This window comes from Drosophila takahashii, chromosome X (genome assembly GCF_030179915.1).
Source record: "Drosophila takahashii strain IR98-3 E-12201 chromosome X, DtakHiC1v2, whole genome shotgun sequence".
Classification (NCBI taxonomy): domain Eukaryota; kingdom Metazoa; phylum Arthropoda; class Insecta; order Diptera; family Drosophilidae; genus Drosophila; species Drosophila takahashii.
The window spans coordinates 4,520,953-4,803,462 of record NC_091683.1 but is presented as its reverse complement, the minus strand read 5'-3'; the positions used below and the strand labels follow the sequence as shown (position 1 = coordinate 4,803,462).

The following is a 282,510-nucleotide window of genomic DNA, read 5'->3' as shown; positions in this document are numbered from 1 at the left end:
TTCGGGGCACACGACCATCATATCCATTTTGGGGATTCCATTTTTCGGGGCCCGGCACATCGGGAAATGCAAATCTCGGCCAATTGTGTGTCAAAGATTGATTGACATGGCCGTGGAGGCTGCGTAGAAATTTAGCACAAGTGGCTAATCAAAAACGCTTAGCATAATGTCTCGGTTTTTTCGTCTTTTTCTGAGGGGAGGTCGTCGCAGATTTATGGACTTGTGGGTCAGGGCAGCAAATAATTGACTGATATTTTGGGGCCAGGGACATTCAGTTTGGAGGAGGGTCTATTTTGTAATATCGCTGTGGATGGCAGTACACGTAGTGACGAAGAGCATTTTAAAAACGTATTAATTTAATTTTCATTTTCAATTTAAGGTTCATTTTCAGCCCTGAAAATTCCATTTTTTGTTCAAAACAAGGCAAAAAATGGTCAACATATGGAGTGTCATACCTCGTTGAACTCGTAATCAAATTCCCAATCGATTGGCATTCAAATCTAGAATTTTTTAAATTTTGTAATTTTTTGCAAAAAATTATGATGTAGCCCCTTATCAAAAAAGCGAAAATTGACCAAAAAATAAATTTCCCCGAAAGTGATGGGGATCGTTAGTATAGGTTACTAGCTGCTCAAAACAGTCATTCTTTTAGCTGTGGGCCTTGATTTAACAAAATTACGACCGAAAAACCATAAAAAAGGTTATTTTCATCGAAAATTCTGATCAATTTTTTCCACCCTAAATTATCAGTATTTTGGCTGTAACAAATATGGAAAGTCATACCTAGTCGAGCTCGTAATTAAATTTCTAATCAATTAGCAAACAAACCTAGAAATTTTAATATAATTTTAATATTAGAATGTAATATCTTTTAAGTTTGAAGAACAGGCCCTAAAATACAGTTGGATGTTTTTTTGCTTTCAATTTTGAGCTTTTTCTTCGTTATCTTTGATTTGTCCACTGAGGGACATTTAAATGGTATTTCATTTCAGGATCCACACGTCAGCAATTGTTGTTGTTATTGTTATTGCTGTTGTTGTGGGGCACAAATGCCGGAAGCCTTCAACGCCCCCAACTCTTGGCAGCGTCTTCGTTTTTGTTGCAAGGACACACAGGACACATGGAACACACACAGCTATTGCGCACTTGCAGTTCCCTTCGCTCTTCCCTTCCATTTCCCCATTTTCCCCAGTTACCATTGCCATTTCCTCATTTTTCTTCTTTTTTGTCCCTCGGCAGCCGCATACAATTTTCAGCGCAGCACTCGCTTTTCCGACTTTTCTGACTTTTCCAGCTTTCCCAGCGACTCCCACATGAGCGATCACTTTAATTGCTGCAGCTTTATTTTGATGCCGGCGCTCATAAACGTAAATCAGAATTTGAGATGGTCCAAAAGAAACGCCTTCTAATGCATTTTATTGCACAACTCTAATGGGATTTTGAAACCTCTATGATGGAAAAGTAAAATGAGAATTTTTTAAGGGTCTTTAAATTATTTTATTTATTTTTTTGAAGATTTTCTACTATTTTAAAATTATTTATTATTTTTGGGGTTTCCATATTTTGCAATTGAATTACATACAACTTACAATCTTCTTAATTTTTCAACATATTATTAAGTATAGCTTTTTTTGGTGAATATTTTACTATTTATTATATTATATTATTTACAATTTCCTTCCTCCGTTAGCTTCTCTGCTAATAGTTAGTCCAACTGATGGATGGCCTTCATCTGCCTTCCCATCCTCCGCTCGGCATCATGAATGATGGTCCAAAAATGTACTTCAAGTGCCAACAAACATGAAATTTGATTACCAAAACGCTCGCGTTTGGCTTTTAGCTTTCAGCTTTCAGCCAACCCACCCACCTAATGGCCCAATATGATTAATCGTAGCTGCATATGCAGCTGCATTCGGTTTTGAAAGCCACTAGTTAATCAGTTTCCCTGTCTTTTGTCCAGCGAAGCGTCGCGCCAGACTGTTTCTGCTAATTATGTTGTGACTGGAAATGGAATTCCCCCACTTCGCCCGCACAATGTGTGCGTTTTCTCACCATTCGGAGACGTTTGTCCACACAGCGAGAAAATATTACACATTACTGGGATTACCTACTTGACTAAATTATGATTGAGAACCTGACAAAAATGAATACAAACCAATTTTCCTTTTCCCCCAAAAAAGTAGTATTTACTGTTAGTATTTTGGTCATAAAAATGGAAATAATGATCCAAATATGGAATGTAATACCTTGTTGAGCTCGTAATTAAATTCCCAATCGATTGGCATTTAAACCTGAAAATTTTTAATTTTTGCCATTTTTCGAAAAAATCATGATGGTACCCCTTATAAAAAAAGCGAAAATTGGGTCAAAAATTAATTTTCCCAAATCGGTCGCAAAGTGCACTGATATTAATTATAAGGTCGTAAGCTGCACAAAACAGTGCCCCTTTTTGATTTGACCAGTTACAGCCAAAAATCCATAATAAAAAATCAAATTTTTACCAAAAATCAAAGTCTTGATTTTTCACCCAAAAAAAGTAGTATTTACTGTTAGTATTTTGGCCATAAAAATGGAAATAATGATCCAAATATGGTGTGTCGTACCTCGTTGAGCTCGTTTTTAAATTCCCAAACAATTGGCATTTAAACCTGAAAATTTTTAATTTTTGCCGTTTTTCGAAAAAATCATGATGGTACCCCTTACAAAAAAAGCGAAAATTGGGTCAAAATTTAATTTTGTCAAATCAGTCGGAAAGTGCACTGATATTAATTATAAGGTCGTAAGCTGCACAAAACAGTGCGCCTTTTTGATTTGGGACCATTTTTGACCAAGTTACAGCCAAAAATCCATAATAAAAAATCAAATTTTTACCAAAAATCAAAGTCTTGATTTTTCACCCAAAAAAAGTAGTATTTACTGCTAGTACTTTGGCCATAAAAATGGAAATAATGATCCAAATATGGTGTGTCGTACCTTGTTGAACTCGTTATTAAATTCCCAATCGATTGGCATTTAAACCTGAAAATTTTTAATTTTTGCCATTTTTCGAAAAAATCATGATGGTACCCCTTACAAAAAAAGCGAAAATTGGGTCAAAATTTAATTTTGTCAAATCAGTCGGGGAGTGCACTGATATTAATTATAAGGTCGTAAGCTGCACAAAACAGTGCGCCTTTTTGATTTGGGACCATTTTTGACCAAGTTACAGCGAAAAATCCATAATAAAAAATCCAATTTTTACCAAAAATTAAGATCTTGATTTTTCACCCAAAAAAAAATAGTATTTACTGTTAGTATTTTGGCCATAAAAATGGAAATAATGATCCAAATATGGTGTGTCGTACCTCGTTGAGCTCGTTTTTAAATTCCCAAACGATTGGCATTTAAACCTGAAAATTTTTAATTTTTGCCATTTTTCGAAAAAATCATGATGGTACCCCTTACAAAAAAAGCGAAAATTGGGTCAAAATTTAATTTTGTCAAATCAGTCGGAAAGTGCACTGATATTAATTATAAGGTCGTAAGCTGCACAAAACAGTGCGCCTTTTTGATTTGGGACCATTTTTGACCAAGTTACAGCCAAAAATCCATAATAAAAAATCAAATTTTTACCAAAAATCAAAGTCTTGATTTTTCACCCAAAAAAAGTAGTATTTACTGTTAGTATTTTGGCCATAAAAATGGAAATAATGATCCAAATATGGTGTGTCGTACCTCGTTGAGCTCGTTTTTAAATTCCCAAACAATTGGCATTTAAACCTGAAAATTTTTAATTTTTGCCGTTTTTCGAAAAAATCATGATGGTACCCCTTACAAAAAAAGCGAAAATTGGGTCAAAATTTAATTTTGTCAAATCAGTCGGAAAGTGCACTGATATTAATTATAAGGTCGTAAGCTGCACAAAACAGTGCGCCTTTTTGATTTGGGACCATTTTTGACCAAGTTACAGCCAAAAATCCATAATAAAAAATCAAATTTTTACCAAAAATCAAAGTCTTGATTTTTCACCCAAAAAAAGTAGTATTTACTGCTAGTACTTTGGCCATAAAAATGGAAATAATGATCCAAATATGGTGTGTCGTACCTTGTTGAACTCGTTATTAAATTCCCAATCGATTGGCATTTAAACCTGAAAATTTTTAATTTTTGCCATTTTTCGAAAAAATCATGATGGTACCCCTTACAAAAAAAGCGAAAATTGGGTCAAAATTTAATTTTGTCAAATCAGTCGGAAAGTGCACTGATATTAATTATAAGGTCGTAAGCTGCACAAAACAGTGCGCCTTTTTGATTTGGGACCATTTTTGACCAAGTTACAGCCAAAAATCCATAATAAAAAATCAAATTTTTACCAAAAATCAAAGTCTTGATTTTTCACCCAAAAAAAGTAGTATTTACTGTTAGTATTTTGGCCATAAAAATGGAAATAATGATCCAAATATGGTGTGTCGTACCTCGTTGAGCTCGTTTTTAAATTCCCAAACAATTGGCATTTAAACCTGAAAATTTTTAATTTTTGCCGTTTTTCGAAAAAATCATGATGGTACCCCTTACAAAAAAAGCGAAAATTGGGTCAAAATTTAATTTTGTCAAATCAGTCGGAAAGTGCACTGATATTAAATATATGGTCGTAAGCTGCACAAAACAGTGCGCCTTTTTGATTTGGGACCATTTTTAACCAAGTTACAGCCAAAAATCCATAATAAAAAATAAAAATTTTCACCCAAAAAAAAGTAGTATTTACTGTTAGTATTTTGGTCATAAAAATGCACCAAAAATGTATTCATCGATGTATTTATTTCTAATACAATTTCTTTCAGTGCACCCATGCTGTGGTGACAAATGCAATAAAGAGCCAAGGCGAGAAGCTCTCGCTGACGAGGGTTGGGAAATGCGGGGGCTTACTGTTGCCAGTTTGATTAATGACGGCGATTCTCGGCGACTCCGATTCCGAGTCCTTTGACAGTGACCCCCGGTCGGCCACTTTATTATGGCGAGAGGAACTATGTTGTCTGCCCAGGCGGCCATAAAACATCTTCGCTGGGCCATTTTAAATCAGAAAGAGATAGAGAGACAACAGCGCCCCCTGGCGGCGGTTGGGAATCAATCAGGGGAGGCGAAAAGGGGGCGGAAAGGGGGCGTGACCCGAGTGCAGCCCCACTGTCATCAATGTTTACGACTGGCCATAATGACGAAACACTGGGAAAAGGAGGAGATTGGCATGGCATAATCAAAAGGACACGCAGCCTCATCAAGTTTCTTTCGCTTTTTTCGCATTTCGCATTTTCGGGGGCTTCCCCTTTGTTGTTCGGCGCGGCCATTGTTGTTGCGAACAATGCGTGAAAATAAAATAAGCGATAATGAGAGCGTTCATATCCATGTGCCGACAGCAAATTGTCCAGAAACTCAAAAAGGCAACAAGCCGTCGAAGCCATAAAACGGTCAGCAAACAGCAAAAACCCCAAAAACCCCATAAAGATTGTTAAACCAAAGGGAAAAATGAAAGGGAGAACCAAGAAATCAAGAAAAGGTTTAAGCTCTAGATTTTGCCGAAGGTCATCAAATTATGGGAAATGCGCCAGATGGTTGGAACGTTTTTTCCTCGGACAAAAAAGGATTTTTTTGGTAGCAAACCAAGTTTTGAATAATTATTCGATAACCGCGCAAATTTTAAATATTCTTGGAGCTGCCAGACTGCGCGATTTTGTTAGATGATAAGTGAATGTTAATAACGGAGCTGTTAGTAACATGTAACGTTAGCCCAAGTTATATCGATATATCGAACGAAGCCACTTTCAAAAAATTAAAGCTCAAATTTATATAAAGTTACAAAATTTAGATTTTAAGACGATTTGATACAATTTTTTGGATTCACATTCAATTTGTTCGCTGGAATTTTAGTTCCGTCTTAAAAACGATCGATTGGCTCGCCTTTCGTCGCACCAACGTCTTGCTGACCCTGGAAAAACTTCGATGCTTCGGCTTTTGCATGGATTGCCTCAAACGACTCTTTAAAAAAAGGAAACGTATTACTTTCAAATTTAATTGACATATTCACTCTCAGTTCAACTAAAAAATTTGTACAAAAAACGGTATCCTTTGTATAAAAAACTTAAAAAGAGTATGTAAGTTGAAATATTTGAAAATTATTTACTGAACTGAGAGGTAAATTAAACAAAAACCAATTGTAATACTAACGCGTGTGGTATGATAGCTTGGTTTTTTCACTGCGGGCTTAGCTCGGCCCATTTTGTAAAATTTTTCGTTTTCAAAAAGTAAAACTATATTTTTCGAAATATTTGGTGTTACTTGTTCGGCTCGTGGAAGTATGCTGAATATTTACCGAGCTCGTTCGTTTGATATTTCCCAACAAGGCCAACTTGATCCAGCTTTTTGTGATTTTTCAGAAAACAATCTAGAAATACTTCCCCTGATAAATACAAGTATAATATTCAAGTGGGTTCGAAAGTTGGTTAAAAAAAATTCCAATAAATTTGTTGGCTATCAAAAAATGTACAAAAATATCTTGAGACTTTACAAAACGATTTGCGTAAGATTTAATAGAAGAACGAGAGATGTTAGTGGTAAATGCGAGGGGCTGGTGCATCGGGAGCTGCAGGGACTACATGAAGTCGTCCGACTCGTTGCCCGCATCGTAGTTGGTGCGCATATTCTCGCTCTTCTGCAGCGAGGCGTAGCTGCGCAGCTCGGCCTCCAGCTCCCGCTGCTTGGCGGCCTCCTTCTCCTGGTCGCGTCGCTCGCGCTGCAGCTTCTTCTGATCCTGCCGCTCGGCGGCATCGCGTGCCTCGCGCAGCCCCCGGAAATCGGGGTGCTCCTCCTCCGTCTTGGTCTTGTTCAGCCGATTGACAATCTCGTTGATGCGCTTCTCCAAACGGATGCGACGCACCGCCTTCTCGTTGTGATAGGCCACCTGGCCGGGCTCCATGTCCGGTGTCTTCTTCAGGTTCTCCCACATGGTGTAGACCACCTCCAAATTGTTCACCTTGTTGCCCTGGATGCTGTTCGCCTTGCACAGCTGGGCGGCGTCCACCAAGACATCGCTGGGTATGTCGTCGATGGTCTGGCCCTTGCGGAGTCTCAGATAAACGTGGGCCGAGGAGAGATCGTGGACGTGGAACCACACGTCCTCCGGCCAGCCCCATCGGATGAGCTCCTCGTTCTCGTGCTTGTCGCGACCCATGTAGAGCATCGCCGGCGGCTGGACGACGCTGCTCTTGAAGTAGAAAACCATTTTGTGTGGCAACTGGGAATTTAAAGTGCTAAACTGGTGGCCACCTGCTCCTCTGCTTTTTCTAACTAGCTGATTTTGGTTTCTTTTCAGCTGCGCCTGTTGTCCTGGTCACCTCCTGCACCTAAGTGGGTTAAAAAGTATTTTAATAAGTCCGCTTATGGTATAAAATTAAGGTTTTTTAATTTTAAGCTATTTTATTTACAGCCGGTGTGTTCGATAGCGATAGCCGATAGGTGAGTTAATCGATGGAATGGCCACCTCCAGTTCAGTATGACCATCTCGCGTTTGGCGTAAAAAATAAAACTAAAAAGCTTAGTGTTCTAAAAACTAATTTTTAATTTAAAAAAATTAAAATAAAAAATGCCTCTGACGCGGGAAACCGCCCGTGAGCTCTGCCGCACCTGCCTGCTGCCATTAAACAGGGAGCTGCAGCTCCAGCAATTGCAGGAGGAGATTCCCATTCCCATTAGCCAGGAGCTGCGGCAGTTGCTCCACATGGATCTCGACCAGGATGAGGAGGATCTGCCCCAGGAACTCTGCCTGGAGTGCCGCCTGCTGGTCGAGAACTTCGAGCGGTTTCGCCGGAAGGCAGAGGATTCCAGGAGGCAGCTGGAGGAGATGCTGAAAAGGGAGCAGGATGCAAAGGAACCCACTTTTGAGGTGGTCTACGAGGAGGGGCAGGCGGACGAGGGTTCCCTGCACAGCCTGGAGCCCCCCGAACCGGAGCCCGATCCAGATCCCATTGCCAGGACCAGGAGAACCACCGCGAGGAACACCCTAAAGTGCAGCCTGTGCCGGCACAGCTTCGCCCACCAGATTACCCTGGCTGCGCATGTGCGCAAGGTGCACGAGGGCAGCAAGCGGCCCTACCAGTGCGACCAGTGCGACAAGGCCTACAGCTTCATGGGCGGCCTGTATACGCACATTCGGGAGGTGCATGCGCCGCAGGAGCGGCGGCATCCCTGCGATCAACCTGGATGCGAGCGAATCTACACCAGCCGCATTGCCATGCAGAAGCACAAAAGGCTGAAGCATTCACCACGCGGCAGGGATGCCCTCAGGAAGTTCATCTGCGAACAGTGCGGCGCCAGCTTCAATCAGTCGGCGAATCTCAAGTTTCATCTGAAGACCAAGCATCCCACCGAGGACGAGGTTTCCTCCGCCGCCGGCGAGCGGCACTTTTGCGAGATCTGCCAGAAGGAGTTCCACTCGCGCTACACCCTCAAGTATCACACGCTGCAGCAGCACGAGGTTAGCCAGGCGGAGCTGCCGCACGAGTGCCAGGTGTGCGGCCGCCGGATGGCCAAGAAGTTCATGCTGCTGCAGCACATGCTCAAGCACTCCAGCGAAAAGCTGCCCTGCGAGCACTGCGGCCGGCCATTCGCCCGCCGCTTCGAGCTGGAGGCCCACGTCCAGGCGGTGCACCTCAAGCTCAAGCCCTTCGCCTGTGGCCACTGCCCCGAGAGCTTCGCCTCGCGGAAGACGTTGCGCCACCACGAGTATATCCACACCGGCGAGAAGCCCTACGTCTGCGGCACCTGCGGCCAGGCCTTCCGCCAGCAGACGTGCCTCAAGAACCACCGCAAGGTGCATGATAAATCGTCTTAGTCTTAGTCTTTGTATAATAAACTTAAGTAGCTTTAGTGACCAAGTAAAATTGTCAATTACACGGATTTCGAGGCTTGTGCATCGGGTGGCTGCTGCTCCCGTTCGATGTAGGCGGGCAGATCCTCCAGCGGACGGTAGTACAAGTGCACCGCCTGCGAACCGGCCATCATGGAGGCCAGGGCGCAGCCCAGGAACTTCATGTACTGGCCCCACGAGACGCCGGCGGGCATGTTTTTAACTAGTTTGAGCTGCCTGCGTTGCGCGCCTGCAGATGCTGCTGCTCCTCCACGTAGTTCTTGGCCTGGCGACGCTTGAAAGTGCGATCTGCAGGAAGGGATTTCGAGATTATTGCCAGGAAAAGCTAAGCAAACCAGGGGATCCTCACAGAAATTCGTCTCGCCCACCGTCCACTTGATCATGGAGAACTCCAGGCCGGCGCCCAGCAGGAAGAAGAGCGGCAGGAAGCGGTACACGCCGAAGCGCCTCTTTCCGGGCCAACTGTCCAGCAGGCGACGCACGGAGCCGCTGTACGCCGAACTCATGTGTTATGTAATTCCGTGTGCTTGCCGCCCTCTTTTTTGGGCGAAATTCAGAGGTGCCGTGTGTGTGGGATGCCTGGCTCACATGTGTGCGTTGCTCCTCGAAGAGGTTTCAAACAGAAACCTTTAGTTTGTCGCCTTGTTATTTGTTATTTGTCTGAAATCCAAAGCAACTCCAGTTGCCTCGCGTTTCGAATTCCATTCGGTCCTCAGCAGTCAGCTGTTCAATTAGAGATGGAACTCGGAATTAGTGGAATATGAAGTTAGTGATGGACTCACGAAATGGCAATCACTAGAAAATATTGCAGATGTAAAAGAGCCCTCCTTTGTTTTTGTAAAGAATTAAGATATATATTTGTTTTTTTTTTTGTATGTTTTATTATTAGTGTTTTTTTTGTAATTTATATGGATGGACTCACGAAGTGTCAATCACTAGAAAATATCGCAAGTGTGTAAGTGCCCGCCTTTATTTTTTGTGAAAAATTAAAATATATATTTCTGTTTTTTTGTATGTTTTATTATTAATGTTTTTTTTTAATTTATATAATTATTAACTGTGACTAGCGACTTAATCTATAAGTATGCTACATGCTTGTAGCGCTGGGATAAAAACAAACAAATAAATGGTAAATATTAATAACATAAACATATTATCTTTTTATAAAATATTTACAACAAAAATATATTCCTCATCCCCTCGTGAGTGCGGGAGTAGCCACCCCTCACGCTGTCATCTCCAATAGCTCATCCCTAAAATTGAGTTGCGAAAAAAACACGAAGTAAACAAATTAGAGCCGAACTATGATACACAGCCTGTTTATCGTGAACAGCGGCGGGTAAGCCATCCAAATAGACTTCCCAGATAACCCATATAACACCTGGACCTCCCCCAATCAGCGAGGTCTTCCTGGAGAAGCACTGGCGCTCGGTGGTCTCGCGATCCGTGTGCGAATACTTCCTCGACGCCCAGCGAACGGCTCCATATGTAAGCCATGTTCTGCCACGTTTGCAGCTATAAAGTATATATGTTTAAATTCCAGGATGTGCCACCGGTGATTGCCACGCCCCACTACTACCTGATCACGGTGCAAAGGGATGCGGTGTCCCTGGTGGCCGCCTGCAAGCAGGAGGTGCCGCCGCTGTTCGTCATCGAGTTCCTGCATCGCGTGGTGGACACCTTCCAGGACTATTTCGGCGACTGCTCCGAGTCGGTGATCAAGGACAACTATGTGGTGGTCTACGAGCTGTTGGATGAGATGCTGGACAATGGCTTTCCGCTGGCCACCGAGAGCAACATCCTCAAGGAGCTGATCAAGCCGCCGAACATTCTGCGCACCATTGCCAACACGGTGACGGGCAAGAGCAAGTTAGTGCTCCTCCTCCTTCTTGAGAAATAATCCTTAATAATCTCTGTTTTATATCCCATTCCCAGTGTAAGCACCACCTTGCCATCGGGACAGCTTTCGGCGATTCCCTGGCGGCGGAGCGGCGTGCGTTACACCAACAACGAGGCCTACTTCGATGTCATCGAGGAGGTGGACGCCATTATAGACAAGTCGGGCTCCACGGTCTTTGCGGAGATCCAGGGATATGTAGGGATTAAATATCTAAATTTGTAGAACCTAAAATAACAGCTTTACTTTCTACAGATCGACTGCTGCATCAAGCTATCCGGGATGCCTGATCTCACGCTGTCCTTCATGAATCCTCGCCTCTTCGACGACGTCTCCTTCCATCCCTGCGTGCGCTTCAAGCGCTGGGAGGCGGAGCGCCTGCTCTCCTTCATTCCGCCCGACGGCAACTTTCGCCTGATGTCGTATCACATTAGCTCCCAGTCGGTGGTGGCCATACCTATTTACATTCGGCACAATTTCTCCATCAAAACGGGTGAACAGGGACGGCTGGATCTGACAATTGGACCGCGGAACACGCTCGGTCGCACCGTGGACAAGGTGAAGCTGGAGCTGACCATGCCGCGATGCGTGCTCAATTGCCTGCTGACGCCGAATCAGGGCAAGTACACCTTCGATTCGGTAAGCAAGACGCTGTCCTGGGACGTGGGACGCATCGATGTGTCCAAGCTGCCAAATATTCGGGGATCGGTAAGGGAAATATATTGATTTAAAGAGAAATCTAAGGACTAACTATCACTATTCACCCCAAACTAGGTCTCCATTACGCCCGGCACCACCAATATAGATGCCAATCCGTCCGTGAATGTTCAGTTCCAGATCTCCCAGCTGGCCGTCTCCGGGCTGAAGGTGAATCGCCTGGATATGTACGGCGAGAAGTACAAGCCCTTCAAGGGCGTCAAATACCTGACCAAGGCGGGCAAGTTCCAGGTGCGGATGTAGACGAGGAGCATCGAATCTAAATCCAGCTTTAATTAAGTGCTAGCGTTAAGTGTATTCCACTGTTTTATGTCATTCGTCCCCTTTCTCTCTCTATCTCATCTGTATATCTATATTAACCACCTATCTATTATCTATATCTACCCATAAAAGTTAAACTCCAATTGTAGAACGCCCTGTAGTCGTTGTTCTTGGGCGGCGACGCCATGTTCGAAGAGTAGGAATGCGAGAATCGATGGGGAATCGACTCCACCTCCACTTCCACTTCACTCCAAGGCACTCTTGAGTCACTCCACTCGATTCCGCTGCGCCTGGCAACAGCAGCAGCAGCAACAGCCGAGGAAACCAATAAATTTAAATGAAAATGCAAAACTTGATTTTGCAGCCAGGCCAACGCATTTAGCATACGAATAGTATGTACCCGTACATTTGTTTATAAATGTGTGTGAGCAATGGAGTGGCGAGTGGAGTTTCGATGAGTGGGGAAAATACAGAATAGGGAATATTATAAACTAAAAAAAATATTATAAATCAAAATGCAAATTATTATAAATTATAATAAATTTTATAAACTAAAATAAATATTACAAATTAAAATAGATCGTTCTCTGACCAGAATAAGAAAATATTTCAAATTCAAATAATGGAATTAAGTCAAATAATATTATATTTATAAATATTTTTAAAGTAATTAATTAATTGATGTTTGCTTTTGGAATATTACATTTGTATTATTTTTAATTTATTTTAAAACAATAATTTAATATCTCAATCTCAAGTTACCAATCCAATAACTGGAGGCTCCACTGTTGCTGCTGGCTCGTTATCTCCTTATACAACCTTAGCTGCATTTTTGTCTGTGGCCGAGAGACAACCGGCAACCGGTTTGCCCCCTGCCACGCCCCCCTCAACCCACTGCAACGGCTTCTAGGCTTCTTGGCTTTTGGTTTTGGTTTTGGGCGCGGCGTGCAACGGTAGCCAACAAGCGCCACCGAAAGGCGAATATGCGAAGGCGACCATGGCTAGACATGTTATACACACGAGCACAGAGATCGGGTCCAAAAAGCCAAGTCCGCGGCCCAAACGGATCGAGAAAATAACTCAGGTTTCGCGTCCAGCTCGCGAGTCATTTTTCAATCGTGGGAAACACTCGTTAAAAGCCAAGCAGAGTTATTTCAAAAAGAGAGACAAGAGAAAAGGGAGTAAAAAAAAAGGGAAGAAAAAAAATCGAAAATCGAAAATCCAGAGTCCAGAGTACCATTATTCCAATGCGAGGCGTTTTTAAACGCTCATTAACAGCGGGCGACCCGAGTTCGTTGCCTAAGTCTTTCGTTTTGCCCTCCTAGGGCTTCCCCATATCGCCGTCTCTCTCGCTCCCTCCAGAGCATGGAAATCGTTTGGCATTTAAACCCCGTAATTGATAGCGCATTGCAAGCGGTTCGATTGTACATTTTTCCATCTTATTTGCATTTCCCATCGCCCGAGGGAATGCAGTTTAAAATCAAGAACTATAGGGTAGCACCAAAGGGTCGAGTATATAAAATATAAAAAAAAATCAAAATAAATGGGGTGCTTATTAAAAGTTAAAAATAGATACCATACTTTAATTCAGAGTTATAAACTGATTTTCTTTAGTTAAATAAAAAAACTCCTAACGAGGTAAAATAAACTAGTGACGATCGCACCTGCAACACCGAAAATTTCTGATATTAACATTTGAGTCGGAAAATAATTTATTAAATTTTTAATTTGATATAATATTTCTTAGCTAACTTCCCCATAAGCCCAGGGTACTAAGAGTAATATTAAAAATTCCCCCGGGGGGAATGTTAATTGGCTTTGGAATTGCTGCAGTTCATGAACAGATTTGTAGCACCTGAATGTATTTTTTAATGAGCCCCTTCGATGAGGTGTCGATGAAGCCCCATAAATTTCCGCTTTGAGCGAGAATGTGCACGTGATTTCGTGCCCTCATACTTGTTTTCCAATCGATTCGAAATCCTGTTCGTCCAATAAGCATTAAATGGCTTTTATTTAGCTTCTGTTTGGTAATGCCCGTATGCTCCAGTAAAGTTTGACTATTAACGCCATGCTAAGTGGTTTTAAATGCATGCAAATGCAGCACTGCATTTGATCTACTTTTTTAAAGTATAAATGTTTGAACAGCCCGGGCTTTAATTTTAGAGTAAATTGAAAAATGCTCTTTCGTGAGTTTTATTATAAACGATCTGTTTGCGTATCGTGAGTTTGTGATAATACTTAGTTAGGTATAGTTGAATTTGAATAATGGGGGAGGAAAAAGTCGGGTACATCAGGGAATTTCTCAGAAGTCTTTCAGTTTTAAATGCATATTGTTCAACTTACCAAAAAGAAATTCTTAACTTTAACTTGATTAAAATTTAAAATACCTTTCTAACTAGATTATAATTTAAGCGTATTTAAAAACATTTACCAAATGTAATATTTAAATTTGTTTGTGATATTATTTTTGTAATCTTTTATATTTCCCTAACTTTATATTTTATATATTATATGGCACAATGAAGCTAATGGAGCCTTTGGCCCCAAATAATGCGAGTGAAAGACAAGCAACAAGCATTTGTCATTAGCGCAACAAGGCTGCCAGCCCCCCTTTTGTTCCCCTGAAAAATAAGACAGGGGCGGCGGATGGGAGGCTGGGAGGGGTAAACTGTAGCAGGTCGTGTAATTGCATTCGCTGTTCGATAATAATTTATGCAACTTGTCGCCGCTGCACTAAGCAAATGTTTAAACTCTGCTTGTTCGCAGTGTTTGCCTTGCTTTGTGCTCAGTGCTTTTTGCCTTTGTTTGTTTGTTTGTTTGCTTTGATTGCTGTTTGCCCAACTTTGCGAAAGGTGTTGAATGCCGGCCGCGCCAATTGTATCGTCCCACATGATTTCAAAACTGTGGTTTATATATAAGTCGGAAAAACTGAAAACCAGAGCACGAACCCCCCATAGAATGTCTATTGAGCATTCTCGCCTGGTCGTCTGGCCGGCTAATTAGAAGCGCTGATTGTCTCCGCAAGAAAATCGGGGGGAAGTGGCTGGAAAATGGAAAACAGATCGACACTAATGGGTGGACTCGATCAAGTTTACCCTAGTTATATATTTAAAATAGATTTCTAAAATAAAATTAAGCAGACTTATGTGTATTTTCCCCCTTACAAAATACTAGTTCAATTAAATTTTTAAATAGACTAAAAAGTAATTAAAAAGTGATTGAAACGTATAACTACAACACTTTATCTACAATGTATCTAAGTTGACTACAAAGGTTATTCAACCGAGTCTCTCAGTAAAATGTAGGCAAAAAGTAACTACAATTTAACTAAAAGGTTACTCGAATGTAACTACAATTTAACTAAAAGGTTTCTTAAATGTAATTACAATTCAACTGAAATGTATCTAAAATGGAACTAAAAAAAACTAAATAAGCAAAATGTATATTTTGTGAACTTTCATTCCTTTTATTTTGATAAACCAATTCCTATTCGAAGAGTAAACATTCCCCAAAAAAATCCGAGGGTATTCCCGACACAAAGGCGCCTCCACAAAACAGACTTTCTGTGTCAGTGCGATGAGGCTCATTAAAAACGATTGAAACTTCCGCAATTCGATGGTCCAAGTAGTACTAAATCCAGAACGAGAACTATTGTAACGGGAACCATTATCCATATCATAATCACGATGAGAATCGGAGTCACGAAAACTGTGTTTATGGAACGCAGTATTTCAGATTACTCACTTCTCTGCCTTTTTTGATGGCGAGACAAAAAGAGAGCTCGATAAACAAAGGTTCTGAAAAATTAAAAATCACACAAGCAGCAGAGAAATGACTAAAATTTCGAGCCCCTGTCCCGGAGGATTTGCATACAAAGTCCTCAATTTGCGATAAACAAAATAATATTGCTTACGCACACCAAACAGAAAGAAAAGGGGTAATTTTTTCCAGCGATAACCGATGATATGGTAATGCTAAAAGTCTTGATAAAAGTCTGAAATATTCATATATTTCTCTTGTCTATTTCTCAGGGCGGCAACTAATTAGCCAGTGTCACAAATTGTTTTTAATTAATCGATTTATAAGAGGTTAGAGGTCGCTTGATAAAGTGTGCAAAAAAGTGGTTACGGTAAACTGAAAAATATATTGTGTGTAGAATTTTTAGAAGTATTTTTAGAACCTCTTTCGATACAAATTAAAAACAGGCCAAACTGGAAGTCTGTTTTCGCCCCGTTGAAGTTAATTTATCGCATTGAGTAAGAAGCACAAAGAATTAAAAACAAAAACCAGACACAATTGCGACAAAATAAAAGCAAATCAACAAATAAACACAAAAAGCGAAAAAAAACAGCCATTACAATAAATCAGAGACGACAAAACCGTCAACGATTCACAAACTCACAGCGAAAAGGCGGTCTTTTTTTATTTTTAAATAAATAAATTGTGTCTGAAGCGAAATTTAGGGGCTTATGTGATCTGTGAGTGTGGAGCTTACGTAAGCGCTTTTCGCAGCCGCCGCCAGAGGCCGCCACTGAAATTGATCGCATGGGGGTGTTTTCTGAGTGCGAAATTAATTTGACAATTGCAAGTGCAAGGTCATCTGAAAGGTGTGTGTGGGGTGTATGTGCGGTGTGTGCCACCCATCTGTTGCATACTGTACTACATACTATATAAACACATGATTGTTCAGTTTAGTGCAATTCGGGAAATGAAACTAGATATTAGGGGAAATGCAAGCCAGGTTTTGACCAGGAAATTCTGGATTAATTCAGACAGCTATTATCGTTTATTATGGAACATTCTGCTTTTAAAGGTCGTTATTTTATTATTTAAAAAAGGTATAAAATATTGCCAATGATAAATGAAATCCAATAAATTCAATAAATTTAATTTACATCACAGAACTTTGACATTTGTGACGCAGAGGGTTTCTTGAACCCGTTTCCATTTTTATTCGCACTCACACTACACTTTTTTATTCACATATTCCCATACCGATTTCGCTTTCCTCGGCTCCGTGCCGTAATATTTATTTACGTATTTATTGAGGCCAATTGCAGCGTTTAACTCAATTTGATATGCTAATTTGCTCAACATCTTCTCGGGCTTCTATTGCCACACTTTCCATGTAAATTGCACAAGTAGTTCCCGCCTTCCCAGCGATTACGACAATTTAGAGTTAGTGACCCACTATGTGCAATCCGCGGCAAATAAACGATTTCAGCGGGAAGTCAAACAAAAGCAATATGGGTTTATTATAAGGTTAGTTAACAAAGGATTACGAGAGGTTTTGAAGAAAATAATATTCAACGGTTTGTGGATATAGGAATAATATTATTGAATAAACATTTAGAATACATTGTACATTAATAACAGAAAATATACTTGAGATCCACGTGTAATTGCAATAGGATCTCTAAGGGGAAGTACGTGCCTTCGAAAGCTTAGAAAACCAATTGATTTGCGTCAAGTCTAAACAAATAACTTGAGTACAGGTTCATTCGTCACGTGCGTAAAGTCGATAAGGGGAATTTGATATGAACAGGATATGGTGAGACACCTGTATGGTTATCAAAATTTTAAATAATTTAAATTTATGGCAGATAGATTGAGTGTGGAAGGCTGAAAATAAATGATATGTAATATTTTTAAAAATAAATAAAATATCTAGAGATATTATATTTTCCTTATACCTCTAAGATGTTTGCCTCTATAAACATAGCACCTTTAGGCAGATTTACTGGAAAAAAGATATGTAGAAAATGGGTTTGGTATGGGGGCAAATCCCGAGGTCAAAGACCATCATATCTCAAAGTTTGCCCCGCGTAAACACGTTCTGGCAGAGGTAAAGCTGGTCATAAAAACCCAGTTTACAAGTTGGGCACACAAACCGAACCTTTGGAGTGTCCACACGAAACTCTGTTTGCCATTGTTTTAGGCGAGCACATAGAACACATAGGAGATCTAAAAACCCAAGGGAACCCGCCGATAAGATAGACTTTCCATGTTTGTTTCGATTTTCCTTGTTTTATTTTCTTGTTTATTGTTTATTTTCGCATGAAATGAAATGTTGTTCGGCTCGAGTACAAACAGTAAATCATAAATCATAAATCATAAAAAAGATCATCATGTTTTGGGTGTTTTATTCTCATTTAATGTAAGTATTTATAAGTATATGGAATTGAAATTGAAACTTAGCTTAGGGCTTGGCTCACACAGTTACAAACACTTTCATTTGATTTTCGATTGCTTTTGCTTTTAAATATTGCTTTTGAGTCTTTCATTTTTGCTTTTTGTTTGTCTTTCCATGTTTCCACGCTTAAGGCTAAATGTATATTTCTCGCAGTTGCATTTGCATTTTACAAAAATATATACGACTATAAATATAAATTTATTTGCTCTTCTCTTTATTGATGAGTTCGGGTGTGTGTAAAAAAAATTGCGCTAAACTAAATAAATGCTACCAAAGATATGCAAAAAAAAAGGAATTATAATTATTATATTTGCTGGCGAAAATTGCTAAATTAAAAGTGTAAAAATTGAAATAAAATATATACGTATGTATTATTATGCTGGCGTTTTTTCTTTACTAAGTGTAAATTATTGTTTTGTTTGTTTTTTGTCTTCATTTTTTTGTATTTTTTTTCGCATTTTTTAGATGTCTTAATCAATGATCACAACTCTTAGCATAAATATTACTCGCATGTGGCATTCATAAATATATATATTTTATATTTTCGCTTCGTTTCGGTCCGTCTGTATATTTATGTATAAATATATATGTAATTGCTTATTAAAAATATATATGGATGTATATAGATCTATCATATCTCAATTCGTTTGCTTTTGCTTTTGCTGCTGCACAAAAATATATATGTTATGTAGTTTGAAAATGTCTTTTCTCCTGTCTTTCAAAGGTTTCCAGAACGAAGGGCCTATCGATGGATTGGCTGGATCATCGGTTTCCTGGTTTTGGCAAATGGAAAATTTGATTGTCTCTTGGGATCGTATAAAAATTCGGAACCAGTCCCCGGAACCAATCCATCTTAAGCTTACAACTCTGGCGGCTAGTATGTGTTATTTGTTACTCATTAATTATTATTATTGTTACTTTATTGTAATTGTACGTGTCTTGTTGTTGTTGCAAAACAGTAAACACAAATCGGTTATTGCTTGCGATCTTGTTTTTTGTTTTTTACCATGGAATTCGTTGATATGTGTTCATTAGCTCGTCATTAGCTCGAAAGGCCTCATCTACATTGTCGGCTTCCTATGTTCTCTGGTTTCTGATTTCTTATTTCCGATATAGATTTCCCCATTTTCCGACATCGTCTTATCATCGTCATAACCCAATTTCGGCTGCGTGAAACTGCAATGGAATAATGAGATCATATTTTAATTGTTAGTCTACTTTCGGTGCTGCGTTGCGTGGTTTAATAATAAGGCAGTGACTGAAGTTTATATGGCTTAAGATTAAGTATTATGTGACTGAATTACAGAGGAAAATAATATAAGATAAGATAAGATAAGGCGGAATTTGATAAGCACAAGAGTTCTTCTGTTCTTATAAATATTCAAAACGTGATATACATTTTAAATAATTTAACTATTACAATTAAATGCTTAAAACCTCCTACAAATTGCACTAAAAATTATTTAGACACTTAAAATAACAAACTCCGCCTAGCTGTTCTGAATTAATTTCCTATCAGCACACTCGATTTTCATTTTCGACCACAAAAAACCCCTCATCGCAGCTGTCAGACACTAAAGACTAATCACCTGAGAATTTGCAATCGGTAAGGAAACAATAAATCATCCCATCATCGCCATTGTCTAAGGTTCAAACTCAGAAATATGATGCATTTTCATTTCAATTTTGAGCTTCACTTTTGGCCCGTTTCGAAATTGACACTCTCGCTCGCTCTTTTTGCGCTAATTGAAAGCAATTAATGCAATTAAAAGCCTGGGAAATGACTTAACAAATTAAGTGCGTGTATAGTGAAAATAACAAAAAAATTACAAAACTCACATTCAATGGAGAGCAAAAGTTTTCGTATTCGTTTTTTCGTTTTCGCGTGTCTGCCTCTCGTTTCATTCAGGGGGCCAAGTGGGATGGTGGGTGGTTTTGGGTGTGACAGAGCGGTCCATTCATTAATTCATTGATACCTCAAATTGGCGGTCAGCCACATACTGTATCCCATCCTATATACTATATACTATATACCGCGTACATAGATTCAAAGCAGCGCTTATTTGTTGATTATGATCATCATCTAAAGCTGTGGAGGCCGCCTAAATTGTGTGCCAGCCGAGCCATTAATTGAAACTACAGATCTACGGGGGCCTGGATCTTGTGATCTCTGATCTTGAGGTGGGACTACGGGGGCTGATAAATGGAAATGGAAATGAAAATGAAAACGTGTGCTAATTGCAACACTTTGTCACCAATCAACGGCAACAGCATCTGCGTATCTGTATCTCGCACCTTATCGAAAGAGTCGCTCCCGAGGTTCTTCGATTAGATAAGTGTCACGTACGAGTGTGTATTTTAGTTGCCCAACTTCTAATTGGCATTGCATGTCTCCAAGTCAAGTCCCCCAAACCGAACCAAAAGAAAAATGTCTGCACATTGGGCAACGCAAGGCAACGAAACTCAAGTGAAGTCAAGACAAGACAAGTCAGCCCGAGTAAAACTCAACTCCCCGCTGATTACGACTCTGTCCGACGAACAGAGACCCGAACCTCGAGAGCGCTTTTTCTTATCTCCCGAAAAAACTGTCCACACCGCAAAAAATCACCCCATGGAACCCCAAAAATACGTAATATAATAAATCACTTGAAGAAAACCTTTGGAAAAAAGTATCATTAAAAGTAGTGATGGGTTTTTAAGTTTATAGAGAATGTTTAGAATGATTTTCGAAAAATGTTTCGTATTATTTTGTCTCTGTGTAAAGATGGCACGACATGGGTCGTCGGAGAGTCCAAATCTTGGGACCGAGGCAATCTAAGAAAATCTGAGGCCATGGAAACGACTAATAAATAATGAGCTTGTTAGCTCGTGTGTTCGACCATCGCTTTCGTGATTGAGTTTAAACTATTGGGTACCCTATGGTAATCCTCAATAAAAAAATCCACATAAAAAATAAATTTTACTTAGGTTGCAAATATCGCATAATATCGCATAATATCGCATAACTCTTCCGTTTTTAGTTATTTTATTTTCTTACAAAACAAAGATTTTTAAGATCCAGTGTTGTTCAAAAGCAAAATACTAAAATCAGTGTTGCGTAGAGCCAAAATCAGTGTTGAAAGAACCAAAATAGGTCTACTCATCATTTCACTGATGAAACCACCCTATACTCGGGAATTTTAGAGGGCATCGTGTAGAGAAATGCCAGGCCATCGGAAGACCGAAAGAATCTTTTGCCCTGCTGGCAACAATCTTCAGTTAACTGCTGGTCAAACTGGTTTGCCCCCTACTCCCTTCCCCTCTCTCTCTCTCTCTCTCTTGTGCTTTCCCGTCCCTAGTTAACCGAGTGTGTGCGAGGGGGATGGAGCTATGGATGGCTGTTGCGCATGCGCAGCTGCCGTCTCGCTTGCACCGAAGCCGGTTACGCTTAAATGAGCGTAAGACCAGAAGAACCCTCTGCTCTCTCTCACTCTGTGAAAATGTGTTCTTTGTTGTGTTGGAAAAAACATAATTTTTATTGTCATTAGTTAGGTCTTCTTTAAAAAAGTAGCGTCGAAAAAAAACGTAAATTAACTACCAAAAAAAAAATGGTATACGTAGGTATTATCTTAAGACTTAATCGAGGTTTACATCGAGTGGAAGTGTGGCTTGGTCTAGAAGCTAACTAAAACTAGTGTCTTGATGATAGTGATGATGTGTTGATGGGGTAGTGTTTGGGAGGGTGATATGGTAGGGGATGCTATTTTTTTTTAGCGAGACTTACTGGCACTCTGGCACACGGCCACGCCCACTGATTAGGCGTCGAAGGGCCGCTTGTGGGCGCTATGCTCATCGCCGCCCATTTCGCGGGAGAGGTCCGATATCACCTCCTTGTAGATAAGCGGATCGATGTTCTTGCCCAGCTGATAGAGCAGGAACCAGTCGCCGATGTTGCACTTGTTGGCCACCAGCTCGACCTCCTCGCTTTCGGCCAGACGGGAACGGGCGCGGAGCAGGAGATGACGGAGCTTGGGTCCCGCCACCACGGAGATCCGGTAGATCAGCGAAATGCCGGAGAGAATGCTCAGGATGATGAACCAGAACCACAGGAACACGTAGATCTTCTCGTTGACAATGTTCAGGGGCAGCACGCACAGGCCGTCGAACTTCTGGACGCTGCCGGAGGGACCGTACTTGTGGAACGTACACTTGGTGACCTTCGGGAAGACCCGGGCCATCGGATCGATGCGCTCGTCGGGCTCCAGTTCGGTGAACTTGAGGACATCGCTGCCGTAGGTGCTGAACTCGCCGTCCAGGAAGAAGTCCACGAAGTAGATCTGCCCGATGACGTTCACAAAGTTGAGGGCCTCGCAGACGAAGAACCGGAAGGCATAGAAGTTGTGGCGATTCAGGTTGCCAATGAAGTAGTCCACCAGGATCTTCTTGCGATCGTTCTTGCACTCGTCATTCACAATGGGGCTGTTGAGGTCCATGACCAGCATCTTGAGGCGACCGCCCTCCCAGGACTTCCACAGATAGCGCGGCACGTAGAAGAGGATGGCCTGGAAGAAGAGGACGAAGCAGACCCACTGGTAGTACTTGTGGTACTTCACCTCGTCCTCGCCCTCCACATGGGAGCCCACACCGGGCTGCACCACATCGCGGCCCGTGATGCCCGTCAGCCGCTCCGGAACGGTGAAGGTCGAGTAGATCCAGCAGTAGGTGTCCATCACGCCCAGCGGGATCTCGTCCACGATGCAGTCGATGGGGTCACCGATGTACTGGCGCGAGGTCACCAGCAGCGAGAAGGCGATCAGTATGATCACCGTGGCCTTGTAGTGCATCCGAAAGACATTGTTGTCGATGCACACCTGGTCGATCTTCAGCAGGCCCTTTACGGACCCAAAGACATCAAACATCTTGGTGTTTTAGATATGCAATGGGTTTGTAGATTTATTTCGGGGGATACTAGGATGAAGCTCCTTGGCTAGCTGTTAACTTTGCGGTGTTCGGTGCTTTTCGGATACGGGCTCCTCACAACGTGTCGACCACCATTACTCTTCAGTTTCTGTTTCAAGAATGCACACGAAAAAAAAAGATAGTAGTAACTATCGGGGAGAGCAGCGGTACGTGGGATTTGGCACTTGGTCTTGGGTTCGATCCCCCAGAGAGCTTCGCTTCGGCTCGGCTCGGCTCGGTTCGGTTCGTTCGGCTTCGTTTCGCGCTCTCAACGAAGCAACAACAAATTCAGAGGGGCGGCGGGGGCGACGGTTACCCAGGTGGAAGTCTAAACGCCGTCGCAGCAGCGGCACTAAGCGCACACTTCGGATAGAAAATTCGGACTGTTCGGCGTTCGGCTTTCCGCTGAGCCAAGTCGCTTGGCTCCGTTGAAAGGCGTGCTGCTCTCTCTCTCTCTGTGCCGCTCTGCCGCTCTGCCTCTCTGGGGTGGATCTTGTTAAACAATAAACTTTGCTTTACTCCCGGCTCTCTTGCACTCGGGCTCTCTTGGAATGGAATGGCTGACAAAAAAACAGTGGTCCAAAGGGAAAGGGTAACTAAACTCCCAATCCCGGAGCGAAAGAGAGGGGCAGAGAGTGAGTCAGTGATGCTGCACTATATTTAAAGAAAAACCTTAATAAACTACCTTTCGATTTGATTAAAATATATATCCCCTAGTAAGTTTTCTTGGTCGAGCCAAGTACGGTTTCGCTGGACATCTGGCAGCCTTATCCGCAATTAACCCTAGATTAGTTTTTTCCAGCTGTTGAGGTTTTTTAAAGATAAGGCTAACTATCAACTATCTGCTTTAAAATATCATATCTCTTAAACACCCTTGCCTCGTTTCGAACTTTGGTGGCGTAAATAACTATTTCCATTTTTTAATAAAATTTGTTATAAAATAAAATAAATTTTTCAACAACATTTTAATTGCATTTTGGAAAATAATATTTTCTAAATATAATTTTAAAAAACGTTGCATACCACCTGGGGTTAAGACACCCAAGATTTATGATTTAATTTTAATGTCATCTGGCAACGCCGACGCTCATGAGTCTGCCGATGCATTTAACCCCCCGATGGGACACCCCCCCCCCTCTCTCTCTCTCTCCACTAACTTTTAACTCGGAATCTGCCATATTGGAGCCACATTTGAGCTTGTATTGGTGTGCGGAGGCGACAAGTTCTTGGAACCCGTTGTGTTTCTGTTTTTGTTGTACTCGTGGATGCTGGAGTGGTTTTATTTTTTATTTTTCAGATTGGAGCCGCTGCTCCTGCTGCTGCTGCACCACCACCACCAACGAAACACAAAGAGGCGATAGAGTGGAAGAGTGAAAGAGAGAACACAAAGGAAATGCTGAGACTCACTGCTTTCACTGCATTTCTATACCTGCAAACCTCTGTATACCTGGTGATTTTGATTTCCAGCAATTACCTGTGTTTCAGGTATAGCGAAAGAAATACTTAGCGGGATTTTTCATGCCCTTTTCTGTGGGGAGGAGAGAAGAGGAAAAGATATAGGGAACAAAACGAAGACGCGACTACCTGTTACACTCGTTCTTCTTCTTCTTCTTCTTGGCCGCTCTCTTTCTTTGTCCGCTCTTCAGGTTCGATAGTCTTCTTTTACCTGTTCTCCGTGCCCATAAATTCGGAGACCCTCGAAACTATCTCAATTGTAAATTAAACATTTCAATCCGGACACACACCGGCTTATCAGGGATAAGTAGTACATATATATAGTACATAGGAATATATAGTAGCCGACTTATATAACAGGTATATTGCTCTCAAGTGCGTGTATTCGATTGTACAAAATAATTAAAGCGCTCTAGATGTAGCAATAGTCGACCAAGTTTCACTGGGCTGATAAGAAATAGAGCACGGTTGAAACGGTTGCCATAGGTGTTATAACACCGTAGATCTGGGTTGATATGGGTCGGACATCGGGGATGTCTGAAGGTCCCCCACCCCAGAGATAGTGTTCAGGGTCTATTTGGTGGCGTAGGCGTAGATATAAATCTTTTAAATTGGATATACCCAAGCCACAAAGTCATAAATTAGGTAAATTCAAATATTGAAATCAACAACTTAATCTTTTACGAGTTGGAAACACAAACTATAGCCCCCGGGAGAGATGTAAATCATATTCGCAATGGGTCCTCAGTGCTCAGTGCTCTCAATCAATAGTGATTAGCTACTGCCTGCCAAGCAACCTGAGGAGCAATAAAAATCTGTTATAAAACCATTAGGCCTATATGTCTGTATATCGGGTATATATCCCTAAACGAGACGACTACTGTCTGGGCTATAAATAGCTGGAGAAAACCGCAGCGAACCGAGGCGAGACCGAGGTCTTAATTGCCCACTAACGCCAGTACTGGGCTCCAATAAATCAAATCAGATCGGATCAGTTCGGCTCTCAGCACCATATATCTCAAATTTCGCACAAGCTGGCCAATTTGGTCCCAAATCAAATCTGCGGGTAAATATTTAGAAAAGTCTGTTGATTGTCGCTCGGTTTGCTTACATCTCAGGTCCCACTCCCACAATCTTTATATTTCCACAGCACTGTAAGTAATAAGGGACCCTATAACAAGGGATCCTAAAAACAAATATAAAACTTTTTCTATAAATTTCATTTTTTATTTCTTGTGTTGAAAAAAATGGAAAATATATCATACTTGTTCCTGAACTTGAGCTTATCCAATTTATTTTAATTTGTTTAATAGTAATTGTTTCCTGTGCATTCCACACTAACATTTCCCCTGGGGCACATGCTGAATTGTTTCGACTTAGTCATCGCCTTCATGCGAAATCGAACATCAACATATCTGAAAATTCCCCGAAAATCTTCTGCGTCACGTAAAAAGCTGTCTGGTGAAAAGAAGATACATCTACATCAAAAAGCTACGCATGCGTTCCTCTTTTTGCTCTTGAGATTTATTATATTTTTGGGAAATATTTGTGGATATCCTAGCCAATAGGCTGTGATGTCAAATGATCCAATCGAATCACGTGCCTTAAGGCCGATTTGTTGGGAATTAAAATTCTCGTAGACTATACAGCTTTTCACTGTCAACAGACAGCATTTACATATGCACATATATATCGAATTGCAATCGGTTAATTAAGAAAAACTCAGAAACTTCTGTAGATGTCAAAACACTTGTCAGACAGTAATTAAGATTTGAGTTTGGAAATACTTGACCCAAAAACCATATATACATATTTCCTATTTAGAGGACAACAACTTTTACTAATTGAACGGGCATTAAACTCTGCTATTTTACGATCAAGAGATCAGGGGGCTTAGCCTAAAAGCTAACTGGTTTTGGGAAAATATTCTATATATATAGAAAAACTATATACAACAGATAAAAAACCAAGAGATACCTAAAATTGCGTCATTTGCCGTATTGAATATTACTTTTTTATCCATCAACGATTTCATTTGCATTGCGAAAAACACTTTCACTTTTTCAGCAGAATTTTGTTGCAACGAATGCGAATATATCAATATCTCGATGTCTGAACTGCAGATATATATTGTACGTATATATATGTATATAGAGTGGTATTGCTTATGGCTGGTAATTGAATCTGTAGCCGAGGGTAATATGTGTAGAGCGCCTTGCTTGAATGCCTCGAATTTCGTTTTCATTGCGGTTTGCTTTATTTAAATTTCAATGCAAAAATTGCCAAAGACAAAAGAACTTGTATAAGCCATGTGTTTTTATCGGTATATCTGTATCTGTATCTGTATCTGGGCTATGCTAATATAGCAATACACCCCTGTTATTCGAATATGAATCAATGAACTTTCGTCAACCGAAAAACGTAATCAAAGCAATTTCCAGCGAAACCCTAGTAGAAGTAAAGGTAGAGGTTTCAGGTAAATTCGAGCAGTCAACCGGCTAAAAGTGTTGCAATTACTAATATAGTCCATAGACGGGTCTCTGGTTACGCACGACTTCTATATGTGTCTATCTTATCCGGCAAAAGTTCGTAGCGTAGCTTAAGTAATAAGCACCGAATACGAATACGAATTCCTAGGCGAGCTATTTAGATAAGCAACAGATATAGATACTTACGAACTGATAGTACGGATCTCTGATGGCATTCCACACTCCCCAACTCAGAGGTAAATGGAAAACAAGCAAAGCAAGGTGCTTACTTACTAAAAAATAAATAATGTTTCTGGGGATTGACTAGCAGATAAGATTGTCGGGTCCCAAAGAATGAAATATAATGGTGGATGTTGGGGGTGAATATCCACCTGAATGTCACATGCAAAGAACCTTGTTCTGAACCCAATTGAAATGCAAACAGAAGGGGTAGTAATCCATCTAAGAAGAGTCTCTTCATAGAGCCCTGATCTGGGTCAATACCGCCCCTATCTGGCTGTAAATATGATTACTTATCCAAAGTCTGTCCCATCCATCAGAAGGGGCAGCATTGAATCATTATTGGGGCGATAGCGGCACGCTTCAATAACCGGAGAGTTCCAGAGTGCAGAAGCTCTGATTGGGATTCATTTTTCTATTCATGAATTGCATGATTTCTTTGCGGCCCTCTTGTGGAATTCTACTAAGAACTAGATGACGTTATTTAAAGAGCCTATTGAACGGAACTATTACTTTAAAAGTACTGATTATTCAGAAATAACTATTTTGACTCATAGAAGTTTCCTCCCACTGATTCATTTTCCCTTTGATTGTTTATTTGGATCACTCACGTTCATTGTTCCCCTCGCTTTTGGATCTTTAATTTAGATTGGTCTGGGATTACTCACCCACGCACCTGGCCGAAATCTTCTAAACTTTCGTTCAATCTCTCTCTCTGCGTTTCTCTATTAATCGCTCTTGTGAGAAACCCATGGAGAACCTTTGGGGGTTCGACCTATTCGGTTTTCCACAAAGCCACGAGCCGAATGCATGCCGAAGTTGGGCGAAAAATGAAAAATGACCGAAACAATTGGGGGTTTTCTTGGGTTTCAAGAGAGTTTGTGCACTGGAAAAAAAGGAATTATGTAATAAAGTTGTAAAAATGATTTTCCAGCATATTAAAATCATAAAATCGCCATGTTTATTATAGACAAAGAGTTGGAAAAATATATGGTATGGTATAAGTATAAGGTAAGACGCATTCTACTTCCTAGCTAAGGATTCACTCGGATTTTTCTCAGTGTAGTGCACTCCAGTAGGTTCTCACATTACCCTTACTCTTTTCTTGGACAACTCTGAATTAAACTCAATTAAATTGCTGATTCGGCATTTCCGTGCGCTACTACACTATCTTATCGGGTCTGGACGGCTCTCCTGGCCAAAAAGAAGAGCGGTCGATAAGGCGCCTCCGAAAGAGCCCTCTCCGAAGAACGGAGAATGGAGATCGGGAGGTTCGGAGACCCGGAGACCCCGGTCTCGAGTTCCGAGCCTTGCAGTTACGAGGAGCTAGCCGCGGCAAGCGGAGCGCACAAATCCATCCGACTCCAAAACTCGGAACCCACAACTCAGAACCCAGAACCCAGCCCATTCGTAATCGTAATCGTACTAGCCATCGTAAGAAAAGCGTAGATAACGGAGGCGCTACAATGCTGAATACCTTCAGTTCGGTGAGGCAGTACCTCAAGTTCGATCTCACGCGGGTGGTCATCGATAACATCGTGTTCAAGCTGCACTATCGATGGACCTTCGTGATGCTCCTGGTGGCCACCCTGCTGATCACGTCGCGTCAGTATATCGGGGAGCACATCCAGTGTCTGTCCGATGCCGTCATTGCGCCGGTCATCAACACCTTCTGCTTCTTCACGCCCACCTTCACAGTGGTAAGTCACAGTCGGGGTCACCAATTTGATCGGTATCCCGTAGAGGTCACCAGGGAATATTACTAGTTAAGTAAGAGGAACTATAAGCTTTAAATATATATAATTCATTGGGTTTACAATCGTAGTTAGTTTAAGGGGTCACCTGTAATGCCTATTGGGGTCACCAGTTATCGGACTTTGATTTTAAACCAAATTACACCATATTAGATTAGACCAATGAGATTGGTAATCCGTAGAGGTCACCAGAGAATATTACTAGCTAAGTAAGAGGAACTATAAGCTTAAAATATATATAATTCATTGGGCTTACAATCGTAGTTAGTTTAAGGGGTCACCTAAAATGTCCATTGGGGTCACCAGTTATCGGACTTTGATTTTAAACTAAATTACCCCATATTAGGTACGTGATCAGAACCACACCGCCTACAAGCCGGGCAGTGAACCTCCCGGGATCGGACACTATGATCCCGAGAAGGACCAGATCAAGCGGCACGCCTACTACCAGTGGGTGCCCTTCGTCCTGTTCTTCCAGGCCCTCTGCTTCTACGTGCCGCACTTTCTGTGGAAGAAGTGGGAGGGCGGTAGGATCAAGGCCCTGGTCTTCGGCCTTCGGATGGTGGGTCTGACGCGGTATCTGAAGAACGACAGTCTGCGGATCGGCAAGCTGAACATTCCCTCGATGGCGGAGGCGGAGGAACGGATCAAGGACATTCGCCGCACGATGATAGACAGGATGCGATTGAATCAGTCGTGGGGTGCCCACTTGGTCTTCGCCGAGGTCCTGAATCTAGTGAACCTCCTGGTGCAGATCACGTGGACAAATCGCTTTTTGGGCGGACAGTTCCTCAATCTGGGTCCACAGGCCCTCAAGAATCGGTGGTCCGACGAGCTGAGCATCCTGGACACCGTCTTCCCGAAGGTCACCAAGTGCAAGTTCCACAAATTTGGTGACTCGGGCTCCATACAGGTGCACGACACCCTCTGTGTGATGGCTCTGAACATCATGAACGAGAAGATCTACACGATCCTGTGGTTCTGGTACTCCTTCCTGTTGGTTGTCACAGTACTGGGACTGATTTGGCGAATGTTCACCCTGTGCTTCTACAGGAAGTAAGTGATATTTATATTAGAAAGTTATCGATATATGATATCTACTTAATCCACAGTGTCACCTTCACCCGCTGGTCTCTCTACTGGGCAAAACCTGGTCAACTGGATGAAAACGAACTGTCCGCGGTGATTGATAAGTGCAACTTCTCCAACTGGATGTTCCTCTTCTTCCTGCGCTCCAACCTCTCGGAGTTCCTCTTCAAGAAGGTCATCTACCATCTGGCCAGCGAGTTCCCCAATCCCGATCACGATAACGATATCAATGCCTATCGAGAGGCACCGCCCACGCCCTCAAAGTCCCGTTATCCGGACATCAGCAATCTGGATACGGTGGACTCGCCCCTCCTACACCTACGACATCCTGCCACGCCCCCAGCGGGCGGAGCAACTGCCCCAATTGGGGGACCGACTTCGACTTCGGAGATATCCAAGCTACCTGTATAATTTATGCATTTCAATTAACACGCTAGGCAATTAATTATTTGAGCTTTGTCTTCTTTACACCTGTTTTTTTTTTTTTTATACGATCATTTCATTTTAAATATATTTATTTTTAAGAGACTCGGCTTTGTTTTATTTCGGCTTAAAGCAACAGGTTTTTGGGGGCAAATGAAAACGTCTCAAAATGGCCGACAGCAAAACAGTAATTTGTTGTGTGGTATTTCAAAAATGGTTAAAAATGAAAAAGTGGAAAAAAAAACCAACCAGACACCTTTGGTTTGGGGCGTGGGGCGTGGGCGTGGCCGCCAGTTTGTGTCGAGTGGCGACTGCGGTCGGGTGACCCAGTTCGAGTGATCCGCTGCGGTTTCGAAAGTGTTTGTTTCTACGCCGTCAGGCCGAATCCAGTGCAGCAGTCTAGCTCCGCGGATGGGTCATGATCTGTGGCCTACGACTGGGAAAACTCAATGGATTTGCGTGAGGAGATCCCGAGATATTGTCTGTTTTCTAACTGACTAAACCGAACCCCGCCAGGTGAGTTACTGCTACTGGCAGATCCATATCTCTTCTATGCTTACGAGAAATTTCATGGGTTTCTGATGATAAGATCCTGAGATATTATGATATTACGAAGCGATGTATGCGAGCTCCACAGCAAACCGCATAAAGACATTTACACATGCCGCTCTGTCATAAGCCAGTCCATATTTGGACCGATTTCGGCTGTCTTTAGCAATCAATTAGTACGAGAAGCTTTTTGCACTCACTTTTGGCAGCCGATTGCCAAATCGGAGGAGCCACTTCGCCGCGAGGTGTAATGGCAAGCTAGTTATGACACCTGTGTATAGCCAAAAGCGGTAGCTTTAAAGCCGATTCCGAATCAGAATCGGAGTCCCCATTGATTAGCTGACAAGATTTCGCTTTGATAGTTTGCGGTCAATGCCAACCGGCTTCGGATCGAATTGAGTCTGACAAAAGTTCAACTTTCGAGGCGAAAAAAAGAGGTGTCTTCGGAGCGATCAGGTTTATTTCTTGTCGCCTCCGTCGCGAGATCTCCAGATCTTTTTTTTTCTACATTCTCTGTTCAGTCTGAACTCGATTTGGGGCTGTTTTGCCTTAGTCTCTTTGGCCGTGTTCTTTTCGATCCGATCGCCGCTTGCATATCAAGTGATTTCTTCCAACAAAGCAGAAAAAGCCAAGCTCTCAAATATATCAAATAATAAATAATGTGCTAAGCCCGCTCTGTCAGTTCTCTACGGTTGCTAAAGTCGTTTGCCTACTTAAGAAGTGATATTACAAATATAAGGAATGTAAGAAGTATTATAAAAATATATTAAAATATTCTACATGAAATAAATAAACTATTAGGTCAATAAATCTCGAATTGAATATTTCTTTAAGAAACCTGTTCATATCTTCATATATCATATAGTATATTCAACTATTCGACTTGATCACCAAGTTAAATCTCCCCCTTTTTTGGCTTTGTTTTCTTTTTTCAGTGATTGTTGCTGCTGCCATTGTTGTTCGTACCCCCCGCTTTGGTGAATGACCGTTAACATTTATGAGATCGAATTCGGAGATCGAAATGGACTTTTGGTCGGGTCTGCTTCTCGTTTGGGTATGTCAAGTATTCTTTTTTTCTCTTGTGACTTACTTGTTCTATTGAGTTGTCTGTGGAGATCGGCTCCTTTGGGTATACAAAATGAGGTGAAATTAGGAATGGGGTAGATAAATAATCATAATTCTCCTTTTTAGAGATATGAAATTTGGTATAGGCTATTGTAAGGGCCTTAAATGTTCATTGTAAGCGATATAGGTGCACCCCATTTATAAACTGCAGTCTAGACTGCCCGCCGAATACCTTCAATTATCCAAATTGATGCGACAATTAACACTCTTGAACTTTTGCAGCTGCCTGGGAATTTGTGACCTGGCAAAAGGGGCTCTGTTCTTTCCTCCGAGAGCTTTATTATGCCTGGAATTTGTTGCCAATAAATTATATGCAATTGGGACACTTGTTGCATACATTTATTTGCCAATCTCTTGGCATGCAAATTTATTTCAATTGCATTTAATTTGTGCGGATTAGCAGACACCGCTATAAGGCGTTCTTATGTGATTGTAGGGCCCCAATTATGAGAGTCCAGTAACAATTTACGGCGATTTATTAGCCATTTGGGGAAGTTCAACGGGGCCTCATTTGTTTATCGCATTTTTTAACTTTCAAGATAATGATATTTTTGGCTTATATCATTTATAACTAAAATATTTCACTTATAGATACGCAACATATTTTAAATAGCACGCAAAACCCCAAAAAATGAGAATGTTTTCATTTTCCTCCCCCGAAAAATAAGCTTACAAGTGAACGACCTTCGTTGTGGAAAATTTCCTTTTCCGCAAAGGAAAACTTCCGCTCTTTGTGTCCTTTGTGTCGTCATCTCGTGGAATCCTTTGGCTTCCGCGAATGACGCAAAAATATTCACGCGTAGGTCAGTTCGAGTGGAGTTGGCATTTTGAGTTTGCAATTTTGAGTGGAAGTTCCTTTGTTGGGAGCAGGAATGCGGAATCAGGAAGCAGGAACAAAGGACCTGGCTCTCTTTGGATATATCTCTCAGAAAATCTCTCTCTCTCTCTGTATCTCGATTTGGGTGGGAGAGATCCACCCCCAAAGGGATAATGACGCAGCAGCCCGACGAGAGAGCCAGGATTTTCCAATTTCAGGGTTGACCAGATTGTTTTCGTTTCGGGGGTTGTTCCACATCATTCTCTCATTTCCTCCCCGTTTCTCCGTCCTTCCTCCTCTTCCTCCTTTTCGCGTGCAGCATGTGGCACACGTTTCGAAATTGTTGGGAATTTACGAGAATTTTCCAAATGCGTCTGCTTTGTTTAGATTTATTTATGTGTTTCTCAGGTCTTGACAATGACCTTGGGCGGATATTTAAGATCCCGAATCATGAATAATTCCAGAACAATTCCCAATGGAAATCCTGTTCATTTCGGTTTACAAATCTGTTTTCCATCAGTGGAAATGTTTCTGACCTCAAGGTTTAATTAACGATAATGATATGGGGTTGAACAAATGAAATCACATGAGTTTTGGTTATTTTTCATTGCGCAATCGAAATCAAGAGATTACGGCTCTTCGAAAAAGCCTTAACAAGAACATAAAGTCTGCCTTGATGAGGTAAACCAACCCATCACTTGAATACATTTTAAATGTCACTCACATTATTCCATCCCATTTAACACCATAACACCTCTCAATCAACCTTCGTTCCTATCTATGTTTGAGCTAAAAAATAGAAAACGAAGAATAAGAATACGTAGTATTTTGTATTTATATTTTTTCCATTTTTGAATAAAGAGGGGAAAACAAGTGATAGTGACAAGAGACAGGCCAAATGTGACAGTTGAAATGCTGATAAAGAATCGACACGATGCGATTAAATGCCTGTGTTTACAGAGAAGGTCTGGGGACTCGGGATTCTCTATAAATAAAGGAAAATTATTTGGAATAGGGGTCATTGTGCGATCATACTTTATAATTGAAACAGGAGCCTAAAAATAAATTTTTAGACTATAATAATAATTATTTATTTGGAATAATGATATTTCTTAGGGATCGCTAAGTGATCACTGATCAAATAAATTTTAAGAATATTTTATTATAGAACTCAAGTGATCGTTGAACCTTATTTTCGACACACTCGTTTGATCTTTGATTCCAATCGCCTGTGTAACATATCTCCAGCCCATTCTTGTTTTCCCAGCCCCTTTTTGGGGCGTGGCCAGTGCGAATTAGTGTCGCATGCCCAATGATAGCGCCCCAAGGCGCTTTCAATTTAAGCAATTACGCAACTGGCCGTCCGTCTTTTAGCGGGAGTAAATGCCTTCTTTTCTTGCCCCAGGTTTGCGCTCTCTTTGAGCTTAATCAATCAGCCGCAAATTGAGCTGGCTTAAATGATCTCGTTCAATTGCCAAATGGAGGAATGTCAAATCCAATTCCGATTGATTGCGCTCGCCGTTCGATTTCGATTTGCGATCGGAGGTCACCGGTTCGTCGTCGTCGTCGTCGGCTTTTAAAAAGACGTTCTTCGCATCGCCCTGGGAATTTAGAATTTCGAATTTAAACTTCACAAAACTGTGTCACCGATCGGACAACTCAAGGTGGTCTTTGTGGGTCTAGAGGAGGCATCGGGGCTGTACCAATTTCGACGCTTTTGGGCAAATGCTTTCTTAAAAAGGTCTCTAAGATTCCAACTATGGTTTTTATAATGAACTTTTCTTATTCTATTTAAAAAGTGGTATTTTAATGCAAAGAAAGTATACAAATTTAAAATTTAATTTATTAGATCTTAAAATTTTTAAAAATATATATATTAAACCTTCTTATAGGGTACATCTTTTATTTTAATGAATAAAAAAAACCAAAAGCGCTCTCTCAAATTGCGCAAGCGTGGCTTGAAGAGAGAACGAGAGAACCACATCGATCTGTATCTGATTTCCCACCGGGAAAATTCCTCTGGAAAATAACATATTTTCAAGAGGTTTCTCCATAGAAGCAGAAGGGACTAAACCTCATTCACCCCTTACATTTCTTCCATCTCTGGTTTCAAAATACACGGGGGTGACACAAAAAGTAAGGGGGAAATGAGGTTTCTATCTGGATCTCTGGCAGAAGAATGCAGGACAAAATCCACTGGTTTTTCGACTTCCCGCATTATAGATTTTCCACACGTACCCAGTTATGGTTTTCCTCCACTTGCAATATCTGTTTTTCTACACCCTCCCAGTTTTGGTTTTTCCAGACCCTCGCAGTTTTGGTTTTGCACTGCTTTGCAGTATCTGATTTTCCACAATAAAAATAATGTTTTTTTGTAATATTTGTTTGTGTATTTATTATCGAAGCATTGGAATTACAAATTTTTAATGAAGCATTCCCGGGTTTTGCTTGGCCGAATGCAGTACTTAGATATCCATTTCTTGTCTGTCTTCTGAAAATATCAAACATAATTTAGATATGAATGTAAGACCAGGAATAATAATAAGAGTAATTACCATTATTAGGTCTCCGCACAAAATTAAAGGATCTCTCCAGAAATTATGCCTGGTTTGCCATGGCCGATCATTTACCCTCTGTTCAGTTGTTTTATGTCGGGTATCTATATCAAAAACTATGAGAAGAAAAAATAAAATATGACAAGCGCAGGCGCAACACTTCTGGTCCCAAGAAGTCTCAGTCGGCCTGGCTGAAATAAATGTAATATTTTGATTAAGTTAAACAACTAAGTTAGTACTGAAGTACTATTTATACAACCATTTAATGAACACCTCACACCATTTACCACTGGTAAAGATTAAAAACATTTCAAGTGTCACTGAAATGCAGAATTTGTGTTGAAGATAGCATCCGGAGGCGTATATTTATTAATGGGGAAAATATCTGTGATACTAACCTTTGTAACGCTGAAATAAAGGTTATAAAAAGACAAAATTCATTTTATCACTCACCTTTTTATTGTTTTTTAGATTAAAATTAACTATTTTCACTTTTTTTTCACTTTTTCCAACAAATTTAAAAATGATGTGACCCTGCATCATATACTTGATAATACTAAATGCAGATTTGATATAAATTTCGTCCGGTCACACTTTGGCGCCAAATAAGTATTTCGTTTAAAAAATACTTTTCAGGGACCGTAATCATTAAAGGTTACGTATATTATTGGTATGTTAGGCATTTTTCGTGTTATCAATACCACCAACACGAATTTTTATATTTTAACAACACTTAAAAATGGCTTAGGCCACGATCTGACGATCAAATTATTTTATTTCACAGAAAATGTTTAAAAATGTAAAAAGCAACAATAGTTTTCTTTGTAATTTAATGTAATTCCTTGATAAATGTGATCAAATATTTTAATCGTCTTACCGTGGCTTTTCTCTATAATTTGGTTGAATCCCACATTCATCCTTATTATTATTTGAAAAATGTTGAGTAAAATAAATTAATATTATCATTATAGACATTATGATAATAATGTTATATAGTTTAATTTTTTTGATTAACAATTATTAATATTTTTTCTACGACTTTTAAAATTACTAAAAATTAAAACTAAATTTGAGAACAAGTCTTTTGGTTTTGGTGTAAATCATAGGATTTTTGAATATTATAAGTTGGTGATTTTCTTGTTTAAAAATATTATAATCGTAGTGCCACAGAAATCACACAGCGCATAAATGGCCTGATATTGATGCTACTCAGAAACCCACCCTCATTTAGCGCTCAGAAATTATCTATCCCTACACCGCCGCCTGCAAAAAGGAACAGGATTTCAAGAACACAAAAACCAACTTCTCACATTCCCGCTGGGTTACCTGCTGTTCCATTGCCAACTGTTCCCCGCTCAGTGGTCGTTCCATTTCCACCCAGTTTCGAATACAAAGCATTGGTAATATTTTCTTTTTTTTTTTGTTTATATATTTTTGGTTTTGTGTTTTTGTGTTTTTGTTTTTCTCTACACTACAGAGTGTGTGTGTCAGTTACTTTGTTACAACCTACAATTAATAAAAAAAAAGTGATCTCCCTCCCTCCCTCTCGCTCTCGCCCGCCCGCGCTCTATCTCCGCAAGAGCCAGGTGAGAGTGAGCAGAGCCGCTGCCACGCCCCATTCCAGTTCCAGCCTTCCAGCGGCATTGCAACCGTCCGTATCGCAAGTGTAAATGCAGCTGCGATAGTCCATGCGATCGCCCTTGTTCCTCACGTAGTCACAGTAGTTGCCCATGTCCTTCGAGCTGCAGAACCTCTTCGCCCCGATTCCGCCCTCGAAGCGGCCCACGTGCTTCACGCAGAACTGGGCGCCATGGACGCTGGAACAGTTTTGGGGCTGGATGTCCGGCTCGTCGTACCGCTCGAACCACTCGCCGCACTGGAACGGATGCTCCGTGTCGCTCGTGTCGCAGACGTAGCACTCGATCCCCGATACCGTTACCATCTGCAGGCCCATCAGCAGGCAAAGGAGGAGGCCGAGGGCCAGGTGGGCGTGGTTCGGAGGCCACATGATTGCGTCACAGGTCTAGAGACTTTGGATGAAAACAGTCGGACAGTCAGCGTCGTCAGCAAATGCCAAGTTTGAACTGGAACTGAAACGCCGCTGCGACTCCAATTCCCGTTCGTTTCGCTGGCCAAAAAGAGCGGGAGAGCGAGGGAGAGGGCGAGGCAAGAGCGAGAGAGAGGGAGCGATGAGCGGCGGCTTGAATTCGGCGATTTTCAAGCCAGATTTCGGAAAGATCTAGCCAGTTTCAGAGGTCAGCCATAGGTCATAGGCACTACATTTATGAGGTACTTTTAGAAAGATCTATTAAGCTGACCAGATAATCACAAATAAGTTATAGGTTATTTTTAGATATTTAAAAACTATTTTTTTTTCAAGATCTGTACAATGTGTTTTACTTATTTTGTAATTGGGTTGTTTTGTGGGTAATACATTTTCAAATTTCAATTTTAAAGCTTTCCAGATGTCTAGACAGAAAAGTAGGGCGCCAAAAGTTTTTCCGGATTTTAAAATTATTTACCCAACTGCTGATAGCAAAGCTGTTAAGATACGACTTAATACAATGAGTAAATGGCTTTAATTTGAAAGCCATTCTAATACTTTTGCCATCACTGACGCCGTCTTGGCTCTCTCGCGTTGCTTATTTGTTGGCAGAACCGGTTGCCAGGCAACAGGGCTAGGGCCTCTAGGGCTAGAGTTATATGGCTACTATACATCATATATCCTTCGCCCGGCGCCCTGGCAATCGCTAATCGGCAATCGCTATCGCCGGGGCCCATCGGTTATCGGCGTTGACCCCACCTGAAACTTGTTGTGCAGCCAGCAACAGGTAAAAGGCACTTAGTACGTGACGCGTAGAGCATAGAAGACAGAAAACAAACAAACGGGCTCACACCGAGTGAGACGGAGTGCTCAGATACAGATACAAAGATACTTTGCCTTTGTTTCCCTGCTTTGTCTCCCAAGTTGATGGCTTGTGTTGGCATTTTTGGTATGCTTTCTTAGGTGGTTCTTAGCATACCACATCCCCGAATGGGTACATTGATTTTAACAATAAGCTGGTACTGTAAAATATTTTATTCATATTATTAGAATTAAAAAAAAATTATTTTTTTTTTAAATTGGAGATAAAAATTGTTATAGCCCGATAAAAGCACCGAGAATGATAAGAAAGTCACTCTTATCCCTAGAGATTTTATTATTTATTATACCATTAGGAATAAATTTATCGTATCGATTGCCAAATTTTTGACAAACAATCTAGGGTGTTTCGAGCTTCAAGTCCCCAATGTGCCCTTACATTCTTGTTTCTTTATCGCGGAGTGGGCAACTCCAAACCAAAACGAGGGCATTCAACTTCTTTCTGCGCTTCTCCCACCGATTCTTCGGCTCGAGAATCTTCGGGAAGAGAGAGCGGGAGCGTTGTCAACCGATCAAGTATACCAGTACCACCGACCAATATCCAATTGGCCAGCACAAAAAGAAGCCAAGACAAGACAAGCCAAGCCCACGACTTGGTAATTGAAAGCCAAGCGGGTTTTCTCGTTTTGGGACCGATATATACAACCCATACCCGTAACTTCAGTATTCGGTGATTTAGTATCGGAGTGGCCAAGACTGGAATGCTGCCAGAAGGGAAGCAATTTCACAATATCATCGACATTGAGTCATTGCGATCCGCACTTGTGCTCTTGTGTTTCCACCTCATTATAGTCCCAAGTCGGGGTTCCGAACATGATCTTCATTGGGCATTAATGACCAGAAGACTGCTCGTTCTATCGAAGATCGGTAGAAAAGGAGCGGAAAGTCAAGTGCTATATGCTGGGAGGAGATCGCTCAAACATTAAAATGTTTAATTTCAATGGATCTATCTTGAGATTCTTGAGAGATAAGTCAATGTACTTTTTATGTTTGTCAAATTGATCATTTAATGATCACTTTGAAAGCAAAGCTGGGCGTACGTAACCAAAATTGAAGGGGTCCAAAGGTCAATTGAATGAAATGAAGAAATATGTTTTTCGATGTTTTTCGATGTTTTTCGAGGGAGTTAAATGGCAAGTAAACTGATGAAGATTACAAATACATTTGAGGCCACCAAATCTTTAGAGACGAGAGACGAGCTTCCAAGAAGTTACTTCATTTATGGCCATCTTTAATATGACACTTCCCTGGGAAACTTTAACGATCTTGCTGGATATCTTTGAAGGTCTTCGATCTCCGTGCTAATTTTCCTCTGAAACGAGCTCTATATTTAGCACCTCGAGATGATTTTTCTCCAGTCTGCCTGTTGAATTCCAGAACCATGGACACTGACGATCCCCGTTTTAGTTGAAAACATATGCCCGGGCTCACTCTATATATAGAACCCTTGGGACGTTTTACGGGATGCTGGGGTCCGCGGTTCTGCCCTTTGTCTTCCAGTACTTTCCACACGACTCCTTTTGATCGTCGAATGGTTTTTATACTTGTTCGATAATGCAAAAGTACATACTAAGGATACACGGGCGGAAAAAGTAATTATGAAATTAAATGAAAGATGATGAAAATGAATTTTGTAATGAAAAGTTAATATTTTTTAAAAGGACTCTAGGATCCAAAAATATAATATTCATAAAATATACACAGATGATTTTTAATTTAACTCCTGAAAATGATTGTAGGAATAAACCGAAAATAAATTATTTCTCTTCATGATCTTTGATCATATTTCTCTCTGTGTAGAAAAAAGCCAGACATAAAAGGAAGCTGCAACCCCCTTCTTTTTTATTTGGCTCTCTCTCCCTCTCTGTCTTCTCCATCCCATTCTGCCTCCTCTTTTAAGGAAGCGAAGTGCAAAAAGGAGTTGCAAAAACAGGAGCAGCTGCGAAAAATGAGAATCGCTCAGATGAGCGAGTGAGTTTCTCGCAGAGCGAAAGAGAGTTTTTACCACGAGAGAGATGGTTTCGTTATTTTAAGTAGAAGAGAAGGAGGGTCCATTGCGAGGCACACTGAGATAAATATAAATATAAATACAAATCAACGTTCGTGCTCCTGCTCACGTACGTATGTAGGTCCGCCGATATCGATACTACCGATACCTGGTTCGAGTACTTTTATGGTAGGGGGCGGGGTTGCGAGGGGCGTGTGGTTAATGGACCGATTGCGACAGACGTGACACTTGGCCAAGTGAAAGGTACCACCGACGATACCTTTGTCCACATGTTTTTTTCTTTTTTTTTTGGTCATTTCGTGTGGGTACAGTTTGAGTGGAAAGAGAATATATCTGTTTGCTGGCAATTAATTGCAAGTGTGCGAGTTGATTTTTAAGTAAGTTTCCAATAAAAGTGATAAATATAAGTATTTGAATGTTATACGGACAACGCTCTCTCTTAAACGGACAGTTGCTTTTGCCTGATCACTCCCCTATGGAAGTCCAAGTGTGGTGGCACAGTCGTGTTTCAAGTATCACAAGTTTATGTAAGACCCGCTCAAAACTTCAAACTTCAATTCGAGCTCCATTTACTCGCTTCTCATGTCCGTGGCAATGACAACGCACTTAACATTTTTCCCTACCTCTACACTTTTATTTTTTTTTTTGGGGGGAAGAGGGTTTTGATTTCTTTTTGTATGCCCGAAAGTGCGCAGTTTATTGTGGCCCCATAAAAAGGCCATGTCAAGACGAGCGAGCCCGAAAAAACCTTAATTTAAAATTAAAAGCAACACGAACTGGCCGCATGATACAATGGAGATGGGATGGGGACTCGAACGATTTCTTTGGGGTCGGAACGTAAGACAAAACCAGCTGAAAAGGGCGGGGGAATCCAGGCCGAAATGCGGTTGCAATGCCAAAGGCACTCTCCCCACACACTCGCATACCATATCGTGTATATGGACAGACATAACTGTAATTTGAGATCCGACCATATATCGAGGGGCAAAATGGTTGGGTTGGCCAATTGACTAACTGACTCAATGACTGACTGACAGACCGAAAGTGTGCGCACACGCCGAAAGATTTAGCAAACAATCGGATCCGATATCACTCGGTTTTCGACGCGAAACACGTTCTTATCGAGGTCCCAGTACCCAGATACATCCAGGCATCCCGAGAAACCCATGCTGAGACAGGGAAAACTCGGATTATAGTCTATTATAAAGTAAACAAATGAACGGGAATTCAAAAAAAAATATTTAATATTAAAATTATGGGATGGAGGCATTGTATCTCGATCATATTGTACTTTGAAAGCCATTACGAACATCCATCAATCAGCTGTAATTATTCTACGATCTGAGTTATGATCTCTGACGTTTAGGAATGTTTTTTACCACCCGTTGGTTTTGAAAGTTTCTCTTTTCACTCCAATCACTGATTTGTTTCCAAAATCAGGTTTATTTGGAATAATGCATCTTTAATTTTGAGATGAGCTCACCTCTATAAGCCCGCAGTTTGTAGAACATTTCTTAAGAGGTTTCTATGCAGTGAAACAAAAGCTAGACTAAAAACAAATAGTAATTTTTTTATCTTAATTATTAAATTTTTCTTTTAATTTAATTTTAGAACTATCTTATAGATACCTTCTAAGTTTATTTGTACATTTTGATTCGGGATACATTTTAAGATCACACTCCAAGAATTTCGCGCAGTGCAGATATAAAGAATTTCAAGTTTTTCCTTACCTTTTCGTAAGCCAAAACAAAAGAAAATCGAACCAGAGGGCCAAAACGAATGAAAATAAGTGGACAAAAACGAAATTGGAGTCAGCCAAGCAGGAAAAGAAGTCGTGTAAACGAGAATTGGGGAAAGGGAAGGGGAAGGGGGGCTCAAAGACTTATAGAGGGGGTGAAAAAAAAACAGCATATCTCCTGGGCAATTGCTGCTCCAATTTTAGTTCATTGCTAGCGATCAGTTTAATTTAAGGCTTAATTCGTTTAAATAAACAAATGCGGAGAGCGGGAGAGCGAGCTGGAGAGCGAGAGCACTGGGGAGAGTTTCGGGAAAAGAGCGAGTTAAAGACCGAAACTCTCGCGGCTCTCTCCGCCGCCAGCTGTTCCGTGAGCGCGGCGAGCGAGAGAACGGCTTGGAAACGGAGAGCGGAATGGCGCGGAATGGGAGATGGAATGGGAAATGGAATGGGTTTTGAGTTTTGCTGTGAAATTTGAAAACCAAGCGGCAGTCGACGGCGACGGCGACAGCGTGCTACAAAAGCCATTGCGAGCGTCTACGCGGCGCTCGAAAAACACAGGAAAACTGCTGAAAAAATTCGAAAAACCGACACGACATCGAGAAAAGTCCTCTATCCGAAGACCAGACTTCCACAGTTCTCCACTTATACAATCTACGCACCGTTTTTTTTGGGAAATTCCGTTCTGAGTTCGTATTTTTTGCAGTGAGTGAGTGTGCGCGGTTTTTTTCGCCATATAAAGGGCACTTTTCGAAAACCGAATTATTTGAGGCACTGTTTGCGCTGCATTCGAGAACCTGTTCCATGCAAATTCTACGGCCACCTGGCAGCTGATTCAAAAATAATACAACCCCGAATCGAGGAGAAGAAGCAGCCCCAAAACAACAACACACATGCTGTGACAAAAAAATAAAGCGGAGAGAAAGAAAACAAAAAGCTAGAAGACGAGCCTGGAAAGACAACGGAATTTTGCGTAAGTTTATCATATCAAAAGTATCCAAAAACAAAAACTAGTGAACAGAAAAAACAGAGGAGTGCATTGCATTCCGTTCCTCATCTTGCCGAACGAAAGCTGTCTAAGTGAGAGAAGAAGAAGCTTTCGAGCCGAGCTTTCAAATAACACCGATGACTTCTGAAGAACGAGAGGCCCAGCTGTTAGACAGGGAGAGAGATATAGACGATCGGATTAGTTGTATAACCGTACTATAATCCCCCGAGATTAGACGAGGTGTCAGCCTTGGGGAGCATTACTTTGGTTTTGATTAGAGCCCATTTGAGCCAATTGGATTTCAAGTCAGGTGATACGAAGAGTTCTTTCGATTCTACACGTTCTTCGGGCTTAAAGATGATATTTCACTTTCTGAAACGTAGCCCCATTGAAACAGTTTGCTATTCGCTTACATTAAAGAGAGTTAAGCAGTGTTTACTATCATGACCACTTACTTCAGCTTAGACTAAACAGAAGCTTCTCTTCATCAGAAGAGTCTGGACTTGGCGGAGTTGAACGGATTCTTCTGTAGCACCTGAAAGATCTTTATGTTTAGATACGATGTGTCGCAAACAATCGTGGGCATTGTTTGTTTTCTATTACGTCAGTTGATCATCATCAGCATCGTTTCATCTTGTAATTGTAATGATGTACAGATGGGTTTCACTGTTAACTTTATGAAACTAAAAGATCTTCAGCTCTAGAAATGATATATTCTCTCATGGCTAAAGCATCTGTTATTCTCCAACCTTTTTTGGATCTTTTCGTTAGCTTGACTTTCTCAGATTTTCCTCAGCATACTTTTCATTTCCTCTTTGAGGTTCCTCTTATTAGCTTCCCCCTTTTCCCATCTTCCCCTCACCTGTATCCCCTCTTTTCTTTCGTTTCCTTTTCCCCATTAATTCCCCTGAATCTTCCCGCTTCATCATTTTTCGTGTTTTATATACACAGAAAGAAATATCCAAAATAAACTTTTAAAGGGATTTCTATTATATCATTTGGAAAGTAAGGTGAGGATTCTGATACTAATTTAGGGTTATAATCCCCAAATAGAGAACAATATGAAAAATATAAACATATCATCGGTGTTTTTTTTGCCGTGTAGCGGCTTTACCTTAGAAGTAGCCCGTCCGACGGGTTCGGCGACATCTATGGCATCTCTCCTCTTCGGATTCCCAAGATGACCCCCCTCCCTCTAGAAATTCCTTCCCCCTCCAAACGGAAATGGTCAATTTAAGTGACGCAGAACAGTGGCGACTCATTGTTTTTGAGCATGTGTCTCCAATCGGGGAATCAAATGGGGGAGGAGCACGTAGTGGGTACTACTGTTCCCAACTACCTTCACTCTGCTACCCACCTCCTCCCATTCTTTTGGTATGGTATCCCTATTATGAGCACGCCATGTTGCGGTTTCTCCATTCTAACGATCCCATAATATACCATACTACACCATCCGATCCGATCCTCCCCGAGCTGCCTGCCAAGTTACTAGCCGCAGAAGTGGATGACCAAAAAGGTTTTGTTCTGGGCCAGCTGCCGCGTAAATAGATCGCTAGCGATGGCAGCGTGAGGCGATAGGTATCGGCATGTAGGTCTTGAGATCTTAAAGCATAGCTCTTCAATGCTTTGTCCTCATTATGTGTGGCTTTAAATAAAAGTAGAAAACTGGTTGCTATTAATTCTATATTAATTGAAAACCAAATACCAAATAAATGTGGTTTGAATCAGGTTTTCTTAATCGCTAGATTAAGTAACAACTTGCTATTTTTTTGTGAGATTTTTAATTTGCTTTTTTGCAATTTTACAGATTTGTGGCTATTTATAAGTAGGGAGTTTTTTTCTAAGAACTCCTATATGGAATATTTTAATGACTAGCTGTCATTCTAAAGTCTTTCAGCTAATATTTACGATTTGTTTGTTGCAATTACCTCTCACCTTAGAGGTCTTACTAAGGTTTTAACCCGTAGATTCCAGATATTTGCCATTTCCTGTGCGTGAGTGGTGTCTTTTCGATCCCACCCCTAGTGTTTCCCACACACGCACACCCAAAGGGCGACTTCCGCTCTGGCGACCAGCTGCTAACCAAAAACAAACCCAATGAAACACCAACCAAACCCTAATGAAAATCAACTCGGGGCTCGACTCAAAATAAAAAAATAACTCGTTGTACAGTCGATGTGCAATTAATGTGCTGACGTCACAACTTCAAGAGACAGACTCCCGCAAATCAAAAAAAAACAAAAAACTCAGATTCCAAATGCATTTGCCATTGCAATATTGCAATTGCAGTTCTCGTGCGCTGTTTGTATTCATGTTAAGGTTAAGCATGTTTAAAAGCTTTCAAAAGACCCGACAACAAAGTGTGCGGACACCAGAAAAATTAGCAATGACAACGACTAAATAAATTTGCAAACTGAAAACACCACTAAAAATGATGAAAGCGAAACAACACGTTGCTAAAAAGGGGAAAATGTGTGGGCCCAGTGTTAAGTACACGTTTTTCCTTTTTCAATTTAAATTACAGGCTTGTAGAAATAAACATTCCCTAATTTTATTAAGATATATTAATAATTTCATAAATCTACAGTTTAAAAATCTTTAGTTAGATCACTGGATTTATAATCAGATGGATTAGTTATAAAGCCAGCATTACCCCATATATTTTTAGGGTATTCCAAAATAGACGATTGTCAAGCGGCGGCACGTAAATAACATAAATGCAGTTGCGACGACCTTTTCGCAAAACAATTGGCAGAGCTGACACCTAAAACTAGCCCCCCGTTTTTCCCATTTTCCCCCCATTTCCCTCCCCATTTCGAGACCGAAACAAATTGCAATTTGCACAGCGAAAATTCCACAAAATCCGCGACTATCAACTTCTGGCTGGCAACACTTGCAGTCCATGGTCCCCACGGCCTTGGCAATGAAAATGCCTAGGAAAACTAAAGGAAATCAACAACAAGTGCCAGCTGCATGTGTGTGGAAATGTACAAGTGTGAATGTGGAGATGCGAGGGCAGGTGGGAGGATGTGGGCGGTGGGCAGTGAGCGGAGGGCCATTGTTTATATGTTTAAATGCAACTTCAAAAGCAAAAGGCAAAGTCAGCGAAGCGTTGAGGGGGCGCTGGAAAAGGGGGCGGGGTTTTGGGGCCAGGAAGGAGGCAATTTATGTGTGGAATTCGTTAGTGGAGGGGTTTTGGGAGTAAAATACTGAAGAATTCGAGATTTATTGAAATTAAGTGATAATTATTATTATCAAGTTATTAAATAAATGATTTAAATGATTAAAAAAATGGTTTTCTAGTTTTGTATTTTTTATGAATCAAATGAAATAATAAATTACAAAATAATTTTGTTGATATGAATTTTAAACCATTTTTTAGTTGTAACTTGAACAAATGAAAAGTCTCAACCAAAAGAGCGACTGTTTTAAGCAGCTTACTTCCTATACTAACGATTTTTTGGGTGAAAAATCAAGACCTTGATTTTTGGTAAAAATTTGATTTTTTATTATGGATTTTTGGCTGTAACTTGGTCAAAAATGGTCCCAAATCAAAAAGGCGCATTGTTTTGTGCAGCTTACGACCTTATAGTTAATATCAGTGCACTTTCCGACTGATTTGACAAAATTAAATTTTGACCCAATTTTCGCTTTTTTTGTAAGGGGTACCATCATAATTTTTTCGAAAAATGGCAAAAATTAAAAATTTTCAGGTTTAAATGCCAATCGATTGGGAATTTAATAACGAGTTCAACAAGGTACGACACACCATATTTGGATCATTATTTCCATTTTTATGGCCAAAATACTAACAGTAAATACTACTTTTTTTGGGTGAAAAATCAAGATGGTAAAATATTGTTTGTTTTTGGGGTGAAAAATCAGGATCTTGATTTTTGGTAAAAATTTGACTTTTTATTATGGATTTTTGGCTGTAACTTGGTCAAAAATGGTCCCAAATCAAAAAGGCGCATTGTGTTGTGCAGCTTACGACCTTATAATTAATATCAGTGCACTTCCCGACTGATTTGACAAAATTAAATTTTGACCCAAATCTCGCTTTTTTTGATAAGGGGTACCATCATGATTTTTTCGAAAAATGGCAAAAATTAAAAATTTTCAGGTTTAAATGCCAATCGATTGGGAATTTAATAACGAGTTCAACAAGGTACGACACACCATATTTGGATCATTATTTCCATTTTTATGGCCAAAGTACTAACAGTAAATCCTACTTTTTTTTGGGTGAAAAATCAAGATCTTGATTTTTGGTAAAAATTGGATTTTTTATTATGGATTTTTGGCTGTAACTTGGTCCAAAACGGTCCCAAATCAAAAAGGAGCACTGTTTTGTGCAGCTTACGACCTTATAATTAATATCAGTGCACTCCCCGACTGATTTGACAAAATTAAATTTTGACCCAATTTTCGCTTTTTTTGTAAGGGGTACCATCATAATTTTTTCGAAAAATGGCAAAAATTAAAAATTTTTAGGTTTAAATGCCAATCGATTGGGAATTTAATAACGAGTTCAACAAGGTACGACACACCATATTTGGATCATTATTTCCATTTTTATGGCCAAAGTACTAGCAGTAAATACTACTTTTTTTGGGTGAAAAATCAAGACTTTGATTTTTGGTAAAAATTTGATTTTTTATTATGGATTTTTGGCTGTAACTTGGTCAAAAATGGTCCAAGATCAAAAAGGCGCACTGTTTTGTGCAGCTTACGACCTTATAATTAATATCAGTGCACTCCCCGACTGATTTGACAAAATTAAATTTTGACCCAATTTTCGCTTTTTTTGTAAGGGGTACCATCATAATTTTTTCGAAAAATGGCAAAAATTAAAAATTTTTAGGTTTAAATGCCAATCGATTGGGAATTTAATAACGAGTTCAACAAGGTACGACACACCATATTTGGATCATTATTTCCATTTTTATGACCAAAATACTAACAGTAAATACTACTTTTTTTTTGGTGAAAAATCAAGACCTTGATTTTTGGTAAAATTTTGATTTTTTATTATGGGTTTTTGGCTGTAACTTGGTGAAAAATTGTCCCAAATCAAAAAGGCGCACTGTTTTGTGCAGCTTACGACCTTATAATTAATATCAGTGCACTCCCCGACTGATTTGACAAAATTAAATTTTGACCCAATTTTCGCTTTTTTTGTAAGGGGTACCATCATGATTTTTTCGAAAAATGGCAAAAATTAAAAATTTTCAGGTTTAAATGCCAATCGATTGGGAATTTAATAACGAGTTAAGCAAGGTATAACATTCCATATTTGGATCATTATTTCCATTTTTATGACCGAAATACTAACAGTATTTCGACAATTTTTTGAATTTTTTTGACCAAAATGCTTTTTTTTAGGGCAGACAATGAGGAGTTTTCCAAAAAATATTGTAGCTATTTGGAGCAATTAAATTAGATCGATAGACATTTATTTGAAATACTGTTCTTGGGCGTATGGAACAGATTCTTCACGACCGAAGTGCCGCAAGACAAAGAAACCGTAACGACTTAACATAATTGAGACGGGGTCTCCCAGTGGCGCTTGGGTCAAATGCGTTTGCTCGGAGATCGCGAGAGGAACCAGAGATCCACCGGAGACTCACTGGAGGTGCATTGCCCCCAGTTGTGGGGAAGAGAGAACCCCAGTCGGAGCTCGAAATTGGAATCCATCTCAGATGCCAGCGGGCCACACAGGCAAGTGGAGCAAATGGCAATTGGTTACTTAAATGGCGCATCAATTTCCTCAGCTGAAAAGAGAAGAGAAGCGAAGCGAAGAGAGCTGGCTGCGAAATGTATCTTTAATTGAAATTGAAACCGTCTCAAGATTCTATTAGTTGATGTTGATTTATGCCAAAATACTCACGCTCCGCTCGGCGCATTTATCAATCAGAAGCGAGGCCCACGAGATTGTACACATTTCGGCGAACTTCAATTGCTTAGGTGTTGCTTGTCCTCCAATCAGCGATGTGAGCCCCACAGATACCGAGATAGTGGCCCAGTTTACCTACACAGAAATTAAATTAGGTGCAATGGAGATCAATTTGTTTTCATTTGATTAAATTTAGGATGTTTGAAAACACCTTTCAGAGATAGTTTAACGAATGTACACTTCATTTATCTACTTACAGTTGATATGCATCGAAAGCTGAAGGGCAAGAGAATTCGAAACAAGTCAAGAACCGGCAAGAGAAAGCTAAGAACCCTTTTGCAATTCGGGAAGAAGTAACCACACTGCCCGGAGGAGATCCGCATCCAACTAAAGATTTCTTGCCCACCGAGAGCTCCGAAATAGTGCCAAGATGTACAAGTTGCTGGGTAGCCTGAAGAGCTACCTCAAGTGGCAGGACATCCAGACGGACAACGCCGTCTTCCGGCTGCACAACTCCTTCACCACGGTGCTCCTGCTCACCTGCAGCCTGATCATCACCGCCACCCAGTATGTGGGCCAGCCCATCAGCTGCATCGTCAACGGAGTTCCGCCGCACGTGGTCAACACGTTCTGCTGGATCCACAGCACCTTCACCATGCCGGATGCCTTCCGCAGACAGGTGAGTTTGCAGAGTTCCGAGTTGCATACTGCGTGTGTGAGAAGAACGGCGGCAGTGCAGCGGCAGAGCAAGCTGTTTATTTAGGAATTTCAATAGTCTTAGAGCCTAACTAGTTTCTTTTCAAATCTCCACCGTTTCCGTTCTTTTAAGAGCCAACTTCCCCTTCTATTCTGATCCACATCCAGCAGACCTCAAATGGCATTCCCATCTACTCTACAGATCCCTTTCTTTATTTTTCTTGGCTTTTTGTCTGCCTGTCAAGTTTTCTGTACGCGGGACACGTCCGTCCAGCCCTTTGGATGAAAGAAGGTATTTCATATCGTGCATATGAACACATGTGATATGTGTAATACACACACATAATTCATGACCGGCCTATAAAGCAATTATAAACTGGGCGTTGTCTGCTTCTTCCTCCTCCTTCCTTTCTGCTGCGGGCTGCGATTTGTACAATCGGTTGTAGAGGTTGTAGAGAGAAAAAAAAAAAACAGAGAACCGAATCAAGAACACCAAAAAAAAAACCGAAATTGAATTCCCCACCGGTGGAACTCCAGTGTCCCCTAGCACTGAGAAAAAAATTAGATTTTCTCTTAAAACTTTTTTTTGGTTATCTTAAGATAGAGTCTCTTTTATATAGGATCCCAGAAATATTATAAAGATAATAAGGAATAGGAATTATTATAAAATAATACGGAATAAATTTCATTATAGTTTTGTTTGTAATTTCCTAGTACAGATCATTTTCTTTGAGTGCACAGATGAGCTCTGGGGGATTGGCTCATATTTCATGCAAGGCAGGAAACAGTTCGATAACTCCCTACGCCACGATTTCGTGGAAATGTGTTTTGTTTTTGGCAGCTCAAACCGATCAAATTACCCGCCAAGTTGCACTAACTAAGTGAACTGAGCTTGTCTTTTGGTGGAGTGTGTGGGTGGAATAAATCAGGAACAAGTTGGGTTAATTGTGGGCCATTCGAAGGAGGTGACAGTTAAATGTTGAAACGAAATAAGTGGTATTTGATAGCCTCTCTACAAGTTTTAATTACTATTTATTTTTTATGTTTCCCAGGTTGGTCGTGAGGTTGCCCATCCCGGTGTGGCCAATGATTTTGGCGACGAGGATGCCAAGAAGTACTACACCTACTACCAGTGGGTGTGCTTCGTACTCTTCTTCCAGGTGAGTTTATAGATCTATCTAATCTTCTAAAATACTTTATAGTAGCAGATTTCAATTATCACATCTCCATTATATGACACCTTAATGTTGTGAATTTCTAGTATTGAGATATCATGATATTTCATGGGAAGATTCCCCGGTATCTTCTCATCTTTTCTCTCTGTGCAGTGATGTGTTCAGTTTGCTAGTGGTCTCGATTCTTCGACGCAGAGGCAATCGCTCCAATTAAGTTCAATTGAATGCGTGGCATGCGTGGATATGTAGGGAGATATAGGGGAGCGGTATAGGCACTGGTAAAAATTAAAGAACCTTTTGTAATCCATCTTATCAGAAAACCCCTTTTATTATGTGATATTTTACGATTTTCTCTCCGTGCACTTGGCTTGGAAATGGGCTGTGGGTCAACGTATTGCCCAAGCGTCGGAAACAAATGGGAAAAGCGCAACAAAAGTGCTTTGGACTTGTGAAATACCAAATATAATTAATGACTTGCTAAATAGCACGAGCAACATCCCAGCCACAGTGGCAATTACAACAGCAATGTGTCAATTGCTTCGACGGATTTCGATAGAAATAAAAGTGTTTGCTGAAACAGATTCCTGAACGGTTGCCTTATGGCATTTCAGTTGTCACATGCATTGCTTAATTTAATTTTAAATACCAATTAATATTTTTCTTAATTTTTCCCATAGGCCATGGCCTGCTATACGCCCAAGTTCCTGTGGAACAAATTCGAGGGCGGCCTGATGCGCATGATTGTGATGGGTCTGAACATCACGATCTGCACTCGCGAGGAGAAGGAGGCGAAGCGCGATGCCCTGCTGGACTATCTGATCAAGCACGTGAAGGTGGGTTATCACCATCATATAGGATCTCCTATAATTTCTAATTTCTATACTATATATTCCCTATCAGCGCCACAAGCTGTACGCCATTCGGTACTGGGCCTGCGAGGTCCTCTGCTGCATCAACATCATTGTGCAAATGTATCTGATGAACCGCTTCTTCGACGGCGAGTTCCTCTCGTACGGCACCAACATCATGAAGCTGTCGGATGTGCCGCAGGAGCAGCGGGTGGACCCCATGGTCTATGTGTTCCCGAGGGTAACCAAGTGCACCTTCCACAAGTACGGTGCCTCCGGTTCGCTCCAGAAGCACGACTCCCTGTGCATCCTGCCGCTGAACATTGTGAACGAGAAGACGTACGTGTTCATCTGGTTCTGGTTCTGGATTCTGCTCGTCCTGCTCATCGGACTGATAGTGTTCCGGTAGGATGTGATATAACATGATATGATGATCTGGTCTTAAACGTTTTTTGTATCCCTCTACAGTGGCTGCATCATCTTCATGCCGAAATTCCGGCCACGCCTTCTGAACGCCCGCAATCGCATGATTCCCATGGAGATCTGTCGCTCGCTGTCCCGGAAACTGGACATCGGCGACTGGTGGCTCATCTACATGCTGGGCCGCAATCTCGATCCGGTCATCTACAAGGATGTGATGAGCGAGTTTGCCAAGCAGGTGGAGCCCTCCAAGCACGATCGTGCCAAGTAGACCAGATATATCAGATATACCAGATACGCATACGATATCCATGAGACGATGCCCCCGAGATATATCAATACCCTGCCTCTGAAATCCAACCCCTTCAATTTTTCCGAAACCAAGTTCCGAATTCTGTTTTGGACTATTATTTTTATTTTTATTTAGCACAAATCATACTACTTAGTTGAAACTCAGACCAGGACAGACCCTTTTGTAGTTCTGTGATTAGGCCCTGACCTATGAGCCCCTTCCCCTTGACCCTTACCCCTCACCCAGCCCCGAATCTATCATAAATATGAATTAATCAATGATCACAACTCGAATCGCTTGGCAGAAAAGACAATTTTTATTTTTATTTTTTTTTGATTTTCCATCAATTATAACAAGACATACAAAAAAAGATGAGATTTTCCTTGTGTTTTTTTTTCTGCAAACAAAATCATTTTTTTTCCTAATTTTAAACTCTAATTTAATGCCTAGTTCTTATTTATAAATAGACAACATCACTAAAACCAGAATGAGAATCCCCAAAAAAAGAAATAACAAGAAGAGATACTATTTTTGCATGATATTTTGACCTCGGAACCGACCGATATGATAAAAAAAATAAATATTGCTTTGAGTCTTTCATAATAATTAATAATATTAAACACGCGAAAGGAGTTTTTTTGGGGAAGAAACTGAAGAGAATAAAATGCGCTATGTTAAGTTTATTGTGTAGTTTTAGGCGAAAATTGCTAAGGTTTTATAAATATATATCTAAATATATATGAATGCATATATATATTTTAAACTAAAATATGATATGAAATAAAAAACTTTTTACAACTGGCGAAAATGTAAGATTTTTAATTTGATAAAAAAAATAACCATGATAAGAAAATAACCATTGTAACAAATTAACTAAACAATTTAAATTAGCATTTAAAAATAAAAGGAACGCGTCTCTGCTAAATTTACATTCTGGTTTGTGACTCTGATTACAGCGAAGCTGCAAACCTTTTGGTATATTTGGTTCCCTTCCCCGTTTAGTATGTAAAGAAGGTATTTTAACCAGAGTGCAGCTACGGTCATACTGCGCCTATCAATGTTCGATATATATTCGATAGATATCGATATGTTCATCCAGGTTTCAAACCTTTTGGTATTTCCTTTTCCCGTTTAGTATATATCTAAGGTATTCTAACCAGAGAGCAGCCACGGTCATACTGCTAAAGAAAACAAGTAAATAGTTTTAATTATTTACTAAAAGTGCTGTTAAACGCGAGAGGAGCGAGGATATCCGACCAAGCCCACCTGGATTAGTCATCGGCAACCCCACCCACCCGGAAAATGGGCAACAAGCAGATAAAACAGCACCTGGAGACGGCGCAGAAGACGGGCATCCTGAAGATCTCGCTGCAGCGCCTGCAGGAGTTCCCGCCGCAGCTGAAGGCCTACCCGAATGTGCTGAAGACCCTCGATCTCAGCGAGAATCGCTTCGAGCGCGTGCCCGACGAACTGGGCAAGCTGACGCTGCTGAAGCACCTCAATCTCAGCGGCAACCGGCTGGCCGAGCTCAACGAGGTGGTGGGCGAGCTGGCCAAGCTGGAGGTGCTCCTGCTGATGGACAACCTGCTGACCCGCCTGCCCAAGACGCTGGCCAACTGCAGCCACCTGAAGACGGTGAACCTGAGCAACAACCAGCTGAAGGAGTTCCCCGCGATGCTGTGCGGCCTGAAGCAGCTGGACGTGCTGGATCTCTCGCGGAACAGGATCACCGAGGTGCCCGCCGAGGTGGGCGGCCTGTATGTGACCGAGCTGAACCTGAACCAGAACCAAATCTCCGCCCTGGCGGAGGACGTGGCCGAGTGCCCCAAGCTGAAGACCCTGAGGCTCGAGGAGAACTGCCTCCAGGCGGCCGCCTTCACGCCCCGCATCCTCAAGGAGTCGAAGATCTGCAACCTGGCCGTCGACGGCAATCTGTTCAACTCGAAGCAGTTCACCGATCTCGATGGCTACGATGTGTACATGGAGCGCTACACGGCGGTCAGGAAGAAGATGTTCTAGATGTTCGGAACTCTTGGAGAACTTCTTTATATCCCCCTTTTTTTTTGTGTGCGTCCTTGGATTTTATTTATCAGCTTAAACTAGTTTAATAGCCTAATTCCATATGCCTTCAGTGTAAATCGTTATGAATAAAACGAAGAAAGACAAGTAGCGCAGGGAGAAGCGAATCATTCCGCCGGGTAAGTGGAGAGATCCATTGAAAATAATCATATTGTATAAGTTTAGGAGCTTTAAATATTTTTTTACAATTAAATTCCGTTTATAATCCCATTTAAAATAGTACGAATTGTAAGGAAAGGCTTAGAGTATCAGGATCCTCTTAAATCAGCCCAGTTTAACCTTAAAAACCACACTTATATACACAAACTCTGGTAGAAAAACCCAGTGGATAACATATATATTTAAGAAAAAGAAAAAAAAGAAGTTATGTATAAAAAGCCACGCCATCACAGCTTTCCCCGCATCATGGGCAACATGTGGCTGTAGAAGGACGAGTTGACGGGCTCCTGGTTGAGCGGATTGCGGCGCGCCTCCTCCATCAGCCGCTCGTACACCCGACCGTCGTGGCAGCCCAGCGTGGAGCCGAGGACGCGATCGTGGAAGTCGAAGCCGTCCACCAGGGCCACCGCATTGGGACGCAGCTGGGCCAGCAGCTCCTCGTAGCGCCGCTCCACGAAGCGCAGCTGGGTGCCGGTGATGCCGCCGTTCCAGCGCAGCACACAGCCCGCCTGCCGCAGGAAGGTGTCCAGGACGAAGAGCTCCACCAGCTGACCCACCACGAGGGACACCTGCGGTTCCAGATCGCCGCCCTTCCGGCGAAGGCCTTCCAACTCATCCATAGCATTTCTGGTGAAGAAGGCGTGGGCGTGGGCGATGGCCGCCGCGGTGAGCTGCCTGCCGGAGAGGTTGGCCGCCATCTCGGCACTCACCCTGCTGGACTGATGGGTTCGCTGGCTCTGCCAGGCCTGACGCACCTGCTCCAAAGCGGAAATCTCGAGGGCTCGCACACAGTTCGCCGCGAGGTTCTTGCCCCAAACGAGACGCGCCGTGTCGCGCAAGTAGGAGACACTCGGCGGCAGGACCTTGCGCTTCAGGCTGTCCACATACTGGCGGACGAGGAAGCGCGCCGTTTGCAGCAGGAGCACCGTGTACTCGCCCTCGTAGGTGTAGGCGGCGGCCGTCAGGCCGTAGATGCTGTCGAAATTGGCGGAGGAGAGGAACCCGTGGCCGCCGCAGCTCTTGCGCAGCAGATCCACGCCCTCGCTGGCCTCGTCGGTGGCCACCGCCTTCAGGCAGCAGCTCAGGGCGTGCAGCTCCGGCAGCGAGTTGCGACCGCCTCCGGCAGCCTGATTGTCCTCCAATTGGCCGAGCACCTGCTCGTAGAAGCGCCACAGCCAGTCGGAAACGAGGCGATACGACACTCCGCGCGCAATCTGCGGCAGGACCTTTGCCTGCTGCGTCACGTGGTCCAGGACAGACACCTCCGGCTGATCCCCGTCGATTCGGCTCTGGCGACGCACCACGGAGTACCTGGGAGGAAGTTAGAGGTATGGATTCCATTATAAGCATTCAAATTAATATAGTAACCGGGGGATACGGGTAGAAACTATGATAATAACCCTAACATAAATAATCCAAAATATCAAAGAAATACTTTTAGTTTGAAAGTAACTTTTAAATAACTAAATACCTGAGAGGAAGTTAGGGGTATGGTTTCCATTATAAGCATACAAATTATGATAGTAACTGGGGGATAAACTATGATAGAAACCTGAGTTACTGGTCGAACTTATAATCTTTTGATGAATATCGTGATAAATATCTATTTTTTTTTTTTAAATAATCCAAAATATCAAAGAAATAAAGTATTTCGAAGTACTTTTCAAATATCTGAATACCTGAGAGGTAGTTAAGTGTAAAAACTATGACAAATAACCTGAGATACAAAACAATATAATAATCTTCTGATAAATATCACTAAAAAAGAAATATAGGTTTCTTAAAAATATCACCTAATGATACAAAAATGGATCTGAAAAAAACAACATACCAATGAAAGAAATTAAAGCTCTCCCTAACTTAATAATACATTTTCCTACCCTTTAAAATTCTATACTTCGCATAAACTATGATATTATTATGATGTAGAAGATAAACCCACCGTTATCAGAAGAAACCGAGATAACCTTCTGCAATCTTTTCAGATCTCTGCAACGCACTGAACGATCTCTGTTTTATGGGCTTAAAAACAAACGATAAACCCAACTAATTACCTGGTGGCGATGGTGGCGGCCTGCAGCAGTCCAAAGAGCACATCCTTGAGGGTGATGACCCTTACGTAGACCATGGTGCCGTAGAGCAGCAGCGGCGGTCGTCCCTGGACGAAGGTTCCGTCGGCGAGGACCTGGGCGTTCTTCGCCAGCATCTGATTGCGCGGAATGCGCACATCGTGGAGCCCCAGGAAGCCGTTGTTCACCCCATTCCCTCCCAAACGAGGTCCTATATCGCCCACATCGACGCCGGGCAGCGGCTCGTGGCTGCGCTCGTCCCGAATCCTCACCAGAAACGACTGCAGGCCGTAGTGCTTGCCCCGGACATACAGCTGGGCCAGGACGATGGCCACGTTGGCCGTGTTGCCCAGTCCGCCGGGCCACCACTTGTAGGCACTCTGCGAGGGCGTGTTCAGGACGAACTCCTGCCGCTCCACGTCGTAATCAGCCCGGGTTTCTAATCCGCGAATGAAGGTTCCATGGCCCAGTTCCGTCTGGGCGTAGGTCCCCACTACGCCGTCCATGTGCCAGGCGCGATTCAGCCACTGGGCCTGCTGCTCCTCGGTGCCCTGGCCCAGAAGGGTGGTCATGAACATGGAGAAGTGCACGCGCAGCGGGAAGCTCTGCTGGAAGAGCCCAGTGCCCAGGGAGCCGGAGAGCAGCAGCCGGAAATCCCTCAGCATATTCACGCTGAGCTGCAGCTGCGGCTGCTTCTCCCGCTGCCATTCCCGCAGCTTGGCCAGAAATCGAGTGGACCGAGCGACGGTCTGCTCGTAGCGCTCCTTGTACGACAGACAGCTGGGATGCACTGGCTCCACGAGCTCGGGATCCTCGTAGAAGCGACGATCCAGGGCGCGACGCTCCTCCAGCTGGGCGGCGCCACCTGCCCACCAGCGCGCAAAGTCCTCGCTGTCCAGCGTGGCCGCCGCCCGCTCCCGCTGCAGATCCGCATTCACCGACATTTATTTCCAAGATCTCTTCGAGATTTCGCAACTTCTCCGGTCGAACGGCGCGAGTGCAATGAGCATCGGTGGCTGAAGAAAACATTTTTGCAGCACCGAACATAGGAGAGAGGTCACCAGAGGCGGGGAGCCAAGGGGGATCTATAGATATCCCTAAAAAGGATTAATTTTTAACTAAAGCTAAACTAAATAAGAGATCACTTAGCACCAAAAGAATTATGTGATCGCAGATAAGGGGGTATATCTAGGTACCCCCTTGGGATCATCCTGCCTACGCCCCTCCCTCTCGCTCTTGCTGCTCCAACCAACCGGTGCTGCTGCAGAGGAGTCACTGAACTGAGAACTGCGAACTCAAAGTGTCTGTGCGCCTCAGAGTGGACCTTATTCGGATTTTATATTTGATGTTGCAGTTGCACAACTAATATGATAAGTGGATATAAAGAATGATCAGAAACAACAACTGATAACCAACATTCAACATACAACAAGCAACATTCAACATGCAACATTCTGGCAGAGTAATTACAGGAAATAAGTGGTGGATTTGCAATGCATTGGAAAGCTCTCCAGGTATGTATTATTTTACTTAAGCTTTAATTAAAAACTACATTTAGGATTGTTAAATTAAAAATTCCCAGATTGAGATAGAACAATTTATTAAAAATCTAAAATTCAAAAATATATGTTTAAGTACATATAGAAAGATAGAAAGTAATTTAAAACTATAAACCCACGTTGGTTCACCCCACTGCGAGATGGAACAAAGTGCGTAGCGATCTCTTATCTTCTTGTTTTTTCTGGGTCAGAAAAATCCGCACAGATAACAAAGGACTGGAATACTACTGCTATAACTCTCTCGATTTATATAGTTTTGTACTCTCTGTTTGGCAAATCAATTTGTTTTTGTTTTATTTAAACCATAATCATAAAATTTTGTTTTTATTTTTTTGTCCCTGCCCAAAAATAATATTTTTTATTTTTGTACAATTCACGTTATCATCTTGATGTTTGTTAATATTAACGGAAATTTAAGATAACCTTGCAGGTCATTGTCAAATCTAATTAGAAAGCCACAAATAGGTAATCCACCATTTATTTTCACCCTATACTGATTAGTGGTTAGGCAAAATTTAAATTTAAAAATGGCAAATTGTTTAATTTTTTAGTTGGGAACTCGGGAATTTAAAATTAAGGGAAATACCCGCAGTAGGGTGACCACACCCTTACAATCTGGTATATTTGACAGTTTGGTATATTCGCATTAGGTATTTTTGTGGCGCCCGGCGCAGGGTCATACTGCACACACAGCTGATCGGCCGCCGCGTGTTTTTTTTGGAACTTTCCTTATTTGGCATTTGGCTGTTGTTGTTTTGGGCCGCCGGTACCGCTCACCGCCTACCGCTTAGCACTTCGTCTCTCTCGCTCCCGCTCTCGCACCCGCACTCCGCGCCATGGGCAAGAACAACAACAAGCGCAACAAGAAGGCGAAGCAACCGAATGGATCTGCATCTGGATGCACTGCCTCCTCGGGCGAGGATGTGGACGTGGACCAGCAGGCGGCCAGGTCGCTGCCCACCCTGAACCCCAAGAAGCGCAACCAAGTCAATAAGCTGGTGGAGGAGCTGCTCGAACTGGTGGAGAAGCAGCCGGCGAATCCCAACGAGGAGTGGCGCCAGTACGAGCAGCTGCAGCAGCTGCTCAAGCAGCTGATGATCCTGGAGGAGCCGCTCAGCCAGGCGGTCTGTCCGCCGATCAGTGACTCCGCCTCCGACTCCCCCGAGGATCAGAGCCGCCTGGCCAAAGTAGAGGCCTTCGCCGAGTGGGCCGCGCAAGGCGGCGTCCACAGCGAGGGCCTGGAGATAGCCATCTTCCCGGGCTACCAGCTGGGCCTGCGCGCCACCCGCCCGCTGGCGGCGGAGGAGCTGGTGCTCAGCGTGCCCCGCCAGCTGATCTTCTCCGAGGAGAGCGACTCCGACTGCCGGCTCTTTGGCAACATGCCGCAGGCCACCCACTTGAACCTGGCCTACGACCTGCTCATCGAGAAGATCCGCGGCCCCTTCAGCCAGTGGCGCCCCTACATCGACGTCCTGCCCGCCAAATACAACACGGTGCTCTACTTCAGCGCCAAGCAGATGGAGCGCCTCCGCGGCACCGCCGCCTGCTCCCTGGCCCTGCGCCAGTGCCGCGTCATCGCCAAGCAGTTCGGGTTCCTCTACCGCTACGCCCACATCCTCACCGAGCGGAGCAGGGGCCTCAGGAGCCTGCCCGGCGACAGGGGCCTCTTCTTCACGCAGCACGGACTCTGCTACAAGCTCTACAGGTGAGTACTTGAATCTTATGGGGTGCATATCTTTAGATGAGAGAATCTAAGTATTGCTTGTGGCAATCCCCCTAATTACTGATTCCTTATGGGTTTTTCATTGGCAAATTGTTCCATACTACTTATTTTGTATCTTTAATTTATGATATCATTGAATTTCCCTTATCGATTATATATTGGGGTATCTATTAAAATAGGTACATTTAGATGAGAGAATATAAGTATTGCCACAAGGTCCTCTGCAATATCTAAGGATATTAATTTGTAATATCCTAAAAGATCCCCTTAATACTTCTTCCTTATCGGTAATATATTGGGATATCTAAAAAAATAAGTATATTTAAATGAGAGAATCTGATTATGGTCAAAGGGCCCCCGAAATACTGATTCCTTATAGGTATTTCATTGGAAAATTGTTACATACTACTAATTTCTTATCTTTAATATCTTGGGATATTAGTTTATGATATCATTGGAGATCCTTATCGATAATATATTGGGGTATATAATAAAATAGGTACATTTAGATGAGAAAATCTAAGTATTGCCACAAGGTCCCCCGAAATACTGATTCCTTATAGGTTCCATACTACTTATTTCTTATTCGTAATATCTTGGGATATTATAACTTATAATATCGTAGAAGATCCCCTTAGTACTTGCTCCTTATCGATAATATATTGCGATATCTTATAAAATAAGTACATTTAAGTGAGAGAATCTGATTATTGCCACAACGTCCTCCCAAATACTGATTCTTTATAGATATTTCATCGGTAATTTATAATACATAACACTTATTTCCTTTCGTTAGTATCTTGGGATATCAAATATAATCGAGTTATGGTAAAAAGGTCCCCTAAAAATGGTTTAGTTTAGTTTTATAGGATACATTTAAATACTTCCCCATTAAAAGCCATATAAGAATCTTAGAAAAGTCTGGGATAACCGAACCCCGAAACAAAACAAATAGTTATGTACAGGAAATGTGGTATCTTTATACCCTTGCAGAGGGTATTATGATTTCAGTCAGAAGTTTGCAACGCAGTGAAGGAGACGTTTCCGACCCCATAAAGTATATTTATTCTTGATCAGCATCACTAGACGAGTCGATCTAGCCATGTCCGCCTGTCCGTCTGTCCGTCTGTCCGTCCGTTTCTACGCAAACTAGTCTCTCAGTTTTGAAGCTATCGCGATGAAACTTTCCCAAAAGTCTTCTTTCTATTGCAGGTAGTATATAAGTCGGAACCAACCGGATCGGATAACTATATCTTATAGCTCCCATAGGAAGGAAACGTTAAAAAAATTCTAGCTTCGGTGTTTTTTGAAATATAACCTTCTAGTCTTGGAAATATTATTTTTTAAATATTTCAGAATTTCGAATAAAATATTTTAAAAATCGGACGACTATATCATATAGCTGCCATAGGAACGATCGGAAAATTAATGGGAAAGTTACACACAAATAAATTTTAGCTTTTTTGGTTTTTATTGTATTCTCTTCTACTTTAGAACATGACTCTTTTTAAATATTTCCGAATTTCAATTTTCATTTTATCAAAATCGGACGACTATATCATATAGCTGCCATAGGAACGATCGAAAAATTAATGGGAAATTAATTGGAAACAAATTATAGCTCCGTTGGTTTTTATTGTATTCTCTTATACTTTTGAATTAAATTTAACAAAAATCGGACGACTATATTATATAGCTGCAATAGGGAAGGATAAAAAAAATAATATTAAAATAATACGAAATTTAAAATTTTTGCGATTTGTAAGTTAATAGGAACGATCTGCAAGGGTATATAAGCTTCGGCTGGCCGAAGCTAGCTTTCTTTCTTGTTTTAAAGATGATCTTAAGTGGCTTTAGAAATAGATATATACATTTTTAAAGCTTTGTAAAGTGGGAACTCCACCATGAAATCCTGTTCTTATATTTATTTTATTTAAAGATGCTTTTTTTTAGAATCTAGTTCTATTTTTTGAAGAGAAACCTTTAAATCTGCCAGCTGTCCCAGTGGCCATAAATTACATGCACATTCTTACAGCTGGCGCTGTTTGTTTTTAATCGAGAGCACCTATGGCCAAAAACCAGATGCCAGATTATCCGACCATTGTTGACCTTCCCGTCTGGCATTGTGATCGCATTGTTTGGCCGAAGATCTATTTGCGGATCCCCGCTTCCACTTTGGATAGAATAGATTGGGGGGGTCATGGGATCTTCGGGATCTGGTTCTCCACTCGCCAATATATTTATAGTTGCCCACTTTCTGTTGCGACACCACAGTAGTCCAAAAACCAAAAACCCATCCAATGACTCATTCGAAATGTTTGAAATCTTTGCCACAATTCGTTCTACATTTTATTTCTCAAAAAAACCAAATTGAAACTTATTTACATACATATTTGAGCGTGCTTAAATATATAATTATACTTATATATATATATAGATTTATATATATGTATATATACTGTCGCCAGATGTTCTACTGCCTATTGAAAAGGGGGCGGGGGGTGGTGAAAAAACAATATCAAATGAAATCTAGTCAAATTCAAAAATAATCTACAAATGAAATACAAGTATTTCTTCTATTTTTCCTCTTTTGTTTTTGCAGTGCATTTTGAACATTTAAGCTATTAGTGTTGTCGTTGTCGTTGTTGTTGGTTTGCTTGCCACGCCCATCTACGCCCTGCCTTGATCTAATTTCAATTTATTGTTGGTATTTTAGTCAGTGCCAGAAAGAAATTTGCCTTGGTTAAATCGTATCGAACATAGTTTTCCTCGTTTTTTTTCTTGTTTATATTTATTGTCCTCATAAATGGTTTTCTTTTCGTTTTTCCTATCGAATCTCCCATATACATATATTCGATTTCGGGCCTTTCGGGTTACACAACTCTACGTTTTTGGCTAAGATTCTCTGTTCTGTTCTCCTCTCATTGTTTAAGTTTTATCTTGTGCTTAAGAAACCCATTTGAATTTAGTCGAAAGAGTTCGCTTTAGTTGATGTTTTATACTCGTAAATTAGAACTAGATCTAGATAGTTGGAAACGATAGTTTGCCGAGCTTAGAGACTAGCAAACAGTGCGCGGCATAAACGTAGGGCCAATGGTATAGGGTACTGCATAGTATTATTTTTAAATAATTAATTTGGAGTTAATAATTATCAGAGAATATGCTTGGTCATTTTATGAAAATATTCAGTACCTTTTTTCTTAAAAAAATAAAACAATAATAATAATTTTGCAAATCGATTTCTCTTGAAATAAATATGCCACGCACTGTCCAAATGTGTGATTTCTACGTTTATTTTCGTTAGTTTTTCTTTAGTTTTACTTTCTCTCACAGAATGTTCCTCTAATCGAGCTCAAAAAAATTCCTCACCACTTCCGCCTGCTTAAACTAATTAATCGACTAACTTGTTTGCTTCTTTCGGGGTTTGTGTGAGTGTACATTTATATAAAACTTGGCCTAAACAACGGTCTATTTGTCACTAGAGTTGCCTAATTGTCGAAGGACTTGCGCAGCGTGTCGAATAGATATTCCTGCACCTCCGGCGAATTGGGGTCCATGGTGTTGAGCTTCTGGTGGGCACTTCTCAGCGAGATGCCACTTCTCAGCGCCTCTGAAGAGGGATTGGGGTGAGGCTGGTTTCCCTGCCCCGCGATGCTCGTGCTGCTGTTCGTAGTGCTGTTGGTGGTCAGCGAGGTGGCGGTGCTCAAAGTGGCGCTTCCATCGCGGGCAAACATCAGCGAGCTCTGCCGCTGCAGCTGATGGACGGGCGTGCAGCAGGCCACCGAGGTGGAGATGCTAGCTATGCCGGCTCCAGAGCTTGCACCCGATCCTGATCCTTTAGAACCTCCACTCGATCCTATGACCAGCTCCTCCATATGCTGGCGCATCGAGGGACGTCGCGAGGGCTGCACCATCTGCGGCAGCTTGCTCTTCATCGCATTGTAGGTGCGCAGGTAGCTGCTCTTCCGCCTGCGCTGCTGCTTCCAACGGCAGACCACGAAGATGACCAGGAAGGTGGAAAGTGCCGTGATCACAATCGCCGTGCTGGCCACAATGGCCGATCGAATTCCCGACGGCATGCTGGCGTACAGGCTGCTCAGGTGCTGTTGTGAAACGGCCGAAGTGGCCGCCGCTGCCGCCGGACTGCGATGGAAACCGGGACCGGAGAGCTCCAGATCGAGCAGATCATGGGCACGCGCCACCTCGTTCTCGATCTCATCGATCACATCGTCATCGTTGCTCGCAGGCATCCTGTTGTTTACGGAGGAGGAGGCATTACCACCATTTCCATAGGGACTCACACTCAGATCGATGTCAATGCTGTCCGTGGGATTGGATTCGGAACTGCCACTCCCACTCCCATCAAGCAGCAGTCGCGGTGGCGGCAGAAAGTAGGGATTCCGCTCCTCCGTACCCGTGGCCAAGGAGGCCAGGGCCAAAGTCTTCCACGAGGGAAAGAAGCCCAGCCCCAGCGACTTCTCGCCGCGCGCATTGATCGCAATGGTGCCCGTGGCCGCTCCAATGGTCGCCGAGGAGGAGGAGGCAGTCTGTGCGTAGGCGGGACCTGCAAAGGAAAGCATTTGAGCGAGGATTGGATGGCGATAAAGACAGCAGACAGCGGAAGGGGCGAGGCGAAAGGGTGGCGGCTTCAAACTAATTTTTGAGAAATATATTTAGATCAGGGGTAGAATTTTCTGGGCAGCTGGCAGGCAGGTTTTCTTATAGGCTACTTAAAAACCATTTATCACCATTCTAAAACTAATTTGTTAAATACTACTCGATAGTTTTAAATATGTATAGATGATTATTATTCACTTTGTGTATCGGGAAACTATGCGATTATATTTTTGTTTTCAATTTATTTTGTTGTATTTAATTTAAAATCTGTGTTTTGGATTATTTTATTGGAATTTTTAGATGTATTTCTATTTGAATTCAGTATAGAACTTTGAACTTAGGGAAACTATTCGATTATATTTGTTTTCAATTTATTTTGTTGTATTTAATTTAGAATCTGTGTTTGGGATTATTTTATCGGAATTTTTAGATATATTTCTATTGAACTTTGAACTTAGGTAAACTATGCGATTATATATTTCTTTTAATATTATTTTTTAAATTAACTTTATTTTTTAATAAAGTTTTTGGGATTTTATGCGATTATATATTTCTTTTAAAATTATTTTTTTAATTAAACTTAGAATCTTCCTTGGGATATTTGTATTGAAATGGGTTGCTTATCAAGTAGTGTTTTCTTTCTCATCTCACTCTGACCCTCTCACTTCACCCCTCCTCCTGCCACTGCCCCTCCCCTAGCCACGCCCCTTTTATCCGCCCACCGCTGGCGCTGCTTGCGCAGCCTGAGAGCCGTAATACCTCGACCTCCCATCGGTTTGACCTCGTCGTTCGGCTCGATGTCGATGATGGAGGTGAAGTAGCTGGAGCCCTGCGAGTCCGTCTTGATCTCGTCGGGCTTGACGCTCTTCAAATCCATCAAGTTGAAGTGCGGGAAGTTCTCGAAGGCCGTCACAATGTCCATGTTGTCCTGCAGCAGGACCTTCTGCCCGGGATACAGCCGCGAGTGCTCATCGCCGCCGCTCACAATGGTGGACAGATGCAGCTGGCTGGAGCCGCGCTTCCTGTGCTCGATCAGCTCCTCCAGCGTCATGTTGCGCTGCTCCAGGACCTTAAACAATCGGTTGCCCGACCGCCGATCCTCGATCAGCTCCAGCAGATCCGTGCGATCGTCCACGTCGTCGATGATGTTCAGTTGCGGCGGTTTAACGGGCGGCGGTGGTGGCGGTGCAAATGAGGAGGATGGGGCTGGAGGTTCGAAGGAGGAGGAAGGTGCTCCAGGAGTGGGAGAAGCAGATCCTAGTGGCGGTGCCGGCACTCGAGTGTGATGCGTGTGACTCTCCACCTCATCGAAGAAGTTCTCCAGCTCATCTCCATCGCCGTAGTTCAATTCCTCGCTGCTTTTATTCAGCGGAGGAGGTGATGATGTGGTCGAACTGGGCTCACCCACTTCCCCAGATCCCTCCTCGTTGCTCTCGCCCATGTGGCTGCCTATGAAGTTGTCCTTCAAACGCTTGGGATTCTCTTTTACGCTGGAGTTTCTCAAGCGGTAGCGGGGATTGCCGGGGGGCAGGGAGGAGGAGGATAAGGAGGAGGAAGGAGCAGGTGGAGATTCAGTGGGTGGCTCAGCTTCCTCCTCGGGTTCCTCCGCCTCCTGATCAGGCTGCTCCTCCGAGTTATCCTCCTGCTCCTGCTCTTCTTCTGGACTCTCTGTGGTGGTGGAGTAGGCGGTGCTGGTCTCCACCTCCGCTTGATTAGTGGTGGTCACTTCCGTTGTGGTGCTGCTAGTGCTACTACTGCTTGAGATCGCCTTGAAGAGCCCCGGTGGCTTTAGGGTGGACCGCAGATGCTGTCGCTTCTTGTAGAGTGGCACGCGGGTGGTGGTGGTGCTGGTGGTGCTACTACTTCCAGTGGTGGCCATGGTGGTGCTGCTTCCACCCAGAATGCGTCTTGTGGTGCTGCTCTCCCGCGAAGAGCTGCCAAAGAGCTTCAGGCGCTGCAGGGCGGTGGGGAATTTGGCCTTTCCCTTGGTGGCCACCAGGGAATCATCCTCGGAGGAGGAGGAGGCGGTGCTAGTGGTGGTATAGGCAGCGGGCAGTCGGCGTACTCCCTGCTTATTCTGCTGGCCAGGTGCCTTTTTCTGCCCGGAATCCCCTCGAGAAACGGCGGCGGAGGCTGGTGGAGCAACCGCTGTCGTTTGCAGTGCCAGCAGAGCATTCTGCTTGCCCTTGAGCAGATCGTCCAGCGAGAGATTCTTCTGCTGCAGAATCTCACTGAGACTCAGGCCGCCCGAATTCTTGAGGATGTTCTTCAGGTCCACGGAGGTTTTGGTGGGCGTGGCTACCGCTGCCTCTCCTCCTCCACTTTCCACCACTAGTGGCTCCTTCTTCGACTGCCCATAGGGACGTCGATAGGCCTTGCTGGGATTACTGCTCTGCGGACTGGCGTCCTCAACCCGCTGGCGCTGCTTCTCCCTTTCGCCCATCCTCTCAAGCGCCGCCATGGGCTCCCGCACCAACGGTTGAGTCCTCCGCCGCGGCAGCGCATCCGCATCGTCCTCCACATGACCGCGCCAATAGGCGGCGGTGGGATCCGCCCCCGAATCCTCCTCCGTGGCGCCCATCGTGGCCAACGGAAGTTGGGGGCGTCGCTTCCGCTTTCGCGTGGCCAACTGAGCGGTTCGACGGCGGCTGGAGGAGCCAACGCCTCCGTTGCCATTGCCATTTCCATTTGCATTTCCATCGCCGGAGCCCTTGGAGTCCTCCACAATCAGCGAGACACCCGTCTGCAGGAGCTGCAAGGAAGAGGAAAAAGTGTGGGTTTAGCTGGGATATCAGATGATATGATTAATATTCCATTTATGTGGAATTTATAGATCTGTCTTCATTGTGATAGCATATCATATGATTTGATTAATATTCTATTTATGTGGGATTTCTAGATCTTTATTTAATGCGATATCATATCATATGATATGATTAATATTATATTTATATGGGATATCAGATGATATGATTTATATTCTATTTATGTGGAATTTGTAGATCTGTCTTTAATGGGTTATCATTTCATATGATATAATTAATATACAATTTATCTAGAATTTGTAGATCTGAGATTAAATGATATAATTAATATTCTATTTATCTGGAATTTATAGATATGTATTTAATGTAATATCATATCAAATGATTTGATTAATATTTTACCTAAATATAATACTTAAATATTCGTATCAATTTATTTTTTTTTTTATAAATAATGGTTTCCCATTTAAAGACAACCAAGTTGATAGCATTTTAAAGAGATAAAAAAAAAGTATTAAGGAATTAAATCATTTGAAATTGATTATCAAATCAAATGGAAATTCCCGCAGTGCATTGAATAACTTTCCCATGTTTTTGCACATCCATACTCCTGTATGATTGTTATGATGGATGAGGTGGAGCCACCTGATTGATGGTATCTATAAATATTTGGCTCGCTCCTTATTGACTTCCTTGCATAATCAGCTGCCTATTTCGTAGTTATTGACATCTAATCAAATGTCTGTTGTTTATTGAGGCAAGAGCCATCCGCCGGAAATATCTTATATATTGTCTGTTGTTCACGGGTCGTATACTTAACAATTTCGATTAAAATTTAATACTTAGAAATTTTCTTTAATCTTTTGTCTAATCTAAATTAGGCGAAAACCATTGACGCATATAATTGAATAACCCAACTGCCTAATTGAAATAACTTGGCCCATAATTATAAAGTCGCCTCCAGAAATAAGGACCTTAATTCCATTGGGAGGTGGGTCAGCAGGTCCCTTTGTGCTTATGTAATTAATTTTCAATTTTCGACTGGCAAAACAGCAGCACCGGAAGGAAGCCGAGGATAAAGATGGATTGATTATGAGGAGCCGGAATGCATATTGCATATATGTAGGCGAGTCCTGAATAATACATGTGCATGTTTGTGTTTGTATTTGTTTGCCTTTGATTAACTGCCAGGAAAATCGATGGACATCCTTTGGATGGTCATCATCTAATCAGGCTAATGCATTATGGCATCCCTTTTGCGGTTTTCGATTGGTCGTCAGCCCGCCTGGCCGAAATAATTAAGCCAAAAGCCCAAAGGAGACGAACTGTTTTTGATTTTCAAAAAACAACTCATTAGAATGCCAGGGAAAACACACGAAGTCCGGCTAACAATGCGAAAATAATGGGAAGGGGGCAGGCAATCGTTGCATAAGCCCCCGGAAAATCGAATCGAATGGAATCGTATCGTTTGGGATGGAATGGAATGGAGTCGAGAATGCAGACTCCCCATTACACGCACTTCTCTCACGTCATTTGCTGTGACATCTCTGTTTCGAGTCGGCTTTCTCCCTGCTTTCTTTCTACTACCGTTTTCAATTTGGTCCAAGTTCCTCTGGCTTTTTCCCGTGAAAATGGTGGAAAGGTGGGGAGAAATGGGAGAAAGGCAAACGGACTGCAGGAGTATGCATGCATAATGAAGACAGACGACAGGAGAAGGAAATGAGGAGTCCTCACGTCGGCAATCGGATTGTATCGTAAGAGTCTCAACTTGTCCGGCGAACAAATACGGAAACCGTTTGCTGGGAATCGGAATCAAAAATCTGCATTTTTAGCCTTTTTTTCTGCTTTGTTTTCTTTACCCATCTTTCGATGGGTGGATTATACTGGAAATTAGGGTTCAGAAATCGGTAGAATTAAAAGATGAGTTTCACACAAATTCCAATTACAAGAAGAGTAAGCAAAAGCAAGCACGTTGCAAAGGCTTCTTCTTTCTTTTGGGACATATTATTTTTGAGACGTGGAATGACAGGGCAGAGTTGCAAGTTCGAAGTTGCCACAGAAAGCCACAAAAGACGTCGGCAATTCGAGTCACTTGAAAATGTCAGTTTGGAGAGTTTATTAAATCCGGATGGCTGTCGTCTGACTGGCTGACTCACTTCCCTTTGCAAGTGACAGGTGAGAAGCGCACCTGGTTCCTCCTGAAACTGGCATCCTTCATCCTTGCTTGTCAACGGCAGACAATTCTGTCAATGGCGAAAAAACGACCATAGAGCCAGTCGATTTTCATCGATAAATGTCAAGCTGCGTTAACGAAAAGTACAGTTGCCCGTACAAAAGATATAGTATTCAAGAAAAAAAACTGTCACGCAAAGCCATAAACTTGTTATCGATAACAGAAAAAAAGTAGAGTTGCCTTCACCACGAAAAAATACTCAAGTCAGCAACGGAAAAGTTCGCCATACTTAAGTCGCCAAACTTAAAGCCGCATTCAAGTTTAGTTATCCGATTAACTGCAGCGGCGAAAGTAGGGAAAGTGGCAGACTGTTGAACGCTGATTAACTTTTGCCCAGGTACAGTCGCCACAAAAGGCAGTCGGCCGCACTCGCACTCGCTTGAGCCTTTCCAACACTGACAAAGCCAGCTGATAACTTATTACTTTTAATAAAAATACCCTATGCCTTCTTTTTCTGCGGCAAAAGCTGTGGGGTAGCAGGAAAGACATAACCGCCAATACAAAAAGGCTTCGAGAAAAAGTTGAGAACTTCTCTGCTACCCAGAACAGAAATAAATACGGCCAAGAGAGAAAGCGAAAAAAAGGTGGCAAACTTACTGCAATGGCTGTTCTTGCTCTTGTCCATGGTGATTTCTAACAAAGTGAGTGGCGACTCCCCTTTCCCCAGCTTCCCCTTCCCCTAACCACTTCAAACAAGTTGCTGCTTTTCATAATTAAATTGAAAAATTTATGCACAATTAAATGAAAAACTTTTCTTTGTGGTCGAAGCAGCAGCAACCGCAGCAAAGCGAAGAAAAAACAAGTCCAAAATAGCCGAAAATGGGGGAGAATGAAGGCAGATAAATAGAGTCGACCAAAAGGGTACCCAGTGTGATGAAAGACCTATCTTTTCATATTGAATAGCTGGTTTAGTTAAGGGATTATTTTAATATATTAAATCTAGATAACTTAACTATAACTAAAATGAACCATAAAAGCTTTGGTTTCATTTTAGCTGTGAAATTTTAAGGGTATAAATCAAGTTTTAGCTATAACTATAAATTAAGCTATGTGATATAATGGTACTCATAATAATAATCACAATAATTTGCCTTTCAGATGGGCCGTTTCCACGGTGATGACCCGCCAGAATCTGGTGCCCAGCGAAAAACAGGAAACGGCTGACAATCCAAAGTTCATTTCGGCCCTGATTCCCTACTGGGATATGGCGAACCACCGGCCGGGGAAGATCACCTCCTTTTACGGCGCCGTCTCCAGGCAACTGGAGTGCACCGCCCAGGAAGCCTGTGCCGCCGGAGAGCAGTTCTTCATCTACTACGGCGATCGATCGAACACCGATCTTCTGGTGCACAACGGGTAATTATAATAACTATAATTATTAATCAATAAACGTGTGATTTTATTTCTTTATCGTCCAATATCCAGGGATATTTAACTGCTTGGTTTAACCTGAACTTAACCTTAACTTTAATGTACGCATACTTATTTTAGGTATTTTTATTTGAGCAATTCGTATTTAATGAGTATGGATAATTTAAACCCCAACTTAACCATAACTTTAATGTACTTATACGTATTAAAGGTATTTGAATTTAAGCAAATATTATTTAATGAGTATGATTAGGGTGTTAAGTTGTTAACTTGTTAAGTTGAACCAATATAAAGTATGGTCTAACTGCTTTTTTATCTCCCTTAGCTTTGTGGACGTGAACAACCTGAAGGACTATGTGAATATTCGCGTGGGTCTCAGTCCTACGGACGCACTGGCCGCCAAGAGGGCCAGCATTCTGGACAAGCTGAACATCCGGCACACGGCGGAGCTGCGCGTGCTGCCGGCACCGGAGTTTATCTCCAAGGAGCTGCTGGCCTTCGTCCGGGTGTTCAAGATGAGCGCCGAGCAGCTGGACCACTGGTGCAGCGACCTGGAGCGAGCAGGCGACCTGCTGCACATCGACTGCGCCTTGGAGACGGATCACGAGACGCGCACCTGGCAGTTCCTGGAGGACCGATTGAAGCTGCTGCTGGCGGTCTTCGATAAGGAGCTGCGGGAGGCCGACGAGGCGAAGGAGCTGGCGGAGCTGGAGATCAAGGAGGGCGGCGGCGGCAGCAAGCCCGGCCAGGAGATCGAGCTCATGCTGCTGCTGTACCGCCGCCTGGAGAGGAGCATCCTCGCCGGCGCACTGCAGTACGCCCAGGAGCATCGCAAGGTCTAGGGATTACGGAGCACCATTTTCACCCTCACACAATTCGAGTGGCCATCGAAGGATCGACATCAGCAAATCAGAACTCTGAACTCAGTCTAGCATTAGCAATTAGCTATCTTTTTTTTTTCTACCATTACTTAACTTATTTTAACCGAAAGTTTTAGTCGAGTGCTTCTGGAGATTGGATACATGGAAACCAAATTAATGAATAGTTTGTACAACGATCGACTGTTGAATATGAGCGGAATATTCGAAATATTCTACGCGATTTTACACTCGTCCTCGTCAAGTGTTGTCTGCGCATTGTAGTTTATAGCGTTTAATTGTTTTATGTTTGTTTATTTTTTTTAATTTTAATAATAACCATTTTTAGTATTTTTGAATTAAACATGAAGTCAAACGCAAGTGGTTTGCATTTATTGATTTTAGTTAGCAGGTGGAATAATTAGTTTAAGTCGCTCTTACTTAGAGACAAGGTAGGATACACAATATTTGGATCATTATTTCCATTTTTATGGCCAAAATACTAACAGTAAATACTACTTTTTTTTAGGTGAAAAATCAAGATCTTGATTTTTGGTAAAAAATTGAATTTTTTATTATGGATTTTTGGCTGTATCTTGGTCAAAAATGGTCCCAAATCAAAAAGGCGCACTGTTTTGTGCAGCTTACGATCTTATAATTAATATCAGTGCACTTCCCGACTCATTTGACAAAATTAAATTTTGACCCAATTTTCGCTTTTTTTGTAAGGGGTACCACCATGATTTTTTCGAAAAATGGCAAAAATTAAAAATTTTCAGGTTTAAATGCCAATCGATTGGGAATTTAATAACGAGCTCAACGAGGTATGACACGCCATATTTGGATCATTATTTCCATTTTTATGACCAAAATACTAATAATAAATACTACTTTTTTTGGGTGAAAAATCAAAATCTTGATTTTTGGTAAAAATTTGATTTTTTTATTATGGATTTTTGGCTGTAACTTGGACAAAAATGGTCCGAAATCAAAAAGGCGCACTGTTTTGTGCAGCTTACGATCTTATAATTAATATCAGTGCACTTCCCGACTCATTTGACAAAATTAAATTTTGACCCAATTTTCGCTTTTTTTGTAAGGGGTACCACCATGATTTTTTCGAAAAATGGCAAAAATTAAAAATTTTCAGGTTTAAATGCCAATCGATTGGGAATTTAATAACGAGCTCAACGAGGTATGACACGCCATATTTGGATCATTATTTCCATTTTTATGACCAAAATACTAATAATAAATACTACTTTTTTTGGGTGAAAAATCAAAATCTTGATTTTTGGTAAAAATTTGATTTTTTTATTATGGATTTTTGGCTGTAACTTGGACAAAAATGGTCCGAAATCAAAAAGGCGCACTGTTTTGTGCAGCTTACGATCTTATAATTAATATCAGTGCACTTCCCGACTCATTTGACAAAATTAAATTTTGACCCAATTTTCGCTTTTTTTGTAAGGGGTACCACCATGATTTTTTCGAAAAATGGCAAAAATTAAAAATTTTCAGGTTTAAATGCCAATCGATTGGGAATTTAATAACGAGCTCAACGAGGTATGACACGCCATATTTGGATCATTATTTCCATTTTTATGACCAAAATACTAATAATAAATACTACTTTTTTTGGGTGAAAAATCAAAATCTTGATTTTTGGTAAAAATTTGATTTTTTTATTATGGATTTTTGGCTGTAACTTGGACAAAAATGGTCCGAAATCAAAAAGGCGCACTGTTTTGTGCAGCTTACGATCTTATAATTAATATCAGTGCACTTCCCGACTCATTTGACAAAATTAAATTTTGACCCAATTTTCGCTTTTTTTGTAAGGGGTACCATCATGATTTTTTCGAAAAATGGCAAAAATTAAAAAGATCTTGATTTTTGGTAAAAAATTGAATTTTTTATTATGGATTTTTGGCTGTAATTTGGTCAAAAATAGTCCCAAATCAAAAAGGCGCACTGTTTTGTGCAGCTTACGATCTTATAATTAATATCAGTGCACTTTCCGACTCATTTGACAAAATTAAATTTTGACCCAATTTTCGCTTTTTTTGTAAGGGGTACCATCATGATTTTTTCGAAAAATGGCAAAAATTAAAAAGATCTTGATTTTTGGTAAAAAATTGAATTTTTTATTATGGATTTTTGGCTGTAACTTGGACAAAAATGGTCCGAAATCAAAAAGGCGCACTGTTTTGTGCAGCTTACGATCTTATAATTAATATCAGTGCACTTTCCGACTCATTTGACAAAATTAAATTTTGACCCAATTTTCGCTTTTTTTGTAAGGGGTACCATCATGATTTTTTCGAAAAATGGCAAAAATTAAAAATTTTTAGGTTTAAATGCCAATCGATTGGGAATTTAATAACGAGCTCAACAAGGTACGACACACCATATTTGGATCATTATTTCCATTTTTATGGCCAAAATACTAACAGTAAATACTACTTTTTTTTAGGTGAAAAATCAAGATCTTGATTTTTGGTAAAAAATTGAATTTTTTATTATGGATTTTTGGCTGTATCTTGGTCAAAAATGGTCCCAAATCAAAAAGGCGCACTGTTTTGTGCAGCTTACGATCTTATAATTAATATCAGTGCACTTTCCGACTCATTTGACAAAATTAAATTTTGACCCAATTTTCGAAAAATGGCAAAAATTAAAAATTTTCAGGTTTAAATGCCAATCGATTGGGAATTTAATAACGAGCTCAACGAGGTATGACACTCCACAATTTGTACATTTTTTTCGGACAAAATACTGATTTTTAGGGCCGAAAATAAAAATTTTTGAGACGAATGATTGTCATTAGTTGTTTAAACATAAAAAACACCCATTCATAAATCCGTTCTGAAATCTTTTCAAGTTATGAAAGGTGGGTTGAAATTTCCCTTGGATTCATTTAATTGCCAATAACTAATTGACTTGCCAGACGTCCAGCTGTGACAGCCTCAAAAACCAATCAATTTGCAAAACCAATCCCTCCGCCCCCCGTACACCTCTGAACAATCACGCAGACACACACACCCGCACAGTGGCATATGGATATGTGGATATGTGCTGGCGGATGCCTCCCGGCGTTGTCTGTAGATGTAAAGTATTTGATTGCGCCCAAAGTGCGAGTGCTTGGGGGTCGGAGGTCAACTTTAGTGGGCGGAGCGTGAGTTGAGAGTCACGAGCGGAAACGGAAATTAAATTGTACATTTCAATTGGTTAACGTAGGAATTGTTAAAGAAAATAATTTCAAAAATAATATTGTAACCTTAAAGCCAAGGGTTTTTAAAAATTTGGAGAGCGGGAACATCTTAAAAACATAAAAACAAATATTAAAAAAAAACAATTGTAGAAAATAACACATTTTTTTTTAATTCCAACTAAGTTTTAAAGGAATTTTGCACTATACTGTGTCCTATTGTCGATTATTCTGATCATCATTATTCAATCACGCAGTCATCACTGAATCGGATTGAGCCGTATTATGGGGATTGGCGATTGGGGACTGACCTTAGCCGCTGAAACATCGGGAACGACAACAATGCACTCCAAATTGCAGCTCGCAGTGGTGTTAATTATGGACCCAATGACGATGGAGCGATGGAAGCCCCGATGGCGATGATTACGAGGGGACTGTGATGTTGTTGTTCTGCCAAAGGCATATATTCGGAAAGGAAATTCGATAGAACTATGGATTCGGAGGGGGGGGGGGCATGTCGCCAAATTGCACTGGCAAACACTTTAGAAGATGTCATTAAAATGGCTCGACTACCCACAAAAGCCTCCATCCCCCCTCCCCCACTCACCATTGACATTTGATTTGACACTCGAATAGCTATTTTCCGTATTCACATTCGCGCCACGCCCCCTAACGCCCCCTCCCGCCCTTTTTTGCCATCCACCATCCACATTTCCCACACAGTTGGCACTCAATTTTCACGCTCGTTGGAAAAGTGATTGCAAAAGGGGGAGGGGAAAAACGATGTTTGGCCAGTTGATTGAAATATTTGAAATATTCGAATGAGACGAAACCCGAAAACTGGGTCGCACCGATACCATTTATCGTTATCGATTCGCGCCATCTTTCTGAGCCATTTCCATTTTCATTTTCCCCACGCCATTTCCGTTTTGGCGCTTTTGCTAATTGCTTTGCAACAATTTTGTTTTGCCGGCCAAGCAATTAGCAAATGACAAATGCCCCAGCCTCCCAAATCCCCATTTAGACCCCCCTCCCCTTCCCCTCAAAAAACCATACCCCCACCCCCATTTGGCCAGCCGCAGTGCAAACTTAAGCTGCTTAAAATGTATGCAACATGGGTCATAAAAATGATGACCGCCTGCCGGACACAAAAAGCGAACCGAATTGTTTACGTTGCGTGTGCCAGCACATAAAATAATGGGTGATGTTTGAAATGTTTTCTATTTTTTTTTTAAAAATCCACAGAAGTATTACTTTAAATATAATACAATAAATAAGAAATAGATTAATATTAATGAGACAGTCGTTAAGCAATGAAAATCCCACATACCTTTGAAATATTTTGGGAATACGAAAAACATTTAATTAAAAAATATACTATAATATAACAAAAAGGAGTATAACAAAATAAAATAAATTATAATTTTGTTATAAAATGTAATATCGAGTATAAACATTTTTATTCACATTTGCTTGTGATGAACCATTTTATTTTGGAAGTTAAATATTTTATCTGAATATTTTATTTTAATATTTTATGTATTAATTTTGTAATTTAAATAATTTATCTGGATTTTTTATTTAAATATTATATTTGAAAAAGAGCACCCAGTTCTTCAACAAATAAATTCCCGAGTGTGGCTTTGCCATGTGTCCGCTTTATTTGCTCGGAAACTGTTGCCAACTGTTGGAATTCTTTTTGTGTTTCGTTGCCATTTTTTTGCTGCTTTTGTTGTTGTTGGCCTATGGCCTGAAATAAATCTACGCACTCACACCTACGCACACCCAAACACGCACACCAGCTCAGACACTCGCACAGACAGGGAAAAACAAGGATACGTAGCCACACGGACACGTGGTTAGAGCCATGTTTGTTTTAATCCATGCTTTGTTTCAAACCCCCCAAACCCCCCTTCCCCCACCCATTTCTGCGTGAGTGTGTGGGTGCTTAAATGCCCATGTGTGTGTGTGTGTGTGTGTGCATGACGCTTAAGCACTTAAGCGCATTTCCATAGATTTTAAGGCGATTTCATTTTCAACGCTCATTTGCATGCGATTGCCATTGTATCATTTTATCATTTCATCGCTGTACATTTCGTGTTTTTGTTGTGACTGTTGTTGTTGTTGTACTATACCATATAGCATATACCATGGTATTATTAAGTTATGCTCTTTGTTGCCCGCTTGTCAATTGATTGCATTTATATTTGCACAACTTAAACGTTTCGCAATTGGCTTAGTTTGCATTTTGACATTTGCGTAAGTCAAAATGCCAGCACGAATGCCAAAATGCCAAAAAGCGAATAAAGCAAGTCCCGAGAGGGTTATTTAATTGGTAGCGGATAAATGGATACAAAAAAGAGTGACAAACTGCATATTTAACCCATAATGACTTAGTTTATTTTCACTTGTTCACACAGGCAAATTGATTGGCTTGCGAAATCTCCGGTTTTGCAGATGCATTTTCTTTTGTGTGATTTTTATCTTTTAATTAACGACAATGCAAGGATTGCATTTTCGCATTTCCTTGGGTAAAGTTGATTTAAGCGGGTTTTCACGATAATTTGGTCCAAAAAAGGCACCGACTGTTTTGAACAGGTTACAACCTAAGCTAACATTTCTTAACATTTTTGGAACTATTCAATTTTTCACCCATTTTGCATTTTTGATAAAGGTAATTTTTTGCAAAATGGCAAAAATTAAAAATTTAATAATTATTAGTATCGAGTTTAACAATGTATATTTGGGCTTATTTCCTTTGTTTCGGCCCAAAAACTAATATTTTAGAGTATAAAATATAGATTCGAGTATAAGACAAAAAAATAGAAGAATTTAAAAAAAAGTTATATTATTATGTCATACCCTAAACTTTAAACAAATTCGAAGTGTTCGTCTTTAGGTTAGCAAACGCCTTTAAAAAGGGGGCGTGGGCGAGGCGCCCGGCAATATGATTAACTGTCGGCAATGGAGCGAAAATTGTTCCGCAGCAGCTGCTTCGTCTGAGTTGTGTTGCTTGTGCCGCATATGTTGCATATGTGTTGCACTCGCAGTTGTTGCATATTATTGCCTCGCAGGCAACGGAGGCCATGTGGGCGGGGCCATAAAAACAGATGGTAATCTGCGTAAGTGGAAGTGCCAGCAGGTGTTGCACCTCCTTGCTCACGGAAATCAAAACGAGAAAATGGAAAATCTTAAATTGTTGCCACTTTCGTATATTGATTTACGCAAGTTTTCAATGCACTGGGGAAAAAATTGATTCTATTCTCGTTTGAATAGTTACAATTATTATTGAAAAATCTCTTTAATTTTCTGATATTTAATTCCTTTTGTTTTCCCAACTAACCCGTTTGCAACATTTTAGATTTTCGCGGCACCTCAAATGTCCCTTGGAACACACAGAGGTGGTACATTTTCTTGAGTGGCTAATTTGCACAGTAGTGCTTTTCACTTTCCTCATGCATATTCGCGGAATCCTGTCAGTTGGTCCTAACAAGGTTAAGCTGAATGGAAACTAATTTGCATGGCACGTGACTGTACCCCAGAGCTGTCGCCCGAGTTGCCAGAGTTGCCAGCGCCGTGTTTGTTTGCAATTAACTCGGCCATTGTTGTCAACATTGTTGCAATACCCACGCAGCGAGCGCTACTTATTTTATTTGCTAATTGCAACACTCAGGACGACAAGAAGACGAAAGTGCTTGACAAGTTTAAGTTTGTTGCAACAGACAGCGATTCAGGACTATATATATATCTGGTACTATATATTTTTGTATATAAAGAAAAATAGACGGCCGAGCTTCTAGCAGAACGGCAAACAAATTAAAAGTGACGCATTTTCCTTACTACTTCTTTTCCTTCAACCGAGTCCTTTCTTCGTTTTACTTTCCTCACTGGCCAGTAATGCTTGGGAAAATCATGACGGATTCCTTTTGATTCACCTGCATTTCTGAGAGCCAGTCGGAAAATTCCCCCAGCTAATCTCCATAATTGATGGAGAATACAAGTAAAATATTCACGTTATTTTCCATGAATGTTTTGTGATAAGCAGTTGGCTTTACAATGAATGTTTTGAAATTGAAAAATGGGGGATATTCCTTATATTGGTTAGATGCAAAATAAACTCTTTTTAGAAAATAAATGAGAAGATTACAATAATTACAATGTAAAATAATACCGATTTTAATTCGTATAAAATTGGCTTATATTTAAGTTGGTAAAATTTATTTAAAAATTCCAAATTAATTGCAGACTTTATAATTGCGCAGGGTAGTTAGTTTTCCACACTTTTCAGCCCTCTTAGCCTCACTTACTTTGTGCCTTTCAGCGTTCTTTACACTTTACACTTTCCACTTTCCGCTAGTCGCAATGGCATCCACATCGGCATAGTCGGCATCATTGGGGATCCAGCTGCATAAGCTGAAAACAAGAGGTCGCCGCGGGCGTGGCATTAACCCAAAAAGCCAGCAAAGCTGACGACGTTTGTTTTTCCAGGACCCTTCAGTTGAGTTGAGTTGAGAAAATTGCGAGGCGAAGAAAAGCCGGGCGGCTTAAGTGCAGCCAAGAAAGGCGAAAGGAAAACTCATTGCTGTGCTTATTATTTTTCTGCATTTTTGCGAGCGAAATTAAGTTTACTCCTGAAGAACATTGTAAGCAAGGGCTTACAAATCAAGCAGAGGGTGAGAATAGATTTCCTTGCAAAACTTACGAAAAAATAAAGCGAGATATGTAATTTTAAAGTATCAAAATTATAGATAAAAAGAATAGTAAATAATGAATATTTGCAAATTAATTAAAAATGTATTTTATATTTAAACTAAATATGAAATTAAATATTAATATATTTTAATTTACACTTTAAAATCCTTAAGTTCAATACAATTTGTTATCAGTGATTATATTGTTTTTAATACAAATTATTTAAATTAAAAGTGATGTATTTTAAATTTAAATTAAGGACGTAATTAAATATGAACAGGTTTAATTCAAGAACTGATTTTTTACTCATATTATTTAACACTTTAAAATCGCAGATTAAAATCCTTTAATGTAATTCAATTTTTATTAGTGTTAGTTTTTTTCTATTATTACCAAACGATTATGTAGACTGATTTATGGCCATTAACTGGCTGTTTTCAATTTTCAATTTGCCCCGCAGGCCAATTATGCTTGCCAGCAGGCTGTCAAAACTTCCACTTCCATCTTGATCAACACTTTCTAGACGTCGCTCCGTTTATTGTTAACCAGGACTAAGGACCAAAAAGGAGCAGCAAGGATATCCTGCGGCCTGGCATTACGCATTCATGTTCCGTTCGACATATCGATAACAGGCACTTAAACGCAGCACCGAACGTCATGCATAATAAACTTTGGTGTGGGCATGAAAGAATACGTATTACGTATACGACTAGGAGTCCTGATACCCACTCTCCACATATTTGCACTCATTTGGGCCTCAATTAATAATGTCTTAAAGGCCAGATGGCCAAATGTGTGTGTGTGTGTGGTGTGTGCATAAACACATCCATAAATTGTTCAGCGCAATTACGTTGCTGGGGGTTTTTCCAGTTGCCCCGAAGGGGAATTGTTTCACTCGCTGTTAAATCTATAATGGGCTCACCCATTACGCAATCAGGCGGCAAAGCGGCTCCTTCTGGGGATCCCAAGGCTTCAAAATGACAGATCTATGGGCCAGGCCAGCCTTTGGGGAACTTGACTTCTCTCATCTGACAGCCCCGCCGCAGTGCGGCTCACTCTGATAAATGAACAGGCTAGCAAGTGCCACGCCACGCTTTTTTCCACCCATATGACATACGGGCTCATAAATATTAAATTTTAATTAATCGAAAGCCATTAAAGAGTTTGCCTCGTTAGCAATCGCATGAATCACGCACGAATGCCCCAAAGCTATTTGATTTGGGGTTATTTTGAGAGAGTTTTGCTTGCCGATTCAATTAGCCCTTAATTATTTGACTAATTGATTGGGTGAAGGAAAGATTGTGTGTAAAAAATATATATTATATTTTAATATTATGTTTTTTTTCATTTATGGATTATTTTCGATACCTCTCGTTTTTTTGTCTTGTATATAGTAGTTAAGATACATTTGTTTATTATTTCTTTAGTATCTGAGATAATCGCCGATTAAATTTCCTCCTCACACGTTCATCTCTTTCGCGCGAATCTCGGATGAATGGCTGACAAATAATCGTAAATAATCGTAAATAACTGTTGAATGGGCAGCTGCAGCAAAATGGCGTCAACTGTCATTTCCGCTTGTCAAAGCAGAAAAAGCAATATGGCGTCACTCGCCATCCACATCCACATCCACTGCAGTTGGCAAACCGACGGGCAAACTGGTGCTTTGATTAACTGCTGCCAGACGAAATGGATGCAAAAAACCACATGTAACCCACAAACACACACACACACACCCATGGCAGCACCAACACACAGACACACACACACACACGGCCTGTGTTTGCGGTGTTTTAATTCGCTTGCCGCACATTAAATCAATTAATTTATGTGCATAACTTGATACATTCTATTAAATGCGATTAAATGCTTATACAAAATGCATAATTGATTAATTGCATTTTCCGTTGAACGCTGAAAATATCTTTCAATTTTCCCAATATTCCCCGCAGTGCGCCAATTTATGGCCACTATTAAAATGATAAAATGAGCGAGTGTCGCACATCCGATGGATTGATATTGAAATTGATACGTTGTTGGACTCTCGAGGGGTTCCCCTATTTTTTTGCCCTCTTTTTTTTGTCACTACACAAAAGTTACAAGGCTTAAAGTTTCTTCTGAAAAAAAAGGAACGCAAAAAAAGGAAACGTTGGCCTACTTTTCTGCGCCTCTCATTTGAATTGCATATGAATCCGAAAGGGAGGTCAAGCTACATAATTCATATTCATAAGCAGGTCACAAGGATCTCTACTTAGGTTTCGGTGGCCACATAATTTAAGAGACCTTTCAGAAAATTTTAACGTAGTAGAGTTATGGCATAATTGTAACTATAAAAATTAAAATAATAATCCTTGGGCCTATAAAATTTACTTATATATATTCACTCATATATATTAACTAGAAAAAATCCTTTAAATTATTTTTCTTGAATCCATTTATTTTTTTTAATTAAATGGAATATCTAAAGTACATAGAATGTATAAATTCAATAAATTTAAATTAAAACTGTGCCAGTGAAGTGCTGTCAAAAAAAGCTCAGATCATAAATTGTAATTTAGAACTGCTTTTTCGCCTGTCTGAATTTCGAAACTCGCCTTTGCCCTGACCCCAGGTAAATGTCACATTATAAATATTTAATATTTCAATTATGCAACCGCAAATGATAAATTTCAAATATATTCCACCCTCCCGGTTTCCGTTTCCGCCGCCGCTGGAACCCCAACATCCGCTCTCACAGAAACAGACACACACCCACACAAAGGGCGTTAAATGTGCGTACAATGTGGGTCACACGAATATGTCTCAAGCAGTTACTTCTCGGCGCTTTGTTGACGTTTTCGCCTGGCCCTGAATAATTTAAGCGACGAACATAAAAACCGCACGCAAATTACTGAAAATTGACCGCACTTAAAGCGGGCAAAGCACTAACACTACTGCCACTCAAAAACACATACATATATACATACGTATGTACATGGGCACGGGGGTACATAAAATACAATTTAAATATTTAATTGCGAGCACAATTTAAAATCGTGTTAAAGCAAAAGGCAAAGTAAAAGCTATAAAAAACGTGCCATAGAGCTAAATGTGGCCATGTAGCCATGTTATTATAATACCCTACAGTTGGGGCTTATACAACTCTTGCCTTTCATAGAAAATGTTTTATATTTTATTGCAAAAAAAAGACAACTATAATTAAAATTTAATTAAATATTCAATATATTTGGAAAATTGTTTCATAGCTGGTAGACTAAAATAAAGAAAAAACATTTAAGACATACATTAAAACACCTACATTAAAAATAAAATCCATTTCTTTTATTACAACAAAAACAATTTTAGAATACCGTTTTTTAAACATTTGGAAAAAGGATAACCTAAAATACCGAAAAAAACATAAAAATAAATTAATTTTTAAGGACATTCAGACTTCCCAGTGACCACAGCGAAATTCTCCTCTATTTCTCCATTTTGCAGACCATCTCATCTCACTTTTCAGCTTCGTTTTATTTTCTTGTTGCTTTTGCTTTTGTGTGCTGCTGCCTGCTGCTTGTTGGCCCGTGGGCAAAAAGCTATTGCATAACAACTGGGGCCGAGTTAATGAGCATTTTTAATGCAAATCATTTGCCCTGGGCCGCACTTTACTCATCTACGTGTCCAATGGGTGGGGGTGTTAATTGTCGCCTTTGGCCTGCCGATCCTTTGGGGCAACATAACAGCCACATACAACATACAAAACACAACATAACATAATCAAATGATTGCCAGCTGTTGCTGTTATTCTTTTCCAAGCAAAAAGAGCAGAGAACCCGAAACATCCTGGTTTTTTCGCCCCTCTACGTAGAACCGCATATGCATTTAAATTTCAATTTATACTCGACTCGTTTTATAGAGTTAAGTGTTGGCAGGCGTCCCATTCCCCAGAGTCCTCATCCTCCAGACTCCCCGCATTCCGCATTCCCAACTCGGGTAACTGGCAACTGGTAACTGGCTGTAATAAGATATGATAATGCCAGTGCATCTCCTGCCAGTTAATGTTGTGTGCATTTCAGTTGGTTAAGCTAAGTACTCAAGTACTCGCTATGCACGCTCTCGTGTCTGCCGACTGAAGATATGTGTTTATATAGTCCTCCTTTCCTTCCTCGAAATGCTGTCGCTTCTGTGGGAAAACCCGTTTTTCTGCTATTTAAATACTGCGCTTTTAGGATCTCATACCATAGTTTCCCTAATATAACTTCAATAATTAAAATACATTTAATATGTGTCTAAAAATTATTAACATATCTTTTTATTGAAATCTAAAACTTTACCAAAGCCCAAAAGAATTTATTTGGATTTTTTAAGAGTGGAAAATAGGGAAACGAATTTTAAAACAATATTTTAAATTAATTCTTTATTAAAAATAGATAATTTCTAAAATATTGATGGAATAATTGCTTTCTATTAAACATAAATAAGAAAAACACAAATTTAGAATTTTAGAACAAAATTCAAAATAAATTCTAGCCCTGAAAAATGTAATAAAAACATATGAGAGCCAATCAAAATGACATCAAAGCAATCAAGAAAATAGTCAGCCATTTTGAGCCACCGAGAACTCTAAAACCCTTTCACGTTTTTATGGCCAGCAGGTATTCGATTATAATTCCCACATCGCCCAGGCAATTATCGTTTGTCGTTTATCGATAGCCATTTGCCATTTAACAGGATTACAATTTGAAACATTCGTAATGGACAATAAAAACTAATTTCGTTTGAATGGCACACAGAGGAAAAGGAAAGGTAAGGGGATTGGGATTGAACCACTTTTGATGGGCAAACAATCTGGAAGTCAACAGATTTACATATCTTTGGATCTCTGTGGGATGCATTTTTCACAGCGACCTGGAAAAATGCGTAGGTTTTTGGTCCAGAATCCAATTAGAAGGCAAAACAAAGTAAACAAATACAAAAATACAGAGACAAGGAGCCGGAGACATTTGTTTGGAAACAGAAACGGATGGACACTTATGGTCCATGATAATAATATTAATTCTCCGGTTTTTGGGGGGACCACAGTGCGTATGAGCAACGTGCCATGGCCACAGTGCGTATGAGCGATTCACAGGGGAATGCGGAGGGAGAGGAGAAAAGCTGAAAGGAAAACTGAGAGCAGGTGGAAAATAGAAACGACAGAGGCAAATTTCAATTAAAGTGTTGCAATAACAACAGTTTTGTGGCAAAGGAAATTAAAGGACAAACACGTGTGTGCTTGTCACATCCCCATCTTCCTGTCTCTCTCTTACCTCCTATCTCCCTCTCTCTCTCCCTTTCGATCCTGTCATGTGTGAATGAGTGAGTGAGAGAGGCAGTGAGCGAGCGAGGGCAACAACAATTGACAGCAACACACATAAAAGCTTTTAAATCTTAATAAATCTTGCATACAATTTAAAAAACACCAAATAAAAACGAAAGCCAAAGGAAATAAAGCAACAGTCGAGGCAGAAGTTTTTCATTCGGGAACCCCTTGTATCTGAATCTGTATCGGTGTTTGTGTATCTGAATCTGTATCTGTGCCTGTATGTGTGTGCTTCCGCTTTGCAGACATTCTTTTTTGGCAACTGCCATGGCAGCTGAAGTTGACACGGCACCGTGAGGATGGGGATCCTTCCGCCAGGACCTCCAATCCCCCACCTTCTCCTCCTCCTCCGTGCCCCAAAAATAGCAGGCAAGTCAAAGACATCGCGGTTGCATTCTCGTTCTGTCACAGCTCCGATTCGGATTGTGTGGGCACACTGAGCGAAAAACCAGATCTCTTAGTTGCTTACAAAATTTTTTATCTCAATGTATAAAAAAATAACAAAATTTTTGCCCCATAAAATGAGATTTTTGGCCATAAAATAATGGAAATAATGATCCAAATATGGTGTGTCGTACCTCGTTAAGCTCGTTATTAAATTCCCAATCGATTGGCATTTAAACCTGAAAATTTTTAATTTTTGCCATTTTTCGAAAAAATCATGAAAAAAGCGAAAATTGGGTCAAAATTAAATTTTGTCAAATAAGTCGGGAAGTGCACTGATATTAATTATAAGGTCGTAAGCTGCACAAAACAGTGCGCCTTTTTGATTTGGGACCATTTTTAACCAAGTTACAGCCAAAAATCCATAATAAAAAATCAAATTTTTACCAAAAATCAAGATCTTGATTTTTCACCCAAAAAAAAGTAGTATTTACTGTTAGTATTTTGGTCATAAAAATGGAAATAATGATCCAAATGTGGTGTGTCGTACCTCGTTGAGCTCGTTATTAAATTCCCAATCGATTGGCATTAAAACCTGAAAATTTTTAATTTTTGCCATTTTTCGAAAAAATCATGATGGTACCCCTTACAAAAAAAGCGAAAATTGGTGAAAAATTAAATTTTTCCAAACTACGATTGAAAAACCGCAAATCCTCACTGGCATTTTACCTTGGAAGAAACACTCGGCTTTTCTCCCTCTGTATTGTATATGTGCTTAAGCCCCCGGTCGTGTGTGTTTGCGTATCGCTCACCTTGGCAACATCTCGTAAATGTTGAACTGTATCTTGGGTATTTTCAGTCGTGACTTCTCCTCCCCTCTCGTCCACCGAAGACGAAGAGACCTGGACTCATCAGCGCAAGCATAAATATTTGAAATTTTATGCAATTTTTAAGGTTGAAATCTCAATAAAGAATATTTTTGGGGTAATCCCTCGCCATGGGCAAACAACTCTTATTTCGGGTGGGATTTAAAGGGGATGCGGAGGGTGTTAAGGGTCCCCCTGTGTGTGTATAAATTTTCCCAACTAACTGCGTCACATTTTGCATAAGTGATGAGATCGATTTCCGTTGATGTGCGTGATGGAGAAGAAGCAGAAAAAGTCACGGAATAGGGATGCAAAGGGGGTTATCAGGGGGGTTGGAAACCCCCCTAAAGTTTCGAGGAGAAGAATCTGAGGCTAACGAAAGTTGCCAAAGATTGACAACAGTTATTGCTAGTTGGGCGCCACAAAGTGGAGGAGGGAATGGCAAGAAAAAGAGAGGTATTATATAGAGGGGTTACCCGACCCCACGACCCCTCCTTTAACCGACCCCCCTACAACAATGTCTTCGTGTGTGCAGCACTGGCAGCAGAAAATAAGCCAAAAGTGCCATAAAATGTTTGCACAGAGTTTTCGGGAGTGGAGTTTGTTTTCCTTTCAGTTTTTCCTCGCTTTTCCCCTGGCTTTCCACTCCCGGCTTTTCCCGCATCTTCTACGCCCTGCTTATTTACGTTTTTACCGTTTTTATACACGTCATTTATTTGGTTCTTGGCGGTTCTTGGTCCAAAAACCAAACTAAACCGTAATTTTTCTTTTGTTGACTTCTCCTTGACTTTTGTGTTGTTTTTTGCTTGCCAAGAGAATGCAATTCGAGTGTCTAAAGGGTGCCACAAATATTGGAGAAAAGGCAACGGGAAACCACAAAGAAAACTCAATAGTGTTCGAAATGAACATATAACTTTGATTTGGAAAAAAATGTCAGCGAATCCACTGATATTACAATGCGAATTTAAAATGCAGCTTGAAACAAAAGCTAGTAGAAAAACACAATGCAAATACCTGACCATAAAATACATTTATATTAAACACATAAATAACCACAAATGGCAAACAAAAAAAAAAACCAAAAAAGCAAACAAAATCACAACGTTAACAGTTTAAATTAAATTTGTATCAGAACTATAAAAACACAAATCGCTGCTTAAATTGATATGAAATCATAATTGAATGTGGTATTGGATTTTAATGGCAAAGCTTTCAAAATTGACTCAATTTAATAGTTAATCACGCAAAACCATGAATAATAAGATGCCAAATATTCTGCACAAAATCCTGGAAATAAATAAACAACCGCAGAGCTATTTGCCGGGATTTAAAGTCAAGAAAAAGCTTAAAGGGATAATTTATCCAAGGACGAAGGGCGCAATCCCTTTGGACAAACTGTTGCTTTAGCTTGTTCGGTTTATTGTTTAATTTCAAGTGCGACACTAACAGAAGCTTCCACTTGCCACGCATTTTGTGCGGACAAACTGAATCTTGTATGATTAGAGCTTTTCAGGGGGTTTTTCAGGGGTTTACCGCACACATGACACATAAAAAGCAGCATGGAACTGCCCTTAACGAGCGCATAAATCTTTAACTGGCCCTCCCACACACACACAAGCACACACATGAATGCATTGTTTGTTTGTTTTGTGGTTCAGTGGCTCAGTGTTTTGGTGGGTGGTTAGCAGGAGGTTAGTGGAAGGCTAGTAGGGGGTGCCCCTGCAAGAACTTTGCTTTATTTGTATTTTAATGACAGAGAAAGTCGTTTTTTGACGAAGAAACCAGAAAGTTGAGATTGCACTGGAGTGGCTAAAGGGATTTTAGATTTATGATAATATTTTCAAAATCTATTTTATTATTTGAATAAATATTTGAATAACAAGCAATGAAATAAAGTGAATAACATAAAACTTATTGGAAAACTCTTAGTTTTCAAAAATCACTGTTCAAAATATTTTTATGTTTGCTTCATTTACTTTCTTAGTTACTATTTTTTTTATTTTTATTTAATTATGTTTTTGCCACATTTTGAAGTATTTACCAAGTCGACTTCTGGTCCTTTGCCCACATCTTATTTACTTTTTGCTGCAGCATACTTTTTGGCACACCATTAATTTAATATGCAGTGCAGTAATGCATGCCTACCCACACATTCACACACACACACCCCTCGGCACAAGTGTGCGTGTGTGTAATTGCAAGTGTATGAGTGAGGGTATGCAACTTTAAATGCTTATTTAATTGTGTTAAGTGTCATTTACACTCGTTTTTCCCACCCTTAGGCGAAGTTTTGCTCCTTTGCTGCGCCATTTTAGCGGCAAAAACTTTTAGCTAACATTTTAATTTATGTTCTACTTTCCACGCCCCCATTCGCACAAAAGAGGGGCGGGTCGAGTCGGTGGGTAGCTCTCAGTTCTCGAAATTAGTTTTCAGTACCGAAAGTTGGGGAATGTCTTCATTACGCGAAGATAAACGCCGTCATTCATATAAGAAAATCTACATATACATCTTTGGAAATATATATGTGCGTGTGTGTGTGAGCCATGTCCTTGTATTGCTGCTTTTCTTTTTGGGATTTTCATGAGTTTAGCTTGGGCTTTTAGCTGGCTCTCACATTTCCCTTTGCCATTTTTTTGTTTTTATAATATTCTCCAGACAGCAAAGTCTGTTATTTTCCTTACTCATTTTTCAACGCCTTTTGTGTACAGAAAAAAAAATAGAAATCATCTAAAAGTTTTTCTAGAATTTTAAATATAATTTTATGGCCCCTTTAATAATATATTTTAAATATTATTCAATTTTTTATGAAAAAGGAGAATTATACCCATAAATTAAATGTTTAAAAACGTATTTATTTAGTAACATTTTTTTTTCGTGCATATTTTTTCCCACTTTGAGTTTTCACAACTTTTTCCCCTCGTATGACACTAATGTCAGTTGCATGTTTACTTTGGTATGGGTTGTATAAGTAGTATAAAAAAGAACGCAAATCGCTCATCTCTAATAAGAATTTGTTGGCCCTGTTGTGTTGCCATTGGCAGTGGAAAGTTGATAAGTGAGTGACTTATTGAAAAAGTTCTCGGTTCTCCAAAGGAAGTCGGCAAAGTTCACGGGTAAGTTCATAACTTTTCAACGGTTTTTAGCCAGTTTTTGATATTGATTTCGAGCGGTCTTAAATGGTTTTGATGTTTATTAAGTATATCTTGATCATTTTTTATATTTACCTATTTATTTATTATTTAATTTATTTTATTAGATTACTTTCTTGTTAATTTTCACCTCTTTATCTCTTATTTTATTTTCCTTTTCTTTCGCAGATTTGTTTGCGAAAGCTGTGCAATTGCAAATAACAAATAGTTGAGAGGGCAGTAAAACGGCATTAGGCCAAAGTTCTTGGCCCTCTAATTTGTTGTGCACATAAATTAAAAGGGCAAGGTAATAAATAAGGGCTCATTAAACACACGCACACACACTGGTGCAAACCGGAAGTGACAGCGCCAGAGAGATGGCCATAAAATGAACTTCCGCTGGCGTAACTTTTTCGGTGCCACGCCCCCTTTGCCGCGCCCACGCCACGCCCACTGGCCAATCGCTTATTTGCTTATGCAAATTGTTGTGCATTACACACACACACAAAAGGCAGACAGAACTGGCTAATTCGCAACCGCTAATTACAAATCCAGCCTTGTTTCATCCTTCTTTATCGCTTCTTGGGTAAATTTTGCATTAATTAGCAATTAAAATGCATAAATTACTAATACAATCAATTAAAAATGCGACACTAATAAATTCTAAACTTGTTTTTCCACTGCTCACTTTTGTTTGCTTTTGGCAAGTAAAAAGATTTTATTTTTGGCAAATTCCAATGCATCTAATAAATTATGTTAAATGGATTTTATTTCGTAATTTAAATGCCTTATATTAACATTGTAGCATTTAAACACTTTAAATGACTTTTTAAGCAAAAAAACATATGAATATTTTATGAATATAAATATTAATTAAATATAAAAATTAATATTATTAAAAAATTGAAAAAATATTATTAAATAAAAAAAAATTTTTAGCTTAAAAATAATATAAAATAATTGCTTGGCTTTTAAATATTTATACAATTTTTTAAATACATCATTATGTCATTAACAAATCCACCTAAAAAACTGGAATTTCTTTTATAATAACTATTATATATTATGCACTCGACACATTTTGGGGCACACTCTTTGTGCTGGGCAAACTTCAATTAATAATGCTCAGTTTGCCAAACAATTTGTTGGCTGGGTTAAGCCGAAACAATTGTTGACATATGCTGATGACTGTGCCTGTGTTTGTGTCTGTGTATTGCCTTTTTCGTGTGTGTTGGTTGAGGCAAACACCGGCTAATGTACACATCACCTACCTATGTGCATATATGTATGGTATGGTATGGTATACAATCTATGTTTATATAAATTACAATTAATTGAGTACATTCTCAGTGAGCCGAACCAATTCAAACAAGTGAAATGGTGCGAAATAATTTGCAGCAGCAGCTAACCAAGGATCCCAAGGAAGCTGGCGCCAGGATATCCGGCAGTTGATGATAAGCAAAAACTAATTAAATGTTGTTTATGCAAAATTAAATGCGAAAACGAATATTGCGCATACGCCCGGTGGGACGAGCGAACGACAGAGCAAATGGAGGAAGGAGAATGGAAATATACTTTTGTCACGTTCATAATTACATAATGTATTATGCAGATTTTGCATAACAATTTGGCAAGGAGCAGGAGCTATGCCAAGGAATCCCCGTGGGTCCTGCTCCTTTCTCCCTCTGTTTTTGCTCCTTCTCACCCCTTTTACCCCCTTTCTTTCCCCCCCTTTCCGCAGCTGCAGAAGAAGAGGCAACTGTCGACAGCAAAACACAGTGCAAAAAAGTGCAAAAGTACTGTGCTAATGGCTCAAGCACTTCCTCCTCCATTTTTCGCCCTCTTTTTCGCTTTATCTGTGGGTGGAGTTAACTTAACTGAGGCTAGGATTATGCACAGCCACAAAAACCTGGCCTTTAATTAGGGAAAATATGTAAATATTTATGATATATAACATCTAATGATCATATATCTAAAAATGCCTTCAAAAAATGTTTTTTAATATTGTGCAAAATACAAATCTATATATATTTCTAAATTCTCTCTTAATTAAAGAAAACAATTTAAATATTTAGGTGATTATAAATTAAAAGATATTCCTAAATACTCCCCTTTTTAAGGAATAATATCAAAAGTCTAAAAATGCCTTTAGACAATATTGTATAATTTCAAATTAATTTATTTCAATGTACGTTCCCTGCTGAAACTCTCAGTGTACCGGGCTCTTCGTAATGGCAGGTCAAGTGGGTTTGGGCCACGGGGCTGAAAGTGTAAACGAAGTTGCAGCCATCGTCATAGGGCACAACTTAAGGCTGGCTTACGTCACGTAAGGCGATACTCCTGCTCCGGTCGCTCTGCTCCGTCTTTTAATGGGACTGCAAGTTATGAGTAGTTACGAGTGGCACACCGGAGTTCCCAAGTTCCCGAGCACCCGAGCTCCCGAGTTCCAGGGGAGTTAATAAAGAACCCAAGTACCATAGTCTGCGATTGCTGAAGGCAAGATGAGCGCGTAAAGTGCGTGGCATTAAGTTCGAAAGGGAGTCGAACCAATTAGGTAGCCACCCTATCGGTTGGGCTATGCTAACTTGGTTTTAATGACATTTTGCACAGTTATTGCATATTTAGAAGCTCAATTTACTGGCATTCATTTGAATATATGTATGTGTTTAAGAAATAGGGTTGCAGGAAGCATGAAATAGTTTTTCCGTGAATTGCTTTGCTTAGAAATACAAAGGTTTTTGTACATTTATTTTTGGTTCATTCTTTTGAAAAAACCTTTAATAGAAATCTTTTTTAAATAAATAAATAGATAAAACAAATAATTTTTAAGTAGTACTTAAGTTGCTTTTTATAACCAATAAAAAAATTTATAATCAATTAAAAAATGTCTATTTTCCTTGATCTGATTTTTATAATACATTAATAAAGCTGCGTTTGGATCTACTTAAAATATTTAAACAAATTAAGAAATCTCCTCCCAATGAATAAATAGAGAGAAAGCTCACAGAACCAAAGGTGTTGCAAATTTAATGCCACGTAAAAACACAGCTTAAAAATTTCGCATGCTCATTTTCGGAATCCATTTCGTTAACGGTGCACCTCACGTAAGGGATCATGGCCAGCGTAACGTAAGGGGGGTTGGAAAATGGAAGAGCGCAAAAAAGTACGCCAGATTTTCGTGCAATTTGCATATTTTTGCAGCCAGAAACTGAAACTGCAACGAAAAACAGGGCAAATCGAGGCTGAGGAAAGTGAAACGAAAGCAAAGCAACTCACGACAATTTTGTCGCGTTGGCCAACACTGGTCGAAAAAAAAACAACGAAAAATATAAGAGAAAATGGGGGCGTGGCAGGGAAAGGGGGCGGCTGCCATGCATATGCAAAAGTGCAGCAACAGCAACGGAAAAAAAGTACAAAAACAACTACAAGGATGATGATGACGCCGCCCACGTCGTGTCTTTGTTTTATTAAGTACTTCTATTATTTTTCCCTTTTGCCGCCCCCCACACAAAAGGAACAACAACGACGACAACATTGCCAAGAAGCAAACTTTGTGTTTTGTTGAAATATTTTAGGCGGCAGCAATTTCTCGCACTCCTCTCGTTTTGCGCTACCCTCTTATCGCTGCCTATTTTCGGGATCCATTGGGTTTTTATCTAATGTTTACTGTACTTTTTAAGATCACAGAAGATAAATCTTAAAGATCCCTTAAATAAAATTGGTTACGGGGAAATATATAAAATAAAAATAATTATTATTTATAAAGGGGTACAGTTCTTTACAAAACCCCATTTAAAATTTCACATGCTTAAACAAAATCGGTTAAATCATTTTATTTAAAAAGAAACTACCCATGAAGTTATTTTAACCCATTTTATAAAATCCCTGTTTCGATTTTTTTTAAAACTAGGTATTTTTAAGATCGACTCTCTAGGCTTTACCCTTTTACTTGTTATTTTTTTCGCTGTTGTTAACACAAAAGACAAAGTAGCACAAATTTGCAGCCAGGGGATTGGGTGGTTAGTGGCGCTGGGGGTCTGGGTTTTTTTTTTGGCGGCGGGTGGAGGGGTTGGTTTGTGCCTGTGGGTGGTTTGCTGCATCTTAGACATGCATGCCACTAGGCTGTAAAGTAGAAAGGCGCCAAATAAAAGGGTTTTCGGGGCGAAGACACAGAGTCAAGAACAAAAGAATCAGCGCTTAACACAATTTTATCCACCCACCCTTCCCGCCTCCCCGTCTGCCTTCCTTTCTTTTTCGAGTCTCTGAGTTTTCCATTTTCTTTTCGCTTCTTCTTCAGTGTTTTTCCTTTTTGGTGTCACCGCCAGAAATAGTGTTTGTCCCACTTGGGAGGCCTGTTCGGTGCCGTTCTGCTCTGTTCTGTTCCACATGTTGGTCGAGGAGAAAGGACGAAAAGGACGAAATGGGGGCCTAGACGAGGATGTCGCTGCTGCTGTTGATAGAATTTATTTAGTTATGCACACCTTCATTTTAAGTCCTTTTACGTGTTACACGAATACACTTTTAAGTGCATGTGTGCATGCAGACCCCCTGAATTTTCCTCCCTGCAACTGCTTTTGGTGTCAGTGAAATCAGAGCTAAAACAACGAGAGCAAAACGTTTCGTTTCGAGGAAACCCCCAAAGTTTATTGACATCTTGGCTGGCAGACGAGACGAAAAAAAAACAGGAGTAGCATAAAATCAAAATATATTACCTGCACCAAGGATAATTTTATTATTTCACAGAATCTTATGAAACTACAAATGTTAACTAAATGTTAAAACATTTTTTTAATGGCTATATGGCATTGATACTTATGATTATAATCAAAACATTATTTATAATGAATTGTGATGTTCTTGTAAAGTTGTTTTTGTACTTTTTTTCGCCTTTTGTTATAATCTTTCGCCTTTATAATAACCGCAAGCATTTCTCAAACCCCAAAAATCAGTTGTGTGTAACATTTTAGTCCTTTGATAAGGCAGTTCAGTTAACTTCTGTGGGGGAAAGTGAATGAGCAGTCGCCGTCCCACTAACGATTCATGGTCAGTGTGAAAATACCGACAACAACTGGGCAATCCTATATGCCACTCTCACACACACTCACTCACACACAGACAGACGCACACAGGCACAGGGGAATTTATGTGTGTGTGAATGAGGAGCCCAGATGAGCGTTCATAATGTGTGCTTAATTATCGCAGAGATATATATTCCACCCACCGTACAAACAGACGTACATATATCACTGACCAAGAGGCGTGGGGTGTGGGGGGTTGGGGGTGCAAATGGGGGTCAAACGGGGGGCGTGACTGCAACCTGTGTTCAAGTTTGTGTTTAATGTAAGCAAGTGTTGCATGCAAATATTTGCCAGAGGCGCTGGTTTGGGGTTGGGGTGACTTTCACTCCCCCTTTCACCTCCCCCTGGAAAATGTTTAATAATTTAGTAGGCCATCCCCCATGAAATACGTATTTCTAGTTTTCTTAATTGCTAAAAATCACATATGTATGTGTGGCATTGCGGTTGAGGTGACAGTGGTGGGGCTTTTCCCTTTTCCCCTCCAAAGGGGGGTAACTTGACTTTGATTTTTGTCGGTCACTTTGGCACAAAACCCAAGAACACACACACACTCATACACACACCGTTTGAAACTTTGGAAAGAAGTTTGTTTAGCTAATATTTGGGAATTAGTTCAAGTGGCGTTCGGAAAGTTAAGAAAGGGGGTTGGAAGGGGTTTGAAACGGGTGGTGCGGGGTCTGAGTTTAAGTGGGCGGTTTTATGAATAAGTTATGCTTCCGAAATGCTTCAATCTGCTTATTGTTTACAGCTATGAGGAACGAGGTGGGCCACACTTCTTCGTCTTGTTCAATGTTTGGCTCAAATATTTGCTCATTAAACATTCAGTTGCCTGTCGGGCGAAAGTTTTGCTCTTGACTGCTGCAAAATCATGGCGAGAGGGGCCAAATAGTAGGGAGGCCTAACAATAAGGAAATTGCATTCAAGATTTATAACTTTAAAATCAGCAAACTAATGCCAAAGGCAATGCGCTACACTCGGAGATTTTAAAGGTAACTTTAAGTAAAGAGTGAGAAATTTAAAAAGTAAAAGGAAATTTAATTGCTTCTTTATATTTTTAAAATTTCTTCAGAGTTTTTATTTCTACACTCTTAAAGTTGCTAATAAATATATTTAATTTTAAATAATAAATATATTTCTAAAATATCTTCAAAACTTTTTTTTTTAAGTAAATTTCATTTGTATTTACTTGCTCTTAAATTTACTATACTTAATTTGGTTTGACTCAAAAAACCAAAAACAACCAACCTAATCAACGACAAAATAGGGTGGAAAAATACGGTTGGGAGCGGAGGGGGAGTCTACAATCTTGACCAGATGCTGTCGTTTCTGTTACTAATGTAATGGAAATAATTCTGACATCGAGACGACCGAAAAACGAGAAATGCTTATTTATGAGCCAAACTGAGACTCAGACTCCGGAAAAACAATGACAACAACGATTGCATAAGCCGAGGCGACTTTCCACTTTTCCACTGACATCCTCTGCGTTTGTAGGCGGTTCAACTGGCTGGCTCAACTTGTGAAAATGTTGAAAATGCTGCTGTTCTCGTTGCCCCGAAAATCCCGCTTTCATTTCAACGGGGAGGGGTTTCCCCCCTTTTTCACTATGTGTGTGTGCTTGAGTGTGTGCACAAAAACCGTGAGCAACATAAACAACAACAATAGCAGCAACAAGAAAGGCAGCGGGAAAAACAACTGACGTCTCTAACCGAACAGAAAATACGATACAATGGATGGAAAATCTATTCGAAAAATAACATTTCTATGAGTTTTTAATCAGTGTTTGTAAAATGAAAATTTGGAATAAATTGTATTTAAAACAAAGAAAATTCTAACGTTTAGAGTTAATTTTTTGGAAATTAAAATTATATCTTCTTGGCAGATTCAAAAAATATTAATTTTATTTAACAGTCCTGACTAAGGATCCTTAAAAATATTTTCTCACTCATACTTTATTTACAATTTTAATTTTTAATTTTAAATTAGAAGTATTTGTATTAAAATAGTTTTAAGTATTATACCATTTTTACAACGAATTGTAAAAAAAAAAACGTCTGTTTAGGATTCCCTTCCACTTATTTTTTACCCATTTAAAATTAAAAACTTACAATACAAAGCACTTATTTAAAATGTAAATCCCAGCTGAACCGTTTTGTTCCACTGTACAGTGAAGCGACGAGCGGGTAAACCGCATGCCAAAAGCGGAAGTGGCATTGTTAAGCGGTTTATGTGCCACATGTGCGTCTGTCTGTGTGCCCAGCCTCCGTCTGTGTGTGTGTCTATGTCTGCGTCTGCATCTGTGTCTGTGTCTGTTCATCCGTCTCCTCTTTTTTGGCCTTGTTGTTGCTGTTGTTGTGCGTTTGCATGCTAAGCACGTATTTCCGGCATAGTTTTTGCATTCGGTCTGGCCGCCTTTTTCCTTTAGGCCCGTTTTGTGTCTCCATTTGCCTGCGTTATGCCCTCGACCCCAGTGTATTTTCCCAATAACCTTTCCCAGTTTCCCGCACAAGAGTTTCCCCACACACACACACAGCGTTTCCTTGACTGCCATTAGCTTATCCACTTTGGGCACTCCAGCCTCGGTGATTTCAAGTTTTCCCCACATTTCGCATCTAGATCGTGTATTTATGATGGATGCATCCAGTCTGAGTCGGCATCTGCGTCTGCCCCTCCCCCTCCCCAAACCATCCCACCGCAAAGTGCATCGAGCTGCTAAATTGCGCAATGATTCCCACTGACTTGGCATGAGTTGATTTGCCAAAACAAAGCCCAAGAAAAAATGCACAGCGAGAAGATGATCTAGAGATCGAAAATTGTATACAAAAAAAAAATATTTTAAGTGTAGCTTAGGATAATAAAATATTTAAAACGGAGTGGTTGAATTAAGATGCTTTCAAAACTTAGTATTTCATATTTAATTATATTTCATTTTTATTAAATAAAAAAACTAAATTTAAATTAAGCTTAGGATCTTATTATTGGAAAACATAAATAATAATAATAATGGGGATCTAAAAAGAAAAACCTAAAAAGCCTTTATAACATTTTTGTTTTGTTAAAAGATCAAACGAAAAATCTAAAAATTAAGTTTGGGATTTTTTTTTAATATTTTAAGTTTATAAATAATATAAAATATTTGTTTTTCCCAGCTGGGTTCTCTGTGTTTTTTAAGAGCAGTTTTCGAGACGGGATCGATAAAGAAGATAAGTCTGACATCAAGCAGCTGCAATTGATTGCATACCAAGCTTAAATATAACGCATACGCCACGTCTGCCCGGAAGGGGAAGTCACAAATATAGTTCGAATATATAGAAGCTCTGGGCAAAGGGGATAAACAGCCGCATAACTGTCTGCATGAGTGCCGAATGCCATAACAATAAATCGCAGTTGATTCAATTGATGGAGGTTTCGAGGAGGAGGAGGAGGAGGAGTAGATCCAAGTGAAAGAATGAAGCCAGAATCCCTTTTGCACTAACTAAATTCAAACACTTAACGCCTTCTGGCAAATGCCAGCAGATACCCCTTGACCCTTGACCCATCCGTCCGTCCATCCGTCCGTCCACTTCTGACAATCCGCTGAAAACGAAACAGACCGGAATAAAAAAAAAACACAAAAAACGAAATGAAAAAATGCCGAACAAAAAAAACAATTGGAAAAAAATTCACTCAATATTGCTCGCAGCTGAAGCCCCGAAGTAGACAAAAAAAAGTGGAAAAGAGTCCAGACAAAAGGCAAAACAGAGAAGGCCAAGAACAAGCACACAAAGTTAACATGTTCCAGCAGCATATTATGGCTCCAAATAAAAATGTCTAAGCATATATACATTTTTTTAGATTTAATTTATTAATAAAAAAAAATTTAAAATATTTACAATATTTATTTATTTATTATTATATTTATTTAAATATTTTTATTAGAAATACCGACTTTTAAAAATCCCATTTTAATTCATATATTTATTATATTGATACTCTGGATTTTTATTTATTGATGAAAATCAAGTTATGATATGTGAACGATTTATTAGATATTTTAGAGCTCTATACCTATAACACCCACCGCTGCTGTGCGTAAATGTTTGTGTGTTTTTGGGAGGTTAAGAGTTTTCATCGCTTTGGCAGGACTCGAGGGATATGTTTGCCCTCGAAGGGAGCGAAAGTTCAACAAATGTTTTGCCTTGCGGCCGAAGTTGAAGTGGCATGGAGTTTTTGGGCTGCACTTTAAGCCGATTCCTCACAATTGACTTTTTTATTAACTCGTTGGAATTTTTTTTTATAAAAAAAAAGGAAAATGTTTATAAAAATAAAATAAATGTGTAAAGAGACTTTGTATTGGTTTTTTTTTTATTCTAATTATTATTTGTTTATTCCAATATCTAAGATCGTAGATCCTATGTTTTTAATTGAACTTTAATCTTTCTTTTTTCTTAATATTCCACTAAATCTTTGCCTCTTTTTAAATCTTGGACTACCCTTTCCAATTGTCTCTGCTTTTTATATTAATTGTATTTTCCGCGGATTTTAAATGTGTCACGGCAAGACAGAATTTCTTTCGGGGTCACCGCTCAGCTGGTGGTGGGTGGGGGTCACCCGAGGGGTTGAAAGGGGGGCGTGGGAAAGTGCTTCCATGTGTGCATGTCAGCCAGTCACTCGACCAGTCAATTAGCAACGGACGCTTTTCAATTACCGCCCCGCAAATCGAACAGAGAGTCGAAAATACTGAAAGTGGCAGAAAGAGCGGCATGGATACAGCTGCACACACATAGCTATATAGCTATATGGCGAGTGGGCCGAATCCAAAATCCAAATTTACATTTGTCACCAGCTATGTGGGCCAAATACAACACAATATGTGGGCCAGGCCGTTAAGTAATCGGAGGCTGTTTTCAGGAGGTCATCGGCTAATGTCCTTGCAACTTGTTTCTGTGTTTCTGTTTCTGTGTCTGTGCGAATTATGGATCCTTTATTCCGTCCCCCCTTTATGGCCCAGGGGAAGGGGCGGGAGCGTGGGCGTGGCTAATGCTGATTGCACACAGATGGCAGCCATCGCAATCGAATTTTTGTATGTGGTAACAAACGTTTTCCAATTTCGAGGAAAAATACATTGTGTATGCCCGAATGCAAAAGCAAGGGTCGTACATTTTTTTTTAATTTTTGGGGGCATATCTACACACAGTTGAATAACTTGGGAATTTATTTTCACACTAGGTATATTGGATATACTAGATGTACTAATAATAATAAATTAATTATTAAATTGGTTCAGGTTTTAATTATATTTTCTTATTAAATCGAATGCACTTCCTTTCATAGCGACAGCTTTTAATTTGATTTATTCAGAGTGTCTTCTTATTTTTTATTCCTACTTTCTTTACTTTCTTTTTGGGTGGAATCCCATCCCTTCAGCGTAATAAACAGCCAATGGGTCTGGCAATTTTCTCATTAACCCATTACGATGGCCAATACTTTGTACATGATTTTAAATTGGGTTTTTTATTTTTAAATTCTTTCGGGGTAATTCAATTACGAGCGGGGTAAATCCCTTAATCATATGAATATTCATTATGGCTGTCCGGCCGATTTCAATGGGGGTGGTGGGTGGTTTTTTTTTTGGAAGAAAAGGGGTTGAGGATGGGGAGTGAGTGGGCGGTGCATCGATGCAAATGCATTTACCGCACAACTTCCGCCGCAGCGGCGGACCATCGACAAAAAGACGGAAGTGCAGATTTCTGACAGCTTATGTGTGTGTATGTCAGTGCTGGCCTGCATCTGTGTGTGTGTGTGTGTGTGTGCATTGGTGAGAGGACAACAACATCCGACATGAGCGTATCTTTGGCATTGTCTGCTGGTGTCAGTGCAAGATACTCCACACACATTTTCCTCATTTTCATTTTTCCTCGATTCGCCTTCGCCTTGGTCTGCAAATTAATTGAAAATTTTCCTACGTGCATTGCGGCTGTGTGCGTGTGTCCGTATGTCCGTGTCCGTGTGTCCGTATGCGTGTGGTTGGCTGTGTGAGTGCACACGTAGGCCACATTAATGCATGTTTTACAATCGCACACGCCTCGCAATTTCTTACCAACGAAACGGCCAACTTTTTGGGGACAACTGTACTTAATGACACTCGCCATAATGCATTTAAAGCATTCGCAATTTTATTGCCAACCAAATGGCCAGGATAATGCCTAGGATAATGTCTGAATGTGTGTGTGTGTCAGTTTTCTTATTTAAGGATGCCTGGGCGAATATTTTGAGGGGGGAAGAAAGCAAAGGAAGTTCCGGTAGCCATTTCAACTATATTTAATGGAAACATCTGAACGTGACTGAAAACTAATTTTCGTATGCTTCAATTTAAGCCAGCTGCTTTTGATATCTTAATAAACGTGACTGCATTTCTGACAACTAACTTAATATTTAATTAAATATATATTATTTCTCATAAATGCAAGACTTGAATTATTAAAATGTTTCAAAAATTAATTTCTTGATTATTATTAAGCTTAGAACCTCTTAATTGATATCAAATATTTTCTAAATATTTCTTATATCTCTTCTTAATAATAGTTTTTAAATATTTTATGCGAAAACTTAGTTTTTAATAAAGATAAGGTATTTTTTTTAATAATAGTTTCCAAATATTTAAGGCGCAAGTTAAATACTAGGTTCTGAATTTCCCTGCTGCTTGTTATAGTTTTTCGGTCAAACTTCCCCGCTATTTTGCCATTGCAATTTAATGCGGCATTTAAATGTCAATGCGAGTCCTGTTTACTACTTCCGTTATTGTCCCTTTGGTTTTTGGTTAGTGCTTTTCGGCCAGATCGTTTGCATAGGCAATAAAAAAGTTTTCCACTCAAAGCACGTGTCCTCCTGCGAGAAGAGCAAGTTTTTACAGTCGGACCAAAAAAAAACAAAAACAGCAAGAGTTCATAAGGCCAAGGTAAATGAAAAACCAATCCAAAAAAAAACACGGATGCTGCAATTGAATTTAAATGAAAAATCCATTTAATTGCTTTAATTAATGGCACCCCACTTTTGAAATTGGTTCTGTTTAAAGGCTTTTTTTCGGGTGAGGCCATCGAGGAATACAACAATAACAACAACAACAACAACTTGTGCCCTGCATAAAGGAAACCACTGAATTTCAATTGAAAATCGATCAGTCAGTGGGTTTTTGTGTGCTGTTGCTTGGCTTAAACTTCCGTTCGGCGCTGGAAATTATGCTATGAACTATGCATAGCCTCGGTCTGCTATCTGCTATCTCTTTCCCCTCCTCACCCTCTATAGTCATCTCTCTCACTCTCTGATTTTACCGCCCACCACCCCACTCTCTCACTCTTTTTGAGTGGTTTTTGGGTTTCTGTGGTTTGGTTTCGTTTCTGGCAGTGGGTTAAAGCACTTGTTCTTTTACTTTCCCCGCATCTTCCCCCTTTTTTTGGCAGATATAAACAATGCACTGTATCCATCTCTTTCATCCGATTGCTACCCATCTCTCTCTCTCCCTCTCGTTTTCTGGTGCATCAAAATCAAAATCGAAATCTATCTGTGTGAGCAATTGTCACGTTTATTGATAGAACCGCCACCGATGTTGTTCTTCGCCATCGATTGTGTCCTGAAAAACGTTTGTGGGACTGTGCCCACAAAGGACAATGGCTGTTCTCCACTGAAGAATGCGCAAAAGTAAACAAGATACTTGGGAGGCCCGAACAATTGAATACCTAAGCAGGCGGAAATATTACCATTTTCGTGGTTTTTGGATTTACGGCTTAACATTTCTGCTAAGTTTTCCATTTTAAATTGCAACTAAACATCCAAAAATGACTTTATAATAAAGTGAATGGATTTTGTTTTAAAAAAAAGATTTAAAAATAAAACCTACCGATAAATAAGCCGAAAATTGTCAAATATATTAATTGTATTCCATTGGAAAGTTAATTTTATATTTAAAATATGTTTTATTGTTTCGAAAAAAATATCGATTTTATTAAATAAAATTTAAATTTGTAGATTTTTTTTGCCTCTAAAATAAAATATTTGAAAAATCATCTTTCAGTAACAGACTTTCAAAAAACACAAGCCAAACAGAAATGAACTTTTCCAAATGCAATTTTACTTGCTGACTCACTGGCTCATCGAAAATGCCCAAGAGCAATCACATAAATTAAACTGCAGTCTAAACAAGCGAACGATTATTAAGTAATAAGCGATTCGGGTCAAAGCGATCATAGTTCATGTGGCACTCATGAATCATGCAGACACCTCGGCCACGCCCCCTTTCAATCGGATTCGATTCGATACGATTCGCTACAATTCGATTCGAATCCACCGACAGCAATGACTTGAGCAATTATTGACAAATTGCGAGGCGGAGACAAAAGGAGCTAGGGGATTGGGAAATGGGGAATGGGAATTAGGTATTGATGGTAACTACATCGGGCAATCGCTTCATTACACCTCAAATCGCCCACTCACACACTTACACACCCACTCACACACTCACTCACCGAAGCCAAAGTCATTTTCCTTGTCAATTGGCCAATCCATTCAATAATTCAGTGCGTGGCCCCAACTCAAATAGTTCCTGTGTGCAAAGGGGCGGCTTTATAAATCTTGGCTTAACCCACAAGTTTGAACTTTGGCCGCAGCTTGTTGACCTTCCCTCGGTTTTCCTCTCTCTTTTTTTGCCCCCATTTTATTTTCCTTTTGCCTCAACACCTCAAGTCAAGTAAAATCAACTGTCATGCAGTTTTAAACAGTTTACGGGGCGTATGAGCGATATTTACTGAAGCGTTATATTCGCAGCTAGAGTGTGTGTGTGTGTGTGCCTTTCTCCCGCCCCTTTTCAGGTCGCGAAAGGGGAGTGGCTGCTGTGACACGACACCCCCTTCCACCTTCACTCTCCCTTGGGGGCGTAGCGACAGGAAATTTAATTACAAGACAAAATGTCGACGATATCACGATATAAATACGAAATGCAAACAGACGCACATTGAACAGCTGCACAGAGAGAAAAAAGGGGGTGTCTCTCGGTTATTTGTTTGTAAAATTTTGATATATTTTTTACATTTTTAACCAAAACTCAGCATCCAATAATTCAAGAAATAAAATGTTATTTATAACAATAAAACAGGACTCCCAAAAAACGAGACGTTGATCGTATAGCCAAAAAATGAGTTTAATTTAAAGTCAAATATTTAAGAATTTATTATGCCTTAAATTTTTTTTTTTAATGAAAGCTAAATATTTGTTCTTGAATATTTTGTTCATATCCTGCATTTTTGTTGCTGTGTACAAGACACATTTAGATGGTTAGATGATGCGAGTATATATACATTAGTATGACATTTTGCCGGCGATACAACCTCCTCCGCTGTCAATGTTTCAGAGCCTCGGGGCTTTTGGCCTTTTGTCAGCGGGCTTTTGCGATATTTGCAACCCAACTTTTGCGCGATTAACATGCACATGCATTTTCCCCTCGCAGTTCAGAATGGGGTTGTTGACTTGCAACTGCAGTCTCGGGATTTCAGATTTCAGCTTCCCTTCCTTTTTTTTCGACACTTTAGTGGCCAGAATATTCAATGTTTCATATGGCCGAAAACAACTCTCTCAGTAAATTGTGTTTAAATTGCAAATTGCCAAAATGGTGTTGCCAGTTGACAAAACCAAAAATTCAAACTGGCAGCCGCAATGATAACAAAAGTGGGGAATGGAGAATGGAAAGTGCTTCCCATCCTTTTTGGCAATGGCAATTTCTGGTCTCGTTCTCATATTTGTAAATATTTGCATTTTTACGCTTGTCGCCCACTCGAGCGTGTGCAATCGAATTGCATTCGCATTGGCACACTCACTCACACACACAGTTGCATTACAGACTTTGTCTGTGTGTGTGTGTGTAATGGCGTGCGAACAAGATATCCTTCCACTTTCCCCCCATTTTCCACCACCCAGGAGAAAAGCAGCGAGGGTTTGACCAACATTTAAATGGACGCTTAACTCGGGGGGCCAGCAAAATGGGCCTGCGAATGGTCGAATCTGCATCCCATGGGTTCCTCTTGGAAAGGGATGTGATACAGCGTTCTATGTCATATCGAAAATATCGATTTGCATAAATATAGCAATTTAAATCAACAAAAATAACATTGCATAAAAATTGAAGATTTAATAAAGTCAAATTCCTCATCTATAAAATGTGAAAAATATTTATAAATAATATTTTTCCTGTACATCCGTAAATCCCACATAGAAATGGAAAATTTTAGGAAGCCATATTCTTTATTTGTAAAATATCAATTTTTAACTGTTTCTTTAATTTTAAAATAATAAAATATCTATTTATATTCTATTTCTAACTGTGGAAACATGAATCACTAATTAGATAAAATGAATTATTCTTAATATTTAAACAAAGCAATATTGTTCGATTTTAAGTACTTTACAAAAGACCATAAACAAAAATGCGGTGCAAAATGTTCACTGAATATATAAGCAGGGGGAATCAGAATCTCCGTTTCCCTAAATTTATTTAACAAAATTCTATGGCTGACCATTGTCCGACAACAATTAATTTGTAATTTCATTTCAGTTTGAATGGGTTCGCCCTTTTTTTTCGTTTTTTTTAGCTGGCGAAAATTTAATCAATTTTAGCCGAGCTAGGTGCAATGAATTTTCATTTGGTCAAATATTTGCATTTCACTTTAATTAGTTGCAATAATGTTGGAGCCCCGCCAACACGCAAATATTTAAACCAATTCCGGCTGCCAGGATAATAATAATTCACAAGGATTCAAAGGGAGAGTGTGTGTGTGCTTGTCTAATATTGTGCTAATGAAGCAGTTTTTCAGTGTGAACTATGAAATTGCAGAAAAATTACAAAAATAGCATTTTTTTATAATATTTATTTAAATATGATTTTTTTATAAGATTTATTTTATATTATAAATTTTTTCTCTTGAAGAAGATAATAATAACTAGTTTACAAAAATAAAGCGAGGTAGGAGGATTTTCCAAGCGGAGAGGAGATTGAGAAGACAAACAAAACCGTTCAATTGGCGACCATTTTCCCAAGGATGCACCACTCACACAGACACACACACTCATGTACGTGATTGTCAGCAACACTCACACACATACCCACTCCCCTCGCAAACACACACACGTACATATACCCTACCCTCACATTTTGTAACCAAATCGAGGGAAAAACCCATTGAAATGCAAGGGAAATGAGCTAATTATGCGGGGATCGCATTGGCAAGCAAACACACCATAAAAAATCCGCAAACAAAGGATGAAAATTGGGTGGAAATTCGCCATTGCACTAAGGTCATTTTCAGCAATCATTTTCAGCTTTTACTAAGTGAGCTCTCTATGTAGTGAATAACTATCGCTATGCAGCTGATTAACCAAACTGCGGCAGGGCATTTCTTTTTATTTATAAGTAAAATGATTGTAATTTAGTCAATTCAAATTATTAAGGTTTTTTGACAATAGTATCCTATTTTTGGGTGGGTTTTCAATTGTAATTTAGTCAATTTAAGACGCACAGCCATAAAACCAACTGTTTTGTGCAGCTAATTACCTAATCTAAAGTTCCCCATCACTTTTGGGAAAATTAAAATTTTCACCAATTTTTACATTTTTGATAAGGGGTGACATCATGATTTTTTCGAAAAATGGCAAAAATTAAAAATTTTCCGGTTTAAATGCCAATCGTTTGGGAATTTAATAACGAGCTCAACGAGGTACGACACCATATTTGGATCATTATTTCCATTTTTATGGCCAAAATACTAACAGTAAATCCTACTTTTTTTTGGGTAAAAAATCAAGATCTTGATTTTTGGTAAAAATTAGATTTTTTTATTATGGATTTTTCACTGTAACTTGGTCAAAAATGGTCCCAAATCAAAAAGGCGCACTGGTTTGTGCAGCTTACGACCTTATAATTAATATCAGTGCATTTTCCGACTTATTTGACAAAATTAAATTTTGGCCAAATTTTCGCTTTTTTTGTGCAGCTAATTACCTAATCTAAAGTTCCCCATCACTTTTGGGAAAATTAAAATTTTCACCAATTTTTACATTTTTGATAAGGGGTGACATCATAATTTTTTCGAAAAATGGCAAAAATTAAAATTTTCCGGTTTAAATGCCAATCGATTGGGAATTTAATAACGAGCTCAACGAGGTACGACACACCACATTTGGATCATTATTTCCATTTTTATGGCCAAAATACTAACAGTAAATACTACTTTTTTTTAGGTGAAAAATCAAGATCTTGATTTTTGGTAAAAATTTGATTTTTTTATTATGGATTTTTGGCTGTAACTTGGTCAAAAATGGTCCGAAATCAAAAAGGTGCACTGTTTTGTGCAGCTTACGACCTTATAGTTAATATCAGTGCACTTTCCGATTGATTTGACAAAATTAAATTTTGTCCCAATTTTCGCTTTTTTTGTAAGGGGTACCATCATAATTTTTTCGAAAAATGGCAAAAAATTTAAATTTTTAGTTTGGAACGCTAATCGATTTGGAATTTTATTACGAGATTAACAATGTATCACATTACAAATTTCGACCATTTTTCACATTTTTATTGAAAAAAAACTAATTGTTTTGGGCAAAAAATGAGTATCTTTTTATTGCGGTTTTTCAATCATAACTTAACGATCCCCATCCCTTTTAAAAAAAATTACGTGTATCACCCATTCAAGGGGAGATCAATTTAGCGTGACCCCTTTACCAATAGATTATTCCCTTTAATCGGCACTATTTAATGCCAGTCGGACAGCCCCTGTTGCAGTTGGAGGTTCGAGTTGTCTTATCGGCGCATTAGGACTACTGACATATTTTGGCATTTCATCGGGGCTTTCCTTTCCCTTCCCCTTCCCCTTCGCCCCTTCTGAGTTGCACTTAATCCTGCTGCCGCTTCTTGTGTTCGCTGCATAGTTTTCGGGGCAGCTGGCTGCCGGTTGCTGATGTTGCAAGTTGCTGGCTGCTGGTTGCCGGTTGCTGGTTGCTCGTTGCTGATGTTGCTGTAATGCCGTGAGCTTATAGGACTTTAGTGGCGCTTATCACATGCCACCAGCAGCCGCTGCTTTTTGGCCCAATGTTTTCATATGCGAAACTATAAAACAACAAAATCAACTTTTTATTTTTGCATATTCGTGTTGGCTTTTGATGCCGTTGCTTGCCCACCCCCTCAACCCCCTTTTAACCAACAACTTTGGCCAAACAAAGTCAAAGGATTTTTGTTTGGTTTGGCCTGTTATTTTTTTGTTCCCTCCATATATATATTTTTTGCAACTATTTCGCGGTTTATAGTTTATAGCGAAAGAAAAAACCGCAAATTGGTATGGTTTTCGAATTTCGGTTTAAGCTATTGGGGCTGAAAAGTTGTCCATAATTAAATTAATGATATTTAAAGTAAAGTCTGTATAATATTTGGATTCCTTTTTTTAAATTCCCCTTTATAGGATTGCATTTGCGTGGTTAGGGGATTTTAACCCAAGACAACCACAATTTTAGACCCGAAATGTCCTTAAAATGTTCCCCCAAAATCGGATTTCGTCGAAGCTCCATTAATAATTGAATTGCTTAGTTTGCTGCGTTTCTGTAAATAGATTAACCTTCTTCAAACGAGGGAAAGCGAGAAACATCAATGGAAGTGGGCCTCGTGTTTTGCCTCATCCCGATCCCTTTCGGCAGTTCATTAATATATCAAAGCTGTAATCTCAGCGAACCCCATTTCCCACACACTTTCCCACACCCATTTTCATTGCTTTTCCATCGCTTTTCCCCCCGGTTAGCACGTAAAACGCTTTTAAACGGAAACTTATAAACACAACGCGCTAATTATTTTTCGGCATGCCTGTTTTCTATCCCTCTCTCTTTCTGCGGCTTCTTGCCATCTCTTTCGTTTGGGTTGCGTAACAAAATATTCGCGCTGCGGTTGTGTGGAGAAAAAACTTATCCACCCACCGCAACCCACTAAGTTGTTGTCTAATGCCTGCAGACAGACATTTTCATTTTGGCCTGAGAATTCGCAAATTTCCGAATTTCCTAGGCGATGGGGGAAAATATCACATTCAGGGTCTGTAAGTTCGACAGGTAAAATGGCAGATAACTTACCATTTAAGGGGGCTTTAATTATAATGGAAATGGGTATGGGAAATGGAATAGGAAAGTCTGATTAGAATGGAAATAAATCAGCTGCAACTAAGTTGTAATTAGAATTATCTAAAGTCTGTGATGAAAATAAATATTTATGTAGTATAAATAAATAGTATTATAAATAGTTTTAAATTGTCCAGAATTTTTTTAATGCATTTACAATTTTGAAATTTTCTTTATATATTTAAAATGAAAAATCAGATTAAAATCGTAATTCTTATAAAATATTTTTTTACCAAACAAAATTGTAAAACTTTCTTATTTTCTTTCCGTTTTTTAATATTTTCCTTCTTTATTTACATAGTTAAATAATCCTTAAACAAACTTGCTGGAATATTTTAAAGCCAAATCGATATAGTTTCGCCTTGTCAGATTCCCTCTAAGATGTGCGAAAATTCACAACTTGTCCATAGTTTATGAAGTGTTTTATTCGGGCCATGAACCATAACTGGCCAACTTGTTGTCATCGTTTTGCGGGCTCATCGAAGGGAGGGAGTGGGAGGTTTTTAGAGGTTTTGGGGGAGAGACAACGTGCTCAAGACATTAGCGGGGATTCCCCTGGCGGTGCCACACCGCCCCCTAATGCTTTTTCCCGCCAACAGGGGGCGTTTCTGTGACGGCATTCGCCATTTCCGCTTCCGCTGCACGTACGTGTGGCACTTGGCCTAACTACTTGCCACACAGAGAGACCTTCGAGGTCACGCCCACGCACACTGGGAGAAAACTCGATTCGATTTAAGAAAATATAAAAATTGTAATTTGAAGACAAAAAAATTTAACAAAACTAAATACTTTTAAAAATTCCGAATTTTGGAAAAAAATTGTTGTTTTTCATATTTTTTATGCATTTTTTTTCTGTGCATAGGAAAAACCGCCTAAATGTGTGTGTGCAACCATGTTTGTTGTTCTTGTAGATGGTTTAGTTTTCGCTGTTTGTTGTTGTTGTTGTCAGCTCGTTTTTGGCCTGGCCGCTTATTGTAGTTAAGTTTTATGCCGCCATTTTCTTCCGCTTTGCGTGTTGCACGTACTTTGCCCCTTCAGATCTGTGTTTTTTTGGCGTTTTTTCCACTCGTACTTCCCCTTTACCAACACCCACCACCCACTTCCTTCCCCTTTTCTCTTTCTCCGCTGCACTTAATTCCATTTTCACTTTCTTTAATGATGCTCAATTTTTTGCATCATTAATCTTTAGCGATTTTCAGCTTTGCCGCTGACTGACGCGGCGTCTCAACGGGGTTTTCCCTGCACTTCCCTGCCCATTTTTCACGCCCCCATTTTCCACCTATTTGCCCCACGAAGCACCAGGTCCTTCCCTTTCCGTTCTGCGGGATGCCTCAGCTGTTGGCCCTAATAAGTATGCTACAAAATTTGTAATTACAATTTCAAGATAATTTGCTGTGAGTGCTGCGAAAATCTTCATAACTCTGCCATCAGAGGTTTTTTTCTGGATAGGATGGCTTGAATGTTTTATTAACCGCTTGAGAAAATATAACCAAATGCTAACCTTTTTAAAATCTTTATTATTTTAGTGAGAGATGAAAATGCAGTTTATTTGTTTGAAAATAATAACAATATTTCAATTACGATGGAAATATTTCACCGTTTAAATTTTAATGCATTTTTTGTACATACCGTCCCATAAATCACTTCTTACAACGTGCAGAAACTGTATTGAATTTTAAGAAATTACCAAACCACTTCCGTCTGCCACTTTCGATAAATCAATCGCTTAGGAATGTGGCAATTCTATTGAATTTTAAGCTGTTTTTCGAATTTGTGTCAACTCATTAGAACCGGGTGAAAAATGGAGCCTATGGCAGTGGACCTTGATTGATGAACCCATCGATTATTAAATGCCACACTTTGAACTCCTCTGCTCGCTGGGCGATTTTGATGCTGTGGTCATGGCTCGATGGACTGGAGTGTTGCCGTTCGAAATTGATTTGATTGCCCCCCGTCTTGGTTTACTATTTGGTTTCGGGGATACGAAACCCCCTCCGTGATCCTCAGAACTCGCATTGTTTATGCTATTTTTTTCTACTTTTATAGTTTTCTATTTTTATTTCATACAATATTTCCACTTCGCTCTCGTGCTGCTCGGCTGCTTGGCTACCCGTCTGCTCTTTTTTGGCTCGCCCGTTTTCTTTTAACAACTTTTTGCTGCTGTTTTTATTTGAAGTTTGCAATAAAATAAAAGCCACATGGAGCTGGGGGATTAGTGGGGCGTAAAGCGGGGCATGGTCGGCATGGTCGGCAGCCAGGAGCAGAGAGCTTGGCCCGAATGGCCACGGCCCTCGGCCACAGACACGGACATGGAACGCGCAACTATAAAGCAAAAAACCTCATTCATATAATTTATGTGTGGCTCCCCGGGGATGGAAACGTGACACGTGTGGCGATGTCCTCTGGCTTTGCGATAGATTGTGGTTTGGGCATCAAAAAAAAATCATAAAACCGATAAAACTTCCAAACATGTTTCAATATTTTTTTTTATCTATCTGATTTTTTGAGAAATAAAATTAGCAATTAATAATTACATGTCCAAAAATAAGTTATTTAAACGTTAATTCATTTTTTTAAAACTATAAACGATAACTTTCTCGATAAATCAATAGATCACTCGATAAAAATCTAAATTTTATAATATTTGTAATTTAAATTTTCAATAATTTGTAATTTCTTTTCCTAAAAAATTAGTCGATATATCTAAAATCATATTCATTGATTATTCTATCAGAATTTGTTTAGATAACTGCAGCGATTAATTCGATATTTATTTTCGATAATCCCCCAGGAAAGGTCCACCCCTAGAACATTCGCAGTCCGAGCCAAAACGGCTCCTGCTTTACTTCTGCTGGTTGCATTTTATTTTACCATTTCGTTTCGTCCACGCTTGAATTTATGAATTTCGACTCGCTGGCCCCGCCATGCCACGCCCTCCGCCCCCTCTTTTCGGCATCCATTGTTGGCCCCGCACATATGCGGTTTTATATATTGACACTTAAAATTTATGGGACTTAAAAATCTACAAAACGCTGCCACGTTTTGTCCTGCAAAGTTGGTTTAGAGCTCTGGGTTTCAGTTTCAGCGGGATGATGCAAAAAGGAGGCGGGGGGGTAGGTTTCAGGGTTGCGGTGCTCGGTGGTCTCTTGCCTCTGACAAAAGCTTGGCACGCCTTTTGTCCGAAACGAGAAAAACGGGTGGGGAGGGCGAGAAACAGCAGTCAAGGCTGTGAGAAGTCAGTTGACAGGAGTGCGGAAAGTGCAAAAACTAAGCAGCAAATCGTGTGTGAAATTAACAGGCTTGCCGCAGCCAGGGTTGTCACCCCGCGGGCAGTGGTCTTTTCAAAAAAAAAAACTACCAAGCACACCAATTGAAATGAAATTCCAAACCAAATGTGTGCGATAGTGTCAAAATATTATGTGAGACTTTTGAAGCTTAAAACTGCACTTATAGGGTTGCCAGACTGGTTAATTTTTTTTCCTTTTGCCTAAAAAAGTTGTTTTAACTTTTAGACTTAAGCTTAAGACAAGCAACTGTCCCTTCCTATTATCTCTTAGCATTGTGTGCTTGTCAATTATCGTTTATCCATTGGGAAAACTAAATCTTCCCAGACTTTCCTATCGGGGCTGCCAACTCATTTTTAATTCAAGCCTCCTTTTGAAGAAAAGTTACTGTTCGTTTCCGTTTCCGTTTTCCTTTTCTTTTGCTCTGCCTTAGCTCTGCTAATTAAATATAACTTAAAGTCTATCAAAAACAAATTAATCATTTAACAGCCGCAAATTGCCAGAAGTGCGGCTGCCAGAAGTGGTTGGTTTACTTGGGGTGGTGGCAACTTTCGGGTGGTTTTAGGGTGGCTCAACTTAAGGCAAAGAACAGAACAGAATAGAAGAAGAAGAGAAGCCAAAAAGCTGGAAGGCACTTTCTATTTCATTTTCATTGCTGATTTCATTCAGTTAATCAGCTTATTGAACTTGAGGTTCACTGCCTGGCTGTGGGCCAATCTCCTGGAAAAGCCCTGGCTGGCAAAACGAAAAGTTGGCAATTGGGGATTTGGTTTTTAAGCAGTTGCAGCTGCTGCCGCTGCTACTGAAATCAAATTCAATTTGTTGGCAGAAACTGCTGCTGCTGCGGCAGCAACTGTGGCAGCTGTGGCAACTCTGGCTGGCTCCCAGAGCTCAATTAATTACACAATGAGCTTTATTTTTCCGGGACTTCCCGGTGGGGGGAACCTTATAATAATTGTTATAAATTGATGTGTTTATGTGTGTGATTATCACTCACCTGAGTTGGCTGAGTGGACAGCAAGTCGATTTGCTCCTCGTGTTGCTGCTGCTGCTGATGATGAGCCAGTGTTGCTGTGGGTGTCAAATGTTGCTGCTGCTGCTGTTGTTGCTGTTGCTGCTGGAACTGCTGCTGGTAGTGCTGCTGCTGCTGGTATTCATATTGCTGCTGCATTTGATATTGCAATTGCTGGTACTTCAAGTGTTGCTGGGGTTGTTGCTGCTGCTGCTGCTGCTGTTGTCCATGCACCAGACAGCAGCAATAGAGAACGATTGCCAGCAATTGGATCGCATTGGCAACACTGCGTGCTGTTTTATTTATTGCTGACGACGGCATGTTGCCCGTCTATATATATCTATATCTCCCTATATATATATATATGTATATCCGCTTCCGTATCCGTATCCTTTCTTCCTCACACTTTGCTATTTGTGCCAAGTATGCAACACTTTGCTTGCCGCTATGTTTTCCTGTCTCTGGTTTCTGGTTTTGGGTTCTCCTTCTCCTCCAACCAGTTGCAAGTTCTTTCTTTTTTTTCCGTCCTGCCCCACTGGAAGAAAAACATTTTTGAACAAGTGAGTGGAGCGCAAATAAATTCAACTTGTTTCTCAAGTGTTCACACATATAGATTACACATGTACGTATGTGGAATATAGAGATGTTTGGCAAATAGTTTGTTTCTTCTATTCCGCCAAACTTATTACGAGTCATTTCGAGTAGGGAAGTACTTAAAGCAAGGATGTACAAAGGGTATTATCTATTGTATTTTAAAATAAAGCATTTAATTGCTACTGATAAATGTATAAATATTTTAAACAAATTATAATTAAATTGGCATTACATCTTATATTTTTATAGCTCCTAAATCCCATAAAAATCGAAAACCCCCAGGAATCACAGCTAAAAATGTAAAACTGCTTTTTTGGCAAACAAAATTTCAAGTTTATTCTCCAATTTAATAAAGAAAATTTTTGCTTGTGCAAGTTAATGGAATTTTTAAGCACCGCATTGGGCAGGAAAACGAAAAAACGGAAAAACAAGAGATTAATAAAAGAAAAGGGGAGCATGTCGAGGAGTAGTTGTATATATCATTTTAATATTCCATGGAAATAATTGTGGCCACAAAAATGGAAATGGCAATGGAAATGGCCGCTGCAAACGCACAACAACGAAAATAATAAGAAAATCGCATTCGCAGCAATTAAAAGAAAAGAAAATGGCAAATAATGAGTGTGTGCAATTGGAAGAAATGTCTGCGTGCAAAAATCAAAAATATGATTTTCCATAATCAATGCAACACACACACACAAGCCAAAAGAAAAACAAAACAATTTTCTTTTGAGCAGAAGAAGAGGAAGACATTGAAGAAGAAGACGGAGAAGAAGAAGAGATGAAATCAATTTCACTTTTCAATTAAATGCCGAGGAAAAGCGGATGATGATGTTAATGATGGGGATGAGCCGTTTTTCATTGCTGAAAATGAAAATGAAAATGGGATGGGTGAATTTTTTAATATCTATGCAATAAAAGTTGCTGCGAAAATTGCACTTTGATGTGGCTGCCGCAAAAGGGGGGCGGTGCGGATTGGGGGGGCGTGGCAATAATGGCTGTAAAAGAGCCGCCAGCAATTACATCCCATCTCCCCTCTCCCTCGCTCCTTATCGGCCCTTCTCGCTCTGGCGCCTCTTCAGCTGCATAATCATAAATTTTACTTGCGATAATTTCAACCGGCAGACAGAAAAAGAAGCAAATGTGCAGAGTTCTGCTGAAAAATAAAAAGATTTCATTTGCTGGATACGAATAAATGCAAAAATAGGGATGGCAAAAGGTCGATTCCAATAGATAGATTCATAAATTATAACCATGATTGATACTATATTTTTAGGGATAATAAATAAAAATCGTGATAAGTCTTAAAACAATATAATATTTTTGTGCTATTAAAATAGTTACTTATATTCTTTCCGTATTCTGTAAATTAAAATGAAAAAAGATTTAATATTATTATTTTTTCTTTTTAAAAGCAGTTAATTGCCAAAACATCGTTGAAAATAAACCGTATGGCCCCCTATTTATTTTAGTTACTTTATTTTATTTTTCGATCGAATGCAATATTTCGGTCTTTATTATATTGACTTTTTCCCCTCGATATTTGTACATCCGCAGAAGGCAGACAGACAGAGTTTCACTCTGCTGAAAAAATAAGAACATTTTAATGCTGGGATATGAATGAATGCAAACTACATGTTTTACCACTCACACACACACACACACACACACACACTGGTTGGAAAATAAAAAATAAATTGTATTTTTTTCTGAACGTGGTGGAAAAAAATGAATCTCAACGTTTTCGATTGCGCCAACGCCAACAACTTTTGACTGCGTTAACAAACTTGTTTTTACTGCCGCTTCTGAATGCTACAGTGAAGCTCCCCGGCAATGGGATTTCCCCCTCTTGTTTGGTGTCAATGATAGCGTGAATGATACTTTGTGTACACACTTCATTTGCACAAGTATCCATTGGCCGCAGCAGAGCAATGATCATTCGAGTTGAATGCGAGATGCGAGATGGCAGATGGGGCGTATACGCAACGTGCGTCCTTTTGCCTGCCGTCTGCTGACCAATATAACTGCAAAGTGGGCCAATAATCATCGTTGTCCTCATTATGCCAATCATCAACTGAGTTAAGTTGAGGTGGCTGAGCGTTCTCGTAAAAAAAATAATATATTGCCAATGCAAAAGGGCTTATTGGAAGCCTTATGCCAGAGATTCAAAGTAAAATCCTTAAATGGCTAAAAGCAAAAAGATTTCTTATGCCTGATGTGGCTAAAGATAGCCAACCAACATTTATTTCGACATTGAGTGTTTTAATAAACGCTCTACGAATCTACAAATCACTGGACGTCACAAAGTTTTAAAATGAAAAAGTTACTTGCAGCCTGAGCAAAAAAAAAGTGTGAAGCAGATGGCATATTATAAATGGATAAAGATTAAAAATATTTTACAGAACAAATTTATATAAAAAGGGTAAAAATTGTAGTAATAAAAATAAAATGTTGCGGGGAAAACATTTTTCTTAAAAAAATCGAATAAAAAGAGAAAAATTATGGGGAAACAAGCAAGTGGTTTGGTTTTTTTTCTTAAATCCCACTTTAATCCATACTCCGAAATCTGTACACCCTCTGTTATTCGTTTATTGCCTCCCCCCCTCGTAAAATTGATAAACAATAAATGGGGTGGACCAACACTTGCTCGCCAGGAATTACGTAATGTCCCCATAACCTTCGCCTCATAAAGTATTTTAATGGGACACAAAACTCAACAAGAGCCGCTCCAGAAGTCAAAATCCTACGGGGTCGTCGGGCGTTTTATGCCCCTAACAAAAAAAATAAGAAAGGGAGAGATTTTGCCACAAAAATCGAGCGAAAAATTGCAAGCCAAGTGTAAAATTTATGATAAAAACGTGCGACGCTGATAAGAATGTCCAGGACAAGCGGAAGTTGCTGCAGGAGCGGACCGGAAGTGTTGTGTGGTGGGGCAGGGGGTAGGGGTAGTTTACTAGGCAAATGAACGGAACTCAAAGCCAGACAAACGGGGGGCGTGGCACCTTGTTGCTCGTTAGTGTAATAGTTGCAAATTCCTCTCCAGCTTTTCCGTTTGCCACCGTGTTTTCCCGGCTTTTCCCCCAGCTAGATTTACGCCTATGATACCGGGGAAAAGTGCAACAAGAACGAGTTGAATATTTAGAATTTAAGATAACTCCGGTAAAAATAAATATCTGTATATCGAATTCAAAATATTATTGGTCTTAATATTTAAATTAAATTCAAAAGATTTAGATTGCACGAAATAATATGAAATATTTTCTTCAAGAGTCTTGTTTATTTTTTATTTTTGTTTTTAATTTTTTAAAAAAATGTACCCTTATTTAAGAAATAAAATGTTTAAATTTAATATAAAATATTTCGATTTACTATGTTTTGTGTGGAATTAATATGTAAATTATTTATTTTTTATAAAACCTTAGGCTATCATTTTTCTTTGTAGTATCGCCAATGCTTCCGGTTGTTCCGGTCAATTAGTCTCTTCCAAAGGACCGAAAACCAGATGAAGGACCAAGGACGAAAGGATAAAGGCAAGACAAGCGAATCGCGACTTGTGAGCGCCAGGTGGCGCCAATTGGTCTTATCCTACGGTCAATGCAATCAGAATCGGGCTCTCGATGAGTGCGGAAAACAGAATGCCGCAGAAAGGCTGGGGGAAAGGGAAAGCGATGAGAAGGGAAAAGCGGATGAAAAGTGGGTGGATTGCGGAAAATGCCGCTGCTGCAACCGTGTGTCGATTTTCATGTGCCTTAGGCTACAGTTGTAGCATATTTTCCGCTCCCGATTCGAGGTGGTCGAGGTGAACTGCAGACTGCAAACTGCACAGAGGGCAAAAAGCCGATGGCCGGGGGCCTTTCCCAGCTGCATTGCTGTTTTGATTAAAAGCATCCGGCCTTTGAGCTCCGCCGCCAAACGAAGGAGTCGAAGGACTCCCCAGTACGTACGTTTATGTGTGTGTGTGTCTAATTTGATTTGCATTCCAACAAATTTCGATCTCACACCGTTTCTGGCCATTGGCTATTTGGCACAAAGTGCACCGAGCTCAATTCGGCAACTTGGCCAGCGCTCAAATGATGTCCTGCAGAGCACGTGGCTGCACTGGCAAAAATTAAGGTACTTTTTTCCATTATTTTTCATCGATTGAAGATTAAAGCCATTTTATTATAGCTAAAGTTGGAAAACCCGTTTTCTAAAATTCAAGAGAAAATAAGGTTAGATTTTTCATAAAAAAAAGACTTTATAACCATTCCTGTAGGTAATTTGCTAAACTAATATTGATTTTTCCTTTTCAGATTGTCCAAGAATTTCATTGGATTTTTTTTGTACTTTTTTTTCTATAAATATTATTTGAAACCCAATTTTTTAATTGCAAAAAAAATTAAATAACGCACCTAAACCCTTTTTCTTAAAAATAAAAATATACAAATATAAAAAACATTGTTTTTCCTGAAAATATACTTTTATATCTACTACTAAGCCTTTGCTCTCAGTGTAGATTCAGAATTCGGATACGGATGAGCCACCGAGCTGAGCTGAGCTGAGTTCACCCCAATCAGCGTGCATTTAACCTTTTGGCCAAGTGCCCGAATTGTGTCATCTTCGCTTTTGTCTGTGGACTATTTTTATGGTGTCAGACATTGCGTATACGCAACGTGGGCATAATTTATGCATGAATGTGACTGCAGTTCAGTTCAGTTCGTTTCAGTTAGGTTCGGTTGGGGAAATGTGTGAGTTATGAGGCCAAAAATGGGGCAAAAAGCAAAAGCAGGCCCAGAATAGAAGCATTCAAAATGTTTGACAGCCAAGGCGATGGAAATTCCCAAAACTAATCAGCACAAAAAAATGTGGAAAAAAAGGGAGCCTCGGGTTGGGTTACACATTTTTCTTTTGTTTCACCACGTGTGTGTCTCAAACAAGAATCATGGATAGTTAGAGGACTATGGCCCACTTGGGCTCGGCTCGTCTGCTGTGGAGCATCAAATAATAACACGCATTTTCAATGGATCCTTGGTGTTGTAAACTTGTCCCATAAACAGGGGAAGTGCACAAAAAACCATTAATCAAATGAGACCCTTTGTGTAAGTGTGAGTGTGTGTGAGTGTGTCTGTGAGGCAGGAAACGGAAGTGTTACACTAAGCCATTTTGTCTGTACGTTTGTCAAGCGAAGGAAAGTTCCTGATGGAGTGGTGGCTACATATAAACTTAACCTCCTGGGAGGCAGAAAAGAATTATGAGGAATCTCTGTCAGAAGTGTGGGAAACAAAATTATATTAATATAATTCCCAGACTTCTAAAAATGTTTTATTCATACAAAAAATAAAACTGAATTTATTATTAATAAATAAAATAAATCGCTCATGAAAAAAGCGGTATTTTCAAGTGCAATTTGACTTGGTTGCCGAGCAATTATCCGTATGCTTCCTCTTTTGGCCCCAAGTTCTACTTCACACTTGTGTGTGCCGGTCTTAACTTTTATCTCTCGACACCCCCATATCACCCGTTTGGAACGGAACACCCTGGATCGGCCATCTCGTTATGGCCATAGGCCAAATCCGAAGCCAAATGCAAAAACTAAAGCCAAAACTTTTTGTTTAGCTATTTGTTGCTGTTGTACATTCGCCTGGCCATCCTGGCACGCACACTAATAGATGCAAATACATACATTAGCACATCGACAAACACACAAATGCACTGGGAAAAATTAAAATGTAAATTTTGACAGGAAGAATTATACTTTTCCTAAAATATTATTTATTCAAATGTTCTTAGTTAATTCGGTAAAGTCTTTATTAATTTTATTTAGTTCTTAAAACAGATTTGTTTGTTTAATACTTAAAATTCCCTAGTTTATTTTTATAAAATACCTATTTACCCTTTATTTGTTTACTAATATATTAATAATAAAATTTTATTTGTAATCAATTAAGTTTTTGATTTTAATATTCATATACCTATATACCATATTTTTTCCTGTGCACACACAAACTAACACAAGGAATTGCCGTGTCGCAAGTGAATGGGGAACATGTGTTTGCGCATTTAGTTTCCTTCTACGCTGGCTCAACGCAACTTGATGAAGTGCAAAAAATAAAAAAAATAAAAACTAAGGAAAAATCGCAGGTGGGAAAGGTGAAACAGAGGGGAAGTGGGGGGCGAAAGTTGAAGCTGACAGCTGTCAGGTGAGCTAACAAAAACATATTTGGGGGCCTTAAAGAGCTGAGCCCGATCAAAATAATCCGAATAAATATTTAGGAAAATTCAGAAAATACTCTAATTGTGGTAGGAATTTTAGATTTTTAATTAACATTAGAAAATTTATTTAGTTTTTAGGAGACTTTCATGGAAAAATAATCCCTTAATGCCCATTTGTTTTCCCCTTTCTCAGGCATTCAAATTTTCCTCTGCCAACTGATGAAATAATCTTTAATGGCCAGCGAAATTTTAATCCACCTGTTCAGGTAATATTAAAATCGCATGCGTGAATGTGAGGTTTTATCCCCTCACCAAACAAATTTTTAAAGTTATGTTCATGCTTAGGCAATTTATGGATTTATGCAGAGTTTTTTTTGTATTTTCTGCATGTGTACTTTTCTCGTTCGTGATAATTAAAAGGTAATTTTAATGCTCCGCTGCATTCGAGTGAGACTTTCGTTTTTCGAATTGCAATTTTCGAAACAATTTGCCCTCCGACTCGGGCAACAAAACAATAGGTAATTCAATTAAACAGAACCTAATATTGGCCATCGATTATTGGGATATTCATTACAAAATCGTATCCATCAAAAATGCATAAATTAGGCCATTCCAAAATATGCAAATGCAAATGCAGGCTGCCAGTTGATGTCAAGTGTCAGAAATGTCGAAATGTTTGACAATTTAGCTTGTTCTCTCTGCGATTTGATATTTGGTCATTGGTTATTGTTCAATTGAAATGTTTTAACAACGAAATATTGCATAATCTCTTGCCCTTTTCCCCTTTGCCTTTTGCCCCCTGCCTGCAATCAGTTTATGTTTTAATTACAAAATTAATATCAATTATGCCACCTGGAAATCTGTAAATCTACTTTGCATAAATGAGATGAGACCAATTCCTATTAAAACGGAGCTTCAGTCTCTCGAATTTCCTGCTATTCATTCAATCAGCAATACATGCAATTTCTCGGTTCAGGAATTGTTTAATATTTGCCTTCGAATTAAGTAATTAATTGGATAAACCGAATGCAATTAATACGATATAGTTTCCTTGAGTTGTGACTTTTAATTCCCATGCACAAGATGATCCGAAGCAAAGCATTAAATTCATAAAATAAATATTAATTTCAAATACAATTTAAAGTAGACCACAAATATTATTTAATAATAAAATGAAATTATTCCTGTGAGTTATTAAGATTTTAATTTGATTTTAAATCAAATAAAGAACATTTTAATGAAATGTTTTATTGAATCAACATCAAGTTTTTGCTTCTTTTGGGACTTTTAAGTGATTTTTAAATGTTGTCTCTTATGTATTTTTTTTTGGGCCACTCGAAATTGACATTTCATTTAATTTGGCGACAGCAAAATTTTATTGTCATTTCATTTGATTAAAAATTTCATAATGTGGGCCTGTCTTTTTTTTATTTTCCTGCCTTTGGCTATGGGATATTTTGTCAACAGAATGAGAGAGAGAAAAAATAAACAGCAGACGCGTCGGGAAAAAAAGTGAAAATCTAAAATTTTCCGGCCGCAGGCGACGAAGCTTTGAATGTGTGTGTGTCCCCTTGAAAAGCGGGCAAAAAAAGAAGAAATAAACCGAAAAAAATTAATAAGAAATAAACCGAAAAAACGTGAGATAACAAAAAAAAACTGAAATTGTGCCGCAGTATTTGCGTTTGGCGGCATTTTTCCGTCTCTTTGGCGCGTTTTCACATTTTCCCCGCCCTCCATTTTCCATTTTCCGCCGCTTTTCCACCCACCACCCTGCACTTTGTTGTTGTTGTTGCTGCTGCTGCTGCACATGGCGCTCTGCTGATGGCTTCATATTCATTTGGTTGCCCAATTCCTTTTGTTTATCTTTGCCGTCTGTCGCAGTTTTTGTTCAGAGGCTTTTTTCTTGTATTTTATTTACATTTAGATGGAATTTTTAATTTTCATTTGATATGTGTCAGAAGCTTGCGGCCTGGCTTTCAAATCTAATCGATGATTAGCCCAAAACCTTGGCTAAAATAGTTTTTGAATACATTTTTAAACCTTTCTTTAATAGAAAATAATTTTTTTTAAAAACTACTATATATAAATATGCAAGCAGCATATTGCATATATTCCGCCATCTTGCGGAATACGCATTGTTTGCTTATATTTTTTTTCTTTTTTATTTATATTTCATAATTTCATTATTAATCACTGCTAAAATTTCTTGAAATACATACTCAACTCTAATTTCATTTTTACATTATAATACCTGAAAATGTGATCAATTTTTCTTGGGCAATGCCAGTAATGTAAACACCCTTTAGGCTATTATTCCAAAGGGGGTTTTTCACAGATTTACCGTTTTGCCATTTCAACAGCTTCTCTATTTTTTTTTGCACCAAGAGATCCCCCCAAAGGCAGCTGTTTGCCATCAGCATATCGCTCCGTTTGCCAGATTCCTCACGCAAACATTTTTCGCATATTTCCCCCATATTTTCGCATTCAAACGAAATCCTTTTGATATTGGCCCCGCCAGCATCATAGCATCAGACCATCGCATTGGCATCGGCATCGGCATCACATCGTCATCGTCATCGCATCGCAGCCTCATCAGCAACCTCTCATCCTTTTTTCGTCAACGTAATCGTCCTGTGTGCCATGGCTACGGGTCCTTCGAAAAGCTTAACGATTTCATTAACAAGGACACACAATGGCAGCTGATTGTTGTCGTTGTCGTCGTTGTCGTGTTGCTGCTGTCACAAATTTCACTGGCAATTAGCAGAAAACCGAATACCAAAAACAAAAAAAAAATACAAACGAAACGCTTAACCGGTTTAATTAGGGGCGCCCCAAACTGGAGATGAAGAAAAGAGGCTGAGAGGAGGAGGCCAAGCATCAACTGCAAATTGTTTTCATTTTCCCCCGCAGCAAAAGCAACACCAAACAGCAAAACTGGCAGACTCATCACGCCGGCCAAAGAAAAAAAAAACAAAAAAAAAACACCAGAAACTTTCGCTAAAAAATAAATACAAAAAAAAAAGCAACGAAAAAAGTAAAGCAACACGAACCAGTCACACACCGTCCAGCAGTCCGGCAAATGTTGCAGGTTTCCATCGGTTGCAATAAATATCGCAGCTTGTTATTAGAAGACCAACAAATATTGCAGGCAAAGAAACAAATTTCAGGTTGCTTTCGATTTTTCCAAGAATTAATATTGAAGAAATATTGCAAGTTTTATAATTTTTGCAATATAGTGCAGGTTCTAAAATGTTTGCAAAATATTTGCAGGTAGTTTTTAGAAGAAAAACAAATATTGCAGGCACAGAAATAAAATTTTAGGTTCATTACGATTTTTATAAGAATTAATATTGAAGGTTTTAGACTATTTTGAAAATTATGCTAGTTATTAAGTTAAGACACCAAAATTGAATTGAAACGAATGGATATATTAATAATAATTATCAACTAATATATTTATTTTTCAAGGAATTAATATTGAAGTATTGCAGATTTATATTGGTTGCAATAAATATCGCAGGTTGTTTGATTAGACGACTGAAATATAATGCAAGCAAAGAATCAAATTTCTGGTTGCTTTAGATTTTTCCAAGAATTTATATTAATGAAATATTGCAGGTTTTATAGTTTTTGTAGGTTTCTATTGGTTTGATTATAAGATATAGCTGGTAAAGAAAAATATTAGTGGCAATTGGATGTTTCAGTATATGCTTTTTTAAAACTAAGCAAGTTAAATTTGTTATAATTTACCAAATTCAGTTCTTAAACGAAATCCATAAAATTGCAGTTGCAATTTGAATGCTCCAAAATATTGCAGATGATTCGAAAGTCCATCTATTATTTATATTATTATTATGATGCACTTTTTACTTTCAAAACAAGTCCAGCAAATGTTGCACGTTGCTTTGGTTGTTCCTACGAGTTTGGTTTCTATTCATTTGGCACCACACTGCACAGCAACAAAAAACAAATAAACAAATGAGCACGTGCAAACACAACACACGACCAACAACCAAAGACCAAAACAAAACACCGCAGTCAACGGAATTTGAATGGATTTGAATAAAAAACACTCGCGCGGGAAACTTGAAATTCAAAATTCAAAATCGTTGGTGGCCAAAGTCAAAGTCGCAAAAAAGACGCAATTTATGTTGCTAGTTGCTACTGCCACTGCCACTGCTGCTGTTGCTGCTTGGTGTTGCACGTTGCTACCAGTGTGTTGCAAGTTGCAGGTTGCTGTTGCCGCCACGAGAGACACGAGACACACACGCTGAGCGCTCGCTTGCAACTGAAGTTGCCGTCTGATAATGCCGCCTGTGTTTTCCAAATTTCCCGACTGGTTGGCTGCCGCTTTTCCGAGCCGCATTTTCCGAAGCCGAAGCCAAAGCCGAACTCTTGGCCCGAATCGGTGGGCCAGCTCGTGGACCACTCGTCTTACCACTTTTCCCCACTTTTCGTCTTTCGCTGTCGTCTTCGTCGGCTGGCGAGTGCAGCGTCTGCATTTTCCACTTTTGGGCGTGTGGTGAAAACTTACGCCAAAATATGACCAAGCCGGTACCGCCTTCCTCTGCCCCTCCCCCTAAAGCAGCCTGGAAGTTAACTGATGCTTTCAAAGCGGCTCGAATGATTGCCGCCATCGACCAGCTCCATTTCACTCTGTTCCGCATCTTCTTGGCCAAAAAGTTGGGTGGGCACTTACAAATGACCTTGTGAAATGGTAAATATTACGAAAATCCTAATCTGTCTTAGGAATATCGCCTGTATATTGTATTTGTAAAGAAGTCACAAGTCGATTTCAAAAAACCATTTTCTTAAAATAAAAATAATAAACGAAAAGGTAAAGTTTCTTCATAAAAAAATTAAAATAAAAAATAAAACATTAAATTAATATAAAATAAAATATATAAATTCAGCTTTACCTGCCAATGAATATAGAAAATTCGTATTCGAAATTTAAAATGTTCCATTTTTTTTAATAAAATTAGTTTGGTTACAAAATATTAAAAAATCGAACCATTGCACACTGGGCCAGAAAGTTAATTTTTTGGCCAAAAATCTGTAATTTCTTTCCTAGGACAGTTAGAAGGATGCAGTTTTTTGCGTTTTTTTCTTAAAAGATTGAACTTTCCAACGAACTAAAAGTAATTTCTTGGAATTTTATATGATATAGATAATCCAGACCAAAGTCGGAAAATTTTACGTACTTTTCGGTTTTTTATTTTTAAAAAAATAACTAGAATACGCACTTCTTCCATTTTCGAAAACAATAAAGTATGAGATAAAGCAAACTAAAAATGATTAACATCACTAAAAAATATTATGTCATTTAAGATTTATGAACCGTTAAAAAGTGCAACTTTCGGAGGCTCCCACATCAACGTTTATCAAACAATCGATTTAAAAAAAAATTTCTATTTTTTTGTTCTTGTTACCTTTTAAGTTTTATATAATCAAATTATGTAAAAAAAATTGTTTAAAAATATGGCTTTTTGATTTGTTTAATGTTAATTTGACATATTCTGAAGTCATCACAAAAGTATGCTACATTTTAATTTGCATAGTCCTGATTAAATAGATACATATAGGTTTGGAAAATACCATAGTCGATTAGTGTACGTAAAAAGTAGATTTTAGATGTTAGTCACACTAAAATCAAATTATTGAGCGCAAAATGTTCACCAAAACCTGAAGAAATAAAGTATGGCATACTCTTGGGCTCTCTTAGCTAAGCTCTTCAAAATAGCTCGACTTCGAGTTAAGCCTTCAATTAAAACTTAAATTACCGAAAACTAAGGAAAAACCGCATCGAGTCGGTGGGCTACGCTTTTAGTAAATTGATCAACGAATTTTTTTTTGAAGGAATGAACTAATTTGGGGATGGCACTCGAAGGCACTCGAAAAGCAAAGTACTCATTTGCTGAAAAAAAGCGTAAAAATTAACAATTACATTTATTTTAGCAAACAAGTAAGACATTCGAGCTATATTATATTTTTTACTTGTTGAAAATAATCCCTTCTGCAAGTTTCGGAAAGAAGTCGAACAGCAACATCAGCATCTTTGACTTCTAAATTTTTTTTTATTTCCATCAATATTTTATGAATTTTTCACTTTGAAAATATGGTAAAAGAAAACTACTTGCCCGAATTCTTTGAAACTTTGGCATAAATTAGTTTAATGTATTATAAAAAGGATCCCCAACTCAATTTGGTCATTTTCTTAAAAAAGAAAAACGTATTTTTGGCCAAAAATCTGATCGGCTGGCCCAGTGTGCATTGGTCAAGACAAGCAATATTTCATGAAAAGTCTTTGCCCTTTAAAGCCAAGCACATTTCTCAAAACCTATGATCTAAAATTAAAAACCTTGCCAAAAACTAACATAAATTAACTCAAAATCAGCTCAGCCCTTTAAAAAGGCGACACTTAAAAGCGTCGCTTAAAAGGAAGCAATCATGTTGCTTTTTTTAAGTTTGCCCGAAAAGCTGCCAACCTGTCTGATAGATGGCCAAGTCGCTGACAGGGCTGCCAACCTGCTCTTGGCTGCACAGTGCTGACAGCCGGCCAACAAGCCAAGTTATTATCATTGAGGTAAGCAGGGTTGCGCTGGCAATTTCGACAACTTGATCCTCATCCATTCACGGTCAGCTTAGGACGCGCACCTTTTTCGGTAACTATGGGTGTTTTTTTTTTTTTTTTTGCTGTTCTTTTGGATTGAGACGGGGACTGCGAGTGAGACCCGAGTCGCCGCAAATCCCGACACCCCCGAGAACTCTAAGCCAATTCAAGGACACGCGGCCAAAAAGCCAAACAGCCAAACCGGCAAACCAGATGAGCCCCAGACACTCTCTAAACACACAGGGAAAGTCGAGAATCTGGAATCTAGAGACTGGGTGAAAAAGGAGTCACAAATCCGGGGGACAGATAAGAGTCTCGGACGGAATTCGGTTTGCCGGATTTGGTGGGTCACTTTGGTCCCATGTTAGGTGCACTTTTATCCATCCTGCCGCTGGATCCTCTTTATTTTCCTCAGCTTTCTTGTCCCTCTCAATTTCGTGCACTCGTGTCCTCCCGTCTTCATTGCAGCCAGCTACCTCGGAAAACCCTCTTTTCCTTTGCCTTTTCCTCTTTTTTTTCACCCACCCAAATCTTTGACAAATGTAAACAGTCGTCGTTGTGTAGCCGCTGCTTTAGTCAATGCACTGAGAAAAATGGTATTTAAGTTTTAAACTTAAAAGGAAATGGAGCTTAACTTAAATATTTCTTTAAGACCTTTTAAAGAATACCTATTAACAATATTTCGTAGGAAACTTCAAATTAATAATTTTAGAAACTTTTAATTAATTTTTTTTTTTAAATAATATTTTGCTTAATTATATAAAGAATTTAAAAATCGAAAATGTATTTAAAAACTGAACTATTTAAATTTTAAGGTTTCTTTACTATTTTCGCCCAGTGCACTTTCCACAGGCATGCGGGTTGTGCTTTTCCCTGCTGTTTTCCCTTTGGCTCATACTCACACTCACACTCGCTTCTCCTTGATTGTGTTCGGCTGGTGTTTTATTTTCCCCCGGTTGCAACTTTAGATTAGAGTTAATCAGCTTAGCGTGTCACTTTGACTATTAGGTGCTATGTTTTCGTTCGTCAAAGGATTTCGCTGGATGGGTCAACTGGCAGGTGGCGTTAATTATGATTTGCGAAAGGCAACGACCACTGAAGACCCACAAGACTCCAGATATACCAAGCCCATAACGACCATATGTAGTTTAAGTTAATTATTTATCTGGGGTTTAAAAAGGATTTTTCTTTGCTGCTTAAATAAATGAATCAATGCAAACATCAATATAGTTCAAAACTTAAGTATCTGAATTAATGAATAACTATAAATGTCTACATTTATACCTAATCAGTGATCAAACTTAAAACAAATTCATGATGTAATCTTGTAGGAGATGATTGATTTTCGACATGATTGTCAATTGGGAGCCAGTTTGTCAAATTGAACTTGATTTCTACTAGAAAGTGAGCCTACACAACACAACCGATGCTCCACTAACCATTTTCACCTGAAAAACTTGGCTTTCCACGAACAGGATTTTCGAGTTGCTGGCTGGGAAAGTAAACGAAAACAGCTGTTGCAAGTGCAAGTTGCTCATGTTGCTCGTGTTGCTTGTGTTGCTGTTGCAGCAGCAACATTCATTGATTGCCATTTTGGCATTAGTTTCAATTTATTTCGCTTTGAGTGTGATGGATGGCACCGGCGACAGCAAAACGAACGAGCCATCAATTGCACATTCCGCCGGTTTTTAATGCCAAAACAATTGTTGCTCAAAATAAATGTATATCATTGCAAAAAAAAACTACAAAAAACAGACAATGCAGCTAGCAAAAAAAAAACCCAATCGAATCGAATTGAATCGGAGCGAAATTGAATTGCAGTCAAGACGAGAGAAAAGCCGGAGAAAAAGGCCAGAAAATGCGAGCAGCTTGAGGAAAATGCTGGAAATGGCCAAGCAATCAGATGGGCATTGTATTTTTGAGATGAGGGGAAAGGGGGTTTATTTTTGGGGAAAACCAAGGAGCCTCTCTGCTGTTTCCCCTTGACAAATGTGCCGTTCAAATGCTGTGGATGCCATTTAATTGCCAACATTAATTGGCACACTACGTAGCTCGTACTCCCCCGACTTTTCCCAGTTTTCCGACTTTTCCCAGCTTTCCTCCTCGCCGCCGGCCAACCAACCAAAAGCAAAGTGGTTGAACAGATTTTGATGCTTTTATAAATGGCACGTCAAATTGTTGTTCAATGATTTCCAATTGACTTATTGCCGCAGAATTCAATTGAGTCGCCAGTCTCGGTTTTTCTCTTTTTTTATTTTACTTCAGCTGCATTGTGAGTTCATTTCGAATATTTTAACCACACAAGTCAGCATTTTATGCCACTGCCACTGATTGGAGTTATCAAGTCCAAGTGAAAGTCGAGAGAAAGAGATCATTTAAATTTAAATGCAAGGAAGTGGAAGTGAGAGATTGTATGCTTTAAAACGGGATTTAAATTGTAGGTAGTAAAAAGCATTTAGAAATTTTATTTTAAAACCAGCAGCTTTTTAAATATTTCAGCCAAATTAATGCCGAAATAATTACCTAGCGATTTTCCACTAATTTTATAAATAACTCGGGCTTATCAATCTGCTGGCATAAAATGCTACAATTAGTGAATAATAACAAATAATATTGGCGAATATTCAATTAAATCGCTTTACTGTTAACAGCTAATTACCGTTAACATTCGAAGGGATTAGGAATGTCCTTTGTATGTCCCTCTATATATAATTTTTTAAGTCCGTCTGAGCCGGGCATTAGCAGGGTAAAAGTTGGCCAACTGTTTAACAAGGTAACTATGTGTATTTATACAAATTATAATCCGAGCGATTTACGCACAGTCAATATTACGGCTGATTTCCTCCCATCGCCCCAAAAATGTGCAACAATGCAGGCCAAACTGCTAATTAGGTGCCCATACATGTGCGTACATGACTATTTACACAGAGAGAAAAGCAATGGATAAGGATATTTCGTTTGAAAAATAGATAACATATCTCCAGTTGGAAGTAGTGTATGTATTACTTGAAAACCATAACATATTGTCTCAGTGGGAAATATTTTATAATATAAATCTTAGAAAATATATATATGTAATTTAATTTTAAAACAAACCCCTGTGAAAATAAAACATTAAAATTACACTGACTTTAGAGAAAATCGTCTTTGGGAAACTATCCATTTAACTTTTGCATTCAAAATATATTGTTGTCTACTTTAAGACACCATTCATGATAATTTGAAAGCCCCAGAAATTTATTTTCATCACTTTCCATATTATGGTTACAAATACAAAACCCAAATACTACCCCCTTCTTTATGGCTGGCCTTTTTTTATACTCTCAGTGTATAAACAAGAACAAAAGCCAGCTTTCGGAGTTACGGGTTAAAAATAAAATTGAATTGGTTAAATAAACAAAAGTAGCGAAAGGTATATTTATTAAATTTACACAACATCCGCTGTTGCTGTTAACCATTTCCGTGTCCAAACAAAATGGAAGCAAGCACACACACATGGGCAACGGGTAACCAAAAAAGAAAAAAAAAACAGAAAGGGGCCACAGGGAGAAAGGGGGCGTGGCCCAGGTTGTAGGAGTCCAAAAATATGCAAGCTATAAATTCATGGAAAAAACCCATGGAAACCGATGCAACAACAACAACAATAAGGCAGGCAGCAGCGCCCTCATGAAATTTGTAGGCGTGGCAAAAAATAAAATCAAACAAAAATTGCATGCAAAAATACGAGTAGTAAAGCTGGATTTTTTTGTTTATTTGAAAGGTAGGATGAAAATATTGGGGCCTCCCAAAAAGTGCAAACAACTGCAAAAGCATATCAATAGCAATGATGACGATGCTCCACGTGACCATTCCATATGTGGGCCACAAATTGCGAAACGAGGGGAAATAATCACATATACAGGCATAAAAGAGTACCACGCGTTTCGCAATTATAAAGGGGCAACAATGTGATAATTCAGTTGGGTTACGTATGTATTTTATTAATTTATTTAATTTTCCCCATTTAAATCCTTTGTTTAAATACCGAAGTTGGCGTTTTCGTTCGATTAAGTTAGTAAGATATTTATATAGTTATATTCACTTATTACCCTTTTTATTTTTGGATATAAAGAATTTTCTTCAAAAGTAAAAACATTTCTGTTTTAAAATCTCCCATTAAGTAGCCCAACTGTATGCAATAATACATTGAATTTCTAGTTGGAAAATATTTTGTTGCATACTTTTAGACACCTTAATCTTAATCTAGATATTAAACAATCCGTTTGTATTAATTTCTCACAATAACCATGATCTGTGATCAATCGCCTTATACCAGCATAACGCACTGTCCAGTACTTTATGGACTTTTTAATACAAAATTTCCAGGTTCTTGTTACACTTGGACGAAAGTGAATTATGGGCAGTTGAACAACTTTGTACACGAATATTTCAATTAAAAATAAAGTTGGCACTGGTCAGTTGGAAGTTGGGCAAGAGGTAAAAAAAAAATAAAGCAAGAGAGCATAGAAACTCATGGGGAAAACGAAACATATCAGAATTTGCGTGGCTTAAATCCTTGAATATTTTTTTTGCACCCATTTCAAGAAGCATTTTCATTCTCATTCTCAGCCGAAAAACTTTTCGACTTTTTCGGCCAAATCTGACAAGAGCAAATAAGCTGGCAGAAGCTTTATTTAAACGCTGGGTCGCAGAAAAAAAGGTCGGCGACAGATAGAAAGTCAAATAAAATAACCGAAATCGTGTTTGTACGCTCCTTGTTCCCTTCTCTTTTTTTTGGCCAATGTCAAGTGTGGAAATGGTCAGCCATTGACCGGAAAATGGACGCGAAAAATGGAGGTGTGATGAAAAGTGGACGGGGGGGCCTCTGAAATCGAGCCTTAAAACTGTGTCAAGTGAATGAAAGAAACATAAAAAATGCCACAGCTAAAAAAACAAAACAAGTAAACCCAAAAAAAAAGGAAAATATGGCAAGAAAACTGCAAGCGGCCGACATTAATCTTCGAAATTTGTTTTGTGCAAACAAGAAAACCACACGGAAACAAAAGGAAATAAAACAGAACAATTTGGGGTGCTCTTTAAATCTCTCGAGGTTTTACAACAATAGTTTCTCTGTGCCGGAGAGCATGCAATAAAAATGTGTGCTTCCTTCAATCTGATGAAAATATTCGTTTGCTTTTATTGCCAGTTGCTGGTAAAAATTGGTTTATAATATTTCCTTTTTTTGGCTTTGTCTCTGAAAATTTTAATTAATATTGAGGATTAGATGTTCAATGGAAGAAATCATTTCTTTTTATTGTATTTAAAAATGTAAATACTTTTTAAAAGATGTTTTTACTATTTTTAATACGAATACCAAGGATCAGCCACGTCACTTGCTGTAATTATACCAAATACAAATAGTATAAAATGTGAATATTTTTTATAGAAGCTTCCTATTTTAATTCCACGTTTATTGTTGTTTTAAAAACAAATTGATCACACATTTCGGTGATACATTTTTTTTCTCTGTGCACCGGCTGCCTTTCGTCTCGGGTAAGGCCAGAAAAAAGAGAAATGTTTATGGGCCGCGGCCTTTCGGCAAGTGACGCTTGAAATGTGACCAAGGTTAATATGGCCCAAAGGCAAGGGGACTTGGCTTACGGCTTACGGCATGGCGATGGCGATTGCTATTGCGATTACGGTTACGGCCAGGACCTATGGCCGCTGGCAATTTAACGCTTGCGATTTTCGCTAAGGGATTTCCAGGGGACTCCCTATTACCGACCACCGAACCCTCTCTCATCCCATCCCCATTGAATGCCAAATGCACACAAATTGCTACGGTAAAGGGAAAAAAATGGAATGGTGTAGCACTAAAAAAGCGCAGCGAATCCAACGCAGCGAAGCGCTCCCCAAAGGGGCCACAATGTTATGCTCCAAGGCGCCCTTTCTTCGCCGCTCTTTGGGAAGCTTTTAAAATTCACACGCTGCGCCTTGCAGTCGCTGCCTGCACTGAAGAAAATATTACGCCGGTTTTGGTATACAAAACCATTAAAAGAAAATTATTTTTAAGTCTCTAGAAATTTTTAAACTTTTTTTACACACTTTTGTTGATACTATGCATTTTCAATATAAATAATTTCATTCTAATACTGTTTTATTTTATATCTATTATTTATAAGCGTTTTTAAAGCTGTATGTACATAATATATAGATAATATGTATATACATACATGAAAATATTAAAATAGTATTAATTATGTAATTTAAATTTTAAAAAAATAATATAAAATATATTTAAAGACAAATTTTTTTTCACAGTCTCCCCACTTATGTCGGACCCCCTTCGCGCCAGCCAAAGGCCCCCACAAATGCAATTTACTTCTGTGTGAGTGTGCGGGGGAATTTCTTTTTGCCTTTTCGGTTTTGGCTAATTAAATTTTATGCTCGGTAATTTTAGAAAAAAGCCTCATCAACATTTGCGGCCGCTGCCAAAGGGGCCCAGGGTTTTTTCCTTCTTCTTGGCCGGAATTTAAGTGAAAATGCGGGAAAAATAAGTAGGAGGTAGGCGGCGGTAGGCGGTGGAAGTTGCACATAAAAGCTGCGAACGCAAATTGCAGGCAATAAATAAGGCATCCACGAAAAATCGTTGCACACTTTTTGGCGCCGGCGCGTGCTAAAAAATAAAAAAAATATATATAGAAGCATAGGGCAATAACGATCCAGGGTGGTCGGGATTTCCCCTCTTTTGCATAGTCTGGCCTCATAAACAACAACGAAATTTTAATTGAGCCACGAGGCAAAAGGAACCGGCTGCCGGCCAAGAAAAGAAGAAATGCCCCGAAAAGGACCCTCCAAAAAATAGTGTCCAATACCAAGGAGTCGAAGGACAATACATTCGCCCCATAAATAACAACATCTGATCGGGGCGACAACACCAGACGACAATGAAATCGATTGCCAAGTTGCACACAGCAAATGCAACAAAAGTTGTCGGGGGAAAGAAAATCAAAAATCAAAAATAACAAAGGACAAGAAAATGTGAAATGAAAACTAGCTGGAGAAAATGGTATGGCATTGATGAGATTGTCTCATTTTGTTCATTTATTTGCAATTGTTATGGACCCCGCGGGGTGTGATTTGGGGAATAAAGCCCAACTCAAGTGCAACCAAAAATTTGTACTGAAATACTGAGTTTTTTCGTTGAAAATTTAGATAATTTGGATTAAAAATAATAAAATTAGGACCAATTTTAAACTTTTTTAAATTTTCGTGATTAAAAATTTCAGGTTGAAATGACAATCGATTGTGAATTAAATAACGAGTTCAACAAGGTACGACATTGGATTATTATTTTTATTTTTATGACCAACATACTAATAGTAAATACCAATTTTTTGGGTGAAAAATAAAGATCTTGATTTTTGGTAAGAATTTGATTTTTTATTATGGATTTTTGGCTGTAACTCGGTCAAAAATGGTCCCAAATCAAAAAAGGCGCACTGTTTTGTGCAGCTTACAACCTTATAATTAATATAAGTGCCATTTGCGACCGATTTGACAAAATTAAATTTTGACCCAATTTTCGCTTTTTTTGTAAGTAAATACTACTTTTTTTTGGGTGAAAAATCAAGATCTTGATTTTTGGTAAAAATTGGATTTTTTATTATGGATTTTTGGCTGTAACTTGGTCAAAAATGGTCCGAAATCAAAAAGGCGCACTGTTTTGTGCAGCTTACGACCTTATAATTAATATCAGTTCAATTCCCGACTGATTTGACAAAATTAAATTTTGACCCAATTTTCGCTTTTTTTGTAAGGGGTACCATCATGATTTTTTCGAAAAATGGCAAAAATTAAAAATTTTCAGGTTTAAATGCCAATCGATTGGGAATTTAATAACGAGCTCAACGAGGTACGAGGTACCACATTTGGATCATTATTTCCATTTTTATGGCCAAAATACTAACAGTAAATACTACTTTTTTTTGGGTGAAAAATCAAGATCTTGATTTTTGGTAAAAATTGGATTTTTTATTATGGATTTTTGGCTGTAACTTGGTCAAAAATGGTCCCAAATCAAAATAGGCGCACTGTTTTGTGCAGCCTACGACCTTATAATTAATATCAGTGCACTTCCCGACTGATTTGACAAAATAAATTTTGACCCAATTTTCGCTTTTTTTGTAAGGGGTACCATCATGATTTTTTCGAAAAATGGCAAAAATTAAAAATTTTCAGGTTTAAAATGCCAATCGATTGGGAATTTAATAACGAGCTCAACGAGGTACGAGGTACCACATTTGGATCATTATTTCCATTTTTATGGCCAAAATACTAACAGTAAATACTACTTTTTTTTGGGTGAAAAATCAAGATCTTGATTTTTGGTAAAAATTGGATTTTTTATTATGGATTTTTGGCTGTAACTTGGTCAAAAATGGTCCCAAATCAAAAAGGTTTATTGCTTTGAGCAGCTAACCCAATATTTAATACCAAAAAACTATCCGTCTGAAAATGGCAAAAATCAAAAAAAATAGATTTTAATGACAATCGATTTGAATTATAATTTTTTAAAGTTCCATAAATAAATAAATACGTTTGTATTAAAATATTTTATTCTTATACCTACCTTTTTTAGATACGAAAGTTCTGAAAACGGATAAGTAGAGTATCCAGATCCCCTATAAAGCTTGTCCATCTATGCATAATACATAGTATATGTATTTACAGCTCCCCAACACCCCGCTGCTTGACGGGTATTAAGGTTTTTCGATTATGAAGAAAAATGCACAGCTGACGGGTCCGAACATTTATCATTTGCCACCGCCACGATTGTACAGAATGGATGGAATGGGCGAAAAAAGAAAAGCGCAAAGGGGAAAAACCGGAAAATGGAGTCTGACTGCCAGTTCTGCAGTTCCGTCTTCATATGCCCAGATATTTTATTACATATAGAGCTGTTTTTTACACAGCCGTATACATCTGAGCCTGATATAAGCCACTTTCTGTGTAGCACTTTTCGGGGCAAATTAAATTACGGCTAATTGAATTAAATAAAAAGTAAGCTGCAGCAGCAGCAAACTCGAATTTTCGGATCAATTTCATATCAATTATTTTCACTTGGTGCGCACATGTTGAAAGTAATTAGATTTAATTGTGCATAAATTTTCAATCAAAAGTGGACCGTCGGCTCAAAAGGGCAGGTGGTTTTCGTTGGCTCCCGGCAACTTTTCCTATAGGAAAATCGGCCTCACACTTCTTACAAACTTCTCCGAACTCTAGACGATTTTAGGACGGCAAAGCTTACACAGATTTTTAAAATAATATATGAAAAATGCTGACAGTATGTGTCCAGGAAACGGATATTAAAGCACCGAATGGTACAGAAAAAAACATGGAAAAAGGGAAGCTAAAGAAGACGAAATGAAGATAAAACGAAAATTTGACAGTTGCTCGCTTGTATTCACTTTTTTATTTTCCATATTGATTACTTATGGCCCAAAAAAAGCATTTCGAATTTATGTTAATATTTAGTTAAATTTTATTTTAATAAATACTTAAATACTTATTTTATTTTATTTTTAATTTTAAATATTTTTTAAGGACACCCTATCAAAGCAACGTATTTAAAATTTTTCATTTTTTATATTTTCTTTTATTTTTTTGAAGCACTTGAAGTTTAACTTCCTGTGGCCAGTTTTATTTCCAGCTGTAGTTTTTCTTTGCCTTCGATTTGATTTATGGAAGGAAGCAAGTCATGAGCGTAGGTCACACCTTTTTGTTCACCGCTTTTCCACCTGGCGTGTGTAGATGGCGATAAGACACTTATTGGGCTTCCTCCGCCTCCGCCCCACTTTCCACCCCCTCTTTTCACTGACTTTCCACCCACTTTTGGGGTGGCCCAACCAGTCTCCTCGGTTGCATCTCCATCTGGCTGTGGTAAATGCGATAAGGTTGTTTTTTTATTTTTCTGTGGGAAAAACTTCAAAATGCTGAAGTGAATTGAATTTAATAGGAAATTAATGGCATGGACAGGCACTCCGGCTCAAGTCCTTTTGACCATTCCGTTTTCTTAACTAAGGTATGCAAAGCGCTTCTCCAGTTGGCCAAAAGTATTGGAGAACTGTGTGTGTTTGTCCTGGGTTGAACAGTTTAAAAAACTAAAAACCTGAATATTGAAAAGGTTGCAGACTAAGAAATATATAAAGATTAAAATTCCAAGGAAATGTTCTTATTAAAAACCAAATAAAAATAGTAATAATTGTATTTGCTTTTAGTTAGCTTTAAATACTTAATATGCATTTATTTAGTTGTTTTAATAACTCGACATGTTGCAACTAAATTGCAAAGTAAATATCCATGTCCTTTGTGCTAGTTTGAAATTTCCATTTAGGACCCGTCCATTTAATGTCCAATTTATGTTTTGTTATTTAATTCCGCTGTCAGGCTGTCCGAACTTTAGTTCATATAGGCAGTTGAATGGTTTTTGTTGAGCTTTGCCAGACGCCAACTATGAAAATAACCAGCAATTATGATGGCGAAATTCGCCGATCGTAGATTTTCGCCATAGAATTTTTCTAACTACTGTGTTGTAATAAATCCAGGTCACCTCCGCCCCGAAATGCCCACTTTATCAGGCTGCCATCGCCACATCCACTTCAGTAAATCCCAGCCTTTTTTCCGCTCTTTTCACAGAGCCCGACATAATTCAATTAAATATTGAACATCATTTGAACTTTGCCTTTTTCTCCTATTTTATTTTGCTTTTTTTCAGTTCCTAATTGGCTGCCAGTCAAATGCCAAAATCGGTCAGCCTGCAATTTGGATTTGCTTTTATTAACGCGTCTGCGGACCGGCAATTGAATGTGCAGCCAAAAAAAAAAACATTGAAAGCAATGAGAGAAATTGACGAGGGCGGCTGGTCGAAAAAAAAATATTGCTAAAAAAATACAAAACCCCAAATTCAAATAAAACCCAAAAAAAAAGGGCACACACCGAAATTCAAATAAACAAATGGCCAACGGGAAAAACTAAACTTTCCAAGCACACCGAAAAAACTGCACATTTTTCAGGCAGACACACACATAGACATCAGATTATGACTGTCCTCGCGCAGCAGAGGGCAAAATATTAGGAGTAAGCAAGCCAAATTTATGAGAAAAAGAAAGTTCTTAAAAAAAATTTTTTTTACAATTTTACAAAAAAAAACTTAAGCAAACAACATTTTTTTTTTCATTAAAAAAAACGTTGGTTTATATTAACTTGTTTTAAGATCCACAAATATATGTTTAGTTTTATTTTTTATTTTGTTTTATATTTACTTAACTTTCTTAAAATATTTTTATCATAAATATTTCTAAAGTTCCCCATTTTTCTCACCGCAATTGTGAGTTCTGTTGGAAATTATGCAACGGCCGGAAAAATGGTAATGAATGAAATGACAGGCTGACACAGATGATACCCTGTAAATCACTCGCCATCCCCCGCTCTTTCTGGACTAGAGATTATCTCTTGATTTGGCTCTGCGACAGATTTGGCCAGTTTTTAGTCGCCATGTTATGGCCTTATGGCCAAGAGTGGCCAAATAGAAACCATTTTGTTTGCGCATTATGGGTGACACACACACACTCACACACAGAAAGTCCCAAAGCGATGGATATACATATATAAGCAGGCAAATCTGTGTCGGAGAGCCAGCAGAGTCGACTGTCAGTTTATTTAATTGAAATGTTCCTGGAAACCTATAAATTACAAATACATGCAGTTTGCATATTTGCCATCACACAATGTGTGCGTAGGGGAAATGGATGAAATGGGTATGGGTTTGGGTGGAAATATATGGTTATATAGGGTTCTATAGAGGAGTAAGCTAGTGATAGACATGCACATTAGCAGCTGAAATTTTATGCATGCCAACGGACAAATAAACAAACAGACTGACCAGATAAAAACAGACCAGACATAGAGAGAGGAACCGGGCAGGTCAAAGGTTAACTGAAAAAAAGGTAGCATGCGGTTGGAAACTGGGAAAAAAAAGGAATATCATTTTAGACAACGAAATAAAATCGTTTAAATTAAAAAATAACTGGAAAATATAGCCAATTTATTTATATTTTATAAGGGCTTACATCGCGATTTTTAGCGAAAAATGGCTAAAAATTAAAATGTTCAGATTTTAACGCAAATCGATTCAGAATTTAACTATGAGTTCAACAAGGTATGACATTCCATATTTGGGCTTTTATCTCCTTTGTTTCGGCCCAAAAACTAATATTTTAGGGTGGCAAATATGGATCAGAATTTTCGACAAAAATAATTCTTTTTTTATGGTTTTTCGGTCGTAATTTCGACAAATTAAGGCGCACAGCTAAAAAACCGACTGTTTTGAGCAGCTAACAACTTACACTAACGACACCCATCACTTTCTGGGAAATTTATTTTTTGTTAATTTTTTTGCATTTTTCACATCTCGATTTTTTACAAAAAATGGCAAAAAACTAATATTTTCAGATTTTAATGCAAATCGATTGGGAATTTAATTACGAGCTCAACAAGGTAAGACACCCCATATTTCGTCCATTTATTGCATTGTTTTGACCAAAAAACTGAATTTTTAGGCAGTGTATTTACCCACTTAAAACTCAAAAATGGAAACGCTCAAACCAAGCAGACGTCTTTCGGCTGGCCACTCCGTGTGTCAACAATTCGGTATCGTCAAAGTGAAAGTGCCAAATGCATCCTGCTGACCATTTTCAGCACTCCGATAAACCCCGAAACCCCTGAAACCCCCGAAAAAAAGCCATTGCCCACTTAGCTATGCACTAAATAAAGTGACAACAAATAACTGAGAAAAGTGTCAAATATTTATAGCACAAATGTCGACCAACAATTTTGTCTTTGCCCGGGAAAAATGCAAAATGGAAAATAGTTGTGCAACTTAAAGTGGCATCTGCTGAGCGACCATGGATCCAAGGATATTCAGGTGACCAACGGAGAAGGACGAAGGGCTCAGACTCAAAGACTCATTTGTCCAGGTCACGTGGGAAAAACTTAGGTATGCCATTCCGTTTGAGAGGTTTTCCTGTTTGCTGTTAAAAATGTTCTGGAATTTAATTTGGCTTTTATTCTCCTACTATACATATATGTATGTATAATGTTCCACTCATAATTCAAGTGAAACTAAGTGACTCTTCAAGGGGAAACAGGGAATTCGAGTTAATTTGTGGCCCTTGCGTTCGGCTTACCAGGGCTGCATTTATCTGGCCAAAAATACACAGAGCACACTCACAGGACACACAGCACACACAGGACACTCATCCTACGATCCCAAGTGGTAAACGTAAACATGTCGAATCGATATCAACAATTTATCGTTTAACCGGACAGTTGAGCACGGAAACCGAGTTTTCGGGGCCATCGTGTGCCCATGGAGGTGTGAATGCAGTGAATGCTGTGCAGACTGTGACTGTGTCTGCTGTCCCCCAAAATATCCTCGATTTGGTCCTCGAGTGCCGGCAGGATTTGCATTTGGCAGAGGCATAGTTACAGTTATTTAATGCCGACACACACACAAAGGCACACCCATGAACAACTAGAATGTTCATTCAAAGGAAAATTATATTCAAAAAATTACAAATATTTATCTCTGATTTAATTTTTTATGAATTACTTATATTTTTAAGTTAAATATATTTTTTCTATAATATATATTATATAAATATTTTATCTGTTTATTTATAGCAATTATGGGTTTTTAAGTATTTTTTTATTATCTAAAAATGTAATCTATTTTTTGCAGAATTTAAAAAAATGTTAAATATTTAAAAATATTATATTTTCATTTATGGAAACTACAAAAAGTTAATTTTTTTTCCAGATTTTTAAATGTTTTTCTCCCTGTGTAAAAACTAGTGTTTTGCACCGAAGAACAACCCGGAGATTCGCATCCTCCAGACTCCGAATTCTGGAGTCCTTGCACCTGGAGTCCGGGCATCCGTGCGAAGCCAGATTCCAGATTCTGGACTCCGGCTTACCGTCGAGTGTAAAGTAAACATTTTGTGCTGCAATTAAAGCGGCAACTGGATTGCCACAGCCAAAAGTATTTATATAAGCTCGGTGAAGTTTTCTGAGCCCCTGCCACAAGTGCTACATATATCAATCAAAAGAGTATGGATTACGTTAGCCATAAGACGGGCAAAGACTTGATAACCTGTATATGTACCTATCAATATAAGAAACCTATTTACCTTTCATTATATTATTCAATCACAAATATTTGCTGATATTATTCAATCAATCTATCAACACCAAACCATCAGTGCAATAAATTAGCCACAGGCGATTTCAGTTAAATAATATAAACTATTTTGTACAATTTATTTGAAATTACCTGGCTCTTCTCAATTCAAGAAGATTTATTATTGACCTTTCCCCTTTAATTCAGTGGGTAAGCGACTGTCGAATATTGGTTGGCTCCGTGTACAAAGATACATATCCTGGTGGCCTTGGTTTCCAGATGTCTTCTACTCTACATTTACTTTTTTTGTTCACACGGTAAAAAATAGTAGAATAAAATAGTCTAGACTGTCATTCGAAAATCGACAGCCTTTAGATGTATGTTTTTTTATGGGAGCTAATAGACTTTCTAATTTAATATAATTACCATTTAAATTCTAAATAATAGTTAATATGGAAAGATGGATTCTAATTTGAAAATATTTTAGAACTGATCCATATATCATTTAATTTTTAACCAATAATTTTAAAGTGTATTTATTTATTTTTAAAATTTTAATTTTAATAAGATGGTTAAATGCTTAAGAACTTTTTTGTCCAATATTTTGTACTGTGTACAGCCAGCGAGTAACTTGCAATCGGCTGAGGCATTCGTCTTTGGCAAATTTCGGGGTCCTGAGACAGACGCAAATTTTCCGGGCACGTGGAAATTTACGGCTGCCAAAACGTAACCGAAACCGAAACAGAAGCAGAAACAGAAACGGAAACCGAAACAGAGAACCGTGGGGAAAATGGGCAACTAATTCAAGCTGACAAGCCGCAAAAAGCCTTTAAGCCACATGGAGGACTCGAAGTGGCTTAGTTTTGGCCATGTCAGTCGGATGACTTGTTTACCGCAACTTTTTTGCTTCCCTTCGCTTCGGATTGGTCCGCAAAAAATAAAGAATCCCCAATCCCCGGCCTTATGGTCACTTTAAAGATTTATATTGCCCCCGCAAACTGTCTGTCTGTCTCCTTTGGATCCGCGCATCAAATTCAAATGGTTTATGGCGTATCACATGGCGTATGCGCAATTTGTTATAATAAACATGTTGCTTGCCAACTTGTCAAACAATTTATTACACTGGCACCAACCCCCCTCCATCACCCTGCCCATTTTTCTCTCAGTGTGTTGCGAGTGTCTCCCGGTCTCATGATTTATGGCTGCCAGCCTTTTATAAGTTGCCTCTCTTTTTTTTGCCTTTAGATGGGGTCCATTTTTTGGTGGAGCCCTTTTTTTGTAAATTAAATTTCCGTCTTGGAAATTGTGTGTGTGCTCTTGACATGGTTAAATGGTAATTGATTTTGGTCCACAGCTGGTTTTAAATCAATTGTGGTAAATTTAACAAGGAAAGGTATCGAATATTTAAGCTTCACCACAAATAAACCATATTACAAGATAAAAAGTGGTAGAAAAAGTCTCCTAAAACAACTAAATGCACATACCTGACAAAGCTGCCGATGAACTGCATCCTGCAAGTTCGGTTTCAGTATGGTAACATCCGTATCCGCATCTTATAATCACTACACAAACACCAACACATAACACCGACACTACACATATTTATCCGCGGAAACTAATTGATAAGGTGACTTAGCAGCAACGTCAACAACCTTTGACCAGAAGTAGTTGGGAATTGTTGAGATCAGTAGCAGAAAAGAGCGGCTCTAGTAATGAGAGGATGAGAGTGATGTTCTCTCTCCCGCTCAAGCGCAGGTTGTTGTTGTTGGCAAAGCGAACATCTGCAGAGCGCATGGTCACCCTATTTTCTACCTTATTGATGACGTGGGCAAATTGGATAATTATGCACTTACATTGGTTTAACAATATTTGTAGGTTATCAAAAATGTAGTTCAATTTTTTGGAAAGAACTTAATAGCTCTAACTAGATCAATCTTCAATCTAACTTAAGCTAGCTGGGAGCCTTTTCTTACGCCACTCTTCATCACATTAAACGGCCAAGCGATTCAATCGAGTCTGATCCAATTATAAAGCCCGAAAGCCGAAAACCAGAAACAGCTTCCGTCTAATTGACAGTCGCATTGGGTTAGAGACGCTCGGCTGGCCAAGACAAGCTGGCCAACAGGGCCAATGAACCCCCGATAACCAGGTTGAAATGCGGGAATGGGAATTGGAATAAGGAAAAACCTTTTACCACTCGCACTTTGATATCTATTACAATCAAATTGCAAATTAAATCACCAGAGCCAGAGAGAGTTGGGCAAAGGAAGGCAAAAAAAGCGAAAAGGAAATGCAAAAGGATGTGAAAAAGATAGCGAAGAAGGCAGAGGGAAAATCGTTTAAATGCGTTAGTTAAACAAGTCAAGTTATAAGTTCATTTTCCGGCAACCGCACATATCCGGTGAGCGAACCCCTTAAACCAGCGTACTTCTGGCCAGTGGCGTAGACGGAAGGGGGTTTTAAATGCTTATACTTCATATTTTCAGGTGTTTACTAAAAATAAATATATAAAAAAGGCAGATCATTAAAAAAACTTTAATAAAAACGTAATTTTTTTAGACCCCCCTTACTACGCCACTGCTTTTTGGTGGGTAGCTGCTGTCGCCGGCAGCGCAGCGAAGCGTGTGATTCTATAAAAATCAGGAGGAACCGGACCAAGTCCGGCGATTCATTGTCGCTTTTGGCCAGGTGGCTGGTGGAAAAGGAAAACCGAGGAGAGGGGGGGTGCGATAAGAGGAGGTTTAAGAGGTAGGATAAGGCAAAAGGATTGGATTGGGTGGCCTGCACCCGGCCAACCAAGCCAAGTCAAGCTCCTGCCGCCTGAAAAAGAAGAGTTACCGCTCCCCGGTGGACGTTTAACAAAAAAAAAGAAAGCAGGAAAAAGGGGATCTGAGGGGATCAGGGGGCAGGACCTGCCACTCAACCGGACTGAACTGACGACAGCTCAGCTGGGAGCAACTGGGGAGTTGGGAGCTCAGAGCTCCGAGTCGGGATCCTGGCCAACTGTCAACGGGGCGGATGCTGTGGAAGCACTCCTCCTGGCAACTCCCAACTCGACCAATGCAATTCAAGAGTGCTGCCAGTGGGGAATTGCCCCTGCGACGGAATGACTCTTCGCTGGCGATGATACCCTCAAGGATGCAGCTGACACTACACTGGGCTAATAAATAAAAATCGTGACGCAGGATATGACGTGGCCAAAGAAGGCGGTTAAAGAACAACGATGTGGGGGAACAATATCAAAAATTAAGACAATTTTCAAGTTTTCGGCTATTTTTGAGCCTCCATTACTGGAAAATATTATATATTATTAGTAAATAATTTTGTAAATATTTTTAGAATTTGTTTTTTGACAAATTTTTCACAGTGCAGTGCCGCGCAAAGAGGCATTCAAGTTGGCCAGCGAACAAAGCGAAAATTAAATGCCGCGTTAGGCCAAGATGCATCGGTAGCACCTGCAGCTGCAACGCGGATATGTTCCCGTCAAAGTTGTCAAACTGACAAACTCGGAAGCCAAACAAAAAGAGTGGAAAGGGGGGGATATCAGAGGATAGGACAGGATGGGATAGGTGGTAAACAGACTCCTATCAGTGGGATAGTCGTTTTAATTAGCGTAAGTAAGTGACACCCAACTGTCGGGCAAACCATTCTGTTCCTTCGTATTGCCCTTTAACCCCCAACCCTTCAAACCCCCGTTGATTCGCAGCCTCTGTAGACCGCACCGAATGTGTGAGTTGTCAAACGAACCGCGCTGAGCAAACACTTTGGTTTCGGGACTCCAAGCCCTTTGTTTTCATTCGCTGCCTTTTAGAGGTCGAACGCCATTTGAACTGGAACCTTGTGTACATTGTGACTTCGTTCCCCTCTTCACCCTTTCAGTTCCACTTAGGTGACCCCAAACGATTATGACTTTAAGTTTGACTGAATATCACGAATCAAATCATTTAAGTAATTCAAATGATTTGGTTGATGATTTGATTCGCTTAATTCCTTACAAGTAGATAGGGACAGTAGGAATGAATATTAATGATTCAATTTCATTTCCATTCCTGTTTGCCAAATTAGATGACCCCAAAAGGATTATGACTTTAAGTCAAATCATCAACCAAATCATTTGAATTTGTTAAATGATTTGATTCGTTTAGTTCTTTAGAAGTATTAATGATTTATTTTTAGTTCCTTTCCTCTTTGCCAATTTCGATGATCCCAAACGAATGTGACCTTAAATTTTACTGAATATTACGAATCAAATCATCAGCTAAGTGATTTGAATAAGCTAAATGATTTGGTTTATGAGTAGAATGGTGAGTAGAACTGATTTGAAGATGATTCGTTAAACACACCAATGGAAGTTATAAGGTTAGAATAACACCATAATCGAATGGGCAATGCAACCAAGTAACCAAAGGGCTGAACAAATTTGATAAACTTCTTGCGGAACTTTGGAGCCCAGAACTTGTGACCCCAAAAAGCCAGCTTGGAGTTGCCCATCAGAGCCGCAGGGGCCATAAGTCAAAGTTTCAATTCATTAATTCGGCACTCTCGAAATGGAAATGGGAAATGGGAATGGAAAGGGTGATGGTAGATGGTGACCCCCGCAGCACTGCAGCTTTTGGATGTCTGAAATGGCTAAGAGCAACAGAACAGAATCTAATTAGAAATGCGAGCAAATGTCGCGAGCTGAAGTTGATGCATTTCGCATTTCGCTGGCTGCCAAGGATTGCCAAGGATGTTATCCAAGCCGAAAAGTTTCCTATAAAGGTGGTGGTGTGTGTGTGTAAGTCTGTAGCTCATTGCATTTTCGGGTTGTTAACGTTTTCCCTGGAAATTGGCTTATGTCGTGCACACACTTTGTACCCCCCAATCCAGCTGTATACACATCCCCCCACATATGTATAGAGTTGTCCGTACGTTATACTTTACGTATACGTTATTTAAAGTGTAATAAATTTCGGTATGCAGTATGTATGTATGTGCTCGCAATGTTGGCACCCTTGTGTCGAAAACTGAGAAACTGAGACGGCGAGTGGATCTGCGAGCACCATTTGCCATTAACATGGTGCACAGTTGGACATTTTCCATCCGAAATTCCAATTCCCCCAGCTGTAGACCCCCTTTATAAACCCAACCCCCTGTCAAGATGGCAAAGTTGGCCCTAGGCCAGTGTTCAGTGTGCAGTGTTCGCTGGGCGACCATTTTCTAAATGCAACTGGTAAAAGTTTTACGAATTTCATTTTTCGTGCCAACTGTGGCCGTCAATGTCGATTAAGAGATTTAACGGTGCATGCCGCACCCGAAGGACCAAAACGGACCAAATGGACCAGCGGACCATCGGACTATCGGACCATCCAGACTGACCTAACCGAATCCCCGGAGATGGAGCATTTAAATTAAAGTTGCATTGCATAGGCTGACATAAAGCCCAAATCAAAATATAATTCTATGGGTAGATAAGGACAGTAGTAACTTAGTATTTTATCTTACCTATTATCTTATAGATCAAAGTAGATAGGGACAGTAGGAAAGGAACTTAAGGGAATTGTAGTAGGACTTAAAGTTAAGATATGGTAGATAATGACATCAGAAAAGAGACATTTTGAAAGACATCTGTAGATAGGTGCATTAGTAATTTAGTTGTTTAGTTGGTAGATAGGGACAGTAGGAAAGGAACTTAAGGGAATGGAGATGCGATTTAAAATGAATCAAGGGTAGATAAGGACAATAGATAAGTTACATTTTATAAGACAGCTGACCAATATCAAAGTAGATAGAGACAGTAGGAAAGGCACTTAGACTTCAATGATGTAGAGTTCCTTTGCGCTAATTTCCCCAACAGAATAGACACTTGCGATAAGAAATATGAACCACTTTGATGAACTACGAGTCTCATCTAATGGGCAAAGCATAAGGCAATATGTAGGGACCATTAAAAGGTGTTGCACGAAGTCGAGTGGTTGGGGCACATTAGGAATGGTAACCCATCCGATGGGTAATGCGTTTGCCAGCTGCCGAGTGGCAGAGCTTTATAGTTCTTTCGCCTAGGTGAGCAACAAAATGAGCCAGACACCAAGTGCCCCCGAAACGAGTGACTCGTGAGTGAGATACTCCCATTTGCCATTTCACAACACTCATGTACGCGGTGGCACGTGTCTGTTTAGCTAAGCCAAGGGTCACTTGACTCTATCATTCACTTGGGCGTTTGCCAGGATGTAGAGTAACCCAAGGTCGGCTGTTGTTTATTCGGAGAGGTGTTCTCTGTTTTAGTGCAGCCGAACCGATGCGTCTTCCTCTGATGATGATGCTCATTCCTCCGCATGCTTTATTATACTCCTCTTTAACTACACATGCCGAGCTTCTTTATGGTCTCTACGTGCATTACAGTCGAAAAAGGAAGTGAGACTGGCTAAAAAGGCGTCGTTGGATCTTTGGAAAGGGTTCTCCGAAATGGGTTCTCCCTCTGGGATGGTTTCAAATTCCAATGAGATTGACTTAAAGTTCGATTGGTCAAGTCAAGTTTCTTTCGATTCTAGCTTACTTATGAGTGGTTCGGCTTTAGAAATTATTCTTAGCTTGCTTTAAATCCTTGCTCCTATTAAAAAAAGATTTAAGAGTAACTCCTTTGAGCTTAATTTTAATTCCGATTTCTGAATAGGGTAATTTCTCACCCCTTTTCGAACTCAGCCTCTGGTTGCCCGCATACACAATTATATATAATTTCATTGGAGCATATTTTTCCTGTTGTGATTTCTGGCTCGACTAGCACATGTCCTTCTCCTTTCCTTCCAGAAATGGGTTTTATGACCAGGATGTCTGTCACCTTTACACACACACACTTACTTACACTCACATACACAGGCACTCAGACACACACGTCTAGTCAGAGGCATACTTCAATTAGCAGATAATTTACTTTGGACTCATCAGAGTTCATCAGAGCGCTAATTGAAGCGCTTTTAGTAGTTGGAAGCCATAAAAGCGAAACCAAAAGGGAGTTTTCCTCAGTATGCGGGCAAGTGTGAGTGTGTGTGTGAGTGTGTGTGGGGGAGGCCTTTGCATTAGTGTGCGTAAGTGCGTAAGAGTGAACTTGTGGCTACAGCTTTTGCATGTTGCATTAGCCATGGAAACTGCTGACACAAAGTGTTGCATGCAGTGGTCTTCGGCCTGCCTCATCTGATTTTAGGGATCAACGCTTTTGCAACTCGATTTTCCATTAGCCCTCTCTCTTTCTGGCGCCCATTCGCCCTCTCTTTCTAGCCATTGTGCGGCTGAAATTCAGCTTTGCTAATTAAGAAACCAAAAAACCAAAGTAAATGCAATTTTCCGTGGTTCGTTTGTCCAGCAGAAGGGATTTTAGAAGGGGTTACAGCAGCGGTGAAAGAGACGGCACTATGTAGCGGGAGTGAGAGGCATTGCTTAGCCAAGACCGCAACCGCAAAACAATAAGCAAAGGACAATGCAAATGAAGTACAGGCCACACAAAAACACTCAACCAGCGTGGGGGGTGAGAAGGGAAAGGGAAGGGGGTTCTGAGGGGCTGACAGCCCCCAAACATATTCTCCTCTTCTTTATGCGGTCAGCAAGAGCCTGAAACAGTGACAACTAGCTGGTGAGAAAAGGAAAGCAATGCTGACACTTAAAATATTTTCACATCCTAATGGGAAAAAAGTTTTTTTTGAACTAAAGAAAAAAAATTTTTATTAAATTCAATAATAAATGGAAGCAATTTAAAATCACACAAGTTTTTTTCCATGTTTATGTAAGCTAAAAAAAAAACAGTTTTCTATTGTTCTGTGTGTAAGTGTAAAAAATATAAGAGTCGGACGGCGCTTAGTCCTTCCTTTGTTTGCTGACAAGTGTCTGCGGGGGTTGGACGACCCCCTTTGGCCCCTCCTCTTGTTCTTTTCGCTGGGCAAAACTAATGTCATAGTCACGCCGCATGACGTTGACAACAATAATGTTGATGATGCTGGGTGCCAACCTTTCAAAACCCCTTCCGCAACCCCTTCCTAACCCCTTCCACAACCCCTTCCCAACCCCTTCCCTCACCCTTTGTTCTGTGACACTGTTGCTGATTTCGCATTTGCATCCCTTTGTTGTTTGGTTTTTATTGTTCTTGGCTCACACTTGCTGCAAAAATGTTGGCCTACAGTTCTTTTCTTTTTTTTTGTGGGGGTGGATAGGATGTAGTGAACAAATTTTATTTATTTTCATAGCCACAAACAGTTCATTAAATAGGAAAATTCTGCACTTAATTGGTCGAAATCAAAACAGGAAAAGATATCGTTAGCTGAAACCAAAAAAGAGGAAAAACAAAGGCTTCCCTTTTTTGTTTAAATTAAGGGGCATTGAGAAGGAAAAGGTTGGTTGGTTCTTGTTGTTGTAACTTTCACCGACTAATGGCAGGAAATTTTGCAGCCTACCAACTTGTTCCACTTTCTTTGGCAGGAAGTGAAAATGATTGCAGAGAAAAATCATGAATGGATGGTCTATTTTAAACACCAGTGCACTTAAAGAAATATGTTGTTTAAAAAGCTAAAATATGCAACTTTTTAACTTAGAAGCTTTAAATTTAAAAACCAAGGAAGGTATGTATATCGATAGGAAAGGTCCAATACCGACAAAAATATCGTTAAGTTTAATATATCGACATTTATACTATCGAAAAATATTGCATTTATCGTTGAAATACCGATTTTATCTCGACCTTTGTATAACATATCTATTCACTATAGATATATCTATTTTTCCTCCATCCCTAAGCCAAAGTCTAAAAAAATGTTCTCAAGGATTAGATATATTTTTTCCAGTGCACCGAATACGCCTGCATGTGGCACACTTTCAGCGACTGCAACTCGGACACAAGTGTACTGAATTTTTGCGGAAAAATGAGAAGGCAATGCATTTGTATCCACTTTTCAGTTCGCTGCGGAAATGCGGAGTGAAATTTTGGGCCAGAAACCAATGATGAACTCTCTGTCAATTGCATGCGGTCAAAATGCCGGTCAATTTTCCGAGCCCCTTCCTTCCCTTTTCCTGATTCCTGGGGGTTGGGGGTTGGGAAAATAGCCTTCGACTTTTGGGCCATTCAATTGTGCTGTTGCTGCGAAGAACAAGCCGCAGCAAAGGGAACCACATGGCGTATGCGTGATGCCGGGCGAAAACTTGATAGCTGCGTTGTTTTTAACAAACTGCCGGCGGGCCCATAGATTATGGATTCCTTCAGAGAAGTGAAGTGAAACACACACACATGGTCGTTACTTTGTGCATAATTATGTAATAAATCTGATTTCCATGGAGAGCAGACGAGGACGAGGACGATGATGATGGAGCAGCAGCAGCCAGGATGCAGGACTCGTAAAAGTTTCACTGGCAAAAAGCGACGACAAAATGCCACGGGTCAATGGCAACACGCTCGTCAGACTCTGGTTACTCCAACCCAAAGCCCCCTAGCAAACCCTTCCATTATATATAATTTATTATTAAAAAGGCTTAATGACAAAACTTTTGCATTTTATACCAACATACAAATTACGGCGATGGCAATATTATATGTGCAAGCCAAAAAAAAAAGGGGGGTGTGAGAACAAGTCAGTGGAGGGAACAGAAATGTGACTGTCAAAAATCTGACAACTGCCCCAGTTTAATGCACAGTGTAAGCCATATTTTAATTATTTAGTTGGGTATTTATAATTTATGTTAGAAATCTGTGATTGAATTATTAATTTTGCTCTCTATCTACTTAAAAATATATCGACAGTTTGCTATTTTTTTTAATATGTGCATTCCCTTAAAAACATCGATGTTATGTAGAAATATGAAATATGGAAATATCAATATTTTTGAGGTAAAACTCTGCTGGAAAGGTCGAGAGATTTTTAAAATTTTTTCTTTAATTTTTTAAAAGTTTAAAAATTTGTAATTAAATTGTTAAAATGTAATTTCTGCTTATTATCTTCTTTTCTGGCTGTGCAAGAAATTATATAATCGCAATGGGAAATCAAAATCAAAGCACTTGAGCACTATCTCTACATCCCCCCAGAAATTTTGCTCATTGAGGATAGAAATTGAAAATCCGCAGCCATTTGGAGCTGCGAAATTATGCAAACAAATGCGAAAATTTCAATGAGCTGAGGCGGCTGAAGAAGCGTCAACTATTATTTTTGGCTTCGAATTCAGCGACGCGCAATTAGCGACAAAACTTCAAGTGCAAATGCTTTTCGCTGTGGTTTTTCGTTGGTAGTGGGTATCTACTTGAGATTTGAAATTGCTGCGTGGCATGACAATTACGGCTGCTGCTGCTATTTTGCTATCTCTGCCGCCATTTGGTTGCGCTTTATTCCCCGCGATTATGGTTATTATTTTCAGCCGGAAAGCAAAGGAAGCGGAAATCGCGCTAATAAAACTGAAAGCCAGCTTAATGGGCCGAGCCACGCCCACAAGTTCTAGTCTAGTAATGGTCTTGCTAATTTTGTTTATTGTGTTTTCAGATTATAACTGTTAAGCTGAAGCAATTTTAGAGACCAAACTTTATATGGAAAAAATTTTAAAACATTTTAAATAAAGAAATTTTGTAGGTACATTAAATATTTTATGTACATTTATAATCATTTATTATATTTAAGTTGAAAATCTATCCTTGAAATAACTATACCAATAATTATTTTTAAAGTTTTTTGCATTCTAAGAACCCAAATATTACTACCCGTTAAATATCCCGATTCGCTTAAAACCATAAGAACTATTAATAATACTGTCATTGTAGGAATTTACGCTTTTTCCCCATTTGCACTTTCCAAACAGGGATTTTGTCCCTTTTCCTTCGCCGTTTCTTCAGGTGTCCTGTCATTTCATAGTTTCAGGTATGAATTACTGCAAATTGTAATAATTTATGCAATTATTTGTGTACGAAACTGAGAAAAGTTTCGTTTTTTGTTGTCGTTGCAGCGATATAAAAAGCAAACTTGCACTTCAAAGTTTTCGCTTTGTTGCTCTTCAGCGGGGAGGAAAGTTTGCCCCAGAAAAGGGGTGTAAAATCGGTGGGAAGTGCGGAGTATGGAGTATGGAGAGCCCTAACGATAATGTCACATGGCAGCCGCATATTAACTTGGCAGAAGCAAAACCGCAGGGACAAGAAAGAAATTTGCAGCTAACTAGTTGCTAACTAATTACCAAAAAAGCGTTGGCCCCTTCGAAGTACCAAAAAACACCTAAGAAAGACACCAAAGGGACGTTAAGAAAATCCCCCATAAAAATATTCGGCTACGGCAGGAGATGGAGGAGGAGGAAAAAGCAAAGGAAAAGCAAACTTTCTGCCAAGTGAGAAAGAAAATTGTTGCAAGTTGTTGCCACAAACTCCACGACTCGAGAAAGCAATGAACTGGGAAAACGGCCAGCGATCCCCGACTTTGGCAAAGACAAAGTGTAAACATTTTTTGGGGGACCCCGAACACACAAAATGCAACTTCTGCCCACTTCTGCTCACCTCGAGGATGCAGCAGACAATTGTAAAATGTTTTTTAATTTGACCAAAAATACTTTGGAATAGTCCGAATGGGGCCGAAAGGCAGCAACTTTGCCGGGCAAACATTCCCAACGCCTCGCCACATATGAGTTCGTGGGTGTTTCACTTGTCCGCTTTGTCCGTATGTCCGTGTGTCCGTTTGTCCCTTTGTCCAAGTGCCGGACAAAAGTTCTGCGTACAAGTTGGAATGCATGAAGAAATGATGAAAGCCAAGGAATAGTCTGTTAAAATATACCCAGTTTTATTTTAAAAGAAAATATGGTTAAGATAAAAAATAATTATTCAACAAATAAAAAAAAATTAAAATAAAAATAATGTTAATAAAATAATAAAAACAAAATTTATAAAAATGTTTAAATTTAACCTTTCAATAGATAATATGTTTTTTAACAAAGTTTTATTTATTTTCGTTATTTGTATTTCACCAAAAGTTGGGTATAAAGTTTTCATCTAATAACAAAAATAAGCACAGTTTTCTTTATAAATATTGTTTTAAATATTTAAATTTATTTCATTACGTATTTTAATTCCGAGTTTAGTATAAAGTCCAAGGATTGAAGCTCTGCAAAGTATGCTAGGAATATATCCTTGTGATACTTAGTTGCTAGATAGGAATATACCCGCTTTTTGGTGGCCAGCAAAAGTTAACAGCAGTGTCTAGGCAGCCTGACATGTAGCAAGGTCCTGGCTATAATAATAAAAATTGCACGTTACGCTTGGCTCGGGTGCTTTTTCTGGGGGGCGGTGGAAATGGAACACAGCTGGACAGGGCATATCAAAAAATATTGTGCGCCGGCTAATGTTTATGTATGAAGTAGGGCTCTTCGCAGTCCTTTGGCCCACTTTTCCGATTTCCGAGGCGAAGGAGGCGGCGGAGGCGATGGTAGAGCTGCTGCTGGAAAGGCCCCCACTGTAGCATGAGATCCGGTTTCGGTTGCACAACTTTCGGTTGTTATTTTAAGTTAATGAAAATGTAAGACGCAACAGTGTGAGAACGGGAACGAAGCGAGTAGAATCCGAGTGGTCATTGTGGTAATGCAATGTTATGCGTACACGTTGGAACGAAACAACAACAGGGGGTGGGGAAAAGGGGTTGGGAAGGACCACTTAAGGAAACAGTTGGCATAATGAAAGTTTCAGGAATTGTCGGGGGAAGTAAGTTTAGTTTAAACCAGAAACGAATTCTGAAGATAAAAGTCTGCGACAGTGTTGCCATCAATGGGAAAAAAATATTCACAGCATTGCCAGATCAAACTTGAAAGCATATTCTGCAGCATTGCCATTCATTATTCAAATCAAAGTTACTGTGATTGAACAATAACTTACGAGCCCCACTGCTTTTAAAAACGACTCATTTAACCCAACTGCCCTTACAGAATATATCGCTTGGCCCGCTGCAAATTGATTTAATCTTTAAAACGAACATTCCCCCGCCCCCACCAAAATCGATCCATTCGAGCAGTAAATGTATCCAATAAATTTGCAGAGCTTGCCGTCTAAAATTTTTAAATAAATAAATCTGAAAGTTATCTAAGCGTGTCCAAATTCGATTTACAGCTACAAAAATTGAGCAAAAACAACAGCGGTTCGTCGTCGGGAAAAACAAAAGAATAGACTGAACAAAATAGAGCGAGAGTGAGAAGTTTGAATTGGAAACAAAAGCAATGAAAAAAAAGAGTGGAAAAGGGGGATTTAAACACTGTGAGCATGGCTGAAAAACTTTGGCAGCGCCAAATGGAATGAAAACACTTTTGACTGCCAAATTTTTTGAAACAAATATAGATAAGAGCTATATTTATTTAAATATTGTATGTTTGCTATTGTAAAGCAATTGAAAACACAGTTGATCTAGAAAAATATGACATAGATAAACAATCTACAATATTTAGATTAAATTCCATACTTTTAATAATGGATTAATAATTATTAACTTTATAACTGCAGCATTGCCAGGCTCTATAATATTACCCTAGTATCATTGCCAACATGAAAGTCTTTACTTGCAGCATTGCCAGGCTGTAAGTTAAAGCATATAATCAGTCTTAAGATCCCTTTTACAATCTGATAAATATTTCCATAAAAGAATATATAGAAGCTCTTTCAATGTGGTCGACAGCAAGGCTTGCCTACGACTAACGGTTTCCTGTGCTGCCGACCTTGGAACTCACCTCTTTTGTGTGGTGGATAACGGTGAGTCGTGGTGGGTAGGCGGGTTGGCCGTTGTTGAGGGAAGTGGTGCTATGGTGATTGTTTGTCTATTTATATGCTCATTATGTTTTCGCGCTTGTTTTACCAGCGAGCGAAGCGAAGCGGATCGCATTTGCCAGTGGGTCCTTTGAATAATGCCCGGCCATACATTGTGGTCAGCGGGTGGTTTTTGGCTGGGTTTTCGTGGGGTTGGTGTGGTGGGTGGTGGTCTGTGGGCGCGGTGGTTCAGGGACAAAGGATAGGCGGGCACAAAAGTTTGCCGGCGATGCAAAAACAAGGACAGCAATTTGCTGGCTTCTTTTTTTTCCTTTTGACCATCCCGCCGACTGACTCCACTGAATGAAGAAGTGTCCGGGCATTGTCCTTACAATGAAACTGCTTGTCAATCACTTGTGTCCTTCGCTTTTTCCCCGCTTTTTGCCAAGAGCCCACTCATCAATTAGTCAGCCTCTAATTAGACACCGAAAAAGAGAACAAAATCGAAGGGATCCTGCGGCTGAAGGTGGGAGTTTTTTTATTTTATCGGTCTTAAAGGTTACCTGATTCTTTTTAGTATATTTAAAGGAGAAAAAAAACAAATTGAAAAATATAAATTAAATATTTATGTGGCTTAAGTGGCGTATACGTAATTTATAGCATTTACTTAGTACACATTACGTATACGCACTGTGTATCAATTTTAATTTAAATAATAAATATTTGAATGTTAAAGATGTTAAAGATTATAATATAAATAAATGTTTGGCTTAAGTGGCGTATACTTAATTTAAAGCATTTCCTTCGTAAATATTACGTATACGCACTGTGGCCAATTTTAATTTAAATAAAACATATTTTTAAGTTAAAAGATAAATTTAACAGCGAATATTATTATTTATTAATATTTTTAGCCTCTGTCAAATCGCTTGCCTCACCAGAAAACCCCATCCATTTTCGACCCTAAAGGAGGTGGACATTAAAGGCCTGCATGAATGTATTAATTTCAAAACTTACAGTACTGTACAGCTGTATACGGTACTCACATTTAGTGTACTCATACAATATTGTACAGAGTACCCACAATACCGATTTTAACTGAGTACACTATTTTAGAGTTGCAACACTTTTTTAGTACTATGTGTATGCTTCTCAATTTGAAAAATACTATGAGTGTCGTCTCAATTACTATTGTATAGTACTGTACTCTGAGTAGAAAAAAAAGTGTGAGAGTTGTCGGTAGCTAAATCGGAGAATGGATTTGCCTAATAATACGAATACCGAGTGCGATATTATTTCTTTGCTTGTTTTCTATTGCAAAAAATCGAATTTCCGCAAAGCGTTACAAAATTGCTTCGACTGAAGACATGGTCAACAAAATAATTAAACTCCAATATAGACAGCATTAATGAAAATGTCTTAAATAGCGATTAATGTATTAATAAATCCCTCAATATTTTATGACTAACGACACTTCGTCTCTTTCATTAGGTTTTAAGTTATTCTGCTAGTGGATAGATTACAATATTACAAAGAAATAAGCAAGCTTTAAAATTTTATAAATTCAGTAGGCCTTGTAATTTTGGGAAAACTTCATTCACTGTACAATAAGTTATTGTACACCAAAAACACTGTATTCACAATAAACTGTACTGTGTCTGGAAAAGTGAGTACAGTATTTGGCAATACAGTCACAAGTACTGCATTCACTCATATTTAAAGTAATGAATACAGAAAAACTTATACAAGTTTTAAGAATGAGTGATTCATTTGTCAGTTTAAATGCATTCATGCAGACCTCTAGTGGACATATCGGATTTCCGAGTTTCCCAGAGGCCCTGACCTGCCAACGAAATGAAACGTTTGCGGTTTTACTTCATAAACAATTTGTGTATATTTCATAAATATTTTTAAACAAATTTCTGTCCGCCGTTTTTCGTTTTTCATTCTGTTTTTTTTTCTGTTTTGCTATTGTTTCTGTTGTTGGTTGGCTGCTTTGTTTGCATGGCGGTTACCATGTTTTATTTGCGGGAATTACACTTTTCGCTTTTGGCAATGGGCAACAGGATCGGGGGAAAAGGACGATGGTAACCGAAAGGATCAACTTTTTTCCCCAATGCAACGGAATATGGCGGAAAGTCAACATGTGTGTGTGTGTGTGTGTAGGAGTGGGCGGGGTCGAATAAATGACGACGAACGGGGCGTGAAAGCTACATTTTTAAATTCCCATTATAAAAGTCACTAGGTTTCATTACTATAATCATTTAAAAATATTAAGAAAAAATACAATATTGAAATATAATAATTTTTAAAAATTAGAAATACCATTTTTGATATTACTAATTTAGAGACTTAACTTAGAGGGTATCCTCCGTTCGGGGCACTCATCAATTATTGTAGAACATCCTGTCCAGCCTGTACAGTTGTCCCGCTGCCTGCCAGCCATGTGCGTTTGTTTACTCGCCCAGGACTCGCAGGACACACGCGGCACAAACTGGCAGCAGCAGCAGCGGATGGGGTGGACCAAAGTTGCACCACCCACCACCACCCCAATTTGCCTCCTCCCAAGGGTCATGTTTATCTTGCGCTTACAGTGGAAATTCCCTTAAACTTCATTCGTGTCGCTGCTGCTGCCATTGTTTTGGTCCGTTGCAGTTTTTCCGCACAGTTTGGTCCCCAAAGTATTTTATTGCTCATGCACGCGTACACGGTTTTCATGCAATTTGTCCTGAATTTTCCACGGGATGGGGAAAGAGAGTAGGGGCCTCACAAAAAATGTTGCACTTCATTTGACAAGAACATTGCTGTGGGCAGATGCCTCCCATTTTAATATCACGCGGCATATAACTTTTGTATCTCTCCTTTTTTAGGTGCTTTTATGGTTATTAAGGATTTTTCAAAGATCTACAGTTTAACGGCATTCAATTTGCTAAAGCTTTAAGCTCTTTTGAGAGCTTTTTTACTAACGGTACATATTAAATTTTAAAATTCAGGATTTAAAACAGTCAAATTTATCGGTAGGTTTATAAAACAATGCCAGCGTTATTCAAAATATTTATAAAATTAAATAATATAACATTTTAAAAGCTATTTCCTTTACTTTACAGTACAGACATCACTAATCCTTAAAAGCTCCACTCCGGATCCAAGTCAGGCTCCAAAAAAAGCTCTACAGCGAGCTTTCCGCCAAGTTGGTAGTCAAAAAGCAGGGCGCCACTTTTAAATATCCCCCAAAAATAAATAATAACACCATTTTCCATATTGATTCTGTTTAGTTTTGCTTCATTTCTTTATTTTCCGTTATGCTTTTAGTTTTTTGCTGCACTGTCAAAAATGAAAACACACTTTGATAAATACTTTGACGGCTTTTAAACCTAACAATAATAAAGTTCATAATCATAATTTTACTTAGTTCTCTCTCTCTGTCTGTGTGTGTGTGTGTAGGTGTGTGACTTAAAATTACAATTCCTTTAAACAATTGCCCAAGATAACTTAATAACAGCACTGAACTATAGATGGATTAAAATGAGTGACAAGAGCAAAGGAAAAGGAGAAATTATAAGTGCAACACTAGCAACATAGTATTAAATAAATATCCTTACGCTTCGCCAATACAAAAAAATAACTATAACTAGGAAAAAAAAAGGTTCTTAAATCCATAAAACGGATATTCAAGTATTTCATACACATACATATATATTTTTCGATATACATACACTGTATATAACATAATGTTTTCCTTTTCATTCCTTTTTGTATTTTTTAATTTTAATGTTTTCTTTTTTGTATGTTTTTAACATAGTTTTCTGGTTTTTGTTTTTGTTTGTGTGTTTTTTTTCTTCCTCTCAGCTTATCATTTTGTTTTTTCTTTTTTAATTTTTAGTTGTAGCTTTTAATGTTACTTGTAAGATTTGGAAATTGTTAAATTATACAGTTGCTTAGGATTTATGCTTCGCTGCTCGAATGGGGAACTTTTCTGATGATATTATTCTGACATTGATGAGACGACGATAATGAGAATATTAAATGGAATTTCTTCTGCTAGCTTACAAAATTTGACTCACTTTTTGAATAGTTTGCGCTGCCTTCGTTTAGTTCGCGTCTTTAGTTCTTTTTTTGTTTTGCATAGTTTTGAAACGCAAGAAATTTAATTTCTTGCTTACAATACGACGAGTTTATTGGCTCTTTATCTATATATTACATATGTATAGCATATCTCTATATAAATATTTCTAGAAAAAGACTTTCGAAATCAGATATTCCAAACGAATCAAACGAATCTGTGTGTGTTTTGATAATAATATGTAATCAGTTCTTTGAGTTCTCAGTTAAAAATGTTTGTTGCTTTAGCTGTTGCTGTTTTTATGTTTTGACCAAACGAAATCCCAGCAGCCCTAGTCCATATATATATATATATCATCGATTATTATTGGTTAGTTGACATATAATGCCCAGAAATTGTTTTAGTTAGCCTACTTACAACCTAATCTTCTCCAGACACGAGCGCAAAAAAAATGTGTGTTTTTCGTCTTCCCTCTAGGTTTTTCTATTTGTTTTTTTAGTTTTTTTTCTCTTTTGTCCTTTTTAATAAATAGCTTAACAAACTAGAAACTCGAATGTACAGTGTGGGGCTTGAGTTGCTCGCCCCTGGGGATCTAAATCTGGATCTCTCTAGGATCTATGCTCTATCTACGATGATCTCTCGCTCAGAAGGCCGCATCGCCGGCATACCAGGGATGCACCCACGGCGCCGATGGCGGCGGAGTGGGCGGATAAATGGTGGGCGATGGCTGGCCATGGGTATGATGGGCCGCCGCTGCAGCTGCCGCCGCTGCCGCCGCCGCTGCTGCTGCTGCCGCATGATGATGATGATGATGATGGGCCGCCGCAGCAGCCGCCGCCGCTGCTGCATGATGATGATGATGGTGTTGATATGGTGCCGTAAATGCTGCCGCCGCTGCTGCCGCCGCACTGCCGTAATAGGAGGCGGCAGCCAGGGCAGCTGCGGCCGCCGTCGGCGAAGCCGTCGAGGAGGAGTGCGTCGAGGAGGCGGGCGAAAGGCTGGCCAATCCGGCGGCACAAACGCTATGCCTGCGATGCATTATATGTCGCTGCTGCGGCGGCGGCGCCACCGTCTGTTGCTGCTGCGGCTGCTGCTGTTGTTGTGCTGCCGCCTGATTCCTTCTTAGCTGCCTCTGCTGCTCCCATTCGGGCTGGACATTGCCCAGCGGTGGACTCAGCATGCTGGCCGCCGCCTTGCCATACAGATTCGATAGGTAGGCATGCTCCACTTCGGCCATCTTTTGGCGGGGATTCTTGGCGGCCGTCTGCTCGGCATGTTGCCGCTTCTTCAGCAGACGCTGCTGCTCATGCTGCTGCTGGTGGTGCTGCTGAGCGGCAGCTGTTGGGTGGTGCGAGTGGTGCGATTGTGTGTGGTTGTGGGAGTACAACATTTCGTATGTGTTGCTGTTGTGTGTGGCAGGTGTGGCCGGAGATCCTGCGGTTCCGGGTGGCGTGGCAGGAACTGGTGGAGCTGGCGGTGGTGCCAGCGCCCTCCGCCTGGTCAGCACTTCACCATTTGCCGGCGGTGTGAGGGCTCGTCTCCTCAGCGGAATGCCTGCCGCTGCTGCTGTTGATCTTGTGTGAACTGTTGCTGTGGTGTTATTGCTGCTATTTGTTGCTGTCTGTGTGGTTGGTATTGTGGCTGCTGCTGTTACTGTTGTGCTTGTTGTTGGTGGCAAATGTTGTGCTCCCCAGCTTAATTCCTAGCTCGTGCGCGTCCTCTTCGCCGGCGGCTGCTCCGGCTGGCGCGTCATGAAGGTCAGCTGCGTCATGTACTTGATTATGTCGCGCACCTGCACCAGCGGCATGTTCTCGTTGTAGCTGCGGTCGTACTCCATCAGGATTTGCACCTGTCGCCTGTGGAAAAATCGAGAAGAGATGGCCATCAGTTAGGGTTAAAATATGTCGAAGGAAATCAAGGAATAAAATACCTCTGTATTTCGATATGAAATAGGATCAATTCTACATTATTTCATGTTCAAATTTATGATTCAAACATATCAACTTGATATTTTATCATGTCATATAAAATACCAAATTCAGTATTTAGTAGTATTTTAAACCTTATTCACATCAAAATGATATGAATAACTTAATCTTTAAAAAATATATAATTGACTAGCGCATATCAATCCGATCTTTTGTCAATTTTTTTCTATATACTTGCAATATCCATTTCTTTTTATGAAAAGCAGTTCATAGTTTTCCCATGAAATCCTTGCTCATTCAAATGCTTATTTATCTTGATTCAAAGTGGCGCATGTTTATATTTACACAAAACTGACAACATTTTCATTAATGCTTTTCCTAGTAATTCATATGAAATTTTCTTGACATCTGCCTGCGCCTTTTGGTTGACTGCATTCCAAACTAATATCCCTTTGACAGCTTTTTTAATATATTCCTCCTCGTTATTGCAATATCAATTACGTTCACACAAAGTAGCCGTCGTTTATTACAAAAACTAAGGCAAAAACAAGTGGCTAACCACTTTTTATGCAGAAAAGTGCATCACAATTTGTTGATTAAATTGCGAAAAATGGATTTACATGAGGAAAAATATTTAATAAATTAAAATGTTAATTTTTAGACCATTTTTGTGAAAGTTTCTAAATGCAGAAAAATTAAAATTAGCTTTTTAAGCAAAAAAATTCATCAAAATTTGAGGATTGAATTTCGGATAATAGATTTAATTTGCCAAAAATATTTATATTTTAATTTTGACTTATATTAATTATTTTATTTTAATTTTCATATTTTTAGACAATTTTTTGACAATTTCTAATTACAGAAAAAAAGAAGTAAACTTTTTATGCATAAAAAAATCATCAAAGTTGGAATATTGAATTTCGAATAATAGATTTGAATTTTCAAAAATATGTATATTTTAATTTTGATATTTTTAGACCCTTTTTTTTTATAGTTTCTAAACACAGACAAATCGGCTTTGGCTTTTTAAGCAGAAAAACAGATTAAAAAGTGTAGATAAGATTTTCAAAATAGTAAATTAACCAAAAATGTAATTATTTTTAGATTTTGACTTAATTAGGGAAGCCCCAATATTAGTTATATATAAATGCCCAACTCACCGATTCGCCTTGTAGAGCTCCACACCGAGGGCCTCGATGAGCCGCTTGCAGTGGTCCAGCGGCACCGAGGGGAAGAAGTTCTTCTGGAACTCGATGAGGGTCATCAGCTGCTCGGAGTCGTTGTAGGCCTTCATGTTGATGCAGGGCACCAGATGCTTGTCGACGCACACCTTCTGCACCTTGTACGGCGTGAGGTTCATGTTGTTGGTGGGTATTTCGGGTATGACGCACAACCGCTGGGCACTGTCCGCCGCCGTGGCCGCCGCCACGAGTGCCGCATGGCGTTGCAGGTGCATGGAGGCGCTGTTCGAGTTGGAACTACCGTTATTTCCCGTCGATCCACCGCCCGTTCCGCTCGTTCCATTGTTGCTGCCTGAAGAATTCGCGTTGCTGCCTGAAGAATTCGCGTTACTCCCGCCAGAGTTGCCAGAGTTACCGGAGGAACTGCCACCACCGCCACGACCATTCTGCTGGGCATGCTGGGCATGATGGGCTGCGGCGGCGGCCAGACGCTGATGCTGGGCCACCACCTGGGCCGCTGCCGCCTGTTGCTGCTGCTGCGCCACCGCCGACGAGTGCTGCTGCAAATAGGCTGCGGATGCAGCTAGTGACCTTCGGGAGGAGGACAGATCGATTACGTCAGTGGGTGTGGCTGTGGTGCTACTATGTGTGCTACTATTTTGTGTACTACTATTTTGGCTGTGTGTCTGACGACCGTAACTACTGTTATTATTATTGCTACTATTTGTCCTTCGTCCGCCTGCATTTGAATTTGAGCTAACCCCCAGTGAATTATTATTGCTAGCTAGCGAAAGTATGGCCATGGGCAGGTTATTGCTTTTGGTCGAGCAAATCACGCTCTTTTGCCGACCCGACGAAGATGATACGCCCCCTGAAGTGGCCCCCCCTCCATTTGATCCACTTCCACCTCCGCCGCCACTGCCCAATGGCGAAGCCGCCGTATTCGAGGCACTCGAACTGGAACACGAACTCGATGGTGAATGCAGAAAATGTCCCGGCAACTGCGGTGTTATCGTCACATTGGGATTGGAGGCCAATGTCAGAGTGGCCGCCACATTTCCCATGGCCATGCCCATGTTCATGCCCACCACCGATGGCGACATGGGTGGCGATATGTAGGAAGGCACCAGGTGATTATTATTACTATTATTATTGCTGCCGGAATTCGTTTGTATGAAAGTCGATAGATCCGGATTGGCCAGAACCTTTTGTATAACCGCTCGCATTTCATCCGTCATCACGGTGAACTTCTTTTCAAAGTCTTCGAGAGCCTGCGTGGAATTTAGGGGTATGGTGGTGCCACTAGTGGGTGCAACAGCTCCTCCATCGGAACCTCCATTTCTCCGACTCTTCGTAAGCGTTATTTCCGCTCCCGAACCATCTGGTATCAGTGGCGGCACTATGGGCTTGGTAAAGGTCACATTTCCGCTCTTCTGACTTTTATTCGCCTTATTGGGATTATTATAGTCCAGCATGGTGATCAAATCCGTATCGAGGGGCAGCGAGGGCAGGGCTGGAAAGTTCTGCTTGCCGACGACGCTGGTGGGATGATGATGACTGGAGGAGCTGGGATTAGAAACCGGCGATGTTGTGACTCCCTTGAGTTGCTGACTGAAGAGCAAACGTTGGGCGGGTGTCAGTTGATTCCACAGAGCGAGATTGGTGTAATCGGCTCGCGTGGAGGGCAGGTTGTAGTTGAAGGCATTGCTGTTGTTGTTGCCAGCGCCAGCGCCGGTAGCCACGCCCCCTGCTCCTCCGCCTCCGCCTCCTCCTGTACCGCCTCCCAAAAGCGCTTGAACATATCCAGCAGCTGCAGCGGCCACAGCAGCCGCTGAATTGGAGTTGTTGTTGCTGCTATTGCTGCTGCTCCTGTTGCTCATGTTGCTGTGTTGCATGTTGCTCCTGTTGCTGCTGAGACTTTTGGCTAATTGTTGCTGATGGTGGTGGCTATTATTGTTCTGGTTGTTTGGTGAAGAGTGTTGTTGTTGTTGCTGTGTTGCATGGTTGTTGTTCTGGTTGTTGTTGTTGTTAAATGTGCTGTTCTGGTGTCGTTGTTGTTGCGGTTGTTGTTGTGTCTGTTGCTGTTGTTGTTGCACCAGTGACTGCTCGACATTTGACCTAGAAACATTATATACAATACATAAGTCGAGGTGACCGCCCCTTTTTTTTGGTTTTTTGGTTTTAAGTTTTTTGATTTTTTATTTACATTTGTCTTTTTGTTTTTTTTTTAATTTTTATATATCATTATCTTATATCTTCTTTTGTTTTTTGCTTCTTAAGGACTCGTTTATTGCATTTTTCAATCGATTTTGTTGTAATTGTCAATTCCTCATCAACTAACTAAGTCTTATAACACTGGGATTTTCTTGGTTTTTGATTTTTGGTATGCATTTGAATTGGATTTTTATTCTGTTCTTTTCGAATTTCGTTGGCTCCTCTTCTTCTTCATCTTCTTCAGCCTCATCTTCTTCTTCTTCTGCATCCGGTTTAGCCCTCGCCTTTGCCGATTTCAAACATATCGGAGACATCGGGATATCGATTGCCTGCGCCTTTTCGCTCGACTGCTGCCGATATGAAAACAAATGAGAGAAAACCAGGTGGCGATAGTCAATTATCGTTGGTTTTTTTGAATATGCCCGATTTGTAGTATTCATTGGTTTAATGAAGTAAATTAATGAATTTTGTTGTGGTTTACTCTCTGCTCTTTATGTCTTTCTTGAAAAAAAACAAAAACTGTTGGAAAACTAGATTTTTCCATAAGTATTTTAAAAAAATTTCTCAATGCTCTTTTGAACTATTTCCCTTTTCGTATTGTTTGAATGTGTTGTTATGAAATTTATATGAAATGCAATAGGTGTATAAATCGGTTAGGAAAAAGCTTTCGAAAAAAGCTCTTTTATTCTCTCTTTTCTGTTTATTTTTTGCACCGTTTAATTCTAACCTTACATCCTCTTCTTCTTATTTTTTAAGCCAAGTTTTAGAATCGATTGTCATACATTTTTCATCAAGAGTATTATTACTTCAACTTTTGTACACGCATTATATATAATGTATCTAGGATCTTTCACTGTATCTTGTACTTTGTATCTTTTTTGTTTTAGTGGTGTTTATATGTGTGTATGTGAGAGGGGGTGGAGGGGGTGGGTGGGGCCAAACGGGGTTAAAAAAAAAACCTGCCACCACCAATAAAAGCTTGTTCTCGTTGTTGTTGCTGCTGCTGCCTCGTTTTCCCCTTTTTTTTATATATGTAGGTAAAAATACATATATATTTTTTAACTTTTTCGTTCGTCACAAGTCGTGAGTCATACCACGTGTATGTGTGTGTGTATTGTGTTTTATGTATGTGTGAGAGAGTTTGAGGTGTATCTGTGTGTGTGTACATGTGATATCATTAGGGGTAGTCAGTACACACAGCCATTAAATAAATGTAGATATGTTTTTTTTGTTGCATTTAGATATATTAAATATATATTTAACCATATTTTTAAAGATAAATCATTTCGGGTTTTCTTTTCTCTTTTATTATGCGAATTTATGTTTTTCAAAATATGTTGTAGTTCCTCTTTAACATTAAATTATTATTATATCATACAAAGAAGAAAAAAAAAGAGTTTTAGAGCAAAACAAGGAAAAGGTATTATCATAATAATATACAAAGTAAGGTTATAACGAAATCATCATCATTCCATTGAAAAAAAGGAAACAAATACATGTACGTTTTCATATATATAATGTTTATAAAGATTTATGTTCTACTTTCATTTTATTTTTACTTAATCAAGTCGGGGAGGTCATGCAATCGCTAGGGATACTTTCGGATTTTGAGAGTTATATGCTCTATATTTAGGAGAACTCTACAACATGATGTGTATGTACAGATGCGTGTGTGGGTGTGTGTGTGGGCGTGTTCGTGTGTGTGTTGTACTTTGGGTTTAGTTCTACTGGACTTATATATGGAGTAAGTAGGCGGTAGTAGTGTTAATCGATCGGGTGGTAGGTAGAACCGTGTAATCCCAATGTGAGCGATATATTCTCCACCTTAGTCTCGCGCCTCCGATACCGATAGCTTATTCTTTTCACTCTACTTTTTTGAGAGCCTCTCTTGAGCCACCCTAATGCATGCCGTAAGAGGTTAGGAATCTGGAGACCCGAAAATAAAAAAGAGAGAACAAAAGCTCGTCAAGTATTTGCAAAAAGTTGTCGTTTCGAATCGGTTAGTAAGGTTTTTAATTTTTTTTTTTTTTTAATTTTGTTTTTGTCTTTTTTGGAAAATGTTATGAGGGGGAATTGGGGATTTTTGTGGTATGGTTGATTGGTGTTTGGTAATTATTTTGAAAAACATAAAATCAAATTCTGTATGGACCCGGCATCCAATTCCCAATCAAATCGATAATTAATCTAGTCCAAGTAATATTCAAACATTACTGGCCAGAAAGGGAATTTAAACTGGAAAGCAAGTTCTTTATGAAAAACATATTATATATATCAAACATCTATTTTGGAATTAACTTTTAGGTTATGAAAAGAAATAAATCGATAACATCAGCTCTACACTGAAAGATTTGGAAAAATTACAGACTTTATCCATTTTTGGCTTTCCGACCACAACAACAATAATTTTTTTTTTATATGGGAAATGACGTTCAAAAGAGTAATTAACTTAATGTGTTGCATGACTTCGATTGCAAATCGCAAACAAACAAAGAGCAGAGAGAATTTATGCGAGGAACGAGTATTATATATTGTATATTTATTGTAAGATGGTGTAAAACACAGATCAAAACTTCAAATAAAATGCGTGCACAAACGCCGATTTTGGTATGGTTCATATATCTAACATTGAGAATTGGAAAAAACAATCGGTGCAATATTTGTTTTTTTTTGTTTTTTTGAAAGAGCATAAAGAAAGAACAACAAAATTATTAAAAATATATATGGACTTTCCTGAGATTGCAAAAAATCATGTGGCACCCTAATGGCTGAGCAAATTAGACCTAAGTAGCGATTTCTCAATGTCTATAGCCTGCAATTCCCCCCACTACACCCAGCATTTTACACAATCATATTACTGACTACTAAGCATTATTTCAAAGATATATTAAATTATATTATATTATACTGCTAATTATAAGCTCGCCACGTCCTTCAACTTATCGATCGACTTTCGGGGGCTTCGAAAATGACATTAGATGCATTTCCATTTCCAGCCTAGACATTGAGAACTCAACCCTTAGAGCGACTTAGTAAATGTGTGTATTATATATGTATAATATAAAACAACAACAGCGAAAAAATAGAGTATAAGGTTTTTTTGTTTTGATATTGGCAAAAACGAATTACAACAAAATTTGAAAAACACAATTTCTGCGCATTTGTATCCGAGATTTCAAATAAAATCAACGTACTAAATGTAATTAATGTAAATAGTCATAAGGAAAGGCAAAATCAAATGTAGAATCATCAAGTTCTAATATTTTTTTTTGTTTTTTTTTTAAATTTTTCAAGGACAGTAGTGGGGGGGTGGGGGGATTGAAGATATTTTAAACAATCGATAGGAGGAGGCTATGGACTGTCATTCTACTTACATGTGGTTGGCATTCTGGCCCGCCGCCGAGCGAACGAGGGGAGGTGGGGCATTCCCGCCACCCCCGCTGTGGTTGTTCACCGAGGACATGGAGATCGCGGGATTGTTGTAGGAATACGGCTGCCGACTGCTGCCGCTCATCATCAGGTTGTTCATGTGCTCCCGGTAGCTTCCCACGCGATTTGCATTCGCATGCGTTTGCTGGGCCTGTCGAGAAAAATAGAAAATGGGTGAAAATTAGTAAGAACTCACTATAACAAACACATAGGAAAAAATATAGGAAAGTAAGTAGGAAAAATAAACAACTTTAATATAAATTGCCTTCTTGTATGTTTTTCGCGCGCCCCATTTCAAATAATTTAGATTTTGCATTACCAAATTGAATATTAGAGTGACCAGAGGGTATTATAAAATTAATTTGAATTCGGCGCTCTTTTAGAGCTATCAGCTTTTTGCCAGCATCAGCAGCAGTGTTGAACAACTCCTTTTAAAATGGGTCCTTTCTATTTATCCCGCTCACAAATATTTCAAACTTAGCATTGAACACAAATTAAAGTAATTGACAGCCTTTTGCTATTTAATTGATAATTAAATCTAACCAATTAGTTAATCGTTTCGGTGACCTACTATTCTACAAACATACATATACTTTTGAATATGTACGGGCGATTGAAACGATTTCTTGTTATGCATAATTAACAATTATGGATTTAGATTGCAATTGCAAAGAAGGCGGAAGCCACTTATTGCCAATGCGAATTAGTTCAACTACAAAAAAATCAATTAATAGCCCTCCATTAACCGTTTAAATACCTTTTTCGTGCTATTTTAACGATTATGTACGCACGATTAGAATTACGTTTTCAAGTTTAAGATTTGATAAGATTGCCATTACTCATATCGAGTATCTAGACGGTCAGTATTCTTTTGCGTGAGTCGCGGGTTTCTTTTGTTGTGTTTACGCTTTTTTTTAATGTTGGAGGTCAAAGTGAACTTTAGGAGGTCAAGACTAATTGTTTAAATTTTTTAAAGTTATACAAATAATAAATTTAAAACTATTTTAACAATGCAAAGAAAAAATCTTGTAAAATATTTTAAAACTAAAATAGGTTCATAAGTATCTAGATTTCCTCTTACTCAGGGCTTCTCTTGAATTAACAGTAAATATAGTTTGAAATATTTTTAGATTTCAAAAGATATCTTGCTTATAAGAAATGAGGCTTTACTTTATAGAAGTTTGACTGTAGTGACGACAACAACAACAGCAGCAACAGGTTGTGGGCAACACACACACACTCGTGCACAACCAATGAGGGAAAGAGAGGGAGCTAGCAGGGGGGAAAGAGATGGGGATGGGCAAAGAGGGAGATGGAGCCACTCTCCTATGCACACTATACCGATGACCTAGTTTTCAGATGCCGTCGAACGCTGCTGCTGCGCTGTTGCCAAACTGTGAAAAAATCTGCTAGAAAAAAAAAACACGCTAACACAAACACCGATTTATATATATATATGTATGTAGGTATGTACAATGTACATGCATATATGAATATATGTGTGTGATTACAAGCGAGGCCAACAAAACATGGCCATGCACTCTCTAGAGAAAACCCTCTGTACACCACATATTTTATACCCCCATTACATTCCATTTTCACATTTTTTTTCGGCCTGATCTCTACTTCTACCAATTCCCAAGTTATTCAAGTGGCATGAATTTTCTTCATCAATGATAACAGAAAAAAAAACTTGTTTTAAATGGGATTCTAAGCGGTGACCTAATTTTACAAAGCTACAGTGAAACACATCGATAGCGAATTTTCTCAATACCAAATGATTCTTAAACTGAGCTTTGAAAAATCTTCATAAATATCTTTAGTTTATATTTTAACTTTATCCTGTTAAGGTATCAAATTAAAAGGTGTGACTATTATAGTACTCACTTGAAAGTAATGTAACTTTGGGTGTGATTGCCAAATAATTTAATTATTAAACAAAGGAGTGGTGGAAAATTTGTTACACCAAAAATTCTTGGAATTTGGGGGTGCTCCCAAGTAATGGAAATATTTACTTCAAATAAATACATTTTGGAGGAAGTGATTAAGAATTTGATTATTTAGTTTCATGTAACATGTCCACTTTCACAAAAAAAAGTGAGGATGGATCGATGTTTTTTGTTTAGCTTAAGTTTCAAGTAAATAAATATTGTCAACATTGTATTCGTTTTACAAGGATCAATATCAAAGTTAAAGGAAATCAACGTACTTACATTAATATAATAAAATATACAAAATATGAATGTTTCTAATGTTTTTTAAGTAGTGTGTTTAATAATATTTATGTACATAATTGGCAATACAAGTTCTTTTAGATTTTGCCAATTGCAATATATAGATAATAAAATTTCGAATTGACACTTTTGAAATCATGCTCGTGTTTTGCAGTATTTGTTTTCAGTTCCGTTTTGTGTTTTTGGACGAGTAATTTATGTTGGTGGTATGATGAGTTTTTGAGAAGTCTGTATATTTCTTCGGTACAAGTGGATGGGTTGGTTAGTTTTGTTGATGGTGTTATTATGGGTATGTTGGTTGTGTGCTTATATGTCATCAGTGTATATGTAGTAGTAAGAGGCTTCATAATCATCTGGATCAAACTTTAAGTTACGACAAGTGGGTTATTTGTAGGTAGGTTATATATAGGAAATAGGTTTTTGTTGGGTAGGTGGTAGAACTTGAAAATATATCGACAGTTGGATATTTATCAATAAGTTTTCCCTTTAAGGCATTGATATTTTCCATACGATGTTGTCAAAATATCGAACATATCGATAATTTTTTAAGATCTAGTAAATAGGAAATAGGGTTTAGTTAAGTAGGTAATAAAGCTTGAAAAAATATCGACAGTTTGCTAATTCTCGATATGTTTCCCTTCAAAATATCGATATTATCGGATATATATGGTCAAAATATCGAACATATCGATACTTTTTTAAGATCTAGTAAATAGGAAGTAGGTTTTAGTTGGGTAGGTAGTAAAACTTGAAATAATATTGACAGTTTGCTAATTATCGATATGTTTCCCTTCAAAATATCGATATTATCGATACGAAAGTAACAAAATATCGATATTTTTAAGATCTAGTAGATAGCCAGTGCTGACTGCTACTACTTACCATCATCTGGGCGTGGAGCTGCAGGTTGCTCTGCCCGGACATCCAGCCGCTGCTGGCCAAGGCCTGGACGGTGGCCTGCGACAGCATCCGGTTGTTGCCCGCCTGCGATTGCTGCAGCATCGAGGCGGCCGCCGCCGCCTGGGAATTGAAGGCAGCCACGGCGGCTGCTCCAAAACTATTGGCCGCATTGGCCACCCCATTGGCGCCGGCAGCGGCTGCTGCTGCGGCGGCGCGTTGCTTCATCAGGTGTTGCTGCTGCGCCGCCGTGGCAGCTGCCGCAGCAGCGGAGGCATGTTGCTGCTGCTGTTGCGACTTTGAGGTCACCTGTTGGCCACCGCCGCCGCCCGCTGAATTCGAGGCAGAAGATGAGGACGAAGATGAGTTCTGGCCCATGTTGCCGCCCGAGGAGGAGGAGTTGGATCCGCCACTCGAAGATCCGGAGCCGGTATTCGTGACCTTTGGCGGCGGCGCCGACGGCTGGCGGGTCCAGTTGACCGAGTTATTGACATTGGCACGATTGCCGATCAGGAGATTCGAGTCGACCACCTTGCTGGGCCAGTAGTCCTCGAACTCGGTGCCATTGGGGAAGTAGCTCTTGATGTCGGTCAGCGAAATGACAGCGACATTTTCGCTGGAGAAGAGCTCGTTGCGAATGCCCTGGACCTTGCAGCAGAACTTCAGGTAGGCCAGATCCCAGCCGTTGAGCAGCTCCGCCTTGGTCTTCAGATTCTCCGTCTCGCCCTCGAAGTAGAAGAGCGGCACAACCTGCTGATTGTTGCGCACAGTGTAGGGCACCACGGACTCCTTGTTGATGCGTATAAAGCCGCATTTCTCCGATGGCGTCTTGCTGCCCGACACCAGTTTGCGATAGCAAATGTCCAAGAACTGATAGAACTTGGAGGCATCGCTCAGGCGCACAACCAGATCCTTTTGATTGAAGATATCGCGTCCGAACTCGCCGTCGCAGTGCTTGTGATTGATCTCGATGAAGAGCCGAGCCTCGGCATCGGTGATATAGTAGCTGCGCACGCAGGTGCAACTCGAGTAGATGTCCGGATGCAGGCAGTTGAGATATTTGCCCAGCAGCTTCAGTTCGATCATCCGCACGGAGCAGTACTTCTCCGACTGGCGGAAGATGTAGGGGATCGAGACCTTGCCGAACTGGGCCCAGCCAAAGTGGCCCATGATGGACTCCTCGTCGCAGGGACCCGAGGACTTCTTGTCCGCGGCGGAGGAGGAGTCATTGCCGTTGGCGCGTTGCTGACCATTGGATGACAAGGCGGGCACCACCTGCATGGTGCCATTGGGTAGCTTCTGGTGGCGGGACAGGTAGCTCATGATGTTCGTCTGGCCATTGCCATTGGTGATCGGTGGCTGCATGTTGCCACCACCACCGGCGGAGGAGGAGGAGCCGGAGGAGGCAGTGCCCCCGTTCGAGTGCTGCATGGCCGCTTGGCGGGATGCCTGCTGGGCGGCCTGTTGCTTCTGTTGCTCCTTCATCTTGGCGGCCAGCTCGCGGATCTCGGCGTCGTCGGGACGCTCCTGCTTGACCGGCGGCCCCAGTGGACCGCCCAAACTGTTGCCGTGGAGCGGTAAACTCTGGCCATTGGCATCGATGACGCTGGTGATTTGCACATCCTCGCTGGCCATCGCTCTCTTTTGCTTGGTATCTCTTCTTCTTATTCGTCGATTTTCTTCTGCTTTTCCGCTTTTCCCGGCTTATCGGTTTTCACAGTTGGTTTGTATTCAGGAGCTGTGTATTGCACAGAATGAGAAATTTATGCGTTATGATTTTTCACTAGATTTCCATTTAATATGTAAAAAATTTCAAAAATTATCGAAAAAAAAAATCATGCCTGGGCTTTGAACCCGGTCTTTTTGTCAATATTTGACGTTATTTACATATTAAAGGTAGACGGGTAATTTATTGGGTTTTTATTCAGGTTTGAGAGATTTCTGTTTAATTTATTTATATTTAATTTAACATTAAACAAAAAAATTACGAGCCGGCTTGTTCGCTCCTTCTCTCTCTGGCACACAAACGGTCACACTGGCCGGCTCACACACACACACACATGCACGTGCTCTTTTTTGTAGCTGTTTTCCAAGTGTGCGTGCGCCAATGCGCGCACTTTAATTTGTTGTTGTTTTTCGTTTACACATTTGTTGTTGTTTTTATATATACATTACATATATGTATTATACACATTATACACTTACACAAACAAACGCTGACTGCATTTTTGCAGTGGGGCAAAAAAACAAAACTATTTTATGCATTTGTTGTTAAATTTAGTTGCTGCTTTTCTCTCTCGCTTGTTTTTGGTTAATTATATTCCTCTTGTTGTCGCGACGATTGAAAAAAAAACGAGTTGTTAGCTCTCTCTCTCTTTCGACTTTTTGTTGTTTATGGTATTCGCACTGTGCTTCGCTTTTCGCTATTTCGCTTTAGCGCTTTTTCCGCTTTCGACGCCGACGTACGTCCGCCCGTCTTCGCAATACACAAACGAGTGTGATCGTTGTTACGAAAATTATTTCAACGAAGTCAACTGAAAAATGTGTGCGGCACACACGGACACGGCACACGCACACTAGCGCGCGCGGGCAGCGACGCCGACCGCGGCAGCGGATGCAGAGCGCAAAAGAAAAACGGAAAACACGAAATACGACGAACGGAAAACACAACAAAAAAATACACTCCGGCAGCGCAGTCGGCGTCGCTGCAACGCTGCCACGAACATTTTGCCGAATTGTTGTTGTTCTTGTTGTTGGCTGTTCCCTTTTTGCCCCCATCTCCCCCCTCCCCTTCCCCACGCGCCATGTGCATTTTCTCCCTCTCCTCCGCCCTCTCTCTCTCTCCTTCCGCTCATTCGACTAGCTCTAAGTTGCGACGCCGACGTCGACGGCGCTGCCACGTTACAACTTACCGTGGTTCGAAAGTGATGCAACACACTAATTATTCGCGGGATCAATAAAATTTTTAACTATTTTTTCACAAATTTTTTTTGGGGTAATAATAGTTGAATCTTTTTTTATCAAGATTTTCACAAGGTTCACTATGCTGTACAATAACAGAATGAATGAACATTACATGAAAAATAACAACGTATTCTGAACATTCGATTCTGAGCCAACTTTGATTGATATCTAAGGTTAGATCTAAATAATGTATGTATTTTAAGAACTCCCGTAATCTTGTATAATTTTTCCGAAACGAAACCTTTTTAAGAGTACTGAGAAAAACAATCTGGTATTTCAAGAGTTCTGGGAATAAATAGCGGCTTACTCATAAAATTTTTTCAAAGTAGGTGGTAAAAATTAAGAAAAGCCACATTTTAGTATTTTAACTACCTCTTAATTCGATTGCTTTTATGTTTCTAGGCCAAGTGTTAGGTTTGTGTGTACAATAGAAGGTTGAAAAACTTTCCCCTTGCCTTGGCTATTTACCATACTTTAACCACGGTGCAAGGAAAGCTTAAGCTATGCTATGTACAAGACCCGCACACACAGACAGGTTCACAGAGAACTGGCTGGGTCACAGTATTGGTATTGGTTTTGGTATTGGTGGTGTGATGATGATGTTGTGTGGGTGGTTTGGTGGGTGGGTGCTCTTTGTGGGCGGAGGCGTGGCGGCGGGGGCGTCTCTATTTTTGGCAGGCAGCAAAGGCCCCTGCTTAGCATTCGATGGCTACCTCTCCCTTTCCCACTCGCTCCCGCTTCCTCTTCCCGTCCCTTTCGCACCGTCGAATGCAAGAAGTTTTCGGTATTCGCGCGCTCTGCGGCATTTAAGACAGGCCCCGTTCCAGCACGAGCACGAACACACGACCACACGAACACACGGACACGAAGTATCAGCTGCGCAGCTCCGAAAGGTCGGGCCCCGACTCTAAACATTTACCCAAAAATTTAATTAGCCGGGGGTCCAAGAGTCCAAGTCGAATTCCATTGTGCCGCCATCACACGAGGCTAAAAAGTTAACTGGCAGTTAAAAACAGGTCCCGAGATGTACAGTCAGATCAAAAAACATGTGTTTTGTGATATTCGTCAAGGGTTATGATATAATAATTTCGAAATTACAGTAGCTTCAAAGCGTTTAATAACCATTTCGAACTAAGAACAGTATATTTTTTAAATACCAAAAGTACAGTCGTACCAAAATATTAAATATTTTGTGTTGCTTCTAAAAATAAAGTTGTATACGAACCAACTTTAGTTTGCTTATAACACCACTCTACCAAGGGTATACAAATGTCGAATATCAACAGTAGAGGTATTAATTGCTGGGAATTCTGTTTATGGGTCTCTCAGCTTTGGTTTCAGGTGTCTCCCGGGCTTTTTTCAGTATGTATGATATGACCAACTCCCCGGTGCGTGTCTTTCGTACCCGTACCTTCTTTCCGTTCTCCGTAGCATCTCTCTAAATTTTGAGTGTGGGTTTTGATTTTGGGTGTTTTGCTTTGCTAATTAGTCAGCTGTGCGTGAGTGTGAGTGTGTGTGGGTCTTTCCCGTAAGTTATTTTTGTCGATTTTGTTTGGGTTTTTTTTTGTCCCCCTACGGCTTATGTAAACCCCCTTCTAATAATGGGGTATATATGTATGTACATACATATATGCAACGGTTTGAGTGTGCGAAATGTGCATTTGTAGTGGTGGGCATACGCATTCGACGTCGTCAGTCGTCATCGATGTGAGAGAGAGACAGAGAGAGAGAGAGTGAGTGAGTGAGCGAGTGGTGGGTGGGGGGAGAAAGAGGGAGACAGCGTGAGAAGCGAGCGTTACGAAAGGCCCCGTTTCGTGCGCGCTTTGCTATGTAAACACGACTAAACATGTGCCTGCATGTGTGCGTTGGTCCGTATGTATGTATGTATATGTAGACCGTTCGCTTAACCATCAATGGAAAATGGAAAATGGTGGATGGGTGGTTCAAAAAGGGGCGGGGGCTGGGGGCGGTGGGTGGAAGGGCGGCCCTGCCAATTGCTTTGATTTTGGCAAGCTTCACGATTGCGCAGGAAAAGGGATGGCGATATTTGGTATAGAGAGAACAAGAAGAAGAAGAACTAGGAGCAGGGCAATGGATTAAGCGAGGGTTAACGAAAGCAGGGTTGCATTCGCAGAAAAAACGAAGAGATCATTTCGAAAGTTCCACAACTTTTAAATAAAATTGCTTAAAAAGTTGATTTTTACCTTATTTTTTGAGATATCCACTTGAGCAATTACTGATCATAGTTTTTTTTAACAATATTACAGATTTGGTTATAACTTTCAAAGCAATAAAGTACATTAAACTTTGAACTTTGAAAGAAAAAGTTCGTTCTTTCCATACTTTGTAGTTTACCAACACGAATTTAAAATTATGCAGATTAACCCCTCTATAAGAGGGGGGTATCCAACCAATCAATGGGGACCGGACATCCGTTCGACCTCGACCACCCCCCCTCCCCCTCTTTTCACCGCAATCATCTCATCTCCTTTCCTCTCTTCTCTCTGTTTCCTCTCCTCTTTTCACTGTGCACTGCACTTTGCTTTCTGCTTTGGGCTAATGCGCCCGCAGCACCTGAGTGTGTCAGTGTTGGTGTGCCGGTGTTAATGTGAGTGCCCCCACCCCCCCGGACACCCACCACTCCATTTAACTCCCACCGCACCATTACCACCTTTAACCCTCTGTGTGTCAATTACCACATTTTATAAGTATGTGCTTTTCTGATAGCTAGCAAATATTTGGTTTAGAATTTTTGACCATATCGGCTGTATCTTTTAAGACATGGTTTGAAAAAATAACGAAATTTGTGTTTTTTACATGCATAGAAATGTGAGTTCTTTGGGGTTTCTGTTCTAAACAAATAAGGGTGAGTTTAAGAGAGGTTAGACAATGGTAACACAATTTTACCAATGGGGTGGTAAAGTCACACCTGTGGAAAAGAAGGGTGGTACAATCTAAAACTCTAAGAGGAATTACAGGTGTTTTTTCTAGTTTGACTTTAAATAACACAAAAAAAAATAAGAAACTTGTAAACAATTCCAGAGCCGCATATCTCTAATCCTAAAACAACATAAGCTAAAAATTACTAGCATTGAAAATAGAAATACAGTATATACAGATAAGAAAAACTTGATATTTTTATATTTTTGTACATATGTTTTCAAATTGTTTATCGCAAATTTCGCTTGGTAAATAGTGGGTTAAGCGTTGCTTTAATACAACTTTTCACCAGCAAGTTTTTTGCGGTTGTTTTTGTGGCATTTCGTTGTTGTTTTTGCTTGTCTGAAGGAGGGGGAAGGGGGTTCCTGCCTGCATTATCAGTATCCCCATCTTTTGCTTATCATTTTCTGGTTCTCTCGCTTCGATTGTTGTTGTTTTCGCCTGCAGTTGCAGTTGCAGTCTATGCAAATACGAAAAGGCAAAAATACAAATAAGAAAAAGAAAAGTGCTTACCAAGTTTTGCACACAAAATACATAAATACATACATATACATATGTATTGTGCATACATAGAGGGAAATACCAACACCGATGCACAATTTAGTTGGCTGCCTTTTATGCACATTCATTCGTCTGCTGCAGCTGTTGATGGTGGATGGGTGGTTCAAAAAGGGGCGGGGGCTGGGGGCGGTGGGTGGAAGGGCGGCCCTGCCAATTGCTTTGATTTTGGCAAGCTTCACGATTGCGCAGGAAAAGGGATGGCGATATTTGGTATAGAGAGAACAAGAAGAAGAAGAACTAGGAGCAGGGCAATGGATTAAGCGAGGGTTAACGAAAGCAGGGTTGCATTCGCAGAAAAAACGAAGAGATCATTTCGAAAGTTCCACAACTTTTAAATAAAATTGCTTAAAAAGTTGATTTTTACCTTATTTTTTGAGATATCCACTTGAGCAATTACTGATCATAGTTTTTTTTAACAATATTACAGATTTGGTTATAACTTTCAAAGCAATAAAGTACATTAAACTTTGAACTTTGAAAGAAAAAGTTCGTTCTTTCCATACTTTGTAGTTTACCAACACGAATTTAAAATTATGCAGATTAACCCCTCTATAAGAGGGGGGTATCCAACCAATCAATGGGGACCGGACATCCGTTCGACCTCGACCACCCCCCCTCCCCCTCTTTTCACCGCAATCATCTCATCTCCTTTCCTCTCTTCTCTCTGTTTCCTCTCCTCTTTTCACTGTGCACTGCACTTTGCTTTCTGCTTTGGGCTAATGCGCCCGCAGCACCTGAGTGTGTCAGTGTTGGTGTGCCGGTGTTAATGTGAGTGCCCCCACCCCCCCGGACACCCACCACTCCATTTAACTCCCACCGCACCATTACCACCTTTAACCCTCTGTGTGTCAATTACCACATTTTATAAGTATGTGCTTTTCTGATAGCTAGCAAATATTTGGTTTAGAATTTTTGACCATATCGGCTGTATCTTTTAAGACATGGTTTGAAAAAATAACGAAATTTGTGTTTTTTACATGCATAGAAATGTGAGTTCTTTGGGGTTTCTGTTCTAAACAAATAAGGGTGAGTTTAAGAGAGGTTAGACAATGGTAACACAATTTTACCAATGGGGTGGTAAAGTCACACCTGTGGAAAAGAAGGGTGGTACAATCTAAAACTCTAAGAGGAATTACAGGTGTTTTTTCTAGTTTGACTTTAAATAACACAAAAAAAAATAAGAAACTTGTAAACAATTCCAGAGCCGCATATCTCTAATCCTAAAACAACATAAGCTAAAAATTACTAGCATTGAAAATAGAAATACAGTATATACAGATAAGAAAAACTTGATATTTTTATATTTTTGTACATATGTTTTCAAATTGTTTATCGCAAATTTCGCTTGGTAAATAGTGGGTTAAGCGTTGCTTTAATACAACTTTTCACCAGCAAGTTTTTTGCGGTTGTTTTTGTGGCATTTCGTTGTTGTTTTTGCTTGTCTGAAGGAGGGGGAAGGGGGTTCCTGCCTGCATTATCAGTATCCCCATCTTTTGCTTATCATTTTCTGGTTCTCTCGCTTCGATTGTTGTTGTTTTCGCCTGCAGTTGCAGTTGCAGTCTATGCAAATACGAAAAGGCAAAAATACAAATAAGAAAAAGAAAAGTGCTTACCAAGTTTTGCACACAAAATACATAAATACATACATATACATATGTATTGTGCATACATAGAGGGAAATACCAACACCGATGCACAATTTAGTTGGCTGCCTTTTATGCACATTCATTCGTCTGCTGCAGCTGTTGATGCTCTCTCTTTTCCTCCGGCCTTCCCTCTCCCTCCCACTCGCTCGGTTTTCCAGCCCCTGGGAACTTTCCGAACTCCACTTCCCTTCCCCACTTTTCTTCTTCCCCTGCATTTCCCTTTGAGCATGTGTGTGTGTGTGTGTGTGAGTGGGTTGCCATTTCTTTGTTGTAAGTTTCCATCGTATCTGTCATTCAGCACAAAAAGTGCTTTGAAGAACGCGTCATATATGTATTATTTTCCTCCCCCTCCCCTCCTGTATCTTATCTCCTCCCCCACTTCTCTCGCTCTCCTCTTCGCCGTCTCCTTCGGTGACAGTTGGCAACTCTGGACTTGGACACAGGACCACCTGGTCCTCCAATGTAATTGATATTGCTCTTCGGGTTTCACCATCTTTATCGGTTTCCCATCTGTTTTGGTTCTCTCTACACACGCTTTATGATGGGCCCCTGAGGTCAATTAGGTTTTTCCGATCATACATCACAGGAAATTCGCTAATCTCTCTTGTAATATATAGGATATTGTAAAAATATGTATCAGTTTCAGAATAATCTAAAAAAGTCAATATGTCTGGAAACACATAACGGAATAGTAATGTTTTTCAGGATAAAGTATGTGGAACTGTTCTATGGGTTCTAAAAAACCCATAAATCGATCCAAATTATTGAACTGCTAAATATTTTCGTAAACGTTTGGCCTGGAAGGGAATTCATGTTATTCGTTTGGTTTGTGCTTTCCCCACAGAAAGTTGTGCGCTACATTCATTACCAATGGGTATATGACTCTGGCTATGGATAAAATTAAATTTTAATATTAAAATTAAGATTCTCTATGATATATGTTATATAAAAGGAAATTAATAATTAAGAAAATCTTAAGGAACTAATAAAGAAAATCATAATAATCTGTTCTTAACATGATGAACAGTTTACATTTAGTTACTAAAGTTTCCTCTTTTGTAGTTAGATAACCAAATTAAAATTTAAAAATATTTAAAATTAAGTTTTGTGCTGATTTTTATAAAAAATCGAAATAGGGATTCTTTACTGTAGGTAACCTCAAATTTCGGATAAGCCGAGACCGCGAACTTGTGACCCAAACAACAACAACACCAGTACAGCCAGCACTCATCGATAAAAAGACGCGAAAAAAGGCAAGGAAAAATGCGAGGGGGTGGGGGTATGGCAGTGGGGAGGGGGTGTTTTGTGCGGAGAGGGGGTGGCCAGTTCAGCTGTCCCTGTGTGTGTGTGTGTGTGTGTGTGTGCCACGAACAGTTAGACTTTGGCAGGCGACGTCATCAAACTCTCTGCTCAGCTGCTGCTGCCGCTGCTTTTGCTTTGCCTCCTCCTCCTCTTCTTCGCCGTCATCTGCTTCTTCCAAATTACTTGCCTCTGTGTGTGTGTGTGTGTGGTTATTTTTTTTTCCGTTTCTGTGCTCTCTCTCCCTTTCGTTCGGCCGTTCGTGTTGTTGTTCGTCGCTCGTCGGTTGCGCATATTTAAACGTGTTGCATAGTCTCTTGCCGGGTACCCGTCCACGCAGCGCAGCGCAGGCCGCGTCCGTCCGTCCGACTTTTCGTCTCTCTGTCTCTCCGTCTCTTTCGTCTCTCCGTCGCTGCGTCACTCATTCAAGCACGCTGCTAGACACACACACACACACGCCAATACGCACACACTTGCACACTTTGCTTCACACAAATTCAATTGGCCTCAATAATGAATTAACAAAAAAAAAACACAGAAAGAAAAAAAACAACAACAACAGCAACAGAGTAGCGTGCGAAAAGCAGCGAGTGAGCGAGACAGGGCGAAGGAGGGAAAGGGAGAGGCGATGGCCAGATAAGCAAGTCGTGTAAAGTTGCGTTATAATGCCTGTTATAAAACAAACATTTTGTTTTCGGTTTGATGAATTTCTTAATTAAGAAAAAAACACAGAAATTGCTGTCCTAGAAGAGGGTGGTTCTATACAAGTTGCCAATAAAAGAAATTTAATGGTTTTTCCAGGAGAATAAACACAAATTTCAATTATTTTTGTAATGTACTTATAATGTTACTACATTTATCTTAAGACTAGAAATAAAACACAATTGTTGAGATTTCAAAGACTTATTTATTTTACTTTTTAATAATATTTGCAAACAAATAAAGATCTTAACTAGATTTCATACGAACCGCTAAAACTTTGGTGACTAATGCGCACACTATGCGTGTGATTAACCCCTGGCTATAAATAGTACCAGGGGATGATGTAAGTTTCGGAAGAACCCCGGATCGCTGATCCCTCGAAGAAACCTTATCGGTGCTGGCGATCGCTTTTATCTATCGAGATCTGGGGAATATTCGGTCGCCGGTGCTTTTCTTTTTTTTCTGATTTCGTTTCGAGGGCAGCCCGCAGAGACCTTAATGGGTTAACGGTTAGATATTTGTGAGTGTGCGTTGGCATTATTTTCGATGTGTCCATCTCGCTCGCACCCGTGCTCTTCTGTTGAAAAACTTGTTGTGGCTGCAAACGAAACGAAATGAAACGAAACAAAACGACGCGCTGCGAAGCGGGGCCTCATCGTTCGCGACCGCTCGAGAGTGTTCTCCCCCTTCCCGCTCCCTCGCCCGCTCGCTCTTAGTAAACTCTGGAGATTAAAGAGCACACTGTGTGTGTGTGTGTGAGCAAGCGAGCGCGTTGCGCAAGGCCAGCCCGTTTAGCGGTGCGGGTGCGAGCGGGACAGCCGCTAGCCCAGTATTATATTTTTTCGCTCGACCCCCCGAAAGACGCCTGCCCCCCCCCCCGCCCACCGGCACGCCCTCCGCCTTTATCCAGCAGTCATATTAAATGTACACATTATACTGTTAAAATATACAAATTTATCCATAGATATGAATGTGTTTTATAGGATATTTTGCACATCTGTTTATTTGTGTTATTACAAATGGTTTACAAAGACAAACGCTTTTATATAACCGTAATAAATAAATTCTAATTTTTGATCATAAAAATTTTGATCATTGTTAAAAAAACTGGTTTAAAAAAGTGTTTTTTAGCGAAGTCAAAGTAGTTTTTAAATTATTCTACCAGTTTCTTTCAGAATTTTATATGCCTTATCATATTTCTATAATTTATAATTCATGGAATTACAAAAAGGAGGATTCCCGGAAAATGGGAATTTCCGAGCTGAGTGTACATCAAACATCCGGCCAATACACCGATTTTTTGGTTGATTGATAACTTTATTCGGGAAATGTTCGGTTTCGGTTATTTCTCTCTCCCTTTCTCCTTTGACCTATCTCTTCCTCTCCCTCTCCCTCTCTTCCGTTCATGGTGTAAATTTAACTCGTTTTTTGCTTTGCTTCATTGCCGCCGCTTTTCGTTTGCTTTGTGTTCTTATTTGCTTGCGATTTCGTTTCTTCTGCTTCGCCATCCGTCTCCTCCGCGCGTTCATCCCCCTTTTCTCATTGCCATCTTCTATTTGTTTGTTTTTGCATTGGTGTTGGTTTGATTTTTGTTTCTTCTCATTCTTTTTTGTTTTTGCTTTTCGCCCAACCAACAAAAACAACAAACAAGAACAACAACCCGTTATGACTATGACTTTCAGGTGTGCTTCTGCCCCTCCCCCCTCTTCTTCACCACCCATTCGTCGCCGTCTCTGCTGCCTATCGCTGTCTCTGCCCCCCACCCCCCACTCTCACCGCTGCTCCTCGTCTCCCACTTTTTGGCTTGCTCTTCGTTCGTCGGCGACAGCGACGTCGGCGTTTTCGTCATCTGCGCCTTGCGTTTTTCGTTCGCCCGTTGTTGTTGTTGTTTTTGTGGCATTTGTTTTTGTTTTATTATTGTTATCAATATTATAGCATTTCTGAAGTGAAGCCAATGCCCTTCCAGTTAGACGATAGGCATATGGGTTTGATAGATCATTTTATAAAGATTCTCTTAAGTTTGGAAGGAAAATATACCATTTTTAGTAACTAAATTTAATAAATTTTGATTATTTTAAAGTTTTTTTTAAGCTTCTATTATTTTTCCTATTTTTTTATTATTAGAAAGAAAAAAGTGCAGAGTAAACTTCACTTTCATAGGTTAAATTACACGTATTATTTTATTTTTAAATAAACTAAACAATTTTTTTATCTTTGTATATATGTATCTTTAAAAATTCCCTAAAATCTATAAATAGACTCTTTATTCCATTCACGTCATTTGCGGGTACCGAGTTCATCATCCCTCGAGCGACCTTGGGATGTAGGGCAGTAAAAGTTTCTCGCTGGCCGGCACCATTATGCTTCCCCTTCCGCCAAGCCCAGTCTAAAAGTCTGAAAGTCTAAGAGGCCCCGAGATCCGAGAGCCGAGTTGTCTGTCGTTGGTTTTTGTCGTCATCGTTGTCATATTGCAATGCTTAGATTTCTGCAGCGCAAAATTTACAAATTTTAAGTTATTATTGCCGTAGTATTTGTAAATATCTCATGTTTTTGTTTTGCAATTTTTCATTCAGAGGGGCAATACTTCCGCATGCTACGAAAACACCGTTATAAACATGCATATTTGTGTGTATGGGAGACCTGATAACACAAACACACACGCACACAGCCGAAAAGACAGGTGTCAATTGATAAGGAAAAATAGTTTTCGGAGATGTTTCAGTTGCAATTCGATCTGGAGGGGAAAACCCAGTCGAACGCATCAGAAGTTGGAAAATATAGGAATCTAGGAAAATCTAGAAAAATATTTTAAATGTATTCCCTACCAAATTAAGAAGAAATCGATCTAAATCTAATATCTCTAAGGACTGCTCTTAGAAAAATATGAATTATGTATATACGAATAGGGCTTAAGTGGGGTGATTAGAAAAATCCCTAAATTTCTTGGGAGATTTGCACACCAGCCGAAGTGGAAATCTCTGGAGATTTCGGCGAGACCCCGATATATGTATATGTATGTATGTACCTTCATACAAACATACATTTATAGTTATAAATAAACCCCTTTTGGCTGTGTGCGTGTGTGGGTGGGAGATTAGCGAAATCGGCAGAGGCAAATTCCACAGTTAAGCTGTCGGCAGCGACGTCGACGTATGTAGCTTTTTTTTCTTCATCACTTTTTACATACCAATTTGGTTTGGTTTTTTTGCATTATTTTTACGCTTTTCTCTGCCTCCATTTTTATTTCTTTCCCTCATCTTCTTTTCTTTCTTTTTTTGCCCATTCACGTTGGCAAATTAGAAGGAGAAAAGGAGGGCTACAAAAAAGGGCTGGCAATATTAGAGTGGATAAAAGGGAAACAAAAAAAAATAACTTAGCGTAATAGAAGAAAAAGGGAATAAAGCACAAGTACAGTTAGTCAGCGATTTGGTAGTTGCTCGATTAGGGTTGCCACCACATCAAGTTGCATGACGTGGCAACTCTGTTCTGGCTTCTCGTATATTGCAATTAATATATGTATTTACAATGTTGCACATACTTACTTACATACTTATGAATGCAATATTGTAGTTGAATATTTTTGCACTCCGTTTTGCTTAAATTTTGTGCTTTGTTGACACGCCACATATTTATATATGTATGTATTCGTACTATATATGTATATGTATGGTATGAATATGTATATATTCATTGTTGTTCGCTGGCGTGATTCATGATTCATGGAATTTACATGCCCACATTTCCAGATAATACAAAGCCAACATTAGCTGTCATCAGTTGCTCATGATTTCCTTTAATTTTCGCCTTTTCTATTTTATTTTTCAGATGTGTGAATAATGCCTAGGCAAACCAATTTAGGAATACACAAATTAAAAGCAACAGATTTGGATAAAACACTAAAAGTTTTTAAGATTATACGTTTAGAAACTTAACTTGCAGATTAATGATTCAGTTAAATTCTTAAAATAGGTTCAGAATTTTCTATGAATCAGTTTTTTCTTAAAGAAATTTGCGATAAAGATGTGAAATTTTAAAAACAGCCAAATTTGAGATATGATATGGGAATTAAACCAACAAACCATTTGACGCTTAAGTAGTAATCCCTTTCCGAACATTGTAATTGCGATCGTTATATCGCACAGCGGGATTTTCCCGATTATCCACCCCTCTCGACCCTCCTCATTATCATTTAGCATCCTTGACATGTGCGGCTACCTGATTGAATAAGAGATCTATTGGATGGGCATCCAAAGCTTGTCGAAATCCCTGGCTACCTGAGACAGATCCTTAAAACTTTCCAGGTAGCACATCTTCCCAGAAATATATTGCACAAAACATTGAGATACAAAAGATGGCGATGCAACTGTAATGATAATTATGGATTGCAGATATCTGTAATACATTTAAAGGGTGAATAAATGATACAATCTCATTTTTAAAACAGTTTGATATATAACTATAAATTTTCCAGTTGAAAATATTTTTTTGAAAATATCTGAAGCTTAAGAACACTATTTTCCACGGATAAGATACATTTTTCATACAAATGTATCTCGTTATGAAACTTGGTTTCGTTCCTTTTTTTACTTTTCCCCACTTTTCCATCGGAAAAGCTTATATAGAAATCGAAGCGTAAAAAGAAAATTGGTTTTTCATATGTTTGTATGTGTGTAAATACATATATTTAAGTGGATGTGTAAGTATGTTTGCATGTATGTATTCAGCTTTGGCTTTTGCCGTTCCGCTTTGTGCTGCTTCGCTTTGGTTATATGTGTGGATTATATACATACGTACATTTTTCTTCTTTTTGCGTTGGCTCATAAATAAATATGAAATATTCCACAGAAATACAAACATACATACATATATGCACAATCTATATTTCTTCATCTATATGTGTATGTCTGTATGTCTATCGATGTGTGTGTGCGTGGATAGAGACATTTATAATTTATTTATTTGCACTGCAACAGCGAAGAAAGGCGAAAAAGCAAAATTGCAAATAAAAGACGAAGGTGATGCGAGTGCGAAAGAGACGGCAAGAAGGTGGGCGGAGGTGGACGGGGTGGTGAAAGGAAGGAGGGGGGAAGTTGGAAAAATAGCAGCTAATTTTTCTTTTGTATTATTATTTTTTCCCCATTTATTTTCCCTCTTTCAAGACGAAAGTAAGGGTATATTAGTTATCTACACTTAGTTGGTAGATATGGAATACAAAAATATATTACATTTCTGATTTTAATCTTAACCCTCTTCTAATTTTTTCTTATTATTGATTAAGCTTTATGTTGAAAATATTTCAATATTTTACAGAGTATTCAAAATCCCCGAATCGCAGTCATTTTCAATTTGGTGCACTGCCAAAAGAAAAACTTAAGAAACAAGCATTATGCAAAGTAATATCTAAAAGCCGAAACTTGGATTCTCTATCTGAAAGTACAAAAGGATCCTACAAAAATGCTTTCTTTAAAACCTGAAAATATATTACTTTTTATTTATTTTTTGTAATTTGAAATGAATTGAAATACTCTTGTCAGTTTCAGATTTATACTTTTTTATAGATACTTTTTTCTACAAATTTAATAAAAACTGTAAAAAAGTTTAAAAAATAATCTTTAAATAAGGAATTTAAAGATTTCTTTAAAAAAGGATCGACAGCCTTTACTCGGTTGCCATTCTCCCCGCTTCGCAAAAGTGAGGGTATGCCGAAAAAGACGGAGTCCATTGAACCACAGAGGGGGTTTGGGGTGCTGGGTGGGGGTTTTTCGGGTGAGTTCAAAAGGGGGTCTGTAATGGTGCAAAGGGTTGGATGCGGGGAGGGCTTTCAATGGAGGGATATATATACATATACCCAGATACATGCAGATTTTTGGCTTCCACTTGTTGTGTGTGTTTCCGCCGCCCTCTCGTTTCTCCACAATCGATTCCATTGAAAATTGTTGGGTGCCTAGGAACACAGCGAAAACAATATAGTATATATGTATGTATGTACATTTATCTTCTATGTAGATACACAAGCAAAATTGGGAAAAATTAAAAAAAAAAAAACCGAACAAAATGAAGTCATAAAAGCCGGACAAAAAGGAAATAAATAAAAATACCACCAAAAAAAGGCGAATAACAGAGAATTAATTTTAAGGCAAAAAAAAAAGAACACCGAAAAAAGCCGAGATACAAATCTGTGTATTCGTCAGATACATTTTGTATGCATGTATCTGTGTGTGTATTTAATCTGCAATGATCTCCAGCTCACAGACTTCTTGATGGGAAAAAAAGGTCAAAGTATCTCTCTCTCGAACGAAAAAAAAAACATAAAATAAGCACACACACACACATACACTCGTACAAACAGAGCAAAAGAGACAGGGCAACAACAACAGCAACAAAAACTGTAAAGTTAAAGTCGCAGCTGGTTATGTTAAAGAAGAGAGATGGCGATATCGGTTGGCCAGCGAGTGGGAGGGAGAGCGGTAGATATGATAGAGGTGGTAAACAGTTACAATCGCATAAATCCAGATACATACACAAAAGAGTCTTACTTTATATAAAACGCCCGGCCAAACATACAGATAATTCATACATATTTATGCATTTCATACACACACTTAAAACTTAAATCAAATATGTTTTTGTCATTCCACGCAGTAAAGTTTTCGATTGTTTCATATTAGAATTTACAATTTGCAACTTTGAGATAGCGATGATTTAAAGTAAACATGGGGTAAAAGCGACCGGTGGTAAAAAATAGAAAATTTGTTTTAGATTAAGATCTTTAGAAAGTAATGACTTAAAAAAAAATTTGTAACTAGAAATTTTTATTTTGCATTTAAAGAAATGGGTGTTGTGTTCATATATTAAAACAATTAAATACAGTTAATTAAATATTTCTTTCAGTTTATCTTGATAAATAATAGAACTAAAGCTATCTTTACATCATTTAAATACAATTACTTAAATATTTCTCCCAGTGTATCTTAATAAATAATAGAACTAAAACTGTCTTTAAAAATTCCATAAAAAAACAGAGAGTTATAAAATTTCTAACAAAAATATATAAGCTTATGTCTTGACAAACAAAAAATCTTAAAAATGTTTCTCAGTGCATGTTGTTTATGGGGTGTAAGTGTTTGTGTGTGTTTGTACATGGCCAATATACAATTTTGTGCCATCGGCCACCAAAAACTGAGGGCCGCAACAACAACAAAAGACAAGAACAACCACAACAAAAGCTACAACTACAATTACAACAAGAAGAGCAACAACAAAAACAAAAACAACAACGATTGCAGCAGCGAAGGTCGTCGCCGTCATTTTATATTGCTGCCTCTGCCGCAGTCAGCGTCGCTGCCGGCGTCGCAGTCGACGTCGAGCATCGCAGAATTCCACATAGAAAATTGAGAAAACTGCATTAAATTTTCGTCTCCCCCCACCCCCTCCTCTGCACTTTTCTTTCTCCCTCCCACTTTTTCGCCCACTTTTCCGTTCTGCCCCCTCTCTGTGCTCCTTTTTGGCCCGCTTCTTGTTTTGGCTATGATTTTGTTGCTTTTCCATTCACTATGGCCAAAGTTTCATACATACAGACATGCAGTCATACATACATATGTATGTATGTATAGATATATTCAAGCCAACAATTGCGGTTAACTTGTTAGGTATTTAAATTAAATATTTTATTTTTTTGGTTTTTAGAAAACGATCTCAAATCAATTTGAAATTATTTTTAAACTTAATACCAATTATAAATATATTACTATTATTTATATAGATTCACTATTATTTTGACAGCAGCTGTTCATGTGTATCTATGTATTATGTATCTCAAGCTATTGTAGCTGCACATAGATAATAATTCCATGGTTTAAGATATACAATTCACATTTCTTATTTATATGTACATGTTTTTAAGTATGTGTGCTTCCATGATGAACAAGTAGAAAACGATGATAAAGTGGGAGAATATAGAGTTTCACTCGTCTGCAAAGTAAAACTAGAAAGAGAGAGAGAGAGCTAATTTTTGATCTGATCTACTACAGTAAAGCCCCCAAAGACTCCACTTAATTTTGCCACCCTAATCAACAAAAATCAATCTGGTAACAAAAGTGGAGGCAAGAACAAACAAAAATGGCTGCCAAATTAAAAATAAATTTACCCAGCTTCAAGCCACAAAAAAAAAGAAAAATAAATCAAAGCAAAATAAAAAGAAAAATTTGGAGGGAGAAAAAGGAAAATAATTGCTGCCAAAAGAAAGGGAGAAAATAAAATTATGGGGAGAGGGGGAAAACAAATGATTTAAATTTAGAAGAAGAAAACAAGTTAGAAACTTAAAAATATTTTTTAAAAAATTGCAAATTCAAGGAGAAGAAAGGAAAAAATTAGAGGAAAATCGAAACAGGAATAAAAATAAAAGAGTAAAAGAATTCATAATTATTGGGATATAAATTAGAAAGTAGAAGAATTACGTACAAAAAGAAGAATTTAGAAACCCCCACCCTCACACCGTTTTGAAACTTTCTCTTCTACTTTCTTGTTTATTTTTTCCATTTCTTTCTTCCCTCATTTCTAGTCCCCTCTTCTTTGTTCCTTATTTCTTCTGCTTCCCCTAGCAAAGTCCACCCCGTGAAACAGAGCAACAACAACCCCCGGGAACCCCGCCCACGCCCACTTTTCCCCGCCCTTTTAGCCACCACTCCACACACACACACACACAGATGCGATATTTAATATACATGTATATGTATTGGTTCGTTGCGCGGCATCGTTTCTCCTCCTCCTCCTCCTCCTTTCTTCTCCTCCCCCTTCTCCTCCTCGTTATTGCTGTATCTGTATGTCCACGAAACGGAGCCTCGACAAGAGACTATTCAAGTTGTGTGTTGCACGCTCACTGAATATATAATATATACTTATATATACTCATACAAACATATTTTTTTCGTGTTTTATTTGATTTTCTTTCTACTTGATAATTCGTTGTTGGAGGTTTTTCTTTGTTCAATCGGAACCCAGGTATATTAATATATATGTGGGTTTATCTATGAAAATATAACGGTATATAACGGTAATCCCAAGTCTAAACTTTAATCCACGACAGCAAGTCATAAATTAATGCTAAAACTAATAACAAAATATATATATATAAAACTAATTCAAACTATATTAATACTAATGCAAAATACCAAACAAATAAAAAGCAGTTCAAAAAATAAAATCACTTTAAAGCACTACAGAATTCCGGTTTGCAGGTATTTAAATTTACTGGCTACTGAGTAAAATAATTGAATTTATGTAAAAAGGGCTGATTTACAATAATTGTACAATAATAATTTCTAAAATAAGATTAGAAAGGTTTTACAATCACAAAAAAAAGACTGACATAGTATTACTATACATTATTTTAGCTTTAAAATGACTAAAACCAGTATTCTAATTCATTACTTAAGCCTTAAGCAACCGAAGATTAAATAAAAATTTAAATTTCCCGCCCTTCAAGGGCGCCATCGAAAGTTTTAAATGTGGCGCCAAGCCGATGATTTCAGAGTGTTCTTACTTTGTTATCGCTTACCGGATGTGTTATCGGCCGATGTGATGTCCTCCTATCGCAAGCTCCTTCCTATCGGTTATCGCCGCTATTTTGTTAACAACAAAAGATTTAGCAACATGTGCGAAGTGGTGGCTTCTCCGGCGGATCAGCGCAACGTGGAGGTGAAGGCCCGCATTCCGGGCGGCGTCGAGGGCTTCGGGGAGCGCCTGATCCTGGCCAGAACGCTGGGCGGCGGCCAGGAGGCGGAGTTGATCGAGCAGCGGGACGTGTTCTTTGAATCTCCGCGCGGAGGTCGCCTTAAATTGCGCTACCTAAAGGCTCCGGCGCGCTCCCAACTGGTCTACTACGATCGTCCGGATGTGGCGGGTCCCAAGCTCTCCAAATTCAACAAAACGGAGGTGGATGAGCCGGAGGTGCTCGAGAAGATCCTCCGCCAGTCGAACGGAGTCCTCGGTGTCCTCGCCAAACGGCGGCATCTGTTCCTTGTGGGCCAGACACGCATCCACCTGGACGAGGTGCAGGATCTGGGCCACTTCATGGAGCTGGAGGTGTGCCTGCGACCGGAACAGAGCCTCCAGGAGGGCCAGAGCATCGCCGAGAAGCTGTCCCAGGAGCTGGGCATCCAGGAGCAGGACCTCATGACCGGCTCCTACTTCGATGCCCTGCGAAAGGTCAATCAATAGTCTCTAAAAAGGCTTTGGATAACCTATATAGTAATAGATCCACACCTAAAACAAAGTTACTACATTGTGAAATAGAATTTACAACTAAAATAAAATCTATAAAATTGAAATATCTTTAAAATATCTTTTTCCTAATGTCTCAAACTTCGGAATTCAATAAAAAAGAAGAAACTTCTGATTTTATAAGATCGATAACTTTAGTATCTCACGATAACCTTTGGATAAACTTTATAGTTATAGATCCCTACCAAAAACAAAATTACTACATTGTAAAATAGAATTTCCAACTAAAATAAAATCTATATAATTAAAATCTCTTTAAAATGACTTTTTATAAATGTACTCCGAAGTGAGTACAGTAAAAAAGAAGATTATAAGATCAATAAACCAATAATCTTACGAAAGAGTCGTATAAAAACCGACTGAAAGCATTAACAACCCTAAAGTGAATATACTATATATTAGGTATCTTTTATTTCGTGAGTTGTTGCAAAAACACAAAGTCAAACTCAAGTCTGGCAATGGATATTTACAAAATTCGCTTTCCGCTGTCGACTACGCTAGTTTAGTTGTTGGTGTAAAACAGAACTTAGAGCCGAGTGGTTGTTTTTAAATGCAAAATGGTTAGAACGACGAGAACACAAGGATGAAGCAGGAGCTTGTTAACTGTTGAACTAAACTTATTCTTACGATCTAGGGCTTGAGGATTACGCAGGGCGACGAATTGAGCCTAGGAAATCGAAGACGCAGACGGGAGGCAGCTTCTAGCTTCTCCTCCTGTCTAAATTTTCTTTAGCTTGCCTATCCAATGGAGCGGCAAAATTCGTAAATTAATTTTGGCTTCGTGGTTTATGGTTGGTGTGTGTGTATATATGGCGCTTAAAGCTAGGAGCTGGGTAAGTGGGAAGTGGGATCCTCTAGCAGTAGGAGCCAATAAGGCTGATGGACAGCGATTCCGAGATGGGATCCGGCGCAGAGATCGGTTTCCAGTACAACCAATTGTAGCTGACTGCAAAGAGGCACAGAGAATTAATGGGAATCGTTGAAGAATAAATAAAAAACAAATAATATCAACACAACTGGGTTATCAGCCATCGGGAAACATGGTTGAATCAACAATGATGGCACGAGGAAACAGCTTTTTGTCATTATTAATTATAAACAAGAGAGAACGCTATAGTCCCGACTATCTAATACCTGTTACTCAGCTATACAATTTTGATTGCGCTTAACTTTTAAATTAATGGTTCGATTTGAAAAATTTCTTCTACATTTCGATAGGTATAAATATACACAACAAAATTGCATTTATACTTCTCGGAAATCTTTAAAGGTGTGGGCGCCAGACACGTTTTAAAATTAGTGGGCTACTGTGGGCGTTAGCGGGGGCGTGGCGCTCGGCTGAAATAAACTAGCGCTGCGTAGGAGGCCCAAGAATATGTGTGAAAAATCTCAACCTTCTAGCTTTTGTAGTTTCCAAGATCTCAGCTCTTTTTCGAAGGATACTCACGCACAAAGGACTGGGTGAGTCGCAGGGAGAGGGTGCGACATCGGTGCCGGCACTCGCTGGTGGGCCGGAGGATGATGAAGCGCGTGCCCACCGCCTGGTGGACATACACATTGGGGCACTCCGTCTCGGGGAGCGTGTAGGCCGGCGCCTGGGCAGTATCGATGGCCACATAACGCTCCAGGGCCACGCCCATGCTGGGCAAACGGGTGGGCCGGGCGAAAATGGGACGCAGCAGGCGAGCGGGCAGCATCCGATTGCAGCGCCACAGGCTGTGCGCCTGCTTGGTCCAGCTGCTGCTGCTGTTGAACTGCCCGAAGAGATCCTCCAGATTGTGCACATCCTGGTTGGTCGAGTGCACCCGGTACGCGTCGCGCTGGAAGATCTGATGATTGCTCGCGTAGATCGCATAGAAGTGGCTCAAATCGATGGCCTCCAGCTGGTTGCTGCGAAAGGCAATGGGCGAGCCCTCCGGCCGATGCTGCTCGAGATCCTCGCCCTCCAGCCAGACGCTCTCCACCTCGGCGCATGGGCCGCAGCTAAGATCCTCCAGCTGGTAGAAGGGATTGCCCATCAGGCAGGACTCGTCGTAGAGCTCGGTGAGCTGCGGGAATCGCTGGATCAGCGGCATGGTCATTCGACGCCACATTCGCATCCCGGGATACACCATCGCCTGGTGGCCACCACCGGTGGAGCTCGTCGTCGTCGTCGTCGTCTCGTAGCGATAGGCGGCCACGCAGAGCGAGACGAGGGTCAGGTAGAAGAGCCAGCAGAGGATCTGGCGTCGCCGGTCGAGCAGATGATGCAGCACCTCCAGCTTCAGGTAGGCCATCAAGAAGGGGGCGGGGGGCGTGACGCCCGTCTGCCAGTTGCGCTGCCGGAAGTACTGGAACAGCACATAGTTGTCGAAGCTCAGCGAGCGCACCGCATAATGCCGATCGGCCATGCGGCGCAGCTGATGCACTGCACCCGAATAGCGCTGCAGGACCTGCTGGCGACTCAGCTGCACGAAATTCAGATTCAGCTCGTAGTCCTCCGGCTCGTAGGCCTCCTGGCGCTCCTCCATGCTAGCTGCTAGTCGCGTTTCCCGGAGTCGATTACCACAAAGCACAAAGCATTTTCTATTTTGTGTTTTATTTACTTTTTTTATTTTTGTGATATGATATCGATGTCAAGGGAGGCGTTATTGTTATCGATAACGGAGCTTAGTCGATGGGCGATACCAAGGACGTTGGGAAATACCAAAGAAAAATACCAAGCACAGTAGGCACTTGATACAGGGAAAGAAAGAAAGGACCATAATATTTTTAGACCAAATAACTGAACATTTAGGGCATAAACTATAGATTAGAAATTTAGACAAAAATATATATTTTTTTTGGGTTTTTCGATCATTATTTGGTCAAACAAAGGCGCACAGCCAAAAGACCGACAGTTTTGGGCAGCTTATGACCTATACTAACTATCCCTTTCACTTTCGAGAAAATTTATTTTTTGATCAATTTTCGCATTTTTGATAAGGGGTTACATCATGATTTTTTCGAAAAATGGCAAAAATTAAAAATTTTCAGGTTTAAATGCCAATCGATTTGGAATTTAATACCGAGTTCAACAAGGTATAACATTCCATATTTGGATCATTATTTCCATTTTTATGACCAAAATACTAACAGTAAATACTACTTTTTTTTGGGTGAAAAATCAAGATCTTGATTTTTGGTAAAAATTTGATTTTTTATTATGGATTTTTGGCTGTAACTTGGTCAAAAATGGTCCCAAATCAAAAAGGCGCACTGTTTTGTGCAGCTTACGACCTTATAATTAATATAAGTGCCCTTTCCGACCGATTTGGGAAAATTAATTTTTGACCCAATTTTCGCTTTTTTTGTAAGGGGTACCATCATGATTTTTTGCGAAAAATTGCAAAAAATTTAAATTTCTAGGTTTAAATGCCAATCGATTGGGAATTTAATTACGAGTTCAACGAGGTATGACATTCCATATTTGGTCTAATATTTTCTTTGTTTCAGTTAAAATACGGGGTTGTTGGGAGGAAAATTAGGATCTGGGTTTTCGGTAAATATTTGATTTTTTTTTAGGAAATTTCCGATTTTTCTGAGTGTTAATTTTATATTCGTTGATTATATTTGATCAGCTGACTAACAGCTGATCAAAATTAAATAATTTACAATTTTAGGGAATCCCCTAACTATGATAATAAATTTCAGAAAAAATACTAAATCAAACCTTGATTATCGAAATATACCAGATTGTTATTGTTTTTGTGATAACATTTTGATTAGCAATAAAAAGTTACTGATTAATGAAACAAAGCGTAGATGTGAGATTCTGGAAATCTAGAAAAGATGGGGAGCTACGCGAAAGTGGAGGAGGATTCACCGCAGGAGCGGAGTCATCGATCTTTGATCTGCTGGAGTGCTTTGTTGTTGGTTTCCCTTGCGGTTATCACATTCTGGGGATTCCAGGGATTCCGGGGACTCTGGGGACTCCAGTTGCAAACCAAAAACCAGGAGGAGCAGCGACTGGTGTGCTACTACGCCACCGATGGAGGCCACAATCTCAGTTTGCTCGATGTGCCCGGTGATTTGTGTACCCACATTAATTTGGGACCCGCCATCCTGAGCAATGCCTCCATATTCCTGCCCTCATCCCTCGTCCAGGTGCTGCAGAACGACAGCCGATCCTTTCGCACGGCCCATCCGCAGGTGCACCTGCTCCTTTGGATCGGTGGAGCGGACAGTGGCCGCCAGTTTGCCCACATGGTGGCGAATCATGCGATGCGTAAGGTGTTCCTGCGCTCGCTGCGGGAAATTATGCGCACATATCCCAGTCTGGATGGCATCGACCTGGACTGGGAGTTCCCCAGTGCCTACGATCGCGAGCGCATGCATCTCTCGCAGCTGCTCTACGAGATCAGGACGGAATGGCGTCGCGAGAAGCGTCAGCAGGATATCCTATCCCTTGCGGTTGCTGCTCCCGAGGGAATCGCCTTCTATGCCTACGATATCCGGGAACTCAATCTGTACGCCGACTATGTGAATCTGATGGCCTACGACTTTCACTTCTATCGCGAGGATACACCCTTTACGGGATTGAATGCTCCACTGTATGCTCGTGGTCAGGAGAGATCCCTGATGGCCACTTTTAATATCAACTACACCGTTCAGTGGTGGCTGCAAAGCGGCCTGGAGCCCCAGCGATTGGTGGTGGGTCTGCCCACCTACGGTCACTCCTTCACGTTAGTAGTTCTGAGTTTTCTAAGCGAAATTTTATATTTAAACTTTATTTTCTAATCCCCTGAACAGCCTGGTGAATCCTTTGAACCAGCGAATTGGAGCACCTGCCTCGGGCTACGGCAAATGTGGCCAACTGGGCTTCACCACACTCTCGGAAACCTGCGAATGTGCCGCTAGATACTTCAAGCCCACCTACGCCTATGATGCGGAGAGCTGTTCGCCTTATTTGAGTGCCCTGCAGGAGTGGATATCCTACGAGAACCGAACGAGCATCGCCTGCAAGGCCAACTATGTAAAGTCCCTTAAACTAGGAGGCGTCATGGTCTTCTCTTTGAACTCCGATGACCTCAGGAATGCTTGCAGCTATGTGGAAAAAACGAAAAACCAAGAGAAGCCCGTCTTTCCACTCACCCAGGCCATCAAGGAGATCCTAAGATCCTAAGGGATGAATCGCTGTGATTATAGTTACAATCTCGGTATTAAACATGGGTTTGGAAATTGACACACATGTTAGAAACAGGGATAATTGTATTTTACAGAGTAATTAAAATTGTGAAAAATAATTGTTAACACACAGCTCACTTGTGTTTTTTACACGTGTTATTAACACGACGTGATTTTTACACACTGTGCTTTTTACACACTATGTTTTTAACACAAATGAAATTTACATTTCACTGACATTAACGAGTCGAGGGGAAAATGAAAAACCAATATGGGCCATGATAGTAATAATAATGTTAGTTTTAACCATTTCAAAGCATAAATGAATTCTTATACTCTAGAAACTTTAATGTCAAAAACTCATTGAGTTAAAAACACGCTGTGTAAAAATCTCGTCGTGTAAATAACACATGTAGGATACAATTTTTTACAAATAAGTCAATTACTTTTTTTTAACACTTTGACATTTAACACTTTAAATACCACAAGTTTTTATAGTGTGTGTTATTTTCCAAACCCTGGGTACTAAATGATATTTGATTTGATTTTTATTTGCAAGAGGCAAACTGCTCGGAACAGAAACAGTTTTGTACATAGTCATAGACGATAACTTTATGTATAAGTATAAATTAAATTATCACAATCGATCATAATTCATAATGTAACTAGGAGCGTACGCAAATCATAGTTTTATCGTTATTTCTTGGGAGGATTGCAGTGGCTTCCCCCAGACTATATAGTGTATATATAAAGCATAATACATTTGCAAACTGGGAATGGGAATGGGAGACGGATCAGCGGCGCAGACATGGCAATTCGGGCAGGGAGACGATCCTGCGCTCCGGCAATCATGTCTGCCTCGCCGGCCGCTGGAGATTGGGCGGCGGTGCGGCCAGAAGCTCATCGATCTGCAGCTTGTAGGCCGTCTTCAGCTCGGTGAGGTCCAATTCCAGTTCCTCGGTGCGCTCCACCTTCTCGCCGTACATCTGAAGCAAGGCATCGTAGCGATGCTGCAGATCCTCGTAGCCCTTCTCCATCACCTCGTACACCTGCAGCTTCTCCTTCATCTGGTGGGGATTAAGGAATAGCTTATAAAAAACCTTAAATCTTATATTAATTCCAACTACCGTTTCCAGTTCGATGGTCAGGCTGGATATCTCGCCGTCGAGTACGCTGCGCTCGGCCTGCAGTCGCGATAGTTCCCACTGCAAATGGCTCAGCTCGCCGTCGCGCTGCTTCAGCAGGGCCTGCAGGTGCTCGAAAGTGCTGGTGTTGGCCGCCAGAAAGCTCAGATGGACGCCCTGAACGATGCCCGATGGCTGGCGGCCCGAATTGGAGGCACAATCGAGGTCGTCCTGGGAAAAACAAGGGAATGTTAAAAAGGTTTCTAGGTTACAAGGGTTTACCCACCGCCTGCCAGTCGATGATGCCGCCCAGGTGCTCCTCATTGGAGCCACTCTCATCCGCCAGGCTGAGCGGCGGCGATTTGGGCAGCTGCAACTGCTCGCTGCTGCTGGCCGCCGCCTTCACCGCCTCCACGGTCAGCAGGCTGGGCTGTTTGCCCTGCTCCGCCTCGGCCTTCGCTAGCTGGCACTGCTGCTCCAGCTGGCTTAACTGCTCCCGTTGCTGCTCAAGCTCCTCCTGCAGGCGGCTGAGTTGTCTGTGTGGGGAGAGAAAGGAATCACTATTAGCCAGGGTTCGGAAAATAAGACACTCTTTAAAAAACTTGTGTTATTAACATGTTAAATGACAAAGTGTCAAGTTAAAAAATTATAGCTTACATGTGTTATTTACACCACGAGTTTTTTACACAGCGTGTTTTTAACACAGTGAGTTTTTGACTTTGACAAAGTGTTAAGTTCAAAAAAAGTTATTGACATGTGTGTAAAAAATTGTAACATAATTAAAACACACACAGGTTATTTCTGTTATTTACACGACGTGTTACTAACACAATGTGTTTTTTACACAACGTGTTTTTACCACTATGAGTTTTTGACATTAAAACGTCAGAAATATATGTTGAACTGAAAAATTCACGGTTTTCTGTAGGTAGAAAAAATTAATATATGCTTTGAAACGGTTAAAACTAACAATTAAGCTATCCTGATCCAATATTGATTCTTCATTTTCCCTTCGATTCGTTAATGTCCATAAAATGTAATTTTCATTTGTGTTAAAAATACAGTGTGTAAAAAACACGTCTTGCTAATAACATATTGTGTATAAAACACTTTTGTTTTTGACACATATGTGAAAAACTTTGCTCGGACTGGAAAATACAATTTTACATGGTTTTTTTTAACATGTGTGTTAAATTCCGAACCCTGATATTAGCAAGTAAATAGTAAACAGATAGATAGACGCACCTCTTGTGCTCCAACTCCTTGGTGTCCCGGTCCAAATCATGCTGACGCAGTGCCATCTTGGCGGCCTCCGCCTCCATCAGCGCATTCGATAGCTTCTCCTCCAGCAGGCCGCAGCGGGTGCGCAGCAGCTCCTGCTTCTCGCCCTGCACCGATTCCAGTTGCTGCAGCGAGCGCAGCTGCAGTTGCGAGTCATCCAGCTTCTGTAGCAGCTGCTGCTCCTCGCGATTCCATCCAGCCGTACGCTGATCCAAAGATCGCTGCAGCGATTCAATCTGACGGATGAGCGGCGTGGTGGTGGCGCCCAGCTCCTGCGTGGAGCTCTCCGCTCGCAGCTCGGCCGCCTCCAGGCGATGCAACAGCTGGCGATTCTCCTCGCGCAACTGTTGCTCTTTTCTGGCCAGGCTATGCTCCGCCAGTCGGAGCTTCTCGCGCAGATCGGCGACCTGCTGGACGTACTCCTGCTGCTCGGCGCGCAGGCTGTCCTGTTCGTGACGCGTGCGCTTCTGCAGATCGCCCTTCAGACCATCGAAACTGGCCTGCAGGGCGGCCAAACGGGATTGCAGATCCTCGATGCGACTGCGGCCATCGGCGTTCTCCTCGTCGACGCGCTTTTTGTCCGCCGTCATCCGGCAAACGGCCTCGATTTGCGAGCGCTCCATCTCCTCCTTGGCGGCCAGCGATTTCTTCAAACGCTCCGATTCGCTGGACAGCAGCGAGATCTGCTCGCCGTTCTTTTTGAGCAGCGTATCGGAGGTCTTCTCCTTGGCGCGCAGCTTCTTGATGATGTTCGATTGCTGCAGGATCTCCTTGGAGAGCTTCTCGCCCTCGGACTGCAGCCCGGCGATCATCTCATTGCACTCGGCTAGCTCGTCTTTGGGTATCTTGTTTTGAAGTTCGTCCCGCAGGCTCTTCATTTGAATGCGCAGCGCGTCGCGTTCGCGTATGCTGGCCTGGAATTTCTTCTCCAAGGCAGAAAGACGCTGCACTGCCTCCGCTGCCTCGGGACTGTTGGCATTATTGGCCACCGCTTCGCGCAATTCCTGATTGCGCTCGAGTAGCTCGGCATTCTGGCGCTCCGACTGCAGCAAACGCTGCTCGCGCGCCTCAATCACCTGGTTCAGCTCGCTGATCCGCTGCACCAGCTTGTCCAGCTCCGATTGCGAGTCCTCCGAGAGGAGAGAGATCTCCGAGGGCTCGCGATGATGGCCCTTTGACTTGGGAAGAGTCTTTCCAGGTGCCGCCGATGCCGCCGCCGCCGCTAGATGCTCCTTGAATTTCTGCGGACTGGTGCGCGTGGTGGTGCTATTCGTGCTGGAGTCACCGTTCGGATTCGAGATGATCTCAATGTCCGAGGAGGTGGAGGAGTAGCTCTGATCGGGCTTGGCGGCTGCGGGCGGCTGGCGGCTCATCTGCAGCTGGATGTCCTCGAAGCTCTGCGTGGAATCGGAATCGGCAGTTCCAGTGGCCTGAATGTCACTCAAAACCAAAGCTTTCATGGTTTTAGTGGAATCTAAAGGGTGATTCTAAGGTTAATTATATACTAGAGGGAATAGAGAGCTTCACCCACCGTTTAAGTGATCCTCCAGGTGCCTCTCCTCCTCCTCATCCTCGCCATCGCCCTCTGCATTGTCCGATGTATCGTTGCTGGCGATGATCACAATGCTGTCCGGCAGCGAGGGCTCCGTGTCCGGGGACATCTCCATTTCGCTGGCCGTCGTGGCGGTTATGAGTTCTAGCGAGGATTCGGACATGCATTTGGCCACCACGTCGCCGCTGGGCGAGATTGGCGTCGTGGGCGACGTGGGCGAGGAGGAGAGCAGATCCACCGAGTCCGAGGTGGCCGACTGGCGCTTTCCATAGGCGGATGTAGAAGTGGGCGTGGGCGGAATGGTGACCATCTCGTTGGCATGCGGATTGTCAAAGAAAGTGGGCGTTTCGGAGGGGGGCGTGGTTGGGAGTGGATGTGCCTCCGTGGATGTGGTATTACCAGCTGCAACGCCACCCTCCGCCGCTGCTCCTGGCGACTCCAAGTCCCCCTTTTCCGCCTTGCTGTCGTCATCCTGAATGTCCAGCGCCTCGATCAGCACCGTTTTGGCCTTCTCGAACCAGCTCATTGTGGATGTAAATGTGTGATTGGCTTGGCCCAGAGTGTCCTAGTTCCGTGGCCACGCCTGCTGCTCCGGTTGCGAACGCCTGCTCCTGGGGGGGCACATGCAATTCCCTGGTTTTCTGTGGTGACTCCTTGTTGGATTCCAACTCAACTCGGTCCCGATAAGTGCTATCGGTAATCGATAGGTCAGCGGTGTGACCGTCTGTGCTACAGTGCGTCCTCAGTAGAGGGAACTTGTTTAATTGAACTGGATTTAATTGGAAAAATTAGAAAGTACTACAATTTAGTAAAAGTAAATAATAATTTTTAAATTTCTGATAAAAATATCCGTTATTAAATCTTCAAAATTCACATTTTACACGTTTAAATTATATTAAAAACAAAAAGTGAATTAAATACACAGAAAATTAAAACAGAATGTTATTGAAAAAATGAGAGGTACAACATTTTAGCAATTAAATATTAATTTTTATATTTCTGATAAAAATATCCGTTATTAGATCTTCCAAATTCACAATTTATACGTTAAAAATAGATTAGTTTTAAATAAATTAAAAACACAAAGAATTAGAACGAAGTTAGAACAACAAATTATAAATATAACTACATTTTCTGTAAAAATAAGTGGCCTAATTAAATTTGTAGCCAAATCAACAGCAATTACATATTAATTTTTAAAATTTTATATACAAATAACCGTAATTAGTTTTTAGAATTTCACTTCATTTTCATTTCATATCTAATTAAAACGAAATTGTACATATAATTAACAAATAAAGTTGTCCAATTAAACTTGTACCCTAGTTCTGTACCTAAAAAATACACCTGCCCGGCGCGGTTCGTGTCCCCGCTAGATACACATGCAATACAACTCTGGACGCCTCTGTTGATATCGAGAAACTCTTTTTAATGTAATGTATAAAAAAACTAAAAAAAAGCAAGAAACTATGAAAACGGTCATTTAAATTGAGCGTGTAATCAAGGCAGATTGGGCAGCAGCGTCGTGTCGCGTCACACCTTAATTTTTAGTCGGCGAGCAGCAGCAGAGCGGCAGCAGAGCAGCTTTGGATCGGAATTGGGAATTGGATTGCGAAGGATTTTGGAACAGAACAGAGAGGCTGCGGCAGAAACAGAAACAGGAGCAGCTAGTCAGTGGAGGAATCCGCTGTCCAGAATCCTCCACTCCTCCAAAGGAATCCCCCAAAAAATCAGCAGGCGCATCCAAAATAACGGGGCAGCAACAATAACAATCGCCATTCAACTACGCACCGATTAACGCCCGCCCCCCCCGTCCTTGCCACCCCCAGCCCCTCCCCCCTCGAGCACCCTCACTTTTGGCACAAACACAGAGGCACAACACACACACACACACTTATCAGCCGAACGACAAAAAAGCGACCGCATTTATCATCCGCACATCGCAAATCGCACATCGCATTGTTTGCTTTTGTTGTCTGCTCCGCTTTTGCACGCGAAGGAGCAGACAAAGAGGAGGCGAAGAGGAGGAGGAGCAGCCACCTAGGAGTGAAAACAAAGGATCACCTATGGGTCAAAAGGCGAGCACTCCGGCGACCAGTGGCCAGCAGAGCCCGCGCTCCAGGACTTTCTCGAGCAGCTCGACGGGAGCCGCCGATCCTGCGCTGCAACAGCAGGCGACGCAGCAGGGACAAAATTCCGCCTCCGCCGGCCAGGGATTCAATCTGCTGCGCACTCTGCCCGGTTTGCAGGTCTATCACAACCAGAACTCCACGTCCATCGATCGCCAGCGGGCGAGGAGTCTCAGCTCCGTGCCGGACATCCAGCAGCAGTCGCAGCAGCAGCAGGGATCCATCACCTCCTCCGGCAGCAGTCCGCACTCGCATCCGCATGCCGCCCACGGACATCCCGCCGTCGGGGTCTCCGTCTCCGTCTCCGGGAATCCCAATGCCAACAGCAATAGCAACAGCAACAGCAACAGCGGATTCCCAACCGCCGGCAACAACAATGGATCCGCCACCCAGTCCTACATGCAGCAGAGGCGAACCCTCGGCGATTCCATAAGGGTGAGTGGGGTGCATAGGGGTAGCAAACTATTAGAACTCAATAGGAATACTACAGTTCTCAGTATATTTGGATAATCCAAAGGTCAGAAGGCATTTTTATCGGAAGAAATCATGATTTATGCACATTTCTGTATAATAATATTATAATACAATATTTATATGTAGCTATCTATCCGAACTCAATAGGAATACTATAGTTTATATTTATATTTGGATAATCCAAAGGTCAGAAGAGGTTTTTATCTGAAGTAATCATGATTTATGATCATTTCTGTCTATAGGGAATCACTACCCCTATTATAATATAATATTTATATGTACCCATCAATTGAAACTCAATATAAATATTATAATTCTTCCTATTTTTGGATAATCCAAAGTTCAGAAATGTTTTTTATCTAAAGGAATCATGGTTTATAGCCATATCTGTCTATAGGGAATCACTATCCGTAGGTTAATCTAATATTAATATGTACTCAACTATAGAAACTCATTACGCCATGTAGTAGGTATTATATTTTACTTGATATTTGGATAAACCAAAGGTCAGAAGGGAATTCCAACAGGAGTAAGCATAATTTAATGATTCAATTATATGTCTTAAAGTTCTATAACTTCTCAAAAAATATTTTATTAATCTAAAGATCAAATTCAAGAATAAATTTCGATTTATGATCCAAAATAATAACTGTGAGCAATTTATAAATTTAATTTACAAATATTACGCATACGTAAGAATATTACGTATACGTTTAATGCTATAGTTTCAGGGTGTAAAAAATTATAGATATACTAGAAGTTGTTTTAAAAATACCCAAATTTTAGTTATTCCAAATGTCATTTTTAAAGTAGTTTTAATTATTATGTATATCATTACATTAATATTTTAAAATAACCTTAATAATAGTTAGATAGTTCCCAGTTTTATTTTAATCGATTCAAGAAATGGAAATACATATTTTACTGCAACTCTCTTTAGTTACATATAAGAAAAAGATCCTTACTATTTATTAGATAATATTCTCCTACCTAATATAAATTACACATTTCACCCAACCCTTTCCCTGCACTTTCCACTTTTCAGGACATGACAATGACCGGCGGCAACATCGCCGAGAGCATCGCCCTGGCCGCTTCCGCCACATCCGCCAATGGGATCGGTCGTGTCTACACGGCCACCTCGCTTCCATCGCACATTTGGTCCTTCAATGGTGAGCTCCCCTACCAAGATCTCCTATTCTTATTATTGGAAAATCACCACCGAATCTCTCGTATTCCTACAGGTATCAAGTGCCCCGTGTGCAATAAGTTTGTGTTGCCGGACGACATTGAATGCCATTTAGTCATGTGCCTAACGAAACCACGACTCTCATATAACGGTAAGCTCTGTTTACATAATCGATTTCCCAGAATATCTATATTTATATTTATATTTACTGCATTCCAGAGGATGTTTTGTCGGACGCCAAGGGCGAGTGCGTCATCTGCCTTGAAGACCTGAGTCCGGGGGACACCATCGCCCGGCTGCCATGTCTCTGCATATATCACAAAGGGTGAGTTTCAAACTGGGCAAAATGGGAGGTTTTCAAGATCGTTATCCTATCGGAAACTGAAAAAAGGGGTTTAAACTAGGGAATTATTTAAATAAATGGTGTTTCTAACTTTAAAATGGAACATATCTATATAATAAATAATATATCTGTCTATAATAATATAAATAATATATCTATCTATAATAATAAAAAAAAGGTGGTAAAAATCTAAAAAATCCTAAAGCGTCCCAAAATGCGAATAGCTTATAATTTTATTTAAATATATAATTTCATTTTAATGATCATTTAAAATAATTTATAATTTAATTTTAATAATCATTTATTATAAAGAAATTATAAATTTAAATATTAAAGAGAGCGATTTCTGATCTTAATTGATATACAAAATCGTAATAATGAAAAAGAAAAAATAAATACAATTTAACAAATAAAATGTCTAAAATTGATTTTTTTTATTTATTTTAATTTATTTACAAAATACCAACGTTTTATGGATAAAGTTTGTTGATTATATTCTCCAACTACAAACTACAAAACTAGTTTATTACATAGTAGCTAAATCTACATAGTAGCGACTTGGGTATCTTATCTTTAAAGTAATCACGAAAGTGACCATTAAGGGGGGTATAGAGAACTACCACAAAACCCTGTGAGAGACCGCGAAATAAAAACCGCAGAGAACAAAGAGTCAATAACGAAGAATTGAGGAGTGTCTCAGTTTGAATTTTACACTCTAGCTCTCACCCCTTTTGGGGTAATAAATTTAAAAATAAGTATGCTCACATAATGGGCGGTTGGGTGGGTGTTGCACTCTCCACTTGTTCTCCACTAATTACAATTCGTTTGCCTTTTACCTTTTTGTTCCCCCGAATAGATGCATCGACCGTTGGTTTGAGGTGAATCGCTCCTGTCCCGAGCATCCTGGAGATTAGTAATCCTCACCAGGTAAGACCTTTAATTGGGTGGAGTTAATATAGTGAGACTCTGATTTCCTGTTTTTCTTTTTCAGAGCTCGCCGAGTTGTTTGTGTGGTGCGTTATGCAAGCGAGGAGGGGTAAAGGAGCAGGTATAGAACTAGAAATGGAACTGGCCAGCTGGACGCGGTGCGCGGGAAGCTCTAGTCTCTGGGTTGGGACAGAGATCCCAGGCCCAGTGACCAAAAACAAAGCACGTAAGTTATGAAATATTCCTTTAAAGTTAATAATTTCATAAAAAAAAGAAAAAAGTTGACAAAAGATCAGATTTACATGTGCTGGTATCATTTTAATATGAATATTTGTTTATTTATTCAAAAAATACTAAATTTGGTATTTTATATGATCAAGTTGATATGTTTGGATCATATTAATATTAAATGAGGTAGAATTGACAATATTTTATATCGAATTTATATTCTGTGTAGTAAGTAAACCCATTTTGCACTACTTTTCAGCTGTTCCACCACCGCGACGAGCTGGAGCTTGGAAATCAAGAGCGTAGAGTAGAATATATAGGGATAAAGGACGTGGGAGAGGCTATGCCACAAAATGCTGATCTAAAGAATGGGATCGAGCCATCGATCATTTGACCTACCGACCGACCGACCGATCGACTGCTGATGGAACCCAAATCTAAACCCAAACAAACACACACAAATCAATTGAAACAAATTAATTTACAATGCTAAACTGGCAAACATAATAAGAGTAATAATAATATTAATAAACGATATAAATGATCTAAGTGACGAGAAATCAACCAACCCACAAAAACGAAAACTACAACAAGAAGAAGCAACAACAACCAGAAGATTTTGAAAAACGACGGGAGGAGTGTAAAGCGAAGCAACCAACCAACCAACAAAAGAATGTCAACCAATGTGATGTTAAATTTTATATTTTGTACTATGGATAATGATGTAATTGTAATTGTAATGTATATGTATGTATTTATTATTTTAAAACAGGACTAAAATAGGATAAACACAAGCGTAAGGAGAACACACACACACACAAGAAAATAACAATAACAAATACTATTAATAATTATGCTAAATTAGAGGAGAAACAAATGAAAACGAAAGCAAAATGCAAAAAGCAAAGCAACCAAAAAGAAATATACAAAAATCCAGAATTAAGATTGAAATGTAACGAAGATAGAAAACAATTTTCCCCATTTTCGGTGTATTTTAAGATTTGTTTAACAATTCGCTATCAATTCTCTTTGTGTTTATCCATTAGTTATGGCTAGTTAGTTTTTTATATCCATGTTTGTTATCAACATTTTGTTTGTGTTTTTGTTTAAACAAAAAAAAAATTATTTTTTTAATTGACATAAATCGAATGAGAAATATTTTAAATATTCGCCACTATTTGTAATTTGTCAATGTGAAGTTCTGGTCAAACGAAAGCTGAGGACAAATCCGATTGTATTTTTTTTTTTTAATTATTTGTCGAAAGCTTCAAACCGGCCATATATCCGATATCTGATATCCCCGCAGACATTGTAAGCCGGCTGTAAACGATGCAGCGTCCGAATATCAAAATTGAGTGCAGCTGCTGCATCGTTTACACTCGGCCTTAGTCACGCGAAGCTGTGCGTTTATTATCTGTATGTAAATTACTACCCACTATGTTTACTATCCTTGCTCATCGATGATATATACATATATCCGGATCGAAGATTGCGTCGATGATCCGCCAAAGTTTCCTTAGCAACCGAAGCGAAGCCACGAGCAGCGACGGCGGCAGCACGTAATAACTATTTTGTAAATGATATACTTTAATGTACTGTACAGAAGATATACACCCCCCCCAATCCCCCAACCCCCCACATACACCATGCATATATAGAACGTTGTATATGTATATTATATATATATATATAAATTGTAACTGTATAACTATAGCGTTGCATTGAGCGATTGAGGATACAACTGATTTCACTCCCAAAATAAAAGCGATAAATGATAAACGTAACATTTGATTATGTATTTGAGAAATGGTTTTTTGTATCCCCATCCCGATGGCAAAAATTGGTAACTAATCGAAGAAATCGAAAATAAAAATATTTGAACTTTTATAACCAACCAAAGCGAATAGAGCAAATAAAACGATTTAGGATAACAATTGTTAAGTAAAAACGGAGGCGAAACGAGAAGAACTTTAGAGAATAAATGAGTGATTATACCACAAAAACTCTCTTTTGTAATTGAAAAGTCCATAAATTTTGTATTCAGCATTGCGTTTATTTGAAATAACTAAAAACGAAGGGGAAATATCGGCTATAAACGGGCATCTCGGTTATATAGGGTCGTGTGTATATATAGTTTTAATGTATGGCTACGGGTAATTTGATAATTTGGTAACACAAATCAATCGGCTTGGCTTACACTTAACAATTTTGCACATTTGTGTTGCGGGGGCGAAACTAAGGTTGGCTTAACATATATAATTGATGAAAAAAAAACAGATCCAGCACGGCGTAAATGAATATATAGTATATGTATAATCGAATCGAATATATAATAATCGCACAATAATATTCCCAAAAAGGCGGAGACCGGTAGAACGTAAATTGCAAATGTGAAACCTTGAAAATAGATCGCACTCGGCAATCAGAGTCACTTGGCTATGTGATCTGCTGCTGCTGCCGCTGCTACTGGAGGTCCTGATCCGGCTGATCCGGCATATTCGGCCAGGATAAGAGCACGGGGTCCGATTCCCGATTCCCGCCTCTGATTCATCATTTCCTACATTCCTTTTTTCTTTTTAAGCACACTACTACACTTGGTTGAGATGTGGTGGCCTTTGGGGAGTCGGTCTGCCGTCAGGCTGCGACTGCTTACAGTCCGGAGGAGGTCGTCCCGAGATCCTGTCCAGAAACACCGAGATCCTGTCCACAAAACGTTGAATGTAGTCTCTCTCCGCTCCGAGTTTATGATGCATGTTGGATGTCAAAAGCCCAAAAATGCGGCCGACCAGTGTGGACGAATTAGACCCACGGCGTCCAGCCCTCGTAGAGCACGGCCAGGTTGTCCGGATTGGTGGCCTCGCGTATGGCATAGTCCACCTGCTCGGCGACGGAGCTGCGCTGATTGCCATCCGGGTCGCGGCCCTCCAGCTTCATGCGTATCTTCTTCCAAACGGAGACGCCGTAGGCATTGCGCTTCTGCTCGTGAAGATTACTGGTACCTATAATATAGATATATAGATAGATTAGCTCTTCTATTACGAATTTCTGTATGATTTTCCCTTACCCTTCGTATGCGTAAAGGTCTCGTACGAGTCCGTTTCGCCGGCATGCTGCAGAAAGTCGTCCATGCTCTTGAAGAACTCGTTGACCTCCTGGTTGGCCATCGCCAGGATGAGCTGCAGCTGCTGCTGCCAGCCTAGCAGGACGGCCGGCTGCAGGACACGCCGCTCGGAGCAGAGATCCTTGCGCAGCTCCTGCAGCCGCAGGAAGAGCGACTGCACGAGGCGCTGGCAGTCGCGCAGATGGCCGCACAGCAACTGCACATCCGTGGGCACCAGTTTGCCCTGTCCCTGCGCCTGGGCCTCCGAGCACAGGCTGCGCACATGGAAGCGCGGCATGTTCTCCTGCAGGCGCTGTGGGAAATTACAGGTTATTAAATGTAAACTAGAGCCTTTAGTTGCAATCATTACCAGTGTCTCCTTCAACAAAGTGCAAATGAAGCGATGCTTGCTCTGCTGCTCGCCCTCCAGCGCCGCAATCTCGCGCTGCACCTTGCAGGTGTGCTCCTCCAGCAGCCCCTGCACATTCTCCAGCCAATACAGATCGATGGCGCCCTCGGGATCCAGCAGCTCCACCACGGCCTGCTCCACGGCGCTAATCCGCGAGCTGCTCGCCTGCCACTGGCCATGCGCCGCCAGCCATTGCTCCAAATGCTCGACGAGCGCCTGTCCCTCTTCGCCGAGAGCTCCACCATGCTGTTCCAGTCGGGACACGGCTCCCGCTTCATCCGCCAGCTGTTGCACCACCGAAACATGAGCCATTAGCTGCTGATTGTGAGACTGCTGAGTGCGCAGCAGATTGTCGATATGATTGCGATTCCAGTTACTTCGCTGCGCCTGCAACTGACTGAGTTGCGACTCCAGCTGACCTTGTAGCTGCTGCAGCGAGGATAGATTCTGGTCCAGCTCCTGCCAGCCCTCGCCAATGATGGCGGCCAGCTTGGGCCGGCTGACGATGTGTCGGCCGCAGCGCAACTGGGCGCCCAGTGCCTCCGAATAGGCCCAGTATTGAGCCGAAGCGGCCAGCGTGTGCAGCTCCAGTTGCTGATTGAGCAGCGCCATTTCCGCCTGCTGCTGCTGGAGGCCTCCATCGGATTGCAGGGATATAAACAGTCCCTCGCACAGGTGATCCGCCTGAGCGGGATCTCCCATTACCGCAGCATTGTTCGCATTGGGTCGACACTGCGGACCGACGGCCGTGTAGAAATTGCGCGCCAGCAGGGGCAGCAAACCGGCCAGACTCTCCGCTTGGAGGCGCTGGACGAGATCCACCACCGGCCGAGCCATTTCGCGCACATCGCAGGTGCGACTGGACTCCAAAGCATCGCTGATCAGGCCAAAGAAGCACTCGTCGTCCAGTTGCAAGTGGCAGGACTTGAGGAGATCCAGTTCCTGTTGGTATAATATATAATATAATATAATAAATTCCTGATGTTGATTCAATTTTTGTATTATCATAGTATGCCATGAAATTTCTGATTGGTTCAATTCAATTCTATGTGAAATAAATTGAATGTTTTTCTAATTTATTTCGAATTGAATGAATGAATGCATAATTTGTATGAATTTCAGGGAACGAAAATAACTGTTATTGTAAATTTTTTATACAAAAAAATCACGCACTTAGAAGGGTCCTAAAAATTTTTTAAATACACCACAATTTTTATTAGCCATTGTAGTTTACAAATCCGTAATGATTTTTATTTTTTGATTTTTATAATAAAACTCAAAAAATAACTGTTATTTTTTGATTTTTATGAATAACAGTTATTCCCTTGACATTTTTGAAAAAATGAAATAATTAAAAAAAACATAATACCCGTGCTTTTTATAACTTACTAAAAATTTGTTAAAAAAAGCAACCGCGCATATTTTATACCTATATTTTTTTAAAATTTTGTTTACCCACAAAATCGCCATAAATCAAGTTTGAGTTTTATTTTGATCACGACGAATAACTGTTATTTGTCAACTTTTATTATAAAACTCAAAAAATAACAGTTATTCTTTGAGTTTTACTTTACAAATCAGAAAATAACTGTTAAAGTGTGATTTTTAAAATAAAACTTATAACAGTTACGTTCCCTGATGAATTTGTCAGATTTATTTTGTGCTTTCTTTAAAGAACAAAAAGTGAAAAATGTTTAACAAATCAATGTTGCCTGCTTAGTAAATAAAATTCAGGCAGATTTAATCACAAAATTATGGCTCTTTCTTCTTCAAAAGAAATTGTTTAAATTATTTCGGAAATCATGCCATTCATTCACTCAATTCTATTAAACTCAAAATCCTAATTCATTCAATTCTATTAAACTCAAAATTCTAATTCCAATACCCACCATTAACTGCTGGGCCTGCGGATCGTGTACATCCTCGAGCATCATCTTCACTCCAGCCACCAGCGAAGCCATCGCACTGGAGGCCAACTGGAACTGCTCGTAGGCGGGCTGCAGTGTTAAAAGGAATCGCCGCTCCGCTGGGAACTCCTCCGCCGGCTGCTCCTCCTTCTCCAGCGTGGCCTCTAGATACAGCTGCCCCAAACTTACGGCACTCAGATGGCACATCGCGCTCAGCTGGCCGAGATTGGGCTGCAGCAGCAGGAGGCGATATATGCTGGCCGGCAGATCATACTCAAAGATCTGCTTGAGATTTGAGAGGGCCGCGAGTAGCGTTTCGATTTGTCCCAGATGCAGATCCTCCTGCTCGGAGGCCATGGAAAGAACACCCTGGCACATGGAGCGCACCAAATGGATAAAGTGCAGCTGATGCTGCAGCAGGCCCTCATCCTGACTGGCTAAAGCCACCTGTTCGTAGGCGGCAAAGGCTGCGCCCGCTCGATCCAAAGTGCGCACCAGGCTGGCCTTCAAAAGCAGCAGACTGCAGCCGCTTTGGCCAATCATGGCCAGCAGAGATGGAGTCTGCGACTGCTTCACTGGACAGTGCTGCGTTGCCTCGTGCAGCTGGCAACTGATGCGCAACCAGGCCGCCTCCAAAGCCTCCGCTACGCCCAGGACATCCGCAGTGCAGATAATCGAACTGGATGGTGAGTTCGCATTGCTGTTGTTCTGAGTGGAACCACTCTTATGCTGTATGTACGCTCCAAAGGCGTCGTGGAAGCGAACGAATAGATTCTGCCGGTGACTCTGCTCCGGGAAGAAGTTCATCACAGCCGCATATTGCTGCAGGTGCTCCGAACTCTGGAGGGCCGTTGCATTCAGCCGACCGAGCAGCTCATCTAATTGGCTGCGGAGGCCATCGAATCCCGCCAACTTCCTGGCATTCTCCTGCTCCGTCTCCGTGCGACTCGACTCCATTTGCAGCTGAACCAGCTGCGAGTGCAGCTCGGCCAGGTGATATGGCTGCAGGCACTGGCCGTAGGTGCCCAGGAGGCACTGCACCCGGCCAAAGTCCGCCATTCGCTGGGCCGAGAGGGCGGAAAGGGCCTCCGAGTGACCACGACGCACCGCATGGCGCAGCGAGGCCGTATTGAAGCTATGGCTCTCCATCGCCGTGCCCAGCGACTTGATCTCCGCCATGAGGGCGCTGCGCTGATTGAGCTCCAGCAGCTCCTGCTCGGCCACCAGCTGCTTGGCCTGCGCCTCCTGCAGGTGGCCCACCTCTTGCTGCATCTCCTCCAGCTGCAGCAGCATGTCCGTTCTGGGGAGGGGTAGAGAAAGATTTGGAATTTTAGAAAAATGTTGGGTATTCAAGTGATCTTAACTAAATTAGTATTATATCTTTATAATATCTCTATTATATCTTTATAATATCTCTACTTTATCTCTACTATATTATATGTCTATTAAATATGAGGAATTTTAGACTGATTTACAATTTTTTTTGTTATTTTTTAGCCGTAATTTTGACAAATCAAGGCCGATATCTAAAAGAATGACTGTTTTGAGCAGCTAACAACCTAAGCTAACGATCCCCATCACTTTCGGGGAAATTTATTTTTTGATCAATTTTCGCTTTTTTGATAAGGGGTAACATCACAATTTTTTGTGAAAAACGACAAAATTTGAAAATTTCTAGGTTTGAATGTCAATCGACTGGGAATTAAATAACGAGTTCAACGAGGTACGACATTCCATATTTGGATCCTTATTTCCATTGTTATGGCTAAAAAACTGATATTTTAGGGTGGAAAATGTGGATTTGAATTTTCGACGAAATCAACCTTTTTTATATGGTTTTTTAGTCGTAGCTTGGACAATTCAAGTCCTACAGCCAAAAGAACGACTGTTTTGAACAGCTAACGACCTATACTAACGAATCCCACCACTTTCAGGGAAATTTATTTTTTGATAAATTTTCACATTTTTTATAAGGGGTAACATCACAATTTTTTGCGAAAAATTACAAATTTTAAAAATTTCTAGGTTTGAATGGCAACCGATTGGGAATTTAATTACGAGTTCAACGAGGTATGACACTCCATATTTGGATCATTATTTCCATTGTTATGGCAAAAATACTGATATTTTAGGGTGGAAAATATGAATTCTAATTTTCAACGAAAATAACCTTTTTTTGTGGTTTTTCGGTCGTAATTTGGACAAATCAAGGCCCATAGCTAAAAGAATGACGGTTTTGAGCTGCTAACAACCCAAACTATCAATCCCCATCAATTTTAGGAAAACATGGATTCGAACCTTAGAGAAAAATAAACTTTACATCGGGTTTTCTCTATTATATCTACAGTATATCTCTATTTTATTTTCATTAAATCTCTATTATATCTCTATAAAATGCTGTTTATATCACTATTTTATCTTTATAAAATCTCTATTATATCCTTCGTATATCTATACCATATCTCCATGAAATCTCTATTATATCAGCATTATACCTCTATTATATCTCCATTCTACAAAGAAGTTTAAAGATATTGCGGAGCTACTTACTTATTGGTGACCCAGTACTTTTGCAGCACACCCAGTTTGCCCAAGAAGTGCTGTCGCTTGGCATCCCAATCGTGCGGCTTTCCCTTGCCCTTGTCCTTCTTGTGGCACTTGAGTTCTCCCGGACCGCCTGGCCCTCCACCAGCTGCTCCTGCTCCTCCTTGCTTGGCATTCAGGGATCGCCGCAGGGCCTGAGCATCGTCGTTTATGGTCCAGTCCACCAGGGGATCGTAGACAAAGGCCTCCAGCAGGGTGAGCAGAGTCTCACGCTCCTTGCGCATCACCTTCAGAACGTATTCACAGCCCAAACGGAAGGAGCCCTGCAAGAGAAGACGGGGTTTATTGGTTAATGGGGGTTCGATATATGTTCGAGATATGGATATACATGTATATCACACCCATAAATTGGGACATTGGGCTCCATAAATGCGGAACGGCGGAACCGTTTCCATCTGTCGTACGGCGCACAGATATACGATTCGATATATTAGCAATGCTGATTTTATGGTCAACCAAAAACAAACCTAAAACAAACCAATGCCCAAACCAGAAACAGAATCGAGAGCCCCAACCATAACCATGTTCCACATATCGAAGCTAATCGCTCTTTACAATTGTAGATTGGCACGTAATTTATGTGATAAGGCCTATACATATATATCCCTATATATCCATAAGGGTTCACAGATTTACCCCCATTTATCCACTTGGCCATGCCAACCTCAGATGTTTCTGGCTCGTTTCGAACCACAAGTCCAAAATCAAACAGGCCAAAAGTGCATGGCTTATACATATGTCATCTGTTACCAGATAAGAGATACGAAGCTATTATCACGGTGGGGTCTTGAAACTTATATGATATATTGTATCTGCTATTAAGATTATTTTCAAATTTCGGTTATTTTTTTTAGATTTTTATATCTAGCCATTTTGGCTGCAGAAGCTACTTGCCTTTTTTTTACACCCCTTTTATATTGTATTTATCACATACATATAAATTCTGTTTTTTTCTTCTTGTAGAAAACAAACGCAAATTGTAAATAGTAGAACCCCTTATCAGATTTTAAAAACACATTCAATACCTATCCATTTCTGCCTCTGATAATACTTTATGGTACTTATATGACATCTACTAGTTTAATGATATCACATTGGTAACATTATAATGTATACGAATGTGTCATTCCTGGGTCTTTGGTTATTCATTCCTTATATTATAAATTCTAATATTTTCGTTTCTAACTCCTCACATTCAAGAGATCCCTATCCCATTGGATACTACGTAGCCGGGTGTTTTTTCTTTTTTATCGTTCTATTTTAGTCCGTGGAGCTGGGCTAATCTGCTAAAACCCCCAGCGATCCGTTTGGCCATTCATTGGGCCCGGGAGTCCGGGCACTCGAAATGCTCTGTTTGGTTTTTCGGGTAACGATGGCTGTTTTTTGAGTGCTTCGATGGGGTGGTTAGGTGGGTGGTTCGTGGTTATCAACGGATTGCGGTTCTCACGCTGGATCAGTTATCAGTTAACTGGCGGTGACAATGTCGTAGAGCCAGCAGCGAAACGTAAACAAACGACGCCCACGGTGGAACCGAATCCAAAAACCGAGTCGAACCGAAGTCCTGGCCAAAAAGCTGGCTGAGCTGCCAGATAGTTCCTCACTGGCGTCGCGTGCGCTTCGTTTTGTTTTGTATCTTTGTGTGTCAGCATGTCATTTTCCAGCAGCTCATCGCCGCCCGCCTGGGATTATCGGAGTTCCACGGATCACTCGATCCTGTGGAGCAGGCAGAATGCCACGGAAACTCCCACGGAATTGAGTCTTCAGGCGAGCAGCTTGGGCGCCGGCCATTTCCTCTGGCTGGCCATCAATGCGCTCCTGTTCGCCCTCATCCTCGGCGGCAATATCCTGACCATTGTGGCGGTTCGCACCTGTCGCCACCTCCGATCGGTTATCTCCAATCTCTTCATCCTCTCGCTGGCCGTCTCCGATTTCTGCGTGGGTCTGGCGCTGCCCTACCATTTGGTATTCTACATGGGCTCCGATATTGGCGAAATGAGGGCTCCCTGCCTGCTGCGCTTCTTCCTGCTCATCTGCGCCTGCTGCGTCTCCATGCTCACGCTGATCTCCATCGCGGTGGATCGGTACATAGCCGTGGTCTATGCCCTGCACTACAGAAGGTGAGATCCCATTTATGTAGGTATTCCTTGAGTATCTGGTATTAGCAATCCATAGGTTTCAATTAGTCCAGTGATTTAATGATTATAACAATTATTTAAAGATGTAATACGTATTTCGTGATCATTGATTCATTAAAGGTTATCCTGGGTTTCATAGGATCCTCAATGTTTCAAGTTGGATTGAATGAGTCTATGAGTTTTAGGTTCCAAAGTATCTTGGGATAATTAACCCTTCAGTAGTAAAAACAAATATCTGCATATTGAATTTAAAGAATTCTACTACATATTTGAATTAAATAAATATTAATTTGAACAAAGATAAAATATATTAGATATTATTTCCTAACTTGTGATTTTTTTTTAGATTTTTATGTCAATCCGTTATGGGTGATTTTGGCTACTGATCGATTTTTATAGGCTCCTTTTATATTGGTTTTAGATTGGTTTTACATCAACAAAAAAAAAGATTTTTATATTAAAATCATAGTTTAAAATGTTCAAAATTTACTACAATTTTTAATATTTTCATATTAAAAATGTAAAATTTTTTAAATTAAATATGAAATCATTGGGTTTACTACGTTTTCTCTATCAGTGTAGACATGTATACAGTGTATACATCCATTCTACAATCCACAACTTTTCTGACCATTGCTATTTCTAATCCCTGGACTAATCCCCTACAGATACATGACCCGTCGCGTGGCCTACAGCATCATCGTGTCGAACTGGTGCCTGGGCGCCGTGGTGGCCCTGCTGCCGGTCTTCTGGAACCGATGGCCCGAGGCGCAGGCCTGCGAATTCGACGAGGTCCTGGCGCCCGGCTACATAGCTGGCGTAATAACTCCCGGCTTCGTGATCATCTGGATCTGCATGCTCCTCGTCTACTGGCGCATCATGCGCGAGGCCTCCAAGCAGGCGCAGCGCCTCCGCCAGTCGGTGGTCTACAATGCGGATGAGGCCACCACCATGCGGAGTCTGCTGCTCCATCCGGACTGGAAGAGCGTCCAGATTGTGGTCTTCATCATGGGCTGCTTCACGCTCTGCTGGCTTCCCTACTTCTGCGTGGCCATTGCCCAGCTGTTCAGCATCTGCCGGAGCAGCTCGCTGATCTACAAGACCACCTTCTCGCTGGCCATCTGCAATTCGGCGCTGAATCCCATCATTTACTCGTGGAAGAACTCCGGCTTCCGGCGAGCCTTCGCCCAGACTCTCTGCTGCCGGACGGCGAGGCAGTGCGAGGATCAGCTGCCGGCGGACAGCAAGCAGCGCATGGAGGCCACCTCCTCCTCCACGGGCTACCAGCAGCAGCAGCAGCCGGAGATCAAGCAGTAGTTTTTATAGGATAAAGATAGATCAATTCCGAAAACACCAAAGTTCGTTTCAATAAAAATATAGTTTAAAATTAATGGCATATTTTGTTTTTAATATTTGCATAAAATTCATATGCATAAAATATGCAAAATATAAAATAAACTCAACTATTCATGATTGACCATTTCATAGCTAACATAATTTCCCCGAAGAAAATTGTTTGTTACTTTTCATCATTTCTGAGATATCTAATTTTTTCCCAAATTTAAGGAAACCCTATTTATATTTCCAACGAGTAGGCGAGAAGGGCGCAAAAATAGTAAAATGGCTCGTGTTTACTGAAGGTTCCTTAGAATATTTGAGCCTCCAGTTGTTCGCACATATTTTGCAAATATTTTGCATATTTTATGCATATATTTTTTGCATATATTTTGCATATTTCCGATATGCATCCGAGTTTATTACTTTTGAAAAATAAAATACCTACCTAGAAATTTTGGTAAAAATCGGACAAAAAATGGACAAATATGCAAAATGCGAGGTCTACACATAACGTAAAATTGATCATCGTTTCATATCAATTTTTTTTTTTCATCATTCGAATGAGTTGCTACTACACAAAAAACAAAACACGTTACGGTCAAATCGATATGCGCATGGTAAAATTCTGGCATATCGTTCTCTCTCTCTTTCGGAGATTCTCTCACTTCGAAAGAGAGAGAAAAAAGCAATGTGATATTGATACCACATAACGTAAAATCGATGATCGTTTCATTGTTAATAAGTTAAGATGATTAAAAGGGGGCATTATCATTAAGAGATTTAAGATTTAATATTTAAGATTAGCTAGCCTATGGACTTACCTCGATTCCCGTGATTCCCAGCGCATGAATGAGGTTCTGGGTGAGGCGGAAGGGCACCTTCTCGGGGATGCGCAGCGTGCGTCCCTTTTCGAAGCAAACATTGTAGTCAATATGCACGATATCACCGCTGCCTAGGTTAATGAGCACATTGTCCAGATGGCGATCGCCCAGTCCGATCACATAGCCGATCATCGACATGACCGACATGCAGCGGGCATAGCGACGCACCGACAGCCGCCACTCGGCGGCATTTCCCGCCTGGCACCACAGCTCCCGGGCGAGCAGATCGCCGGGTGTCTCCTGGGTTAGCTCCGCCAGCACCTGACGCAAAGCGGAGATGGGCCACTGGCGACGGGGATCGCTCACAAGCAGATTGTGCTTGGCCAGCAGGGGCGAGAGTTTACTGTAGAATAAATCTGTAAAGCGTCGCGTGGTATTCACTGCTCCTCCTCCTGCTCCTCCTCCTGTTTTTTCTGGCTGTCTTTGCTGCCACTTCTTGTAGAGCGCAAAAAGCGGCGTGACTCCATCCACCCAGCTAATCAATCCCGATTGTGGACCCAAAGGAATCACCGAGTAGTGATGCGCACGATAGCAACCATTGCTCGAAGGGGCATCGCTGCGACAGGCCATAATCGCATTCGAAATGGACAGGAACTGCATGATGCGCTCGTCCAGATGCAGATCCTCCATGCCCTTGAACAGGAACGTGTAGCGCTGACCGTTGCTGCCGTAGAAGGCCACCTTCTTGGGCTTTGTCTTCGTGGGCAGCACGCAAACGGATCCCTCGATGCTTTCAATGGTCACGTGATCCTCATCTGGACCATGGGCATCCAAACCAGGCATTGATATCCTCATTTTCCCTATCCCACAGAGCACGGGACTTAAGCTCTGCATTTTGAGGGTGCTGCCGCTGCCGCGAATCATGTTGGACTGCAGGATGTGATAGAGCTGCTTCAGCTTGTCCCAGGCCTCCGGATAGCGACGCGTGCGAAGGGCTTCTAAGGTAGCTTTTATAGGTGCATCGAAACGCTTGCGGAAGCTCCTTTCGTAGCTGGTTTCCGCTGGACGAGCGGTGAGCGCGGCTAGAGCCTCCAAATCGGCCAGCAGTTGCGGTCGCCAAACATTAAACCGATTGTTTTTGCCCTCGTGATCGTCGGGTCGAAATTCCGTGGCCAGTGCACTCACCCTGCTCACGTAGGTATTGTAAATGTGGGCCAGCGAATGGATCCAGTACTCATCCCACAGCAGGCAAACCCTGCGCAGCTCCTTCACCATCAGCTGCACATGCTGCACTGCCTCGGGCGCTTGTTTCGATAGCTCTCCCAGCAAATAGCCATAGCAGCAGGCATCCTCCGAGGTGCTACTTGCATCCTGTTGCTCACGATTTGCACCCACAACCGCTGGAAAGATCACCAACTGCGGGCGACTCTCCGCGAGGCGACAGAGGAGATCACAAACGCTTTTCCTTACATAAGGTTCATGGTGATTGAGGCGGCTAAACAGCTGCGGTATGATCACCTTCCAGGGGGCAATGGGCGTGGTGCGGAGTCCTTGTTCTAGTACCTCTTGCAAGCCACTCGCATGCTTGACAATCAGGCGAAGGAGTCGTAGAGTTGTGGTTACTAAATTGCTGTCATCGATGGCCTCCTCCTTCTCGCTGCTCTTTCCTGACTTCAAACTGAGATACTGAAAGTACGAACGTGCCGCATCGCGGTAATAATCATAGGTGTTGGCTATGGCTCTTCGCCAAATCTGGAGGATGGAATCGAGAACCTCCGTTGGTTTATCCGCTAGCAAAGCCAGCCGGCGCAGGCAACTCTTGGCGGCCTCATCATCGCGTGCACGCGCCGCCTCGGGACAAACCTCCACGCAGCTCGCCGGCGGCTGTTCCATGCTGAGCGCCTGCAGCAGCTCATTCAGCTGCTCACTGTCCAGCGGATGGGCGAGATCCAGGGCCTCACTGAGAGCAGATGCATCCGCCTGGCTGAGCACACAGCCGCTGTCCACGATCTTCTTGCCCCAGCGATAGCACCAATTGCCGTAGGCAATCAAAGCCTCCTCGCAATTGGAACGCTGCTTTAAGCTGGCATGGACGAGGCGGGCCACCAAACGCTCCGCTTGGGGAATGGCCAAAGGTTGGGCGGCACAGATGAGCGGACATTCGGGCAGCTGATCGAGCAGTTGAAGGAGCGCCGGCGACTGCGCGGTGGCCAAACCATTGCAGCTCCTAGCGGCTATCCAATCGGAGAGATTGAGCAGCAGATCCGCTTGATGGCTGCTCCCTTGGATATTCAAGCACAGCGAGGCACAGACATCAATGGATGAGTTACCCAACGAATCGCTGAGATGCAGGCACTTGACCAGCTCACTGTAGCCACGCAGCAGCGAGGGATTCTCCGTGTGCAGGCCTCCTTCTTCCAGGCAAAACTGACTGGCAATCTCTTCCAGCGGCTGGCCAAAGAATTGCGTTAGCAAAGCCTCCGCCAGTTGAAGATTTCCTTCTTCTCGAGCGGCAGCAGCGGCATCTAAGCAGAGGGTTTCCCAGCTGCTATTAGCACAATGCTGACGGAGCAACTGAGTCCAGGCGAGGCAGCGCATTAGAATGCCGCTGGAGAGGCTCGATTGCGATTGCGGCAGCAGCGACAACTCCTGGCCACCGCCGACGTTCTGAACAATGTGACGGAGGAGCGTTAGTTCCCGGCAGGAACGCTGATCGCAGCTGGGATTCAGCAGGCTGTCGCGCCATTGATTGTCCAGCAGATTCCTCGCCTCCAAGGGAACACTGCGCTCCTCCATCAGCTTCTGCAGCACCAAATCCTCCGTGCGTTGACGCACATGAACGGATGAGAAGCTCGCACGTCCGCTTAACGACCTTGTGGATTCCTCTGCCCAATTCGTGGGCCACTGGCTCAGCTGCTGCATCGCCGATCCACCGGCAAACTCGTCAAACGCCTCCTCTCCTCGCGCCAACAGCCTTTCCAACGCATTCACCTCCACATTGCTGCGCTGCAGGAAGGGATTCAGTTCGCGGTCCTCGGGTCGCGTCAACTGCTGCTGCTTCAGCTCCACCAGCTGCGTCCATTGGCCCAGGTCCTGGAGGCACTGCATCATCTGGGCCAGCACGAATTGCCGTGTGTGCGGCTCCAGATCCTCGACATTCTCATCGGCCAGGAGGATTCGATAGCCGGCCAGCGCTGATTCCCGCCGCCCGGCCGCCTGATCCGCCGCACAGAGTAGCCACTGGTAGGATCTGCTGCTCCTGGCCCGAGCCCACAGGCATAAGCCGCGCAGGGAGTCCGCCTCCTGGCAACTGACCCACGCCCAGGCCATGTACACGATCGCCTGGCTGTACGTGGCATCCTGCGCCTTCTGCGTAAGCAGAATTTGCTGAGGGGGATTGGAAAAGGTATAGAGTAAATTATATTTATTTTTTTATTGATTTAAAACTAAGTAAAAATAATATATGGAAAAATATTAATACAAATATTACTACAAATATTACTAAAAATACATCTTTTTCTTTCCCTGTAATCTCTGCTTTTGTAGAAGATGTTTTTTGTTCAATGTTGCCACGGTTTAATTCCCAGATTAGTAAGTCTGAATAATTTTTTAAATATAATGTTCTATAAATAACTTCCATACAAATCTAACAAACTAAAATAAAAAAATAGAAAGTATAGAGTTATTTAAACTAAGTAAAGTCAAAATAATATATAGAAAAATATTAATACAAATATTACTATAACCTCTCGCGAGTTCGAATCCCGCTTCTGTAGCAGATATTTTTTTTGGTCAATGTTCTTAAGGTTTGATTCCCAGATTAGTAAGTCTAAGTAATTTTTTAAATGTAATGTTCTATAAATAACTTCCATGTAAATCTAACTAACTAAAATAAAGAATCTACTTATTAATTGAATTTTAATTTTAATTGTTGAAGTACAGTTATTTTTTGAAAGGTAAACTAGTATATTTTTGGCATAAACTACTATTATTTACGAAAAACTTATATTTTTTGGGCATTATTATCTATTTCAATGGGCTATGGTAGCTCTAACAATTAATAAATATAAATAAATAGTTTATATCCTCCCTATAAAGAGGCCCCCACTCACCTGGGCATAGCGAATCACCAGTTCCGGCTGCTGGACATGCATGGCAATGATGACGACGCCGATGCGGATGCGATTGAACCACGACTGGCAGGTGGGGTTGTTCAAACGGAAGAAGGCGGCCACTGGCTTCTCGGGCGGCCGCAGGGCAAAGGCGCTGCCCTCGGCGGCATTGTAGATGAGCTTCTCCAGCGAATCGAGGAAGCCCAGCAGGAGGCTTAGATTACCCTGCATGCTTAGCAGCTGCTCCAGCGACAGGCTGTCCAGCGCCGAGCGCTCCATCTCCTTGGCACAGCCGCTCAGCAGGCGGGCATGTCGCATGATGATAGCCTCGAAGCCGAGGAACGTTTCCTGCGGCTTCCCCAGCGTCGTGCGCAATCGCTGATCCACACAATACCTGGCCGCCTCGAACTGCAGCCAGGCGGTGGCCAAACGCTGACAGCGTCGCGTGCACTGCGACAGCTTCTCCTGCCTTTCATCCTGCGGCGCCACCTGGCAGCTGCGCACGAACAGCTCCCGCAGGCTGTGGACCAGCGTTTCCTGCTCCGGTTTCTGCAGACGCTCGAAGAAATCCCGAAAGACTGAGTCGCGCACTGCGCTGCATTGACTCATTCGCTGCTGCCAGACGCAAACGCGCCGACTGCTCATCCCGGGCAGCGATGATTCACCACTAGAGGTCAAAGTAAAATGCAGCGGCAATTGGGCGTAAATCTGTGCATAGGGTGCATGTCCCGTGGTGGACAGAATCTGCAATTGCTGCAGCGCCGTATCGCGGTAGAGAATCAGTAGCTCTGGCAAATGCTTCAGCCTCTCGTAGCCGTAATCCAATACAGTCTGTATACAGAGGGCACTTTCCAGGGGAGTCCACTTAGAAGCACTCGCTGCTATATTCCGGCAAATGCCCACAAAATTCGCCTGCTCCATCAGCAGTTCAGCCTTCTCGCGGCATTCACTCAACAGCATTTGCGTCCATTGCAGCAGTATCTTGAGATTCTGCTGCGCCAGCTGACCGGAATGTTGCAAAACAGAGTCCAGGAAGCGCAGAATGCTGGCGAAACTATTGGCCGTCGGTGAGGTATTCTCCGTGGTATTCTCCTGATCGCGCAGCAGGCTAGAATTCGAGCGAAAGTTGTGATTTGCTTGGCAGTGGACCACAAGGAGGCCCAGGATAGCTTGATGGGCAGCCGGAAAGCGACTCCACAAGCTCAATTCGTCGGCCCTACAATTAGTAAGCAGCAGCTCCAAAATCGAGGGCTTGCAGGCGTACATGCCGATGATCGAAGAGGTCTGCTTGGCCAGAGCAGCCAAAGCGGAAAGATGGAAAACGAGCAGGATGCCAGATTCGCTGGCTCTCCGACTCTCGTTCTCCTCCTGCATTTCCAGCAAACAGCCGTTGATATCCTCCACCAGATGCTTGTAGGCCTGCTGCAGCAGCGGAACATTCCGGATGAGCAGTGTCTCCTGGCAGGTGCGCAATAGCAGCCGGTAGGCAGCTCCTCCAGGCGATTGGCGTTTGAGTTCCGCTAGATACGGATTTGATTGGAAGATCAGCTGGACCAAACTGGGCGGCAAACGGGCGCGTAATCTTCGCACCGTGCAGAGCAGCAGGTAAAGGACGCTCTGTCGCTGAACTTCCCGCAGCGAGAGCATCTGATCGAGCTGTCCAAGCAGCAGTTGCTCCAAGGTCCCGGCATCCAGGCCCCCAAAGTTGTTCAGCAGGCAAATGCAGAGCAGCTCGTTAATGTTGATTAAAGCATCCGTATCGCAGTGATGATCCAAATGCGGCATAATCTTGACCAGATGATCCAAGGCCATTTGGACAATGCACTCGCAGGTGGGCATGCCCACGAAGATTTGCATGCGAGCGAGGCACTTGAGAAGGGTATTAAAGGCACCCGCAAAGGCGCCCACACGTTCGGCCATCGCCGCAGGGTCTTCTTCCTCCTCCAAAGTGGTTATATCCTCCACAAACTGGGCCAACAGGCCGTAGCTAAAGTCTATCTGCTTGCTGAAATAGGGGGTTAGCTGCTCGAGCACCTGGGCGCAGTGGGCTTTCAGTTGCCTCGGCTGACCGGCCTCCAGTTGCCAGCCGATTACGATGTCTACCACGTCGGTGAAGTGGCATTCAAAGGCCTCCGCGTAGCTGGCCGAGAATTGCACCAAAGTATTGCTGACGGCCGTGAAGCTCTCCGCGCTCTCCGCGTTCTCCAGAAAGTCCTTCAGAAGCAGCATTATCTTGTCGGCAAACAGATGCAGTTCGCATTTGGTGTCGCAGCTGCAAAAGATTGGAAGTTGGATTTATAGAAAATAAGAAGGGAAAAGCTTATATACCCTTGCAGATTATTCCGATTAACTTACAAATCGCAAAAATGTTGAGTTTCCTATTATTTTGACATTATTTATTCTGACCTTCCTATGGCTGCTATATAAATTTAATTCAAAATTCGGAAATATAAAACAAAAATCATATTCTTGAGCAGAAGAGAATACCATAAAACCAAAGAAGCTATAATTAATTTCCTATTACTTTCCCATTAATTTTCCGATCGCTCCTATGGCAGCTATATGATATAGTCGTCCGGTTTAATTCAAAAATATTTAAAAAAAAATCATATTCTTGAGTAGAAGAGAATACAATAAAAATCAACGAAGCTATAATTTTTTTCCAAATAATTTCCCATAAATTTTTCGAACGTTCCTATGGCAGCTATATGATATAATCGTCCGATTTTTTAAATATTTAATACGAAATTCTGAAATATGTAGAAAATAATATTCCCAAGAGTAGAAGGCAATACTTCAAAAAACAACGAAGCTAGAATTTTTTAACGCTTTTTTTGCGATCTTTCCTATGGGAGCTATAAGCTATAGTTGTCCGATCCGGTCGGTTCCGACTTATATACTACCTGCAATAGAAAGAAAACTTTTGGGAAAGTTTCAAGCCGATAGCTTCAAAACTGAGAGACTAGTTTGCGTAGAAACATACGGACAGGCGGACGGACAAACGGACATGGCTAAATCGACTTTTCTAGTGATGCTGATCAAGAATATATATACTACCCGCAATAGAAAGAAGACTTTTGGGAAAGTTTTAAGCCGATAGCTTCAAAACTGAGAGACTAGTTTGCGTAGAAACGGACGGACAGACGGACATGGACTGAAATCATAATGCCCTCTGCAAGGCTATAAACATGGAAAAGAAAGCAAGATTCACCTGAGCGTGGTGCTCAAAGCCAGGATGAGGTACTTCTGCATCCGCTTGCTGCTCCTGTAGTTCTTCACAATGAACTCCTCGTAAATGGGATACGACTTGCGGTTGATGTAGCCAATCAATCCCAGGGTCTTGCTGCATTCCTCGAGGACCGCCGGCGGGCACTGCTTGTACAGGGTGAGCATGCTCTCCAGTATCCAGACGAAGGAGCAGGACATGTAGCCCATGTTGATGGGCGTGCGCACCGCCTGATCCAGTTTGCCACATAGCTCGAGGGCCACCGTAGGATTGGATTCGTTGATCAGCCGCCGGATGATCTTGGACAGGCGCAGATCCTCGCCGTTGGCCGTCATATTCGAGGGATCAACTGGAGATTGGATTAGTTGGGGTTTTAAGTAGAGAAATCCAGCGATAACTCACCTTTGCTTGGGTACAACTTCCGGTGATTCTGGTTGATCTTGCCCTGCAGCAGCAGGTTGTTCCCGCTGCAGGTGGGCAGCCACATGGACTCGTTGCCTCCCGATCCTCCGGAGGCGCTGCCACTCCCGCTGCTTCCGTTGTTATTGTTGTTCGAGCGCAGAACGCGATCGATCTCCGCGTGGAAGGAGGACGCCTCCTCCTCGCTTCCAGTGGCAAGTGGCGCATTGTAGTTGTCCCCCGGCTGCAGGGCGTTCTTCATTGAGGCTCTTGGCGGCGCTAGCGCAGACATCAAATCGTCCCGAATCTCCGCATTAATAGCTGTGCCTTGGTTTTTGCGCTCTTCAGTGGGAAATACTACGTTTAGTTTATAACTAAACTAATTTTTTTGCTGCTTTTTGTTCCAGCGTGTTAGTGGTGGGGTGGTGGGGGTGCTATCGATAGGTCAGCTGTGTGGCGGGCCATCGATAGGTGTTTGATTACAGGGATTACCTACTGATATAGGATGATATTACCCAGCAAATTGTTTAACATGTTGATGGAATCTAGATTCTAGAAGGTTTTAAGCAGGATTGTCAAGGTCTCCTGTATGCGTGACACGCGGCCGATAGAAACTGTTGAATGCAGCGGTTATCGGTGAAAGTGCCATCTCTATTATCAGTTGGCCCCCGTTTGGCGGTAAATTTAAATTTCAAATATCTTGAAAAACCTTTTTAAACTTTATTTTAAAGAAAAAAATTAAGTAAATTTAATGTTTTTAAAGCGGCGTATTCCAAGGATATCGCTGAATATATCCCCGAAACGCCTTTACAAGTTTTTACATCTAATTATTCAGCTTCTCCATCATGTGCTGCGTGTAGACGGCCACAAAGCTGGCCATTTGGGCATAAACCTGGTAGGGATGCAGTCCATAGCCCGCTCCGGCGGGAGGAGAAGCCATGGAAACGGGCAGCTCAACTGGCGGCGGCGGAGGAGGAGGAGGACATGGCGGCGGCGGCGGAGGAGGACGTGGAGCCACTGGCTGCTGGCGCGGCACCAGCGACAAACAGATGTCGCCCACCTGCAGCTGCTGGCACTTGAGTTCGTACAACTGCTGGGAGAGCTGGGGATTGCAGGAGGCCCAACCCTGGCCGTAAACAAACATTGGATGACCCGGCAGCACCTCCAAATCCATCTAAAAATCAAGAAATTAGGATGATTAGTGGGTAATCAGCAGGGGTAGCGATTGACCCACCTTGGCGTGCCGGGTGTCGTAGCTAAAGGTGAGGATCACATGGCCGGGAGAGGCACTTCTATCCATCCTGACCACCGTGGCCTCGCGCAGCTCGAAGATCTGGCTGCGCAGCGACGACTGGATGAAGTCCTCGGTGCGAATGTCCTCCACACGGCGCATGGCTCCGCTGGCCAGCTCTATATAGGATCCCCTGCGGAAGCAGGGATCGTATTCCTCACTGGAGGTCACTGGAGGAGCAGGAGCAGCTGGAGGATACCTCCCGTATGACAACTCCATGTGCATCTGCATTTTGCAACGGCAATTCCTCAACTGATTTGGTTTCCCCGGCGGCAGGCAATTGATATATGTAGAAATTCATTCAGTTGGCGTGATTTTCCGCGGGTTTTCCAGGAATGCCAGGTAACAACCTGCTTTAAAATCTGCTCGTCTACCTGCAATTCCACTTAACAGGCATTGTTTACGGACGCCGAGAGAATCCCGGCCAGCGCCAGGCGCTAGAATGCTAGATTTCTGCTGAATTTTATTTGGTTTTTCGTTTTCTCTTAACGGAGGAGGAAGAGGAGGAAGTGGCCTTGCCCCAGGTGAAACCCAAGGCATACAGATAGTAGGCGCCAAAGAAGTAGAGCACTCCTAAAGCAGCATAAACGGAGGTCAGCAGGAGCGGCAGGAAGGGCAGACGCTTGTCCAGGTGGAGGAGGAACGCCAGCAGATGCTCGTACAGCGGAATGGTAAGAAAACCGAGCATGTATATCCATTCCAGCGCATGGAAGCCACGGAAGTTGGGAAAGATGCGATACAGCTGGCCATAAAGCATGGCCACGTAGGATAAGTACAGTGAGTAGCGTGGAATGTAGAGATCCGCATCGAAGAGCAGCGGAAAGAGCGAAAAGTAGCCGGCTATGCTGAGGATGTAGGCGTAGCGGGCATCCTCGCGGTTCACCAAAGTCAACAGGCTGCAAAGTACATTATTAATTAATTAATTAATAAATTCTCTTCAAAGGAAACACTCACCAGAGCGGAATGAGCACCATTAAGATGGCCTTTTCGTGGACATGCCAGCCGAAAACAAAGGAGGAGCAGCCGCACAGGACCACCGAGCGCAGGAAGACCAAAGGACTTTGACTACAAGAGATTCTAATTACTTATAAATCACTTTACTACCAGTAAACTTACCTTTTAGGACTCCTGAAGAGCTTCACCAGAATGGGCAGCATGAAGATTACAGTCAAAACGAAGGTTACAGGCGGTTGTATAGTGGGCAGCACCGAATGCCTGACCTCTTGAACTAAACCGGAAGACGTAGAGCTTCCCTCCACCTTGAGAACTCCAGCGGCCACCTTGTCGGCTGTGTTATAGATGGCCCAGAAGTTGGGCGCCCAGTAGGCGTGGGTTAAACCGCGCTTAAAAGGAAAAAGGCGGCCAAACACCTCCGGCAACTGCCTCCAAAAGGGTCCCAAAGAGAGTACAAAGGGCGAGAGACCCACGGCGAGGAGCTTCACAAAGGCCAGAGATGTAGAAACCACATTAACCTGCTCCAAACAGTAGAATCTCAGCAGGTAGACACCAAAAGCAGGAGCCAGATACAAAAAGATGTGCTTAAAGTTGAGTAAAACAGCGAAGATGAAGGCGCTCCAGAGGAAACGCTGCCGGATGAGCGAGCCAATGCTGAGGAGCAGCAGCCCAAACAGGAAGCCGTTGTACTGGAAGTGTATGTGGTCCACGAAGAGCAGTCCCACGTTCAGTAGGAGCAACATGGAGCCGGCAAAGTGCTGCTGGCTATTCCGGGCCAATCCCAGGGATCCCAGGCAGCTGCGCACGCCGAGCACATAGACCAGATCGGTGACAATCACCGAGAGACGCTGGAAGTAGACGGTGGCCTTGGATTCGTAGTTCAGGTTCTGCACTTCGAGCATTCGGGGATCCACGTATTTGGCCACCTGGGAGAGCAGCCACTCGAAGTGGGCGAAGAAGGGCGGGTAGTCCAGGGTCCATTCGCTGGTGGCCTCCACATACCAGCGATCCAGGGGCAAACTGTGCGTGATGGCCAGCCAATTGCGGTGCACCTCAAAGTCTGTGGAGTGGCTAGAAAATGCTGTTTATGTGGCTTTCCTTTATTAAAGTGCGCATGCCCACTTACTAGGCCGGAATCAGGAGGATCTTCAGGCCGGTGGCTATGCCCACCAGGTGCCAGAAGAGGTCCTTCATCGTCGTTTCTCTCGGGGATTGGGAATCGGTTCGGATTGGATTGAAGGTATTCCCTTCTTATCAGCAATCGATGTCCACCGTTGGTATTTAAATACTGAAATGTGCGGTATTTAAAGGCCTTTAGAGTTGACACTGTGCAACACTGGTTCAAAACCTATCGATATTTTAAGTAAGTTAATTTATAATTTAGAAATTAAAAAATTTATTAAAATAAGCGTTTAACGTTTTTACTTTATGCTCCTTAAAATGTATGATTTTATCAGAATAACTTGGGAGTACCGAAATACTCCAGCATTGGAGTGATCTCGTTTTCTTTTTATTATTTATAATACACTGCCAACAGAAATAGCACCAATCTGTTTCAGTATATAAAAATTAAATTAAACTAAGCCCAAATTAAGTTCAAAATCTAAATAAAAATTTAAAAAAATGTAACTAATTTTCAGGCCTCAGAAGAAATGAAGCCTTAGCTGCTAGAGCTCTTAATTTGGTTAGCTTATAAATAAATAAACAACATTTAAACTATATTAAATTAAATTTAACTAGAACTTCCGTTTGCCCGCCCCTTTCAAATGTTACCCCCAATCACACAAAAACAAATTCCAGCTATTAGAGCGCTTAATTAAGTTAGCTTATAGTTTTAACTTTAAATTTATATAAATAAATAAGAATTAAACAATATTAAATTCAATTGCCCGCCCTTTTCAAATGTCACCCCCAAATCACTCTAAAAAAACAATCCAGATCTGACTAGAAAATAGCTGAAACGCCACCACTACCCGCGATACATCGATACTATCGATGGGGCGACAATCGATAGAAGAACAAGACAAGGGTGTGCATTACGCATTTGCTTTGCGAATCAGAGCCGACTTTAAACAATTATTGTGGTCTCCAGCCGGTCGCCCCTGATCCGAGGTTGCCGCCAACGCCGAGCTTGGGTCACCAGCCAGCCGGACCATGTACGCCACCAACAATGGCGGCACGAACAAGGCGCCAAATAGGTGAGTTTCGTTGAGGGAGATGAGCAAAAATCGCCAGCGCCCCTCCCCCTTTAAAAAACGGAGGCAGTACAGCCGAGATTTTTCCGCTTTTCTAATTGAGCAACCCAATCTCCGCCAGCAATGCCACCGCCATGTTCGAGAACACCATCACAGTGACGCCAATTAAGATGGAGCTGAACCAGGGCTACGCCAAGAATCCCCAACAAAATCCCTCCATGCAGCGGAGGACGCCCAATGCAGTGGTGGTCACCAGCTCCTCCGCCGCCGTCGCTGCGCCACAGCAGCAGGGGGTTCCCCTGGGCAGCTGCACCCTGGTGAATCCCAGCATGAGCGTGACCATGGCCACCGCCGCCTCCGCCTCCGCTTCTCCAGGAGGAACTGGAGGAGCTAGTGGTGCCCCCGCCAAGGAGAAGCCCACCAAGGCCACGCGCAACCAGGTGGCCCGCAAACCGCCGCCCACCATCGACAATTTCTGGCCAAATATCGTCAGCGAAGTGCATGGCATTGGTCAGGTGGATGCCAAGCACCAGGTTCTTCCACTGGCGAGGATCAAAAAGATCATGAAGCTGGACGAGAACGCCAAAATGATTGCCGGCGAGGCGCCGCTGCTCTTCGCCAAGGCCTGCGAGTACTTCATCCAGGAGCTGACCATGCACGCCTGGGTTCACACCGAGGAGAGCCGGCGGCGGACGCTCCAGCGCTCGGATATTGCCCAGGCCATAGCCAACTACGATCAGTTCGATTTCCTCATCGACATTGTGCCGCGCGAGGAGATCAAGCCGTCGGCCTCCTCCTCCTCCGCCTCCTCCTCCTCGGCGGCGGCGGCGGCGGGGCAAAAAGGCAAGGATAGCAGCTCCGGTTCCATTTCCACCAGCGCAGCTGCAGCAGCCACTGCTTCCAGTAACGCCTCCAGTGCTTCAGTGGCTGCTGGCTCCTCTGTGGCCAGCGGATCCAACGTACCTGCCGCGGGAAAGCTGGATAATACGGGAGCAGCCAGTGCCGCCGAGGTTCTGGGATTCAGCACCGTCAATCCGGACATCTTCTCGGCGCAACTGCAGCAGCAACAGCAACAACAGCAGCAGCAGCAGCATCACCAGGCGCATCCGCAGCAGGTACAGATCATCCAGCAGGGCGCCGGTGGCCAGCAGCTGCAGTACTTCATTGCGCTGCCCGGCCAGCAGGCGGCACAATTGGTGCAACAGCAGCCGCAGCCCGCCCAGAACCATCTGTCCAATAGTCTGGGCATCAACATCGTCTCTGCCCAGCAACCCACGCAGCAGTTGATCCTCACCGCCGGTCCCAATGGCCAGTTGACGGCCACTCCAGCGCCCCAAACGGCGCAGCAGCAGCAGACCGCTCTGCTCCAGAATCTCGCCCAGCAGCAGCAGCAACATCAGCAGCAGCAGCAACAGCAGCAGATTCAGCTACTCCAGCAGGTGGTCACGCCCACGGGGGAGCTGACCAATGTGCCGGTAAGTAGGGATTTTATTTTGAATTTTCTGTTTTAAATGAATGAATTAATTCGAATTTTTGAGTTTAACAGAATTAAATTAATTTGAATTTTGAGTTTAATAGAATGAATTATGAATTATTTGGAATTTTTTGTTTTATATAAATGAATTAATTCGAATTTTGAGTTTAATAGAATTGAATGAATTTGAATTTTGAGTTTAATAGAATTGAATTAATTCAAACAACAACTTCAGGCAAGAAAGGGCCATCATTTTGTGATTAAATCTGCCTGAATTTTATTCACTATGCAGTTAACATTGAATTGTTAAAAATTGTCCACTTTTTGTTCTCAAAAGAAAGTACAAAAAATCTGGCAAATTAAAAAAATTTATCAAAATTATTCATTCATTCAATTCGAAATGAATTATCAATAAAAATTTATCAAAATTATTCATTCATTTAATTCGAAATGAATTAGAAAAACATTCAATTTATTTCACATAGAATTGAATTAAACAAATCAGAAATAAGGATAAGTTATATAGCTTCTATAATTATATCATACATTTTTTTGTAATCCCTTTTTTTTTACCCAAAACTATGGAAATAATTATAAAAATATGGACTATCATACCTCGTTAAACTCGTAATTAAATTCCCAATTGATTGGCATTCAAAACTAGAACTTATAATTTTTTGCCACTTTTCGCAATAAATTATCAAAAATGCGAAAATGGTTAAAAATTTTAATTTTCTCAATTTTTTCTTTGATTGGTTAAATTGTGATTGAAAATCCGGGAAAAAAATGTTTTTTTCTGTCAAAATTCTTAGTGCTTATTTTTTGCACTAAAAATTCAGTTTTTTGGTCAAAACCTCGTTACTGATTGGTTTGAATTCTTCTCCTCCAGATTGCCATCAATGCCAGCCATTTGCATCTGCTGCAGCGCCTGCAGATGCAACAGCAGCAGCAACAGCAACAGCAGCAGCAACAACAGCAGCAGCAACAGCAGGTGATTATACCCACCCAACTGCTGACGGCACAGCAGTTGCTCCAATTGGGAGCCTCGCCCACGGTGGCCCATCAGCAGCAGCAGGTGCAACAGCAACAGCAGCAGCAAGTCCAAGTGCAAGTCCAACAGCAACATGCCAATCTCAGCCAGAGCAATGCCAATGCAACGCCGATCTTCATCAATGCCCAGGCGGCGACGCAACAGCAGCAGCAGCAGGCGGCGCAACAGCAGCATCAGCAACAGCAGCAGCAGCAACAACAGCAACAGCAGGCGCAAACGATCTCCGGCGGATTTCGGTAAAAGCTCGAAGAATCCTGGTTAACCGGACAGTTGGCAATCATATCGAAGCATCGGGAGGCATTGGAATCGGACATTGATTGCGCCATCCAGCACAAACAAACACACACAATGTATAATATTATAGTTTACGTAGTTGTATACGGATTTTGTATATCGGGAGGAGATTATATATAGCTAGTGTCTAAGTCGTAGGCATCTCTCTCTGTGTAGAAACGATTTATCAATTGTAATTTATTGCTGACACCTGGCCGCAGGTTTCACCATCCTCCCAAAAAAAAACACCGCCACCTAAAACCTAAAACCTAAACCACTTTTAAACGTAGCACTTAGACAGAGAAGATTGGTTTATTATGTATTTGTACTTCTAACTAAGCTAAGCTCTGATAAACAATTATAAGCCACCAAGGACTATGTGCCAGAAACTCTGTATATCTTCATTTTCTGGCCAGGATCTTGTTGATGTCCTGCAGTTCGCGGGTGCTCCAAGGTTCCAGCGGATCGGGCGGCGATTGCTGCTGCGATTTCCTGCCGTAAGCCGATCTTCCCCGCTGGCTGCGCTCCTCCTGCTCATCACTTTGCTCCGGCGAAACTCTGTAGAGGTAAAGGAGGTATAAAGGATGCAGTGCGTCCCTACCTACTCACTTGTTCCTTCGACGAACGCGAGCACTTTTGGCCCGACGAGCGGCCTCATCCTGCGCCGGCTGGCACTTGCGCAGATGGAACTGCTTCATGGTGGCGTGCACCTCCTCCGCCGTCGGCAGCTCCTCGCTGTCCTGGCCCCCGTTGCCGTCCTCGGTCTCCACCTCGGCCTCCTGTTCGATGGTCAGCACCTCCTCCGCCACGGCCTCATCGAAGTGGAAGCCCTGGAATTGAAGGTAAATATAATCGCATTAATTAATACAATACAATTAAGACCCCAATCGATTGGCATTTAAATCTAAACATTTTAATTTTTTGCCATTTTTCGCAAAAAATTAAAAATGCAAAAATTGGTAATAATTTTAATTGGGGATCGTTAGTTTAGGTTATTGGCTGCTCAAAGCACTCGGACTTTTGACTGTGCTACTTGTGATTGGTTAAATTATGATCGAAAAACCACAGAAAAAATATATTTTTTTGTCAAAATTCTAAGTGCTCATTTTTTGCCCTAAAACTTCAGTTTTTTGGTCAAAACTATGGAAAAAATTGTCGAAATATGGAATGTCATACCTCGTTGAGCTCGTAATTAAATTGCCAATCGATTTGCACTTAAATCTGAAAACTTTATTTTTTGCGAATTTTTTGTAAAAAAATTATGATCAAAAATGCGAAAATTGGTCGAAATTAAAAAATGTTTGTAAAACAGCCGAAAAGCGATAGGAATAGATAAAATGGGTTATAAATTTAACAAAACAGTGCGACTCAAAGGTTTGGATCATTATTAAAAATGCGAAAATTGGTCGAAATTAAAATTTTTTTTTTAATTAACCAAAAAATCGATAAAATGGGTTATAAGTTGAGCAAAACAGTGCGATCATTTTGTGTATACTACTCATTGACCCACCGTTTCCACATCCAAGCCAGGTGGCGCCCAGACGTGGCTGTGGCCCTCGAATCCCTGCTGCTCCCGCCGGATGTCCGCCTTGGACAACGCATTGTGCGTCCGCTTGGCCAGCGAGAGCTTTCCCAGAATGGGCCCTCCGCTGTCGCTCTCCTCGGTCTCCACCTCGGCCAGCATGGCCATGAACTCCTCCAGCTTCTTGGGATCCACAATCTCCTTGGGGTCCTGGAACAGATTGCTCAGATTCGAGATGGGCAGGGGCATGGCCATGAGATCAGGGGGCGGAGGAGCAGCAGGAGTAGCAGATCCTGTACCCGGAGTAACCGGCTGTGCATCCAATGGACTCTTAACCACCGGTGGTGGTGGCGCTGCCTGCTGCGGTTGCGTCTTCATCGTTTGCTCCACCAAATCGAAGGCCTTGTTGGCCAGCTGCTGCAGGCCGGCAAAGTAGTGGGGATCATGGGTCTCCGGCCGCTGATCGGACATCATGATGAGCTCCCTGAAGGGATCCGGAGCAGGTGGCGCCGGCGGAGGAGCAGCTGTGCTCGCCGAACTACGCAGTACAACGCCATTCGAGGAGGCCGGATTGTTGGCAAAGGTCAGCATGTCCATGGCATTGGTGAAATCGGAGTCGGCGTGCAAATTGTAGGGATCCTTGAGCTTCTGCTTGGCCACCTTCACGGGACTGGAAATGGAGGCACGCCCCCACATGAGGCGACGCATCTCCTCGCCGGTCATTCCACGTTTTTTGAGAGCTGTCAGCGTTACACGACCCACTCGCTGTAAGGAATTAGTTAGTACACAGATCAAGATCAAGTTATTCATATCATTTTGATATGAATAAAGATTATGTTAAATTTTTTTTATACTATTTGCTCAAAAAATACTAAATTTGGTATTTTTAATGATATGATATAATATCATTTTGATATGTTTGAATCTCAAAGTTGACATAAATCATATCGGCTTTTTATTGATATGAAATAAGGTAGAAATAACCCTATTTCATATCGGTTTTTTTTCTGTGTAGGGAGTGTAAAGATTACGTTAATTTTTTTTGTATATTATTTGCTCAAAAAATACTAAATTTGTTATTTTTTATGATATGATAAACTATCACGTTGATATGTTTGAATCATAAATTTGACATGATTCGGCTTTTTATTGATATGAAATAAGGTAGAAATAACCCTATTTCATATCGGTTTTTTTTTCTGCATCATCTCACCTTCCAATTAGACACCGCTCCCTTGCGCTGCTTGGCCCTCGTTTTGCTCTTGCTCTTGATCACCATCACGCCGCGCACCTCGAATCCCGAGTCGTCCGAGGGACCAAGCGGTATGGAGTAGGCCTCCAGATAGCCCTTGGCATCCGCCTGGGGAACGGCCCGCTCCAAAGTGACCACGATCTTGGCCCACTGCTTCATCCACTCCTTCTCCGACTGCTCGATCACGGTAACATAGGTGTTGCCCATCATGGCGATCAGCATGTTGAGCAGCAGGATGGGCACAAAGATCATGAAGATGATGAAAACGGTCTTGGAGAGATTCGGGTATGTGGTCTGGTTGAGATCGGGATACTGCAAGTGGATGAAAGGGACATAAAAAAGGGAACACATCACATGGCATTCCTCACATTATAATCCCCCAAGGTCGTTTGGAACAGGGCCATCCAGGTGCTCGTGTAGGTGTTGAACATGGTGGACTGCACCTGGGGATGCCCCTTGTACAGGAAGTAGAAGGCCTGCGAGAAGCCGCACAGCACAATGCAGTAGATGATGCCGAAGGTGAACATGTCGCCGGTGATCATGGAGTAGATCATGGTCACAAAGGGACCCGTCAGCCGAATGGCCCTAAAATGGAATAGCAGGGATTGGGTTTAGAATACCTTCCTCCAGTGGAAACTCACTCACCCCGCAAAGAACATGAGGAGGAACCAGGAGCCCGGAACAGCAAAGATCAGGATGGCCTCCTCGGTATCGGTGTCGCCGATCAGACGAAACGGAATGCAGGCCAGGATCAGCAGGTTGGAGAACAGGAAAATCGCCTTGGCCGGAGCATGGGACTATAAAAATTGTAATAAATTGTATGATACATCTTTTAAATATATTATTAATATAAAAAGTTTCTTATAGTTTAAAACTTTACGTTAGTTTTATAAAAATATATGAATTTAAAATGTTTCCGAATCGAAATAGTTTCAATCCTGACAAAATCCACTTAAAACATCTTTTAAAATATATTTAATATTTAATTTTTAATTTATATTAATAATCTTAATATTTACTTTATTTATTTAGTACTTCAAATTATGAGAAAAAACCGCAATGAATAAAAAACATGGCTAAAAATATTGAAATTGATTATGAAATCTTTGCAGTCACTGCTCTTTCGTTTGTCACTGATTACCAAATACTTGTAAGCTCCTTACCAGCTGCTTGAGAAAGGCGGATAGCCCCTGATTCTTGATCTCGTCGCCTTGCTGAAAGATCACGTAGCTTAGAACTCCAGCCAAAGTGGCAAATTCGGCGCAGTAGCGGGCCACCGTCTGGGCATTGTTCCCCTCGCCACCGTTTCCATTCCCATTCCCATCGTCCGCCTCCACATCCTGGAGAGCGGCTGCCGATCCATCAGATCCCTCGGAGTCCTCGGCCTCGCCCTCTCCATTGTGGGCGGGTCGCAGATATACCGAGACGGAGAGGCACAGCAGATGGGTGGACAGGATGAGCAGGCGCTTCAGGAACTGGTTCTGCGCAAACGTCTTCCACTTCTCCTCCAAGAGGCGCTGGATGATGCCACCGTCCAACATGTCCAGATGCTCCGGCTTGGTTCCGTTCAGGATGATGAACAAAGCGGAGTTCCAGTCTGATTTGGGAGGAAATAACTCAGGTTAAAAATTTAAAAATTTTTAAAAACAATCGAGATCCTGATTTTTCCTCCAAAAAAAATCAGTTTTTTGACCAAAACTTTGGAAGTAATGATCCAAATGTGGAGTGTAATAGCTCGTTGAGCTCGTAATTAAGTCCCCAGTCGATTGGCATTTAAATCTGAGAATTTTTAATTTTTGTCATTTTTTGCACAAAATTGTGATGTAACCCCTTATCAAAAATTTGAAAATTGGTGAAAAATTTAGTTTTTCCAAAATTGATGGGGATCGTTAGTTTAGGTTATTAGCTGCTCAAAACAGTCGATTTTTTGACTGTGCGCCTTTAATTGACCAAGTAATGATCAAAAAACCACAAAAAAATGTATTTTTGTAAAAATTCCTAGAGCTCATTTTCGGCCCCCAAAAATTCAGTTTTTTTGTCAAAACAATGCAAAAAATGGTCAAAATATGAAGTGTCATACCTCGTTGAGCTCGAAATTAAATTTCCAATCGATTGGCATTTACACCTAGAAATTTTTGAAATTTGTAATTTTTCGCAAAAAATTGTGATGTTACCCCTTATAAAAAATGTGAAAATTTATCAAAAAAAAAATTTCCCTGAAAGTGATGGGATTCGTTAGTATAGGTCGTAAGCTGTTCAAAACAGTCGGTCTTTTGGCTGTAGGACTTGAATTGTCCAAGCTACGACTAAAAAACCATATAAAAAAGGTTGATTTCGTCAAAAATTCGAATCCATAATTTCAACCCTAAAATATCAGTGTTTTAGCCATAATAATGGAAATAATGATCCAAATATGGAATGTCGTACCTTGTTGAACTCGTTATTTAATTCCCAGTCGATTGGCATTCAAATCTAAACATTTTCAAAATTTGTCATTTTTCGCTAAAAATTGTGATGTTACCCCTTATCAAAAATGCGAAAATTGAACAAAAAATAAATTTCCCCAAAACTGATGGGGATCGTTAGTATAGGTCGTTAGCTGCTCAAAACAGTCGGTCTTTTGACTGTGGGCCTTAAATTGTCCAAGCTACGACTAAAAAACCATAAAAAAAAGATTATTTTCGTCGAAAATTCGAATCCATATTTTCCACCCTAAAATATCCGTTTTTTGGTCGTAACAAGAGAAATAGTGATCGAAATATGGAGTGTCATACCTTGTTGAACTCGTATTGAAATTCCCAATCGATTGGCATTTAAATCTAAAAATTTTAATTTTTTTAAATTTTTTGCAAAAAATTATGATGTAACCAAAAGTGAAAAACGTGAAAATTGTTCCAAATGTAAATATTTTTAAATCAACCAAAAAGTGACAGCGATCGATTGATTGGGTTATTAGTTGAACAAAACAGTGCGTCTTTTAGGTTTGGGATCATTTTTGACCAAGTTACAGCAAGAAAACACTAAAGAAAACGAATATTTTTTCCAAAAACCCAGATGCTGAATTTCTATACTTACTTTAACTTTTACTTTTTACTATACTTTTTATAAAATTATACTTAAACCAATATGGGATATATAAATCTTATAAAAATGGTTATAGTCTTTCCGTCTAACAGTACTCACTGGTCCTTCCGTCCGGCAGTAGAGTGTCCAGTGCGTTGAGCGGGTAGCCGGAGCAGGTGATGTTGCTGTACCGCCAGAACTCCCTGGCGGAGAGCTCCAGCATCTCGCGGAACAGCTCCTCGCGTCCCAGCTTGCAGGCCAAAGTGAGCGGCGTCAGTCCCGTCTGGTTGACAATCCCGTTCTTCGCCGGCGTCTTGGGATGCCTCAGGGCATAGCCAAACATGTCCAGCTTGTCGCAGACCACCACCATGTGCAGGATCATGTTGCCGAAGGAGTCCTGGGCATCCGGATCGGAACCGCAGTCCACCAGCAAATTGTAGACACTCTCGTTCGCACAGCAGGCGGCCCAGGCCAGCGGATACTCGCCCATGTAGGCCAGTCCCTCGTAGTCGGTGCTCTTGGCCGGATTAGCCCGCTGTTGGTCGCGGGGCAGGAAGAAGCTACCGATGGCCCGCTGATTGATATTCGCCCCGGCCTCGATGAGATCCGCCACCAGCTCGTTGTTGCTGTAGGCAATGGCCAAGTGCAGGGCACTCGCCCCCAGATACTCCTCGCCCTCCATCACGTCCAGCGCCAGATTGGGAAACACACGGAGCAGCACCCTCGCCAGCTTGGTGTGCACCTTGGAGTCACAGATGATCAGCACATGGAGCAGACTCTCGCCCAGGGCGCCGCGATACTGCATCTGCCAGCAGGCCTTGTGATCCTCCCACTTGCCCAGCGGATCGTGGATGGACAGCGATGCCTCGATGGGTATGGTCACCTCGGTGTGGTCGCGGTACTTCCAGCGCAGGAACTCCGCCCGGTTGATCACCTGACCCTTGCCGTCGTTGTACATGAACACGCCGAACTGCTCGCGGATCAGCTGCTCCACGGCAATCAGGCCGCCCGTGTTGATGGCGTCGATGAGGTCACCACCTGGTTTGGGTTATTGGTTATTAGTATTGGGTTTTGTACATCTGCATTTATAGATCTCATGTGATTTATACATAGGTATTTAAAACTAAGAAATACCACTATTCCCACCAACAACAATTGGTTTTAAAAATATTTCGGGGTCACCAAATACTAAAACCAGCGCAATCATGGCAGTTATATTATTTATATTCATAGATCCTATGTGTGGCTCATCTAAGTCCAACAAATACCTATTTTTGCACTTATATTAGTTAGTTTTAAATTGCATCGGGGTCACCAAATTAATAAATCCTGTTCTTAAAGCCTTTTCATATATAGGACCATTGTTTAAATTATAATGCAGGTTATACAAAATAAAATACATGCTTTTAAAGGTAAATTAAAGACAGAAAAAACCTGTAAATCGGGGTCACCAACTCCCTTACTAAACATTAAACCGCAAATATTTAGAGGTATTGTCACTTTAATATCGGGTTTTCCATAGGTAAAGTTAGAAAGCTGGAAGTGAAGTTATAGAACAACCTTCTCCTACGCCTTATAACAGCGGATCGGGGTCACCACTCACCTCTTTTGTAATCCGCCAGCTTGTAGAGCAGGCACTTGCAGGCGGTGGCCGAGGATTGCGAGATGACGGCATCCAAGATGGCCCCTGGCTTCATCTCCGGCGCCTTCTTGCGAAGGCATTTCTTCAGCAGGAACTTCATATCCGCCACCTGGTCACCAATCCGTGCTCCGACTTCAACTGGCCCTCTGGGGAAAATTCGCACAACCTTCCCAGCTTGTTTGTTCGATGACCCATGGTGTCAAGAACCAAAAAGACAACTCGTTGTCCTGGCAACCACCCACCAAACCAAACCGACAAAACAGTTCGATTCCAGCTTTAAAGATAAACAATAATATGGTTTAAATAAAAAAATATATGTAATACAGTTAAAGTAAAGAAAAACATTTTGAATTTATATTTTTCGCTTGTTTTTTTTATTGAATTATGTATATAAATATATTTTTGCCTTCATTATTATTATTGTAATTATAACTTAGTGCTAGAGTATCGGATGGGGGTTATCGGATATACTCGTACTGTAAAATAAATTGTATAAATAATGTGTATGCTTCTGATTCCGATTCTGCTCCTTCTGCCGATGCTTCTGCATCCTACTTCTTCTCTACTTCACTCTCTGCCTACACACTCGTCAATCGTGAATCGTCAATCAATCAATCGTCGTCCTTCACTCGTTTATCATCGTATTATATATCGCTTGAAGTTGTATTTTCGTATATTGGTATTGTTATAGATATATATAAATATAAATATAAATAAGAGAGACGTTCGAAAATCGTAATCGAATATGGCTAATAAATACAGAATGACATAATATCTGCGGGCGGTCGGTTCGGGGAATTTGGAATGGGATTTTGTTTGGGGGGGGAGGACATTATAGAACTGCGATCCCTTTGTTTCCCCGATCTAAATCGATTCCATATCCACAGACCTCTGGAAATTCGTCTTCTTTTTGGGATAATCTCTGACATATAAGTACTAGTCGAGGATCAGATCAGATCAGAATGTTAAGCGAATACTTTTGTCAGTCGTTCCATGGCGTTTGGATTTAAATGCAGCTTGGAGTTTGATTTTGAATTGGAATATGGAATATAGAATTGGCTTTGCGACGTTTATATGCCTATAACTATGCGTATGGTATGTGTGTGTATATATAATCTGTATAATAGAACCTTGTCTAGCACAATATTGCCCGTTACCCGAGAATTGGTCTGGTCTGTTATGTTGTTCTTGTTTTGTTTTCGAAAGATTTTTATAGATTTGCCACTCTATTCGCTATTATGCTGTTGGATCAGTTCAGTCGTTTCAGCCGGAAGTTGGCCTTGGTTTTCAGTTACGATTGGTATACAAAATATATACTATATATATATCGTGTATATATATGTGTAAATGTGTATATTCTATTGCAAGTACAAAACGTTATTGCCTATGGGTATGCTACTCGAGTTACGTTCTATTGCCTTTTTTCATTTTTCACTTTTTTATAAACGCATTTCAATGGCAACTTATTACTTTCCTTTTTCGGGTTAGTAGGGGATTTTTTCGGGGGTGCAGGATATTCAGAGGATGGAGATCCATTCAGATCTGTTCAAGTCTTTTCGTTATACATTTTGGAATTGTTGTTTGCATGTCTTTTCGGTTTGATTCGGCTGTTGCAGTATGTTTGATTTACGCATTATACAGTACAAAAATTGTCTTGTCTCGCTTGATTGTAATTCTCAGCAAATATTTTTTGGCTACAGTCTATATGTTTTAGTTTCTTGTCTTGGATGGGGGAATGAAAAGGTGTCTGGGATTACAGGATTACAGGGGGTGAAATAATGCGAAAGAGGGGGACAGACACACACTCTCTCGCTCTCTCACTCACTCACTCGCATGCATGCAGACATGAAACAAACTGAGAGGGAAATACATATGCGTATATGTAAAAGTAGTATCATCTAAGTCCTTCCATATATCCTATACATATATGGCCACACAAACTGAAGGACTCGGGGAGAACCCAGGAAATTAATCGTAAGTGTAAACACCTAAGTAGGCTAAACTAATTTTGGACTAACTACTTAAATAGCACACATAAAAAACACAAAATATATGTATGGGTAAATTATAAAAAAAATTAATACACACAAAATATATAGATTTAAAAAAAAAACAACACAAACAAAACGAACAAAACTGGCTTATGATTTGTAATTTGGCAATTATTGAGCAACTGCAGTAAATTGGCGGAGGAGCGAGGAACTAAATGCTGGGATTCTGACGAGGATCGAGGAATGAGGATCGAGGGATGAGGATGTCGTGTGTTGTGTTAGTTTTACTTTCGGCTTAACTACGAGTTCTCTATATACGCTCGCCCACAAGTATATATATGTTGTTTATGTTTATGTCGAGCACTTTTGCTGTTGCTTCTGCTGCTGTCATGTCTAGATTGGTAAAAAAAAGAGTTACGCCCATTGGTTAAACGCTAAATTGTGAACTGATTCATGTCCGCCGCAGACGCTGGCTGCACTGCTACTCCTGCCACTCGTTCTCGTCCACGCCCTCCATGTCGTCCTGCTCCAGCTTGGTGGTGAACTCCATGCGCGCGCTAACCGATTTCTGGATCTGTAATGTAGATACGTAGAGATATTTAGTAAGATATATATAATTTTTAAATTTTTAAAATAAAAAGAATTATAATATAACATCTAGAAACATCTCTTAAATTAAATATACAACCCTATAAGTAAATAAAAAGAAACCCTTATAGATATTTCATAAGGTATTCTAGTACGTATACATAAGTATATTAATTCTATAAACATAACTTAAATTCTTCCTAACAATCCTTAAATTAAGTATAAAAGAAACAAAAACCCCCTTAGATCTTTAATAAGGTATTCCACTTATACTACTCATAAGTATATCTTATATCTTCTATAAACACAAATTTAATTCTTCCTAACAATCCTAAAATGAAGTATAAAAGAAATAAAAAAAACCCTTAGATCTTCAATAAGAATACCTTACTTATAAGTATAAGTCTATAAACACAAATTAAATTCTACCTAACAATCCGAAATTTAACTATAAAAACACCATTTAAAAAGGTATTTTACTTTATACACCTAATTTTAGGCCCTCGCATTGCAAGTTATAGTTTTGTAAACATCAAAAACATCTTATAAATAAATAAATTATATATAATAGATGATAAGATTGACTAGAGCCCACCTCCTGCTGTTTGTTGATCTCGAATTCCGACTTCTGACCGCCGAACTGGGGATGATCCGGTTTCTTCACAGGCTGCGCTGGCACTTGCTGTATGGAAGATACTGCAAAACAGAGATGACATATTAGTACATATAATAAACCCACAGCATCCTTCCTATTTCACTCACATGTCTCCATGCCCTCCGGCTTCAAGCTGACCTTGGGTGCCGCCTTATCGTTGCTGGCAAACCAGTCCTCGGCGCTTAGCGTGGCGCTCCAGGTGATGCGTGTGGGTGGGAACAGATCGTCTTGGAACAGCTCGCTCTAAAAAAGAAGAACCATTTAGTATACAAAATTCAAATAATAACAAAGAAAACCCACCTTAATGCGGGGCATGGTTTAAATAAAAAAATATATGTAATACAGTTAAAGTAAAGAAAAACATTTTGAATTTATATTTTTCGCTTGTTTTTTTTATTGAATTATGTATATAAATATATTTTTGCCTTCATTATTATTATTGTAATTATAACTTAGTGCTAGAGTATCGGATGGGGGTTATCGGATATACTCGTACTGTAAAATAAATTGTATAAATAATGTGTATGCTTCTGATTCCGATTCTGCTCCTTCTGCCGATGCTTCTGCATCCTACTTCTTCTCTACTTCACTCTCTGCCTACACACTCGTCAATCGTGAATCGTCAATCAATCAATCGTCGTCCTTCACTCGTTTATCATCGTATTATATATCGCTTGAAGTTGTATTTTCGTATATTGGTATTGTTATAGATATATATAAATATAAATATAAATAAGAGAGACGTTCGAAAATCGTAATCGAATATGGCTAATAAATACAGAATGACATAATATCTGCGGGCGGTCGGTTCGGGGAATTTGGAATGGGATTTTGTTTGGGGGGGGAGGACATTATAGAACTGCGATCCCTTTGTTTCCCCGATCTAAATCGATTCCATATCCACAGACCTCTGGAAATTCGTCTTCTTTTTGGGATAATCTCTGACATATAAGTACTAGTCGAGGATCAGATCAGATCAGAATGTTAAGCGAATACTTTTGTCAGTCGTTCCATGGCGTTTGGATTTAAATGCAGCTTGGAGTTTGATTTTGAATTGGAATATGGAATATAGAATTGGCTTTGCGACGTTTATATGCCTATAACTATGCGTATGGTATGTGTGTGTATATATAATCTGTATAATAGAACCTTGTCTAGCACAATATTGCCCGTTACCCGAGAATTGGTCTGGTCTGTTATGTTGTTCTTGTTTTGTTTTCGAAAGATTTTTATAGATTTGCCACTCTATTCGCTATTATGCTGTTGGATCAGTTCAGTCGTTTCAGCCGGAAGTTGGCCTTGGTTTTCAGTTACGATTGGTATACAAAATATATACTATATATATATCGTGTATATATATGTGTAAATGTGTATATTCTATTGCAAGTACAAAACGTTATTGCCTATGGGTATGCTACTCGAGTTACGTTCTATTGCCTTTTTTCATTTTTCACTTTTTTATAAACGCATTTCAATGGCAACTTATTACTTTCCTTTTTCGGGTTAGTAGGGGATTTTTTCGGGGGTGCAGGATATTCAGAGGATGGAGATCCATTCAGATCTGTTCAAGTCTTTTCGTTATACATTTTGGAATTGTTGTTTGCATGTCTTTTCGGTTTGATTCGGCTGTTGCAGTATGTTTGATTTACGCATTATACAGTACAAAAATTGTCTTGTCTCGCTTGATTGTAATTCTCAGCAAATATTTTTTGGCTACAGTCTATATGTTTTAGTTTCTTGTCTTGGATGGGGGAATGAAAAGGTGTCTGGGATTACAGGATTACAGGGGGTGAAATAATGCGAAAGAGGGGGACAGACACACACTCTCTCGCTCTCTCACTCACTCACTCGCATGCATGCAGACATGAAACAAACTGAGAGGGAAATACATATGCGTATATGTAAAAGTAGTATCATCTAAGTCCTTCCATATATCCTATACATATATGGCCACACAAACTGAAGGACTCGGGGAGAACCCAGGAAATTAATCGTAAGTGTAAACACCTAAGTAGGCTAAACTAATTTTGGACTAACTACTTAAATAGCACACATAAAAAACACAAAATATATGTATGGGTAAATTATAAAAAAAATTAATACACACAAAATATATAGATTTAAAAAAAAAACAACACAAACAAAACGAACAAAACTGGCTTATGATTTGTAATTTGGCAATTATTGAGCAACTGCAGTAAATTGGCGGAGGAGCGAGGAACTAAATGCTGGGATTCTGACGAGGATCGAGGAATGAGGATCGAGGGATGAGGATGTCGTGTGTTGTGTTAGTTTTACTTTCGGCTTAACTACGAGTTCTCTATATACGCTCGCCCACAAGTATATATATGTTGTTTATGTTTATGTCGAGCACTTTTGCTGTTGCTTCTGCTGCTGTCATGTCTAGATTGGTAAAAAAAAGAGTTACGCCCATTGGTTAAACGCTAAATTGTGAACTGATTCATGTCCGCCGCAGACGCTGGCTGCACTGCTACTCCTGCCACTCGTTCTCGTCCACGCCCTCCATGTCGTCCTGCTCCAGCTTGGTGGTGAACTCCATGCGCGCGCTAACCGATTTCTGGATCTGTAATGTAGATACGTAGAGATATTTAGTAAGATATATATAATTTTTAAATTTTTAAAATAAAAAGAATTATAATATAACATCTAGAAACATCTCTTAAATTAAATATACAACCCTATAAGTAAATAAAAAGAAACCCTTATAGATATTTCATAAGGTATTCTAGTACGTATACATAAGTATATTAATTCTATAAACATAACTTAAATTCTTCCTAACAATCCTTAAATTAAGTATAAAAGAAACAAAAACCCCCTTAGATCTTTAATAAGGTATTCCACTTATACTACTCATAAGTATATCTTATATCTTCTATAAACACAAATTTAATTCTTCCTAACAATCCTAAAATGAAGTATAAAAGAAATAAAAAAAACCCTTAGATCTTCAATAAGAATACCTTACTTATAAGTATAAGTCTATAAACACAAATTAAATTCTACCTAACAATCCGAAATTTAACTATAAAAACACCATTTAAAAAGGTATTTTACTTTATACACCTAATTTTAGGCCCTCGCATTGCAAGTTATAGTTTTGTAAACATCAAAAACATCTTATAAATAAATAAATTATATATAATAGATGATAAGATTGACTAGAGCCCACCTCCTGCTGTTTGTTGATCTCGAATTCCGACTTCTGACCGCCGAACTGGGGATGATCCGGTTTCTTCACAGGCTGCGCTGGCACTTGCTGTATGGAAGATACTGCAAAACAGAGATGACATATTAGTACATATAATAAACCCACAGCATCCTTCCTATTTCACTCACATGTCTCCATGCCCTCCGGCTTCAAGCTGACCTTGGGTGCCGCCTTATCGTTGCTGGCAAACCAGTCCTCGGCGCTTAGCGTGGCGCTCCAGGTGATGCGTGTGGGTGGGAACAGATCGTCTTGGAACAGCTCGCTCTAAAAAAGAAGAACCATTTAGTATACAAAATTCAAATAATAACAAAGAAAACCCACCTTAATGCGGGGCACTGTGAAGCTTAGCGGCTCGATGGTGGTATTGGTCAGCCGATAGGCCTTCGAGAACTCCACGCTGGCCACATCGCAGTGGTTCTTGGTGAGGAAGCTGAGGCCCTGGTGCAGCGAGGTGCAGCGATGGTGCGACAGCGGGCAGATGTACGGCTCCTCGTCGGTGATCTCGTAGCAGTAGATGGTCGAGTCGCCCTTGCCGGTGACGAACAGCGTGGAGCTGTCCTCGTCGTAGTAGGGTATCAATATCGAGGGCGACACATCCAAACTGGCCGTGTTCAATGGCGTCGACAGCTTTTGGGCATTGTACACGCTAATCTGTCGCTCGGAAACCCTGTTAAAATGGTAAATATAAGTTTGGAATTAATGGAAATTCATTTGTGCATTTCTAATATAGCGTGAATCATTCAATTTTTGTTTTCTGATTTGTTTAATTCAATTCTATGTGAAATAAATTGAATGTTTTTCTAATTCATTTCGAATTGAATGAATGAATGAATAATTTTTAAGAATAGATTTTTTTTTGTGCTTTCTTTTGAGAACAAAAAGTGGAACATTTTTAACTAATCAATGTTAACTGCTTAGTAAATAAAATTCAGGCAGATTTAATCACAAAATGATGGCTCTTTCTTCAAAAGAAATTGTCGTTGAAATTATTTCGTAATTCATGGCAATTCTATTCTATTAAACTCAAAATTCTAATTAATTCATTTAGATAAAACAAAAAAAATTTAAAATAATTCATTGGATCCATTCTAACAACCTAAACTTACTTATCAAATCCAGTGCAGACTATGTAGTGCCCCTCCAGCGCCCAGGTGATGCGAGCTCCTCGAGTTCCCACCGGTCCATTGCCCTCCCTGATGGGCGTCTCCGATTTCCTCGGATTGTAGACCCTAATCTTGCCATCCTTGCACACGCTGGCGCCCAAACGGCCGCAGGGACTCCAGGCGAAGTCAAAGATCTGATCCGTGTGCCCCGACAGCGAGCACTTCTCGCTCATGGTGCGCAAATCCCACAGCTTGATGGTCATATCGTAGCTGGCGGTCAGCAGAACGTCGGCGGCCAGCGGATGGAAACGGATAAAGTAGATCTTGTCCAGGTGAGCGGTCAGCTCGCCGGCTGGCGAATTTGTCGGCTCACTCAGTCCGCCGGCTTCGATGTGCCAGAGCTTCACGATGCCATCGTCGCAGGCGACGGCCAAACGCTGGGCATCGAAGGGATCCCACTGGAAGTCCATGATGTTGCTGCCGTTCACAAGCGATGGAATCACGCCATCCGGCAGTCGTCCCGGTCGGCTCAACTCGAAGATGGCTATCTTGCCGCCGGGTCCGGAGAGGGGAACCGCCACGCGCTCCTGGTTGGCATGGAAGCCATTGCATTCGCCCGGTATCTGGCGGCTCAGATTGCGCAAATTCTCGATGTGCGTCGACTTGTGGCCGGGAGTGCCCTTCAAATGCCTGAACTTGGACACCTTGCCGAAGACGGTGGAGGTGCGCTTGGTGCTGGCCGCACTGAAGGCCGCCTCCGTGGCGGATTTCTTCAAACCGGCGGCGCCATTCCCGCGGCGATGCTCCTCCATTAGTTTGCCCTCCGGCACCGAAATGCGCTTGGTGTCGATCTGCTGCTGCTGCTGCTGTTGACTGGGCTTCAGTGGCTCCACTTTGGAGTGCTCGCGACGCCTGTGATTAAAGGAAAGAGAGAAATTAGTTAGTGGGAATATTAGGATTAAAGATATAGAACCTACAATGGCACTGGCGACTGGGGCTTTTCGTCCACCTGACTCTTGGAGCGATTCTCGTAGATGCGCCGCCTCTCGGCAAAGCTGCTCCTCGAGGAGCAGCTGCGTCGCAGATCCGCATCCGTGCGATCTTCGCCCTCCGCCGAATTCTCCGACGACTCGGAGCTCTGCTCGAATATCTAGGTGATAGAAAGCCAAGTAAAAAAGGAATTAGTTTGTGATGGAATAGTAGGGTTATCCCTTTTTTGCAGACCTTATCGGATGATTCATCATCGTCAGCCGAGGACTACTCAGTTGTTGTGGTAGTTCCCATTGCAGAGTTGGAGAATTAGGTTGTTAGGTTGGTTAGTAGTTGGATTTAGAGAACGGGAATCGGGAAAGTTTTTAGGCAGAAGAAGGCGAATTTTGTTGTTGGCAGAGAGGCATGTAAAATCAGAACGTTATAGTATAGGATTGATTATAGGATAAACGCACATAAAGAGGAGATCTTAGTAGTTAATCTGACTTACCTTGCGACGCTCCGAGGTGGTTAGCGATTTCTGGACTCCATTTCCGCCCACCACAGGCTCCCTTTCGTGTTTCTCTGTGTGGGAAACGGGAATTGGGATTAATATAAAGTAATGATAGTAATAATAATAATATATCCTCACTTTTGATTTCGATTTCCACAATGAGATCTGGCTTTGGCCCCTGGGCGGGCGGGATCAGCTCCGCCACTCCGCTTTCCTGGCCCACGTTCGAGATGTTCTCATGGGATCCCGGCGCCAGGGGAACGGCGAACACCTTGTCGAACGACACGTCACCCGTGGTGCTGGAGAAGGGCTTCGGGCCCAAACGTGGCTGTGGAACCATAAAAATCCATTGGTGTTTACTAAATATCCAGCATAATAATCTTATAAATAATAATAAAGTCTGGGCTTATAAACCAACTGACAATGTAGCAATAGGTAAACAAAATGAATAAAAATCCATTGGTGTTTACTAAAAATCAAGCATAAACTGTACAAATAAAGTCTGGGTTTATTAACCAACTGAAAATGTAGCAATAGGTAAACAAAATGATATCGCAATCAACTGAAAACAGAATCCATACTAGTTTCGCAAGAAACGCAAACATCAAACCAACTGTAATTGAAGAAAAACAAACGTAAAACGCTGAAATATGAATCAGTGGATAAATGTGCATCAGTGCAAGAAAACTGAGAAACTAAAGACTAGCGACTGGTACACAAAAGTAAAATAAACAAATAAAAATTTGAAACCAATTCATATACAAATAATAAATAAAACAAGAGTACTTTGATTATCAAATACTCGGTACTCAGCTAAAGGGAGTGCGAGGGAGATGGAGATATGCAGTCGTCAAGGCTACTGGCGCCACCTATCGGCTGTTTTACAACTTTTAAATGGATTATCCGATTTGAAAATTTTCTTCTACATTTCGATGGGTATTAAAAAATATAACAAAGTGACATTTACACTTTTACAAAATCTGTTAAGATGTGGACGCCAGGGTATTTTTTAAATCCTCTACGAGTAACGGGTATAATTACGATTGGGAAACAACAATTTCAACAATAAAAACTCCTAACGAAATCAAAATGAACTCAAAAATAATAGCAATACGACCTTAAAAAAAAATCTAAAAAACAAACAATAAGGAGTGGCAGCCAAGTGGATTGTGATATGACGGATGACGGCACCTTGTAGGCAGACGCAGCCGTGGTGCGCGGCCTCGGGCGTGGCGTGGTGGTGCTGCTCGATTCCCCAGCGGAATCGCTGGCCTCCGGCAGGGAATTGTTGCGCGAGGTGCGCGGCATGGGCTTCGGCGGCGAGTGGCTGCCGCTGGCCGAGTGATTGTCCATTCCACCGCCGGATGAGTGCGAGGAGTGCTCCTCGCTGCTGCCCGTCGAGTGTTCCTGCTCGGTGGGCGACTCCTTGTCATCCTCCTGGGACTGGGCGTAGGCATTCGCCGCCTTCTCCTTCTCCGAGTCCACCTTGTATTTGGCCTCGAACTTCCGGATGAGCTCACTGCACTCCCCATCCGGCTGCGACTGTTGGGATTGCGAGGCAGTGCTCTTCTTTCCGTTGCTCTCGCTGCTGTTGTCATTGCCGTTCTTCTCCTCGAAATTGTTGCCCTTGTTCAGCATGACAAAGTGCTCGTTATCGTTGCGCTTGGCGGCGGTGGTTTGGCTCTTGGCCCGCTGATTCTCCAGGTTCTTAACGAAATCGCTTAGGTTGCCGCGATGAATCTGCATTGATGGCCAAAGGGGTGATTAAACCAAGGAACCCTAACAATCTGAAACCCTTTCCCTGTCCATCTTATATTCTACAAGTCGGAACCTAAGAAATACCCTTTCAAAACTTACAATAATTGGCTCATCGCCATGCTCGCGCTTGGCGGGATCGAGGCTCATCTTGGGCACCGCCTGGTTGCTGCCATTCAGCCATTCGCCGGCCACCAGTTCCGTCTTGTAGCCCGTGGTCTCCGGATAGAGATCGGCATGGAAATCGCGATATGTCTGGTTGATCATACAATTAATTAGTTAATTTTTCAATTAAAATTCCAAGGGTTTACTTTACCTTCCTGGGCACCTGGTACATAATGGGTATGACCATGTTAGAGGTCAGCTGCAGCACTCGGTTGACCTCCGCCTCCATGACCTTGAGCGCCCGCTTGGGCACCAGACAGGCGCCCTTCGTCTGCTCGCCGGTGTGACGCAGTCCCTCAATCAAATACGGATCCTTGTCCGTAATCTCCAGATAGTTAATCGTCGTATCGCCCTTGCCGGCCAGGAAGAGCATATTCGTGTCGGGATCGAAGAGCGGCATTAGAATGCCCGTGGAGCAGTCCAGTTCGAGGGTCTTTTCGGGCGTGCTGAAGTTGCGCACATCGCGGATGATCACCTGACGCAGGCGGGCGGCATCGAAACCGGTGGTCAGGATGCGCTGCTGATTGCCCAGCCAGACGACGCGCGAATCCTTGATGCTCTGGTGCGATTCGGCGGTCAACTGGATGGGCGAACCGGCGGCTCGGGGATCGAAGATACGCACGCACTTGTCCTTGCAGCTGGTGGCCAAAACGGAGCCATCCTCGCGCCAACTGGCCGACTGTATCACCTCCGGGTGCTCATTGTTCGCTGAGGAGAAGAAAGGCATATTTATTACAGATTCTCTTGCAAAAGTGGAGGCAGTGACTCACAGAAGATCTCCTTTTGGGTGCTGAGATCGAAGAGGGCCACACAGCCGGCGGCTGTGGAGTACATCAGGCCATCGGCCGTCGGATGGAAGCCCACTGTCTCCACGCGACGCTGCTTGTGTGAGAAGATGGCCTCCGGATCGGAGAGCGACTGCTCCAGACCCTTTTCCGGTATGTGCCAGATCTTAACCTGTGGATAGGCGGGAATTGTTTGATTAGCAGGGGAGTTTTCTTATAAAGTTCGTCATAATAATTTTTTTACTATCAAGTATGTGACTAATTTTTGGTTTGTGACTGAGATATTGCTATTAATAAAGCATTATTGATGGCTACTTGATATAACTAATAGTTCCTTAGTATTTTTATTGAGATTACAATAAAAAAGTAACGAATATGTGAGCCATTTTCTGAGTAATTTGGGATTTTTTGGGTTACTTACAAATAAATAAATAAAATCTTAAAATTCCACACAAGCGGATGTCCATATTCCAAGTATATATCATTGGAATAATGATGACTATTTACATTTTATATGTATGTTTTTTCGCAGTTGAAGGCATTTATTTAGATTAATATTTATATTATTTAATATATTATAAAAGTTGAGTCAAAAGTTTTGACGGAGAGTTATGTATAATAAACACATAGTATATAGAAAGTAGGTAATCAAAATACAGATTTCAATAAATAAACCTTTAAAAAAAAGATCCAAATATTTGATAGTTTTATAGAAATATAAAGACTAAGTGGAGACTAACTATTTCTGAATTATATTTATAAAGAGGGTTGTATAAAGAAAACAGCTAATCAAAATAAAGATTTAAATAAATAAACTTTTAAAATAAAGATCCAAATATTTGAGAGTTTTATAGAAACAAAGGCTAAGTCGAGACTAATTAAATATATCTGAATTGTATTAATAAAGAGGGTTAGATATAGAAAGTAGGTAATCAAAATAAAGATTTAAATAAATAAACCTTTAAAATAGCGATCCAAATATTTGAGTTTTATAAAAATATAAACCCTCAGTGGAGACTAACGATTTCTGAATTATACTTATAAAGAGGAGATAAATAGTTTTCAGATTCCCTGGCCTACATCCCAAATCCCAATGATCCCTTACCAGGCAATCCTGCGAGGCGGTGGCCAGCAGTCCGTCGTGGAACGGCGAGAACTTGAGGTCCGTCACTGTGTCCGTGTGCCCGTGGAGCAGCGGCATGGTCTTGCTCTTCCGCCCGCAATCGTCCAGCGGGAGGACGGCCACACTGGAACCGGTGTGCTCCCAGTTGAAGGCCATGAAGGCGCCGGAGGCGGCGATATTATTCCCGTAGGTCTGGTAGCTGCCCACGCAGATCTCGCGGACGCAGGCCTCCGCCTTGGGCACAATGGGTGCGGCATTTTTGTACTTGGAAGCCTTGAATCGCCAGGCCATAATTACTGGTTGCTGCTCCGCGATGTGATGGCGATGGTGAAGGCGATCCGATGCGGATGTGGACACTGGATGTTCGCTGCTCGAGTGCGGAGTATAGAATGTGGATTGTATATGCTATATGGTATAGGCCAGTCGCTCTCTTTCGCTCGGCTATCCTCTCCCTCTTCCTCTCCAGTTGCGTTTCTGGAAAATGGCAAACATAGCCGTATAAGTATGATATCACTTGGTGGGTGCGGATGCGCGGATGTGCGGATGTGCGGGGGACATTCCACAGTTTGTTATCGGTTTGTTGCCGCTCCCCTGACTCATCGGAGAATCCGATAAGGCAAACAATAGGCGATAAAAAAAAGAATAACATTTAATAATAATACAAAAAATAACAAAAAAGAGAGATGAGATGCACTTGCTATTGCGACTAGGCGGCTATTGAAAAGAGAAAGCTGGACAAGAATGGTGTCCACTAAAGCCGGATGAGCCAGACCCACCAACACACTCGCACTGTGTTTGTGTGTGTGTATGCGAATGTTTGTTTGTACACCAGGAAAGGCGAGGAAAAACACTGGGCAAAATTACTGGTGATCCTAACTATTGTGGCTTGGAAAATATATATTTTTCTGCTTTTACGCGAACTTTACAAGTGCACAAACCATGCGATCCAGTCGGCGGTAAGGGTTAATATGCCACACCTAAGGGTTAACGATCCTTTTGATAAATTTCACGGAGAGTTTCACACAAACACACGCACACCCGGCAGTATATGGCTACAGTAAGCACTCTAAGGATAAGACAACAAATAGGGAGTTTATAAAATTAGAATCTAAGCTTGGTAATACAATAAATACTTTATTTCTCATAGTTTAATGATTTTTATTTTTTTCACTACTATTATTATTTATTTATTTACTATTTAGAGAGGACACACTGTAATTTCCCAAGTGCAGTTAGCAGTTAGCGGTGAGAGAGAGAGATGGAGAGAGAGAGCATGCGCCAATTCAACTGTTAGAAAGCGGCAAAACAAATGACCACTGGGGGGAAAAGGAGGCGGGGCGGGGCAGGGGGCGGGTGGCCAAGCAGGTATTGGCCAGCCACCAGGTAATGGGGTCAAGTGATTTAGAAAAAAAACAAACACACAGCGAAAAATCAAAGGCAATTTACAACAGGCGATGTTGCAAAGTGAGAGCGAGACGGGAACAGGTGCAACCTGCAGGAGAGCTGAGCTAACGGTTAACGGGCGGCGTGGGAGAGCACAGAGCGCATCTCATCTGCATCTGCATCCCTCTCCCTCTCTCTCTCTTTCGCTTGGTTGGGGGTGGCTGAAAACAAGCCGGTTGTTTTCACCCACTGCCCACTAAACACACACAAACACACATGTACATATATATATATGTGCACTCCTGGTGGTTGGTTTTTGGTCACGTTGTTGTTGTTGTTGCCGTCCACTGCTTATATGCATTTATTGACATTTTCCCGACTTTTCCTCTATTCCTGTTTTTTTTTTCTGCATATTTTGCAACCGATTATTGGGTGTTACTTTCTAGTTGCGTGCAATTAATTGGGCAGCGACGGGGGTGGTGGGGTGATTTTCTTTTTCTGGTTCCTGTTTTCTCGCTTTTCTCTCCTTTTTCTTTTTTTTTTTTTGCAGCACACACCCTGGCGCCGGCAGAAGAAGAAGAGGAAGAAGAAGCTCAGGCGGCGGCAATGACAATGACAACTACAAATGCAACAACAAGGGGCGAAGGAGAGGAGGGGAGGGGGTGGTGCAACTACAACAACAACAACTGCGCAAAGGCGACGCCGCTTTTTTTATGGGCAAACAAAGGAGCACTTTTGCACACACACACACACACACGCACGCACGTACGCCAAACTTGCAGCGCTGCAACTGCACACGCACACACACACGCAGAGGCGGAAAATGTACATAGACGCGCGCCGGCAATTTAATTTATAACTTTAGTTGCTATTAATTACCAACTCGGGACCACAATTAATCCGAGCACAATTTAAATTTCAAGTCGGCTGTGGTATTTTTGGCAGTATATAAATACCGGAAAATCCCTGAGAAAAATCGGGCAAAAGATACTAATTTTTGCCTATTTTTCGATTTTTGAAAATAAAAATATCAGTATATCGATATATCGATAGTGTGTTGGGCTCCAGGGGATCGATAGTTTTGTCATCTCTATTTCAGCTATTTTCCCACCAGATCTAGCGTTTTTTGTGTTCAAAACGGGAAATCCCAAATACCTGCAGTTTCTGCGCAGCTTATTTTATTTATTTATTATATTTTAAATTACCTTTTTTTAGCTAACTAATGGGTTTCAGCATTAGCCTTACTAAGCATTACTATAAGACAGTTTTTCCACTTATTCAGAAGCAACGCCAGTAATCGGTATAACCTATAACTTTCAAACTCTTGGGAATATAATTCGTTTATTTGTGAGTTTTAATCAACATTTTTTTTTGTTCTTTTCAGCTGATGAATTGATGATGATTGATGGAATGTCAAATAAAGGGTTTCCTTATCTCCTCGAAGGTTCTGCCAGTCAACTCTATTTGCTGTTGCAGGCTATTTTTTTTCAGGCTTTTTGGAACTGGAAGTTCCTGCACCGGACGCCTTAGCCCCACGCGAGGTTGAGGCGCCTGGGGACGCTTCTTGGCCAACATCTGGGCGCTTACTGTAACGAGCAATCGCAGCGTCTATATCGGCAATAAGAGCTGCAGTTTCGGGATCCATTTGCTCCTTATTGCGGATTGCCTGAGCCTCTAAGTCTGCTTCCTCCTCGGGATCCATTGGTCCATCAAAAGCGCTCAGATCCAACGAATCCAAGCCCATGAGCGTTTGAAGTCCTATATTCTGCAAAAAGGCAAACTCCAGGTGGGGAAACGAAATGGGCTGCTCAGTGTACTCCAGAATATCCTTGCCGCAGGGCATAAATTTGCAATCTATCGCAGGTCCGGGCATCTCATTTTTGTACTCAATGGGGCAGATTAACTCATTGCTGGGGGGTTTTCTGGTTTTAGATTGGGTTTTTGCTTATACGGAGAATTACTCACCGCTTTTCATCCCGCTTCTTCGGTTTGTCCAATTTCTTTGCCGCCATTTTGGAAGAGCTGCTTTCCCCTTGCAATTTGCAATTTACCGAAGGTCCGGGCTTCTCATTTTTGTAGTCAATGGGGCAGATGCTGGGGGTTTTTCTGGTTTTAGATTGGGTTCCATAGGGGGTTTTTGCTTATACGGAAGAATTGCCTTTACTCACTTTTTTTCATCCTGCTTCTTCGGTTTAACCAATTTTTTTGACGCCATTATGGGAGAGCTGCTTTCGTCTTGATTTTCGCCTCGTTTCTGGTCTCTCGTCCGAATTGCTCGACAAGTTTTCTGATTCGTGCTTAGTCAGTCGCTTTGACAGGCGATGCAGTTCATCCTGATAGCTGTCAGATATTGGCAGCTCAGTGTTGGAAAAACTAGGATTGCCACCTGCGGCTGGAAACTGGGAAAACGTTTTAAATTAAATTTAAATTAAGTTGTGCTACGAAAGAGCTAAAAATATACTTACTTGCTGGAACGCCGTATAGTTTAATAATACGAATAAATAAATATATTAAAGATATTATAATAAATATATTTTATTTATCTCAAAAATTAAAAACCGTTTATTAAATTATTAGTATCAAAAAGCCAAGGCAAAAAGCCGGTTCTTTCAGTTCGTGAACAAAACACCATTAATTAAATGCCTAACTATCGATAGCTATAGTGTTGAAAAAAGAAACGAAACGCTATAAAGTGTTGATAAGCTGAACTTTTTTTTAATATAGCTTGACAAAAGAATTCCCACGGCTGCCATTTTAAAGGATAAAAACGAAATAAAAATCGCTTAAAATTATATAAGAACAATGTAATCAACATGCCAAGTTACGAAATTCCAGCGCAATTCCTAATTGGTTAAAAAAAATCACGAAAAACTTAATTCAATCCGTTCGAATTTTGCGCCTAAAAACTCAAACACACGGGGTGATTCATCATATATTTAAAACGAAAAATATGCAAAAATATAATATAATAATATATAATAAATAAATTAATAAATTAAACACGATTGACGCAAACCGATATCGATATCAGAAGATCGCAGTATGACCGTACTCTACCTAACGTTCTCTTACGTCGCCACTCTTACGTTTGGCCTAAAATCGCGCATTCCGAACGGTCACACTGTTGGGTTATTAAAATTTGTTGCCTTTTTTATTTTATTCCCGCATTTCTCAGCTGTCCAGCGATCGCTCTTCCTCTTCGAGACGAGGTCACAGCTCAAGCCTGCAGACGCCGGAAGCCGGAACGCCCCCCGCCCCGCCCCCTTTGGCCGAGGAGACCGCCGCTCGTTGTTGTTTTTGGTCGCCCTTAAAAACCAGCTGCTGCAACTGTGTGTGTGAGTATTGCGTGGGTGTGCGTGCCTGTGTGTGTGTGTGTGTGTGTGTGTACAAGTGCTCAAACAACAACAAAAGCGTAAAACGCATTTTCATTTGATTGCGATTTTGATTTTGATTTGATATTGTTAATTGCAGAAAGAAGGAAAGGGAGAGAAAGCAAACAAAGGAGACGGACAGAGAGAGCGAGCGAGATGGACGTGGAGGAGAATTACGAAAACGAGATGCAGAACATAAATATGAATTTGAGTCTGAATTCGAATCCGAATGCGATTCCGAATTCGGATGGCCAGCAGGAGCAGCAGCAACAACAACAACAACAGCAGCAGCAAATGCAGTGCGAACCGTTATTCGGACTCACAACCAATACAACAACAACCACAAATCCCATGATGGCCATACCCCTGCCCCCGCCCCCCGGAATGCTGCCCACTCCGAATTTGAATTCAAATTCGAACCTCAATTCGAATTCGAATGTAAATCCCAGTCCATCCGCAAACGCATCCAACGCATCCGCCATCAAGGGTCTGCCCACGAATGACTTCGATATCGACTCCCTGCTGCTGCAACAATTCAGCTGCATGGGCACCACGGATCACGAGGACCTCATCAGCCAGTTCCAGAGCTTAATGAACAATCAGATGAACCGGGAATCGGCCAGGTTCTACCTGGAGATGAGCAACTGGTAAGGATCACACAGTTAGGATCTATCTTATAAGAAGAGAATGTCTCTGGAATCGCACATTTCGGAGTAAAATATAATTCTAGAGTTTGGGATCTATTATGATGATATTGAGGTGCTTTAGAAAGGTCGATTTTAGAAGATTACAAATATTACATAAAACTAAATTCTTCAGTTTTGAATTATTTTATTAAAAAACCCTTAAAAGGAGATGAGCAACTGGTGAGGACCACAGAGTTAGGATCACAAAGTTAGGGTCAATCTTATTATATGGGAATGTCTCTGAATGTCTCACATATTCTCAATATCACATTTCGGAGTAAAATATAATTCTAAAGTTTAGGATCTCTTAAAAAGATTATCATGATAGTGAGGTTCCTTAGAAAGATAGATTTTAGAAACTTACTTATATTACATAAAACTAAATTCTTGAGTTTAGGATTATTTTATTAAAGAGCCCTTAAAAAGATGAGCAACTGGTAAGGAATGCCTAAGAGAATGCCTTTGAAATCCCATATTTCGGAGTAAAATTTCATTCTTAAAGGTTAAAAAAAAACTATTATGATAGTGAGGTTCTTTAAAGAGGTAGTTTTTAGAAAATTACATATATTACATAAAACTATATTCTTCAGTTTAGGATTATTTTATTAAAAAGCCCTTAAAAATCTTTCAACACCCATTTAAGGTTACAGCTCATTAAATTTCCAATATCTTTATTTATTTTCAGTTTTTTAAATATATTATTTTAATAAATACCCAATCTTAAGTTTTCCATGTAGTCATGCTGATGTAACTGCATTTCCCAGAGTTTGTATTTCCTAGAAATTAAAGCGGCGTCATAATCTTTAAGTTTTCTTATCTATTTTCAACCCGAAAGCCCCAAAGAAATCAATGTTACGTATTATTTGCATAAGATATAACTCATTTATTTAACTGCACATTACTAATGCCAATTTTTCGTACCAATTTAGGAGCCTGCAGACGGCGGTGGGCTGCTATCTGGACTTTTGTAGCCTGCAGTCACTGCCCTCGATGAAGATCGTCCAGGGAAAGCACCTGAATGCCCAGCAGCAGGCCTTCCAGCTGCAGAACGACGGCACCGAGCGCTGGCCGAACAACTGCTATCTGACCTCGCCCATCCAGACGCAGCGCATCAATGTGCCCGCTTTGCGGCCGGGCGAAACTTGTGATATCCTGGCCGATCTGATGCCCACGCAGCCGCCGATTATGTGGCGGCTGTGCACTCCAAATGGCTGGTACTTTGGCGGTGAGCAAGAGACAGCCCTCGATCTTAGATCTAGATTCGCCCAATGAGCTAAAATAATCAAAAGTTCAAAGTAAAGAAGTGCTAAAATCAGAGAAACTTAAGCGATTGCATGGAATGTAACTATACAAAGAAATTAATCACATATCTCTTTGTTTGCCTTTTGAAAAGTCACCTTGTTAGGACTTTGTTTTCCTTAAAAGCACGCTAAACTTAATCGACTGTTTATTTAAATATTAAATTAAATGTAAATTAACTGATTGATATTTGGAACTTGTTGTTGGGGCGATAAACACTATACGTTTTATACAATATTTCAAGTATCCCAATTTTTGTATATTTTTTTAACCCCCATTCAATTGATTTAATCATGTTATTGTTTGAAATTAATTGATATTATCAATAGGAATCCTATTTTTAGATTTAGTTTAAAAGAATCAAACAACTAATGCCTAATTTTCACCTTTCTCCCCAAAACAGATGCAATCTGGATGATTCCGCCGGGCACGCAGGCCAGCCAGGACGAACTGCAGCAGCGGATGGTGCAGCTGATCACGTCGGAGGCCAAACCGGATGTCTATCCGCAGATTAACATCGTGATAACCGCGCACACCCAATGAACGCGGCGTCCAGCAGCCAGCATCCAGCATTCGGCATCCTCTCCGTTTTCCAGCGGGGTCGTCGGTCCCAAAACTCATCGATAGCATTTCATGAACCTGCGCGAATGTAACATTTACGATATGACTAGACTTTCCCCCTTTTCCTCTTATTTTTCAATAGGCTTAAAGTTGTTCTCAGTAGTGGATTTGTATACAGGACAGGATCAAAAAGAAAACATAAGGAAATCTTTTATACACTTGACGCCGTGCATATTCCGGATGATATGTAGTAGCCAACGCCATTCACGTGTACAATACAATATATAATTGATATATATTATATATACCTATACTTATACACAGTCCCATGTTTAACTAGAGTTTGAGTTCGAGTTCGATTGCGATTGCCCCCTTCGTTGCTCCTTCCATTCTTCCACCCTCCTTAGTTTTGGTGTCAGACGGATCAGCTTTATATATATCGGATATATCGGGAAGGGGGCGAAAGGGTGCGCGCGCGTTAGGAAGATAAATTGAAATTTAAAGTGAGAAAGGAAGGGAATTAGAATCAGAATCGATCGTGTGGCCACATTATGTTCTTCTGTTAGTTTTTAGGCGGTAAAATTGTGTGTGCGTGCGATTGTTTAATGCGTAATTATACATTTTTTTCTATAATTTAAATTCCTATTTTCTGAGTAACCGAGAAGCATGATTAAGCAGAAAAAAATTGTAACAAAATTAGACATAAGTGTTTTATTGAGGAAAACAAGAAAGAAGCGGAACGAATAAGAAGCTGTTTGTGTTTTACTTTGCGGGCTGGTGAAGAGTGCTAAAAACTTGGAAGTAATAAAAGGGATAAGTTACAAAAATGTGCCCTATTAAATTTGAATTTCTTTTAAAATTTCTTAAAATTTTGTAATTATATACTGGGACTTTTGTTTAAGAAGAAATTTTAAAATTTACTTTTTACAAAAGTATTTAAATTCATAGAAATTTAATGTTTTATATTAAAGATTCCTATTTAAAAAATTAACGGAACCATATTTTCATGAATGGGTACGAAATTTTACTTGTAACCCGTCTCATTGGCAGCATTGCTTCATATATTTCTATCGATCTGGCAGCACTCCTATTTAGCCATTCTCGCAAAAGTGTTTTATTCAAAAATTCCCGCCATTCATGTTAAGATTGTTCAATCCCCGGAAAACTCGGAAAATCGGAAAAAACCCAAGCAGCAGAACTGAAAATGGTGAGTTTATAAAAAACCTAAAGGAAAATTCGCGTTTTCCGTATTCGTCGTGGACTTAAACAATGATTTGCTGCAAATTTTACCCTTAAAAACTGTCAAAAAATGTTAGCAAATAAGACAAATTAGAATGCAAATCAGAAAATTGGCGAAATTTCAAAAGAAAATACAAATTACTTTACGCTGTCGTTGATTTGATTTTGTATTTTGATCACATTATGTAATCCGATTACCAGGAATATTACTTATGCCTGCGACTATTTCAGCGCCCTTTCATTTTTCTCCTTCTGGCTGCTGATTTTGCATGAAAATTGTAATTGAGTCAAAAATGCAAAAATCCAAAGTACACAATTACACACACACACATTGGCATACAGATGGGATCAAGGGTCGTTCGTTCGTTGGCACGGAAATGAAATGCATTGAAACGGAAAAGAAAATTATAATCCGTCGAGGAATAACAGCAGCAACAACAGCAAGGACCCGTCTGGGCAGCGCCCTTCATTCAGTCCGATTTTTAAGTACCCTCAAAAAGAGGACTTTTTAACTAATATTTTTCAAACGATTTTTTTTATAATAAACGTATGTTTATTTATTAAAGTAATTAAGATTAAATAGACTATATAATTTCGAACTTACTATAGTATAGTGTGTATACTATGGATCGTGTTGTTATGGCTTTTGGGAAAATTAAATTTTTCACTAATTTTAGCATTTTTAATGTACCCCATTATGACTTCTTTTCAAAAAATGGCCAAAAAATTAAGATTTTAGATTTGAACGCAAATCGATTCAACAAGGTACGTCATTCAAAGTTAAAAAAACTAATAAGTAGGGTGGAAATTATGGATTCGAATTTTGGACGAAAATTACCTTTTTTTGATGTTTTTCAGGCGTCATTTGGACAAATCAAGGCCCACAGCTAAAAGAACGACTGTTTTGAACTGCTAACGACCTAAACTAACGATCCCTATCACTTTCAGGGAAATTTATTTTTTGATCAATTTTCGCATTTTTGATAAGGGGTTACATCATAATTTTTTGCGAAAAATTACAAAAATTAAAAATTTTTATGTTTGAATGCCAATCGATTGGGAATTAAATAACGAGTTCAACAAGGTTTGACATTCCATATTTGGACGATTATTTCTATTATTATGGCAAAAATACTGATATTTTAGGGTGGAAAATATGGATTTGAAATCGACAAAAAATAAACTTTTTTCTCAGTTTTTCAGTCGTAATACTTCAAAATAAATGGTTAAATCATTAGAATCTGATTAGTGAATTTATGGACACTTTTTTGAGCTACGTTTTTCTAATAGAGGAAAACCCGTTAGAAGATCCCGAATACCCTTTCTCAAAGGGCATGACAACGATGACAACAACATCGACTGCCTTTTGACTTGAATTACAAATGGCGCACATGCAACGAGAAGTGATGTGGAGGGGGACTTAGGAATATGGGGATTTATGGGATGTGATGGGGCGGGGGATTTTTGGGGTGAGCGGTACGAGAGGGAGGATGAGCGGATTGGGACCCCGTCATGTCATGGACAATCAAATCAAAAAGGCGTCAAAGCACAAGTCCTCTGCAGTCGTCTCGCTCTCTCTTTAATCCTCACACCCACCTCACCCCATTCGATTTGCCATCCTGCTCTGGCACAAATTGCGCGTTTTCTCGTTTCATGTAACATTGTAAAATTGCATTTGCTCCTGATGTCCCTATCTACTCGTCGCATCCTCATGTCCCTATCTACCTTGTTGTTGTTCGCAAATTCAGATTATGATTTGATTGGCAAACAAGGGTTGGGGACTTTGGGTCCTGGACGCGAGACCCCGGCCTATTTGTTATTCATAGATTGGGAATTACAAGCAGCCATTGGCAATTGTCAACAATCTTTTACACACTCAGCCAGAGGCGTAGGGAAATAAAAGTTCGGAAGGGGTTTCGGGATAGTTTACCCCTTTTAAATGTGAATAAAAATAAACATTGTTTTTTTAACCTAATAAAACAATCTTTAAATCGTGTGAAAATTTTCTAAGCTCAAAGGCTTTTACAAATTCAAAAAGTAGATCCTGTAGCCCATAGACTGTATAAAAAAACCATTACATTTCTATAGAATTATTTGAAATCTTTTGTAAACTCATTTTTTTGACCTAATAAAAAAAATTTTAAATTGTGTAAAAATTTTCTAAACTCATAGGACTTAAAAAATTCGAAAAGTTGGTCCTTCAACCCATAAACTATATAGAAAAACCATTAAATTACTATAAAATTATCTGAAACCTATTGTAATCTCATTATTAATATTATTTAAACTGTACTATTTTCCCAAATCCCCTTTCCTCCCCCCCTCGTACGCCACTGCCCTGGCCCATTGGCACTCACACAGGGGCACGTGCTGATGTCAAGTTGTTACAACGCCGGCAATTTGTTTGTTCATTTCGTTTCGTTTCATTTGTTTTTGCCCTCGCCGGATTTTCATCGCAGGAAAAGTGCGACCGACCGACAGGGGGGCGTGTCAATTGGAAAAGCAAATAAAGATGAAAAACAGCCAGGCATTTCCCGCTGGGGTTTGAGGCGAAGTGGGCCAACTAGTTGTGGGCCTGTTTTTCATATGCGAAAATTCGGTGTGAAATATCCGAAATATCCACAAAACTAATAATGCAATGTGTGAAATTTAAGGGAAAATTCAAACTAAATATTCAAGATGATTTAATTCCTTTTTTTTTTTCCGTATTTTTCTTAATATTGTTTAGTAAAAGTTGTCCAATCTGTGTAAGGCCTTTTTCTTTATTTTCTTAAGTCGCATTCCAATCAAGTTAAGCCCCACCGATTTCCCCGCCTCCCACAAGATGGAGCCCATTAAATGCATAAAACAATTGCCAGACAGTTTGACGCTGTTGGGCAACCTCGAAATGCAATTTCGAACCCAGCTCACTGCTTCAAAATGCACCGAAAAAAAAGGAGTTTTTTAGAAAATTTTTAAAATTTTAAATGGAACTTAAATTTAGGTTAAAACATAAACGAATCTATATTGTTAATTAGTCATATATTTAAATAAAATTCAAGTACAGAAGATCATACTTGTTATAAAGATCATCATCTCATTTTCTTTTATACCATCTAAAAGCTAAAATAAAAAATTCTTAAAAAAATAACTTTAGACCGCGAATTCTTCAGAACCAAGAAATTGTTTTCCATTTAGAGCCTATTTTTTTCTGTGTCGATTTAGGCCCAGTTTTGATTCGATTCAAGTCGGCTCGATTCGTTACGATTCGATTCGATTCGATTCCGTCCGTTCTGTCCCGCTCGGTGGTCGATTTTTATGATCGCCGCGCGTTGACAGCTTAAAAGTCTCTTAGCATGAAAAATATTGTCAACGCCAAATGGCAAATGATATTCTCGACCGTTGTTTTGGATTGTGGATAGTGGGTTGTTGTGCCAGTGGAAGTGGAAAGGAAAACTTTCTGACCGCTGATGTGTGGCGGCGATAAGATTTTGATAGGGGCCCCGATTTATGCGAGGCAGCCAGCCAGGACTTTTAACTTATCGCCAGAAACTGACAATCAAAACGGGCTACGGTATCGCCTGCCACGGCATTAGGGGCACTCATAATTACCTCACTCAAATCACTAAAGTCCGAGTCAAAAAAAAAAAGAAACAGAAAAAATAAATAAATAAATAAAGAGTGAGGAACTCAGCATCGTCGTCGTTGGGGCCGAGTAAATTAATTTCACAAATTGTGCGGCGATAAATTCGATTTGAGATACTAACTCTAATCCGTTGGCGTTGCTTTGCCCGCTGGCCGTTGGCCTTTTAAACAAACATGATTTTGTACTTTTATTTTATGCCATATTTAAACTGATTTAATTTGATGCTCGGTCTCGCCTTTCGATTGGGTTTTTTATGCATATCGTTCATGGTCTCTGGTCTATGGGAATTAACATAAAACTTAAAATTACCCCGCCCGGGGAAAACTCTTTCTTTTCGCCTCGCCTCGGTCCAATCTCATTTCTCGCCTTTATTTGTGGCTCTTTTTGTACGATTTTGTCTGTGGGCCTTTGTTTCGGACTCGGTCATCATGATATATAACAGGCGATAACGCCTAATCGCCCCAATGCGAGCATATATCATTTATCTGGGGAGGGGCTTTTTTTTGTATTGTAAAAGAGTCTTGGGAGGTTCCATCTTCCAAAATCAAGTAAATGAATATTTTTGTAGATAACTTAGATAGGTGGCATTTTTTCTATTGTTATATTAAATTTTAAATATAGAAAATATAGAAAACTAAATAGACTTAATAGACATTTCTCGGTTCTCTCAGGTCGCAACGCAACTTCCTTTCGAGAACTGTACAATCTTAACCAATTAGTCTGGCCGAGAGATATCAACTCCTCAATCCGACCAATTGAGGGCCTCGAAATATTTCCCTAATTTATCTTCCGAACGAATTCCCGAAAAATGCTTATAAATTTCATCGAGGGGGCAACTAACGAGGGTCGATATGATGGTCAAACGTCAATATTATTAAATATAAATGCAACGAGGAATAACAACACAGTTCCCGAGGATGACTGATGAAAAGAGCCGCGGTGGCTGTTTTTGTATATTTATAATTTTTTTTTTTTTTAATGCGGACGCGACATTGCGTGATGAACAAACGTCGAGCATTTCTCAATGGGATCAACGAAATTGTTTTATAGGGAAAGGGGGATGGTCGAGAACCAAAAACTCGAAAGCCGAAATGAAATGACATGACGTGTTGTTATTAAGCCGCATAATCAAAACAAAAGCCCGAATTTTTATGAATGGGCCAAGAGTTTTGGCCTACTAGAATCGATCCCGGAATTTCAGGCCCAAAAAGGCCACTCCCCGAACGCAAAGGACAGTGGTAAGTATCTAAACAATAAGATTACAAATTTAAACAATAAGAAAGCTACTTAAATTAGTTTTTAAATGTATTATAAATGTAACTATAATTTTGGGTAATAATATATTGTTATTAAAATTAACTAATTTAATTGTAGAATATTTTAGTAAATTTTATATAATTTTCAGGAACTTTATTTTTGTTTTTATTAAGAGGTTTATTTTTTAAAAATATGTAAAACAAATCTTAGGATTATAATCGAAATAGCTTTCTAACCACTGTGCAACTTCTACAGGCCCCTTGAATCGACGTCGGCAGCTTCAAGGCGATTAGCGAAAAGCGGTAAATGTTGTGTTAAACCTCAATTAAGAGCCAGAGGAGGGATCTGTGGATCTGGGGATCTCAACCAGGTCTCAGGTAGACTGGCCCCGCCAACAGGATGTTAAACTCTTTTGGGCAATTTGAATTCGCTTTGACTGACGCCACACGCCAGGGTCACTCCGAGGATTTACGATCCCCCGGATCCCGAAATCCAAACTGCTAAATGATCTCACACAGGCCAGCGACGACGATGGTGAATGGCGCCTAGAAGGAGTCGGTATATGTTATACCTTTCCGTATTTAAACCCCCTCCCATTCTGTGGACCCCTCTGTTAAGTGCTTTTTAATTTGTTTGCATTCGAAATCCGAATTCCCTGTGTTCCGCTTTTATCGGGAATCAAGTGAGCTGAGTGCAATTACGACACCTTCAAAAAGCCAAACAACCCGGGATACAAAAAGGGAGACGGAGGATGCTCATCCTCAAGGCACTTAAGCGCATCCCCAGGGGGTTGTTCCGCCCGTCCACCCACTTTTCAGCCACTTTCCACCCGCTTTTCACCCGCTTTCCACCCACTTCCCATCGCAATCTGAGTGGGCGGTGAGTGGCAATGGCTAATTAAAATTACTTTCCAGGGCGACACTCGGAAATTTACCGGAGGACTGAAGGAGGAGGAGGGGAGCTTTTTGGGTAGTTAATGGTCAGCTGGTCAGTTTGCAGCCACTCTTAATGAGCGTCCCCAGTCATTTGCTTGGGAACGAGACCTTCTCGCACCGCCAACTGCGTATTTGTCATTTTTAATGTCTTTTTAAACCATGCGAAAGGTGAACCGCACTTGCACCACCACACACCGGGCTTAATGGCTGTCTTGTGGGCCCTGACCATCCCATTCGAACTGGGCTTTTACCGATGATAGCGTTCTGAAAGTTGGTACTCGGCGTTAATTACTCTAACGGGTGGTTATTTTAAGCGTTTTGGTAAGGTATCTTGTGATATAAGGATTGTAAACTAGATTTACCTATAGGAACTTAGAATTGACCATCAATATTGTTCTGAAAATTGGTACTAGTGGTTTTTTTATTTGTTTATTGATTGTCATAATGTTTCTGGACATCTCTATTAAGATTTTCAGTAAGTAAGACCATATTGTCCTATGTAAACTACGGTTTCACTGGTAGTTCTATTGGTAAACTTAGTACTTGGTTTTAAAACCATAAAATTAGAGTATTTCTGTGTCGTTCTTGCTGTTCGAAAATTTCCACCGCGCTCATCTTTAATTAACTTATTTCGCTGCTGTGTATTATATTTCGCTTTGTACTCGCTGAACGAGCGGCAAGTGCCGTTAGTTAGACCCCGACAAAATGGCGGACCCAGGTGGAAAATGAAAATACGCTGAATATCCGTGTGATTTTGGGCGATTGTGTGTGCGAGAGAGTGGCGAAAGTCAAGTTGCCTCATTAGCAGGCAAAGGGAATGCCGAAAGATAAATTATTGTCACATTTTTACGGGAATCTCATTAATGTGGGTGGTGGTTAGTATATGCTGACATAAAGAGAGCTGTGACAGATGGGGAAATTACTTGAAGATGGATAGGCTTAGGGGAGTTCCAATTAAAATTGGTACACGTGCAGTAAATGCCTAATTATATTAAAATTATGTAAATTTTAAGGGTACAAGTATAAATTATATAAATAAAATAATATTAGAAATGCGTTTATATAAAAATAATATTTACATAATAATATTAAAATTTTTAAGTTCTAAGAAAATATTTTTACATATATTTTAGAATTTTTATTCATAAAGAATTTGAATTTTGTTGCACTTTGGAATCGCTTGTTGTTTTAATTCAAAGAAAGCATGCCTCTCCGAATTATTTTAGATTTTTATCCCTTTTTTTTGGGGTTCTCTTTTATTAGTCTAGATTATGGATGATATTGTTAATATTTCATGGCCAAAGGATTTTGTTCTAACATCTTAAAAATATTGAAGAACTGTTCTATTTTATTCAATTATATTTTTAATTACAGGCCAATCTTGGTTTGACGTTTGTGAGGAGGAAAATCAAATTGCATATTTGCGCACAGATTGATCCCGGTCACGTCCTCATTTTCCTGCCTCACCACGATCGTTTGTCAGGTCGTAAATGCTCGGGATATAGCTATGATTAGTTGCGTCCATTCCTGGAAGCGTTTGGCGACAGGAACTGGGGGACATACCATATACACCACATACCACATACCGATGGCAAATAATTCCGTGAAGCCATTTTGAAAAGCTAACCATACATAAAGCCAAGTGGCAGTTGAAGCATCCGCCTCCAGGCGTTAAAGACGGCCTCCTCGCGAAGATCCTGCCCCTAACATATATAGATCCAGATCCCCAATTCTCCCCTCTCCCGATGCCCCATTCACTTGCACATTAGGCAGCAAATTGACATCGATACACGAGTCCAAGAAGTAAACTAAAGTGGCTGGCTAGAAAGAGAGCGCACTAGCTCGGTGCGAAAGAGAGGGGAGGAGCGTGCAGCATTTAACTGCTGCCAATTTACTGTTTAAATGCCAAACAAAAAGTGTTAACAAGCGCAAAAATAACAAAAGACACCAGCAACAAAAACAACAGTTGAGCGAGAGGCCCAAGGCGATCCAAATGAATGGAGAGGCCTTAGGCCAAAGCGAGACAGATAGATGCCTGCGGAAGCCGGGTCTCTCTCGCTCATGGAACCAGTTTAAGGGGGCGTGGCCAGGGCCACAAAACAGGGTTGACAGCATCCCATCCATCCATCTTGCCATCCGGCTATCTGTCCATCAGATAGAAACAGCCCTGCTGCCATAATCGTGTTGAGTAGCCGCGTTGCCATAACAAGTTTATGGCAAGTCTTTTCCGGAAACTAGCCTCAACGAACTCGACTTCCACTGGGTATTCTTCTGTGAAAATTGGTACTCTGGGTTTAATATTCAAATGATTGGTTATACTTATGGTTTTGGGGTGATCTGTTTATGATATTTAAAAAAGATTAAATGTTTTAGATCTTAAACATGAATAACAACTTAAAGCATGATAGGTTATCATTAAAAAATAACTAAAAATATTTTAAAACAATTATTACTACCTTAAATTTTCAAATAGTCCTTAATACTATTTAAAATATTTCATGACCCTTAACTAACTAACTTGTTTTAACTGATAGACTTATAAAATTTGTAATAAATAATATAATATTTAACTTTAAGGCTAAGGCCGAATTTGTTAAGATTACTTTAAACACTCAATTTCACCACTTGCCATAAAAGAAACCGTTAGACGTGCGGCCATTGCCGGCCCGAAACTCACCACACTCGCACACTTGAGGCCCGTTGATTGAAGCCTAATGAATGTCAATTGCTGGCAATTACGACCAAAAAATGCGGGCAATAAACGTGGAAGTGCAGTGAGTGCGAGCGAGAGGTGTTTGTCCAGGGGGCGAAAGAGAGAGAGGTGAGCTCAAAACTCACCACACCTTGACTGGCCCCAGTCAGTGGGTGAGAAAGAGACGACGACAGGTGGCAGCTGATGAAAAGAGGTGGCTCAACTGGTTTGTCGGCTGTCTGAGTGTTGTTGCTGCTGTTGCTGTTGCTGCTGGCGGTTGCTGTTGCTGCCAGCAAGTTTCAGTTTCAGTTTCGGTCGAAAGCCAAAGGCGAGCGGTTGTTGCTACGCTTTCAAAAAACACGAGAAAAGTGCGCGCACAGCAGCAACATTTGCGTTTAGAATCCAGTTAGGCAGTTGGCCAGCTGGAAAAGTCAAAGAAAATTTATAGAAAATCAAATAGAGAGAATAATACATCAGAAAAAAAAAAACAGGAAAAAACCCCAGTGACAGCAGTGCTAAAACCTCGCGATACATAGTATATTTTTTTCGGGTGCTCGAAGTGCAACAGCAGAGTCGTCGGCTTAACCACACATGACCACAATGCCACCGGAAATGTCCGCAACAACGGCAGCTCCCGTTGGCAGTGCACCCAGTGCCACCGCTCCCCATCATCATCATCATTCGGCGGTCTCGGCCGTCGGCGGCGGCCTGCCGCGTCCCGCTTCCCCAGCCGTCGGCAGCAACAGCAACAATAGCAGCAACACGACGCAGACGGCAACGGCGACGGCGGCAACAACAGCGACGCGATCCCGCTTCATGATCACCGATATTCTGGCCGGTGCAGCGGCAGCTTCGGCGGCGGCAGCTGCAGCAGCGGCGGCTCTGGCGGCCGCCTCCTCGGCCAGCAGTCCGTCGGACTCGGAGCACCATCATCTCCATCACCAGCAGCAGCAGCAGCAACACCAGCAGCAGCAGCAACACCAGCAGCAACAGCAACACCAGCAGCAGCAGCAACATCAGCAGGCCGCCCTGCAGCAATACATCGTGCAACAGCAGCAATTGCTGCGCTTCGAGAGGGAGAGAGAGAGGGAAAGGGAGAGGGAAAGGGAGCGGGAACATTACAGGGAAAGGCATTCGCCACCTGGTGGTGGCAATCCCTATGCCCATCATCCCATGCCACCCCACCTGCTCGCCCACTTTCCGCCCGCCCACTATGCCGTGTTGCAGCAGCAGCAGCAACAACAGCAGCAGCAACACCCGCACCATTTGCAACTGGAGAGGGAGCGATTGGAGGCACTGCATCGACATGGTCACGGGGTCTTGCCAGCCGGCGATCCTGGCCAGCATTTGAGCCACCTGAGCCACCTCAGCCATCAGCATCCGCATCTGCATCATCCCGGGCACGATGAGCGATCCCGATCGCCGCTAATGTTGCAACAACTGGGCGGCAGTGCCGGCAGCAACAACAACAATAGCAGCAGTGCTAACAACAACAACAACAACAGTGGTAGTGCCAACAGCAACATCAACAGCGGCAACAGCAGCAGCAACAACAACAACAATGGCAGTGGCAACGGCAACATGTTGCTCGGAGGCGCCGGCAGCAGCATCAGCGGCGATCAGGCCAGCACAATCGACGACAGCGACAGCGATGATTGCGGTAAGTGGGAAATATTATTATATAGATAGGATATAAATTAGTCATAGGTAATTTAAATATAAAATATTTTAGCTCAAAATAAGAGGAAATGCAAATATTTCATATTCAATTTAAATATTATTCAGTACGACTTTCAATCATTTTAAATATACTTCGAAATATTCTGTTCTTCAATAATAGCTTGATTAAGGTGCTAAACTTAAATTTTACTAGAAAATTTTTTTATTTACTGACAAAATTTAAAAATGATACAAAATTGTTATATTTAATATTAATATATTTCATTTATATGGTATATATATTATATTTATATGGTATATATTATGTATGGTATATGATATGTATATTTACTATTATATTTTTGTTATCAGAAAGATTTGTTAACAAAAGAACCAGTTGAGAAATGTGGATTTTCGGTTTGAGAATTAATCCAAAAATAATGTCTGTGAAATAAGTTGGAATTTTAAACTTTCTTTCAAGCTAAAATGTATAATAATGGTAATGAATATATAATGTATAAAACATTTTAAGATTTTTATACAATTCTTGTATATTTAAATATATTACATTTTTTTTTCCTCCCGAAAACTTGTATTGTTTATTTTTCAATACGATTCGATTGCAATTAATTTGGTAACCAGAGTGAAGACTGGTGTAAATAGATTTAAAACCAATTTACACCTTCTTACCCTTTTACCTTTCCGCTTTTCCACCTGACCCCTGACTTCGCACCACTTTAAATTTACGATTTTCCCCGCGCGACCGAGATATATCATATATTGAGTGCTAAGCGTGGTTGTTTTTGTTGTTCTGGCTGTTGTGTCCGCTGGTTGTTGGTTGTTGGCTAATAGATAACGGCCAACAACAACCGCAACAACAACCACCACCATAAATTGTGAGGCTCGAACGGGGAAAATGCTGGGTTGATAGGCGAAGACTCGAAAGAAATATAAAAAAAAAAACACAGGTGAGCCTGAGTCTCCGAGGCAGGTGTCTTTGGGTCTCTCTCTCTCTTTTTCTCTCTGTTTCTGTGTTTTTTTTCTTGGCCATATAGATTAGCCAAGTGCTCAGCTTATTTCCCAGTCGAAAACTGTCAACGGAATACCCTTGACAGCCACGCCCCCCGCGCCTCCTCCCTCGTTTTGCATGCAACAATTTAATTGATTTCGTTGCCAGCTTTAATTTAACTATTTTTTTTTCCTCTCGCTAAGTGCTTTTAAACGTTATGCAAATTATGACAAATTACTATTAAATAGCCGTAATCGTGCGTTTGCAATTGATTGGCTGCAATATAATTTAGAAAGGCCTAGAACAAACCTATATATTTATTTTGAAGAGCATGGAAATGGGCACAAAAGGTTGCTAAAATGCTGATTTTTTGACCAGAGCTGAAAAACTCTAAAGCTAATTCAAGTGATTTTAATCATTTTTATACCCGTTACTCGTAGAGTAAAAGGGTATACTAGATTCGTGCAAAAGTATGTAACAGGCAGAAGGAAGCGTTTCCGACCCTATAAACTATATATATTCTTGATCAGGATCACTAGCCGAGTCGATCTAGCCATGTCCGTCTGTCCGTCTGTCCGTCTGTCTGTCTGTCCGTCTGTCCGTATGAACGCTGAGATCTCGGAAACTATAAAAGCTAGAAGATTGACACTTTGCATGCAGATTCTAGGAGTTCCTACGCAGCGCAAGTTTGTTTCAAAAGAGTGCCACGCCCCCTCTAACGCCCACAATCCCTTATATACGATTTTAAAAATTTCAATATTTCGGAAAAGTAAAAATGCAGTTTTATGGTGTTTATCAATACCTATCGAAATGTAGAAGAAATTTTTCAAATCGGTCCATTCGTTAAAAAGTTATGCGTGATCAACGTTTTCTATCTCTATCTCCATCTCCCTCGCACTCCCTTTACCTGAGTAACGGGTATCTGATAGTCGGGGCACCCGACTATAACGTTCTCTCTTGTTTGTTCTCTACACAAACCTTTTTTTCAAATAATTATATTTATAAGCCCCTGACCAATTTGGTTTCAATCAAAGCTTCCCCAATTTCATGGACAATTTTCACATTTATTATTTTTTTTTTCTGTTGACTTGTGCCAAAATCAATTAACAAATTAAACTATAACCGAAATTCTCCCTCCAATTTTTCGTTGACCCCCTTCTGTTTTGACATCCCGCTGTCAATTTTTCCAAACGAAATTGCCTTGATTTGAGCCACAAGCCAAGAGCTGTGTGCCACACACACACAAATAAATAAAAATAAAACTAAAGAAATCGAAATCGAAATCAAAATTAAATTTAATCTGCTGGCTGGGCAGTCGAGTAAGCAACCCACACACAGTCTCGACAAAAAATAAACACCCATTGACATATTCTGGCTTTCTCCGTCCCTCTCCTTTGGAGAACCCACGCTGAGTGAAACAACAACAGCAAGAAATGGGAAATACTTCAAGAAGTGGAAGGGTAATCTTAAAGACCGAAGGGTCCGATACCCTTAATTCCAAATCTCACAAATTTCTAATAAAATTTAGCTTAAAATGTAAAAAAATGCTAATTAAACTAGATAAATTAAATATTATTTATTTATCCTTATAAAATCACAACAAACCAAAATATTAATCCTTATCCATGTTTATAAAGCTGTTTTCTTTGTCCTACTTGCTATAAATACTTAAAAAAATTAAAAAATATATTTTTTGATTTATTTAAAATATTTACTCATAAATATTAAAAGGAAAGAGAAGGATATATGAATAAATTCTACACTCGCGTGTCACTTGAGACGCGTGCGAGCGACAGTTGTTGCTCTTTCGTACTCCTCCTTCTCCCCTTCTCCTCCACCCTTTTCTTTATCTTCCCATTCCCTTTTTTCTTACCCATCTTGGCGTTTTTTACGATCCTCAAACGGCGATCCTGACTGGCACCGCGTTTGAAATTGACCCAAAAGCTTGTCCGCTGCCCATCGAACCGTACACTGATCGAAAAGTAGAGGGGGTTCGTTAAAATAATCAGTGGAACAGGATCAAAGGGAGGGGGGGAATGGAATCGCCTGCCACTTCAATGCCTCCATCGAGTGCTACAAAAAAGGGAAAAAAAACAAGAGCTTCAATATTGAAATTGATATTTTCGGGCATCATCTTTCACATATTTCGGTATTTGAGGAATGCCAGACTTTTGCTTTGGCTTCCAAGATCGCATACATATCATATATATATCCAAACCAGGGCAGACAAAGCTCATCCACCTAGTCCACATAATGTTTAATGGATATCCACGCCAAAAAAACGCCAAAGCAAAACCAAGTTCGTTGCCCAAGTCTTTTGTTTCTATTTTGCGGTCTACTTCTGCTTTTGGCTACGCTTCTTATTTTTTATTATTTAACTTTTGATTGATATGGCAAATTCCCTAACCGCGGTGTTTTACTGCTAAATAATGGGTATTATAACGCATGGGAATTTATTGCATATTTATTTGTGGGTTTATAACCAGTTATTTCTTTCTATTATACATATTTTTAAAAGTTCTCCTTTTATTTAAAGGAGGAGAAAGTACACAGAAAGTCCCCAAAAAATCCCCAGTAGAGCATTTAATGCTTCGTCGTTTATTTCCCCTACATATTTTATTTTTCCAACCATTTTCCGTGAAGGAAATGTTAAATCGCAGACCCAAGAGCCACAATAATAATTACAAATTATAATGCTGGCAACACGAAAAGCCAACAACCGTTATGTAAGCGCACTCGCTTCTCATGTTGCTGCTGCACTTGCAATGTTTGCTGCTGATGTTGCTGTTGCTACTCGGCTGCACTAAACGCCAACATTATCAAAATGTTGATAAACGTTTAGCAAAGAAAAAAATACAACAAAAAAAAGGGGGAAAGGGGAGGTTAAGGGGGCTCAAAGAAGAACGTTGCTTTTATTCTTTAATTAAAATGCAAAAAGGCCAATTGCAAATGTGTTGCGGTTGCTGCTGCTTCTTCCCATGGTTACTGCCGTTGCGCAATTAAAATGCAAACACAAAAAATACCAAGAGAAGAAAGAGACAGCAGCATGGGGGAGCAAGAGAGAGGGGCATAGGCGCTGCACACTTAGGCATGTTTAATACAGTTTAGCCACAAGCACTTAATTACAAATGCGAATGTAAAAACTGCAAACGGGGGGTGATACTATCTATCTACTATCCAAAAGCCAAGGGGAAAAACTACAGTGGGTAAGAAACAGAGAGAAAGAGAGGGGGCGACTGGCGGCAGAAAGAGAGGGGGCGACACTACAAGCTCGGCAAGTGTGGAACAGAAATTGCGGAAATGCTTCGAAAGTCAAACTTCTTCGGGGAACGGTTGTTAATGCATTTAAAAAGGAAAAAAAAATAAAAAGGGGGCTGAGGAGTGGGAGTTGCCCAGGAGAAAGAGGAAGCCAGAAGGCGGAAGATGGGGGCGTGGCCGGCTCCAGAAAGTGCCTCAGTTATTAGTGAAGCATTCAACAAAGTAAAACAGATTTCTGAAAGATTTTCAAGCTCAAGTGAGTTCAAAATGCACGCAGAGAATTTTTAGGCAATTTTATATTTAGATATTTATATATGCTTTTGTAATTTAATATTTTTGACTTTTAAGAGTGCAAGGAAAATTAAATTAAATACTTCTATAATTGAATGAGTTGGTTTTAAAATTGGTTGTATATATTTCAAATTAAATTAAATTCTTCAATTTTAATAAACACAATTTTAGGCTCGTTAAGCAACTTATAAGCCAACAAAGTCCTTTAGCGGCAATCTTCACTGTGCACATCCATCAAAGTAATGCTGATAATTGTTTGCCGTTGTTGTTGTAATTTGTGCTCATAAACTGTTTAATTGCAAATTAGCAGAAGCAGAAGCAACAACAATGTTGCCACATGCACATGTTGCTGCTGCTCCTGCAAAGTTGCAACAGTTGCTGTTGCTGCAGTTGATCTTGTTGCATGTTGGCCGGTCATAAAAGAGCAAAAAAAGCGCGTAAATGTTGCAGAAAATTGCAAATATAAGAGAGCTGATGTCAGGGGGATATTTCAACAAGAGGGGGGTCTCAGAACAATAGACATCAAGTCGTATGTAGAGAACTAAGTACACAGGGCAAAATAATTCATAAATAGTTTTTAAGGCAAAGCCTTAGATATTTTATGAAATTATGGTTATTGATATTATAAAGAGTATTTGTAATATATTCCAGGAAAGAAACAGCTATTTTTCTAAATATTTTAAGTAACTTTTTAAGCGGATGAGGAGACTAGGCTTTAGTTAAAAATAATTTATAAAAGAATTACAGCAGGCAGACTATACTTGACTGTTGATAAAAACAGCGGTCACACTGTCATCAGATGTGCATCAATCAAAGCGTTGGTCACACTATTTTAACGGCTACCAGTGAAAAATTATTAAAAATTAATTTAAACTGTAAATTCACGAATTAGATTAAGATAAATATACATATTTTTTTTCATAAATTTTTTTTAAAATCCTTTTTTTTATTAAATTTTTTTCAGGCGGCAAGGACGACGACGGCGACGACAGCTTGAAGAACGGCAGCTCGGCGAACGGCGACTCCTCGTCGCACTTGAGCCTGAGCCTGAGCAAGAAGCAACGGAAGGCGCGCACCGCCTTCACCGACCACCAACTGCAGACGCTGGAGAAGTCCTTCGAGCGGCAGAAGTACCTCAGCGTCCAGGATCGCATGGAGCTGGCCAACAAGCTGGAGCTGAGCGACTGCCAGGTGAAGACCTGGTACCAGAATCGCAGGTGAGCGGCTCGCTTTGTGCTTTAATGGGCATTCCAAGGGGGGGAGGATTTTTCAAGGGGGGTTCGAGGGGCTTGAGTGGCCCGTAATCAGCGCCTTTAATGCGTTGCGCCCATTTCTTCGCGCAGTTTCCCAATAAAAATCCTCTTAATGGCTGCTTTTCCTCTTTTTTATTTGTTGTTGTTGTCTTTTCTCCTGCATTCATCACCTTATCGGTGCTGTTTGTGTTTCTTTTATGCTGATTGCTTAATTTGCTGCATTTTGCGCTGCGAGTCGTTAAAATTCGAAAAAATTCTCTTCAATAAATGAGCCGTCTTCGTTTTTTGCGCGTGTTTTTTTTTTTTGTCAGTGCAAGTTTGTTGCCTAAGTCTTTCGTTTCGATTGCCGCCTTATTACGTTCGATCGCGTTTTATTTTCGTTTTTAATTATTGCCCAATGACTTGTCACAATTTCGAGCACAGAATGCTTACCGCAACAATTGGGAATTGTGAGTTGTGAATTGGGAGATGAGGAGCAGCAGGCCAAACATCTTGCGTAGCTGACGGCGCAAAACGCAACCGGATATGACAGACGGCTGTGTGAATTCTCCAAGGGGGTAGCGGGCTTCATTTATTTTTTATACATTTTTTTCATGTATTTTTGTGTATTTTTAGACGTGAAATATATGTAGCAGGGCGTCTGAACACACTTATTTTTGTAATCAGCTTTTGCGGAAGTTGCGAATTTAATTTGGATAAATATTAATTGAGTAGTAGGGTAATGCGTGTTTTATATTTTATTTAGCATGCTGTTTTCATGTATAAGATACTTTACTTCTTTATATCAACACCCAAAAACTACTTGATATGAAACGATGATAGATTTGATGTTATGTGGTATCGATTTTGACTTGATATGCGGGCACCTCAATTCGATATGCTCGAAGTTCAGTTCGAATAGCGAGTAACCATTTTTTATATAACCCTGCAGAAATATTGCAGTTAAGAATTTTCTATTTTCAATTCCTAATCCAATTTCCCCTCCGAAGGGCAGGCAGAAATTCAATGAACATTTGGAAAAACAAACAAAAACCTTTGGGCTGTCATAACCTCGCCCAAAGTCAACTCATGATATCTCCCATTAGGCCAAAACACTTCACAGCTGCTGCTGCTGCTCGGTCCTTACGATGAATGGGCAAAAACTGTGGAAAATATACGACCCCGACCTGGTTCTAGTTCTAGTTTCGGTCGAGGTCCTGGCGCCTCGAACAATTAAAGGATTTGCCAAAAAAAAAAAGAAGGGCGGGTCGCTGCCAATTAGGCCTGAGTTTTCGGTTTTCAGTTTTCGGCTAAGAGAATTTCTAATTTCTTTTTTTCATTTGTTTTTTTTTCTTCGGTGGGCTGGCACAAGATTAATGACAAAACAATTAAGTGCGAAATATAAACAGTCGGGGCGGAACTCTCGAGGCCGCACGGCGGGATATATGGGATATTATGGAATGAGGGGCTTCGAGTGACTCGGCACTACTAAGCCATGATTAATCGAGAGGACGAGAGGACTCTTCCGTTAAAACACTCGTGGAAAAAAGATAAAAAATATTTGGAAGAAAGCCTTACAAAAAAATAAATATTTTCTTTGAGAAGCCGTGTCCTTATAAACGATAATAAGTTCCTAATGGTCCTCCCGTTTTTCGAATTATATTTTTGATATAATATTAATATACATTATTTTATTTCATTATTTCTACTTAAAAATCTAAACAACTATATAAAAGTGTGCTAAAAAAACGGGAAGTAGCAAAAATCACTCAGAACGGCTTGACATAAAAATCTAAAAAAATAAACATAAATTCGAAAATGAGTCGCACTATTAATTGGAACAATAAGCGACCCAAAACTGAAGCAAAATTTTTTTCAATGTATTATATTTCCTTGCAAATTTTTAATTTATTTTTTTATTTTCATTTCAATTGCAGAACCAAATGGAAACGACAAACGGCTGTGGGACTGGAACTGCTCGCCGAGGCCGGCAACTATGCGGCCTTCCAGCGGCTGTACGGCGGTGCCACGCCCTATTTGAGCGCCTGGCCGTATGCGGCCGCCGCTGCCGCCCAATCGCCCCACGGCGCTCCGCCCTCGGCGATCGACATCTACTATCGCCAGGCGGCCGCCGCCGCCGCCCTGCAGAAGCCCGCCCTGCCCGCCTCGTACCGCATGTACCCCACTAGCATGCCGCCGGGCATGGCGCTGCCCGGAATGCCCGCCCCCCCGCCACCCGGCTCCTCGCCCATGCTGAGCGGTTATTATGCCGCTGCGGCGGCAGCAGCCGCTTCCGCTGGCGCTCAACAGCAGCAGCAGCAACCTCCGGTGGCTTCCCGCTCGCCGGCGACCAGCCAGAGCGCCAATAGCGAGGCGGACTGCGAGCGGACCAGCAGCAGCAGTCGCCAGCGCCTGATCACGCCCAGTCCGCCCCTAAATCCGGGCAGTCCGCCGCACCGCGAGCGGATCAACGAGGAGGAGGGGGAGCGGGACGAGGAGAGGGAGCGCGAAAGGGAGCGAGATGAGGAGGACGACGAGGAACTGGCCCTGGAGGTCTGAGAAATCCCCGAGAGAAATCCCTACCCTTTAGCTGGATCTCACAAAATTTGTCTAGAGCAGCGGTCGGCGGTCAGCGGTCTGCCGCCACACGCACAGTATACAATTAATAATCAACAAGTGGGTGGTGTGTATTCGAGAACTATGAAATATGGTGGACTAAAATCATAGAATTTGTATAAATATTAAACAATAAAATTAAATCAAATACAGCTGGATTTAAAATGATAGATAGCGATGTTTTTATGCAGAACAATTCACACATTCAAAATGAGTGAATATCTTTTTAAATTTTATTTTGAAATAGCTTTCATTAGAAAATTAAAAACTAATATTATTTTAAACACAGCTGTTAGTTAAAAATCCTAACTGCCACTGAAAATGTATTTAGTTTGTGGTTAGCTAAATTCAACTTAAAATGAATTTCAAAATTGTATAAAGAAAAGTACCCAAGAAGTAACAGTATTAGACACTCCCCATGTTCATCTGTCTCCAGGAATAGCCCCCAGTAATTGTGAAGAAAATATATATAAATATCTATACATAAATCTTTTTTTTTCTATATTTAATTAAAACTAGCTTAGAGGAAATTTTGTAAATTTTTGTAAATGATTTTTGTACATACGCAGCAGACCAACAACAACAACAACATCACATAAGCAACACAACATTTTTTTTTTCCAAACAATATTTTTTTTTACAACTTTTTTTTGTGCCTAGTCTTAAGACGTCTATTGTGTGTAGTAATAATAAAGCGATGAAACAAAAAAAGAGCAATCCAGAACTGGCCTTTGTCTTGGGCAGCTGAAAAGGACTCGCCGAGGGCTGAAGGACCTCTTTCTTCTTTCTGCGATCCTGAGCCTAATGCGAGCTGACACACGAGCCGAAAAGTCGCAGAGTCAAAATCTCAAGGGGTCGAACGCAACTCGATAGGGGCACTCGAGGAACTGTTGCATTTTGGCATTTTGGCCTGGGAAGCGGCCACTAAACTGCTCACTTAGAAATTGTTAACATTTGCCAAGGGGTTTGCTCCTGCTTCACGGCTCTCCTGCTCTTTTTCCTGCCAAGAAGTGAGCCCCACACCATCGACAATCGCAGTTCCGCTTCCGATTCCGCAAAGACGCCGCTCGTCACTCGCCGCTCGCCGCTCGAGTGTCGAAACGTTTCTAATTGACTTGCCGGCAACGGGAACGGAACCACCCTGCTTGGAATTTAGCTTTCTAGAGATGACAGCGTGAAGCAATCATGGGTAGCGGTTAAGTTGGGGTTAAGGTTTAAAAGGGATTTTTGCTACATGGAAAAAAATATATTATCGTTACAGAAACTTATCTATATTATTTATAAAGCAACTCACAAATTGGGTAAAACTGTTAAGTATTTAATATATATTTTTATGGCTAACAGTTAAGTAAGGGTTAAGGTTTAAAAGGGATAATTGGATAACATTATTAAGTATTTAAAATATTTTTTATAGCTGAATAAATAAATCTATTTTTTATAGAATACATATGAAAAATGTTCTCACAAAATTATATTTTTAAAAAATGCTGGGACAACATAAAACTGGATCCTAAAACCATAAAGTTAAGATCATATCATATTAAATATTACAATCTAAAATCCCATCCCTAGCTGGTGAAAAGGACCTACCCCGTCGCTGTTTGTTTTGCCTGTTTACATGCCGCTTGCCATTTTCGCTACTTTTATGACAATTTCAATTTCTGCACAGCGCCGCCTTGGTTAATGTTAATGTTTTAATTTATGGGGTTGCGGCTAAGCGAATTCAATTTGCGCTGCCTTCGAGTGGCGCACACACAACCCCTTGCGAAAAGTCCCAACTCCTTCCTCTTTTCGAATTTGATTTTGATTTTGATTCCGGATCCGTGTTCGCATCCTGATCCCGATTCTCAACCTTATCGACTTTGGGACTCTGCGTGAAGTGGCTGCGTCGTCATCCAAGTCAAGTGCCGATGGGTTCTTTTCCTTCTGTGTGTTTTATATATTTTTTTTGTAAGGGATTTGTGCGTAGAGACGGCGTATCGACGGCCATCCCATCGAAACGTCTGCATAACGCCTCTGTAACAAATTGATTATTCGCTGCTGCTGCGGTTTGAATACAATTCTTCTCCTTTTTTCGCATCGATTTGAAATGTATTTTATGAGTGGTGCCCCCGGGAGCGACGAGTACGAGTACGAGTACTTATAAATTTATGAGTGGCTCGTCAAATCCTCAGACCGTGCGAAAGTTTTCACTGAGAATGCGGCCAGGACTTTTGGGCCTTTGGCCAGTGGGAGGCTTTATATGGTGGTGGGAATTTGCATATTTTTGTTGTCATCTCACAGTTCATTGGGCAAACAAAGTGACTCCATTGCTCCCCCAAGAAATGGAGTTGGGGTCCAAAAAAAATATCGCGTTTGGGGAGTTTTTATTATGTGGAAGTTTTCATAATTATTTAAAAATAAAATTTATTTGTAAGAAAAATAGTTTTTATACAAAACATTTGTTTTAGAAACATTGAATTTTATAGTTCCTCAATAAGTTCCGCTTAAAATAAATATTTATATTTATTATATTTCCTTGGCATGAAAATAATTGCCAAAAAGGGCTTCAAATTTTCGCCCCATCTACTCAGTTCAATATTTATTTGCAGAAATGCAAATAACATAAATTTAAATGGTTATGCAATTCGTTGGGAGTTTTTTGTATCGATAAAAAAAATTACAATATCATGAATTTAAATAGCACACTTTGATTTTATCACTCGTTTCCATGATTGCGTCCATTGTGCGACATTTGG

The 282,510-nt window shown here is 40.7% G+C and overlaps 30 protein-coding genes across 33 annotated transcripts; 13 read left to right on the top strand and 17 right to left on the bottom strand.

Annotated features, from left to right (window-relative positions):
• Positions 1–6,526: 6,526 nt before the first annotated feature.
• On the bottom strand, positions 6,527–7,509 carry LOC108068149 (coiled-coil domain-containing protein 25). The gene is made up of 2 exons (XM_044395178.2): positions 7,455–7,509; positions 6,527–7,373 (listed from the first exon to the last, which is right to left on the bottom strand). Exon 2 carries the CDS (start codon positions 7,250–7,252, stop codon positions 6,623–6,625), a length of 630 nt encoding a protein of 209 aa, XP_044251113.1. The 5' UTR covers positions 7,253–7,373; positions 7,455–7,509; the 3' UTR covers positions 6,527–6,622.
• LOC108068146 (zinc finger protein 664) lies at positions 7,509–8,909 on the top strand. The gene has a single exon (XM_017157561.3). It carries the CDS (start codon positions 7,613–7,615, stop codon positions 8,858–8,860), a length of 1,248 nt encoding a protein of 415 aa, XP_017013050.2. The 5' UTR covers positions 7,509–7,612; the 3' UTR covers positions 8,861–8,909.
• Positions 8,887–9,090, bottom strand: sloth2 (sloth 2). Its single transcript, XM_017157563.3, has one exon. The coding sequence runs from the start codon at positions 9,088–9,090 to the stop codon at positions 8,917–8,919; it is 174 nt and encodes a 57-aa protein (XP_017013052.2). The 3' UTR covers positions 8,887–8,916.
• sloth1 (sloth 1) lies at positions 9,043–9,621 on the bottom strand. The gene is made up of 2 exons (XM_017157562.3): positions 9,246–9,621; positions 9,043–9,184 (listed from the first exon to the last, which is right to left on the bottom strand). The coding sequence occupies exons 1-2, from the start codon at positions 9,400–9,402 to the stop codon at positions 9,099–9,101; spliced, it is 243 nt and encodes an 80-aa protein (XP_017013051.1). The 5' UTR covers positions 9,403–9,621; the 3' UTR covers positions 9,043–9,098.
• A 488-nt stretch (positions 9,622–10,109) lies between these two features.
• cm (AP-3 complex subunit carmine) lies at positions 10,110–11,922 on the top strand. Its single transcript, XM_017157570.3, has 6 exons — positions 10,110–10,235; positions 10,297–10,384; positions 10,440–10,765; positions 10,832–10,991; positions 11,049–11,501; positions 11,568–11,922. The coding sequence occupies exons 1-6, from the start codon at positions 10,201–10,203 to the stop codon at positions 11,751–11,753; spliced, it is 1,248 nt and encodes a 415-aa protein (XP_017013059.1). The 5' UTR covers positions 10,110–10,200; the 3' UTR covers positions 11,754–11,922.
• Positions 11,923–17,778: 5,856 nt separating this feature from the next.
• Positions 17,779–23,281, bottom strand: Inx2 (innexin 2). The gene is made up of 2 exons (XM_017157549.3): positions 21,728–23,281; positions 17,779–19,140 (listed from the first exon to the last, which is right to left on the bottom strand). The coding sequence occupies exon 1, from the start codon at positions 22,860–22,862 to the stop codon at positions 21,759–21,761; it is 1,104 nt and encodes a 367-aa protein (XP_017013038.1). The 5' UTR covers positions 22,863–23,281; the 3' UTR covers positions 17,779–19,140; positions 21,728–21,758.
• A 5,093-nt stretch (positions 23,282–28,374) lies between these two features.
• Positions 28,375–30,436, top strand: Inx7 (innexin 7). The gene is made up of 3 exons (XM_017157572.3): positions 28,375–28,765; positions 29,166–29,875; positions 29,932–30,436. Exons 1-3 carry the CDS (start codon positions 28,532–28,534, stop codon positions 30,317–30,319), a joined length of 1,332 nt encoding a protein of 443 aa, XP_017013061.2. The 5' UTR covers positions 28,375–28,531; the 3' UTR covers positions 30,320–30,436.
• Positions 30,437–36,783: 6,347 nt separating this feature from the next.
• On the bottom strand, positions 36,784–37,476 carry bou (glycosylphosphatidylinositol anchored membrane protein boudin). The gene has a single exon (XM_017157547.3). It carries the CDS (start codon positions 37,383–37,385, stop codon positions 36,945–36,947), a length of 441 nt encoding a protein of 146 aa, XP_017013036.1. The 5' UTR covers positions 37,386–37,476; the 3' UTR covers positions 36,784–36,944.
• A 5,038-nt stretch (positions 37,477–42,514) lies between these two features.
• On the top strand, positions 42,515–53,166 carry ogre (optic ganglion reduced). The gene is made up of 6 exons (XM_017157545.3): positions 42,515–43,016; positions 49,187–49,606; positions 50,676–50,783; positions 51,476–51,631; positions 51,699–52,051; positions 52,115–53,166. Exons 2-6 carry the CDS (start codon positions 49,358–49,360, stop codon positions 52,335–52,337), a joined length of 1,089 nt encoding a protein of 362 aa, XP_017013034.1. The 5' UTR covers positions 42,515–43,016; positions 49,187–49,357; the 3' UTR covers positions 52,338–53,166.
• Positions 53,167–53,510: 344 nt separating this feature from the next.
• On the top strand, positions 53,511–54,527 carry LOC108068131 (leucine-rich repeat-containing protein 57). Its single transcript, XM_017157538.2, has one exon. It carries the CDS (start codon positions 53,661–53,663, stop codon positions 54,375–54,377), a length of 717 nt encoding a protein of 238 aa, XP_017013027.1. The 5' UTR covers positions 53,511–53,660; the 3' UTR covers positions 54,378–54,527.
• A 230-nt stretch (positions 54,528–54,757) lies between these two features.
• Positions 54,758–57,729, bottom strand: LOC108068129 (acyl-coenzyme A oxidase 1). The gene is made up of 2 exons (XM_017157536.3): positions 56,651–57,729; positions 54,758–55,907 (listed from the first exon to the last, which is right to left on the bottom strand). Exons 1-2 carry the CDS (start codon positions 57,607–57,609, stop codon positions 54,824–54,826), a joined length of 2,043 nt encoding a protein of 680 aa, XP_017013025.2. The 5' UTR covers positions 57,610–57,729; the 3' UTR covers positions 54,758–54,823.
• Positions 57,730–58,884: 1,155 nt separating this feature from the next.
• On the top strand, positions 58,885–72,171 carry Setd3 (SET domain containing 3). The gene is made up of 3 exons (XM_017157537.3): positions 58,885–59,929; positions 70,661–70,918; positions 71,259–72,171. Exons 1-3 carry the CDS (start codon positions 59,061–59,063, stop codon positions 71,773–71,775), a joined length of 1,644 nt encoding a protein of 547 aa, XP_017013026.2. The 5' UTR covers positions 58,885–59,060; the 3' UTR covers positions 71,776–72,171.
• Positions 62,272–123,604, bottom strand: LOC108068128 (uncharacterized). Its single transcript, XM_044395291.2, has 4 exons — positions 123,498–123,604; positions 112,947–113,496; positions 65,270–67,316; positions 62,272–64,511 (listed from the first exon to the last, which is right to left on the bottom strand). Exons 2-4 carry the CDS (start codon positions 113,280–113,282, stop codon positions 63,436–63,438), a joined length of 3,459 nt encoding a protein of 1,152 aa, XP_044251226.1. The 5' UTR covers positions 113,283–113,496; positions 123,498–123,604; the 3' UTR covers positions 62,272–63,435.
• A 33,940-nt stretch (positions 123,605–157,544) lies between these two features.
• Positions 157,545–190,029, bottom strand: LOC108068116 (pneumococcal serine-rich repeat protein). Its single transcript, XM_070218984.1, is given in 5 exon segments — positions 157,545–160,202; positions 161,435–163,573; positions 167,041–167,246; positions 170,212–171,964; positions 189,895–190,029. Coding segments are annotated over 4 exon segments (5,208 nt in total). The 5' UTR covers positions 171,862–171,964; positions 189,895–190,029; the 3' UTR covers positions 157,545–158,989.
• LOC108068152 (uncharacterized) lies at positions 189,915–190,556 on the top strand. Its single transcript, XM_017157566.3, has one exon. It carries the CDS (start codon positions 189,918–189,920, stop codon positions 190,554–190,556), a length of 639 nt encoding a protein of 212 aa, XP_017013055.3. The 5' UTR covers positions 189,915–189,917.
• Positions 190,557–191,006: 450 nt separating this feature from the next.
• On the bottom strand, positions 191,007–193,249 carry LOC108068151 (uncharacterized). Its single transcript, XM_017157565.3, has 2 exons — positions 192,067–193,249; positions 191,007–191,565 (listed from the first exon to the last, which is right to left on the bottom strand). The coding sequence occupies exons 1-2, from the start codon at positions 193,127–193,129 to the stop codon at positions 191,474–191,476; spliced, it is 1,155 nt and encodes a 384-aa protein (XP_017013054.2). The 5' UTR covers positions 193,130–193,249; the 3' UTR covers positions 191,007–191,473.
• Positions 193,250–194,318: 1,069 nt separating this feature from the next.
• On the top strand, positions 194,319–196,417 carry Cht11 (Chitinase 11). Its single transcript, XM_017157551.3, has 2 exons — positions 194,319–195,322; positions 195,390–196,417. Exons 1-2 carry the CDS (start codon positions 194,430–194,432, stop codon positions 195,760–195,762), a joined length of 1,266 nt encoding a protein of 421 aa, XP_017013040.2. The 5' UTR covers positions 194,319–194,429; the 3' UTR covers positions 195,763–196,417.
• Tmf (TATA element modulatory factor) lies at positions 196,295–200,426 on the bottom strand. The gene is made up of 5 exons (XM_017157550.3): positions 199,701–200,426; positions 198,134–199,643; positions 197,175–197,424; positions 196,892–197,119; positions 196,295–196,831 (listed from the first exon to the last, which is right to left on the bottom strand). The coding sequence occupies exons 1-5, from the start codon at positions 200,245–200,247 to the stop codon at positions 196,613–196,615; spliced, it is 2,754 nt and encodes a 917-aa protein (XP_017013039.2). The 5' UTR covers positions 200,248–200,426; the 3' UTR covers positions 196,295–196,612.
• A 692-nt stretch (positions 200,427–201,118) lies between these two features.
• On the top strand, positions 201,119–206,178 carry LOC108068125 (E3 ubiquitin-protein ligase znrf2). Its single transcript, XM_017157532.3, has 8 exons — positions 201,119–201,154; positions 201,231–202,285; positions 203,370–203,496; positions 203,569–203,664; positions 203,733–203,838; positions 204,713–204,783; positions 204,848–205,009; positions 205,271–206,178. Exons 2-6 carry the CDS (start codon positions 201,788–201,790, stop codon positions 204,768–204,770), a joined length of 885 nt encoding a protein of 294 aa, XP_017013021.2. The 5' UTR covers positions 201,119–201,154; positions 201,231–201,787; the 3' UTR covers positions 204,771–204,783; positions 204,848–205,009; positions 205,271–206,178.
• A 1,123-nt stretch (positions 206,179–207,301) lies between these two features.
• nonC (serine/threonine-protein kinase Smg1) lies at positions 207,302–225,584 on the bottom strand. The gene is made up of 9 exons (XM_017157530.3): positions 225,066–225,584; positions 224,649–225,012; positions 221,438–223,709; positions 217,326–220,712; positions 212,978–213,294; positions 210,410–211,727; positions 208,482–209,462; positions 208,076–208,424; positions 207,302–208,010 (listed from the first exon to the last, which is right to left on the bottom strand). The coding sequence occupies exons 1-9, from the start codon at positions 225,352–225,354 to the stop codon at positions 207,811–207,813; spliced, it is 9,477 nt and encodes a 3,158-aa protein (XP_017013019.2). The 5' UTR covers positions 225,355–225,584; the 3' UTR covers positions 207,302–207,810.
• mAChR-C (muscarinic Acetylcholine Receptor, C-type) lies at positions 214,454–216,483 on the top strand. Its single transcript, XM_017157531.3, has 2 exons — positions 214,454–215,148; positions 215,835–216,483. The coding sequence occupies exons 1-2, from the start codon at positions 214,679–214,681 to the stop codon at positions 216,481–216,483; spliced, it is 1,119 nt and encodes a 372-aa protein (XP_017013020.2). The 5' UTR covers positions 214,454–214,678.
• Positions 225,585–225,841: 257 nt separating the features above from the next.
• On the bottom strand, positions 225,842–226,623 carry Atx-1 (Ataxin 1). The gene is made up of 2 exons (XM_017157527.3): positions 226,297–226,623; positions 225,842–226,236 (listed from the first exon to the last, which is right to left on the bottom strand). Exons 1-2 carry the CDS (start codon positions 226,582–226,584, stop codon positions 225,886–225,888), a joined length of 639 nt encoding a protein of 212 aa, XP_017013016.2. The 5' UTR covers positions 226,585–226,623; the 3' UTR covers positions 225,842–225,885.
• A 176-nt stretch (positions 226,624–226,799) lies between these two features.
• Positions 226,800–228,587, bottom strand: xit (ALG6/ALG8 family glucosyltransferase xit). Its single transcript, XM_017157523.3, has 4 exons — positions 228,434–228,587; positions 227,470–228,378; positions 227,308–227,418; positions 226,800–227,249 (listed from the first exon to the last, which is right to left on the bottom strand). The coding sequence occupies exons 1-4, from the start codon at positions 228,499–228,501 to the stop codon at positions 226,817–226,819; spliced, it is 1,521 nt and encodes a 506-aa protein (XP_017013012.2). The 5' UTR covers positions 228,502–228,587; the 3' UTR covers positions 226,800–226,816.
• A 739-nt stretch (positions 228,588–229,326) lies between these two features.
• On the top strand, positions 229,327–232,689 carry Nf-YC (nuclear factor Y-box C). The gene is made up of 3 exons (XM_017157558.3): positions 229,327–229,505; positions 229,624–230,977; positions 231,866–232,689. The coding sequence occupies exons 1-3, from the start codon at positions 229,462–229,464 to the stop codon at positions 232,265–232,267; spliced, it is 1,800 nt and encodes a 599-aa protein (XP_017013047.2). The 5' UTR covers positions 229,327–229,461; the 3' UTR covers positions 232,268–232,689.
• iav (transient receptor potential cation channel subfamily V iav) lies at positions 232,594–240,001 on the bottom strand. The gene is made up of 9 exons (XM_017157557.3): positions 239,741–240,001; positions 238,258–239,175; positions 236,238–236,671; positions 235,720–235,871; positions 235,443–235,659; positions 235,036–235,386; positions 233,811–234,587; positions 232,910–233,130; positions 232,594–232,858 (listed from the first exon to the last, which is right to left on the bottom strand). The coding sequence occupies exons 1-9, from the start codon at positions 239,877–239,879 to the stop codon at positions 232,702–232,704; spliced, it is 3,366 nt and encodes a 1,121-aa protein (XP_017013046.2). The 5' UTR covers positions 239,880–240,001; the 3' UTR covers positions 232,594–232,701.
• A 1,094-nt stretch (positions 240,002–241,095) lies between these two features.
• On the bottom strand, positions 241,096–243,256 carry LOC123002737 (uncharacterized). Its single transcript, XM_044393307.2, has 3 exons — positions 243,121–243,256; positions 242,954–243,054; positions 241,096–242,344 (listed from the first exon to the last, which is right to left on the bottom strand). The coding sequence occupies exons 1-3, from the start codon at positions 243,128–243,130 to the stop codon at positions 242,252–242,254; spliced, it is 204 nt and encodes a 67-aa protein (XP_044249242.1). The 5' UTR covers positions 243,131–243,256; the 3' UTR covers positions 241,096–242,251.
• A 127-nt stretch (positions 243,257–243,383) lies between these two features.
• pod1 (coronin pod1) lies at positions 243,384–255,038 on the bottom strand. Of its 4 annotated transcripts, XM_017157539.3 has the most exons (15): positions 254,922–255,038; positions 252,642–253,133; positions 251,522–251,708; positions 250,903–251,459; positions 250,689–250,841; positions 250,023–250,571; positions 248,970–249,159; positions 248,829–248,902; positions 248,573–248,605; positions 248,326–248,498; positions 247,352–248,260; positions 246,567–246,912; positions 246,374–246,509; positions 246,207–246,307; positions 243,384–245,597 (listed from the first exon to the last, which is right to left on the bottom strand). In XM_017157539.3, exons 2-15 carry the CDS (start codon positions 252,948–252,950, stop codon positions 245,505–245,507), a joined length of 3,810 nt encoding a protein of 1,269 aa, XP_017013028.2. In that variant the 5' UTR covers positions 252,951–253,133; positions 254,922–255,038; the 3' UTR covers positions 243,384–245,504. The 4 variants fall into 4 exon arrangements, with proteins under 4 accessions (XP_017013028.2, XP_070074392.1, XP_070074393.1 ...); XM_070218291.1 differs by lacking the exon at positions 248,573–248,605; XM_070218292.1 differs by lacking the exon at positions 250,023–250,571.
• A 336-nt stretch (positions 255,039–255,374) lies between these two features.
• Positions 255,375–256,370, bottom strand: LOC108068115 (uncharacterized). Its single transcript, XM_044394719.2, has 3 exons — positions 256,211–256,370; positions 256,008–256,136; positions 255,375–255,952 (listed from the first exon to the last, which is right to left on the bottom strand). Exons 1-3 carry the CDS (start codon positions 256,255–256,257, stop codon positions 255,520–255,522), a joined length of 609 nt encoding a protein of 202 aa, XP_044250654.1. The 5' UTR covers positions 256,258–256,370; the 3' UTR covers positions 255,375–255,519.
• Positions 256,371–257,135: 765 nt separating this feature from the next.
• Positions 257,136–260,709, top strand: LOC108068158 (uncharacterized). The gene is made up of 4 exons (XM_017157571.3): positions 257,136–257,377; positions 257,514–258,060; positions 259,029–259,324; positions 259,802–260,709. The coding sequence occupies exons 2-4, from the start codon at positions 257,570–257,572 to the stop codon at positions 259,939–259,941; spliced, it is 927 nt and encodes a 308-aa protein (XP_017013060.1). The 5' UTR covers positions 257,136–257,377; positions 257,514–257,569; the 3' UTR covers positions 259,942–260,709.
• A 9,304-nt stretch (positions 260,710–270,013) lies between these two features.
• Positions 270,014–280,464, top strand: B-H2 (homeobox protein BarH2). The gene is made up of 3 exons (XM_017157524.3): positions 270,014–271,367; positions 276,889–277,141; positions 279,094–280,464. Exons 1-3 carry the CDS (start codon positions 270,299–270,301, stop codon positions 279,713–279,715), a joined length of 1,944 nt encoding a protein of 647 aa, XP_017013013.2. The 5' UTR covers positions 270,014–270,298; the 3' UTR covers positions 279,716–280,464.
• The last annotated feature ends 2,046 nt before the right edge of the window (positions 280,465–282,510 follow it).

Bases quoted from the DNA above. Each gene is read 5' to 3' on its own strand.
- LOC108068149 (XM_044395178.2), bottom strand. From the start codon at position 7,252: ATGGTTTTCTACTTCAAGAGCAGCGTCGTCCAGCCGCCGGCGATGCTC.
- LOC108068146 (XM_017157561.3), top strand. From the start codon at position 7,613: ATGCCTCTGACGCGGGAAACCGCCCGTGAGCTCTGCCGCACCTGCCTG.
- sloth2 (XM_017157563.3), bottom strand. From the start codon at position 9,090: ATGCCCGCCGGCGTCTCGTGGGGCCAGTACATGAAGTTCCTGGGCTGC.
- sloth1 (XM_017157562.3), bottom strand. From the start codon at position 9,402: ATGAGTTCGGCGTACAGCGGCTCCGTGCGTCGCCTGCTGGACAGTTGG. The intron at 9,185-9,245 runs GTGAGGATCCCC...CCCTTCCTGCAG, and splicing joins GGTGGGCGAGACGAATTTCT to ATCGCACTTTCAAGCGTCGC.
- cm (XM_017157570.3), top strand. From the start codon at position 10,201: ATGATACACAGCCTGTTTATCGTGAACAGCGGCGG. The intron at 10,236-10,296 runs GTAAGCCATCCA...TCCCCCAATCAG, and splicing joins TTTATCGTGAACAGCGGCGG to CGAGGTCTTCCTGGAGAAGC. The intron at 10,766-10,831 runs GTTAGTGCTCCT...TCCCATTCCCAG, and splicing joins ACGGTGACGGGCAAGAGCAA to TGTAAGCACCACCTTGCCAT.
- Inx2 (XM_017157549.3), bottom strand. From the start codon at position 22,862: ATGTTTGATGTCTTTGGGTCCGTAAAGGGCCTGCTGAAGATCGACCAG.
- Inx7 (XM_017157572.3), top strand. From the start codon at position 28,532: ATGCTGAATACCTTCAGTTCGGTGAGGCAGTACCTCAAGTTCGATCTC. The intron at 28,766-29,165 runs GTAAGTCACAGT...ACCCCATATTAG, and splicing joins TCACGCCCACCTTCACAGTG to GTACGTGATCAGAACCACAC. The intron at 29,876-29,931 runs GTAAGTGATATT...CTTAATCCACAG, and splicing joins ACCCTGTGCTTCTACAGGAA to TGTCACCTTCACCCGCTGGT.
- bou (XM_017157547.3), bottom strand. From the start codon at position 37,385: ATGTGGCCTCCGAACCACGCCCACCTGGCCCTCGGCCTCCTCCTTTGC.
- ogre (XM_017157545.3), top strand. From the start codon at position 49,358: ATGTACAAGTTGCTGGGTAGCCTGAAGAGCTACCTCAAGTGGCAGGAC. The intron at 49,607-50,675 runs GTGAGTTTGCAG...TATGTTTCCCAG, and splicing joins CGGATGCCTTCCGCAGACAG to GTTGGTCGTGAGGTTGCCCA. The intron at 51,632-51,698 runs GTGGGTTATCAC...ATTCCCTATCAG, and splicing joins ATCTGATCAAGCACGTGAAG to CGCCACAAGCTGTACGCCAT.
- LOC108068131 (XM_017157538.2), top strand. From the start codon at position 53,661: ATGGGCAACAAGCAGATAAAACAGCACCTGGAGACGGCGCAGAAGACG.
- LOC108068129 (XM_017157536.3), bottom strand. From the start codon at position 57,609: ATGTCGGTGAATGCGGATCTGCAGCGGGAGCGGGCGGCGGCCACGCTG. The intron at 55,908-56,650 runs GTAATTAGTTGG...ACTTCCTCCCAG, and splicing joins GCCGCCACCATCGCCACCAG to GTACTCCGTGGTGCGTCGCC.
- Setd3 (XM_017157537.3), top strand. From the start codon at position 59,061: ATGGGCAAGAACAACAACAAGCGCAACAAGAAGGCGAAGCAACCGAAT. The intron at 59,930-70,660 runs GTGAGTACTTGA...TTTGCCTTTCAG, and splicing joins CTCTGCTACAAGCTCTACAG to ATGGGCCGTTTCCACGGTGA. The intron at 70,919-71,258 runs GTAATTATAATA...TATCTCCCTTAG, and splicing joins GATCTTCTGGTGCACAACGG to CTTTGTGGACGTGAACAACC.
- LOC108068128 (XM_044395291.2), bottom strand. From the start codon at position 113,282: ATGCCGTCGTCAGCAATAAATAAAACAGCACGCAGTGTTGCCAATGCG. The intron at 67,317-112,946 runs GTGAGTGATAAT...TCTTCCTTGCAG, and splicing joins TGTCCACTCAGCCAACTCAG to CTCCTGCAGACGGGTGTCTC. The intron at 64,512-65,269 runs GCGTGGCTAGGG...TTTCCTTTGCAG, and splicing joins GCGGTGGGCGGATAAAAGGG to GTCCCGCCTACGCACAGACT.
- LOC108068152 (XM_017157566.3), top strand. From the start codon at position 189,918: ATGTCCTCCTATCGCAAGCTCCTTCCTATCGGTTATCGCCGCTATTTT.
- LOC108068151 (XM_017157565.3), bottom strand. From the start codon at position 193,129: ATGGAGGAGCGCCAGGAGGCCTACGAGCCGGAGGACTACGAGCTGAAT. The intron at 191,566-192,066 runs GTGAGTATCCTT...GCCTCTTTGCAG, and splicing joins ACTCACCCAGTCCTTTGTGC to TCAGCTACAATTGGTTGTAC.
- Cht11 (XM_017157551.3), top strand. From the start codon at position 194,430: ATGGGGAGCTACGCGAAAGTGGAGGAGGATTCACCGCAGGAGCGGAGT. The intron at 195,323-195,389 runs GTTAGTAGTTCT...TCCCCTGAACAG, and splicing joins ACCTACGGTCACTCCTTCAC to CCTGGTGAATCCTTTGAACC.
- Tmf (XM_017157550.3), bottom strand. From the start codon at position 200,247: ATGAGCTGGTTCGAGAAGGCCAAAACGGTGCTGATCGAGGCGCTGGAC. The intron at 197,425-198,133 runs GTGCGTCTATCT...CTCCCCACACAG, and splicing joins AAGGAGTTGGAGCACAAGAG to ACAACTCAGCCGCCTGCAGG. The intron at 196,832-196,891 runs GTAGTTGGAATT...AATCCCCACCAG, and splicing joins TGACCATCGAACTGGAAACG to ATGAAGGAGAAGCTGCAGGT.
- LOC108068125 (XM_017157532.3), top strand. From the start codon at position 201,788: ATGGGTCAAAAGGCGAGCACTCCGGCGACCAGTGGCCAGCAGAGCCCG. The intron at 203,665-203,732 runs GTAAGCTCTGTT...ACTGCATTCCAG, and splicing joins ACCACGACTCTCATATAACG to AGGATGTTTTGTCGGACGCC. The intron at 203,839-204,712 runs GTGAGTTTCAAA...TCCCCCGAATAG, and splicing joins CTCTGCATATATCACAAAGG to ATGCATCGACCGTTGGTTTG.
- mAChR-C (XM_017157531.3), top strand. From the start codon at position 214,679: ATGTCATTTTCCAGCAGCTCATCGCCGCCCGCCTGGGATTATCGGAGT. The intron at 215,149-215,834 runs GTGAGATCCCAT...AATCCCCTACAG, and splicing joins TATGCCCTGCACTACAGAAG to ATACATGACCCGTCGCGTGG.
- nonC (XM_017157530.3), bottom strand. From the start codon at position 225,354: ATGTCTGCGCTAGCGCCGCCAAGAGCCTCAATGAAGAACGCCCTGCAG. The intron at 225,013-225,065 runs GTGAGTTATCGC...TCCAATCTCCAG, and splicing joins GAAGTTGTACCCAAGCAAAG to TTGATCCCTCGAATATGACG. The intron at 211,728-212,977 runs GTAAGTAGCTCC...ACCCCTCCCCAG, and splicing joins AAGTACTGGGTCACCAATAA to AACGGACATGCTGCTGCAGC.
- Atx-1 (XM_017157527.3), bottom strand. From the start codon at position 226,584: ATGCAGATGCACATGGAGTTGTCATACGGGAGGTATCCTCCAGCTGCT. The intron at 226,237-226,296 runs GTGGGTCAATCG...CTTGATTTTTAG, and splicing joins ACGACACCCGGCACGCCAAG to ATGGATTTGGAGGTGCTGCC.
- xit (XM_017157523.3), bottom strand. From the start codon at position 228,501: ATGAAGGACCTCTTCTGGCACCTGGTGGGCATAGCCACCGGCCTGAAG. The intron at 227,419-227,469 runs GTAAGTTTACTG...AATCTCTTGTAG, and splicing joins CTCTTCAGGAGTCCTAAAAG to TCAAAGTCCTTTGGTCTTCC. The intron at 227,250-227,307 runs GTGAGTGTTTCC...TGTACTTTGCAG, and splicing joins ATGGTGCTCATTCCGCTCTG to CCTGTTGACTTTGGTGAACC.
- Nf-YC (XM_017157558.3), top strand. From the start codon at position 229,462: ATGTACGCCACCAACAATGGCGGCACGAACAAGGCGCCAAATAG. The intron at 229,506-229,623 runs GTGAGTTTCGTT...AATCTCCGCCAG, and splicing joins ACGAACAAGGCGCCAAATAG to CAATGCCACCGCCATGTTCG. The intron at 230,978-231,865 runs GTAAGTAGGGAT...CTTCTCCTCCAG, and splicing joins GGGAGCTGACCAATGTGCCG to ATTGCCATCAATGCCAGCCA.
- iav (XM_017157557.3), bottom strand. From the start codon at position 239,879: ATGAAGTTCCTGCTGAAGAAATGCCTTCGCAAGAAGGCGCCGGAGATG. The intron at 235,387-235,442 runs GTGAGGAATGCC...ATCCACTTGCAG, and splicing joins CGACCTTGGGGGATTATAAT to TATCCCGATCTCAACCAGAC. The intron at 232,859-232,909 runs GTGAGTAGGTAG...TTACCTCTACAG, and splicing joins CGCGTTCGTCGAAGGAACAA to AGTTTCGCCGGAGCAAAGTG.
- LOC123002737 (XM_044393307.2), bottom strand. The intron at 242,345-242,953 runs GTGGGCTCTAGT...TCTACATTACAG, and splicing joins AGATCAACAAACAGCAGGAG to ATCCAGAAATCGGTTAGCGC.
- pod1 (XM_017157539.3), bottom strand. From the start codon at position 252,950: ATGGCCTGGCGATTCAAGGCTTCCAAGTACAAAAATGCCGCACCCATT. The intron at 250,572-250,688 runs GTAAGTTTTGAA...CCATCAATGCAG, and splicing joins ATGGCGATGAGCCAATTATT to ATTCATCGCGGCAACCTAAG. The intron at 248,903-248,969 runs GTGAGGATATAT...TTTCCCACACAG, and splicing joins TGTGGAAATCGAAATCAAAA to AGAAACACGAAAGGGAGCCT.
- LOC108068115 (XM_044394719.2), bottom strand. From the start codon at position 256,257: ATGGCGTCAAAAAAATTGGTTAAACCGAAGAAGCAGGATGAAAAAAA. The intron at 256,137-256,210 runs GTGAGTAAAGGC...AAAAACCCCCAG, and splicing joins AAGAAGCAGGATGAAAAAAA to CATCTGCCCCATTGACTACA. The intron at 255,953-256,007 runs GTGAGTAATTCT...AAAACCCCCCAG, and splicing joins AAGAAGCGGGATGAAAAGCG to CAATGAGTTAATCTGCCCCA.
- LOC108068158 (XM_017157571.3), top strand. From the start codon at position 257,570: ATGGACGTGGAGGAGAATTACGAAAACGAGATGCAGAACATAAATATG. The intron at 258,061-259,028 runs GTAAGGATCACA...GTACCAATTTAG, and splicing joins TACCTGGAGATGAGCAACTG to GAGCCTGCAGACGGCGGTGG. The intron at 259,325-259,801 runs GTGAGCAAGAGA...TCCCCAAAACAG, and splicing joins AAATGGCTGGTACTTTGGCG to ATGCAATCTGGATGATTCCG.
- B-H2 (XM_017157524.3), top strand. From the start codon at position 270,299: ATGACCACAATGCCACCGGAAATGTCCGCAACAACGGCAGCTCCCGTT. The intron at 271,368-276,888 runs GTAAGTGGGAAA...AATTTTTTTCAG, and splicing joins CAGCGACAGCGATGATTGCG to GCGGCAAGGACGACGACGGC. The intron at 277,142-279,093 runs GTGAGCGGCTCG...TTTCAATTGCAG, and splicing joins ACCTGGTACCAGAATCGCAG to AACCAAATGGAAACGACAAA.